The sequence below is a fragment of the Eschrichtius robustus genome, chromosome 5, assembly GCF_028021215.1.
Source record: "Eschrichtius robustus isolate mEscRob2 chromosome 5, mEscRob2.pri, whole genome shotgun sequence".
Lineage (NCBI taxonomy): Eukaryota > Metazoa > Chordata > Mammalia > Artiodactyla > Eschrichtiidae > Eschrichtius > Eschrichtius robustus.
Genome location: NC_090828.1, coordinates 59,226,723 through 59,511,045, shown reverse-complemented (window position 1 = coordinate 59,511,045; position 284,323 = coordinate 59,226,723). Strand labels below are relative to the sequence as shown.

The 284,323-nt window shown below is 37.8% G+C and overlaps 1 protein-coding gene, 1 long non-coding RNA gene and 1 pseudogene across 3 annotated transcripts; all 3 read right to left on the bottom strand.

Annotated features, from left to right (window-relative positions):
* Window positions 1-3,300: 3,300 nt before the first annotated feature.
* LOC137764861 (uncharacterized) lies at window positions 3,301-41,218 on the bottom strand. Of its 2 annotated transcripts, none has more exons than XR_011074076.1 (5): window positions 41,025-41,218; window positions 36,992-37,103; window positions 36,790-36,905; window positions 4,567-4,645; window positions 3,301-3,553 (listed from the first exon to the last, which is right to left on the bottom strand). It is a non-coding gene; the product is annotated as an uncharacterized lncRNA (long non-coding RNA). The 2 variants fall into 2 exon arrangements; XR_011074077.1 differs by having other exon boundaries at window positions 41,051-41,218.
* Window positions 41,219-55,675: 14,457 nt separating this feature from the next.
* Window positions 55,676-56,327, bottom strand: LOC137764631 (oligosaccharyltransferase complex subunit OSTC pseudogene; annotated as a pseudogene).
* Window positions 56,328-105,421: 49,094 nt separating this feature from the next.
* On the bottom strand, window positions 105,422-277,490 carry OLA1 (Obg like ATPase 1). Its single transcript, XM_068543904.1, has 11 exons — window positions 277,319-277,490; window positions 275,930-276,030; window positions 251,641-251,784; window positions 246,792-246,919; window positions 174,316-174,491; window positions 152,777-152,857; window positions 152,371-152,468; window positions 112,205-112,345; window positions 111,418-111,514; window positions 109,247-109,369; window positions 105,422-105,936 (listed from the first exon to the last, which is right to left on the bottom strand). Exons 2-11 carry the CDS (start codon window positions 276,028-276,030, stop codon window positions 105,835-105,837), a joined length of 1,191 nt encoding a protein of 396 aa, XP_068400005.1. The 5' UTR covers window positions 277,319-277,490; the 3' UTR covers window positions 105,422-105,834.
* Window positions 277,491-284,323: the final 6,833 nt, after the last annotated feature.

Here is a 284,323-nt window from a genome sequence, read left to right as displayed (position 1 = left end):
AGGCCGCCGCCGCTCAGCCCCGGGGCTGCTGCTGCGACCGCTGCTGCTACTGAGCAAACCGGGCCCGCCCCGCGAGCCCGGGAGGAGGGAGCTGGTATTGGGGGAGACACCCCCTCCGAGGCTGGAGGAGGATTTTCTCTCACACACGTTCAGCTCTTAGATTCAGTCTGAGCCATCTCGTTCCCATCCCCCTTAGCCCCTGGTTTCCCAGCCAGTCTCCCACTTTTACATATACTGGAAGCAGGCATTTTAAACAGAAAAGAAATCTCAATTCACCTCACAGATAGGAGAGCTTTTATTCTGGCCAGTGGCACCAAAGCAGACAAATGTATTTCATTTAATACGTAGTGCGTATATTCAAAAGGACAGGATCCTTTAAAAAAAAATTTTTTTTTCCAGCCACATACGCATTTTGTTGCACAAACATAAATTATTCCCTGCTTCTTAATCGACTTGGTAACAAGTGAAATATCTGAAAAAGCCCATCAATAATTGCCAGCATTTTTAAAATAGTGAATCTCAGCGAAGTATTTTTTTTTCTTGGAACATTTTAGTTATACTTTAATTCAAAATCCCGTTTTGCTTACTGGATTAGGTTAACACTCCTTAGCTCTTTGGCATCCTTGACATCCTGATGTCATCCTGGGTGGGAGAAATACTCAAGTTTTATGTGTGTGTGTGTGTGTTGCCAACTAAGAGACATCTCTGCCTATTACCTTTAGATCTAATTGCCAAGAGAGAGGTTAAGCTCAAGAGGTAGAAATGCTGTCCACCATACGCTTTTTGTTAGAAATCTGACTCCAAGAATTAGTGTTCCAACTGTGATTATTATATTTGTTTCGTAAATAAAGTTGTGCTGGGGGCTGGAGTTGTAAAGCCCAAGCACTTGAACTAGATTTTGTGTGCGCCAACTGAAAAGAATTTAAGAATTATGAGAGACAGAGCTTGCATCTCAGTTTTTATATTTTCATCTTCTCATAGGATCAGAAACATTGCATGGTTAATGGGCACTTAATTGTACAAAAGATGGAATTTCCAGGGAAATGACCTAAAAACCACAAACATGCAAAAACAAGACTTGAAATTCTAAATCTAAGGATGAAGTTGATGTCTTCTAACAGTGAGAACTTTTGTCTCATAAGTAGAAGAATCACTTTTTAAAGTAAATTGTATAAACCCTGTACCATTTTACACTTAAATTCTAAAGGAAAATTAAAGTGTTATAGGATAAGCTGGTTTTTGAAGAAGAAAAAGAGGGATGGGAGGCTTCAGGGGAGGACAAGTGAAAACAAGTGGAGTGGGAGAGAGGGAGGGAAGTCACAGTATTGTCACTCTTTCTACTTACATGGATGTAGTGGATAGAGAATAGCTCTTTCCCTAGAAGAGATACTTCAGACATTTTCAGGTGTTTTTCTAGGAGTGGGGATGTGTTTTATGAGTCTAAGCATACTACCTCCATGCCCCTTTCACAAAGTCTTAGTCTAGCCACCCATAGAAAGCAAAGTACTTGGCCACAGAAATTCAGTTCATTTCCTCACTGATACCAGTTGACAAGTGGAAATGAAAAAATCATTTTCAAACATTTTTGGTCCATAGACCATTCTGACAAGATGCAAAAACACTTCATCTAATCTAACTGAAGAAATAATAACCTACCAGAGCTAACTATTCTGCTTTTAATGCAATGCTTTTAAGAGACACATATACCAAAAGTATCACTACTACATAATCAGATTCAGAGGACCTGCTCAGACCACACTGAAAAGAGTTATTGTCATGGAATATCTTAAGAAGACTGGAAATGAAGGTAGTCTCTGGAAAGAACATCTTTTCTTAGCTATTCCAGTACTGTAGTCAAATCTTGAAATACAATTTGTGTTAATTAAAAGATATTTGTTGTTCGGTAGAAGACGGCCTCTCAATGGCACTTACTGCTACGTTACATAGGAACTCAGAAATTGCAGTTGCTTATCAAGAAGGGAAGTGCTGTGCTGGATATTATTTATACTTTCTCCTTTCCAAAGATGATTTGAGGAAGCTCTATGCTGGTCACTGTTTACATCACAGCAGGAGATCTGAATGTCACTTTATTTTCCCTTTTTTCTCAATTTCCTCACTTATTTTTTTAAATCTTATTTGTGTTTTTGTAAGTTAAATCCTTTGGAAACTGTGATGAATGTCAAAGGGCCTCAAAGACTTCTATAAACCCACTGGCATGACATCTTCACGCATCTTCAATCCCCTTTTTCTCTACAAAGAGAAGAGGGCACTAAATAATACTTGATTCACATCTGCAGGAGCCTAACCATTCTGTATTAAAAACAGCGACAGCCCTGGTTAACTGCACCACAGCTAAAGGGCTCTGCCCTTTCCTTCACAGCCCCTACTGCCTTTCTTCCCTTCTGAACATCTATTAAGTGAACAATATTAAATTGCCAATATTCACCCATTTTTTGTCTAAAAAGGTGGCAATTTTGTATAGTTCCACCTAAGTCAATGTCTATTTAACATAAAATTTGTTGCTATGATTGTGACCCTCCTTTTACCCACCTCTGAATCTCTTTAGCTTGTGTACACTGGATTTCAAAAATCTTCAAGTTTGTTCTACTTATGTAATCACTATCATATTTCAGAAGCATTCTAGTTGACATTGACTAGGTGTACTTAACCCCCTTCATATTTCATATCTTCCCTACTTTCTCAAAAATATACCTCAAAAGCCATGTCTCCTGTCTTATTTTTACTTAGTCTACCAAAACGGATAGCTTTTTGAGCTTTTGCTATGTGCCAACTCCTTTGCATCTTTAATCCTCACAGCCCTAAAAGGTAAGTATCATAGGTTCATCATTGTATAGATAAGGAAACTGAGGCTAGCAAGGTTTTGAGACTTGCTCAGTGTCATTTTCAATTAAATGGCAGAGTCAGGCTTCAAACCCATGCGTCAGTCTCACCAATCAGCATATCAAGTCTTCCTAAATGATCAACTGAAAAGACTCACTTACCCGTTATGTAAAAAATAAAGAAAAGAGAAAAGATAAAGGAAACACAATAAAGTAGATCAAACATACATATTTATAAGGAAGATCATTTTTAAAGCAAGTCTTAGAATGTGAACTCCTTGTGTTAGGGGTCATATATATTGAATGCTCTAACCAATACTGAACACGTTGTGGATGTTTAATTAATACTAAGCAGAAAGACTGTCAAGACAATTATCTTGTGGGAAAATGAATGATGAATTAAAGAATTACAATTAACCAATACATACTGTATGATAAAATTTCTTTGACCTTATAATAGTTCACCTCTTTCAAGATCAACTTTCCCAAGTGAGTTAGACCCTCATTTTCATTCAAGCTCCACACCAATGATACCACCATGGTACAAAAGGACTGATATTTTTACAATTCAAGAAATCCCATTCTTTTCATTCAGGCTGTTGACTTCCCTGGGTATTCTAAATTTTCTAAGTATCCGTAACACTTCTGAAGTCATCTTCATGTCAGTCCAGGAAGCTTAGTCCACTGCCATATTTCTGAGTTGTTGCAATTTTCTAAGAAAAGATGGATTATGCGTTTCTACCTTGTTAATAATCTGTCTTAGAAGAATATAAAGTGCTAGAAAGTATCTTGTGAATTATCTTTCTTAGAATAATATAAAAATGCTAGAAATTCTCTTGGTTGTAAGTTAGCAAACTTATGAGGTAGCTTTACTTAAAAATATTAACACTTAAAAATATACTTTAGGGACTTCCCTGGTGGTGCAGTGGTTAAGAATCCGCCTGCCAATGCAAGAGACACGGGTTTGATCCCTGGTCTGGGAAGATCCCACATGCTGCGGAGCAACTAAGCCCGTGTGCCACAACTACTGAGCCTGTGCTCTAGAGCCCGCGAATCACAGCTACTGAGCCCACGTGCGGCAACTACTGAAGCCCGCATACCTAGAGCCCATGCTCTACGACAAGAGAAGCCACCGCAATGAGAAGCCCGCGCAACACAACGAAGAGTAGCCCCTGCTTGCCGCAACCAGAGAAAGCCCGCGCACGGCAATGAAGACCCAACGCAGCCAAAAATATATAAATAAATAAATTTATTTATTTTTTTAAAAAAGATTATTATAAAAAAGTATATATATACTTTAATAATACTTAAAAATAAACCTGATGCCATTAAATTGTGGTGTCCCTCAATGATGAACAATAACCTTCAACATGAAGTGTATTCATAATCTATTTCATGATTAAATCTCTATCTTACAATGGAATTTTTTGTTTGTTTGTTTGTTTTTGGCCGCACGGTGTGGCTTGTGGGATCTTAGTTCCCTGACCAGGGATCAAACCCCGGGCCATGGCCGAGGCACCGAGTCCTAACCACTGGACTGCCAGGGAATTCCATTTTTCTATCCTTTAATCCTATAAGCCAGGCAGATCTACCAACTATTCTCAGAAAGAGCCAACAATGCCCAAGGCCTAGTTAGAGGAGGTAAGAGAAAGAGGAAAAAATAAAGAATGAAGTGGCAGAGAGCACATTGGATAGAACTGTAGAAAATATTGAAAACAGTTTTTACCTGCCTTGAGGAATAGAATTCTTCCAATTACCCAAAAAATGGCTGAAATGCTGCACCATGTCATCACTCCATTTCAACTCTAGAGTCAAGTAAAAAAATAAAAGCAATTATACACACACATATATTTATTATATATACAAATGTGTGTGTATATATGTGTACACATTATATACAGTAAAATGCACAGTGGTTAATAAATTATGGTATATTCATTAAATAACATTTAAAATAAATGAAAGATGATTCATCACGGATAAATCTCAAAAATAATAGTGAAAAAAAGTTATAGTAGGATAAACAGTATACCACCATTTATGTAAAGCTTAAAAACATACCGACTTATATTCTATACTATATATGGATACATGTGGAGTAAAACTATAAATCTTGCATGGGAATGATAAATACTAAATTTTAAATGTTGATTACCCTTGGTATGGAGAGAAGGATGGGATCTGAATGGATTTCATATTTCAAGTTTTTCTTAAGCTAGGCTGAGTACACTAGCATTATGATATTGTTCTCTATTACTACCCTTTTTGCCTGAAATATTTCATAATCATTATTCTAAACAAACAAACAAAAAGAATAAATTAATACATGAGTCTATGGCAGAGGTATTAAAATAAGCATGCCCAGGCAGCTGACTGACTGAAGGAGTGGAGGGGAGGGACAGAATGATTCACATATGACTAAGTTTTCCAGCTTTAGTAACTGGAAAGATGAGCTGGGAATAAAGAATATAAAAAATGGAATGGGTATGGGACGGACAATCATGAGTTTGATTTTAGATGTGTTGAGTTGCAGGTGCTAGCAGGATATTCATGAGATATCCAAGTTTACAGACTATTGTAAACTTGAACTCATAGCTAAAAAGAGAAGCAAATGCAGGGCAGGGATTTGGGTGCCTGTGAAATAACAGAAAATATATGTATTGCTCTCTGCCCCCTCCCCACGCCCCCAGCCCCGTTCCTGGCACAGAGCTCCTATCACTCTTATGATTTCCTAAGTGATAGGAGCACTAGGAGAATCTTTTGTTCAAATATCTGGTCTTTGACCCTGGATCTTGACACAGAGCTCCTAAATCCTTTGGAATTTCCTGGATGATAGGAGTATCTTTTGTTCTAATGAGCTGACTTTGAGTGGGCTCCTGGATGGGGGCCAATCACTGTAAAGACCAAGCCATGATTAGAAACTTGGAACTTTCAGCCCCACCCGCTATCCTCTGGAGAGGGGCTGGAAAATGAGTTAATAATCGGTCGTGCCTATGTGATGACGCCTCCATAAAAATCCCTAAAGTATGGAGTTCAGAGATCTTCCAGATTGCCAGATGCTAGGAAAGTGGCATGCCAGGAGAGGGCATGGAAGCTCCTAACCCCTTCCCCAAACCTCACCATACGTATCTTTCATCTGGCTGCTCATCTATATCCCTTATGGTAAATGTGTCTTCCTGAATTCTGTGGGACATTCAAGCAAATCATGAAACCCAAGGATGATGTTGTAGGGACCTCAACTTATAGCTGGTCGGTCAGAAGTACTGGAAACAATCTAAGACTTGCAACTGGTGTCTGAAGTGGGGACAGGCTTGTGAGGCTGAGCCATTAACCTGTGAGATCTGACCCTAATTCCAGACAGTGTCAGAACTGAATTGTAGGACATCCAGCTGATGTTGGAGAACTGGTTGGTGCGGGATTAAAAACACACATCTGGGGACTTCCCTGGTGGTCCAGTGGTAAAGAATCCGCCTTCCAATGCAGGGGATGTGGGTTCGATCCCTGGTCAGGGAACCAAGATCCCACATGCCGCGGGACAACTAAGCCCGAGCGCCACAACTACTGAGCTTGGGCACCTCAGCTAGAGAGGCTGTGTGCCGCAAAGTACAGAGCCCACGTGCTCTGGAACCCACACGCCACAACTACAGAGCCCACGTGCCCTGGAGCCCGTGCACCATAACTAGAGAAGAGAAAAACCCACAGGCCACAACTAGAGAGAAGCCCAAGTGCTGCAACGAAGAGCCCATTCACTGCAACGAAAGATCCCGCATGCCTCAATGAAGATCCTGCGTGCTGCAACTAAGACCCGACACAGCCAATAAATAAATAAATAAATAAATATTTTTTTAAAAAAACACACACATTTGGTGACTAGAACTGAAGTGTTCTGAGGATTATGACTGTGACGGTAAAAAGAGAAACAAGGAGTTTTTCCCAGACAAAGCCCTTAACATCTTCATAGACCTCTGTCCATTCTCCAAACATGAACAAGTCTCCCATCTTTAAAACCCCTCCATGTGACTCTGTGGTTTTCTCTAATTATTGTCTTCTTTCTTTCCTTTCCTTGTCCAAGGTCTCAATAACTTGCTCTCTACCTACTGCCTTCCTAATGCAATGCTACGTCAGTTTCTGTCCCTACCATGCTACCTGAAATTGCTCTTAAAGGTCTCCAATGACTTCCTTATTGCCAAATCCATGGATTGTCCCTACCCCGATTTTCATTCTTTTTCAGCATTTGACACTGTAAACATTTCATCCTTAAACTTTCTTCTCCCTTGAAAGGTCATCGGCTTTCTGGTTTTCTCTCAAATGAGTATTTCTCTATATCTTTGCAATGCTGTCCAATAAAACTATGATGAGGGAAACATTTTGTTTGCACTGTCCACTACAGTAGCCACTAATCACACGTGGCTAGTGAGCATTTGAAATGTGGCTATTGTGATCCATGAACTGAGTTTTTAATTGTATTTAATTTTAATTAATTTAAATTTAGATGGCCACATGTGGCTAGTGACTACCACACTGGACAGTGCAGGTTTAGGGTTTCTTTCCCTCCTTCCAGCTCCTAAATGATAAACATTACTCCAGACTCAGGTTTTGATTCCCTGAGCTTTTCTTTACAAGCTCATCCCCTGGAAGCTCGACCATTCCTGCAACTTCAGCCATCTCTAAATTCAATCCCAAATCTCTGTAGTTGTCTCCTGTCACCTGAGTTCCAGTTCCATAACCTCAAGCACTGTAAAGTCCTCTGGAATGTCTCACTTCCACCTCAAACTCAGAATGTTCAAAGCTAAACCTATAACCTTCTACAGAACCAGCTCCCCCTCTCCCTTGTGACATTCCTATCGCTGACAGCAAGGTTCTTGTTTTCTCAGATGCCCATACATGAAATTGCCTTTGACACATTTCTCTCTTTCTTCTCTCACTGGCAGCCAGTTACGAGGTGCTAACAAGTTTTCCTGCAGAATCTCTCTCAGCTACCCTCTGAAACCACAAAATTTATTGAACGCTATTCCATAAGATACTGCTTGGTCTCTACTGCCAAGAAGCAGATAATCCATTTAAGAGACAAAAGATAAACATACACAAATCCAGATAAAACAGAAGAGAAATAACAAAGTCTAAAGTCCACTACATACATTGCTAAAGGAGTATCTTCCAAATTCAGAAATCACTGAGCGTTAGACAGCTCCTTCTGAAAGAGATCAAAGGGTGCTTTGCCCTGTCTGGACTTCTGTAGCTCTAGATGGTACTCCAGACTTTCCTGCACCCTTCTTTTCTGCATCTGTCACCAAATTAACCTTCCATTGCCTCAAAAATGTTAGTGATTCTCATAATCTAACGCATACAAACCCCTCACTGCCCTATGTGTGTAATCACTCCTACCCCTGAACGTTTACTCACTCTACCACCAGGTTTGTCCTGCCCTCTCCCCCGTGCTCTTGCAAATTCTAACAAGCTTTTAAGTCTCAGTTCAAGTCTTAACCTCTTCCATAAAGCCATTGCTTCCAGCAATTAGTAATTCCCTTGCTTTTAATTTTCCAAGACACATAGAGTATGTACCCTTACTATTATGCTTAATTCATGACCACGTTGTCACCACTGTTTCAATCCTACATATTTTGTGCCCCAGCATGATGTCTCACCCTTCTTCTGTGACTTGTAAGCAGTGATTCTCAAGGAAGGAGAGGAGTATGATTTGAAAAGAAAATAACTCTTCATTTGTCCCACTGGGACTTTTTTTTAAAAAGCTATGACATTGTTATTTGAATTTCAAATATTAAAAGAAAATGTTAGATTTTTATGCTTTATCAAAAGAGACATGTTTGATATCAGTTCAGGAAACAATTCTATTTGTTGAGCAAAGAGAAGATAATCAACAAACATCTATTAAATGGTTCATTGGTTTCAATACACCACGAATTTGGATTCTGTTACGATGAAAGTCTCAGACATCTTATTTTCATGGAGAAACTGCTAGTAATATGACCTGCTGATTGTAAAGGGGCCACAAAACTAGCATTCACCAGCTGAACAAATCATCACAAACTTGTAAGGAAATCTTTAAATGTTTTTATTATATACCATTTGATATATATAAAATATGTGCAATATATATGTAAATTATAAAGCATAATAAATAATAAATTAGGTGACTCTACCACCTAATAAGATATTTCTCTTATTGATAGACTACCCAGAATACAAGTGTTCTCTCATCCCTGACAGCAAATGTCACTATTTTCTTTTTTTGGGCCGCACCACGTGTCTTGTGGGATCTTAGTTTCCCAACCTGGGACTGAACCTGGGTCCTTGGCAGTGAAAGCTCGGAGTCCTAACCACTGGACCGCCAGGGAATTCCCAAAGCATAATTATTTTCTCTAATTATATATATTCCAGTGAGTTATTTTTTTAGTCTACTACATTAAAAATACATGTAATGTTTTTACTTAGAATATTAATATTTAAATTCTATAGTCAATATTCCCTTCTTACTCATAGCATTTGAATTATTTTATTTCTAGCATGCTTATTTACTCACCTAATGAGTTTTCATTCTTTTACTCTATTTTGAACATTGTGATTTCATATTACTGTGAGATAATCTTTCTACTTCATATTTCCTCCACCTTGAATTGAATAAGCCACTTATCTGCTTCTGTTCCTAGTCTACTCAAGTCTTTTCATTCCTTCTTTGTATTGACTGTCCCTCCCTCTCGTTTTGTATAACAAGCTTACTGCATGTTAAGTCACTGACATATAAAATGAATAAAATTGGTCCTAATATTGATCCCTAGAGCTTTGTAATCCATCCATTCCAAACTATTCCACACTTTGATATCAAAGTCAATGTTTAATCTACTTAAGTAGTTCATTCTTACACCTTACTTCTCTAACTTCCAGATTAGTTATTTGTATAGTATTCTTTTCATGGTGCTTTATCCCAAGTAATTGGTTCATGGCTTCCCTCAGCTGATATCTGTTGTTAGACCCAGAGGTTATTTCACATAACTGAGGCAGATAAGATGTGAATTCATGCTGACTTTTTAAATTAAATCATAACTTTCTGATACTTTCAGTCATTGATTTCCTACAGAATTTACCAATGTCTTGTCCTCCATGAAATTTAAACTTAATAATTCTGAATCTTGTACTCAGGAGAAAAGGAATATTTAGGAAATGAACAATAATTTAATGAAGTTTTTATTTATTATAACTGGTATAGACATAGTCCGTAAGCATTTCAATGTCACCTTTATCTTGATTGATGAGTTCAAACATCTATTAAGAATCAAGAAGAGAATATTTGAATTACAATTGTAAAAAATCTAGTATAGTCCAAAATCCATAGAATTGTGCCTGAAAATGATGTTTTACTGTATGTAAATTTTACCTTGATTTTTTTAAATGCGAAGAAAAGAAGTAAATAGAATCTTCACTTTTAAAAATCTAGTAGAATACTGGAGTGAAAGACTCTATAAGAACAGTATAGGGACCTGTGCATAAAGGGGTTCAACCAGTCATGGAAACGTTTTTGAGAGGAGATGAGAGCATATGAACAAAGGCTTAGAAATGAATATTTCAAAAGTAAGTAAAATCCATGGATAAAGCAATGGAATGAAAGAAGTACAAACTTTTTAAAGTTTATTTAATGTATATTAAAAGTGAATACATTAAAAGGCCACTTGCAAACAAATATCTCTGAAAACACAAACAGCAAGATAATAAAAAGATGAGTAGTGTATATTTCATATGTAGGAAGTCCCTCTCCCAGGCAAACCAGGATGGTTAGTCACCCTACAATGTTAACACCTTATATTACCCTGGTACACTCGTCAAAACTAAGAAACCAGCATTGGTGAGTTACTACCAACTAAACTCCAGACTTTATTTGGATTTCACCTGTTTTTCCACTTATGTTCTTCTGTTCTTGGATCTAACTCAGGATACCACATTGTGTTTAGTTGTCCTGTCTTCGTGTCCTCTGACCTGTGACAGTTTCTCAGTCTTTCCTTGCTTCTCACGACCTTGACTCTTTTGAGGAGTAATTGTATTTTGTAGAATGCCGCTCTCAATTTGGGTTTGTCTGATGTTTTTCTCATGTTTAGACTGGTGTAATGGGCTTTGGGGCCCTAATTTATTTTTAAACTCTGCAAATGTCAGTGCTTATTTTCATGGTTACATTAGTCCTTGTGGACTTTAATTTCCTCAGAACATCATTTTAATTTTAAAAGGGGATTAAATCACTTGTCTAAGAGTCAGAGTGAATTTTTAATTCTAGAGAGAGTTCTCACATTACTATTCCACAAAGAGCAAAATCAAATTGCTTCAAATTCAAAAAATTCTTATTTAAAATTTGAAAACGATAGAGCTCATTGCCCAAGTTACCTTTGAAGCCATAAGGCTTCTTCCACTGGCACCATCCTCAGGGGATAAAAATATACCACCATTTGGCTAAATAAATAATGCTATGAAGGTTTATTTTTCTATTTATGAAAAGAAAATATATTCTCTGTAGAAAATTTATAAAACAGAGATGATGAAAACGAAGAAAAATTAACTGCAATTCCACTACCCTAGAAAAACCACTGGTTATAACTGTTAACTTTCTTTTATATCCTTTTAGTCTTCTTCTCTATCCATCAGATTTTCTTTTGTAAAAATTGGATTATACTGTTATATGCTAATTTTAAAAAATTATTTATTTATTTATTTATGGCTGTGTTGGTTGGGTCTTCGTTTCTGTGCGAGGGCTTTCTCCAGCTGTGGCGAGCGGGGGCCACTCTTCATCGCGGTGCGCGGGCCTCTCACCATCGCGGCCTCTCTTGTTGCGGAGCACAGGCTCCAGACGCGCAGCCTCAGTAGCTGTGGCTCACGGGCCTAGTTGCTCCGCGGCATGTGAGATCTTCCCAGACCAGGGCTCGAACCCGTGTCCCCTGCATTGGCAGGCGGATTCTTAACCACTGCGCCGTCAGGGAAGTCCCGTTATATGCTAATTTTAATTAACTTTTAAAATTTGACGTATTATGAATATCCTTTTATATAATTAAATACCTATGACATCATTTTTAATACCTGCGTATTTCATAGTATAGGTATATTATTTAACGTCCTTTATCTAAATAGTTACACAGATCCATGATAATTCCTTAAAGTTAAATTCCTTTTCTTTTTTGGCTGCACCATACAGCTTGTGGGATCTTAGTTCCCCGACCAGGGATGTAACTCGTAGAAGCACGGAGTCCTAATCACTGGACTGCCAGGGAGTTCCCTAAAGTTAAATTCCTTTAATTGGACTTGCTGTATCAAAGGGTACACACAATTTTAAGGTTTCTGATATGCACTGCCAAATTGCCCTCCAATTTATACACTCACTAGCTACTTATAAAAGTAAGTACCCATTTCTTACATACTCACCAACTCAGTTTCTATTTTTATTTTTAATCTTTGCCAATTTGATAATCAAAAACATGGCTTTTTGTTTAAGTTGAAATTCTTTGATTACTAGGAAGGGTGAGCATTTTTATACAGTTAGTACCATTTGTATTTCTTATACTGTGCATTATTATATCATTATACCCTTTATCGAGGTATTCGCCATTTTCTTCTTGATTTGAAAGTGCACTTTTTGGGGGGTGGGGGCCACACCATGCAGCATGCAGGATCTTAGCTCCCCGACCAGGGATCGAACCCGTGCCCCCTGCAGTGGAAGCACAGAGTCCTAACCACAGGACCACCAGGGAAGTCCTGAAGGTGCACTTTCAAATGACATTAAACTTGTCTTTTAATTTTGAAATTCAGAGGTGTGAAATGTTCTCATTTGTTTTCTGCCTTTGATAGCTGTTTTTGGTTTTGGGTTTGGTTTTGGTTTGTTTTTAATATTGAGCTCAGTCCTGAATCCTGCCTGTCCCTATTCAGGGCACATCATGCAAGTCTAGGCATCCTGTAGCACAGCAGTTTCAGCACAGGTTGACATGTTCCCTTTCCTAATGAAGCAATGCCCTGAGTCCTCACAACCCCAAGCTTTAGGAGAGGAAAAAAAGAAACAAAAAAGAAATGAAAGCAAATTCAAAAGCACACTGCCCTGGGGCTTCCCTGGTGGCGCAGTGGTTGAGAATCTGCCTGCCAATGCAGGGGACACGGGTTCGAGCCCTGGTCTGGGAAGATCCCACATGCCGTGGAGCAACTAGGCCCATGAGCCACAACTACTGAGCCTGCGCGTCTGGAGCCTGTGCTCCGCGGCAAGAAAGGCTGCGACAGTGAGAGGCCCACACACCGCGATGAAGAGTGGCCCCCGCTTGCCGCAACTAGAGAAAGCCCTCGCACAGAAACGAAGACCCAACACAGCCAAAAATAAATAAATAAATAAATAAATAAATAAATATTAAAAAAAAAAAAAGGCACACTGCCCTGAACACTGCCAAATTCAGGCTGCCACCAACCTCCAAGGAAATAAATTCCAAAGATAGTAGTAACTCTCAGTTAAAATTTAAAGAAAAAAAAAAAAAAAAAGCCCACCTCTTAAGACAAATCAGCTCCCAAACCTCAAAATCATCTGTTTTAGTAGCTTTAGTGTTGTGCAGAGTAAGGCTCCCCAGCCCACTGTTTGTGAGCACCCCTGCCTTCAAGTCCGTCCCTGGGGCTCCTGGCTCCTTCTGCACAGGGAGGAGAGCCTGGGCTCCGAAGTCAGGCTCAGGGAGGCCAGGAGTTCTCTTCCTGCTTCCCCTTCCTCTTGCCTAAAGTCATGGCAATTTCAAGGCAAATGTCAGAACTGAAAATTATTAGAAAGAACCAGAAAGATTTAAAAGCCTTCTTCTCCCCCTCCCCTTTTTTTTTTTTAATGAAAACATTTAAGACAGCAAAAGTTTTACATTAAATTTCAGCCAAGAAAAAACAAATAGAAAAGAAAAACATAAGGCAAGAAGAAGGCCTGGTTCACAAGACAGTAGACATAGTTGCTTTTGTGTTGTGAATCAAGGGGTCTCAGGAAGGCCTCCTCCTCACACATTCCCCAGGATATCTCCCTACCACAAACTCACCATAAATGGTTCCTTTCTGAAGTGCCTGACCCAATACCCAGATAGAGTGGGTGTTTGTGAGTCACTGTTAGAAACGTAGAAATTCCTGGGAAGTACTGGGGTATATGAACTAGGTGTTTGTCCTCAAGTCTTCAGAGATACAGATTGCCCTCCAGAATGAAGAGGTACCGTTATACCCCCAGAGTAGAGTTCTGCTTGATTTGCCCTTTCCAGTTGAGAAGGGGATCCTGATGGGGACAAGAGCCCATGTAGCTTTGATTAAAGTGGGAGTAGGAACTGGGAGAGGGCGCTGCTGGTGCCTGAAGCACATGCTTACTCTGCCCATCGGGTAATCCAGCCTTGGTCCTGAGGGAGATACCACACTGATGTTCAATGGTATTAAAAATAGGAAAGGGGATGTGGTTTTCACCCCAACCTACTCACTACTCCCAGAAGCCAGTCTAATTCTGAAGCTGCAGATCAGAACAACTCAACATTCAGCCAACAACCCCAGGTCACATCCCTGATTCTAAAAGGTTCCAGCCCAGCTCCTGCTCAAGGAAGTTGTGATAGAGAAATATTTTAACACTGTAAACTGCCTGCTTTCTAGAGTTTCCTTGTTGGTGACCTTATTTTGCCATCCAGCTGCAATATTAATTCAGCATGGAAGGGGAGTGGAGGGATGCCCCAGCTTGAGCCTAAGCTGGGCTCAGAGCCAGGATTCAGATTTGTCTAGGCATGTCTGATGCACTTGCCAGGCAGGAGTTTCTCAGCCCAAGGCATGGAGGAGGCTCACAGATAATAGCATCCTAAGGCAGTGAGCGTGGAGGGACACATCACAGGTATCAGAATCACCAGGGAAACTTCTAAAAATATGTACACCCTGCACAAATGCATTCCCCATTCTGATAGTGTGGGTGTGTGTGTGTGTGTGTGTGCGTGTGTGTGTACACATGGGTGCACACTAGCAAGGAGCACTGCTTTGGAACCAAAATTGGCCCTCGGAGTTACACAGGTCAGCCTGCACCAGGAGCACTGAGGACCCCAGAGAATACAGCGTGGCTTCCGTATGTGACAGCTCCCGACGCATTGCCAGCAGGACCCTGCTGTGTAGCTCTGAACGCCAATGGCTTCCACACTTCAGGGACTGTCTGCATCAGGAATTCTTAAACTGGAGACCATGGACTCCTGGGAGTCCAAGAAGAGGCTGCAAGGGTCCATGAACTCTTGAAAACTGCATGCAACTAACTGGGTATATATGTTTATTTCTCTGGAAATAGGTTCTATAAGTTTCTCAGATGCTGAAAAGAGGATATGATTCTCAAATGGTTAAGAACTGGCAAGTGCCAAAAGAATACTGGGGCAGGCAGATTGGGTAAGGTTTAGCACGCCACTATAGTAGATTTGGACCAAAGCCAGAAAAATACTGTTTTTTTCAGTTACCGTGACTTATTTTTACCTTGAGGCATCAGTGACCTGGTGAAACATTGAAAATATGAAATCCCACCTATGCTTCAAGCCCACCTCAAATACCCACACCTCCTACCCAGCCAAAAAGTATTGCTCCCTTGCCTAAGCCTTGTTGGTGTACCTCTCGAAACACTGAATACTTTCCCCCTTGTATTTTAGATAGGCATATGCACACATCATGTCTCTTCTACAAATTATAACCTTTGAGAGTAGGAATCATGTCTTACCCATCTTCTTTCTGTTACCGTGTCCAACATAGCATATTTACTTAGTTATTACTGGATGAGGGAATGAACAGATCACAAATCCATCCTATCTGCCAGACTTTTTTACTCTCTCTACTAAAAGCAACTAACCCTATTTTCTTGTAAATTATGCATTTTGAATGTATTCCTTGTAATTTATATTGTCGTAGTTAATTGATTTACTTCTTTACACCTTATCCAATATTCACCTGCTTTATCTGTTTACTTGGTTGTAAATTGCTTAGAGGGCAAGGATCATGTATAACTCAAACTAGGTAAAGCCACGTGCCTCTTGGGAGGAACACATGGGGCTAACCAATGAGTTCAGTGCCTTGGCCAACACACCCAAGAGGAAATCTTTCATAAGAAGATGCAGACTCAGATGGAACAGAGGTTGGTAGAAAAGAAAAAAGCAACTATTAACAGGAACTAAGCAGAAGAGCAAAATCATCAGGTTGTGGAACTGAATTATAGAGAGGAGATAAACCAAAGAGAACAGCCTGAACCTGCCTGAGGAAGAAGAGTGTGAACCAGAAACAGCCCTGCCTCAGAGGAGGTGTGGTTGGACAGCAGTTCAGAGCTTTGGCCCTGGCTCCATGCAGGTTTTGCAAGAGCTGCCAGGTTTTTCCTAGCCCTGTTACCCTATTTGGATTGTTCCCTATTTGTGTCAGGCTTTTCTTGTGTTCAAAAAACCCTGACTGCCATTATTATATGCGCAATGATGTAAATGACATTGTTTTACAAAAAGTTAAATCTGTTTTCAGAGTGGAACACAAGCCAAGCAGAGAATTTTTCAACTGCTCTGAGCACACCCATGATTATCAGAGAGAGGCACGCGCAAAGACAGGGCAGCTCTCTCCTCTTTTTCTCCTCTTGGTCTCAGTTTAATATTTACTTACTTACATATCCACCCACACGTTACCATACCCTTAGTTCTCCACAGTCAAAGTCTGGAGGATTGTGTGATCTTGCTAACCATTTCAGCTTAATGACTGAATTGATACAGTATGATTATTCTGGGGAAATTTATTAACTGATGATGGGCAGAGCCATAAATGTCAGACCAACCATTCCACAGGCAAGGGTCACACCAGAGAAAGTGCAAGTAGAAGGAGGAAAGGCCAAGCCAATTAGTGGCTACATGAATAGTAGCTTAGCTAGTGATTCAGAATTATCCAGAGATCGGCCCTAGGGCACAGGGGGCATTTTGGGGTGAATGCGGTTAGATAAATTAGATATTCTCACATTGCTTATTTAGCTTATCACAAGTTTAAAGTATTCATTTGTCATTCAATAGCATATATTGAGTGCCTAGGTATGAGATCCATCATTAAACAGAACGAAAACCCCTGCCCTTGTGAAGTTTACATCCCAGCAGCAAAGAGTCCTATCTGGGCATCATCTGTCAATCCTTGCGGTAGTTTTGCATCTTCTCTAGGTCTAAACTCTTAGGGGTCATTATCTTGCTTGTCTCTGTTATTTGCATCTCTGGACCCCAAGTGAGTTTGTATTCAGCTCCCTAAGTCTTTAGAGAAGCAGGGTCTCTACATTTCTGGGTCCCAGGTGCAACTTGACCCTCTCCCATATGCACATTTAAACATGCCGTTTTCCTCACCACCTCAGCCTGACCATTGGAAATCTGTGATTACTGAGAGAGACTTCCAGGACAAAGGTTGGGGAAAATACGACAGATATCCAGTTTAACCCACATACTTCTCAGATGTGGAAACTGAGACCCAGAAAGGCGAAGTGACTTGCCAGTGTCACACATGGGGACCTCGTCTTATCCCTTGGCCCCTTCCTCCCAGTCTAGTGCTTTTCTTTTTTTTTTTTAATTAATTAATTAATTAATTTATTTATTTATTTTATTTATTTTTATTTTTGGCCGTGTTGGGTCTTCGTTTTCTATGTGAGGGCTTCCTCTAGTTGCGGCGAGCGGGGGCCACTCTTCATCGCGGTGCGCGGGCCTCTCACTGTCGTGGCCTCTCTTGTGGCGGAGCACAAGCTCCAGACGCGCAGACTCAGTAGTTGTGGCTCACGGGCCTAGTTGCTCCGCGGCATGTGGGATCTTCCCAGACCAGGGCTCGAACCCGTGTCCCCTGCATTGGCAGGCAGACTCTCAACCACTGCGCCACCAGGGAAGCCCCTAGTGCTTTTCTATCATATGATAAATAACATAATTCTTGGAATCAAATGGGCCAAAAGAGCCAAAAGTGACTATAGAACAGAGGTGGAGCAGGACAGACTCAGACACAGCTCACACTTGAAGAATAATACTAGGGAGGACTGACTATTTTGTCAGACCTGAAATCCACCCTAGCTTATGTGTTTGAGTACCTTGGCATCACATCCTCTCCAGCACCCCAGACAGGATGAAAGCAAGGCCTAGGAACTGGAGTTGGGTGTCTGTCCTGAAAGCTAATGCAGCTATTGGCCAGACTGTAGTTAAGTTAGAATTTAAAAATCTGTGTTCCATAAACTAATCCATGTATGTGTTTTTACAACTGTTTTCTCAGTTTACTAGGGTGAGCCAATTTTGAAAGGGTCCAATGTTGTCACAGCTGGGCTGGACTCCACTAAGAGGAAAGAGAATATTTCTAGATCTCATTCAATATTGGGATGAGGAAAAACAGTTGCTTGAGCCAACAAACCTGACAAATATGGGACAGAGGGAGCTGAAGCCATAGGAAGCTTGAGCTTGCCTACCCGCTGAGATTTTCTTTTAAAGAACCCTCACAAAATTTAAAACTTTAATAAGAAACCATATGATTCAAGGCACATATACATAATTCATTAGTTTGTTTTTTTTTTTTTTAAATTCATTAGTTTTTAACAGTCCTTACCAGACTAATCAGTTAGCAGTTAAAGAAGAGCATGGGGTTGGGATCAGAAGACTTACATTCCTCATGTGCCAGCTTTATGACTTGGGACAAGATCCTTAACTTTCCTGAGACTTGACCTCTCCAGCCATAAAGTAGAGAGAGTAAAACCTGCCTCAACTTCCTCTCTATGTTGCAAAAATTAAATGAGCAAGCATATGAATGCTTTTTATAAACTGTAAAGAACTATAAGATTTTAATTATCATTGTCAATTAACGTTCAACTTGAAAATTTTCCTAATTAAACTCAATCTTAAATTTAGCAACAATATGAACTTGCAACTCTGTTTGGGGGTGGGGGCAGGGGCGATGGTTGCATGTTACCAACATAAAATTTTTTTTTTTTTTTTTTTTTAACTTTTGGCTGCGTTGGGTCTTCGTTGCTGCACGCGGGCTTTTTCTAGTTGTGGTGAGCGGGGGCTACTCTTGGTTGCAGTGCGCGGGCTTCTTATTGCGGTGGCTTCTCTTGTTGCGGAGCACGGGCTCTAGGCGTGTGGGCTTCAGTAGTTGTGGCACATGGGCTCAGTAGTTGTGGCCTGGGGGCTCTAGAGCGCAGGCTCAGTAGTTGTGGCGCACGGGCTTAGTTGCTCCGCAGCATGTGGGATCTTCCTGGACCAGGGCTCGAACCCGTGTCCCCTGCATTGGCAGGCAGATTCTTAACCACTGCGCCACCAGGGAAGCCCTCAAAATTTTAAAATTCAAAGAAACAAAACAAATTCCTACAGGTATAATCATACGAATAAAAATAACTTTTCTTTCTTTTTTAAATGAAAAATACAATTTCTTTCCCTTGTCAAGGAAAAGTTTTTTAAAAAAAGAGCCAGTGGGGTGAATTTTCTAATATACACTTCATGGAGCAGATAAGATATTATTTACTCAATTGCTGAGTGCTGGAGCAGAGTGAGAATCAGTATTAGCTGCCCATCCTTCAAAAGGGCTCACACGGGACTTCCCTGGTGGCGCAGCAGATAAGACTCTGTGTTCCCAACACAGCGGGCCCAGGTTCGATCCCTGGTCAGGGAACTAGATCCCACATTCATGCCGCAACTAAGAGTTTGCATGCTGCAACTAAGGAGCCCGCCTGCCGCAACTAAGGGGCCCGTGTGCTTGCAACTAAGGAGCCAGCGAGCCACAACTAAGGAGCCCTGGAGCTGTAACTAAGTAGCCCACCTGCCGCAACTAAGGAGCCCACATGCCACAACTAAGGAGCCAGCAAGCCACAACTAAGGAGCCCGCCTGCTGCAACTAACACCCCATGCAACCAAATAAATAAATAAATATTTTAAAAAACAAAAACAAAAGGGCTCACACTTTTGACTGCAGGAAAATCTTGTCTCATCAGATCCTCTGCTTTCATTTTACACCATAGAAACGTTTGTTACTTGGTCCCAAATTGCATGAAGACCTTCTTTGCTGAGATAAACAAAGCTTTGCCATTTTTAGTACTTTTGATGGCAAACAGATTCTACAGATCTGGCTGCCCAGACAAGCCGACTGATGGGCAGATATTTATGAGTCTGCACATAACTGAGGGATGCCCTTACAATGCAATAATTCTTAAGCCCACATCTGCCAACCTCCAGGGCATAATTATTTTATTTTTAAAATTGCACCCTGTGCAACACAGCCCTTGGGTACTTGTAGAGAAAATGAGCACATTATAACAAATAAAATACTACAGAACAACTAATAGTTTAAACCCATTAAAAATAAGAACCCACAAAATAGCCTTACTGCTGGGCCACTGGGAAGGAACAAAATCCTTTAACCACTAAGACCGGGATGCACTGGAAAGGAGTGACTTTGCTTAGGCAATGCAGGAGAAGCAGGAGTAGGTAGAGGGAAGAGGGCTGGAGGAGGAAAACATCAAGCTTTATTTGGAGCACATTACTTCCCAGCAGGCCCACCAAAGGTCCCCACATATGGCCCAGGCAGCACTGGCCCACATCTGCCCTGAGGACCATAGGTAGGTAGGTCATATTTGGTTTCTTGAGATGTGTAGTCCAAATTTACATCACTAGCTGAAGCCTTCCCTATTTCATTTTCCCGCCAGACTTAGAACCTGATGTCATCTCCCTCACTTTTCCAAATAGGAAAAGTTCTTTTATATGTTATTTTAAAACTTAAATAGAACTTATTTATTTCATATACACAAATCATAACAGTAAAAATGTATAAATAAGTGTACACAGGCATATGGCATACACACGTTTACACACGCACTCCCACGTGTATCTGTGAACTTGCCCTTCCCCAGATGACAACATAGGATAACATAATTAATCTACTAGCCAAAATACAAAGCCAGTAGGCATTCTTGAAATGAGTGTACTCTAACTTTTCTTTAAGCCTCCACAAAGTTTTGCATTGCTATCAAAATATTTTTGGAAATTCTGTAATGTTTCTCCTTTTCCCTTGGCTTCTTATTTCTGGCAAGGACTAAACCCCAAAATATCTTTCCTCTGGGACACTGAAATAACTGTCCCAAAGCAGCTGCCAGAGCTACAGCTATTCAGAATTTTAGGACAGATTTCAAGGAAGGCCATTTGCAATTTTAATTATTAGAGTCAAAAGCCCCACCTTCTCAGATTCTCTAAGAACAGGTATGGGGGGGGATGAGGGGTAGGGGTGGTAATCTTCCTGGATTCGCTCATTTTCGTTCATGACTCTATCTGCTGTTTCACTTCTGCTTCTTCCCTCCTTCTGTCTTTGCCCCACCCCTCCTCTGGGTTTTATTTTAGATGTAAAGAAAAAACCAGCAAACCACTCCCTCTCCCCCCAGTGCTCTGAAGTTGTATTCCTCCTCTGCTAACTTTCCAAAAGCTCTCTTACTATAATGGTACCACGGAACTGGGTTCTTTTTACCCAGGATCACCTCCCTCAAGCTTAGAACAAGTTAGAGGAGGTATCTGGTAGATAAAGAGAGAAAGAAAGAGGTCTTCACCAGCAAGTACAGCTGCCTGACTGGCCCAAACTGAGGGACTTCCTGCAGACAAATAAGGTTTGGACCCATTATATAGCACACAGGAACCCTGACTGTGTTTGTGTCCAGGCTATTCACCTTTACATCAGTGGTTCTCAACCCTGGTTGCATCTCAGAGCCACCTGGGAATGGTTACAAAAAGTACCTTTGTCAAACAAAAAACAAAACAGAAAACAAACAAACAAAAACTTTGTGCAAGTCTGATGCACTGAATCTGGGCCTGGGCCTGAGAGTCTCAATTTTTTAACAGCTCCCAGATGATTCCATTGTGCAGCAGGGTTAAGATTTAGTTCGTGGAAGCTATCCAACCCTGAGCTTACTCCCTTCCTTCCAAATACACCCCAGGAGATTCCTCTGCCTGTTCTCACACCAAAGATTTCTGGGAGCCAGGAAATAGAGTACCACAGCCTAGGGAATGCAGTTTAGTTTTCGAAGGGAAAGGGGTTGAAAAGAGAGGAGGTGCCAGGGCATCGGGGAGGCTGGCCTTGGTGGTCCTCCGGGACCCCCTGGATGTGATGGCACACAGCTGGTGTACATGAGGCCACCTCCTCTCCCCAGCGTCTGATTCTCTCAGGACTTGGAGGATGAGATACTTTAGGAGTCATAATTCTGTTTCTTTCCTGCCTGGGTAGGAGAGGGGGAAAACTAAGTTATGGAGGACACTGGAGACTCAGGAACTGTGATGCAGAGACTTGGGAAAAGAACACAATCCCCAGCCAGCAAGAGGGCAATTTAAAAATTAAGTCACATCTATGCTGAAAAGGTTAGGATACAATAACGAGTATGATTTTACATGCAGATCGTAGCTGGAGAGACACACAGCTGCTGCCGTGACTCAGCCCACTCCTGGTCACAGGACTCAGCTGGCCTGGGGAAAGTGGCTCCAGAAGCCCCCAAACATGACGGCCACTTCAGACCCTCCAGCTGCTCACCACACAGTTTGGAAAGAATAAGGAGGCCCCTCCTTGGAGCCCAGAGTTCTAACAAACCCCCGGGGCTTCCAACCCGCCCCCCCCCCCCGGTTGCTGAGGCAACTGGTGGGCACCGTCTGATTCTTCTAGGCCGGACCAGTGCTGGGAGACGGGCTTGCCCTGCTGCTCAGCTCTCGCTCAGAGATTCTTGGCTCTCTGCCAGCCTCCCTCTGGCACGTTGACGGCTGCTGTTGTGCTCTTGGCTTCTTCTATACAGACAAGGTCTCCCTGCCTCTCCCCGTCTTTCTTCCAATCTCTCTCTCCCCAGCTGTCTCAGGGTTTATGTGGGAAAGCATGAGCTTACCGCCTATGAAAGAGACTTTCAAGGCCATGCCTTCCCCTGCAGCCTCTGGAGTCAACTGTGTCCAGGCTGTGTGAAGGGGACTGAACCAGAGCGGGTGACTATTTGCATTCTCTGGGTAGAGTTGCTAAATGTTTCTGGGTTTCCCCTGGCACGGTTCTGATTAGTGAGCATCCAAAACTCAGGTCCTTGCCCTCAGAAACAATCGTGAAAAGCACGGGCTGCAGGACTAATGCAGATGTGCAACACGGATGGGTTCCAGCTAGGAAGGAGCAGGGGTTTACATTTTCTTGTTCAATTAAAACCCTCCCCATTCACACGACCTTGGTGCTTCCAACTTAATGAAGTTCCATTACTTCAAATTCTGGGTGTGTTTCTTTTTTTTTTTTTTCCTCCAAAAGAAGTTCAAGCAATGACCAAATGAGAGTGAATGATCTCTGTTTCAGATAATGAACCTCCAGAGGCCAGGCTGAGCTGTGCCCCACCAAACCAGCATGTGTCAGCCTGTGCTGGTCACCACGACTCCTTCCAGACTCAAGCCATCCAGCTGACTCCTCTGGGGCTGGGGGATGGTCCCTTCTTAGAGCTTCAGCATGATATTAGTAAACATGTGTACCTCCCAACTTAAAGAACAGCGTTTTTTTAATGAAATGAAACCACGTAACCTACTGTATTTGCATTCTACTCTAACAGTCAGACCTGGACACTGAATGTGATGTATCTTTAAAACTTACCAGAGTGATCACATACCAAGGAAAGGGAATAGGAATGCCCAAAGGCAGGTCCTCCTACAGGAGGAGACTGGCAGGAACGCCCTGCCTGGAACAAGCACTCCTGCTGGAGGGGTTTCTTACCCTGTTTTGTTTTTAGAAACCAGAAAAACATGAAATGTAAAAAGGGCTCCAGTTCTAACCATGCCACTCAGGCCTAGCCCCAGGCAAAATGAGAAACCGAGCCAGCCGGGCCAGGCCAGGCTTCCAGCCCCATCTGCCCCTGTAAAAGCCAAGGACCCAGTCAGGGACACCCTACTCCCCAGCCCAGAGGAGACAGAGCGGCTCAGGGGCACGTGCATTCCAGAAATCTCTGTGTATAGGAAAGAGAGCAGAAAAGACAGAGAAGTATATCAGGGAATCAATATAATAACCAGCATGATAATAATAACAAAAATAATAATGGCTATGAGGAGTCTTATCCTAGTTCTGCTACTTAGAGGCTTTGTAACCTTGGACAATCATTTAACCTCTCTCTTTCTTCACCTGTAAAATGGTTATAATTATCTACGCTGCCCTTGTCCCAAAGTTGTCATAAGAACCAGTTGAGATCATATGCAAGTTATTTTGAAAACTACAAAGTTGATTTGTAACCTGTTTAGAATATTTATTCTTTTTAAGACTACTTAACCACACCTAAATATTATACCTAGTAGATAGTATCTTAGTTATCAGTTGATGGCTAAATATGCAGAATTTGGTGGGCACATCTGCTATATTGTATTTTTCTTATACTAGTCCAAACTGTTACTGAGGATATGTAAATAGCCTCATTGCGTAAAACCAGTTATCATGGCATTTGCTAAAGTGGGCTTCTACCACTGATGTGGTCTGGTTTCAAGGGTCCTTAAGGGGTGCTCTGCACACCTCTGAATGGGTGGTGCACATCTTTAACTAGACCACATAAAAATTCTCTCTATTCTCGTTGAGCACAGCTATCTCTGTGATTTGTGAGTTGGCTGCTCAATGAGTTCAAAAAAACATTTCCCTCTAGCTCTGGCTGGCAAGATGTCAAGATTGAAAAACACATTTCCTGGTACTCTTTCTTGCCCCAATTGGGATGAATGACCCTAATTCTCACCAGCCCATTTCCTTAAGGCATTAGCAGTGATTGAATCTCTGCCCATCCCAATGAGCCTCACACAGACAATTTTAATGCACAGCAGCACCCATAATAGAGAGAACTATGTTGTGAAACTTCAAATTTACCTTTAATTCTATCTTTGACAGAGCAAATTGCAGCCATGGGTTATACTTTGCTATGGTCACTTAACACTAGTTGGAAATTCAGGCACCCTTCAGTTTGTAAAAGTTTCCCTCTCCCATTAGCCCCATATCAAATAGAGGCATCTCCATTTCTATCTTGATGGCTTTCAGTCCACACAAAGGGTTCATCTTGACAAAGAGGTGGTATAGGAAGGACAGCCAGAAGCCAGTGTCCCTGAGGAATTGGGGACGTAATATGAGAGACAATGAGACAGCCAAGTGTCCTCTTACTGTACCTACCTTCACTGTGCACTTGTTAAGTGCTGCTGAATGAGGAAGGAGTTTCATGAAACACAAAAACACTACAAGTAATATTCACTCATTCTTAAGTGACCAAGCATCATTTATCTGCTATAAAGTTTCAGAGAAGAGAAAGATAACAGCAACATCACCATTGACTACTATCTCTCTTTATTCTCACAACAAACCCATGAGGTACTATGATTCCCATTTTATAGATGAGGTAATAGGAGGCTTAGAAAGGTTGAGTAACTTGCCTAATAGTCACTAGATATTGGGTGGCAGACAAAAAATTCCAATCCAGGTTTATCTGATTCCCAAGCCCTTTCTCTTTACCATTATACTCAGCTGCCTACCATTGTCCAGAGGTGTGAATCAGGAAACCTTTAGGAAGGTGAGGCTTGAATTGGCGCTTGAGGGCAGTGTATGGTTTGGATTGCCTTGGATTAAGGAAGAAGGGAAGACGGCATAATCCAAATCCAAATCGCTGAGTTTGTATCCCCAGGACACAAAACACTGCTTTATATATGGTATATGCTCAATATCTATTTAAAGAATGAATGAATGAGAAACAGTACAAATAAAGACAAGGAGATGGGTCCAAGGATGGAGAGCAAGGGCTGGGAAAGGGAAAATGAGAAAGTGGAAGGGGAAAGAAGAGCAAAGAGACCAGACTGGAGCACAGTATTCACTGTGGCAAGGAGCTGAGGTCATCTAAGCCAGGTGGAACTATATGATGGGAGAAAACTGTAGTGTGAGGAGTTTGGATTTAGTCCTATGCATGTCGTAAAATTAATTCCTAAAGAGGGACCCGATAAGGTGAAAGCCATGATTTAGAAGGATTCTTCTGGCTCCAGTGAGCAGGAGGGGCTGGAGGTGGAGGGACCAGAGACAGTGAGACCAGCAGACGATGAACACTGGGGCACTCACTAAGGAGGACCTGGGGGCTCTGATTGGTGAGCTAGGGTAAGAGGCAAGCACAGACTTGTGTTTTAGTTAGACAAGAGAAGGAGGTGTTTACAGCAAGCAGAGGACAGCAGGGAAACATACAATCTCTCTTCATCTCCAGGGCACTCTGATATGGAGATACTTTGAAAATATTCAGCTAAGCCTCACTGTACAAACAATTACCTTTAAAAATCTTTGGATACCAGGTCAAAGGAATTGGCTACTGGTCTAAGCAAATGGTTACATGTACTTTTAATGATCTTCATTGACTTGAGTTTTTAAGTCCTCAAATTGAAGCAGTTCTTTGGTTTAAATTAGGTGGATCCTCTTGCTAATAAGAGTTATGAACCATAGGTGGCCACTTCTACAGAAAATTCCCCAGCCAGATGGCCAGCTTGTTGAGAACAAGGATGGGGCCTTCTCCTTTCGGGAGAACCTCACAGTGGATTCAGCACTGGGTACATAGAAATGAACACTTCACAAATACATACTGTCTTGACTTTCTAGTCACTGAGAGAGATTTGTCCTTATGGCCTATACAGACTTGGCACTCAGCTGCTTCTGGTAAATGCTCAAAGAGCAACTGGGGCATCAAACACTTGTGTCCAACATCAGTTCTCTGACTACACCTTGATCACATGCACCCACAGGGGTTGTGCCTTTAAGAAATGCACCTTAGGGTTCTTGGATATTAGTAGTATCCTCTGAACAGAAGACGTTTTGAAAGTGCAGATACATAGATGTCCATCAATCATTCAACAAACATTTGCTGCGTGCCTGCTATATATATATATATATATATATGTATATATATATATACATATATATATATATATATGTATATATATATATATATACATATATATATATATACATATATATATATATATACATATATATATACACACACACACACACACACACACACACACACATATGCCAGGCACTGTTTATGGCACTAAAAATATATCAGTAAACAACATGGGTAATCCTGCCTTCATGAAGGTTACCTTCTAGTAGAAGGAGAAAAATGATAAGCAATAAATATAATAAAAAAGTGAATTAGTAGATTGGAAAGTGATAAGGACCATGGAGAAAAGAAAGAGTATCATGGTTGCAGGTGGTATCATAATTTTAAATAAGGTGGTCAAAATCAGCTTCATTGAGATGGTGATATTGATAAGCGACCTGAAAGTGATAATTGTCCGTGTTGTCTGTTAGTTATAATACTTAAATTTGAAGTCTTTCTTCAAACTTAAGGTAAAAATAAAACATTAGCTTATATCTGGTATAAGGAGAATTGGGGACTGGCCTTCTTATTATGAAACTAATCAGACACATATTTTATACACTTGTATTTTAACAACAAAAGCAATTAGAAAGCTTAATCTTCCAAGGGAAACTGTGTTAAAATACCATCTCCAAAATCTTTCTGTGTAACAAAACTCCCCTCGTTAAAACATGGGCCCCGCCTGTCAGTGCCGCTCTCTCTCAGGTACCAGTCTTCTTCTGAAGACTACAATAACAACTGCTCTCTTACCAAGATTAAAAACAGAAACCAAATTTTTGTAGGGAATAGTTAGTAGCCAACAGCAAGTTTTAGCATTAATGCAGAGGCATATGAACAAATTACAAAAATTCCCTTTGCTAGAGAAACGATCAGCTGTCTTACCGATCACCCAGCAAGCAGCCTTTATTTCCCACTTGGTACTATATTTATGGCTTTTATGGGGGAAAAAAGAGGTTGAGATTTATGGGTTGAATAAATTTGATATCTGTCTAACCAATGATAACAATTCACGTTTAAGTGCATATTGTTAAATTTGTAATCTCTCTTCCAGATTCTAAGCTATTGTAATATGCTTCTTTTGAAGACTTTCAGATTTCAAATGGCTCCCAAATCTAGAAAATTATCTTACTGGTCAGCTAGCCAAGGCGTTGACCTTGAATGAAACCAGTTTAGAGAGAGCTCCCCTGGGGTACTTTCAAGAATTCTGAAACATAATGTGTGTCTGAGAAATTAGCAAATTCACAACATGTGTTTCTGTTACATGATTATAACTGGGTTTCTGAGTGGTGTTCACGGCTACTACGTGGTTCTGCTCAAAGATTCACCCCCAGTACCTCCACATGTCTGCCTCCTGCCCGCATTCCTCTGCTGGTGTATAAATCTTCACTCTGACCTTGCTCAACACAGCTCAGGTCTTCCCTGATTCTGTGCTGCCAAGACCAGAGTGCATGGCTGAAACATTTTTGAATACTCATGTGAAAGGAACTCAACTTCTGCTTTTGGGTCATTTAGTAACAGTTGCTCTATTTCCTTTTCTTCTATTAAGCAATTCTATTTGCACAGGAAAATATAACCAGCAAGTGACTTTTTTTTTTACCAAGTAATAAAAACAATGATAATAAACTAAACTATGCCAGACATTTACATAACATACTCCATGCTCACTGGTCACATCTGGCAATGTGTTGTGAGCCCTTTCAGAGGAGAAATAACAAAGAACTTAAAAGAACTTTACAGAGAAAAGAAAGCATGGTTTAACTGCGATTTGACCTGATGAGAAACACTTCCTGCTTCAAGCAAAAAAACTTCAGACTATTAGGCACATTATCAGACTGATGTTTGAATACCCCTGTTTATTTTCTCCATCTTTTGCCAGATGCTCAATTCCAAGACTTGGTCTAGAACCAATAAATACTTCCCGTTAAAGCACAGGCAGGAAATAGATTCTTCCACAGGAGGGCTCAACAGGAAAGCTCAAGCACTATCTCCTTGACCTATCCATTCTTGAGGTTCCATTCATGACTTTCTACATGCATCGAGCAACCCTGTATCTCACTATAACCTCAACCATCCCCCTATTGTGTAGATGAATTGACTGTGACAAGATGAAGTGATCTGCCCAAGGTCCAAGCGCAGGTGTCAGCACCAGAACTAGAACTCGGGTCTCCAGACTGCAGAGGTGCTCTACTGCCCAAGGTTACACAAGTAATTAATGAAAAGTACAATTATTCCCTGCTTTCCAGCTTCTAGCAACACCCAACTCCCCTACCCTCTAATATCTCCCTCAACACACCTAGCCTGTGACTCACACACAATGGGAATACCTTACTGCTATAACATGCACTTGTATACACTCTCTATTCCATGTCATTTGGTTGAGTGCTGCCTGTCTTAGATGCAGCGCTGATATTCAAAATATTTTACAACTGGTATGGCCTAGGCATTGACCAGTCAGAAGGGATGCTGGCTTACTGCTGGATCAAGGACCTGGAGGCTACCCTCCCCCTGCAATAGGCCCCTGTAGCTGCAGGTGTGGGGGGAGATTAGAGGGACTCCAGGAAAGACTTGCTTAGGGGCAGCTTCTGAAGGGAAACTTGTAAAGGATCCCGTCTTCTGTAATTTGTGCACCATGTGCACAATGTTTCCGATTTATTATTCATTCAACAAATATTAAGCAACTTCAATGTGAGGAACCTTATGAGAAAAGCAAAGGCAGTCAGACATGCCCTCATGTCCTACCTTATTTCCTGGTAGAATAGATAAGAAATGTGTCTCAGTAGCTACAGTAGAAACCAGAACTTTGTCTATGTTTTAGGATAGGTCCAGGAAAATGGGTATGGCTGTTGACAAAAAAAGAAGAGATCCTTTCTGGTTGTAGATCATAGAAGGCTTTCTGGAGGGCTCATTTCAGCTGTGGCTTTTAAAGGGTGGGGAGGAGTGATGATCATTTTTGTAATATATAGAAATATTAAATCACTATGTTGTGCACCAGGAACTAACACTGTAGGTCAATTATACTTCAAAAACAAACAAACAAACAAACAAACAAACTCACAGAAAAAGAGATCAGATTTGTGGTTACCAGAGGCAGGGGGTAGAGTGAGGGAGAACTGGATGAAGGTGGTCAAAAGGTACAAACTTCCAGTTATAAGTACTAGGGATATAACGTACAACATGATAAATATAATTAACATATATGAAAGTTGGCAAGAGAGTAAATCCTGAGTTCTCATCACAAGGAAAAAAATTTTTGCTTTATTTTGTATCTATATGAGATGATGGATGGTCACTAAACTTATTGTGGTGATCATTTCATGATGTATGTAAGTCACATCATTGTGCTGTATACCTTAACCTTACACTGTATGTCAATTACATCTCAATAAAACTGGAAGGGAAAAGAAATGAATGAATGAATGAATGAATGGTGGGGAGGATTTGGCGAGGAGGAGCTAAAAGGGATGAACATTCCAGACTTCGGGAAGAAGATGAACGGCACACATTCCTGAGAAATGGTAGGGTAGAGAAAGGCGGCAGTGGCTGGACTGAAAGGTGCTGGAGGGCACTGGTGGTGCCTGTGTAGGCATCTGCTCCGAGTGGTGTGGCAGACCAGGTAAGGGGGCTCAGCAAGGACCACATGCTCGGATCAAGGCTCCCTGGGGTTCAGCGCCTGCTCCCTAAGGGCCCTCTCATTTCCAAACTGGCCAGGCGCTCCCTCCATGCCCCCTCCCCATTCTGACCATACTAGAGAACAAATAGGCATTTGCTAAGTGGCCTAAGGGATTACATGCCCTTGCCTGGCTCCGAGGATTCAATGTTGCCCCTGGAATCGCTGCCCAGGAACAGGATGCATCCTCTCAGCCTGCTTGGAGGCAGCCCAGCGCTGCACCTGGCTCCAGTCCAATCCAGTGCGGGAGCCAGGAGAGAGTATGTGGCAATGGGCGGTGGGTGCTCCCTGGTTCCTAGCACTGACTCAGTTGAGGCTGGAGGTGGGAAAGGGGAGGGTTGGTCAAAGGCAGATTTAAAATAGGAGTAGGCAGACAACACGGGGAGAAGTCATTTGAGAAGAATGATGGATTTCTCAGAGTCTGCTGTAGACAAAATTGGAAGAGAGTTAAAAGTCGTTTTTACCATCTCCTATAGAATATAAGCGACCCTCATAATTTTAGTTGAATGACAAGAACTAGCTACATGCTAATTGGAAAGAGCGTGGTGTCTGGAGTTCCCTAATCTGGTCCAAGTCCCTTCCTTGTCAGGAGAAGAGCACAATTCCTATTTACCTAGAAATGATGCATTGGCAGGGAGGGTTCATGGATTCATGATGAAGTCTAGGAAAAGGAAAGTTAGTGAACAATAATTTGTTCTTGCCTTCTCTATCATAAGGCAAGAAAGATGGAGCTCTGTTCTCCATGACTGGTAGAGTCTTAAACAAAAATATTTGTAGAGCAAATGCAGGTTAGGATAACCAGCTACCCTTGTCTGACTGACAACTGTGTTCCCTGAGAACAGCCAACTCCCTCTGTTCTTCTTCTACACCCACCAATCTGCCTTCTCATCTGCAATCTGGTTTCCTGAGTGGACTTGCTTTGGAGCATCCTGTATACATAACTAGCTCCCGTTTTCAAACAAAGCCTTTCTTCTATTGCATTATTTTTCATATTGGAGTCTTCAGTCATATTCTTAGAGGTCCAGGAATTCTTTAGAATAATTTTAAAATTTTGTGTTTTCATTTTAAAGATAATACAAAAATTTTAACACAAGCATCACCTGGATCGCCACCTTTTCATAGAGCAATGCCAATGTTCAGACTAGATTTGCATTTCTGACTGTTTTGATCAAGTGATCACATAAAGTCTCATGATGTAAGTACGAATACAATGTTTCTCAAAGTGGGATATAGTCAAGAGTCTACAAGTTCTCAAGTTTGAGAAATATTTCCTATTTTAGATAATCTGACAAGCTGGTCTATACGTCAGTTTCTTATAAGTTTGGCTATATGAATTAATCCTTTCCAGCCTAATCACCCTGAGTGAAGGGGCCCGGGAGTTACTTGATGTGTAAAGCTGAGGATCAGATCCGTGGTATCTGTACCAGTATACTGCCAGTCAGTGAAGCAACCAGCCAGATGACCTCCTCCTGAAAAGCTCTACTCTCTTCTATGTGGTAGATGGATTGTAATTGGTTCATCAGACAAACCCATCTTAGATTTGAAATAGAAGACTTTCTGATCCTGGGTAAATCCCTTAATCTCTGCTCTCAATTTTGTAAAATACAGGTGATACTAGCACCACCACTACTACCAACAACAGGGATCTTGTGCTAATAATTTCACACTTTCTGCCGTGCCGGGTCTGACCGACCCTGCTCCTAACACAGTGCACTAAGGGGCTTACAATTTGCCAAGAGACCAATGAGATAGGGAGGCATGAGAAGGAATATTTTGGGAGTCATCCCTGAGGTCTGAAGACTAGCTCTGGTGGAACCGTGATAAGTGTCTTTAGGCAAATAGCACATCTCAGAGACATCTTAGAGTCTGGGTGGGAGTAGCAATAAGCCTATTTTGGAGGCAAGTAACAAAGTAACAGGGGACTCGTTGGCTCTTGTAACTGAAGTGCAGAGGTGGATCAGGCTTCAGGTTCAGCACTGCCCTCGGGACCATTTCTTTCTGCCACTCTGCCTTGCCACCCACAGTTTGACTCTCCTCATGGGCATAGGATGCCTGCCACGTGCTTCCTCATTTGGAGATGTTCAGCATTCCAAGCAAGAATTGTAAGGTTCACCCTGATTAGAGTCCTCCTTGACATCTGTCTTCTCCAACATTCACATCCAATCTGTCAGAAAATGGTTCTACCTTCAAATTTTATGCAACATCTAACACCTCTCACCATCTCTGCTGCTACTACCCTATTGCCAATCATCAACGTTTCATCTGCATTACTGGAGTCATCTCCTAACTGGTCCTCCCTGCTTCTGCTCCTGTCCCTCCTACCACAGCCTGAACGATACTTTAAAAATATAAGTCAGATCATGTCACTGCTCAGAATCTTCCAACTGATTCCCATCTCACTGGAGTAAAAGCTGATGACCTTGCAATGCCCTGTAAGGACATGATCTGACTCCCCTGTAACCTCTGACCTCAGCCTCTGCCACCTCCCTCCCTTTCATACTCTACTCTAGCCACACTGGCCTCCTGTTTCTGTTAACAGGCCAGGTGTGCTCAGCTTCTGACCGGGGACTTTATACTGGCTGTCCCCTCTGCTTGGGACAGTCTTCTTCTGGAGAACCACATGGCCCACCTAAGTCATGTTGTCAGTGAGGCCTACCCAGGACACCCCTTTGAAATCTGTAATGCCCGCAGACTCTCTGCATTCACAATCCTTCTACACTGCTTGTATTTGTCTATAGCACTGCTCACCTAGTGTATTTATTGATTTGTTGACTGTTAACTCCCAGCTTGAATGTAAGGGATTTGTGTCTATTTGTATTATTGATGTACCTACAGACCCTAGAACAGTATTTAGTTCATAGCAGATGCTCAAAATTTTGTTGAATTAATGAATGAACAAATTGGACTGGCTTGGATACCCACTGTTCTTCTGAACTCTTAGGTGGGGAATGCCTAAGTCCTTAAAGCTAAGAGTACAACCTACCAAGGTTGGACCAAGCTGGGTGTCTCCAGAACCTGGAATTTAGATTATGTTCTAAGAAAGAATCTAGCACAAATCAACAGATAATCAGTGAGGTTAACAGCACCTATGATGCTTATTTAACATGATTATCCTTGGGTTCCACCATAAACTTACAAATCAAAATTTCGAGAGGCAGGGGTCACAAATCTGCTTTTTATTGGTGTGTTCATTTGTCTCTTTTAATCAGCAGCCTGCAGCTGATTCTTCCATTAACTAAAACAGAATAGTCTGGATAGCACGTGTAAATGCTTGGCAGGAGCAACCCAGGTGTACTGTAAGACATAACTGGAGTATGGCAAAGAAAATTGAGATATGATACATGGCACTGCCCTATCAGAAAAAAGAACACATAAACAGAAGAAGGAAGATGTAATATCATGTCATCTGCAAATAGTGACATTTTTATTTCTTCCTTTCCAATTTGGGTTTTGTTTTGTTTTGTTTTGTTTGCCTAATTGTTTGGCTAGGACTTCCAGTACTATGTTGACTAAAAAGTGGCAAGAGTGGACACACTTGTCTTGTTCCTGATCTTAGAGGAGAAGCTTTCAGCTTTTCACCATTAAGTATGATGTTAGCTGTGGGCCTGTCATATATGGCCTTTACTATGTTGAGGTACATTCCCTCTATACCCACTTTGTTGAGAGTTTTTATCATAAACGGATGTTGAAATTTGTCAAATGCTTTCCTTCAATGGGATGATCATATGATTTCTATCCTTCATTGTGTTAATGTGGTGTATCACATTGACTGATTTGTGGATCCCTGGAATAAATCCCCCTTTATCATGGCGTATGATCCTTTTAATGTATTATTGAATTCAGTTTGCTAATATTTTGTTGAGGATTTTTGCATCTATGTTCATCAAGTATATTGGCCGGTAATTTTCCTTTCTTGTGGCACCCTTAATCCTGGTTTTGGTATCAGGGTAATGCTGGCCTCGTAAAATGAGCTTGGAAGAGTTCCTCCTCTTCTATTTTTGAAAGAATTTGAGAAGGATTGGTATTAATTCTTTGAATGCTTGGTAGAATTCACCAATGAAGCTGTCTGGTCTTGGACTTTTGTTTGTTGGGAGAATTTTGATTACTCCTTACCAGTAATTGGTCTGTTCAGACTTTTTATTTCATCAAGGTTCAGTCTTAGTAGGTTGTATGTTTCTGGGAATTTACCCATTTCTTTTAGGCTGTCCAATTTGTTAGTGTATAATTGTTCATAGTAGTCTCTTATGATCCTTTGCATTTCTGTGGCACCAGTTTAACATCTCCTCTTTCATTTATGATTTTATTTATTTGAGTCCTCTCTTTTTCTTGGTGAGTCTAGCTAAAGGTTTGTCAACATTGTTTATCTTTTCAAAGAACCAGGTCTTAGTTTCATTGATCTTTTCTACTTTTTTCTTTTTCTTTTTTTTTTTTTTTAGTCTATTTATTTTCACTCTAATCTTATTTTCTTCCTACTACTAGCTTTGGGCTTCATTTGTTCTTTTTATTCTAGTTCCTTGAGGTGTAAAATTAGGTTGTTTATTTGAGACTTTTATTGTTTCTTAAGGTAGGCATTTATTGCTATGAACTTCCCTCTTAGAACTATTTTTGCTGCATCCTATAAATTTTGATATGTTACATTCCTAATTTTCATCTGTCTCAGGGATTTTAAAATTTTTCTTTAGATTTCTTCTTTGATCCATTTGTTGTTCAGTAGCATGTTGCTTAATCTCCACATATTTGTGAATTATCCAGTTTTCTTCATAAAATCAATTTCTAGTTTTATACCATTGTGGTCAGAAAAGATGCTTGATATGATTTCAATCCTCTTAAATTTATTGACTTATTCCGTGACCTAACATATTATCTATCTTGAAAAATAGATAGAGAAGAATGTACATGCACATGAGAAGAATATATTCTGTTGCTTTTGGATGGAATGTTCTGTAAATATCTGTTAAGTCCATTTGGTCTAACATGTCATTTAAGACTAATGTTGCCTTATTGATTTTTTGTCTGGATGATCTATCCATTGATTTAAGTGGGTTATTAAAGTCCCCTACTATTATTGTATTGCTATCTATTTCTCCTTTTAGATTTGTTAGCATTTGCTATATATATTTAGGTTCTCCTATGCTGGTGTATAAATATTTACGTGTTATAAATTCTTGTTGGATTTACTCCTTTATCATTATGTAATGCCCTTCTTTGTCTTTTAGTCTTTGTTTTAAAGTCTATTTTGTCTGATATAAGTATAGCGACTCCAGCTTTCTTTTGGTTTCCATTTGTACGGACTATTCCATCCCTTCACTTTCAGTCTGTGTGTCCTTACATCTAAAGTGAGTCTTTTGTAGACAGCATATAGGTCAGTCTTTTTTTTTAATCCATTCAGCCACTCTATGTATTTTGATTGGAGAATATAGTCCAGTTATATAGATATTTAAAGTAATTACTGATAGGTATGTGCTTATTGCCATTTTGTTAATTGTTTTCTGGCTGTTTTTGTAGTCCCTGTCTGTTCCTTTCTTCTCTTGCTCTCTTCCTTTGTCGTTTGATGACTTGCTTTAGTGGTGTGCTTATATTCCGTTCTCTTTCTCTTTTCTGTATTTACTATAGGTTTTTGCTTTGTGGTTACCATGAGGCTTACATATAATATCTTACATCTATAACAGTATATTTTACGTTGATAACAACTTAAGTTTTCTGTCATCCCTATTTATAAGAATGCCAGTTATAGTGGATTATGGGCCACCCTACTCTTAATCTTAATCAATTACATCTGCAATGAATGACTCTATTTCTAAATAAGATCACATTCCAAGGTACAAGGAGCTAGAACTTCAACATATGGATTTGGAGGGGACACAATTCAACCCATAAGACCATCCACTTCTCTCATGTGATTCTGAGATCACCAAACAACTTTCTGGTTACTAGCATGGTTCCCCAGGTACACAGGATTTAGCAGTGAGGGTCCTGGAGAACAAACAGGAGTCTCCTGATCACTGGAGATGAACTTCCCCATTGTGAACTGGAATTCTGTTCAAGAGACTTCCGTGAGTCTGGCTAGCATGAATCAGTCCCTGAGAACCTCGTCACTCTAGTTGCACTGACAATGTGAGTTTTGGGGACTACACAACTGTGATTATCTCATTAGGCCTGTTTGCAGAACTGGTTGGCTTCTCTCTCTGATATTATTGTGTTCTCTCTATATCTACAAGAGGGAGCTCCATCTCAGGGTTTAGAAAAACAGCTCTTGAAGCCAGGAGATACGCCTAGTGCATATCCCTTACAAGCCCTATTTCCAAGCAATCTCCACACCAAACCTAAGGTTCCAAGCCTAACATCCTCAAAAACGAAGAACATCACACTGTGTGCCCTCATTTAAAAGGGGATAGAGGTACCTGAGTTGCAGGCAGGTATTCCCAGATATTTTGCCAAAGATGGTCCATCCTTCCCTGGCCACACCTTCCGTGAACAACAGGCATTTTGAAAAGGGGTACACTTCTGAGAGCTAGTCCTGCAGATCAGGGTAAACACATTTATCAACCCAGGAAAATACCCACCTGCCTTTACTATGCTCTCTGGCAGGATAGCCCCCAATACCTTTTTTATCTGGGAAGCTCCACCAAGAAGGAAGGTCTTGACTTCAACTTAAATATTCTTCCTTGCCATATCCTTTTCTGGTACCATCAAATATCTTTCAAGTGCTGTGTCCCTGGAAAGAATACAGGACTTAAATGGAGGTTCTTAGAAGCCCAGATATTGTCACAAACTAGGAAAACTGTTTTCTTATATTAGCTTAGACATTTTATCAATTAACTTCCTTGTTCTATCCGTAGAAAAGGATATAATAAAAATGGCCTTTAAATGGCTCCGTTATGGTTGGTTAACTATATAACATGAACTCTGTGGGCCATTAGCACTAACTCTAAGCTTGAGAGTTTTAGATACAGGCCAGGTTTCTTTAAAACTCAAGCCACACATCCCAAACTTGAGTGCAAGGAGATTTCCAAACCCTGGTGGTTGACCCAGAAATTTAATCCAACAAAATTTTAATATAGTAGAAGCCCTCTTAACGAAACACTGCTTAACTAACTAACTGGATTAACCTTCACTCTCTATCCCTCTCTAACCCCCACTGATACCAGGTGCACTGAATGCTAGGTGACTACTCTTGAAAACAGTATTTTTCAAACTGTAGGTCTTCATATCAATTTACTGGGTTGAAATAAATTCACTGGGTCATGACTAACATTTTTTAAATGAAACATTACAAACAGTTGAATTGCACCCTTAGAATCATTTATTCTAAAATGTGTTGATGTCTATTACATAAAATAATGAAATGAGTGCAAAAGAAAAAAACTCAAAACAAATAAATAAACGACATGAAAAATGATATAAAAATGAAGTTGAATGATTTCTGAAAAGACTCTATAAAGGCAGGTCACTAAAAAATAAATAATAAAAATTGATGTCAAATTAGTGTGAGCTAGAAAACGGTAAAAGATGAAGAAAAAAATTGTAAAGCCTAAAAAACTCCCCACTTATAATTGTTTTACAAGTGTCTTTATGTTCTCTCTCCACTACAGAAAAACAGAGGCTGGAAATCCTAAACGCAATGAATCAACAGTGGGACTAGGGCTTCCCTGGTGGCGCAGTGGTTAAGAATCTGCCTGCCAATTCAGGGGACATGGGTTCAAGCCCTGGCCGCAGAAGATCCCACATGCTGCAGAGCAACTAAGCCCATGGGCCACAATTACTGAGCCTGCACTCTAGAGCCCGTGAGCCACAACTACTGAGCCTGCGCTCTAGAGTCCATGAGCCACAACTACTCAGCCTGTGCTCCAGAGCCTGTAAGCCACAACTACTGAAGCCCGTGCACCTAGAGCCCATGTTCCGCAACAAGAGAAGACACTGCAACGAAAAGCCCACGCACCGCAATGAAGATTAGCCCCCGCTCACTGCAACTAGAGAAAGCCCACGCACAGCAGCAAGGACCCAACGCAGCCAAAAATAAATAAATAAATAAATAAATTCTTTTTTTAAAAAGTGGGACTAACGCAAGAAAAAACTATGAGTAAGTTTAATCAGAGGACCCACAGTGAGCCCAACACCTCAAGACTGGGGAATGAATGTATACACTTTAAGTAAAAATAAAAAGTTTAAGGTTTAAGGTGTTTTCTAAGCCTCAATCATATCTAATAAAAGGACTTATATATTTTTAAATTTTGGCCAGTCCTTGGAATATGGTGGAATAGGACTTGACAATTATAAACTCACTGCCCCTATCAAGTAAGGAATCACAAAGCATACCCTTAATGTATCAGAGAATATAATAAGATAACATAATTAGGGCAAAGTATGGAAAAAAATAATAGTTTCACATCAGGAAGGACTACCCACTTATAAGCTAAAGATTTGTAATCGGCCCAGATAACTAGTTTTCTATGAAACTTTTCCTGTCTCCTCCTTCTCACTGTGCTCTTGCCCCACTACAACTGGCTACTCCTTCGTGTCCCACTGGCTGCTGTAAGTTTGCCTACTCATGGACGTATCAAAGCTCCTGTGATAATTCTCTATAACATCATTATTTATATATGCATGTCCATCAATGAGACCCTAACCTCCTGGAAGATAAGGACAAGGTCTTGATTGGTATTCCCAGCATCAGCACAGGGTGTGGCATTTGGTAGGTGCTTAGTAAATTTTTGTGGAATGAAAGAATAACTGTGCAAATAAATCAAGCTGTTGTCCTCATTTTCAATAAAAGCAGAAGGTAACTCTGTTTGAAGTAAATCGCAAGTTTGAAATTTAAAAAAAAAGTGTTTTCCAACAACATTTGCTCACTCACTTCATGTCTCTGGGTCACATTTTGGTAGTTCTCGCAATATTTCAAAGTTTTCCATTTTTATTATATTTGTCATGGTGATCTGTGATCAGTGATTTTTGATGTTACTACTGCAAAAGACTATGACTCACTGAAGGCTCAGATGATGGTTAGCATTTTTTAGCAATAAAGCATTTTTAATTAAAAAAAAAAAAAGTGTTACAGTAATACAAGCAGAACGGCACTGGTGCATCTCTAAGCCAAAAAAGGAAATCACTGGAAAGGTAAAAATTCACTAGCTGCTACAGCTTGGTTGAAATAACCATTAAGACCATTTTGCCTTGACTCTGGATTTAATATGAACCCTTCTATGATTTTCATTCCCTGCCTTGGATCTTGATCCTTCAAAGGAAGTGCCTAAATAGGCAAGACAAGTATTCTGGTCACTGAAAAGGAGATGTCTTTATACTTCAAACTAATAAGTTGATTTTCTAGCACGAATCAGAAAAGATTCACTGGTCTGAAAAAGAAGAAAAGAAAACTATTGCTTTATTCTCAGGATTTTTTTTCCTTCCATCTCTAAGTATCCAAAATATGATCATTTGTATAACCTAAATTATATAAAGTACTTTTCCTAAGTAACACAGTAATACATACTCTGAAAAGTATGGAAAGGACTAAAAAGTATAAAGCAGGAGAAAAAAAACCACTCATAATTCTACTCCAGCAGAGCATCAACTCTATACTTTGTCATGTTCACTTCCAATTGTCTTTTTTACAGTTTTCTTTATATAATTGAAATTACTATAATGATACCTTTTTATGGTCCTAACAAGATAACTTTATCTATTAAGTTTTTTCTATTCACCCTACCCCATGAAGTTTTCCTTTTTCATAACTTCAAATTTTCTAGAAAAATCTCTCTCTAGGTATCAGATAAATTTTATTAATTATTCAATCCACATTTATTGAACACAAGCTATGTGAAATGTATCAAATTGGTGTCAGAGTATACATAGAAATGACAGTATGTTTAAAGAACTTAAAAAGCAGGTTGAGGAAACAATCCACCTATATGTACACAAAGAAAACATGTCAAGCAACCGCCTGCTTAATGGATTAGGTGGCAAAATAATGGGGTGCATAAGAGGGGATACCCAGGGTAGCTTAGGAGAAAGGGGGCTCATGGCTCTGACAGATAAGACTAGATAAACTCTACATGAATCCTTTCATTGTATCCTCCAGTCAACCTTGTAAGGTGAGTATTATTATTATCTCCATTTCACAGTGGTGGAAACTGCAGTGTAGGGAGATTAAGTAATTTGCCTCAAAGCACAGAGCTAGTTAGTAGGTGGAGCTGAGAGTCAATCAAAGTCTTTCTCCAGAGCTGGACTCAGCACTGCCTTCTATGAGGTGTCCAAAAGCCCAGGTGAGTCAAAGAATAAGGGGAGACATCCAATCAAGTGTTAGCAGAAACGAAAGTATGAGCTTGTTACCTGGGGTTGGGAAGAGAGAGTAATAGGCAAGAAAGGAAAACAAATGCAATAAACATGACTATTCAATGATAGGCTTCCCAGGAGATCACCACGGGCAGGACAGGAAGGAAGGCAAGGTGTCTGGACCATTCTTCAAAGATGCTTAGCACTTCGGTCCTACTGGAAGACAGGGCTTCCCAGGGGACCTCCTGGCTTTTTGATTTCGGACACAACGCCTCGCTTTCACCCCACCACTCGGTATAAGTTTGGGGAGAGGGGTTCCTGGAACAAAGACATTCTTCTTCATGGATGCACACTCCGGCTCACATACCTCGGTACATGCTCGCATTCACACACCTTAACCTGGAAGTTTCCCCCGCACTTCTTCTGCCAGTTTCCCACTTGAGGACCACAGAAATGCAGACCTCACTCTCAGATATGGGAGCCCCTTGCAGAGGTTGGTTGGGGAATCGGAGGAGTCACACTGAACCCCGGGCCATCAGGCTCCCGCCATTCAGAATTGAGCACCAGAAGCTAGGTGCGCTCTTGGCCAGTGCCTTCTACAGAAAGCACGGCGCGGCCACACTCCAGCCTCACACCCGCGTTCGGGCACTAGTGCAGCTAAACCGGCCTCAAGGGCTGCGGGGCCTCCGCCAGCCGCCCCTCCTTCCGCGGCTTCAACGCTGACTTCCGCTCCCTTCCCCGGGCCGCGACGCCCCAGCTGTCCCCCAGGCCGCCCGGGGACGTGCGGGAAACAGGAGTTGGCGCTCCCCTCGACGTACGCAAGCGATCACCAGCCTCCTCGTACGACTTCCGCGGGCCCGGCCAGAATTCCGGGGGCGCAGGCGGGAGGGCGAGGCCAGGAACCCCCGCCCCGAGCCCCGAGCCCCGCCCCCCCCCCCCGTGGCTCGCGTTCCCTCCCCCCACCTCCGCTCCGCCTCCACCTCTCCCCCTCCCCTTCCGGCTCTCCCTCTTTCCCAGCCCCCACTCTCTTCCCACTCTTACTCCCTCCCTCTCCCTTCTTACCCTCCCCTCCCTCTCTCTTTGCCATGTCCCCTCCCCCTCCTTCTCTTCCCTCCTTCCTTCTTCCCTCCCCCGCGCCCCGCAGGGAAGGGGGCACCCGGCGGAGGTGAAGACCAACCACTTCCCTGCTCAGGGAGCTGGACGCCGTGACACTTGAGGCCCTGGCCGCGCTGGCCGCCTGTGTCTCGGCGCTTCTGGACCCGGAATCGGCAAACACTGAGCCAGTGACACCCGCCAAATGGGTTAAAGGCGAGCAAAGGGGTTTCGAGGAGGCTCTTTTCGGTAAATCAAGTTTTCACACGAATGGCTCCTCCCTTAGGGTCAGGGAAGTAAGAGGCAACATTGCAACTCCTTAGAGAAAATGTTTGGACGCTCTCGGCCCTGAGGCGTGGTGGAGAGTGGGAAAGATTTTAGGTGAAGGAGCAAAAGGCCCAGGTCAGGCCCAGCTCGCCTCTGTCCTGGGCCTCTTCAAGGGGATTTGAGCCCCTTGACGTCCCTGCAGGTGCCCTCCAGGCCCTCAAGGTGCGAGAACCATCGTCAGTGCCTTCCCCTGGTGATCCTCAAGGCTTCACTAGAAAACAGTATTTCAGATTGGGGGAGGGGATTACAACCCCAAATCCTAGGAATTTAGAGCCAACAGTCTGATTCGACCAAAAAACAAAGTGATGTGCTCAAGGGGAAAAAAAAAAAAAATTAGAAATACAGGAAGTTCGCCAGATCTGAAGTAAAAAGATTGACTTAAGCCCTGGCATTGCCTCAGGCTAGTTTTAGGCCTTGAATGAGTCACTGAAGCTTTTTGAGACCATTTCTTCATCTATAAAATGGAATAATCCCTACCCTCAGGGTTGTTGCGAGGAGAAACTGAGGTATTGCGTGTGATAATGTAAACTATAAAATTCCATTCAAATGTAAGCTATTATATATTCTGAGATTTATGGCCTAATCTAAGGAGAAAAGAAAACAGGATAGCTTAACCCCAACTTCCAGCAAGACCACAGTGAAAGCCATATTTCCCAACACTGTTTTAGCAATACCCTGGAGGAGACTCCAGGGACCTGTGGGACTGTCACAAAATTCTTACAAAATTGTCTTGAACTGGGATACTTGTATTTCACCATTATTTTTTTAAAAGCTTACCATCTGAGAAGAGGGAATGTTATGAATCAAAGACTGGGTGTCAAGATAGTGAAAATATAGTTAAGGATTAGGAAACATTCAGTTAAGCCAAATAAACCCTGTTGTTTCTTTGTTGTTTTACTACAGAATTCCTCAGAGCCTTTGGTATATTATGCTCCAGAAAAAAAAAACAAAAAAACACTATTACTAATAGTTGTGCTAATGTTGATGGGATCCAAGCGTTTGCAGCTTGGCATCTTTGCCAGCCTTAAGCCTTTAACCAGAAAGTCCCCCATCTTCCTGACAGTGGGCAATAACCAAAGCAGAGAGCAGCGCAGTGCAGAATCACGGGAACAGACTCTAGGGGCCACCACCTCGTATAGTGAGCCCCTACCACAGTGCCCCTGAGATGGCTTTATAGGCCCGACGTGTCTGCCTCCACCCTGCAGACCCCTGACGCATTCAACAACCTTCATCCTCACTCTTCTCAGTCACCTCGCCTTTCACCCTCTTGGACCTCAGGAACCCTAATGTTTGTCAATGGTGAACGGACATGTGACCCTTCATGTTAGAAGGGTTTGCTGCCAGTGTCTTCTTATTTAGAGAAAACTACCTCCATGAAGAGAGCCCGCTTTCTCCTCTAGGCCCTTGTCCATTCCGCTCCTGTTCCCAGGCAGGCCACGGTGGATTTTTCCTCATTGAGAGGGGAGACCCCACCTAGCCATTGGCTGAGGTCACTGACCTCATTGTCATGAGAGACTTGTGGCTCCGTAGATATTGTTGGTCAGGATGAGGCTAACTTGGGCATTATGTTTTACTAAAAGAAAAATATTAAATAAATGATAATCCATATGGTTTGTGGATAAAGCAAAATCATGAGGGTTGTTCACAAATGGCTGTAGTTGAGGGAACGTTCATCCAGTGAATAACTCACCTGGCATCAAGGAGTGCCCCGAAGGTATGAGGGAGCCTGGGCATGGGAGTGGGGGACTGAGACGGGGGAGAGAAAGGGGAGGGAATCCTGTGTGTCCAGCCTGAGCCAGTGGGCCTTCCCTCACAGCATCACACCTCCACACTCTTCCTTGAGTGGAGCTTCAGCTGCACTTTAACACTAATAGTGAGAAAATCCTAACAGTTCTTGACAAGAAAACTCACTGGGGTTTTCAGCAAGAGGGCAGGAGTTTCATGACACTGTATCGCACAGACAGAGCAGGCATTACCTTTGGATATTTGACTTCATGTGCTCAGAGGAGAGGGCCACAACTGTCACTCTGCAGCAATAAATTGCCAAATTAATTATCTACTAATGTCCCCTAAAAACTATCACTCTATTTCACTGCAACCTATTTATCAATAAAGACCTTCCCCCCCCCCAAAAAAAAGTCATTTGATATTTTCTCCAAGAAAATACCTCCAAATTGTCAGCAGTCTCCCGTATGTCCTAATTATTGTGTCACTAACTGTGTTGTTCCATTTCTTTTTTCCACAAAATGGGTCCCTCAGCGTTGGCTGATCATAGTTATCATTTTTTAATGTTCAGCTCTGATGGATTCACAATGAGTTTCCCCAAAGCCGCTGGCCATTTGGGCCAAATGCCTCATCGCGAGATGAGTGTGAATTGAGTAATTCCGTCTCAGCCATTTGTGAACACCTCAGAGGAGAAAATGTCAGCAGCACATGACTGTGATTGAAAGAGTTATGAATTCGAATTCAGCTATACTCCTTCTAAGGATTATAACTGCATGATGTTAACCACCTATTACCTTTACATTTCATAGTTTGTACATAGTTTTCTTGGCCTACCAACTATGGGTAAGATAACACCAAAGGAACCAGAGATTTACTCTATAATAATAATAATTACAGAAACAATAATAGCTAACAGTTAACAAGTACTTACTATAGGCTAGGCCCAGTTCTGAGTGCTTTGTGTGTATTAACTCATTGAATCCAACAAAAACTCTATGAGATGGTTATTGTTATCCCCATTTTACAGATGAGAAACTGAGGCGCAGAGAGTTTTATTAAGGTTACATAGCTGGGCATCTGCCATGAGTCCATGCCCTTAAAACCGATGGCCCCTACCAGAAGCAGCAGCATATTCATTATCATAAAAAAATATTTATTGAATACTTACGACGGGCAAGTGAACAGCTTCACATGCATTCTCTCGTTTAATTCTCACACAAACCCCATAAGGAAGTGCGATTATGCCCCATTTTGTGGAAGAGAGCACCAAGGATTACATAGTTGTGTGCCCAACTACTATGTGCCAGGGCAGGGACAATGATTCTGTCAGACTCTTTACCATTGTGAGAGTTGCCTGTAAGGAAAGGATTCTGATCCTGGCAAAGCAGCAGGCCCTAAAGAAAGCCACTAGCATATCAGCAGGGAAATTTAAAATGCCCTGGAACACCCTCTGGAAAAATGGCAGATTCTATGGCTGGAGTAGCTGGGGCTGAAAATACAAAGAGACCGTGGGGCACAGAAAGTAAAGTACCACTTAAAACAAAGCAAAACACAAAAAAGGATGAGGGCATGCCGAAAGGACGCAGGAGCAAATCTGAAAGAGCTCCTGATGTCCAAAAGTGGAAAAATTTGAGCAACTAAATTAATAATAATAGTATTAGATTATAACTCAAAGAGAAAATAAAGATCCATGAGTCCATAGTGGTATAAATAAATGATTGAATTCATTAATAAATGAGTAGAAGAGACGAACTGTCCTTACAGAAGGATTCCAAATTATAAATGTGGAAGGAATGAGGGAAATCAGAAATTACCTTTAAAGCCCCATAGTAGTAATTGCTGTAGGCAGGATCCACTGAGGAATGTGAAAAGTAGTGGGTGAAACTTTACGGAGAAACAGGATCTTTGTAGAGCCTCAACGCATCCACCCAAAGATATTAATTAATTACTGTGGTGTGTTTAACATATACCCACAAAGGTTTGATACTCCTTCCTCCAGAGAAGGAGCTTAATTTCTTTCCTCTTGAGTGTGGGCTGGATTTAGTGACATACTGGTAACAAGGTTATGGAAAAGAAAATTAGTAACTTTATCGTGGCAAAATCTGGCAGATACCACCTTAACCAAGTGACCAAGGTTCATATCGTCTGTAATATGTCATGCTCATATCATGAGCCCCCTGATACGATGTCATGAGAAAGGCACTTCCCCTTTGGGGTCTTCTTCCCAAATATTCATAACCCCAGTCTAGTCATGAGAAAACATCAAACCCAAGTCCAAACTGAAAGACATTCTACAAAACTGCTGACCAGTGCTCTTCAAGTGTCAAGGTTGTGAAAGACAAGGGAAGCCTGAGAAGCTGTCAGAGATTGGAGAAAACTAAGGAGACAGGACAAGTAAATCCTACGTGGTATCCTGGATTGGATTCTAGAACAGAAAAAGTCGGATATTAGCAGGAAAACTGGTGAAATCTGAACAAAGTCTAGTTAATAGTCCCCTGTCAATGCTAGTTTCTCAGTTTTGATAAGTGTATCATGATATGTAAGGTATTAGCAGTAGGGGAAGTTGGATGAAGGGCTGAAGCGACCCCTATGTGATGGCTTCAGGGAGGGGAGTGCCCAGAGGTTGAGGAGTGGGTCGAGGCTGTCGATAATCCCTTGCACCTGTAGGTTGCTTTGTGACTGTTAGTGCTTCCAGATGTTCTCTCCTCAGATTGGAACAACTCACCCAGTTTCAGGATTTTCTCTATTAGCTTTTGAAAGCTTGGAGGAAGATGTGTGGAAACAGGTAGCCAGATTAGGGAGTACAGAGTGGGCATGGAGACAGCTTGGGTTGATGGCAAAAACTAAGAAAATCAGAATACAGTATGGACTTTAATTAATAATATATCATTATTGGTTCATTAATTGTAACAAATGTGCCATGCTAACAGAAGAGAGTAATAATAGGGGTAGTTGTTGGGGGGAGGTGAGGATAATATGGGAACTCTCTGTGCTATTTTCTCAATTTTTCTGGAAAATTTAAACTATTCTAAAAAAATAGAGCCTATTTAAAATGAAAACTTAAAAATCGCCCTGCTTGTGCTCCTAAGGTAAACAGAGCATGAAGATTCACCGAAGGGTCAGCAGAGCTGCCCTGGTTTGGCTCCAAGGACTTGTGACGGTGCCACAGGTGTGACTTGTGGTGTCCCATCACAGAGAGGATGGGACAAGTGGCAGAAAAACCACAGAGACGATAGATGGACGTGGAGGAGGGGACACAATTAGTCATAAGAAAACAGGAAAAGGAGGGCTGGTGGGAGAGTAAATGAAGGACACCCTGTGCTTCAGGCGATCTGTTTTACGTGGCTGCCCTGACCCATAATTCATCCCTCTTACCTGCTCCTCTTCCTCTTGCACCTGTTGCCTTTACTAGATACTCCGTTTGCCCCTTCAGATTCCCTCTCCACCCTTTTCCGCCCTGCTCTGTGCCCCAGGGGACTCCCCGCCTGTGGCCTCTCCGGGCCGGGTCACAGCCCCTCCCCACAGCTCTCACTGGGTTCTGGTGATCGCCTCTCCTCTCGGCCCGTCCAGCCTAGGTGTGGGTGTGCTTCCCCACAGTGGGTAATTCTGGGGTCCTGCACCATTCCTTGCTGGTTTCCTTGAAGTCAGCCCACATCTTGGTAAATCCTCCCTTTATAGAACTCTTCTCAGTTACACAATTGAATGCATCATCTGTTTCCTGCTGAGACCACAACTGATATGTTTATTGTCTATTGTTTATTCTGCCCTTTAGAACAGAAACTCCACGAGGGCAGAGATTTTGTATGCTTCCTTCACTGCTGTGAAGAAAATATTTGTTGAGTGAATGAGTGAGTGTTCATTTTATCCTTACTGTAATTACTAAGCTGCATGTGGCTACGGAGCCCTTGAAATGCGGCTGGTGTGACTGAAAAACAATTTTAAATTTTATTTAATTCTAACAGCCACACATGGCTAGTGGCTACGGTGCTGGTCTAAGGAGACTTCCTGAGCTCAAGGCAATTCTCTAACTACTGAGGTCCACTCTGCCCCAGTAGGGGTTGAACAAGAGTAACTCAAGGGCCTTGGCTGCTTCCTTTCCCCTGGGTAACTGCAGCGCTGGGCTTTCTGGCGTTCTCTGTAGGCTGGCAAACTTGGGAACGTAGGTCTTGCTTTTATACATTTACATTTTTATTTCCTTGCAAACTTTCTTTTCCTTGGATAATAGAGTTATAGTGTGCTCAACAAGCCCTTGCAAACTTGCAGCTTACAAAAGAGCTCTGGCCCCTAGCCAAGGGAGTCTCCAGCTGCTGACTGACCCTGCCTGGAAAGTCAACTTGGAAGAGATGCAAATGTCCTAATCCTCTTCCAAACCACTCTAAGTAGGTTTTATCCAGTGACCTGTAAAACCAAATTAGTAAAGGGACACTTTAATTCCAGCTCATTAGAGAGCTTCTAAAATCTTTGAGAAAGCCAACACAGCAAATTTTTGTGCTGGGGGGCTGAGAAACCCATCCCGTTTTCAAAAGCAAAATGTCCTTGCTTTACCATAGTTTCTCTTACATTATTCAGCATACAGAAAATATTTTCTGAGGTTTTCACAAGATCCCCGGTGAAGGTGGGAAGCAGTTCTCCAAAAGGAGACAAATATGGTGGCCCAGCAAGGTCAAGTGATTTTCCCCGAGTTCTGCCAAGTTTGATCCCAATTCTGGTCTCCTTACTCTCGTACAGGGAACATTTGCACTGTTCTGATTATTACCCAGGAGCTGGCTTATTGCACAATATCAGGAAATAGTCCATATGAAATCCTGGCCCACAGAGCGTACATGTTCTGCTTTTTATTCTGCAGCTTTTTTATAAAGTGTGTTTTCCTTTCCCATAATGTCATCTGGAAGCAATTCCTCCCAACAGCTGGATTTGCTTTCACAATTGGTAAACATGTAAAATGGAAGGCAGGGGAAGATGCTGAGTGTCACTAGAGAGCCTTTTCCCCACCCGCTTGGCTCACGTTCTGAGGCTTATCTTGGGTCTCTGCACAAGCCTCATCAAAACCGAGAATGTCTTCAAACAAGCGACCCACCCTGCACTCCCTCCTTCAGAGAGTCAGCATGTTTTTTGGGGGAGAAATTTTCTGAATACTTCGCAGATAAAATGGATCAGATGCAGACCAGATTCCAGCTGCCAGGATCTCTGTGCTACATGTGGGGGCCGGCAGCGCAGCATCCCCCCAAAGTTCCCACCGTCCTGGTACAGTCAGAATGTCTGGGGTCCCCCGGGGAGCCTGTCTGAGAGCAGAGTGTTCCCAGCGCTGTGGTCACCAAAGCCAATAAAGGGGAGACAAGAGCCCAAAGAACGCTAAGTGGGTCATCAAAGAAGATATGAATGTCCCCCAAATACGCTCGGCAGGAACATTTCCACGCAGACACAAGCAGAAAGGCAGGCCAGTGCTCTGGAATGGCCTAGGCCCGGGGCACAGCTGTCATCTGGGTGTTGGCTCACACTTCTCCACTCTGTTCACCAGCATGTCTAGCTCTGGTCCAAGAGGTCCAGAGGCACACTTAACGCTGAAATGCCACACTAGAGGACAAAGCTCAGGCTCCAGGCACTTCCTGCTCTCATGTAAGAAATGCTATTCTTTGGATCAAAGTTTCACATCTAGGGGAAATCAGCCTAGCATAAGGCTGAACTCTCAGAGGGAGCACTAGAGTATGCCAGTGACAAGGCAGCAGTACGAAGATGTAGGAGAGGGCCTGTGTGACCCGGCCCAGCTGCATGGATGACCTCAACTCGGTGCTGGCCAGTTTTGGGGTGGGTGAGGGGCTTCCTTCTAAGCACCACTAACCCTCTAGGTAGCCAGGGCCCCGAACCCCGTGAAGGAGCTTCCCTGTGTTGTGGGCCTTTGACTGCAAAGTTCTCCCGGCAGCGATGGGCGTCCCTTCCACTGAACACACAAAAGGAGAGTCAGGGGCAGTGCTCACCAGAGGACCCCGAGGAGGGCGGCTGCCTAGCCGCTCGGCACAAGCCGCAGAGGGAGCCCCTCTGCCTGGACCCTCAGTGTGTGGAGGGTCACACTCCCCCCTCAGTTCTGCTTCTATCCTGGGGTCCCTCTTCTCTCTCTCTCCTCCAGCTTCCTCCTATTCCTCCTCTAAGTGGAAGCTGTATCTTGTCTGGAGCCAGGGACAGAAACTGCATCATACATTTCCCCAAATCTCATGGTCTCATACCTGGAATTTTGAAAATCTGCGATTCTGGTTCCATGACAGGGCTGATACCTTCAAATCGTGGTCACTCTGGTCTGGTCACCTGAACTGCTCCAGAGGGGCCTCAGAGTATACTTGGAAAGAGTCACAGAAGCCTAGGACAGAGGGATGGGTGGTAAGAACAACCCACTGGTTAGTGCCGCAGAATGATCCTCTAGATTAAAGCAACAGAAGAGACATAACAACCAAATGCAAGTGTGCACCTGGTTTGGATCCCGATTCAAACAAACCAATTATAAGAAGACATTTGGGGATAATCAGGAAGATTTGCATTTGGTTTGGGTACATCTACAGCCATACCACCTTGAATGTGCCTGATCTTGAATTTGGACTGGGTATTAGAAAATATTTAAGAATTTATTGTTAATTTTGATATGTGTGATAATGGTGCTATGGTTATTCTATAAGAAAATGTCCTCATCTCTTCAAAAGCATATACTGCATGTTCAGGGGTGAAATACAATGTCTGGGATTTATTTTAAAATACTTAAGGAAAGAAAAAACTGATGAAGCAAATTGGCGTTTTAGTCCATTTTTACTGCTATAGCAAATACCATAGATGGGGTGGATTATAAACATTTATCTCATATAAATGTTTTTATCTCATAGTTTTATCTCATAGTTCTGGAGGCTGAAAGTCTAAGATCAAGGTGCTGGCAGATTTGGTGTCTGATGAGAGCCCTCTTCCTGGTTTATAAATGACTGTCCTCTCACTTAACCTCACATTGTGGAAGAGGTGAGGGAGCTCTCTGGGTTCTCTTTTATAAGGGCACTAATCCCATTCATGAGGGCTCCACCCTCATGACCTAATCACCTCCCAAAGGCCCCACCTCCTAATATCATCACAGTGGGGATTAGGTTTCAACACATGACTTGGGATGGAACACAAACATTCAGTCTATAGCATATAGCAAGGTGTTAATATTTAAATTTAGATGATGGGTATATGGGAGTCTTTTTTTTTTTTTTTTTTTAGTAAAATGATTTTTAAGTTTTTAATGGTTGCATAGCAGTCTACCATATGGTGGAAGAGGAGTTTTTTTAAATTGTATTTTTCTAAATTAATTTTTAGAATTGAGATGTAATTGAAATATTACATTGTATAAGTTTAAGGTGTACAACTTGAGATTCTTTGTACTTTTATGAATGTTGAAAATTTTCTTATAATAAAAAGTTTAAAATAGAGACTATTTTATTGCAACAACTCACAGAACCAAACACCTGTTTACCAACCTTGATGGTGGCTGAATTCTGCACTAAGTTTCTTAATCTGATGGTCAACATGAGTCAGGTCTCAGGTATAATGGGGAGATGACAGAGAGGGGCCAGTGGAAGATGACCCTTATAAACTTTGACCAGGGGTTGTAGCATACCTCCCAGCTCGTCTGCCTGATCAGAAGTGGAGGGAGCTTGTCTCCCAGGACAAATGCAGCCTCCTTCGCTCCAGCTCCTGCTGGCTTTTAGGGCTGTGGTTTCCTTCCATGTGTGCTGCATTGCTGCATGAGCAGTTTGGGGCCTGCAGGAGGGAAAGTAGGACACAGATCACATGCCACTGGAACCACAAAGTAAAGTTCTGGTTGTTCCAGCTTCAGATGGTTCTTGCTGCCCTCACTCCCAACATTCCACACTGTCCCATCAGTGTCCTGACTGTCATCCTGCGTTGACTCCCTCACAGACTTGTATTCAGGAATAATCTTCTGCCCGTCTCCTCTCCTCCAGGGGCAAGGGGGGTGAGGCCTCTACTTAGAAGAGTCAAAGCAGGCGTGATACTTATTCTCTTCCTAGCTCTGGCCCTTGCCGCCTTCCCAGATTCTACCTTCCCATTCCATGTTAGTCTACAATCTTTAGCCTTAACCTGGTCTTGGGAAGGAGATGATTCTTTGCTAGTTTCTGATCTCCTCTTTCTGGCTGAAATGCAGTCCTTTCTAGAAAACCATCTTTTTCCTCCTGCTCTGAAATATGCTGGATATTCTATTTTCCTTTAAGTCCTGAGTAAAAGGTAAGTGCATTTTCCTGGTGCCGGGCCACGCCTGGTCCTTTCTCAGTCCCCGCCCCAGACCCAGCCCTCCTGAGTGGAAAAAGGCCTGCCCGTGTAGAGGTGGTGCCTAGAGAGTGCTGTTGCCGAGAACCTGCCCAAGCTGTTGCCAACACATGTTATAAAGAAGACTACTCTCACAGAAACAAAAAATACATTTGAAAAATCCTAATTCTACTTTGTGAGACTCAATATGTGATATTCCTACAACATTTTAAATAGGTTCTCTCATTTTCCTTTTTTCCTTTCTAGTGGTTTCCATCTTTGTCTCAATTATAATAAGTTCACGAGAACTTACACACTTTCATTTTTCAAATTTCTGCTCATTTTTAGTGAATAATAAAGGTACTGACACTACAGAAACGGGGCTGGTGTGACATCACGCAATAGCTCGGACACTTCACTTGTTGGTGGGTACATGAAAGTCCAAATTCAGTCTACAAAAGGTGATTGGGAAGGTTAGTGGATAAAGTTGTAAGCCATTCAAAGCCAAATATACAAAAGTTGAAAATGTTCCCCCATTTTCAGCCCAGCCCCAACTAGAATGTAAGCACCTTGCAGGCAGGAATGTTGTCCATTTTGTACAGAGCAGTATCCCAGTGTCTAGAACAGGGTCTGCCACATGGTAGATGCTTAATACTTACTGGATGCATGAACGATCTGTGCTTTGGAATTCTTGTAGCCACCTGTCACATGCTACCATTACTATTACTATTATGTCATCATAATTCAAGATGGAAAGTTTCTCAGAAGCAGAAGTAAATCTTTCTGTTTCATAACACCTACATCAACCATAATTAGGATTCAATAACTGTCTATTGAACAGATAGAAATATGTTCTATTGGGAACTAGCTAGTGATTAAATAATTTAAAAGCGAAATCCCACATAGGTCATGAGAAAAGCCATGGGCCATGCTATAGAAATGAACAGTTGCTGGAGCCCCAGAAGTTTCTAACATACTCTGTGGCAGGGAAGTAAATTTCCTGCCCCAGAAATCTGGCGAAAGAATTCACTCGAGGATTTAAGTCTCAGAAAAAAAGACCAAGGGAAGGAAGCAGAGAAGGGGAGGTCTTTTCCAGGGCCGATAGATTAAGGGTATTTAGATACCACTTAAGAAAGGAACCAGATGCCAGCCAGGTTTGTGCTTCAGTTTAACCACATTCCCTGCAAAACTTGCTTATGGGAAGATCAGAAGCTCTGGTGATCATTACTGAAGAGGATTCAGAGAAATTATCGCCTACTCCCAGTTGAAGAGAGAACAAGTCCTGGTCTTTTTTTGGTGTCAACCTCTACTGAAATGTGCTGTTGTCAAATCAAAAAGGGGACAGATCTGGAATTTTACAACTCTGATGAAAGTGAAATAAAAGGAAATCTGTATCATCTTGATCAAAGCGTGTGCCACCTGAGTCGGCTCCCTGTCTTGTCCCTTGGCCTTGGTGACTCTCCTGTGCTGGAGGTTAAGGATTTGTTAAAGAAGATGGGTTTTGATTAAGTGTCACATTTAGTGTGATGTGACATGCTCTTTATCATTGCAAGGGAAGGTTGGGGGCCAGGAGGAGCTTTATAGCTAGTTCCCAATATAAATGAGGAGTCTTGGGGAATGGGTGCTTTGCAGTTGGCCTTGATCTTTCTATGGCCCAGTAAATGTGTGTATGTGAGAGCGTGCACACATGTGTGTGCGTGCATGCATGTGTGTGTGTGTGTTTGGAGAGATGGCAGAAAAGTCAGTTTCCAGGTGCCTGCACTAATAGGCTGGTTACCCCTCTTGGAGTTTGACTTGCAATTGTAACACAAGGCTCCAGCTCTAAATTTGTCCATGTTCTTGATGTACCGGGCAAAGGTCTTCTGTGCCTTTCCTCCTTTGGAATTTCAGTGTTGCTTAGGGAAATCTCAAAGCCTTCACTCATCCCTCTTGGGGACCATGGCATGAATTTGAAGATGGAGAAGCAGGAGGAAGGATTCCAAGTGCTGCATGCCATTTCTAACCAGATGCCATGGGTAATGGCTCCCCCAGTTTCACCTAGAAAAAGGAGAGTAGGCAGAGCTAAAGCTGCCTCCCTCCAAATCTAAGATTGTGTAACACACCTTCAGATTTTGATTCTGCTTAGTATGGAGCAGTGAGAACACAAAGAAAATGGAGGCACAGAAAATCCTCAGACTGATGGAGAGTGCTCATGAGGTCGGGGAGACAGGGGGTGGGGATCTAGGAAAATCTCCCGGAAGGGGCCACTCCCACCCAAAGGCACTCCACGTCCAGATTCATCTTCCTAAAATATTACTGGCATCAAGTACCTTCCTTGCTCAGAACCCGTTCCATAGTCCTTCGCTTCCCTCCCATTGTCTATGAAAGAAAATCCACACCTCTTATCCTGGTATTTGATGTCACACACCCTGGGTACCACCAAATCGGTCTACTCACTGCTTCCCAAGTGATTTCCTTGCTCCTATCTTCCAGCATTTTTGCTCATGTTGCTCCCCTACCTGGTCGTCTTCCCTGTTTCTCCTATGGAAAGCCTGCCCATCTTCCAAGGCTTGGCAAAAGCCCTTCCTGTTTTATGAAGGAGTCACAGCCACCTGGGAGAACTCCCTTGTTTTTATTCCAAAAATATGAATGGAGGGCCTGCTAGATGCCCACAATTGCTCTAGGCACCTGGAATAAGTCAGAGAACAAAATAAAGATGCCTGCCTTCAAGCAGCTTGCCCTATAGTAGTCAGGGGGGACATGTGCAGCAAACACTAAAGATAATGCATAAGTAGTATTACTTGCCTAGTGGCTGACAGTTGCTATGGAAGAAAACAACAAAATAGAGCAGGGAAAGGGAGATAGGAGCCCCTGCAGTTCGGGGGCAGGGGGCCAGCTGCAGTATTACAGGATGGTCACAGTAGGTCTCACTGCGATGGTGGAAGACTCGAGGGAGGAGAGAAGTTAGCTAGGGAGATACCACAAGGGAGGGTTCTAGGCAATGGGCACATCTAGGGCGAAGGCCCCTAGGCAGGGCCACCCAGTCTCCAGGAGGGATGGAGGGCCCCTGCTTCCTCTTCACTTTCTAGGTGGTTCTGCAGGCCATATGGCTCTGGAAGACTGTCTGTAGACAAACGAAATGTAGGAAAATCCATAATGTCAAATATTGAACAGAAAGGCCCGCAGTGTTTGTTGTGGCCAATTCTGCATTAAGGAAGGAGACAGCAAAGCGATGGAGAGGTGCTTCAGTTTTCATTGATATGTTCAAAGGTAATTTTTTTTTTAATTCGAAAAAAATTATTTCTGTTCCTTTCTTACTGTTGAGGAAACAGTCTTAGATACACGTCTGAAGTCATGTACTATCACACACTGTTTAAAGGCAGAGCACTATAGGTAAAGTTGATCAGCCATCCAGGGTTCTCAGCATATGGGATCTTGCTTCCTGATTTTACCTTAATTTCTGAAAATCAGAAATGGCATCTCCAAAAAACGTTAAGGGCGTCGTAAGAAAGATCATTGTATATAGTAGCATAGTTGTAGAAATGGAGCATATTTTCTTTAAGAAACAAAAAACTAAGAAGAACATGCCAATTAACATCGTCAGTACGTCACCATAGGTCAGCAGGACAAAAATACTGTGATAAGCTTATCTCTTCCATACGCAGAAAGCATTCTAGTCCAAGCTTTAACACTTCCTATCTTTTCACAGATGCTTCTTTTTCTGCTGCTTCTCATTCTTTCCCACATTTCATGTTTGAGGATTGATACAGCCTTTAAAACTTCATTAACAGGAGCAAATCCATTATCCACTGATTTCTTCTCAAAAGGCAGGCTAACATTCAGATAGCCCGGCAGTTTCATTCTCGTGAATACTCTAGCCATGAAAAACTCAACAGGACACAAATCCAACGAATAGAACAAGAAATCTATTGAGTTTTGGAATGTTTGCTGCATTGGATCGGCCCAGGATTATGAAACCTAAACCTCCCATTGTAAACAGGAAGCTGGCTGCGGTCCTTCATAGTATATTGTCCATTTGCTCTGTAGGCCAAGGAATCTGCAGGCCTCCGAGGCCCATGTTCATCAGTCACAGAGCCAACACTGGGAGGTTCCACAGTGATGTCATCAATTAATCCTCTGGTGATGAGACGTAAAATACCAGAGCGCAGGCCGCCGTGGCCAGGCACCCAGGGCGGCTTCTTTAGCTCAAGTTGGGACATTGGAGTACTAAGCATGGGACTCAGGACAAAGTCTCCATGTTTTTGGCAGCAGAAGCAGCTCTCAAACCCTACACACCACCCAAAACCAGCTAAGATAATTTTTAAAAGACATTAAAATTATAAACGTATTAACTGGCAACTGCTTCTTGATAACAAATACATTCGTGAAATGGCAAGCAACCCTTCATTATACAGTCACTTGCTGTCTCCTTGATCCATCGCTGACTCACCAGTTCCCCTGCAGTTTGGCTGGGGCCCTCATCACGGACACTGCTCTGAGCCTTTCTAATATCATCTCCTAGGGACACTCTTCCAGCCCCACTTGCACTTGGAGGTAATCCGGCGTTGTGATGGAGTCTGGAGCCGAGTCCCTGAGTCTTCACTTCCTTCCTCTACGTCTTTGGGCAACTCAGCCTGTCTGTGCCTCAGTTCACACATCTATAAAAAGGGGTTTATCCTAGCATTGTCCTGCAGCTCACTTGAGATAATCCACACAAAGCACAGGGCTGGGGCCTGGCACACAGTCAACCCACACGAGTGCTCAGCGCTGTAACTGGCCTCCCGCCTGGGCTTCATGCCTCCTGTTAACAGCTTTCTTCCTCTTTCTGCTGGAGCCACTCAGACTTCACAGCCCCTGCTCTCTTTATCACGTTCCTGCCCACCCCATGAGTGCTGAGGTTTCCCAGGCTCTCTCTGCCCAAACTTCCTACGTGGCCTCTTTGCAACCATAGCAGTGGCTTCAATTCCCTCCCTCCCCATATATGTTGGTGGCCACCACCTGATTTCTCTATCCCAGCCCCTCGCCTGCCCTCCAGACTGGAGTATTCCTGTGGACCAAGCACCTGTCTCTCAGTCTGCTCAATCCAAACCTGTTTCAGACTGCCCTCGCCTCCAACTCCACACCACCAACCCCCCACCTTCTCCAATCCCTGTCTTTTCCACTCCCTCTCTCCCATCCTGTCATTCATTCATTTAATCCTCAACGTTCTGGAGCATTCACAAGGTTAAGAAAGATCTTTACAAAGTGGTCCCTAGTCTCAGGGATCTCCCAGGTCAGGGGCAGATAATTACAATGCAAAGAAGAAAGAGGTTTGACAGAAGGAAGCACAGGAATTAGGAGAGAGGGCAGGAGGGGGCCTATCTAGTCTCTGGGGTCAGGGCTGACGTCTCTTAAGAGGGCATGTTCAGCAGGAACAGACTTGAATAAATTTTCATCTAGGAGCAGGGCAAGGGTGTGAGGGAAGGCCTCTTAATCTATTGCTTATTACTTGAGGGAAGAAATAAGGATACCTCCAGGCCCTAGTCACTCTCGCCTGAGGAGACTCTGTCCTACTTCGGAACAGGCATTTATTATTATTATTATTTTTGGTCGTGCCCCATGGCATGCCAGATCTTAGTTCCCCAACCAGGGATCAAACCCACGCCCCCTGCAGTGGAAGTGCAGAGTCCTAACCACTGGATCGCCAGAGAAGTCCTAGAACAGGCATTTAAATGCATGTCTATCCCACAGGAAACAAGTATATTGCTGTTTCTGAGAGATCTCTTATCATTTTGCTTTTAAAAATTATATAGCTACCAAAAAAAGAATTTAACATTTATTACCTACGAATTTCTCTCAAAGGTCATGAATAGTCAGAAACTCTTGGATATGAGAGAAATTTAACCTACAAATTGATCTCAAATTTAATGACATTTTTATGAAATCAAAGGTAACGATGAAAGGAGCTGACATAATTTACATTTAATCCTCAGTGCTCTGGAGCATTCACAAGGTTAAGAAAGGTCTTTCCAAAGTGGTCCCTACTCTCAGGGAGAGTAGCCAGTGCAATAAAAATCTGTAAATTTTAATTTTGCACTTTTCTTCTTATCTTTTTTTTTTTTTTAATTTTTATTTATTATTTATTTATTATGTTTATTTTTGGCTGTGCTGGGTCTTCGTTTCTGTGCGAGGGCTTTCTCCAGTTGCGGCGAGTGGGGGCCACTCTTCATCGCGGTGCGCGGGCCTCTCACTATCGCGGCCTCTCTTGTTGCGGAGCACAGGCTGCAGACGCGCAGGCTCAGTAGTTGTGGTTCACGGGCCCAGTTGCTCCGCAGCATGTGGGATCTTCCCAGACCAGGGCTCGAACCCGTGTCCCCTGCATTGGCAGGCAGATTCTCAACCACTGTGCCACCAGGGAAGCCCTCTTCTTATCTTTTTGAGTCCATGCTTTCCCCACCCCCGCTCCTCCAGATTTCAAGGGTTTTAGTAAGACCTTGGCACATTTGTAGCCCTGGTGATAAACTTAGGGAATACATGGGTCATCAAAGACAAGCCCACATCAGCCAGGACAGAAAGGACAGTTGGCTTTATGCTCTCCCCAGAGGTAACAGTTTTCAGTGCTGGTTCCATTCCACCCAGAATGGTGACATTAGGCACCTAAACACACACTGGCAGGGGTGTAGGGGACCCGGGGGAAACAGAGGGCAGCACCTTCTGAAACTGAGTGGAAGGCACAAGGCTGATTTTTAAAACATTCCCTCCTTTACCAAAGTAATATAGCCTCATTAAATAAAATTTGGATAACATGGGAAAGTATATTAAAGAAATTTTATCCCACCTGGACCTGTTAGCCAAACACAAGTATTGCTCACTTTTTTATCTTCTGGTGATTTTCTCTGCAAAGAGTTGTTCCTTTTTTTTTTTTTTTTTAATGTAGTGGTAATTGTGCCTACTATTTCATATCCTGCTTTTCCTACTTACTGTACTGTGTTTCCTTCCGTCATTACTCACTTCAGTTTACTGTAAGGAGTCCATAAAATGTTATCATGGGATTTATCAAAGTTTTCTTAACCATTGCCCTATAGTCAAACATTTAAATTGCTTTCAATGTTTTGCTATTATACATTTTTTTTGTTATTTTCAGTGGCATTGCAATTTAAACCTTTTTTGACACTTAGGATTGTTTCTTAAGATAGATCTCAGAAGTGGAATTATTGAGTTAACAAATATGAATATTTCTAAGAGTTCAAATCCATATTGCTGAATTGTTCCCCAGAGAGGACTGTATTAATGTACACTGCCTCTAGCAATACATGAAAATTCCAGCTACCTGATGGCTTCAACTGCATGGCTATTATCACTAATTTTTTTTCTTCTGCTAACTTAATAGGTAGAAAGTGAGCTTATTTCTTTTTTTTTTTATAATTAAATTTTGTCATTTCTATTTTTTATTTTTATTTATTTATTTATTTATTTATTTATATATGGCTGTGTTGGGTCTTTGTTTCTGTGCGAGGGCTTTCTCTAGTTGTGGCAAGCGGGGGCCACTCTTCATCGCGGTGCGCGGGCCTCTCACTATCGCGGCCTCTCTTGCTGCAGAGCACAGGCTCCAGATGCGCAAGCTCAGTAATTGTGGCTCACGGGCCCAGCTGCTCCACAGCATGTGGGATCTTCCCAGACCAGGGCTCGAACCCGTGTCCCCTGCATTGGCAGGCAGATTGTCAACCACTGCGCCACCAGGGAAGCCCGTGAGCTTATTTCTTATGTAAACTTTATAATGTGGTTTATCATACATTCAGAGAAGTATACAAATCATGAGTGAATGTTCACAGAGTGAACACCCCCTAAGTAACCAGCACCCTGATCACGAAACTGAACATTACCAGAAGCCCAGAAGCCCCTGCTGTGCCCTGTTCACCCTCCTCTACCCCACACAAGGGTAATTGCTATCCTGACTACTCACACTGTAGGTTAGTGTTGGAAAGTGGCATTATTAAGAATTTTCATTTCCTTGATGACTAGAGGAGTTAACACATTTTTCCATGTGTTAGTTGATGAACTGTAGTTCCTCTTTTGTAAATTGTCTTTTCAAGTTCTTTGATGAACTGTAGTTGATGAACTGTAGTTCCTCTTTTGTAAATTGTCTTTTCAAGTTCTTTGTCCAGGAAATGGTTGACTCTTAAGCAATCTCCTAATGTGAGTTTGGCTAAGGTTGGACTGTAGTCATCATTACATTGTTCAAAAATGAAGTGTGTGTATGTGTGTGTGTTTATGCTCCCATGATCTCACTCTGACAATACTCCTCTTATTTATTTATGCTTCTTTACTGCAAAGCAAGATGGTGCCTCTGTAGGCAACACCTGGCAGGGGTAACTTTTCGGTGACAGAGCTGAGCCTAAATAGGCTCTGCTGTTCTTTCGGTGTCTGTGAGAATAACAGAAATAGGTCACTGAACCTTTTTAAAAATAGAACTGACACATTTGGGGATAGCATTTTTTCTGCTGAGATAGCACACAGTACAAGATGAAATGATCTCTAGAGGGTAGATGAATTTAGACACTTGATATTAAAAATAAATATTCTTCATGGCAGTAACTCACAGGAAATAGAGTGTCTTTCATAAGAAAGGTCTCTAAACATTGTCACCTTATGTAAAGTTTTCCCACCTCAGTTCCGGTGTGGGCTCTTCTGAGGGGCAAGCAATAGCTGTAGATGGAGAGAAGGGCCACATCATCAACTGTGGTCAGTGTTTGTTCCGTCACCAAAGTCAAGATCTCCTGTCTCACTGGGTTTGCTTTCTCCCCTCTTAAGTATTACACAACCGCCTGCCCACCCTTGGATGGCTCTCCATAGCTGCAAAACAGGCAGGGACAAGGCCATCTCGTCACCTGGGTGCAGCTCCATTCCAGGCCTTCCAAGGGCTTGATTTGTGGAAGGCCAGCTCCAGCATCTCTGCCCACAGGCTCCCCAAGAGCTGTCTAGGGGCCCTAGGCCTGCCCTGTGGGGGGCCCTTTTCTGTCTGCTTCTGAGACATCCTCAGAAATCTCTCTCTGGCTATTGCCCCAGCTCCCGCCCCTTCTTACACACCCACCCATCCTGCTACCTTCAGAAGCCCTGTGCACCTCAGAGGCAGACACTTATGTCTTCTCCAGGGATTACCAAGGTGCTGCCTACACCACCATGCTTGGGCTCCATTAATGAGAAAGGCAAGATCTGTTGGCTGGAAAAGCAGGGCCTGGAGTTACTGGGGGAAAGACACTTCAGTACAGCCCCCAAAATGTCAAGGAGGATACATGAGGAGGTTGGCCATCGCAGGAGTTGGGGGGTGAATAGCAGTAAGGAAGGAGGATGCAGAGCTGGGACAGGGACACCTGTGTTTCAGGAAAGTCTGGCCGCAGGGAGAGAGAGACAGGGTAAGCAAGCAGTGGCTATGGGGGGTTGGGGAGTAGGAGGGGACAGAGAGACAGCTGTGAGGCATTTCTCAGAAGTAGAACACACAGGCAGGACCTGATGACTTTGACATTGGCACCAAGGAAAGAGGAAGAGCCAAAGATGCTGATGCAGCCCTTTCTAATGAGAACACGGTTCTTTTATACGGCACATATACACTTATCCACTCACGTATCAAGTGTGTGTTGAGCGCTTCCCTATGTCAGATACTGTTGCAGACTCTGGGAATTACATGTTTCTGCCCAGATCACATTTTCACTCTGCTGGGTGGAGGGCCGGCAGTGCAGACAACAAACAAGCAAGCAAATAAAAAAGATGACTCCACATGGTGATGGTTGCTCTTGGAAGATAATTTGGGCTGGGGGAATTGTGTGATTGGGTAGGACTTTTCTGAGGAAGTGATATTCCAGCTGAGACCTGGATGATATGAAGCAGCCAGTCAGGAGAAGACCCAGGGCAAGAACATTCTAGATAATCAAAAATGCCTCTGCAAAAGGCCCCAAGATGGGCATGACCTTGGCTCATTTCAGGAACAGAGGGAAGACCATTGTGGCACGACAAGTTTTGCAAGACAAAATTGTTTTCTGACGTATTTGCTGAGCTGTCCCTGGACCCACACTGCCTTAGGGTTTCATCTTTGCTTTCTAGACACTTCAGACATCTTCTAGACCCTTCCCACAACTCTTTGCTCCTTCTCTCCAGACCAGCTCCACTAGGAAGTGAGACCAGTAGCTATAAGATCCAATCTGGGGCTGAGGAAGGAGCTAGAACCAGTTCAGCCCTTCCAGAGCCAAATGGGGAGAGGGCCCTGGGGCCAGTGTGGCTCCTTTTTTTCAGGTGGTTCTTAACCATTTTTGAACTAAGAACTCCTTTATCAATCTGATACAAGCTGTGAAAAATACACAGGTATGTAATTCTGTACACAATTTCAGGGGGTTTAGGGACCCTTAGGAAAGCTCATCGTGGACCTCTTCTAGGGTTTCTACTTCGGCAGTTCATTTTAAGCTAACCTTGTCCATTTTCTCATTAAGGCGGTGTCACTTCCATGAGAGGATACGTGGAAAAATCACCTTATATAGCAAAGTAGCCTATCACTACAAATTCTTTTGACCATAATATCTTCCAGAGGGATAAATCCATATATGGTAAGATATAACCATGATGATAGTAAAAATGCATTTGTACAGTGCTTTTTACTTTGCACACCCATTTCCACTTATATCATTTTATCCCACTGACATCCTTGGCACACAGGTAGGGAAGGCATTGTTGTCCCATTTTACAGATGAGGACACTGAGGAAAAGGAGGCTAAGCAGCATGCTTGTGATAATAGTGCCAGTTGGCAGTGGCTTTGGGCAGGAACCAAGGTCTTGTCACTCCCAGGCCCAGGCTCTCAGAGGAGTACAGGTCAGGGCAAGGGCCATCTTGACCTCTCTGCCCACTGCCTCACCCCAGGGCCTGAAGATACCGAGAAGGCAATCTTTATGCACACACACTCTTGGCCCACATAGCCTTCCTGCTGGGAAACAGAGACTTGGGAGGAAATGATAATTTCTAACATGAGGAAAGAAGCACGGAGCTGCCTATAGAAGTCACGGTTGTGTGGATGGAAGGGAACTTCCCACTAGAGGCTTCCTCTTGACCAATGAAACCTAACCAGTCATTTCTTGTTTCTTCTGAAGACTTACAGACTTTCCTCCTACAGTCCCACAGAAATGAGCCTAGAGGAGCGCCACCTAGTGGCCGAGACCATAAGGATGGCCGCTTATTCCCCACACCACCACCGCCACCCCTCCCGCAGCTCTCCAGGGGCACCTTGTCTATCAGAAAATTGTACCCATACCTCTTACCATCCACCAGGATAAACGCCAAATGGACCAGAAATCTAAATGTAAAAGATGAAACCACACAAGTATTAGAAGAAAATACGGTGGACTTATTTATACCCTGGGTGTGGGAAAAGTCTTTCTCTGACTCAGACCCCATGCAATCCAAGGGCAGCTATGGGTACCTGCTCCTCCAGTTGAGAGAGAAAATGTGAGGCAGCTTTCTCTCCCACGTAGCATCCACCCCTCCCAATGACAGCTAAGCGACTATCCCCAACCCAGGTTCCTCGGGTAAAGGAGGGATGTGGAACTCCTGAGAGAGAAACAGATGAAAAACTAATCAGACTGTCTAGGCTCGCAGACCCCATCTTCTCGGCAAAAGGGGAAAGAGGTCTCACCATGGTGACTCACAAAAGGGAGACACAACACTGACATGCACGGAAACCCAGTCCAAGCCCAGCCCAACTCCCAAATAAACGCTTTCTAATGAAAAGTAAAATATCCAGATACAAAAAAGAAAATATTAATAAATTCAACATTTTAAAAAACCCTGTTGCATGGCAAAAAAAAAAAAAAAGCAAACTGAGAGAAAAGCTTTGTAACATTTATCATAGATACAGGCTAGTCTGTAATATTAGGAATATAAGGAACATTTAAATATTGGGAAAAAAATTTGCAAAATGACTCAGGATATTTCAGTCATTATATACAATTAAAGAGATATTAAGGAGGAAAGAAAAAAAAACATTGGGAAATAAAGGCTAAGACTTGATAGAAAATTGGACAAAAATGTGGATAGACAGTTTACACACATACAAAATATGTAAATGGACCTTAAAATATGAAAAGATGTTCAGTTTCACTCATAATGATACAGATGCATATCTGAACTACAATAAGATACTAGTCTTTATCAAATTGTCAAAAATTCAAAAGTTTGGTAATACACTCTGTTGTTGAGGCTGTAAGAAAAAGGGGATTCTCATAATGGTTGGTGGGACTGCAAAATGGTACAGCCCCTATGGAGGTAATCTGGAATATCTAGAAGACTACATATGCGTTCACCCTTTGACCCAGCAATCCTAATTCCAGAAATTCACCCTGAAAATACACTTCCCCAAATATAAAACAATATATTTATAAATTCACGGAGACATTATTTATAATAACAAAATATTAGAAACAACTTACATGCTTATCCATTAGGTAAATACTAACTGAATAAACTATGATGAATTCACCCAGTGGAGTAATATAAAGCTGAAAAAGAAATATTTCGATGAATTAACATGTGGTGACTTCTAAGATATATTAAGTAAAAATATCAAGGTGCTAGAGAGTGGATTTAGTAGGTTACTTTTTGTATAAGAAAAAGAAACACAGGAAGAATAAATCAGAAACTAATAAAAATGGTTGCTTACAGTGGATGGATAGGAATGGAGTGGAAGGAATAAAAATGGAAGGAAGACTTCTGAGTATACTTATAGAGAGTTTTGACTTTTGAACCATGTAAAAGTTTTATAAACTTTTATAAAAAATATAAAATTTTAAAAGATTTGAAGAAGCAAATCCTGAAACTAAATGCAAATAGAAACAAAGAAACCTAACTGCCTATCAGATCAGTATGGAACCCCACCCATACACAGTGTCAATTTCAATGATTTGTGACTACTGTCCTCTGTATACCTTTAGTGGGAGACATTCTAAGAACAAATAGAACTGCAAAGTCTTGAATTTTTCTTAGAAGTCTTCTTGTTAGAAATGGTATTGGGATAGTAATTCTGAAACTATTTTGAGTATGTTGTAGGACAGAGCAAATGATTAAATATACTGCTGTTGAATCAGGGTCCTCACTGTGGAGGAAGAGAGACACAAATTTGGAATGGGAAGGTGAGGAAGAACCCTACAGAGTTGGATTTGAATTGGTGGACATTTATTTTAGAAAAAATGTATTTCCTACCTCTGTCCACTAAAAGGTCTATAAGCAATGATATCCTAGTAACAATGAGCAAACCTAGGGACCAGAGCCCGGTTTCTGAATGCCATTCTCCACTAAAAGAAACCTTGGAGAGATGGCTGATTCCAGGTCTGGGGCAGGGAAAATAAAAAGCGAGCCAGAAAGTAAGAAAGTGCTCAAAGACTGATGGAAACCCGTCAAAAGGATACAGACCTCAGCTTGAAGGAACTTCTACTAATTTGGGACAGTTTGGCTATCAGAAAGAAATTATGATAGTCGATTATAACACTCAGGTGGCAGGTCTCTGAAGATTCACTTCCAAGATCACTCCTGTGGGCCTCTCCATATGGCCACCTCAAAACACACACACACACACACACACACACACACACACACACACACACACACACGGCAGCTAACTTCCCCCAGAGCAAGTGATGCAAACAGAGAGAGCTCCCAAAATGAAAACCACAGTCTTTCTATAACCTAATTTCAGAAGGGACATTCTATATCTCCTGCCATAGTCTCATCTTTAGAAGTGAGCCACTAAATCCAGATCACAGTCAAGGTGACGGGGACACACAGGATGTGAATACCAAGAGGTAGGAACCATTGGGAACCATCTTAGAGGCTGCCCATCACAACAAGTAATCAAACATAATAATATCACCAATAATGGGACAAACTGACATTCTATGCCTCTTGATACAATACAGCAGGAGATACACAATGACACCTATGTACTACTCTTGGGGAAAAAATACAAGGGAAAAACAGAGAGATCCAGAATGTGGGACACTCTACAAGAAAATTTTCTGAACTCCAAAATGTCAGTATCATGAAAAAGAAAAAAAAAGTCAAACTGTTTTAGGTTACAGAAGAGCAAAGAGAAAAGATAACTCAATTAGATCCTGGATCAAAAAACAAAAATAGCTATAAAAGGACATTCTTGAACCAATTAGAGAATTTGAGTATAGACTATATATTAACCGTTAAGTATATGTTAATTGATTGGGTGTGATAATGGTGTTGTGACTATGGAAGAGAATCTTTCTCCTTAACAGAAGCATGCCAAAATATTTAGGAGTCTGCAAATTATTTTCAAATAGTTTAGCAAAAAAAGCAAAACACACAAAAAACCCTAAACCCCTAATGTGTAAATACATATATGAGTGTATATATATATTTGCTAGTATGAAGGGTATACTCATGTTCATTGTCCTACTCTTTCAACTTTTCTCCAGGTTTAAAGTTTTCCAAATAAAAGGTTATGGGGGTGGGAGACAGGCTGGGGGAGAGGAGTGGTTACAAGGAACTCAGTGCAAATCTCCATGAAGAAGACCCTTGGTATTTGCTAGGCTGTTATGAAGATTCCAAGGAACCAATAAGCACTACAAAGGTCTCTTGGTGGTGCCCCGTGTATGCGTTGGGGGTTCTGTGAGTGAATCCTCACTCCATCATGTGGGTGAAAATGTGGATTGAGGAGTCAGACAGACTTGCTCTAATCCTTGCTCTGTCCCTTCCTGGCTGTGTAACTTGGGGCAAGTTACTAAACATTTCTGACCCTCAGTTTTCTTATTTGGAAAAAGAGAGATCATGCCTACCCTGCAGGAGTACTCAATAAATAATACTTCCTAGTCACACCTCCCAACCTGTCAAATCATTCATTCATTCATTCATGCCTTCAATAACCATTTATCGCCATGCCCTGTAATGAGCAAGGGATACAAATATGACTCCAGTTACGTTAGGGAACTCATGATCAAATGCGGATGGGGGCACATAAATACTAAAAGGTCAGTGCTGGCTGTGACAGGAGCACGTGGGTATGTAGGGGGTGGTGAGGGGCTGCCCCAGAAGACTTCACAGAGGCGGTGCACTCTGGAACGGTGAGCTTGGTGGCCTGCATGGATGATGGGGAAGGAGAGTGACCTGCACAGAGGGCTCTCAGGGGCAAAGGGTCAAGAGAGTTGGGCAGAGTGGGCAGGGCCAGGTCAGGAAATGGGTGGTGGGGCCTCGTGAGCCGTGTGGGCCCTGGTCTAGGATGATGGGGTGCCCCTAAAGGATGCGTTTCCAAAGATCTTTTATTATCACTGACCACAGGGGGCCTAGATGTTTGGTTCAGAAAATAGAACCAGCAGAGTTCAGCTGTATTATATTAGTTTAAAAAACACTTGCAGGAGGACAGTTCCCCAATACAGAAAAGAAATAAGATAAAATAAAAAGTAAAAATACTTGAATTGGAAGTCCCTGGCGGTTCAGTGGTTAGGACTTGGCGCTTTAATGCCAGAGCCCAGGTTCAATCCCTGGCTGGGGACCTAAGATCCCGCAACCCATGGTGGCGGGGAACACAACACTTGAATTGGCAAACAGAAGGAAGTTATGGACTCCAACCTTTTCCCTGTTGCCCTTCTCCCGGCCCTCTTCTCCGAAGGGGAAGAGAGAAAGTGATTGCCGAAGAGTAAAGCTCATCTGTCACCTCGTCTGCCACCAACCCCTTATCCAGCCTCTGTCCCCAAGCACCTAAGACTGTTAGGTCCACGCACCACCCACCACCCAAGACGGCAAGGATTTCTACATTCTAAATCCCACGTTTCTGTAATGCATTAATATTCCCCCTCGCTGGGGGAAGCACAGAGAACCCCACCTGTGCCAGCGCTCCGGGGGCTGACTGGCAGCCTGCTGCGGGCCCAGGCAGGGGTGGGGGCCAGGGAGCACTCGGCCGACGGAGGGCACACATGGGGAAGGGAGCTTCTTGCCTAGTTCCACATCATTTTTCTAAGAACAAAAACTATGTACAAATGAATATTTCCATCTTTATTTCAAATTCTAGGTTTCAACTGCAATATTAATGCTATTCCACAGTGTAATTTACTTGTAATACTATATCATTATTTCCATTTTACAGTTCTCTTCTTAAAGTAGTAAAGCAAATGTTTAAAACAGCACCAATCCACAGCCCCACAATTCTCCATTCAGGCTCAGAATTTGTGCTCTCCTTTCAGAATTGCACATAATTGAAAACAATGAAAACCCCCGATGTGCTAAATGCTCTAGTCATTAAAGCATTTTTTAACTCTCGAATAAAAGACTGTTCTTGTGGTTGTGGTTATTATTTATTTATTTATTTTTAGAAGCCCTAAACAAGCTGCTTCCTGTTCCCAGACTGACATCTGCTGGGGATGTCAGGCTGACCGGCTTCCCAGGCAGGCCCGCAGCCGGCTGCCAGTCAGCCCACCCTTGGAGGGCAGGGGGCTGACCCCAGGGGGCCAGGGCTGTGGGGCAGGCCAGGGTCAGGGGGCCTCTGCTCAGGACTGCTCTCCCCTTAGCTGAGATCCAAGCTCAGCAACTGGCCCTGGGGCCCCCAGTTTCTCTCCTGCTTCCAGCAGCAGGGTTAAGCCCCAGAATGGCACTGGCTTGGCACAGGGTCCCTGGAGTCGGTAGCTCAGACAAGCGGCTGATGGGCAGGAGAGAGTTTGGGGGCAAAAATAGGCAGACGGGCAGGATGGGTGTCCTCTGCGTGCAAACAGGCCCCCAGACTCTGTAGAGGCAAGCCCTGTTTCCTTGCTTTCTCCAGGATGTCTTCATGTGCATCTTTCATTTTTTTTGGTATTGGTTCTTTTGCCTTTGGTAAAACAGCTCCCTGCTTTGGCAGCCCTGGGCATCGTGTCCTCTAGGGGAGGGTCTCCATCTTTCCCCAATTAGACCCCGATTCCACTGGCACCACGATTAACCACCAAGGACCAAGCTTCCTCTTCTACCTAGAATGAGGGCCCCTCTGCCTATTTCCTAATTTGTAAGAAGCCTGGGTCTCCTCCCCAGTTTAAATCGCGGTTGGGGCGGGGGGTGGTGGAGGTGGGGATGTAAGGGGTTGGGGGGGTGGAGTGTTCTTTTCTCTTTCCTGGAGATGTCCTCCAGCTCCAGGGCCCTATTATGCAGAAGGATGGCATCCATACTAGCATCTCTGGCTCTACGCTCTGACTTCCAGTCCCATGAGGGACATTTTCTGTAAGGTGCCCTTAGTCCCCTCAAAGTCAGCATCCTGCCTCAGCCAGCCCTCTAACACACTCTTCTACATACCCTGGCCCTGTCCCAGTACCTCCAGTGGGCCTGGATCCCTACCCCTTTGAACCCTCCTGTCCTCCCATAGCTGTGCCACATCTGTCCCTTCATGACCACCAACCTTTCCCTCCCCCTGCCCAGCTTCTCCCACTTCAGTCAAACTGTCCACACCATTCCCGGGTGAAACTCTCAAAGGCACCCCCAAACCTACTTAAACACCATTAATGAAACCTCATTGTCCACAGAAAAAGCCCAAGTCCTTGGCCTGACCTTCAGAGAGCATGGCCCAGCCCAGAGTCAGCCAGGGTTTCCCAAGGCTGGGAGCCTGCCCTGGGGATTGGCAAATCCATGGGATGATTTTAGGTGGAATGAGGAGGGAGCATTAAAAACTGAAATGACGGGGACTTCCCTAGCGGTCCAGTGGTTAAGACTTCACCTTCCAATGCAGTGGGTGCCTGTTCGATCCCTGGTCAGGGAGATAAGATCCCACATGCCTTCCGGCCAAAAAACCAAAACATAAAACAGAAGAAATATTGTAACAAATTCAGTAAAGACCTTAAAATGGTCCACATCAAAAAAAAAAAAAAAAAAAAATGAAATGACTGAATGAGAAGGTGATTCTGCTTTTTATTCTCTTTCAGTTATCAATGTCAAGAGAAAGTTGACTTTAAAAAAATTAATTTTAGAATAGTTTCAACTTTCTAGAAAAGTTGAAAGAATATCACTTAGAGTTTCTGTCTACCCTACACCCAGTTCCCAGCACTGTTAACGCTGCTGGGGGAGGCTGTGAACACCTACAGCAGGGAGGGTGAGCTGGACTTGAATCACACAGTTTCCTTTGCAATGAACATATTTTCTGTTACCTTCCATTTCCAGCAAGTGATACTACTCATCCACTTTCTAAAATGCAAAAAACTCTGAAAAATGAAAGGTTTTTTTTTTTTGTAAGTCTGGAGCCAAAGTTGATTCGAGGCAAGCTATATATAGTCTTCATTTTAGTGTAAATATTCACACATTTCTGTGCAGAAATATTCATTGATTCTTTTGCCCCCTGGGGTGTGTTAACTAATGTTGAGTATATGCATTATATCACCTTTCTGAATGAGAAAAAAATCTGAATTTCAAAACACATCTGGCATTTTGAGCTTTCCACTTATCGTTGTGATATAAAGTTTCTTTGAAAAATGAAGTTAAAAGAGCAAGTCATTTAAAGAAAAACAGTAAGTAAATTGTAAGTACAGATGACCTATATTTTAAAGTTTCTCTTTCACTCTTTCCCACTCTTCATATAAGCACATAACTAACACCAAAAATGAGACAAAGAATCTGCAAGGCCTCAAGATCCAGACCAAACTCCTCAGCTGGTATTCATGTATGCTCTGCCCATTCCCTGCCCCCCATACCTCAGATACCTCAGTTCCCCCAACATACCAGTCATGCTTTCACACAGTCAGGGGGACGTCACACAGTCAGCTCCATCTCCCTGAAATGCCTTCCACCACTGGCAAACTCTTGGCCCTTCTTTCAAACTCAGGTTGGATTCCACTTCTACAGAAAGCCTTCCTTGGTTGCACCCAGGCTTGACCTATGCGGTCCCATGGTACACTACGCAGTGTTGTGGGTAAGGAAGTGGTTTGACCCCTAGCTCTACCCCCTTTTAGCTGGCTGATTTTTGTCACTTAATTATACTCACTAAACTTAATCAGTGAGATTAGTAATGATAGCTATTATTTGTTGAACTTATGCACTGTTCTCAGTGCTTTACATGTATAAATTCATTCCATCCTCACAAGCCTGAGAGGTAGAAACTGTTTTGATCCCCATTTAACACATGACGAAACGGAGGCCCAGTGAGGTTAAGTTCCTTTTTCCAAGGTCACGGTAAGCAGAGGCAGCTGGAATTTCTTCCTCGACCCCTCTTGCTCCTCACTATGGAGCAGCTGGGGCAGTACCCGAATCACAGGGTCACTGGGAGAATAAAATGGGATAACCTTGGTAAACTCTGGGTTTCATCCTTGCAGGGTCCTCCTGGCCGAGCCTGCACTCGTAGCCCAGACACAGTGGGCTCTTATATGCTACCGAGGGGAGCTCAGCGAGGGGCCTACAAGTCCCTGCTCCTGCTCTCTGCTGCTCCTCTTTGCTTTATCATCTCCTCACTGGAATCTTCTGGCCTAAGCCCAAGCTGGGTGGGGCCTGCCCACAGCTTTATACTGTAGTCAGAATTTACAGTTTCGGCCTCTCCCTCTGAGCTCAGCAGAAAGACATGTGCCGGACTCACATTTGTCTTTCATCTAGCGCCCCGCACAGGGTCTGAAACAAAAGAGTTTGGTAAACATGCAAAGAGTAAATGATGAAGTAAATGTATGGACAAATGGACGGATGAAATAACAAGAAGTGGACACATTTTTGTCTTTAGAATATCCAACACATTTGACATACCATGACTAAAGCAGAGTGAAAAATAACATTATCCAGGTAACCCCGTTCCAACCAGATGTTCAGAGGCTGAAGAAGAAAGGAAAAAAACAAAAACAAAAACAACCTTTCAGGGCTTCCCTGGTGGCGCAGTGGTTAAGAATCCGCCTGCCAATGCAGGGGACATGAGTTTGATCCCTGGTCCGGGAAGATTCCACATGCCACGGAGCAACTAAGCCCCTGCGCCACAACTATTGAAGCCCGCGTGCCCTAGAGCCCGTGCTCTGCAACAAGAGAAGCCACCGCAATGAGAAGCCTGCGCACCACAAGGAAGAGTAGCCCCCACTCGCAGCAACTAGAGAAAGCCCGCACACAGCAGCCAAAAATAAATAAATATATTTAAAAAAAAAAAACTGTCACACTGTGTCTGCACTCTGTGTCTGCATTTCTAGTAAAATAATGCGGTAGTGATATTCAACCCTTACGATTCTCACTTGAGATGGGAAGCTGGGAAGGGAACAACTGCATTCGTGATAAAGTTAAGACACATTAACTGGCATTGGAAAGTGTGATGGTATAATAACACTTGTAAGTGAATGTGAGGCAGAACCATAAATGGCAGCAAACAGCTGCAGTGGGCCAGCAGGCACTGAAATGTGCCCGGCCACGGAGGACCAGAAGTGATGATCACCACACTTCAGCACTGGAAAAGTAGCTCCTTATGGAAAAACTACATAGATGACCAGACATGATCCAAGATAGTCTGTATTTCAATGATGACAAAAGGATGAAATGTCATTGACATTTAATTTATTAGACTACTTTCCCCCCTTATCTTTTTTCTTCTCTTCTAAATTTGGCAGAGGAAGGATAACATATTCACTAATGAGTACAGTTTTTAAAGGTAAAAGTGTCTAATTATGGGATAAGAGGAAATTATTTTGCCAGGGAGTGCAGAAGAGCCTGGAGTCCGGCAATGGTACCCTCGGGCACTGCTGTTTAATCCATAAACTATTTATCTCCTCACTTACACCTGGCAGAAACAATTAGCACTTGGTAATTTGTTGATCTTATCGAGGCCCTAGGATCTGTTATCATAGTTGCCACCAATACAAATGCTATGTGACATAAACAGTGTAGAAGTGGCCTGCTATTAAATCATGCCCGTTTAACCAGGTTTGAGTTTATTTTAGTCTGGTGGAGTCTTTGCATTTTGGCGTCACTTCTAAATCAATATGTTAATTTTCCAAGGGATATTAAGATGCTTTCAGAGCCCTGTGGGGATCAGCATCCTTTTCAAAAGTGCCATCGGCGTCTCAGAAAGCAGTACCGGTGTAAACACAAGTGCAACGGCGGGGAAGATGCAATCTTGTAAGGAAGTATTCAAAAAGCCACCAAGAACAGCAACCTCCCCTAACTTGCCCTCTGCAGTCCTGGGACTCAGTACCTCCAGATTAACTGGGACTCCCTTGGCTCCACCCTCCCTCCTCTTTTGCACCTATGCTCCAGAACAGCCGACAGAGTCCGGAGATGAAAGCCTTCCCTACTGTCTGTGTCCGTCTGCAGACTGTGAGCCCTGAGGCCATCCCGTGGCACTTGCTGGGCACCCGGCAGGGTACTCGATAGGCCACGTGGGAAGCTGCTGGCAGACTTTGCCTGAAATGTTCCGAAGTTCAAACAGGTGTGATGGAGCGAAAGGTATTTTCAGATATGAACTTCTTCACCCCACCTCCCCCAATTTCATACTTTCTTCCCCATTTAAACAGACAGGGGATACAGTGCTCACTGCCTTAAAAGAGGCTTCTGTTAGAATAGAAAACTGAACAGCCAGCCTTTATGGCTTTTGTTATTTAAAACCTAAATCCTTAGGAGAATTCAGCCGATTTTTTTTTTTTTTTTTCAGCCGATTTTTAAGCAGAAGACTGGTTGACTAGAGAGGGATTTCCCCAGCCGGGAAAGTATTTGAGTGCGGGAGGAGAGAAGGACGGGAGGAGGGAAGGAACAAGGAGAGGGGAGAGCGGTGGGGGGCCAGTGTGGGGGGGAGGCATGGGGCACTGGAAGGGGGAGTCGGGAAGAGAAGGGGGTAGGGAGGGATCCTGTGTCTGCGTGTGGTGCAACAGAGCCCAGGGAGGTGGCGAAGGAAAAGGTCAGCACAGCCCAGAGACCAGGGTTTGCAGCTCAGAGGCTTTCAGGAGCCTGGAGAATGGGGGAGACAAGCCCAAGGCGACGGGAGTGGTGCTGACAGGTGAGCTGGAGAAAGTGCCTCCCGCCTACAGGACAGGATATTCCTTTACTCTGTCACAGGACTAGCTCAGACCTCAGACCTGGCCGGGCCGTGTGGGCAGGGATGTGGGGCATCTGAGCAGTGCCTGGGTGGACCAGTGAGTGAGAACCAGAACCACTCAAGGGCACCCCTCCTGCCACTTGGAACCAGTGTACAACCCCAAGGGGTAGGGGTGGTGAGGGAATTTCAGGAAGGAGGGAGGTTATGTTTTGTTTTGTTTTCTCATCAATCTGAAAGAAAGGGATTCAGAATCAGAAATTAAATAGCTTCTTGTATACTTGAGCCTGTGCCTAAGATTTGTATCCATGCCATATGTTTGGGAATTGCTCATTTCATAAAGTTAAACACTTTTTCTTTCTGTAGGACTTCTCAGAATTTTAATTTTCTAAAATAATACATTCTGGACCTCAGAGAAAGGGATTCAGTAGATCACTTGTGTGTTGGTAAATGGTCAATAACTGACTCAAGGATCAGATCGGGGATTAAAAACTCTGACTTGTAGCTTCGCCCACGGTGTAAATACTCTGAAGGGCCATCCTAGCTCCAGAGCTCCCCTGGGCATTTGCTGAGGCCTTTGTTGTAGTTCAACAACTCCCTGATCCCAATCCTTCAGTTGGCACTCCCCACAGGTGGGCGTGTGGGGATCCAGAGGGTTCTCCACAATAAAATTCTTGCATCCAAATCTCTGCCTTGCAGACCTTACCTAGGACTTGTCCTTTTATACATGTGTCATCAGTTTTGATTAAAGGAAACAGTTTCCTGATTCATTACAGTATTTGTGCATAATTGGGTTAAGTGATTATACCAATGCCAAGATCTATGACCTATGAGGCATAACATAAAGAATGAATAAAGGACAGGGTCCCCATGGTAGCCAGGCTTCAGGATGGCCACAAATGATTCTTGCCTCCTTGTATTCACACCCCTAAAAAGGGCTGATCTGTGTAACCAGTGGGATATTTTGCAAATGAATGTGTGACTTGTTAGGCTAGGTCATAAAAGCCTCTGTGGCTTTTGCCTTGTCCTTTCTTAGATCACTCATACCGGGGGAAGCCAGATACCATGTCATGAAGACTCTTGAGTAGCTCTATGGAGGAGTCCACGTGGTGAGAAACTCTGTAGCATCAATTTGCCAGTCTGAGAGTGCACCGTCTTGGAAGCAGGTGCTATACAGTAGGTCCTTGTTGGTTATCCATTTTAAATACAGCAGTGTGTACATGTCAATCCCAAACTCCCTAACTATCCCTTCCCCCCATCCTTCCCCCCTGGTAACCATAGTTTGTTCTCTAAGTCTTGAGTCTGTTTCTGTTTTGTAAATAAGTTCATTGGATCATTTCTTTTTAGATTCTGCATATAAGGGATATCAAAGGATATTTCTCTTTCTCTGTCTGACTTACTTCACTCAGTATGACAATCTCTAGGTCCATCCATGTTGCTGCAAATGGCATTATTTCATTCTTTTTTTATGGCTGAGTAATATTCCATTGTATACATGCACCACATCTTCTTTATTCATTCCTCTGTCGATGGACATTTAGGGTGCTTCCATGTCTTGGCTATTGTAGACAGTGCTGCAATGAACATTGGGGTGCATGTATCCTTTCAGACCATGTTTTTCTCTGGATATATGCCCAGGAGTGGGATTGCAGGGTCATATGGTAGCTCTATTTTTAGTTTTTAAAGGAACCTCCATACTGTTCTCCATAGTGGCTGTACCAATTTACATTTCCACCAACAGCGTAGGAGGGTTCCCTCCTCTCCATGCCCTCTCCAGCATTTACTGTTTGTGGATTTTTTTATAATAGCCATTTTGACTGGGGTGAGGTGATACCTCATTGTAGTTTTGATTCGCATTTCTCTAATAATTAGTGGTGTTGAGCAGCTTTTCATGTGCCTCTTGGCCATCTGTATGTCTTCTTTGGAGAAATGTCTATTTAGGTCTTCTGTCCATTTTTTGATTGGGTTGTTTGTTTTGATGGTATTAAGCCTCATGAGCTGTTTGCAAATTCTGGAGACTAATCCTTTGTCAGTCACATAATTTGCAAATATTTTCTCCCAATCTGTGGGTTGTCTTTTCGTTTTGTTTATGGTTTCCTTTGCTGTGCAAAAGCTTTTGAGTTTAATTAGTCCCATTTGTTTATTTTTGTTTCTATTTCCATTATTCTGGGAGACAGATCCAAAAAAAGATATTGCTGTGATTTATGTCAGGAAGTGTTCTGCTTATGTTTTCCTCTAGGAGTTTTATACTGTCCGGTCTCACATTTAGGTCTTTAACCCATTTTGAGCTTATTTTTGTGTATGGTGTTAAAGAATGACCTAATTCCATTTTTTTTTTTACATGTAGCTGTCCAGTTTTCCCAGCACCATTTGTTGAAGAGGCCGTCTTTCTACCATTGAGTGGTCTTGCCTCCTTCGTTGTAGATTAATTGACAATAGGTGCGTGGGTTTATTTCTGGGATTTCTATCCTGTTCCATTGATCTATATTTCTATTTTTGTGCCAGTACCATACTGTTTTGATGACTATAGCTTTGTAGTATAGTCCGAAGCCAGGGAGCCCAATTCGTCCAGCTCTGGTTTTTTTCTCAAGATTGCTTTGGCTATTCGGGGTCTTTTGTGTCTCCATACAAATTTTAAGATTTTTTGTTCCAGTTCTGTGAAAAATGCCATTGGTAATTTGATAGGGATTGCATTGAATCTGTAGATTACCTTGGGTAGTATAGTCATTTTCACAATGTTGATTCTTCCAATCCGCAAACATGGTATATCTTTCCATCTGTTTGTGTCTTCTTCAATTTCTTTCATCAGCGTCTTATAGTTTTCGGAGTACATGTCTTTTGTCTCCTTAGACAGATTTGTTCCTAGGTATTTCATTCTTTTTGATGTGATGGTAAATGGGATTGGTTCTTGAATTTCTCTTTCTGATCTTTGTTAGTGTATAGAAATGCAACAGATTTTTGTGTATTAATTTTGTAACCTGCAACTTTACCAAATTCATTGGTGAGCTCTAGTAGTTTTCTGGAAGTGTCTTTAGGATCTTCTATGTATAGTATCATGTCATCTTCAAACAGTGACAGTTTAACTTCTTCTTTTCCAATTTGGATTCCTTTTATTTCTTTTTCTTCTCTGATTGCCGTAGCTAGGACTTCCAAAACTATGTTTAATAAAAGTGGCAAGAATGGACATCATTGTCTTGTTCCTGATCTTAGAGGAAATGCTTTCAGCTTTTCACCATTGAGTATGACGTTAGCTGTAGGTTTATCACATACGGCCTTTATTATGTTGAGGTATGTTCCCTCTGTGCCCACTTTCTGGAGAGTTTTTATCATAAATGGGTGCTGAATCTTGTCAACAGTTTTTTCTGCATCTACTGAGATGATAATATGGTTTTTATTCTTCAATTTATTGATGTGGTGTATCACACTGATTGATTTGTGGACACTGAAAAGTCCTTGCAACCCTGGGATAAATCCCACTTGATCATGGTGTATGATCCTTTTAATGTATTGTTGGATTTCGAATGCTAGTATTTTGTTGAGGATTTTTGTGTTTATGTTCATCAGTGATATTGGCCTGTAATTTTCTTTTTTTGTGGTATCTTTGTCTGGTTTTCGTATCAGGGTGATGGTGGCCTCATAGAATGAGTTTGGGAGTGTTCCTTCCTCTGCAATTTTTTGGAAGAGTTTGAGAAGGATAGGTGTTAGCTCTTCTCTAAATGTTTGATAGAATTCACCTGTGAAGCCATCTGGTCCTGGACTTTTGTTTGTCGGAAGATTTTTAATCACAGTTTCAATTTCAGTGCTTGTGATTGGTCTGTTCATATTTTCTATTTCTTTCCGGTTCAATCTTGGGAGACTGCATCTTTCTAAGAATTTGTCCATTTCTTCCAGGTTGTCCATTTTATTGGCATACAGTTTCTTGTAATAGTCTCTTATGATCCTTTGTATTTCTTTGGTGTCAGTTATAACTTCTCCTTTTTCATTTCTAATTTTATTGATTTGAGTCCTCTCCCTTTTTTTCTTGATGAGTCTGGTTAAAGGTTTATCAATTTTGTTTATCTTCTCAAAGAACCAGCTTTTAGTTTCATTGATCCTTGCTATTGTTTTCTTTGTCTCTATTTCATTTATTTCTGCTCTGATCTTTATGATTTCTATCCTTCTACTAACTTTAGGTTTTGTTTGTTCTTCTTTCTCTAGTTGCTTTCGGTGTAAGGTTAGGTAGTTTGAGATTTTTTTCTTTACTGAGGTTAGACTGTATTGCTATAAACTTCCCTCTTAGAACTGCTTTTGCTACATCCCATAGGTTTTCGATCATTGTGCTTTGTCATTTGTCTCTAGGTATTTTTCTATTTCCTCTTTGATTTCTTCAGTGATCCATTGGTTGTTTAGTAGCATATTGTTTAGCCTCCACAGTGTTTTTTTAATAGTTTTTTTCTTGTAGTTTATTTCTAATTTCATAGCATTGTGATCAGAAAAGATGCTTGATATGATTTCAATTTTCTTAAATTGAGGGGTGGCATCAAGATGGTGGACTAGGAGGATGCAGAATTCGTGTCTCTGCACAACTAGGGCACCTACCAGGCACCGGTGAGGGACTATGGACACCTAAGGGGTCGGGAGGAACCCCCAGCAAACAGGTAGGACATGTGGCATGGGGGGGAGTGAGGGGAGAGGAGAAGTGGAGGTGGGACGGGACCGGTGCCCCTGAGGGGTGGCTGTCGGAGGGGAATGGATCCCATGCCCAGAGGGGGAAAGGGGGGCACCATTGTGAGGGTAGAGGATCAAAAGGGAGCATGGCCAGCATTTCCCCTACTCACTTGGGCCCCTGGGAGCCTGCTGAGATCCCAGGCCTGATCCTCTGCCCACCAAAGCCCCCTCCAGCCACACGAGTCCTGAGGCAGTGGGAGGGAGGGAAGGGGGAGCAAAAGTAAAGGCCGGACCTACGGGGCTGGCACCCCTGAGGGGAAGCTGGGGGATGGGAGGAGTTCCTACACCCAGTGGGACCCACCCATGGTGACGGGTCCAGCAGTGACGGGGGGGACCCTGGGAAGGGGGCAGAGGAAGAGAAGGGAACATGGCCAGCACCTTCCCTGTCCACTTAGGCATTGGGGAGCCTGTTGGATTCCCAGGCCTAATCCTCTGCCTTCGGAGCCTCCCTCCTGCTGCACAGAGCCCAAGCCCTGCCCCTACACCCCCACCCAGGGCCCCACCTCTACACTTGGAGACCCCATCTAAGACCTCCTCCAACTACGCTGGGCCAAAACCCCACCCACACACCCTCACCCAGGGCCTTACCTCCAAACTCTGGAACTCCACACTCTGGAGGCCCCTCTTTGGAGATGCTGCCTCTCCCCTTCCATGCAGGTCCTAAGCAGAGGCCTCACCCCACACTTGAACATCGCCCCCCACGCCTAGGCCCCCCCCACCCTAAAGCCCGCCCCTGCCTAAGTTCCACCCCCCCCACCTAAACTAAGCCCCCCCAGAGCCAAGGCCTTTTTTTTTTTTTTCTTCTTTAAGTTGGGGTTCTGTTTTACCTTGTTGTTGATTCATTTACTTATTACTTTTTCTAATAAACCTTTTATTTTTCTAATTTTATTTTATTCTTTACACTTTGTTATTGTTCTGCTCCTTTTGGCTTGTTCCCCCTCCCCCCCCCCACCTTTTATACTTTTTACCTTTCTAATTTTATTTTACTTTTTATTTTTTGTTATTGTACTGCTCCTTTTTTTCTTTCTTTCTTTTTTTTTTTCTGCTTGCTGCACCATGCAGCTTGCAGGGTCTTGGTTCCCAGGCCGGAGGTCAGGCCCAAGCTCCTGTGGTGGGAGCACTAAGTCCAAACCACTGGATTAACAGAGAACCTCAGACCCCAGGGAAAATTAATCGAAGTGAGGCCTCCCAGAGGTCCTCATCTCAGCACCAAGACCCAGCTCTACAACCAGTAAGACAGGAATACAGCCCCACACATCAAAAAAGAAAAAAATGAAACAACAAAAAAAGTTACAGATGAAGGACAAAGGAGAAAACCTACAAGACCAAATAAATGATGAAATAGGCAACCTACATGAAAAAGAATTCAGAGTAATGACAGTAAAGATGATCCAAAATCTCAGAAACAGAATGGAGAAAATACACGAAACGTTTAACAAGGATCTAGAAGAACTAAAGAGCAAACAGTGATGACCAACACGATAACTGAAATTAAAAATACGCTAGAAGGAATCAGTAGCAGAATAACTGAGGCAGAAGAACGGATAAGTGAGCTGGAAGATAAAATGGTGGAAATAACTGCCAAGGAGCAAAATAAAGAAAAAAGAATGAAAAGAATTGAGGACAGTCTCAGAGACCTCTAGGACAACATTAAATGCACCAACATTCGAATTATAGGGGTCCCAGAAAAAGAAAGGGTCTGAGAAAATATTTGAAGAGATTATAGTTGAAAACTTCCCTAACATGGGAAAGGAAATAGTCAATCAAGTCCAGGAAGTGCAGAGAGGATAAACCCAAAGAGAAACACACCAAGACACATATTAATCAAACTATCAAAAATTAAATACAAAGAAAAAATATTAAAAGCAGCAAGGGAAAAGCAACAAATAACATACAAGGGAATCCCCATAAGGTTAACAGCTGATCTTTCAGCAGAAACTCTGCAAGCCAGAAGGGACTGGCATGATATACTTAAAGTGATGAAAGGGAAAAACCTACAACCAAGGTTACTCTACCCAGCAAGGATCTCATTCAGATTTGACGGAGAAATCAAAAGCTTTACAGACAAGCAAAAGCTATGAGAATTCACACCACCAAACCAGCTCTACAACAAATGCAAAAGGAACTTCTCTAAGCGGGAAACACAAGAGAAGAAAAGGACCCACAAAAACAAACCCAAATCAATTAAGAAAATGGTAATAGGAACATACATATTGATAATTACCTTAAAAGTAAATGGATTAAATGCTCCCACCAAAAGACACAGACTGGCTGGATGGATACAAAAACAAGACCCTTATATATGCTGTCTACAAGAAACCCACTTCAGACCTAGGGACACAAACAGACTGAAAGTGAGGGGATGGAAAAAGATATTCCATTTAAATGGAAATCACAAGTAAGTTGGAGTAGCAATATTCATATCAGATAAAATAGATTTTAAAATAAAGACTGTTACAAGAGATAAGGAAGGACACAACATAATGATCAAGGGATCAATCCAAGAAGAAAACATAACAATTATAAATATTTAAGCACCGAACATAGGAGCACCTCAATACATAAGGCAAATGCTAACAGCCATAAAAGGAGAAATCGACAGTAACACAATAATAGTAGGGACTTTAACACGCCACTTACACCAATAGACAGATCATCCAGACAGAAAATAAATAAAGAAACACAAGCTTTAAATGACACAATAGACCAGACAGATCTAACTGATATTTTTAGGACATTCCACCCAAAAGGGGAAGAATAAACTTTCTTCTTAAGTGCACACGGAATGTTCTCCAGAACAGATCACATCTTGGGTCACAAATCAAGCCAAAAATTTAAGAAAATTGAAATCTTATCAAGCATCTTTTCTGATCACAATGCTATGAGATTAGAAACCAATTACAGACAGCAACAGTCAGCTCTACCCACCACCAGAGCCTCCCATCAAGCCTCTTAGATAGCCTCAACCACCAGAGGACAGACAGCAGAAGCAAGAAAAACTACAATCCTGTATCCTGTGGACCAAAAACCACAGTTACAGAAGGATAGACAAGATGAAAAGGCAGAGGGCTATATACCAGATGAAGGAACAAGAAAAAACCCCAGAAAAACAACTAAATGAAGTGGAGATAGGCAACCTTCCAGAAAAAGAATTCAGAATAATGAGAGTGAACATGATCCAGGACCTCGGAATAAGAATGGAGGCAAAGATCGAGAAGATGCAAGAAATGATTAACAAAGACCTAGAAGAATTAAAGAACAAACAAACAGAGATGACCAATACAATAACTGAAATGAAAACTGCACTAGAAGGAATCAATAGCAGAATAACTGAGGCAGAAGAACGGATAAGTGACCTGGAAGACAGAATGGTGGAATTCACTGCTGCGGAACAGACTAAAGAAAAAAGAATGAAAAGAAATGAAGACAGCCTAAGAGACCTCTGGGACAACATTAAACGCAACAACATTCGCATTATAGGGGTCCCAGAAGGAGAAGAGAGAGAGAAAGAACCAGAGAAAATATCTGAAGAGATTATAGTCCAAAATTTCCCTAACATGGGAAAGGAAATAGCCACCCAAGTCCAGGAAGCGCAGAGAGTCCCATACAGGAGAAACCCAAGGAGAAACACGCCGAGACACATAGTAATCAAAATGGCAAAAATTAAAGACAAAGAAAAATTACTGAAAGCAGCAAGGGAAAAAAGACAAATAACATACAAGGGAACTCCCATAAGGTTAACAGCTGATTTCTCAGCAGAAACTCTACAAGCCAGAAGGGAGTGGCATGATATACTTAAAGTGATGAAAGGCAAGAACCTACAACCAAGATTACTCTACCCGGCAAGGACCTCATTCAGATTTGATAGAGAAATCAAAAGCTTTACAGACAAGCAAAAGCTAAGAGAATTCAGCACCACCAAACCAGCTCTACAACAAATGCTAAAGGAAATTCTCTAAGCGGGAAACACAAGAAAAGAAAAGGACCTACAAAAACAAACCCAAAACAATTAAGAAAATGGTCATAGGAACATACATATCGATAATTACCTTAAACGTGAATGGATTAAATGCTCCAACCAAAAGACACAGGCTTGCTGAATGGATACAAAAACAAGACCCATATATATGCTGTCTACAAGACACCCACTTCAGACCTAGGGCCACATACAGACTGAAAGTGAGGGGATGGAAAAAGATATTCCATGCAAATGGAAATCAAAAGAAAGCTGGAGTAGCTATACTCATATCAGATAAAATAGACTTTAAAATAAAGAATGTTACAAGAGACAAAGAAGGACACTACATAATGATCAAGGGATCAATCCAAGAAGAAGATATAACAATTATAAATATATATGCACCCAACATAGGAGCACCTCAATACATAAGGCAACTGCTAACAGCCATAAAAGAGGAAATCGACAGTAACACAATAATAGTGGGGGACTTTAACACCTCACTTACACCAATGGACAGATCATCCAAAATGAAAATAAATAAGGAAACAGAAGCTTTAAATGACACAATAGACCAGATAGATTTAATTGATATTTATAGGACATTCCATCCCAAAACAGCAGATTACACTTTCTTCTCAAGTGCACATGGAACAGTCTCCAGGATAGATCACACCTTGGGTCAGAAATCAAGCCTCAGTAAATTTAAGGAAATTGAAATCATATCAAGCATCTTTTCTGACCACAATGCTTTGAGATTAGAAATGAATTACAGGGAAAAAAACGTAAAAAAGACAAACACATGGAGGCTAAACAATACGTTACTAAATAACCAAGAGATCACTGAAGAAATCAAAGAGGAAATCAAAAAATACCTAGAGACAAATGACAATGAAAACACGACGACCCAAAACCTATGGGATGCAGCAAAAGCAGTTCTAAGAGGGAAGCTTATAGCTATACAAGCCTACCTAAAGAAACTAGAGAAAGAAGAACAAACAAAACCCAAAGTTAGCAGAAGGAAAGAAATCATAAAGATCAGAGCAGACATAAGTGAAATAGAAACAAAGAAAACAATAGCAAAGATCAATAAAACTAAAAGCTGGTTCTTTGAGAAGATAAACAAAATTGATAAGCCATTAGCCAGACTCATCAAGAAAAAGAGGGAGAGGACTCAAATCAATAAAATCAGAAATGAAAAAGGAGAAGTTACAACAGACACTGCAGAAATACAAAGCATCCTAAGAGACTACTACAAGCAACTTTATGCCAATAAAATGGACAACCTGGAAGAAATGGACAAATTCTTAGAAAGGTATAACCTTCCAAGACTGAACCAGGAAAAAACAGAAAATATGAACAGACCAATCACAAGTAATGAAATTGAAACTGTGATTAAAAATCTTCCAACAAACAAAAGTCCAGGACCAGATGGCTTCACAGGTGAATTCTGTCAAACATTTAGAGAAGAGCTAACACCTATCCTTTTCAAACTCTTCCAAAAAATTGCAGAGGAAGGAACACTCCCAAACTCATTCTATGAGGCCACCATCACCCTGATACCAAAACCAGACAAAGACACTACAAAAAAAGAAAATTACAGACCAATATCACTGATGAATATAGATGCAAAAATCCTCAACAAAATACTAGCAAACAGAATCCAACAACACATTAAAAGGATCATACACCACGATCAAGTGGGATTTATCCCAGGGATGCAAGGATTCTTCAATATACGCAAATCAATCAATGTGATACACCATATTAACAAATTGAAGAAGAAAAACCATATGATCATCTCAATAGATGCAGAAAAAGCTTTTGACAAAATTCAACACCCATTTATGATAAAAAACTCTCCAGAAAGTGGGCATAGAGGGAACCTACCTCAACATAATAAAGGCCATATAGGACAAACCCACAGCAAACATCATTCTCAATGGTGAAAAACTGAAAGCATTTCCTCTAAGATCAGGAACAAAACAAGGATGTCCACTCTCACCACTACTATTCAGCATAGTTCTGGAAGTCCTAGCCACGGCAATCAGAGAAGAAAAAGAAATAAAAGGAATACAAATTGGAAAAGAAGAAGTAAAACTGTCACTGTTTGCGGATGACATGATACTATACATAGAGAATCCTAAAACTGCCACCAGAAAACTGCTAGAGCTAATTAATGAATATGGTAAAGTTGCAGGATACAAAATTAATGCAGAGAAATCTCTTGCATTCCTATACACTAATGATGAAAAATCTGAAAGAGAAATTATGGAAACACTCCCATTTACCATTGCAACAAAAAGAATAAAATACCTAGAATAAACCTACCTAGGGAGACAACAGACCTGTATGCAGAAAACTATAAGACACTAATGAAAGAAATTAAAGATGATACCAACAGATGGAGAGATATACCATGTTCTTGGATTGGAAGAATCAACATTGTGAAAATGACTATACTACCCAAAGCAATCTACAGATTCAATGCAATCCCTATCAAATTACCAATGGCATTTTTTACGGAACTAGAACAAATCATCTTAAAATTTGTATGGAGACACAAAAGACCCCGAATAGCCAAAGCAGTCTTGAGGGAAAATACGGAGCTGGAGGAATCAGACTCCCTGACTTCAGACTATACTACAAAGCTACAGTAATCAAGGCAATATGGTACTGGCACAAAAACAGAAACATAGATCAATGGAACAAGATAGAAAGCCCAGAGATAAACCCACGCACCTATGGTCAACTAATCTATGACAAAGGAGGCAAAGATATACAGTGGAGAAAAGACAGTCTCTTCAATAAATGGTGCTGGGAAAACTGGACAGCTACATGTAAAAGAATGAAATTAGAATACTCCCTAACACCATACACAAAAATAAACTCAAAATGGATTCGAGACCTAAATGTAAGACTGGACACTATAAAACTCTTAGAGGAAAACATAGGAAGAACACTCTTTGACATAAATCACAGCAAGATCTTTTTTGATCCACCTCCTAGAGTAATGGAAATAAAAACAAAAATAAACAAATGGGACCTAATGAAACTTCAAAGCTTTTGCACAGCAAAGGAAACCATAAACAAGACGAAAAGACAACCCTCAGAATGGGAGAAAATATTTGCAAACGAATCAACGGACAAAGGATTAATCTCCAAAATACATAAACAGCTCATTCAGCTCAATATTAAAGAAACAAACAACCCAATCCAAAAATGGGCAGAAGACCTAAATAGACATTTCTCCAAAGAAGACATACAGACGGCCACGAAGCACATGAAAAGATGCTCAACATCACTAATTATTAGAGAAATGCAAGTCAAAACTACAATGAGGTATCACCTCACACCAGTTAGAATGGGCATCATCAGAAAATCTACAAACAACAAATGCTGGAGAGGGTGTGGAGAAAAGGGAACCCTCTTGCACTGTTGGTGGGAATGTAAATTGATACAGCCACTATGGAGAACAATATGGAGGTTCCTTAAAAAACTAAAAATAGAATTACCATATGACCCAGCAATCCCACTACTGGGCATATACCCAGAGAAAACCGTAATTCGAAAAGACACATGCACCCGAATGTTCATTGCAGCACCATTTACAATAGCCAGGTCATGGAAGCAACCTAAATGCCCATCAACAGACGAATGGATAAAGAAGTAGTGGTACATATATACAGTGGAATATTACTCAGCCATAAAAAGGAACGAAATTGAGTCATTTGTTGAGGCGTGGATGGATCTAGAGACTGTCATACAGAGTGAAGTAAGTCAGAAAGAGAAAAACAAATACCGTATGCTAACACATATATATGGAATTTTTTAAAAGTGGTACTGACGAACCTAGTGGCGGGACAGGAATAAAGATGCAGACGTAGAGAATGGACCTGAGGGCACAGAAAGGGAAGGGGAAGCTGGGATCAAGTGAGAGAGTAGCAGTGACATATATACACTACCAAATGTAAAATAGAGAGCTAGTGGGAAGCTGCTGCATAGCACAGGGAGATCAACTCAATGCTTTGTGACAACCTAGAGGGACAGGATAGGGAGGGTTGGAGGGAGGCTCAAGAGGGAGAGGATATGGGGATATATGTATACATATAACTGATTCCCTTTGTTGTACAGCAGAAACTAACACAACATTGTAAAGCATTTATACTCCAATAAAGATGTGAAAAATTTTATTTTTCTTAAATTTACCAAGGCTCGCCTTGTGGTCCAGCATGTGGTCAATCCTGGAGAATGTTCCGTATGCACTTGAGAAGAAAGTATTCTGCTGCTTTTAGATGGAATGCTCTATACATATCAGTTAAGTCCATCTGGTCTAATGTGTCACTTAAGGCCTGTGTTTCCTTATGATTTTCTGTCTGGATGATCTGTCCATTGATAAATGTGGGGTGTTAAAGTCCCCCACTATTATTGTTATAGGTGCTCCTATGTTGGGTGCATATATATTTACAATTGTTATATCTTCTTCTTGGATTGATCCCTTGATCATTACGTAATGTCCTTCTTTGTCTCCTATACCAGTCTTTATTTTAAAATCTATTTTGTCTGATATGAGTATTGCTACTCCAGCTTTCTTTTGATTTTCATTTGCATGGAATAGCTTCTTCCATCCCCTCACTTTCAGTCTGTATGTGTCCCTGGGTCTGAGGTGGGTCTCTTGTACACAGCATATATTCGAGTATTGTTTTTGTATCCACTCTGCCAGTCTATGTCTTTTGGTTGGCGCATTTAATCCATCTACATTTAAGGTAATTATCGATATCTGTCTTCTTATTGTCATTTTAATTGTTTTGGTTTTGTTTTTGTAGGTCTTTTTTCTTCCCTTCCTTGTTTTTTCTCTTCTCTTGTGATTTGATGACCATCTTTAGTGTTGTGTTTGGGTTGCTTTTTCTTTTGTGTGTTTCTTTTGTAGTTTTTGGGTTTGCCGTTCCCATGAGGTTTTGATATAACAGTCTATATGTGTACAAGGCTTTTTGTTTTTTAGGTTTTGTTTGTTTGTTTGTTTAAGTTGCTGATCTCTTTCCTGCCTAGAGGAGTTCCTTTAGCATTTGTTGCAAATCTGGTCTAGTGGTGCTGAATTCTCTCAGCTTTTGCTTGTCTCTAAAGCTTTTGATTTCTCCATCAAATCTGAATGAGAGCCTTTCTCGGTATTCTTGGTTGTAGTTTCTTCCCTTTCATCACTTTAAGTATATCGTGCCACTCCCTTCTGGCTTGCAGCGTTTCTGCTGAGAAATCAGCTGATAACCTCATGGGAGTTCCCTTGTATGTTATTTGTCATTTTTCCCTTGTTGCTTTTAATATTTTTTCTTTGTCTTTAATTTTTGTTAATTTGATTACTATGTGTCTCAGCATGTTCCTCCTTGGGTTTATCCTGCCTGGGACTCTCTGCGCTTCTTGGACTTGGCTGACTGTTTCCTTTCCCATGTTTGGGAAGTTTTCAGCTATTAGCTCTTCAAATATGGGATTTGATTTTATTGTGATTGTGCCCTTCCTACCGTCTCATTGCAGCTTCTCCTTTGTCTTTGGATGTGGGGTATCTTTTTTGTGGGTTCCAGTGTCTTCCTGTCGATGGTTGTTCAGCAGTTAGTTGTGATTTCAGTGCTCTTGCAAGAGGAGGTGAGCACATGTCCTTCTACTCCACCATCCTCCAAGTCAACCTGTTTTTAGAAAAGTAATTCACTCTTATAAAAAGTGCAAAAAACGTACCAATACACACAAAAGTTGTTACCAGTTTGCTCTCTATCACCTTTTATTTTGGGTGAGAAATAACAGAATATTTATTTATTAGGTTGGCTTAAGTTAAAAAATAAAAAGATTCAGTTCTTGGTGGGTTGGTTTCCATGTTGGAGAAATGGATATAAGCTGAATTAAAGGGAATGAGTTTTATTTAGTTGAAAGGAATAAACAAATAAGCAAAAGCCCTTCAATCAACCAGCGGCAATAAGTACTTCTTTCCAGTATATTGTTTTTCATTTAGCTTAGCTTTTTTTTTTTTTTTAAAGAAGTTTAAAACCATAGTGGAAGTCATGATGGTGTGGAATGCTGGCTGGGAAAGCATCTTGGTATCTTTTCATTTTGCCTGAGTCTTATTCAAAATAGTAGTTTCAAATGGCATGGGAAGTTTGCTTAAATCAAATAGAAACTTAAAGCACATGAATCAAGCAGCTGGAAGAAAAAAGTACTATAAATATAACGTAAATGCATAATTATAAAAGAAAAAGATACCCAGCCTCACAATAATTAAAGAAATGCAAACTAAACTGAAAGGAGATGCAATTTTTAAAAGCCTATCAGGTTGATAAAGACTAAAAAGTTGGATAATGCTCAGTAATTGGAAGTAAGGGGAATCAGGCAGATCACAGGCCAGGGGTTGGAATGTAAATTGGTACAACCATTTTAGACAGCAATTTGACAACACCTAGCAAAATGTTAAATGCATATAGCCTTTGGCATACCAATTCCATTCCTAGAAATTTATCCCAGATGTGAATGTATAAGTACAAGCTCATGGAAATTCATTCTGGCCTTGTTAGAAATAATGGGAAAATAGGTACATTGCTAGAAATAGCAATGTACCCAATAGAGGGCAGGCTGAATAAACAAATAAATGATAACATATAGAATGCTTGCTTGTTTTGTGCTAGTACTCTTCTAAGAGCTCTATGTGTGTGAAATCATGTGATCTCACAGGAACCCTGACAGTTGGTTCCCTTCTTATGATGGTACAGCCATATAAACACCATTCAGCCATCCAAAAGCACAGGGGTAGGTCCAGATGTGCTGACACAAAGACTATTCATGAAATAGAAGGGATAAAAGGAAATTTCAGAATTGTCTATAGAGCACAATTTCATTTATGATTAAAAGAATAATAAAGTATGTATATATGTTTATATTTGTGAAGAAAATGTCTAGAAAGATAAACCAGAAAGAAACAGTTCAAGTGGGATCCTCTGGGGAACTGGGACTGGTGAAGCCAGAGAGGGGAGGAAAACCTTCCATTTTTTATATTAATACCTTCTTTACTTTTAAAATTTATTTCTTTATATACAATGCATGTGTATACATTAATACTTTTTGCCTGGAGTTAGACAAACTGCAAAGTTTGAGGTCCTAGTTCCCAAGACTGCCTTCCCTTCTAACACCAACTGCATGTTTGGTGGGGAGTGACTCCCAAGACCACCCTCAAGTTTGATAAATCACTAGAAGGGCTCCAGAACTCACTGAGAGCTTTTATATTTATGGCTATGGTTTATTAGCGGGAAAGGAGACATTAAAATCAAAGGAAAAGAGGCATTGGGCAGAGTCTGGGAGGGTTCCAGATGTGCAGCTTCCAACATCCTGTCCCGTGGAGTTAGGATACATTTCCCTCCTGGCATCTACATGTATGCATGGAGTACTGCCCACTGGGGAAGTTCACCTGAGCGTCAGTGTCCAGTTTTTATTGGGATTTCACTATGTAGGCATGATTGGTGACCACATGGTTGAACTCAGCCTGTAGGCTGATACTGTGTGACCTAAGCCCCACCTTAAATTACAGCTAGTCTTTCTGGAGAGGCCAGTCCCCACGCTACAATCCAGGGTGGCCATCGTGGGCTCTACACAACGACAATCCTATCAGGTATGACACAGATTAATCCCGTAAGCTGAGGGCAAAGGCCAGACCTCTCTTTGGGCAAGGCCAAATTCTTTACTGTACATTTTTATAATTAAAACCTGCAATAGCTATGTGGTTGGTTTTCCATGTGCTTGTCCATACGTAGTATAGTTTCTAAATTATGTTTTTATGTAAGAGGATTGATTTGCACTGAGACTTCCTGATCATGTGGATTTTTGTTCTGTGCTTTCTTAGATTCTATATTTGTCTAGTTGGCATTCATTATTCACAGGGCCAAACTGATGGCGACCATTGCTCACATCTCCCCTGTGAGCTAGCTTTTGTGGGTGCACAAAAATCGTATTACAAGGCCTCTAACCAATCATGAGTCCACACTCCCAACCACCTCCTTTATTTAACTCTCACACACCAACCCAACATTCCTCTCCCCTAATCACCAGAGCTAGGTAGCACAAAACTAGACACAATCCCTATAGCCCAGAGCTTGCCAACGTTATTTAAACTAGCCAATCCTAAACTGTTTTCCCTGCCTTGCTTTGCCTTTCCCGGGGAAAACAATAAAAGTCTGGGCCATGTTTTCCCTTTGCTGCTTCTGCCTTCTGACCAAACCTGGTGCTTCCCCGTGAGGCCCTGCATGGTACAGCAAGCTCCCTTCTCTTGGGAAATGTAAGTAATCACAATCTTCTTTCAATGGCATTAGCCTCTCAGTCATCTCCATAAATTAAAATCCTGTGGGTACAATCAAGACAACCTTAAAACCCCTCCTCCATGGGCCTAGGTTTCAAAAGGGTGATAGTCCTTACTAGCTGGCACAAGCCTGGCTCATACATGCTTGTTGAATTTAATGAACAAGTTTACAGTCATTGCTCCATTGATGCAGGAGATAAATTATTCATCTTGCTTGATGCAATCAGCACTCTACGTGGAATCTGAAAATAAGTTCCACAAACCACTTGTGGAAATGTGCATTGGCCTACAAATTCTTCACTGACTGAGTTTACTGGAAGCACTTATGTCCTAACTTGGTCACTGTAGTTTTGTCACTCTTCCCTCCCCTCTCTCCTCCTTTCACCCCAATTCATTTAGTTAGCAAATAAGCTTGTACCTACTGTCAGTAACTAAATCTGACTTGGCCAACATAAAAGCTAAAACTCAGAATGAAGAGAAGATTGTGCTTATTCCCTCCAGGCTTGTTGCATGGTTTGTTTCAGGCTCTGAGAAATGTTAGTTTATGACTGTTTTTGTTTATTACAAAATGTCAATTTCCTGGAGCTGGTTTTAACCCAAACACCTTAATGGCACTCTCAGGTAAAGATATGGAAAACAGAAAACCTGGTAAACTGAAGATGTACTTTTGGTAGTTAATTATAAATGACAGTATCATCATCTTCGATTTGACCCAGCAGTCCCCAAAATGAGATTTGGCCATATTCCCACATTTTCAGGGACAAAAGGTATAAAGATATGAATGGATTGGAAAGGAGAAAAACTGTGATAAGAATATTAAATGCAGAACAAATTTAAGTCTCTAGTAATAAAAAGTGGATAAAGTGCTGAAGTTATGGACAAATAAGGTTAAAAAATGCCAAGCCATAAAGGATGAAGAATATTTGGGGTTTTAATAACACAGGTGAGCTTTTATAGCAATAATAATAATTTTTAAAAAAACCCATAGTGACTGCCTTAGGCAATAGCAGAGGCTGTTTATGGTTGATTTCCAATAATTTACAAAGGCTGACTCAATTAAGAACTCAAATTCTGGCTTCCCTGGTGGCACAGTGGTTAAGAATCCGCCTACCAATGCAGGGGACACGGGTTCGATCCCTGGGCCGGGAAGATCCCACATGCCGCGGAGCAACTAAGCCCGTGTGCCACAACTTCTGAGCCTGCACTCTAGAGCCCACAAGCCACAACTACTGAGCCCATGTGCCACAGCTACTGAAGCCTGTGCACCTCGAGCCCGTGCTCCACAACAAGAGAAGCCACAGCAATGAGGAGCCCACACATCACAACAAAGAGTAGCCCCCGCTCGCTGCAACTAGAGAAAGCCCACGTGCAGCAATGAAGACCCAATGCAGCCAAAATAAAATAAATAAATAAATAAAAATAAAAAGAACTCAAATTCCGAACCAGAAAGCCTGAAAAACACTTTAAAGAAGAAAACTCTATTTTATACATATTAGTTACTGTATATATGTCAATCCCAATCTCCCAATTCATCCCACCCCTCCTTTCCCCCCTTGGTGTCCATACGTTTGTTCTCTACATCTGTGTCTCTATTTCTGCCTTGCAAGCAGGTTCATCTGTACCATTTTTCTAGATTCCATATATATGCGTTAATATACGATATTTGTTTTTCTCCTTCTGACTTACTTCACTCTGTATGACAGTCTCTAGGTCCATCCACGTCTCTACAAATGACCCAATTTTGTTCCTTTCTATGGCTGAGTAATATTCCACTGTATATATGTACCACATCTTCTTTATCCATTCGTCTCTTGCTGTACAGTAGAAACTAACACAACACTGTAAAACAACTATACACTAATAAAAATAAAATAAAATAATATACAGTGATTACACTGAGAAAAAAAAAGAAAACTCTAAAATGGCTATTTGGGAATACTGACATTCTTTCTTCTATAGATCAGTTAATGAAAAATCATTTTATTTATATTATTCCACTTGGCCAAAGTACAGTAGAAAATCAGAAGAATTAAAACACTTTGCTTTTTATTATACTCTTGGATCTTTAACTATATTTAACAAGCTACTCAGGAACCATGGTTTAGCAGCCAAATAGAAGATGGGGAATTGTTTTTGTTCAGTCAGGATAAAGAGTGTTAAAGATGCTCTGTGAAGCATAGTAAGTTCTGTGAAGTCAGGTGTATCTGAAGGCTTTTAGCCGCAAGTAACAGAATACTCAACTAAAAGTGGCTTAAACAATGAGAGCATTTAATTCTTGTACAAAACAAGAATCTGGAGGGAGGCTGACCCAAGATTGGCTAACAGTTAGGGATGCTTCTTTGCCCATCTCTTGGCTTTCCTTTTCCACAACTCCAAACACAGTTCTTTATTAAATCGATTTTCAAATAACAAAGGAATGATGTACAGAGGGCCCTGGAATTCACCCCAAGTCCCTGGTAGCAGGAGAGAAAAGAGACTGACAATGTCTTCTTGTCTCCCTCTTTTCATCAGGGAGGAATTTTTCCCCCAAAGCTCTGCCAAGCCCCTCCCCAGACTTCTTTACATTTCACAGGCCAGAACTGGAGCACCTGCCTATCCCTAACCCTGGCAGAGGAGAAAAGAGATTACATGGTGAATTTAGACCAATAATAATGCACTTCCTGGAGCTAGGCACACTTACTTTCTGTTGAACAAAATTAAGATTTTGTTGCAACACACCACTGTAAAGCAATTATACTCCAATAAAGATGTTAAAAAAAAAAAAGATTTTGTTGCAAGGAAGAGGGGGTGTGCTGGGTATGAGAAATGGTTACGGGTAAATAATCAACAGTGTTTGTGATATTTGAAGGCATTAGCAGGTAAAAGGTGGGACTTTGGTCCCAATGCCTGAGCTGGTCATCACTATTCAAGGCATGCATAAGAAAGGAAATAGATCTTTCCTTTGTTACACTGTTTAAACTGAGTAAAGATGTTAGTCAAACCAGACATCAGATGTACCTTTGGATGAGTCAAACCACAGGACAGGCTCCTTCCTCGGAAAGAAAACTTGGCCAAATCTAATACAGTTCTTCATTACATCTATTTTCAAGTAAAAAAAGGAATGATGTCCTGAGGTCCCTGGAATTCACCCCCAAATGATACAAATACAATAAGCCAAATGGCTGAAGTCACTTACACACAAAATTTGACCAAAGCAAATATGCTTGCTCTCATGCTGTGATCAGAGGAGCAGCAAACTGGAGGCTTTGTTCAAAGTAAAGAGAACAGTGGATTCTAAAGATGAGGGTCTTCAAGAGGGGGCTGAAAGATATTAGTAAACAGGGTTAGTTAATCCACTCAGGCAAGAGTCACAAAAGTCCAAGGGGTGCTCTCTGGTCTGCACTGTCATGAGATTTCAAAGGACTGAAATCAAAGGCTATGAACTGTACACTCCCCACACCCTCATTCATATCACTGTAGCAGCAGCTGGGACTGCTATTCTCTACTGAGACAAACTTTTTTGAAGAGGGTAGTTACCCTAAACAGAAACTGCTCAGATTGGGCAGGCCTCACAAGAAAAAGAAGTGAGGAATTTTACCACAAAAAAGGAAAAATAAAACGCAGAGCCTCATGAGAGATTACCTTAAATGCTGGTATTTTCTATTTCCTGGGACAAGGTAAAGAGCAGGCTCACAAGGAGTGAGAAGGTACCCATTCCCCCAGGACTGACACTCAGCTGGTACACTGTCCCCGCTGATACTGGAATCCTTCTAAAGCTGACTCAAACCCCAAGTGCTCCTCCACTTCATGATCCAATAAATAAAGGGTTAATAAATGGAGGCGTCCAGGATTCTGTGCTAGCCCATGGAAACTTGGTTTAAAAAAAAAAAAGAAACAAAAGCAAAAAAGGCAAGTTGAAGAGAGCTGTGGAAAAGCTTCTACTAACCCTTCAAACCTACTCTCTTCACATACCTTCTGCTATGGCTTTGATTCAAACATCACTGGGAAAACAAGCTATATCTCTTCTACTCATGTTCTTACTGTCTTCTTTTCTATGCCAGTGGAAGAAGCATTCCTGCATCTACCAAAGGCCAGTCCTTCCACCTGGGTTCCAGATGGAACCCTCCCACCCCACAGCTTCTCAAAACTACACTTCTTCTGTCCTCTCCTTTCTCTCTTACCTCATCAGCCTCAAACTCTCCTCTCCAGGAGCATACCTATCAACACCCAGACATGCTCTAGCATTTTCCATCACACAAAAGCAAAACAAAATGAAAAAATCTACCAAAAACCAACCAACCAACCAAAAAACCCTTTTGCCTGATCATCTCCCTCCAGCCTCTACCCCGTTTCTCTTGTCTCCTTTGTGGAAAAACTTCTCAAAAGAGTAATTCAAACTTGCTTTCAAATGAAACAACTTGTCAACCAGCATTTTTTCAACTGCTCAGCAGCATTTGCTTTCTTTTTGGAACTCTGTCTTCTCCTGACTGCTCTGACCATACCCCCTTGTTTTTTTTCCTACCTCATTAGTCGCTTCTTTGAATCTGTTTTGCTGATCTCTACTCCTTTCCTTGACCTCTGACCAGACTCATTCTTGGCCCTTTCCTCTTCTCTTTCTATTCACTCTCTGTAGTCTGGGTGATCTACTCTAGTCCCCAGGTTTTAAATGCCATCCATATAGTGATGACTCCAAATTTATATATCTGCTGCCTCAAACTTTCTTCTGAGCTTCAGATACATGTAGCTAGTGGCCAACTTCATATCTACCCATCTTGAACCTACCTTTAAAACATTTTTTAAATTGGGCTGTTTTTCTTATTGTTGAGTTTTAAGAGTTCTTTTTATGTTTTGGGTAACAGTTCTTTATCAGATATGTCTTCTGCAAATATTTTCTCCCAGTCTGTGGCTTGTCTTCTCATTCTCTTGACAGTGTCTTTTACAGAGCATAAGTTTTACATTTTAATGCAGTCCAGCTTATCGATTCTTTCTTTTATGGATTGTTATCTTTGGTGTTGTATCTAAAAAGTCATCACCGTATCCAAGGTGATCTAGATTTTCTATGTTATCTTCTAGTATTTTTATAGTTTTGCATTTTACATTTAGGTCTGTGATCCATTTTGAATTACTTTTTGTGAAGGGTATAATACTGTGTAGGGAGCCATTTTTTGTATGTGGCCGTCACTGGTTCCAGCATCATTTGTTTGAAAATTTGTTGAAAATCTTTGCTCCATTGTATTGCCTTGGCTCCTTTGTCAATGGTCAGTTGACTGTATTTATTCTGTACTATTCTGTTTCATTCATCTATTTGTCTCCTCGTTCACCAGTATCACACTGTTTTGATCACGGTAGCTTTATAGTAAGTCTTAAAGTTGGGCAGTGTCACCTACATTCAAAACAGATTCTTGATCCCCACCACCCCCCCACATCCCGTAGCTGTTCCTCCCCCAGGTCTTTCCCATCTCAGTAAGTGGCACCATCATGCATCTACCTGCTCAGGCTAAAAACCTAGGAGTCATTCTTGATTCTTCCCTCCCCACCTCTCATCCATTCCATCAGTATGTCTTGTGAACTCTTCCTCCAGGAAGCAGGTCGAATCAAGTTGCGTCTCTCCATTTCTTTGTAGTTCAAGCCAAGAGTCAACCTCATTGGTACCTCTTATAACTGATCTCTCCCGTGTCTCCTCTACAGTCAGTGAGCCCCCTCACCCTCTTTTCTTCAAAAAAAAAAAAAAGAAAAAAAAAGCAGGAATGAAGATTTATCATATACTTTTTATATTCAGCCTTAAATGAAAACACCAGTCTAAGCAAAGTGGATTTTTATGCGCTCTGTTGAAATCAGTTGGGGATGAGAGTTTTGGCTAAATTCCTTAGGAGGAAGGGTAAAGCCCTAGACCTGCGCTATCCACTACAGTAGCCACTAAGGCACATGTGGCTGCTGAACACTGGTAATGCAGCAGGTTTAAATTGAAGTGTTGTAGATATAAAATACACTTCAAAATTTGAAAACAGTATGAAAGAAAAAATTGAAACTATCTTATTAATAATTTTTAGGTTGATTTTTTTAAACATTTTTAAAACTTATTTTCCTTATTTTTTTGGCTGCGTTGGGTCTTAGTTGTGGCAGACAGGATCCTCGCTGAGGCATGTGGGATCTTTCATTGCGGTGCATGGGCTCCTCGTCGTGGTGTGCGGGCTTCTCTAGTTGCGGCATGCAGGCTTCTCTCTAGTTGTGGTGCGCGGGCCAGAGCGTGTAGGCTCAGTAGTTGCAGCACACAGGCTTAGTTGCCCCGTGGCATGTGGGATCTTAGTTCCCTGACCAGGGATTGAACCCCTGTCCCCTGCATTGGAAGGCGGATTCTTAACCGCTGGATCACCAGGGAAGTCCCCTCATTGTAGTTTTGGTTTGCGTTTCTCTAATAATTAGTGATGTGGAGCATCTTTTCATGTGTTTGTTAGCCATCCGTATGTCTTCTTTGTAGAAATGTCTATTTAGGTCTTCTGCCCATTTTTTGACTGGGTCGTTTGTTTTTTTGATATTGAGCTGCATGAGCTGTTTGTATATTTTGGAGATTAATCCTTTGTCAGTTGCTTCATTTGCAAATATTTTCTCCCATTTTGAGGGTTGTCTTTTCATCTTGCTTATGGTTTCCTTTGCTGTGCAAAAACTTTTAAGTTTAATTAGGTCCTATTTGTTTATTTCTGTTTTTATCTTCATTACTCTAGGAGGTGGGTCGAAGAAGGTCTTGCTGTGATTTATGTCAAAGAGTGTTCTGCCTATGTTTTCCTCAAGAGTTTTATAGTGTCTGGCCTTGCATTCAGATCTTTAATCCATTTTGAGTTTATTTTTGTGTATGGTGTTAGGGAGGGTTCTAATTTCATTCTTTCACATGTAGCTGTCCCAGGTGATTTTTAAAAATATGAATCAGATTGCACGTCTCTCTTGTTTAAAACTCTTTAATGATTATCTATTTAAGTCAGAATAAGATGCCAGAACTTTCTCATGCGTGCAAGGTCCTGCATAACCAAGAACCTTTTACTCATTACACTTTAGCCACTCCAGCCTCCTGTTCCTCCAAAACACCAGGTCCTTTCCTGCCTCACAACCTCTGCATTTGCTGTTCCTTCTGCCTGGGAATCTTGTACCCTACTTGTTTTGATGGCTGCATACTTTTCATTCTTCAAGTCTTGGCTTAAAGGAATACATGAAAGTTCTCAGATATGATGTAATTCTAGATGCATTTTTACATTGCCTTCAAATCTTTAATTCAGTTATTTAAATGAAAACATTGCATAATGATTATAATCCCATTTATGTAAAAACATATGTAGATGTATACATACATGTAAGTACAACAGTATTTGGAAGGATACACACCAAACAGTTAACTGAGGGTACCTCTGTGACCATACTATACATATTGTTCTGCAACTTACTTTTTCACAAAGCAAAATGAATAAGAAATCTTTCTATGCTGCTCATATAGATGTACTTTATTCTTTTTAATGGCTGAAGGTAGTCTTTTCTATGGATGTATTATAGTTCATTTCACCATTTTCCTATATTGATGAATATTTAAATTGTTCCAATTGTTTTTGCTATTACAATTGAATCTTATTACAGCTGATATGGATTTCAATTCTTTTGACCACAGAAAATAATTTAGCTTCTCATCTATGGGAATGAGTCTTTTATCATAGTTTCTGAAATAACACCTCCTGTTCAATTGTGAAATGTGTCCATCTTCAGCATTAACAAACTTTTTTTGCCTGTGGTTTATATACTGATATTATCACTGGCCAACATCTTTAAAAATTTTAAGTATATAAGCACTTTACGAACACTCAATATTGCCAGTAACACTTTGGGCATAAGGGCCGTACCAACCAATCATTTAATTGAGGGATGCATTTTTCTTTTTAAAATTGAGGTATAACTTATATACAGTAAAGCACTCAAGCCTTGACAGCTGGATGAAAATTTACATATATGTACATCTGAGTAACTGTTCCCCAGATAAAAGCATAGAGAATGTCTTCCACCTTAGCAAGTAGAGAGGGATAGCACATTTTCACTGAATAGGATACTTTTTTTTTGCTGTGTGGCGCAGCACGCAGGATCTTAGTTCCCTGACCAGGGATTGAACCCGGGCCCCCTGCAGTGGAAGCGCTGAGTCTTAACCACTGGACCGCCAGGGAAGTTCCAAGTAGAATACTTCTTAAACTGCCTTTTTTTCTTTAAATTTCCACATTCTTCACTTCTTTAGGATAAATACTCCTTTATGATTCTCATGGTAACAATAATTTGAAGGAGAAGAGGGTAAGGTGAAGAAATAGAGGCATCACAAGGGTCTGTTGGGTATTCTCTCATCTCTACTCATCCCTAATCATTTATTTATTTTTAGAAGCTGCTCGTGGATATCCTAGGCTGGATTAATGGGAAAATCATGGATTGCTGAACCTTTTGCATTTATATGATTCAGGCTGGCAGGATTTTCATTCTACCCTCCCAAACTTGTTTCTATTCATTAAGGCCAAAATGGGTCATTCAATGCAAATAATGCTCTACTGTACTGGTTTAAAAATTATGAACAATCATCTTTTTTTTTTTGGACAGAGAAAATAATGAGCTGTGTAATTGGTTAAGGGATTTAATTTCCTTGTGCCTTTACCAAAAAAAAGGAATAATGAGAGAGAAATAGGCTGTGGTCAGATCATCAATGGCCTCAATTGCCAAGTTGAGATGTTTGGATTTCCTTACCCTTTCTTTTCCCTTGGCTGTCCAAAACCCCCTACAGTATTTCAGTTACACTGTGTTGAATAGGATTTTGTGGCTACTCTGAAAATGTAATAACCATTTTCCGTGTGCAAATTAATTTCAACTTCCAAATAACAACTTTATAATCTTTGCAACAGTTTATTATTTTATGCCGTCATTATGGTTAATCTTAATCTTTCTGCTCCTCAGTTACTTTTTTCTTTTTTTTTAATACTTATTTATTTATTTGGCTGCGCTGGGTCTTAGTTGCAGCATGTGGGATCTTCGTTGCAGCACGCAGGATCTAGTTCCCTGACTAGGGATCAAACCCGGGTCCCCTGCATTGGGAGCGCGGAGTTTTAACCACTGGACCACTAGGGAGGTCCCCTCAGTTACTTCTTATTTATAGGATAGGTAAGTTAAGCAAGAAATGACATTTTCAGTCTAAGAATTCAATGATTTATATGAGGTCCTGGCATGTTATTAGCAAAATGTCAACATTTGTCACTCAATTCAACTATTTCCTCTTTCGGAATATTCTTTAGCAACATTAAAATATTAATATTTCTTCTACAGCACAGGTATTTAAATAACCCCAGAAAAACATGTTCTATAGTTGTCTTGAGTGTGGTACATAAGGACTGGGCCTATTAGGAGCGCCTACTTTTGGGTGATGTTAAAGGGAACAATATGGAATTTACATTTATTGTGTGGCTACTGTATATCTGGAACGCTCTTTAGTCCTTTCATACTAGGCCATTTAGTCTATGATCTTCATTATACATGTGAAGAATGTAAGACAGGAGGAGTAATTTGCGGAAGCAGTGGAATTGATACCTGATCCAGACTGGATTAGCTCTTTCCACCCAATAAAAGCTGTGCTCATAACACAGAACAGAAGGTATAAACTTCAAAGAAGGTATAATGGAGACAAGAACAGAGAATGTCTATATTTGCTAGGGTAAAAAGCTAGGCTGCTACAACAGAAATATGGTAGCTCAAATACAGTAGCTTAAAGAACCCTGCAGTTTCTCTTTCACATACCAGTCCCAAGGGAAGTGGTCAGGTTCCTGGGCGCTCTGCTCGCCAGAGTCCTTCAGAGATGCAGGTTTCTGTTATACTGTTGCTCCGCTGTCCCCTAAGGTGATGTCCTTGTTTGCATTAACAGTGGGTTCCCTGGAAGGAAAGTAGCTCCTGAGGGGAGCACATATTCAAGGTTTTAAGGCCTTCATTCACATTCCACTGACAAGAACTTAGTCATGGAACCTACACCTAGCTGCACAGAGTCTGCAGCAGGACAGCCAGGTGTCCAGCTATACTGTATTTAAACTATGAAGAAAGAAGAATGCATTCTGGTAGAAAACTAGCATACTCTCGTATAGTGTCACTTTCTCAGGGTAAAAATCAGCATAGGATGGATGAAATAATCTGCAAATAACCTTTTTCAAACAAATAGTTTATAGTCATGATCTGGAGAGTAAAGTGTTTTATAAAACAATATCAAGACAACAAGGAAAATGTGATTGAAACTTAATTAATTGAAGATGTGATCTACTCCTTATACTCTAAGGCAACCAAGATGGTTTATTTCACCAGAAAAAAATGCAATTTGCATGAAGACCAAAAGGAGAGTGCAAGAACTGAACGTATCACTATTTATCCTTCTCTCCCCCACTCCTGTGGCAAGAGACTGCACTGACCTTACTGGATGGACTCTGTGGGCCCTCAAATGCAAGCCACATACACAGGTCCCTTATGACAGGCTCTTCCCTCCTTGGTTGCTTGCCAAAGCATGAAAGCAACTCTGCTATCCATATAAGAAAACAGATACAGAAGTGCTCCCCTGGAATGGTATCAAAATAAGCCACTCTCTGGGCTGGGAAGCATAAGTCAAAGGAACAGCTGGATCTGAGCATTCCAACTCATGTGACTTGAGTTTTTTTCATGTTTCGTTAAGAACTCTCTTGCACACCCTAGAGCTTGGAGGTCTATGATGCTAAAACAGTAAATCCCCCTATTATCTCCCATTTTTATGTGTCTTTAGAAGAAATACCATAATTATTTGTGCCCATCTTTTTACTGTGACCATACAGAGGCAGGACTAATAAAATGACCTAATGATCAAGTACACAGAAGTATCCTCAACTGGGGACAACCACTAGAAGTCCTGGAAGTGATTTCCTAATGAACATTTACATTTCTCTCTTTTAATTTTACGTTCACCAAGCAATTTACTGTGCTATAGTTTTGCCTCGTGAATGGATACAGATGCTAGAAGGAACCACTCCAAATATAAGTTAAAAGAATATAAATTAAAAGAATTGCTAACACTGACTAAGTACTTACTAGTTACTAAGCAGTTTTAGTGCTTTATGGGCGTATTTCACTTTATTGTGCTTTACAGATACTGTGTTTTTTAGAAATTAAAGGTTTGTGCCAACCCTGCGTTGAGCAAGTCTATCGGTGCCATTTTTCCAACAGCATTTGCTCACTTTGTGTGTCTGTGTCACATTTTGGTAATTCTTGCAATATATCTAACTTTTTCATTATTATATTTATTATGGTGATCTGTAATGAGTGATCTTTGATGTTACTACTGCAAAATATTACAACTTACTGAAGGCCCAGATGATGGTTAGCATTTTTTAGCAATAAAGTATTTTTAAATTAAGGTATGTACATTGGTTTTTCAGACGTAATGCTATTGCACACTTAATAGACTACAGTATAATGCAAACAACTTTTATATGCACTGGGAAATGAAAAATTCATATGACTCGCCTTCTTGAGATATTAGCTTTACTGCAGTGGTCTGGAACCCACAATATCTGAGGTATGCTTATACATACATAAATTCACTTAATCCTCACAACAACCCCATGAGGGTGGTCCATTATCCCCATTCTATAGCAGAAGAAACAGGCTCAGAGTAGTCAGGTAACTTACCTAACTGAGGTCACACAACTAGGAAGTGGTGTCGTCAGAAGTCAAACCCTGGCCTCCTGAGTATGGGCCTTCACTACCATTTCTTATTTATATATCTGGAACATCTTTTACTGTAAACAAAAGAAATGGGCATTCTAGTTTATAAATTAGACTCACAGAATTTGGAAAATGTCACATATAGCATCAGCTGAGCTGAAAAAATCAAGTCCCTAGACATGTAAAGCCAAGGACCAGATCGGATAGGTGGTTGGAGAACTCTGTAAGTGCTACCTGGGGTGGGGTGGGGTCGGGGGGGTGATGGTGGTCAAGTGAGTCCCCTCTTTTTTATACCTCCTAATTGCATCATGGGGCTTTCCACTGAGATACTAATTTACAAGTGGCTCAGGATATTCACAGACCATGAAGGCAAACCAAGAACTGTCAGTTTTTATATGAGGCCCCAAATCAGTTTGGAGACAAAAAAAGTCACTCAAAAGTCAAGCCTAGCTCTTTTATTCTATCACAATAGTGTATTTTTACAAGCTTAAAATGAGATCAGTTTCCCGAGCTAATGTACTGTGCTGTTAGAAACAACATTTCTGAAGTCTCTGGCAAAATTAAAAAAGACCATTACGTGTAGACTAATCAGAAAAATATAAGGCACAGGAAATGAAGAGATTTTCTTTCTCTGACTCTTTGAATCAGAGGGGACAGAGATGTTACAAAGGAGCTTTGAGAAAATAATACTAAGAGACAACTAGTGATAAACATCAATCTGGATTTTGATGCAGGAAAACTGATTAATCACGAGTTAGAAAATTTACTCTCCAAATGGGGCTGGCAAATTATAAGTGAACAGAAGCTTCACACAAATATGTTAACGATAAAAGCATTTGTGCTTTTTGGGGGGTTCTGACCTGAGCCATGCCCAAAGTGAAGTTATGAAGGTAATATGATAAAACTAAACTAAGATGCTATCACGGACTTTTTCCAAATCAAATTTCTCTTAACTAAAAATCTGATTAAGATGATCTACAGATAGGTGAAAAAATGTTCACTTATTATCCTAAAAATACATTAACTATCACTAATATTAAAGGAGGGAAAACATGAAGATATAGGCATATACCCCGTTATCTATATGCAAAAGTTCTTGGAATTCTCAACTTTTGTTGATATACAAATTTGTACACATATATAGAATGTTACAGAACTTCTAAGCAAATTAAACATCTTTAGCATTTAATTTCAGCCCCTAATGAAGGCAGTTACCTCAAAACTAATTCCTTTCTCTTATTAATGGTTCTGTTCTGCAATATGCAATTATCACATTAGAAATTAGAGAAAGTAAAATTACACAATCTTAAAGGCTTTTTAATGAGATTCCAAATTCTTTAAGAAGTCTATGCAATTTACTTTGGAAAGGACTCAAAAGCAAGAGATTGGCTTTTTTCTTATATTGCTGACACCCCTAACAAGCCACTAATCTCTACATTCCTCCAGTACAGAAATATAACAGGAATTTTCACTGCAAACTTGGTTAACTGCACCTGTACCTGAGTTTCATTTATGTTTTACTTAGTTCTTAAAAAAAAAACACAACAAAAGAACAACTTTTCACTTCATTTTATCCTTATTTCCCTGCTGAAGTTTACTAATTTTTATGTTAGCAAAAGAATATCACTATTTGATTCTCAAAAACAACATACTCACTAAAGAGCTTCTAAACTGTATTCATTACTCAATTGAATCCACTTTAAACAACCTTTCCTCTGTATAGCAAATTGCCTTTAAAATCATTTCTTTTCTTGCTTTTTGTGCTACATTAAGTAACTTTCAATGTTAAGTTTATGTGTGTGTGCTTTAAAACTTCCTTATCTTTAGTGTAACAAAGTAACACAGTAGAGTGGCAAGGGCTGGCCTAGGTGGGAGTCTGCACTCCACTACAATGGTCTTCTGATCACAGAGGAGCACAAAAGGGCCATGGATGGGGACAAGGGCAGTCTTGCAGGAGTGTGAAATGGGAGAGAAAGGGAGAGCTCAGGGAGGAGGAAACTCTAAGACTGTCATCATAAAAGAAGAAGGCTAAGTGGCAAATGATCTCCAGATAACTATTTTATCATTATTTTCTTCCAGAACTTTCTGCTACAATTTTAGAAAGTGCTTAACTTATACATACTAAAATTTCAACTGTTCTTAACATATTTTAATAGCAAGTATTTAAAAAGTTTTGTAATTTTCAAGGTCTAACCTTTTTAGTAATGAACTTTTTACACTCACTACTGAATTGAAACAAAAATATAACCCACCAGATATGAAAGGGTTAGTTTTCACAATAATTTCATAATTTCAAAGGAATGATTAAAAATGAACATTCTATTCAGTACGGTCAGAACAACAGCAACAACAAAAAAAATCCTTTAATCTTTGAAGCAGAATATTTCTCCAGCATTATTTTCTTTTTGGTCACAGTCACCTATGTTATATCCTCTGTAATATCATTAGCATCATCTTTTTATAAATGTCCATCTACAAATTAATTAACTTTCTTGAGACAAATCCCTGGTATACTATTCTTCTGATTCCTATGAAAGACCCACTTTTAAGATACAATTGCAGCTGCCCCACACGCTAGTTACTGTGTCATACACACGCCTTAAAATTCTGTAATCAGCAACCGCCAGGTGCCGTATCGCATTCAGCACACCACAGTCAGTCAATACAGACATCCCCAAACACACCAAGGCTGGTTTTGTCAAATGTTTTATTGAGTGTAGACATCTGGAGTACTGTAAAACATGCATTATCTGTAGATTCAAAAAGGAGCAAGCCACATTGTCCTCACTGTCAAATGTGTCAGGCTTGGCATACATGATGGAGATTAATGAAGTATCATGAGAGTAATATGGTTCCTGAAAAGCTTCTACAATTTGGAGTAGGGTCTTAATCACGTGAAAAGCAAAGCTGTTCACATTTAGTGAACTTGCATTTCATTGGAGGTACGCAGTATTTTAATTTTAAAACAAATAAAAATAATTCTGTTTGTAGAAGATTCCCATCCCCCCAACTTTATTTGCCCTTTCAGTTTTCAGAAATTTTAACTTAAAAAAAAGTATATGCCTTTTGGAAGTTGTACGTTTATCTGAGTGATGGCTAAAATTTATTTCTTCTTCGGTTGCTGAGGTGTATTAAATTTGAAGAAGATAATATCTCCATCTTCAACAATATAATTTCTGCCTTGTTGTCTGTATTTTCCAGCAGCCTGTAAACAGGAAACACAGAGGAAATGAGTTTTTTTTACAATTAAATATATAAGGTAAATGGTAGGAGCACACACAAAAAGTATTATACTTCTTGGGTCATATTACAAAAAAAAAAAAAAAAAAAGAAATACAGGAAGGCACACAAGTTCAAGACTAGACTTGGAGAGAAGCAAAGTACTCCTGATTTGGGCAGCACTAGATTTTCCATACATACATAATCATAATGTATTCTCCACTAAATTGTTGGTACATAAATGTAATTATACCAATATCATTAAGTTTCATTACATGCTGTTTATGGTACATTTCTGATGTGTCTGCAAACATCCGGCAAGTCACTGTAACAAACAGATCAAACCAGGCAGGAAAAAAGATTATATAACTAGGTTAAAGCTGCTTTATTTGCTTAAAGAAATTCTTTGGTGATACTGGTGATGCCTAAAAGACAGCTTGCTACAAGGAAAACCATTATCAATTGTCATGTACAGATTTTAAATTATTTCTTTGTAGTTTTTAATTTGATCTTGACAATGACAATACACAGTGGTGTATACTAGAATTGAACACAGAGAAGTTTACTGACTAATGGCCCTAGTTATAAGCAGACTCTAATAGGTTGGAACTGCAAAGACAGATATACTTTCCACTTGTAAATTAGTCAGCAAAGCAACTGATTCCACCCGCTGGCATGTAGATCAAGACAGCAATCCTCCGGTAATTCTAACATAAACAAGCGGCAGTTACGGAGACCCACGTTCACCCCGTGGCGCAGCACACACACTTCATCCTCAGCACAACAGGCTCTTCAACATCTACATATTCACACTTAACACTGCACACAACCAACCCAGTCCCACATGACCCCACACTGACCACTCAACATTGAGGACTTGAGGATCTTTTGGAAAAAATTCTCAAAAGTATTTTACTTCTGTTGGAATTTACTGAGAACATGAAACCTTTGCCCTACAAGATTAGTACTTCCCTTCAAAGATATTGATAAGAATGTTCAAAGTCAAATGCAATTATACTAATTAGAAACAAGACTAAGAAAGATCATACATCTGAGGTTAAAATCAACAAACCAGGTCATAGAGCCCTAGCAAGCATATTTCAATTATCTAGACCACATATAAAAAAACACCTACTAATAATAAGTGTTTTTGAAAATGAAGCTAATTTTTAAAAAGCCAATATACCCTAACATTCTAAAAGGCATACACACACACAGGTGATTTTTGTAAAGTTGTGATGTATGGAAGGCCATATGCTACTTGTTTTGAGACTCTAAAGTCCAATGTTATAAAACTATATAGACAATTTAAATCAAATACATATTAACATGACATATTAATGTAAGTTTATATACTTTGTTATCACTCAAGTTTACTACTAATTAAAGGTGACAGTGTTCCTTTAAATTCTCTAGAGACCATTTAATCCATTTCCACTGCTATCAGAAACACTGGTTGAAAAAAAAAATCAATACCCATTTGTGAATCTTGAGTATGTATTAAACAAGACACGTCTAACCAGTTCATTTGCACTTGAAAGCAGCCATCTGTAGAAGCCAGCTTTGCCTAAGCAGATATGATTGCTAATAATGTGATATCCCTGTAGACTACAAAGCCCACACAGAGCTATTCAGTATATAGTTCACAACACTGGCATTAAATTAGTTATGCTGTACTGGTGTTCGAAATACATATACATACATACACATATACACAATCTTGCTCTCAAACCTAAAATCTACTTGATAATGTGCAAGTAAGTATTTGTTGAATAAAAGAAATTCATAAATGCTTCATTTTATTTGGAGTTCAAATTTTGAAATGTTAGTTTTGGAGGTTAAAAACCACATAAAATACATAATGGTATTCTAAGCTGAAAAGCCAGAGGTCAATCTTTTCCAATTTATTGTATAAAAGCTCCCAGTTAGTGTTAAGCATTTCTACAAGTAGGCAATATTATATTATTGTACATTAAAAAATTTCTCTGTATTGTTAAAGGAAGTATTCACAACTTATATATCTTCAAGTTTATTACAACATAGACATCTATTAAGGGTTGGTAAAACAGGCTTATCCCCTGAGAGTATAAAAAAGAAGCATCTGATTTCTGAATTCTAGTAATAGAAAAATATCCTTATTTTAATCATCTTTATAAAAAAATATATGCCAGCATCATGTAGCATGTTGAAAAATAATCTGAGATTTTTCAAGTCTAATTAGTTTTCTTAACAAAGTCCAATCTTAATACACTATATTTGCATATTTATCTACCGACACAGATGACACTATCGGAAAGTTAATGACTTTGTTTAGTTGTAAATTGTAACTTTTCATTCCTTTTTAAAAAACAAAATAGCTCTCATTCCACATTGAACCAATTATACCAAGATTCTTCCCTTCTCTTCCTGGGGTTCCAACCAATTCTGTTATAGTCCTGCTGTTCAGTATGATCTTTCCAATGATACCAGTGAGAATAAACTAAACTTGAAATAAACTTTTTTGCGTTCCTTTGAAATTATGAAATAGTAAACACAAGAGACCTCTTTAAATTCTTTAACGTTTTCTACAGTAGTCTTCAAATAACAAATTAAGTTAATGATAAAGAAGCCTTCTTACAATGTTAGTTTAATCCCTTGACCTATCTATTTATTGATTAGAGATGACATACCCACTGGACTTTGCTAAGTAAACCTAATAAAGTCAAACAACATCAAGTCTGCAACAGAATTTACATTAAAAGAAATCATTTATTACTCATGTATAACACAGCTTCACTATTAGTGGATGCAAATCAAATTATACTTAATTAGCTAAAATAAAGCACAATTTTGGACCTGCCCTCTAGTGTTGAGAAAGCAAATCAAGTTCCCAAAGATCTTTAAAAAAAAACGTACAACCATGAAGTTTAGCAAGAACAGGTTTTATTTAACTAAATTTATATTGCTTTCTTTGAATTAATGTTAAACATATACATACTACTTCTATTTCACATATTCAAATATAATAAGTATAATTTTTCATTGGTCATCAGTGAACAAATTCTTTGAAATTATTTATAACTATTTAAAGCTAGCTTTAAAAATTTTTTTTGTTTTAGAAAAACACCACGAAATTACTGACAATTTACACATTTAAAAAATTGTCTAAAAAGCATGTAAACATCTACAGCTCTTCAATCAGTTGATAGTAAAGCTAATGCTGACACACAGTTTAAAAGACAGTTATTCATTTTAATCCTGAGTATCTTCATATTAGCAAAAATTATAAAGTGTGAAACTAGAAAATAATTCCTTACCTTGACCGCATTTTCAGAACCTTCCTCTTTAAAATCTTCGTATTTCATTACTTCAGCCATAATGAATCCTTTTTCAAAATCTGTGTGAATCTTTCCTGCAGCTTGAGGAGCCTTCGTCCCTTTCTTTGAATAGAAAGACCAGAGAAAACTAATTGCATTTAAGATGACTGATTGAAAGCGTAGAGTTTCTTTTCTCTGATCTGCTGTTGGGCTCAACTTAAACTTAGTTTAATATCAGTTAAGATGTCAGATATACAATTAGAACATTTTCAACACTGGGCACTATCTGTGCAGCAGATTTAGCACAGACAGATCAGTAGATATTAAAGAAGCGTAGCTTTGTTTTTCCTAATAGTCATCCACAGATTTATCGATTTAGATGCAGTGGTCTGGTTTCAGCGTAGGTTTCATTTCGATTTTCTATTCTTCACAGTGGAAAAAAGTAAGGATTTTAAATAGCTTTCAAGTTGAATTATCAAAGGTTTCAAAAAGATAAAAAGCCTTGAAGATTTCAGCTCATCTAAAGAACATATAAAAATCAATATATAAAGGGATATTTTTAAGACATTTCCAACAAATCATACAATATATGTTCAGCAAATAATTTTAAAATCCTCATAAAATTTTAATAGAATTTTGAACACTTTACATAATACACCCTGCCTCTAACCATCATAAAGGAAAATTCAAGTTGATATAGGAAGAGAAATGCCTTATAATTATCCCATATGTTAAATTACAAGGACATACATTCCAGACACACACAACCATGGAAAGAAATTTGAGAAATAATGGTGACCTAAAGGCTGCTTAATAAAGCATGTTAAAGTGGTAAGGAGTCTGACACTATAAAGCACAGTTTTTACAATAAAAGATGTATTGGGTTAATATGGCTACTCACTGATGCTTACCTGACTAAATATCTTAGCACATTAAATCACGGATACTTACAATCAGTCTTAAGATAAACCAGCTTTCATATTTTCAAGCCCAGAATATGTTATCTTTCCTGCTGTACATACTTAAGTTTGGAAGTTTTAAGGCTTTAAAATATATAGTAAAAATAAACCCTGGCAATTTGTTTACCAACTTGGATTTGCTTTGACATTATTTTGTAAGTCTATATAAAAGGACCTTAGTTATAAGTCAATCAAACATTTTTTTACAAAGGAAAGAGGAGATCAAAGAAAAGTGAATCTCACATTCACAAAACGCATTTAACATTATGTTCAACTGACTCCATGTTCCTATCCATCTTAAATCAAAATAGATGTAACAATAAATTAAGGTAGTCAGTGAAAACAGAAATCAAAGCAGCCCTAAAATTTATCATGTAGCATACATTTAAAAAGCATAATAAAAGAATGAATAAGACACTGAGTATTTCTAAAAGTTCTGACATTATTTTTATATTCTGTAACACTATTTCGGATTACATATATTTCAAAATATTTTTCAACAGTAACTACCATATTACAATATATTTTCATTTAAAAGCAAGCCATTACAGTTCAGTTTCTATTGTCCTCTGGGAATAAATTAGTCATTCTTTCTGGTGGTAATCAGTTATACATCAATATTTAAAATACATATCACATTATTAAAGAAGATTGAATATAAAACACTGCAAAAATAAACACTACTTTTATGAATTCAAATTTAAAAAGCCATGAATTATTACACATTGAGTTTAGCTCTTTGAGCCCAACTGTGTATCTATGAAGAGCATAATGATGTCATATTGCTTTTATTGCTGAAAATGTAATCCGAGCAAAGCAAAGGAGGAAAGAACCACCCGCAACCCAAACAAACTTAGCGAATACAAAATGAAAAGCAACATCAATTTCACTGCAGACAAACCCAGTCACACAGATTAAGCAAGCACAATACTGGTGCGTCTTATCTCTGACCACAGGAGGAGGGTAGACAGATTCTACAGGATGAAGAAATTCAGACTATGTAATAGGCAGAATCAATTGTTACCTGCCTCAATCAATGCCGCTCCACTTTCACTGTTCAGCAGCTCACAAATAATTAAAGTTATCCTGGACAAAAACCTCATCTGTAATGACTAGCTAACCGCCACCATGACAAACTTCAAAGTCAGTGATATCAATCTGAATTCAATAGTGTGGAACTGGATATAGCTGATGAATAAGTATGAATCTTACCCTGATGGTCCATGCACGCACTTCATCTGGGCCTGCAGTGAAAAAGTATTCTAGTTGGAGTGCTGCAAACCCAGCCTTAATGATCTTTGGCAAAGCGCTGAAATAAAATGTAACAAATTCACTCAACATATAAGTTGATTGTGCCAGAGATCAGTACAAGGCTAAAATTATTCATTTCAAGCAGAAAATGTTAGAGATATTAGTAAATGACCATTCATCTTTTATAATGCACTTGAAGAAGTCAGAAAGCACATAACTATTCGTAAAAAATCCCTTCTAAAATTGGGTTTAATTGTACTAGTCTGAACATATCATTTTGAATTGTTTATTATAAAAAAAAAGAAAAATTTCATCTACCCATTCTATGATTATTTTCCTCCAATATCAATTATTTCCAGGACGTGGGTCATGAAAGCAAAATTATTTGATTGAAATACAATGTTTAAACAATATATTACTGTTACTCAGAAAAAATTAAGGCAACTGATTCACTCTTTCCCCTCCCCCACTGAACATGACGAAAGAGTTTTGGCGATCATTCCTTCTCAAAAATATACATAACTAATACCTATGTTATAATTAAAACACTGTACGGAGATGACAGATGACAGTTAAAAACTTAATTTAAAATAAATCTTTTCACTCTGTCTCATGGTAAAGAAAGGAGAAGATTCCCTCTTTATAATGGTAATTACTCTGTCATTTATTATTCTATCAGCGCAAGCAATTAAATTACTGCAAGGAAATAGTTGATAATAAAGTGTAGGGAAAATGAATGCTAATTAACCTTTGTGTCATGTTCGCTTCCAGATACTTCTGTCTCTCCTCAGCACTCAATTCTTGCAACTTGAGTTCCAAGGCCCCACTAAAAGGAATGACCAAGGCACCTGGGTCATACTTGTCCACCCACTCTTTAATTTTTATCAACCTGTAGACAAAAAAGGGCACAACATTATCTTGTAGTGCATGCATGACTGTACCACATTCATTATTATCAAGTAGCACATACATATTCATAAGAATTGCACGGTTTTATGATGCCATCTTTTTGTGTATAGCTTTCCAAGGTCAAGGCATTAACAGGCAGCAATTGCTTCAGGTATACGCCATAATATTTTACTGTAATCTAGTTTTACTTTAACACATTATCTATAGGAACTAATACAAATATTTTAAAACTTTTTACAGTTACACTAAATTTGTTCAGCATTAACAACTGTGACCTTGAAAACCTCAATGTTATGATTTATTATTTTCCTTACTTTACAAAGTATACTTTTAAAAAGCAAAAACACAAAGTTCTATATTTATAGGAATCACATCTAAAAGCGTCAGCTAATTTCGAAGAGCTCTGACAAATAATTTGTTCCACCCAGAAATCTATATGCCTGGTTCAGTTCCTTCTTGGACTAACAAGACTTTACAGTTGTCACTGGTTTTGAGGGAGATTTTTGTTAATTAAAAAAAAAAAAAAGTCCGGAAATATAGATTTACAAAAACTTAGTTGATTGTGTACACATTGTTCTTACGAATCTCACTTTTGTAGGATCATGAATAATAGAACTACAGAGGAAATAAAGTAGTTTAATAGCAAAAGGGTTTGGAAAGCCTAATCAGTTAGGAAATTGATATCTTGTGTTACCTGAAAAGACATGATTGAGTGATTTGTTTCAAAACGTGGAGTATTTTAGCCAAGTGGTAGTTAGAACATAAATGAGATAAGTGTAGTGAGTATATTAACAAGGTTCTGATCCTACCACTTTGCTAGCTTTTTATTCCTGGGCAGGTTACTAAATCTTTCTAAGCCTCAGTTTCCTCACCTATGGAGATAATAATAGTACATATTATAATGTAGGTAAAGAACCTAGAAAAGTAAAGCGTGGCATATAGTAAACAAATATTAACAGCAGCTAGTATTGTTAATTTTTATTCTCAGATAATCATAGCATATGTGCCTAGATTCTGGAATAGAGCTTAGTATAGAATTGGATATAGATTTCATAGTTCAATATATATCATAGTCTCACATAGTTCCACTTGTCTCCCATATTTAGACCAAGGTTTTAATAACTATCATGGTAAAAAAGTGAGGAAGTCATACTTAAATAAACAATGCAAATGTCACTACAGTGGATAAGAAACACAAGAACTAAACCACAAATTCATCAACACTCACCCATCAAAGAAAATGGCAGGGATGAGAGTTATTAGAAAATTAAGAATATGGTCTACTGAGTAGAATGGGATAAAGGAATGAAAAATTCACACAACAGTTCATACATGTTTGTTATACAAGGCTAACCTATAATTTACTTATTTAATATTTATCAGGGTTTTTGATCTTCATAATATTTTTTTTCCTCTTTTGGTCACATCCTAAAAATAACGAACCAATCCCTAAAATGTATTTTGGAATAAAGTATGTATCCTTTAAAATAGGGAATCCAAACCAGCTATTTTCTTATCTAAAATTATGAAGGAAAGGTTAAAGAAAAAAGTAAAAATTTAAATTGATACTTCTGCCTATAGTAACATTATGAGATTCTAACTTATTTTATAGACTTACAGTATTCAAACAAAACTGTATATTAAAATTTACCATCAATGGTTTAGTAACATACATTTATTATACAAGTCAAAATCAAATATGTAATTTTAAAAAAAGGAAAATCACATACCAAATATTGATTCAATGAAAGTAAAATAAAACAAGCCCATGTAAAAGGATAACATATATATAAAATACATTTTGTTTCATAAATATGGTCAACATAACTAATAAAACTAGAACTGTTATGAGACACCAAGATAAGAAATAATTACTTTGGCTGAAACATCAATTCAGAATAACAATAGTTTTACCCTGTCATTTTAACAGCCTTTCCTGCAGATTCCTCAGAGGGATTATTTGCATTCCTCAGGTGTTCTATTGTACAATTCAGATGAATAAAGACTTACAAATCATTCCTCTACCGCCAATGTGAGACTTTGATCTGGTGAATACACCATTGTACCTTAACTATAATTGGCAAAAAACCTGACAGTGTAGAGCATCACAAGCTTAATAACAAAGGAGAATATCTCAAAGTGTTGACAGATGATCTTCATAATGCAGAAGCAGAGCTGGTACATTTTAGCAATAAATGAGCACTGAGGTCTAAAGGTCTCTAAAGTGACTGACATCAGACCTGCTATAGCCTCACTAAAAGAAAAAGGTACCGTAGCACTCTCCGTAAAGTGAGTTAGGTCTTTGCCTGCAAGCTTCACTTTTGTGACTTTCACTGTCATAGAAAACACAGGGAAGATGAAAAGTGAGTTAGGTTCTTTGGCTGTCTGCTTTACTTTTGTTACTTTTACTATCAAACAAAAGCGAGAAATGTCCCAAAGTGATTTTTAATTACATATTTGAAATAAGCCTTGAGTAATTAAAAATATGACTTGATTTCAAGATTATAGACTGAAATACATATAATATATCTGTTAGGTCTTATGGTTACAAAAGTGTGATAATGAGGCCAAGATCACAAGTTTGAACCCCATTGGGACCAGTTACCTTTTGCAGAAAGATGTCTATTCTATTGCTACAAACCATACCCCAAACTATAGTTAGTCATCTAAAAAATGTGAGCTATTGGCACATGAGGGATATGGAAAATCAAAGTTGAGCTCAGTACCACTACTAGAAAAACAATTTCAAGTACATTCTGTCAAAGTGACTGGACAGTAATCTCCATACACAAATGTTAGCAAATGTCTAAAGAAAACTATCTAATTGTTAGTAACCAAAATAATAATGATATTGTCATAGAATATCAAATTATATGAGGGGAGAAGAAACAGTAAAGACAGTACACTTCTAAAGAGTTAAACTGTAAAGACTTTCAGAGCATTCAATTTATAAATTTATATAAATAGGTTATTGCACAAAGCCAGAGATTACCAATAAGGAGCCGGAGCCACACTGATTTCCCCAAAGTCTCATGAGGGACAAATGGAAAGAGGAACTGCCATTAGTTGTATTTTTCTTCCTAGTAATGATTCCACAGCAAGGAGACTAAGCAGGGACAATCAGTTTTCAGGCTAAAGGGTTATGCTTTGAGATACACTGGCAGGTTATGATCTGTTAGTGTCTTCGGACAAATGAGATCTTTAATATTAACCTAGCATTAGATTTCTAAAAGATTATGTCTCAAATTTACCTTTGGTCTTATAACCTGACCTTCTTATCCAATCTTGAAATTCCAGATTCCATAATTTGATTTTCCTAGGGTTAATTTACATGGTTTATATTTCTCTTCCCAGATACAAATTTTATCTAAAAATTATATTTGTTTCTCTTTCAATTCTACCCGTTCTTTTTGGGTAACATGTTACTCTTGTTTAATGAATTCTTACTCTCTTTCAAAATTTTTAAAAGATTAACTTAAAAGTTCCTTTCAGACTGCTCTAATTATTATCTAATTTCTTGTGTATAACTCTGTCCCCACCCCCCCATCATATGCCATCTGCTAATGACCTCTCAAAACCATTGGCTCCTGTGTATGTGTTGTGTTGTTCTTGGATGTGTGGTCATTTGGCAGGAGCCATTTTGTTCCAAGAGAATCTGTGGTCAGCTGCTGGGTTGTTGACATAGTTTTGTGGTTGTTTCTTCTAGGGAAAGACCTATGGAAGGTCTTGGGCTCCAGATCACTTTGACGCTTAGAGTTTCTGCACTAGGTTATTGGTAATGCAAATTGACCTGCTTCTTCTTATAGTACAGTCCCAGTCTCTAGTTTCCTGAGAATAACAGTTTCTTCCCTTTTCCAGAAGGGGTGGGAGCTAGGGGGTGCAATTTTCTAGTACCTGATCCTGGAAAGGACAGCTCTTTCTACGCTTTATGAGTGAGCCTTGTTCCAGCACCCGTAGCCTGGGGCCTGTGCTCTGAGTCTTATTCCTATATGGAAACTAAGGCCTCTAAGCCATATGAGCTCAGTTTTCCCTGAGGGCCATACACTGTTGAGTTCACTTTCGACTGTCACTGAGTTTCCTCTTTGTTTTTGGCACCTAGAGAATCCTTTTTCTTGCTTTCAAGTCCTGCCGCGTTCTAAAAATATCACATCATCATCAATACTATCTTTCCTGGTTATTTCCTCTGGTGTTTCTATATATTAGAAACAGGAAGGGAGCCTGCTATATTGGTTCAGTCTACCCTCTTAACTGGAAGCTCTCCATACTAGAGTTAAATCCTCCATTTTATTGTGTCCTAATACAACAGCTTTCAAACTTTTTTTGACCATCACCCACAAGAAGAAATAGATTTTATACCTGATTCAAACATATGGTGCACACACACATTATTTTCATATACATATCCAAACTGAGACTGGTTTCACAAAACAATACTTACCTTTATAATGGGAATCTCAATGGTATGATGGTATCTCAATGGTATGATATTCTGCATAAAACTAAATTATTGAAACTTAAACTCCTGAAATAGTTTTCTCTAATATACTTTAATAAGAATTTTAATTTATTCTTTTCTACACTTCATGCTCATCCAGCCATTCAACTATCCCCAGCTACTCAAATTCTGATTTTCTAAAAATCCTTTAAAGATGGCTTAACTTAGCTCTAAAGCCAAGTTATATTACCATTTATGATATCTTTGTTGAACATCAGAACTCTCTCAAATCTGCTTATTCTACTTTCCAGCATCAAAGTAGATTTAAAATCTTTAAAATTGTTACATATGGTAATATTAGGTCATTATACACACCTTGTATGGTTTCCTGTGTGAATCTAGGTCTTAACTTTAAAAAAAATTATCACTGATATCTTGCTTTTGACTGAATATAAATGCTGGCAAGAGCCATGTCAGTACTCAGAAAATGAGGCAACTTATACGTCAGAGGATCCAGGGCTGGTTCGTGCAGTAACTTAACATGATTCAGTCAATGTTATTAAGGACATGATCTTTACTAAGCTAGTTCCACTCATGTTGTTCAAGGTACAGATATACCAAAAATCCAGGGGGCACTGATAATCACTAGTCTCCTCCCTTGCAGATTTACTCCCATTTCTATTAAAACCGCTCAAAGTCCCAAATAATGACTTTAAGATATCACATTTTTCTTTTCCATTTTCCAAACATGATCACTGCAAATTAATGTTGATTTGCAGTGTTCTAAAAGAAAAAAAAAAGAGTAAGGCTTGTGGAAGGTAAGGCTATCTTCTTAAAGATGACATAAACATTATTTATTAATCCAGTTATTTTACAAATGGCAACAAATAATACTAGAAACCTGCACTAAAATTAATACCACAGGGCTTCCCTGGTGGCACAGTAGTTAAGAATCCACCTGTCAATGCAGGGGATACGGGTTCGAGCCCTGGTCTGAGAAGATCCCACATGCCGCGGAGCAACTAAGCCCGTGCGCCACAACTACTGAGCCTGTGCTCTAGAGTCCTTGAGCCACAACTACTGAGCCCGTGTGCTGCAACTACTGAATCCTGCGCGCCTAGAGCCTGTACTCTGCAACAAGAGAAGCCACCGCAATGAGAAGCCCACGCAAGCAACGAAGGGTAGCCCCCTCTCACCGCAACTAGAGAAAGTCCACGCGCAGGAACGAAGACCCAAAACAGCCAAAAAAATAAATCAATAAAATAAATAAATTCTAAAAAATAATAATAAATAAATTTATATAAAAAATTATCTTGCAATGAATAAACAGGAGAAAACATCAGGGTGAATCCTAATTACTTTGTGTAAATAACAGAAATCCCATTCACCAGCTGGCAACTTGTCTGAGAGTGGGCATGTGAACTAGTTCTGGTCAGTAGGGCACGAGAGGAAGCCTGCTAGGGGCTTCAGGAGGATTCTGAAAGGCTCCTTTGGCTCTTAAAAAGGGAAAAGAAGAGTGTCTCTGCTGGACACTATGTCTGGATCTTACCACTAGAATTCCAGCAGCCATACTTTGACCAAAAGAATGGATGTAGGGAAAGATGAGAAAAACCCTTGTTCTTGAAACTGTCACAGGAACACTGAATTAACCAAACCTGAAGACAAACTACCTTGGGTTTAACTATTACATGTTGGGATTGTCTTTGTTATTTGTAGCTGAAAGCATCTTGATACTGATAATGACCACATTTGGGGGTTATCTTCATTTGAGTATATGATAGCAGCTCGTCTTAACTGGTCTAACTTCAATGTATTCTTTAAGAAACCAGCTCCTGTAGAGCTTTCCCTGAGCTTCCACACAGATAGATGTTATTACCACACTCCACCCTACACTATAAATTGCCTATTTTTTGGTTATCTCCTCCCACTATAATAAAAACTTCTTGAGGTCAGGGACTTGTCTTTGTTCCCTGATATATCTACAGAACTCTCCTAGCACAGCGCTGGCATATAATGGATGCAAAGTGGAAAGTGCTCTGACTAATAACTAGCTGAGGGACTACAGGCAGTATTTAAGTTCTCTTAGCTTTAGTTTACCCACCTGCAAACTGTTGAGTAGTTTTGAAACTGTTCCGGGTTCCCTATAGGAGCTCCCAAGGTGCTAAGAGGAGAAACGGTGGAGAGAGCAAGAGAGGAAGAATAGGGAGGTTCCGGACCCTCCACTTTTGCATTTTAACCAGAGCTGCGTCATTCTTATATGCTGGATTTTTGCATCAGATTTCATCAGAAGAAAGAGTTCTGTTGTTTTTAACAACTCTGAAGTTCAATGATTAAATGATCCTTTTAAGACGGAAAATTCTACCATTTTATGGCATATGCCAGAAATTGAACAAATACAAGTGCTGAAATCTTTAGGCACTTCAGATTTCTGCTTAAATGTTACTTTCCACCATCTTAAAAAAGAAGCCTTTCCTTTTCCATTTCCTGTCACTCTCTATTCCCGCACCCTGACTTATTTTTCTTCATCACACATGATATATTATGTTCTTTTTTTACAAATTAATTAATTAATTTGGCCATACCTTGCAGCATGCAGGATCTTAACTTCCCGACCAGGAATCGAACCCACGCCCCCTGCAGTGGAAATGCGGAATCTTAACCACTGGACCGCCAGGGAAGTCCCATATGTTCTTAATGTTTATTATCTTCCACCCATTATTGGTAAACCCACTTACTCAGTTATTAGGGAAAGGAACTTTTTGAATATTTTGTTCACTGCAATATTTCCAGAACCACTTATGACAGTGCCTGGCACAAGCATATGCTCAAAAAATGTTGGGTGGATCAATAAATAGGAAAGCTGAAAGTTAATCTAAAAGATTAGGTAATGAACACTCAGAAGTAAGTATGTACTTCCTAGCTACCTGTCTCTTCTGCCAGAGTCAACCTTTAGAAATTAGTAAGCTAACAGTAATCAAGACAGTTTGGTACTGGCACAAAAACAGAAATATAGATCAATGGAACAGGATAGAAAGCCCAAAGATAAACCCACGCACATATGGTCACCTTATCTTTGATAAAGGAGGCAAGCATATACAGTGGAGAAAAGACAGTCTCTTCAATAAGTGGTGCTGGGAAAATTGGACAGGTACATGTAAAAGTATGAAATTAGAACACTCCCTGACACCATACACAAAAATAAACTCAAAATGGATTAAAGACCTAAGTGTAAGGGCAGACACTATCAAACTCTTAGAGGAAAACATAGGCAGAACACTCTATGACATAAATCACAGCAAGATCCTTTTTGACCCACCTCCTAGAGCAATGGAAATGAAAACACAAATAAACAAATGGGACCTAATGAAAGTTAAAAGCTTTTGCACAGCAAAGGAAACCATAAACAAGACCAAAAGACAACCCTCAGAATGGGAGAAAATATTTGCAAATGAAGCAACTGACAAAGGATTAATCTCCAAGATTTATAAGCAGCTCATGCAGCTCAATAACAAAAAAACAAACAACCCAATCCAAAAATGGGCAGAAGACCTAAATAGACATTTCTCCAAAGAAGATATACAGATTGCCAACAGACACATGAAAGAATGCTCAACATCATTAATCATTAGAGAAATGCAAATCAAAACTACAATGAGGTATCATCTCACACCGGTCAGAATGGCCATCATCAAAAAATCTAGAAACAATAAATGCTGGAGAGGGTGTGGAGAAAAGGGAACACTCTTGCACTCTTGGTGGGAATGTAAATTGATACAGCCACTGTGGAGAACAGTATGGAGGTTCCTTAAAAAACTAAAAATAGAACTACCATACGACCCAGCAATCCCACTACTGGGCATATACCCTGAGAAAACCATAATTCAAAAAGAGTCATGTACCACAATGTTCACTGCAGCTCTATTTACAATAGCCAGGACATGGAAGCAACCTAAGTGTCCATCATCGGATGAGTGGATAAAGAAGATGTGGCACATATATATAATGGAATATTACTCAGCCATAAATGAAAAAGAAATGAAATGGAGGTATTTGTAATGAGGTGGATGGAGTTAGAGTCTGTCATACAGAGTGAAGTAAGTCAGAAAGAGAAAAACAAATACAGTATGCTAATACATATATATGGAATCTAAGGGGAAGAAAAAAAAAGGTCATGAAGAACCTAGTGGCAAGATGGCAATAAAGACACAGACCTACTAGAGAATGGACTTGAGGATATGGGGAGGGGGAGGGGTGAGATGTGACAGGGTGAGAGAGTGGCATGGACATATATACACTACCAAATGTAAAATAGATAGCTAGTGGGAAGCAGCCGCATAGCACAGGGAGATCAGCTCGGTGCTTTGTGACCACCTAGAGGGGTGGGATAGGGAGGGTGGGAGGGAGGGAGATGCAAGAGGGAAGAGATATGGGAACATATGTATATGTATAACTGATTCACTTTGTTATAAACCAGAAACTAACACACCACTGTAAAGCAATTATACTTCAATAAAGATGTTAAAAAAAAAAAAAAGAAATTAGTAAGCTATAGTTGACTTGACCATTGGAGGTATGCACATTTACTAGAATGGTGAAGTGAAAAATTATACCAACATTAGGTGAAGTACACCTAATTCAGGTAAGGCTCTACAAAGAAAAACTCATAGTATGGTGGGATTATTTTCATTCCCAAGGTAAAATCTGTGGCTTGATCTACTGTAATTCAAGTCAGAACCATCAAGGTTCTCTGAGAATGTACCAAAACGAGCACCTTAAACTTCAAAATGTTCCCTGCATCTCAGGCTTCCTACCTCTTGCAAGGCTACCAGGTTAGGATTTGCATTCATACTAAGTGGTCCCAAGCAGGGTACATTTTTTGATACTTTAGAGCAGTGTTTCTCAAAATATAGTTTCTAGACCACCTGTGAATCTAAGGACTCTACCAAAAAACCTAGATTTATGATCGCTAGAAGTGGGATTTGCACCTAACCCTTACAACACTCTGCACTTCGATGTCTGAGAGCCATTATTTGTGAATCTCTGCCATTTCTTTGCAATTTGATATTCTAATCTTAAATGTTACACATAGAAATATTCTGTAACAATAATTGTCATGAGGTATAAATCAATATTTGTAGCTTGAGACTATGAAACTCTGTTAGCTACAAGAAAACTTCCCAACTATATTATGATCCTATAGATGAGATTTAATTACTTCTGGCCATAGTGCCCCAGGATAAACTATCTTTTCTTCCACTTTTGTACAAAGGTTGATTCAATCTATAATCAAAACATAAATTTATAGAGAGAGCCGCAAATCTTGATTTAACTATCACAGATACAAACTTTTTAATGTAGACGGTATCAGAAATGGGACTACCATACCCAGACTATTTATGAAGATGAAGAAAGTCAAAAAGACTATCTTTGACAGATTGGGAAAGATAGAGGAGAAGATCCTTGGAATAAGAGAACATGTGTATATGTGGGGAGAGAGAGAGAGAGCATGTGTGACATCACATGTCATCGCGGTAGTGTGCCAAAGAAATACAGTATCATAAAGATGATGAAAACTTCAGAATCCAGTCTTTTTTGAGACTGGGCTAAATTTATGAAGGGCTTATAGATGATAAATAAAACTAAACTGAGATAGGAATATATTTAACAAAAGAAGTATACTTGTAACAAAAACTACAAAGCATCATTGATAGAAATTAAATACCAAAGTAAATGGAAAGACATCCGTGTTCATGGATTAGAAGACCTAACATTGTTAATAATTCATCTACAGAGTCAATGCAATCTATCAAAATTCCAGCTGCCTTTTGTGCATTAATTGACATGCCCATCGTAAAATTCATATGAAAAATGAAAGAACCCACAATAGCCAAAACAATCTTGGAAAAGAACAAAATTAAAGGTCTCACCCTTCCATATTTCAAAACTTACTATAAAACTAGAGTAATCAAGACTATGTGGCACTGGCAAAAGACTAGACATATAGACTAATGCAATAGACTTGAGAGTTCAGAAATACACCCATACGGCTAGATCAACTGATTTTTTTTTAAAATTTTGGAATTGTGGTTAAAAATAACATAAAATTTACCATCTTAACCATTTTTAAATGTACCACTCAGTAGTGTTGACTATATTCGCTGTTCTATAACGGATCTCCAGGACTTTTTTATCTTACAAAACAGAAATTTTATATCCACTGAATTTTATATCCACTGTTTTCTACAACCCCACCCACTCCACCCCACCTCCAGCCCCTGTAAACCATCATTGTGCTTTGTTTTTATGAGTGTGCCTACTTTAGACACCTCTTATAAGTAGAATCATACAGTTTTTGTCTTTTTTTGTGATTGGCTTATTTTACTTCACAATGTCCTCAAGTTTCATCCATGTTATAGCAGATGACAGGATTTCCTTCTTTTTTTAAAGGCCAAATAATGTTCCATTGGATGTACATACCACATTTTGTTTATGCATTCATTCACTGATGGACATTTCTTTGGAGAAATGTTTATTCAAGTTCTTTGTCTATTTTTTAATTGTGTTATTTGGGTTTGTTGTTGTTGAGTTTATGATATGGTCAATTGATTTTTTTAAATTAATTAATTAATTTTTATTTTTGGCTGTGTTGGCTCTTCGTTTCTGTGCGAGTGCTTTCTCTAATTGTGGCAAGCGGGGGCCACTCTTCATCGCGGTGCGCGGGCCTCTCACTATCGCAGCCTCTCTTGTTGCGGAGCACAGGCTCCAGACACGCAGGCTCAGTAGTTGTGGCTCACGGGCCTAGTTGCTCCGCGGCATGTGGGATCTTCCCAGACCAGGGCTCGAACCCGTGTCCCCTGCATTGGCAGGCAGATTCTCAACCACTGCGCCACCAGGGAAGCCCATGGTCAATTGATTTTTGACAAGGGTACCAAAACAATTCAATGGGGAAATAACAGTTAACAAATGGGGCTTAGACAAGTGAATATCCACAAACAAAAGTTAAAATGGACCAAAGACCTAAATGTAAGAGTTAAAACTATAAAACTCTTAGAAGAAAGCAGGTGGAAATCTTCACGACCTTGGATTAGGCAATAGTCTGTTAGATATGACACTCAAAGCACAAACAACCAAAGAAAACACAAACTTTATCAAAATTAAAAATTTTGTGCACTAAAAGAGATTATCAAGACAGTGAAATGACAATCCATAGAATGGGGGGAAAAAATGTTTGGAAATCATACATCTGATAAGGGCCAAGTAGAGAGACTACATAAAAAAATTCAATAACAAGACATGTGACAAGGATTTACTGTATAGTATAGGGAACTATATTAAATATCTTATAATAACCTACAATGGAAAATAATCTGAAAAAATATATATGTAACTAAATTACTTTGCTGTATACCTAAAACTAACACAAGATTGTAAATCAACTACACTTCAATAAAAAACACCACACAATAATAATTAAAACTTACAACTCAATAATCAAAAGGCAGAAACCCAATTTTAAATGGGCAAAGGATTTGAACAGACATTTTTCCCAAGGAGATACACAAATGGCCAACACTTAAGATGTTCAGTATCACTAATCATCAGAGAAATGCGAATCAAAACCACAATGAAATAGCATTCTACACCCACTAGGATGGGTAAAATTGAAAAGATGGACAGTGAGTGGTATATCCATACAATGGAAAGTAATTCAGTCATAAAAAGAAATCAAGTAGTGATACATGCTACAATATAGATGAACTTTGAAAAACATTATACTAGGTAAAAGAAGCCACACACAAAAGGCTACATATTGTATGATTCAATTTACATGAAATATCCTCAATGGGCAAATCCAAAGAGACAGAAAGTAGATTAGTGGTTGCCAGGGGCTAGGTGGGGGAGGCAATGGAGAGTGACTGCTAGTGGACAAAGGGTTTCTTTCTGGGGTGATGAAAATGTTTTAGATCTAGTGGTGATGGTGGCACATTGTGGATATACTAAAACCTACTTTAAAAGGGAGAATTTTGTGTATATTAATTATCTGAAAAATAAAAAACCCAAAGCTGAACTGAGAATATAAAGATAAAAAACAAAAGTGCGAATATTCTGCACACTATGATCCTATAATGTCTAACCTTCCTGCAGAGATAGAAAGGATCAACAGAAAAGCAGAGATTTTGGAGTAAAGCAAGTACTAATTCAAATGCCAGCTTAATCACATACCAGCTATAAGATTCTGGGAAAGCCATTTAAGCTTCCTGAACCTCAGTTTAATCATCAATAACACAAATAATATATCCTCACTGGTTGATGTATTAAAGTGCCTAGAAAAAAGGAGGCCTTCAAAGGCTAGCCCCCAAACTTAGCTGTTTCCTATCAGTGAGTGGGGTCATTCTCAACAGTTACTGTAGAATTAAAGTAACTGGAAAGAATGCAAGCACAATGATTGCAAATATATGTAGTAAATAACTATGTGTACTGATAAGCACTATATTAAACCTTGGGCAAGCAACTTTGAAAAAGGGGGTGTAAGGGATGGGGGAGGAAAAACAGACAAATGCATAGTTTAAAAAGAGCATGATAAGCATTGTGATAGGGGAAGTAATGTGCCACAGGCATGACAAAGAGGAGGGGATGCATAACCTCAATAAAGGAAGAATTTGGCCTCATTAAAATCAAGAATTTTTAGAAAAAGAAACCAATACATTTAATGGTCTTTTCAGTTATATAACTTTTTTTAAAAAATAGGAAAAGCAGAAAAGGAAAGGGGCTTTTGTTCATGACAGAGCTGGGATTTTGTGGGCCAGTAAGAAAGTAAGAAACACCCAAGGGAAAGATAAGTATGGGTATGTATGTCAGAATCAATCTGCACAGACCTCCTTTCTCATATGGATTCTTCTTCCTGAAGTTGTTCTTAATTCAGCCTCTGGAGGGTGCTTCCATATTCTAACAAAGAAGTCCATTCCCTCATGATCCCGTTTATCCAAATCCTCTATTTACCATGTGGGATACATGTGTATTTCATAAAGGAGCAACCCAGAAGGATACAAACCCAAGGCAAATAGTCATTGTAAAAAAAGGAAAGTCACTCTTTCTGTATCTTTGGAGAACAATGATTTGGGGACAGTAAAGCAAGAAGCACTAAAAAAGAGAAGAGCTCTTAATGCAAACTTCAGTAGTTGCAAATAGATACATGGAACTATTCTTATTAACAGACATTTTCACAGATGCTAAATGGAACCATGTTAGATGAGAAATGAAATGTCTTTTCCCTGTCAGTGGTAAGTAATCTGTAGCAAAACTTCCAGCTGCTTCTGAAAGAAGACTTACTCTCTGTTATAGGAATATTTATTTTGACATAATTTGGTATGCATAGTCTTATACAAAGTGCCAATTGGCTTAGTGGAATATTTTTATACAAGAAAAGGGATAACTAGGAAATGAGGGAGTAGAATCACAGCTAGCAAAATTTGTAGTTGGTTTCATAGCTTGTAGTTTGTCCTAGCAAGTAATAATACGTCAGAGTCCATTATTTTACTGAAAAGACATTGTATGCAAAATGAACTTTTGTAAATAAAATACAAAAGTTAATTTATTTTAATGAAAGGAATCCTATAATTAAAGGATTCCCACACATAATCCCTTTGCAAAGGGAGGCAGTATAGAATATGATTACAGAGTACTGTAGCCAGAGAGAGGAAGTATCCTAGCCGTGTCATGGAACCTTTCTAAGGTCTCAGTTTTCTCATCAATAAATGGAGATAATAATAGCATCTACATCAGAGCGTTGCTGTAAAGATTAAATAAGAAAGTTCATGTAATATGCTTAGCATAGTATCTGACACAAGGTAAGTGCTCAACATTTATTATTTATAAAGTGAAGAATGGCTTTGCCTTTTTTGAATACCTCAATGTTCAGAACAAAATTTCTTAAACAGAAGTGTGTTGTATATTTATCTGTGATCTGGCTATTAGTCAAATTTATCTGAGAAGGCAGGTCTAAACACTAACCACTTCAAACTTTATTTAAAGGGATGTCTTTTCTTTCTTACTTTCTCCTTAAATTGCCCTGTCTGCTGTATAGGAAAAACGGCAAGTTTTGCTACTCATTAAAATCACTGCTGAGTGATATTCTGGCAGTTTCTAAGAAGGGCAAAAAATTACCTAGGGATGCAAATATATAAAAAATAGATTTGAAGTGAACCAGTAGGAAGTATATTTGACTTTGCTATAATTTCTAAACCAATATGAATCAAAGGAGTCAGTCTAGGAACCACTTGTTACTTGCCTCTGAGTACGAAAAGCAGCTTCTCACTTCCTGTTCCCTGGCCATATTGGGAGACACAAAATTAATAAAACCTTTATTCCTTTGTTCCCATTCTTAGTTCAAAGGTTTCTCTCTACTGCCTTTACTCATTGCCTGCTACACTTATCTACTGTTTTAAATAAATTCACTTGAAAAGAAATTGCCAAAAGTAATTTTATTAATGACATATTACAGTTAAAGTATATTCTTGAGTGGTTTCTCTTACTTTACAATAAAATTTCTGCTCTCAGAATACATCAAAATAATAATTATAAGTGAGAAATCAAATGCTATGCAACTGACTTAAGCCCATGTTTAATTCTGTTCCTAGTGGAGATACATCTTTTCTCTAATAATTAGTCTAACAGTTATTAAAGGTACCCTATCTTTACACTGTAATCAAAGAAATAAAAATTAAAATAATATACCACTTTTTATCTGTCAAATTAGTAAAGATTAAAGCAAGAATAACACTCAGTGTTGGCTGGGGTTAAGGAAAAATGTACTTTCTTGGATGGCTACAAGGATGTTCATTGTAGTTTACTCACCAGAAGAAAAAAAAAAAAAAAGTCAAATAACCTCAATAGAAAACACTGGGGGATCTGGATAATCGAAAAGGGTTAATATCCAAATTATATAAAGGAATCATACAACTCAATATCAAAAACCAAACAATCTGATTTTAAAATGGGCAGATAACCTGAATAGACACTTCTCCAAAGAAAAAATACAAAAGGCTAATAAAGGCTAATAGACACTTGAAATGACGTCCAATATCACTAATCATCAGGGAAATGCAAATCAAAACCACAATGACGTATCACCTCATATCTACCAGAATGGTTATCATCAGAAAGACAACAAATAACAAGTGTTGGTGAGGATGTAGAGAAAAGGGAATACTTGTGCACTGTTGGTGGGAATGTAGATTGGTGCAGCCACTACGGAAAAAGTATGAAGGTTTCTCAAAAAATTAAAAATAGAACTACCCTATGATCCAGTAATTCTGCTTCTAGGTATTTACCTGAAGAAAACAAAAACACTAATTAGAAAAGATACATGCACCCCTATGTTCACTGTAGCATTATTTACAATAGCCAAGATATGGAAGTAACCTGTGTCCATTGATAGATGAATGGATAAAGAACACACACGTGTGTGTGTGTGCACATGCACGCACACACACACACACGCACACACACACAATGGAATACTACTCAGTCATTAAAAATGAAATTTTGCCATTTGTGACAAGGTGGATGGACCTAGAAGGTATTATTATTCTAAGTGAAATAAGTCAGTCAGAGAAAGACAAATTCCTATGATCTCACTTATATGTGGAATCTAAAAAACAAAACAAAATGAAAACAGACTCACAGAGAACAAACTGGTGGTTACTGGAGGTTGGGTAAAATAGGTCAAAGGGATTAAGAGGTACAAACTTCCAGTTATAAAATACATAAGTCATGGGTATGTAATATACAGCATAGGGAATATTTAATAATACTATAATAATTTTATACGGTGACAAACGGTTACTAGACTTACGGTGACCATCTCATAATGTATTTGACTGCCAAGTCACTATGCTGTACAGTGAAACTAACATAATATTGTATGTCACTATAGTTTGCTTTAAGAAATAAAATATAGCACATCGATACAATAGCGTATCACACAGTAATTAGAAAAACTATTATAAAATATGTGCAAAAACATTCATGGTGTGTTAAAACTATTTACTCACACAAGAGGTATTTATTAAATATTTACTAGGTGCTAGCAAAGTGCTGGGTTGGTAGGAATAAATGAGATAAACATTGTCATAGTCTTCACAGAGCTTATCATGTCAGCGTGTTATCTCTTTAGGTATTTTAATGTATATTTGGATACACCTGATAGGGAACAAGAAGCTATTGGTGGCTTTTTTAAAAATTATTTTTTTGTTGCAGTATAATTAACAAAAAATAAAACGTACAGATCTTGGGACTTCCCTGGTGGTCCAGTGGTAAAGAATCTGCCTTCCAGTGCAGGGGGCACATGTTTGATCCCTGGTCAGGGAACTAAGATCCCACATGCCATGGGGCAACTAAGCCTCCACGCCACAACTACTGAGCTTGCACGCCTCAACTAAGAGAGCCTGCGTGCTGCAAACTACAGAGCCCACGCGCCCTGGAGCCTGCGTGCCACAACTAGAGAGAAGCCCATGTGCTGCAACAAAGAGCCCACACACCACAACTAAGACCAGACACAGCCAAAAATAAATAAATAAAATAATAAATCTTTAGAAAAAGTATAGATCTTGTACGTTTCAATGAATTTTGAGAATTTTATATACACATGTAACCACCACCCCAAAACAGAGAACATTTCCATGTCCCCAGAAAGTTCCCTTATGACCTTTCCCAGTCAATCCACACTGCCTCTCCATGTTGCTGTGTATTTTATTGGTGAGGTATATGATTTCCATCACATAAATATGCCACAATTTATTTATCCATTTTTCTACTAATGTGAGTTGCTCCTAGTTTTGGGCCATTATGAATAAAGCTGCTATTATTACTTTGTGGAAGAAAACATTTATAAGCTATGAACATATGTTTTCATTTCTTTTAGATAAATTCTAAAAGTTGGAATTACTGGGTCAGAGGATAAATGTATACTTGAAATAAACTGCCAATTTTCCAAGGTGATACAACAATTCCTGCTCCCTTTTCCTTGTCCACTTTTGGTGCTGTTAGTTATTTTGATTTTAGCCATTTTAGTGATTGTGAAATCATCTCACTGTGGTTTTAAACTGTCTTTCCCTGATGACTTAAAGATGCTGAGTACCTTTTCGTGTTTATTCATGTATCTTCTTTTGTGAAATGTATGTCTAAGTCTTTTGCCCATTCTTAGAATTGGGTTATTAGTCTTTATATTATTTATTTGTAGACATTTAAAAATATATTCTGGATATAAGTCCTTGGTCAGATATATGTATAGTGAATATATTTTTCCAGTCTGTGGCTAATCTGTTCATTTTCTTAACAGTATTTTTTGGTGAACAGAAGCTATTCATTATAATGAAATCCAATTTTTTCTTTTATATTAGTATTTTTTCTATTTCATCCGAGGGATCTTTGCCTATCCCAAGTTGTAAAGATATTCTCCTACGTTTCAATGAAGGATCATGGATTGAGAAAATGTCAGCGTGAATATGTTTAAAGCAAATCAGAATGCCATGCATAGGAAAACAACCTACAAAGTCAAGGATGATAAGCTGGGAGGCTGTTACCCAACTTAAAAATGAAGTGATAAAGTTTTGGTCTGGGTTGATAAGCAGTGTCATGGAAGAGGAAGGAATGAGTAAGGGCCAGATTTAGAAGAAAAAAGATGGAACTTAGTGATTAACTGAATAAGATGTATGAAAGGATATGTTAAAATGATTTGAAGAGATGAGCTTAAAAGATTCAAAGAGTACCAGTGCTACTAACAAGGATAAAAAAGTTTGAAAGTAGTTCCTACTGTGGATGTATTGTAGGAAAAAATAAGGAGTTTAGTTTTGTACATATTAAGCTTCATAATGATAATGGAATAGCCAAATGGAGATTTCTTGTTGACGTTCTGGAATAATGAAACTTGAAAAGGGCTAAGAGGAAAAAGTAAGGCTATGGATTTGCAAATCATTAGCAGAGGGCAGTGCATCTCAAAGTGACATCCGTGCACCAGGAGCACCAGCAGCACCCAGGAACTTGTTGGACTTGACAATTCTCAGGCCGCATCCCAGACCTAATGAATCAGAAACTCTGGCAGTAAAGGCAGCAATCTGTGTTTTAATAAACCGCCAGTGGATTCTGGTGCACACTAAACTTTGAGAACCACTAGCATATATCTAGGTTAGAGTTGAAGGCATGAGCAAAGAGGGCAAGTGAAAAACGTTAACAAGAATCACGCAATTACTAATTGCTAGGGAAGAGCCATGACAGGCAGAGAGAAAATCAGTAAAGGAAAGATATTAGAAGTGGAAGGCTGTCTGTCACCCAAAAGCCAAGCAAGAGAATGTCATGAAGTTTCTAAGCACAGTTTATTCAGAAAGAGACAGAGACAGAAAGAAAAAATGGAGCCTTCTTCCATCTATTATATACCTCTTCTACCCCACCCTGCCTCCCAATGGGGTCATGTTGTCTAGTTTTCCTTTAAATAAGGAAAATCTGCAAACAATGTAACGCAGAAAATACAACTGTACAACTCCATTTCTTTTAAAAGGAAAGGAGAAAATGACAGGCATCTTATATATGTAATTTCATTTAATACTTATATAACTCTTTCCAGAGGAAGGAGAGAATGGGCTGTAGTGTGTAAGGCAAGTGGGGTCAAAATAAGCTGTTGTTCTAAAGATTGGAGAAATGACAGCATGCCTATATGCTGATGCGAAACATCCACTCGGAAAGGAAAAACTGATGATGCAGGAGACAGAGGAGGAACTACTTCAGTAGGTGAGTGGGGATATATAATCACGTGCACAATTGAAAGGTTGTCTTTGGCTAAGTGCATAGAACAGGGGTCAGCAAATCATTGCACATTTTTGTATGGCCCACAAGCTGAGAAGGGTTTTTACATTTAAAAATGATTTCTCAAAAAAACAACAACAAAAAAGGAAGATTATTTTGTGACAGTAAAATTATATGAAATTCAAATGTAAGTGTCCATAAATGAAATTTTATTGGCACATGCCATGCCCATTTGTTTACATACTGTCTACAGCTGCCTTTGCAGTACAACAGCAAAGGTGAGTAGATGTAACAGAGACTGTGTGGTCCTCAAAGCCAAAAATATTTACTTTCTGACCCATTATGGAAATCATCCGCTGCCACCTGGCATAGACATCCATCTACCTGTGCTCTAAATCTTTGATGTATCTAACCAGAATAGACAGACTTCAAGTGATCTACATATTTCTATTAATGAAGGCTAAAAGTCACAGTTGAAACATAAAGGAATAAAGCCAACTGATTTCATCCAGCCAGCCATTCAACCAATCACAAAGTTTACTGAGTCTGGTGCCAAGCACTGGAGATATAAAATGAACAAAACAGGCATGATCCTCATTTTCATGGAATGTAAATTCTTATGGGACAGAAAGAGAAACAAATAAGTGAGATTATATAACTTATGCTAAGTTCTCAGAAGCAAATACACACGATGCTTTGAACAAAAGGGAGTCTGGGGATTACTCTAGACAGGGTAGTCAGGGAAGGGGTTTCTGAGGAGGACAGAGGAGCCAACCATGGTGGGGAAAAGGGGTGTGGTGAACAGGAGGAGCAGACAGTTAAATGTTCTTAGATTTCCAGACACAGAAACATGCCAGGATGGAGACATTTATACATTATGAGTAGCACATGCATGGAACACTTTCCCTGATAAATTTTCCAATGGTATTTTTACTACAAAGTACACACAGAGTAATTATATAATGGGTTCAAATGGTTTGGGAACAAAATACAGATTAAAAAAAAGAAAAAACAACAACAACAACAACACTGTATAATTACTTAATTACCCGAGAGATAGGAATGGATCCAGAAAGCCATTTCTGCTTATCAGGTATATAGAGTAACAGTCTTTTTTTTTTAAATGGGGAGAAACATTCCACTCAATGTAAGTTTTATAGGATACTGGCAAATGCAAACGTACCAAAGAAAGTATAAATGGTAGGCAATTCTTAATTGCTTAAAATAAAATTAAACTTTTCCTACTACATCACAACAAATATCAAAAATGATCATAAAAGGACAAACAATACTAGAAACCACAGAACGTGCTTCAGCTGTAATTTATACATAGCTAATGCAGTATAACATACCAGTTGAAGCTTGACAAATGATAAGCTATGGACTTTGGGAAAGAGTTAGTGTCATTTGGTGCTTAATTCTAAATTTCTTATTTGGCATATACCAAGTTAACTATTTAAAATACAACCTGTCCATTTTGTGGGTTGGTTATGTAGTTTGTTCCATGGTAAAATAATCAATTCTTTCATTTTCTTGTTTTTCAGGCACAAATAACTTTCTACTTAAAATTTAAGCAGGTTGAGTGAGTACAAAATAAAATGTTCAGTAATCTTTTAGATATTTATAAAATTATGAAATTCTAGCTTATTTCTCCTCATGAAAAATGATAAAACATGACTTTCAACTATTTGAAAAGCCAGACACACAGATCTATCGAAACGTAAGGTACATTCAATGTAATGATTCATAGTGTCTCTAATAGATTCAGCAGTTCTCAATCGAGACCTTTATTCCTTCTCTGAATAAATGATGCCTGAAATTTTTATTCTTGGTCTAATGGAATTTCAATGGCCTTCACTGCAAATCTACTGGAAATTTTTGCATATTAAGTGGAAAAAATTAAATGATGTTAACCACATTTTAATGTGATTAAGGCTGACAGGGTCATTATTTCTGCTAATCACTCAGTTTAAAAAGCTCAAACAAAACTTTATAACAGACAAGGTTTTTAATTTTCTGTATATCTTGTTGAATTTATTTTTTTTTTAAACTACAGAAGAAAAAGAAGGGGAAAAAAACCATACTATAGTCCTTGACAAAAACCCATGAGTATTTCCTACAATTTGCAGATGGGTTTCATTATACTTAATCTGGTGATGTAAAAACAAAAATGCAAAACAATCTTATACTGCACATGCTTCCCTGGTTTCTTTCCCTTTAAACATGAAGATGGTAAGAAAATACACTTTGTAGAATTCTGAGTTCTGTGTTTCCTATTTACTGCTAAATGGAAACAAATATAGTTTTTTCTTTAGATCTTATAGCAAACTAAAAACAGAATTAATGTATAATACTGCCTCAAGCAATTCTTCAATGTCCTGTTTTTTAGATTAATCTATGCCATGCAACATAGAATATTTCAAATATATCAAAAGAGTGATGCTAATTGCTGCAAGAATAATAGGACTTCTCCTTACAGATAATTTGTTTTTTCTGTTTTCTGATAAGAAATTTACTTTGTTCATGGTCATTCTATACTAGAAACATAATATTAAATTAACTACTTAAGATGGCAGGTATATTTGCTGTAATTTTGGTGCTCTACTTGCAAAGAATTGTTTTTTAAAGTATAGTATTTTTGAAGTGAAAATGACTTGGAATCTAGCCTAAAAGACTTAGGCCAGGGGGCTTCCCTGGTGGCGCAGTGGTTAAGAATCTGCCTGCCAATGCAGGGGACACGGGTTCGAGCCCTGGTCTGGGAAGACCCCACATGCCGCGGAGCAACTAAGCCCGTGAGCCACAACCACTGAGCCTGCGCGTCTGGAGCCTGTGCTCCGCAACGGGAGAGGCCACGACAGTGAGAGGCCCGCGCACCGCGATGAAGAGTGGCCCCCGCTTGCCGCAACTAGAGAAAGCCCTCGCACAGAAACGAAGACCCAACACAGCCAAAAATAAATAAATAAATAAATAAATAAATTTATTAAAAAAAAAAAAGACTTAGCCAGTATCTTCTTTAATTTTCTGGGCATTTCAATATTTTCCGAAAAGAATAAGCTAGGTACATAACCCATATAACTATATAATGAATGAGTCAAGTATCTCACTACTCCTTTTGTTGGCTGTCAGCTGCTTAACCAACAAGAGTTGCTGAAAATCATCTTTATCTTTCAGCTATTAAAATGGTAATTTCTAAAAATGATTTGAGGACTGTAATTCATTTTGACATATGAAGGAAATATGTCTATTCCTAACCCAGGAGTTACAGTTTTTACACGAACAAAATTAATTAGCTTTTAGAAAAATATGACGAGCAAACAATTTTTGAAAAGAAATACACACCTGAAGTTCAGACAGTCTAATTCATATTGATTCACCCCAACCTAGTAAACTTAAACCAAATTCAATGACTAAAAACAAAACACTTCATACATAAAAAAAGATTAAGTAAATATTTTTTGCATTGTAGTTTTTCTAAAGCTGTATGAAACTATGATTACTGCAAATAATAGTTAAACCAACAATTATAAAACTTAAGCTACAGGTGCAGTACCTTTGTCAAAAAAAAAAAAAACAACCCGAAAACCAAAACAAAACAAACAAAAAATAAACGATCATCCTTTTCATGGTAAATTACTCAATTGCATGCAAATGGATAAATGAGTTTACCTCACTGATCACAATCTAAGCAGCTAACAAAAGCAGAGCACCTGGCCACAAACAAGTCCTTTGAAATACAATTTACTATAAAGTTTGAGAAATTGCCATTCTGCTTTCATATTAAAAATCATAACCAAACTACTTTTCAGCAGGAAGCTCAGCCTTTTGTGAAGAGAAAGAGATTAGGGTCTGTAGTAGATTATTTAAATATCAAGAAGTCCAAATTAATGCTGCATTGTAGTCATAATCTTTGGTGTTTCTCGAAAGAATTAATATTGTTGAAATTCAAAAAAATTTTGGTGTGATGCTATGCAATGGTGCATCAACTAATAACCCTCCAAAATTTCTGTGCTCATCTAAAAAGAGTCCCTGCTGAATGTTCTAATGCATCTTATTGTGAATCTTCAGCAAATAAAACTTCATGTATGAGCTCATGATGTGCTTTGCTGCCGGAAAGTCACAGACTCTGTGGGAAGCTCTTTATCTTCCCAGCAGTCAGTTCTCTGAGAACATCAGCGCAGCTACTGTAGTTACCTGTAGATTACTTGTATTTTCTCACATCTGTGTCCAGCAATCTAAACCATGATGATAAAGGGTCATTAGGTTTTGAGTGAGGAAGGGGATGGACTAGACAATTTGCTCTGATAAGCTCCTTGTTGGGAGCTCCAGTTTAGAATGTGAAATGTTGGTATGTACAGTTTTACACTAAAAAGAAAAAAGAATTTCACTTTTCTGCACTAACAATTAAAAATGACACAGTTTAACATCTCACTATAGTCTACTGATTCACATTTTACTTGGGGGATTTATAATTAAAAGTATTTAAGAGAAATTTTTCTGCTTGTAAAATGGACGTCTACGCTCTATTAGCCACAAAGAATTCAGGTACAATTACTAAGATAACTGCTGTTTGGAGCACAGCAAAGCAATTTCCCACAGTGGGACTTACAGTTCAATTTACCAGTTGGGCAAATATTTTGTGCTCTGTAGTGGCCAGAGAGTTAAAAGCTATAGGTAACAGTTGAGCCGTGTTATACCTGGAGAAAAGTTTCTTCAATTCAGATGGATGGTTTAGATTTCAAAGTAAAGAGAGTACCCCCAAAAACATTCCCCCAAATTAAAACTGTATAATTTTAAAACTAACACAAAATACAGTTGTCACAGAAACCCTGACTGACCTCTTGCCCTCCCCAAAAATAGAGTTCATAATTTGGAACTCAACACTGTATTTTATTTTCATACTTGTGTTGCATCCTAAATCATTCTGATACTTAATCACATTCTCCTAGTAATCAGCTGATAGAATATGGTATATTCTTGATTAGATTATAGAATGGGAATACTAATTACTTAATTTCAAATGGCTTAGAATAACTGTGTCAGGTTACAGAAATATAAAGAAAAAATTTTTTTCTGGCATCCTTCAGTTACGATGTGACACACCATATAGACAGGATAAAAAGAAGTGTTTTAGTTTAGCGAGAGAAAGAAGAGTTTAAAAAATGCTTGCTAAATTTGCATTCATAATTTATTTCTTTATTTATGTATGTTTATTTTTGTACAATATTATATCTTCTACACATCTTCCTCCAAAAGGAAATTTTAAGAGATAATAGTGACTGGAATAAATAAAACACTACCCTGCCTTAAAGAACTATATTAAAATTACAAAAGTATGTGAATAAAAGCAATATTTAAAAATAAAACACCAAGTAGTGATTTGGCTTTTTGGAAATAACTTTAAAATAGTATTCATTTGGACCATCTGAAGGCTTTCCAATGCTGCTAGAGAAGAAAAATAAAAATATTTATTTTGAAAGTTGTTTGCTAGCACTAAACACAAGCAAGCAATATTTTCCAACAGATTAAAGATAAACTAAGCATTTAAAAATTCCTGTTCTTCCTTTCAAATATATGTATTGTCTAAAATCCTTTTAAGAAAAATCACAAGATGGAAGATATGTCACTAACGCCAATGTGGAGACATATCTTAAAATAAAAATTACCGTATGGGCTTCCCTGGTGGTGCAGTGGTTACGGATCTGCCTGCCAATGCAGGGGACACGGGTTCGAGCCCTGGTCCGGGAAGATGCCACATGCCACAGAGCAACTAAGCCCGTGCGCCACAGCTACCGAGCCTGCGCTCTAGAGCCCACGAGCCACAACTACTGAAGCCTGCGCTCCGCAACAAGAGAAGCCACCGCAATGAGAAGCCCACGCACCACAACGAAGAGGAGCCCCCGCTCGCCGCAACTAGAGAAAGCCTGCACAGCAATGAAGACCCAATGCAGCCAAAAATAAATAAGTAAAAATAATAAAGTTCCCTTAAAAAAAAAATTACTGTAAAATATAACATTTAGGTAACTAACATTAACATCCTAAGGCAATATGGGAACACAAATCCATAATAATTATTCATACACCAAGCCACTGTAAACCTAAATCATTTCTGAAGACCTGAATGTGTCAAGAACTTTGACAATTATGACTGGAGCCAGGAAACTGTAGCAGTGCAGAATTTCTTATGAATTTCTCCAGTTACTTTTTATAAATGCTGTCTTGGATGACAGCTTAATGTGTACCACATGCAATATTTATTCTTCTTCAGTGTCAGACTGTCTAGCCATCCAAGGGAATACAAAGAATGTCACTTATTAGGATAAAAGCACAGGGAAGGTAATCAAGGACATATGTAACATCAGCCAATCATGCCCTATTTCAACATCCTATTCCATTCATAACAGTTCAACAATTATTTGCTTACTGATAACTTGCTTTCAGGCTGTTTGTGTTCACCGTAATGGTGGTTTGCATTTATTTTGCTCTTTAGAATTGGACACTTGCTGTGCCATACGTGTTTGTCAAAACTTTGTATCTTCTGTCAGAAATGGCTTAGCATATCAAATAATTTCTATTTGTCAGGAACTACTAATACAACAATCAGTAACCCTTGATGTCAATAGGGCACTGAAATAACCATAAGACAGCAAATATATAACTATTAAATATTTTACCAAAAAAAATCCTATAAAGTGATACATAATAAGAAAGTCGTTATTATTAGCTAAGTCACACTCACATACATTCCCATGCATATAGCTAAGAATACTTAATAGGCATTGCTTTTTCTTTTGTTTTGGTTCTCCAAGATGGTAAAATTGTTAAGAATTTCGCAAAGTAATTTGGTGGTCTTTAAACTATACAGCCAAAATGTCTAAGTAAAACCAAGTCACATTAAAACATATACTTGGCCACCAATACAAATTTCATTTAATAATAGATTTAAAATAATGTCCCATCATATATCATAATCACGAAATGGGTAACTGTAGAAACATAATTACTTAATCATATTTAGTCATTAAACTTTAACCAGATACGACTTCAACTATTTATTCTAGAAACAATTAAAAGCTTTTAAAAGTACTAATTTCAAGAGATCTAGACAACTAAGATGTTTACCTCTGAACATAGGAAAGGAAACAAACTGTTGGTATTCTCTCTTGGTCCCTTTTTCTCTTTTGTCTCAGATTTGGCCTGAAGTAAAGTTCTACAATGCAAGAAATATCCCATGCAAACTATTCCATACAATATTTTTTTAAAAGACTCACAAAAAAAACACTTTTAAATAATAAAAACATTATTACAAATTGTTCTTTTTCAGTCTACATCTACCTGAACTGTCTGGTAAACCACTAATTTTCTTAGCTACATAGTATGTGTTACAACATACCTGCTGACAAGACTAAGGAAAAATCCATTTGGGTAGAGATGGAAAGGTATAGGGATTAGTCTTGATTAATGACAGGAGAAACACAGCAAGATTTTCTAACTGCTACTGTTCCATTTAAAAGTGTTCATGAAACGGTAAAATCTCTCCAAATATGAAATCTGGTACTTATATTTCTAAATAGACTTCTAACTGGATCACAAACTTTAAAAAAATTTTTTTTTTGGTAGGGGAAGCAGAGAGGAAACAAAAATACAGTGAAAGGAAGAGAAATGCAAGTGACCTTATCCTTGTAAATTTCAGAAGGCAGAACATTATAATATTATAAAAAATAAAAATATGTATAATTAGGAGAAATAGAAGAAAATGGGAAGTTGCTATCCTTTATTTCTTGAGAATTAACAGGTTAACAAAATGTTTTAAAGACTTGTTTTAACTTGAGCTCATGAGAGAAAAGTATAAAACATTTTACTGCATTTATAGCATGTTTTTCATGCAACCAAAAGTGCAAAAAAAGAGCTATGTTGGTTGTATACCAGTGAAAATTACAGAAAAGCGTGCTTGCTGGAAAGCAAACATAATTGCAGTGGTTTATGTAAGCAGGACTCAAATTAGTTAAGAGAATTTATTGTGCAATTACAATTGCCAGACACTAACTATAGATCTATCATATATATGTTTTCATCAAATTATGAGAATTAAACTCCAAGACAAATGGACCTATCTACCACAGAATAATTTCACTTAATATATGTAAAATATTTTATTTAACCCTCATTATTCTGTAAGAAAGTTATTATTCTTCTACTTCACAGGTGAGGAAACAGGGCTATAAGGAAACCAACCAAACAATCTTGAGTCCTGCTTATATAAAAACACTGCATAAATGTTTGCTCTCTAGCTGGTAGGGGTTTCTGTGTAATGTTTACCAGGATACAACCAACACAGACAACTCTTTTTTGCACTTTTTGTTTCATGAAAAGCATGCTATAAATGCAATAAGATGTTTTATACTTTCACGAGCTTGAGAGAAAGATAGATATTTGGGTAGATATTTGCCTTGTTGTGAGGATTAAACCAAATGAGACAACATATGTAAGTGCTCCAAAGTCCGGCATATAATAGGTGTTCAACAAATGGTAGTCATTATTCTGCCCAAGACTTGGATCTATGTGTACATATACATACATACATATGAATATGCATATATAATGTTCTTTCAATTATATTGCTATGTGTTAGTAAAGCATCTGAACAGAACATTATACAAATTATCTGCACGCACTTCAGCTAATAAAAGAGATACATACACATGCACATACATGCGCAATTCCCTACTCCCAGGAAGGTCTCAAAAACACATCCAAGTAACTGAAAATGCAAGAAAACAGAACAAATCACTATGTGGTTAAAAACAAACACACAAACAAAACAACCAAGTGGTGGAAGAATGTACTTATCTTAAAAAAGAATTGATAACATGTATTTTCCATGTAAAAATATATAAACTATTTTAATTATTGACCCGACAAAGGGTTATTAAATTGGTACAGAGATAAGTCCAGGATAATAAAGATACGGTTTCAGGTAAAATTTTTATATTACCTTCAGTTAGCATCCTCTAATCAGGTTATAGTGATATTTTAGTCTCAAATTTTATAGTGCATGAACTATGCCTAAATGAAATGTACAGTGATAGGGAATGTGGCAAGTATGTGACCTATTTCTCAGGCCTTGTCTACCTTTCCAACATCACCAGTGCACCAATGCTGAGACATCATGGTGCAGTAGTAAAGAACGAGAACTCTGGACATAAACTGCTCAGGTTTGAAGCTTGGCACCATTCTTGGCTAAGTTCCTCAGTCTCTCTATACTTGCTTTGCCTTCCTTAAAATACTAATAGTACTTACTACTCTATAAGGTTGGTGGGAGTCTTAAATGTAACGCATATAGTTAAGTGTTCAGTACATGTTGACTGATGCTGACTACTACTAACATAACAACAACACTTTAGGCGCATGAATTATCCGTTGTTGTTCTATTTCATGATATTCTCTCATTTCCCTGTTCATTTACACACCAACTTCCTTACCCCAGCAGTGAAGAATTGTTCTTAACAAACTGTATGGTATGCTAGAAGAAAGAAAAAAGGAAAATTTTGCTTATCATATTAATATATAAAAATTGGTCTGTAGTTATAGCTGTTTTCTGGGGTCTATTCTGCAGTATTATTTTAGACTTGGCAACTTGATGCAATTTTTATATCGGCTTCAATGAGAACAGTTGTATTTTCTCCACCCAAATTTTCATATATGGTATTAATATGTTTAAAAATGGATGCTAAAGCAGGTACTAAAACAGTCTGCTGTAACAGTATCATATAGTTAACAAAACTACAAGGCAAGAGGAAAACGGCAGCAGCAAAAAACTTATTATCCTAAGAAGAGCACATAGTTGTCATGTTGAGAATTGTTTCCTTTTATTAACTAAAACCCTAAACAATTTGGTGGAGATGATATTTCCTGAGATAAAACATAGCAGAACACAAAGTTAGTTAAAGCAATATTTTCAAAGATTTCTGAAGATTCACAAATATATCTTGCTGTGTCGTGTGGAACTGGCACAAACATTCAAGTCAAATGGGTCTATTTCTTCTACTACTACAAGAACTTGGGCATGTTCTGAATCTCTCCAATTGTCTTATCTGTAAAATGGGCATGATAATATCTATGTTTCATAAATATCCTTAAATTTTTCATGTTTCATCTATTCTTCTATTAACATCTCACCAATTTCTAACCTCTAAAGGATGCCTGGCACACAGCAGGAACTCAATAATAAATGATGGTTTACTATGTATGTCTTTTGGTTTGGTACATGAAAAGCTAAGTCACTGTCACTTAATGGGAGGGTGGGGGCAGGACAGAGAAAAGAAAAATGGCACAATTTAAAAGGTAACAACTTTAAGTATAAATTATGTATGAAAACTACCAGTGACCTTCATGTTTCCAACATCCAGATATGCTCTTTGGGAAAAAATGAAACATCACTTAAAAAAAAAAAAGCTAAAAAACAATTACCAACAGACAGATGTTATTCGATCTTTTCCTTTTACATTTCAAAATGGACTAAACCCAAAGATGATTTCCACAGACTGTTCTTTTTAGAGAATTTCTAAGGAAAATGTTGACAATCACCTAGGAATATTGATGAGTACTCCCTTGATATTAATGACAAATACTTAAAGTACTAAAAAGGCACCTTTGTATCTGTATTAATGGAAACACAATCTTATTTATCTCTCTGCTAGCTGAACCCATTCCTAAACTAAAATGCAGATCTCTTAATTCAATTATGAAAATGCTGCATTTTAGTAAAATTCAATTCAAGGCCAAATAATAGTGTCATGAGGGCCATCTCGAGATTTGTCTGAGGATCCAGTGAGGTAACATAAGTTGAAACACTGTGAAGTTTTGATAAATGTTGGTTGTTATTATTCTTAGTAAAGTGCAATCTACTTCTTTGAGGTCATACATCAAGGGACTTTTAAAAGAAGTGATTTACAAGCAGTAGTGTGGGACAGCAAGTTGCTAGACAAGCATGAAAAAGAAAAGATAAAATTCAAAATAAATCTATATAATTGCAAATTTTACTTGAACACATTTAGGATGTTTTAATATGCTTTTTAATTGCAATGTATTTGAATAAAAATTTATTAGCTCTTTTCAAGTGCTTGTCTTCACATTTTATATTCTTTTTCGATGTTCCATCACATTTGCCTTTGCATTTGCTGTTCCCTCTCCCTGGACTAAGTTTTCCTCAGATCCTCCCTCTCTCATGGTGCACTCCCTTGCTTCTTAAAGGCCTTTCCTGACCACCCTAACTAAAATAGCACCCTCCTACCCTGCTTTATTTATTTATTTATTTTATTCATGCATTTATTCTTTCATTCATTTGTAAAAATCGAAAATGTTTTTTGGGAATTTACTATGTACCAATTACTACCCTAAGGATCAAGTGTATCAATTCATATAACAGTCATACCAACTTGATGAGGAAGATAGTTATTATTTTTATTTTTAAAATGAGAAAGGTAAAATTTCCAAAAGATAGACTTTAAAAGCCAGATATAAAATTCTAGCAGCCTAATTTTCTGCCAGAATTTTATATCTGGCTTTTAAACTTCACCAGCACGTTATTCATTCAACAAATATCCTCTGGCTGCTAATTAAATGCTAATTATGCATTATGCTATATGCTAGGTTTATTTGAAAAAAAAAGATAGGGTGATAGTCTTACAGCAATAAAATTATACACGATAAAGAGGGCTGTGGCAAAGCACATGGAAAATAATACATTAAAATGTGAGAAATATTATGAAAAAAGTTTACCAAGAGTTAATAATTAATTTTGAAGAAAAAGAAGTATAAATCTTAAATATTAATGCTGAGATTTCAAAGATGTAGACTAGTAAAATGATGGTATCATAAACATAGATGAGGAAATTAAAATGATCAAGTGAAATAGTGATATAAGTTAAGCCACTGAGGTAATCTATTTCTTTTTTTCTCTTGTTTTTTAAAAATTTTTATTTTATATTGGAGCATAGTTGATTAACAACGTTGTGTTAGTTTCAGATGTACAGCAAAGTGATCCCAATCATTTCCTGACATTATATTAAATATTTGTTTGTTGGTTGTCTATTATTCCATGAGACTATAACCCTTATGGGGGCAAAGGCTTTTTTTAATCAGTCTCAATGTTTATTTGCTTAGAAAAGGAAAAAGGAAGCATAGTACCTATCTCTTCAATGAGCTCACAGTCTTCATAAGAACACATAAACTTGAAATTTATATTCATACTGACAGTTTTTATGAAGTTAATTGTCTTCTTGATAATAAGCATTAAAAAGACTGAACCAGGTACCAATGTGCAGCCTCAAATTTACAGACAGGGGTGTACTCAGAGTTCCTAAGTCAGTTATTTTGAAACATATTTTTTAGCAGAATTTTAAAATTGGTAATAAAAATGGTCACAGATACAAAATATGTCTCACCCAAACTGTACTATTTTTACTACATGGTGGATTAAGTAAGCTTTTGAGGGTGTTTTATAATCAAATGTTTTTGATGGGGAAATGTTTTCTAGGTCAATTTAGAATAAGGAAATGCAATATTTTGAGTAATGTAACTACCTTCAAATATAGATATGCCAATTCTACAAATAAGTTTTATTTCCACTTTGTTCTCATTCTAGACAGAGCAATAGCTACTATGAGGAAGATAAGAGCATGGTAAGATCCAGAAAAGACTTATTTTCAAGGGGTAGAGATATGGGAGTAGGAATGAGAGGAGGGGGAAAGACCAGGTCTTATCTTCAAGTCAGTTCAGAAAAGTTGCTCATGAATTGTGTATCTGCCAACCTCAGGAATGCTCTGGATTGTCCCACAGTTACAAAAAAATCCTACCATGACAAACCTACATATGAGGGTTGAGAAGGTACTAGACATTTGCATGGGCATCTTTTCATTGTGAATTTGCTATAATTCACTAAAATCATAAAATTCTAGCACTAGAAGGGAACCTCAGAGATGATCTCCTTTAATTCTTTACTAACCTTCACTGCCTCATTCCCAACACACATATATACATTCAGAAACAGAGAATCTGGGATACAGTGGAACTGTTTTAGAAGGCTTTAAAGAATAAACACCAATTTTTTTAAAAAAATTATGCTATCATAACAATTAAAGAATGATTTACTCTAATGGAAGCCCAGGAGTGACAATAAAATCCTCTAAGCTTCAAATGATGAAGTCACAGGGCCTAACCTGAGAGAGAGATGAGGGCAGAGTCCTATGGAAGATGGTGATATCATGGGAGTTTTATTGCTACCGCCACTGTGCAATAGAGATGGTTCTCAGTTTGTTTTTGTTTTGGATGACAACTGTTTCAAAGCATAGAATTATAGCTGTAAACATATACATGATACATTGTTCCTTTATCGATATAATGGAAAGAAAAACCAAGGGAATGTATCCCAAAGATACATTTAGAAGACTTAACAAGTCCTTTTTCTATAACTGTATTCTTTTTGAGTTATGTTAATTAAATTTTGGAAATATTGTTTATACAAGACACATTTTATGTGAACATTCTGATGAACTGTCTTCAATACATGAATGGGTATATAATTTGCCTGAGGTTGAAGAACTAGCTAGCAGCAAATAAGGACCAGAAAACTAGCATTTCAAATTCTAAAGTAGCTGTATTCTCAATACATCAAACTTCCTGATAACATACACTACCTAATTTACAAATAGACTGTATGCTCTAAGCTTCTTAGAATTCACTTTCCTTACAGAACCAATGTTATCAATGGTATCCAGCATTTTGGTCTAGCCTTCAGAAGTCTATTTAACTCATAATGTAGTTGAACTACAATAGTATCTCCAAAGGTAGTTCTAGTGACTGGGGAACACAGGAGAGACCACAGAAGACAGGGGCACAGAAAATAATACTCCTCTCCTATCCTGCATAACCAGGAGATATTAGGCAAAACACTGAAATTGCCCCAAATGGCACTTTCTCCTTTCCTTTTCTACAGCCTTCTCCCAGGAAAACACTGTTATTGAGATCACGTATACTACTGTTAGACTCCATTCTTCAGCCTTCACAAGGCCCTGCCCTCTCTTATCACCAACAGTCCTAAGATTTCTGGGCTTCAACAGTCGCCTCTACCTCCACCAACTACTACTCAAAACTCCCATTTTATGAGTGTAGTTCATCTCAACTCATAGTTTTAGAAACAAAATCTGACTCAACAGTCCTTAACCTCTGGGACACAGATTTTTAAGAATATTAATAGACCTTGAAGTATTCACCAAAGTGAGTCGGGTAGAGAGGCAGAGAAACTCTCTGTGTACATGAATTACTCGTGATTTGAGGAACATTATATAGCTGTATGCCAAAGTTTGCCTTTCATTTCCTAGGTTATATATGTGTGTGCATGTATGGGGAATACATGTTTTAATTTCATGAGAGAATCCTAGAGAACACTTGTTTTTTTGTGAAAGAGCTTTAGTCTCTTAAAGCTAGAAGAAAATTTGTAAAACTTCTCCCTATTATATGCAGTGAAATTCTTCAGCCACTTTAAAAAAGATGAAAGTCCTGACACATTTGATAAATTATATTGCTCATAAATTAGTAAGTCAACAGATGGTGCTAATGAAGATAACAACTGACTCCCAAAAGTACAGTATCACTTTCTCAAAATCAGTGAACGATCTTGCAAAGAGAAATTATTGCCTATAAACTGTATTGGGCAAAAAAGGCAAATAGGCCAGGGGAAATTCCTAACATGCCTAATATGGTGGGTCAACAGCATTATATCCATATAAAAAGATGTGCTTTCTTCCATAATTATCTTTTTTTAAAAATTTTTTATTTATTTACTTATTTTTATTTTTGGCTGCATTGGGTCTTCGTTGCTGCACACGGGCTTTCTCTAATTGCGGCGAGCGGGGGATATTCTTCCTTGTGGTGCGCGGGCTTCTCATTGCAGTGGCTTCTCTTGTTGCGGAGCACGGGCTCTAGGCACATGGGCTTTAGTAGCTGCAGCACGTGGGCTCAGTAGTTGTGGCTCGTGGGCTTTAGAGCTCAGGCTCAGTAGTTGTGACGCACAGGCTTAGTTGCTCCGTGGCATGTGGGATCTTCCTGGACCAGGGCTCGAACCTGTGTCCCCTGCATTAGCAGGCAGATTCTTAACCACTGCGCCACCAGGGAAGCCCTGTAATTATCTTTTTCAAACATGGAATCAGAGGTGTGATTTGGTTTCATTATGACTACGTGCTCTAGGGCACTAACATCTCTTGACAGGAATTATGAAATTGCTGAAAGAGTAACCAAAAACCACTTAATGAAACCAGAAAAGTACACAAGTATCATTACATGTACATACATATACAAATGCCAAAGGACATTCAAATAAAGATTCCTGAATGGCCAAAGGTCTTTTCCCTCCCACTTCTTTCAGCCTTCCATCTTTTGTAATAAAAAGACTGTCTTGCGTTAGTATATTTTTTTTCACTCTCAAGATTTTGGTCAGAGAAACTAAGAAATAGTCAACTCCACAAAATCCATTCACCAGAAATTATTGAAATCCTAATTCATAGTGCATATGGTACCGTTTCAAAGCTTTATCATAACACAAATTAAAAAGTAAATAATTGATAATTGTCCAATAGCAAAAACAAGAAACTATAAAACAGAGAAGGGGTCTTAAGAAAATTTTTTCTTTTTGAATTCATTTACAACTTACTTCAGTAAAATTAAGAATATTTTGTATAGGATTTACCAATTTAATCAATCTCATACTAAAAAAAAGAATCGCTCAGTTTAGGCTTCCAGAATATCCTTAACCTGTTCTATCATCCTTTTATATCTGGCAAAGAAGCAAATAAACACTAGTCCTCATAAAGCAATCTCCACTAAAAGTTACAAATTATAGCTTTTAAAATTTAATTCAGCTAAAAAACTCCTCACATGTTGAAACAAACTTACCAACATTACGTTGTGATTTCAAGAAGGTAGGAACACACTTACAATAAAAAAATGTTTTCTCACAGCCTTCATAATGTTAGGTACTTCTAGATGAAGCTGACACAACATTCCCCCCAAACCATAAGAACCACAAGTGATTTTTTAAAAAAACAGAAATTATAATCCCAAAGAAACACTGCATGGATATTTCAGGGCTTTTACTTTGCCAGACTAGTGGACGATAAAGTGAAACATTTAAAAAAACCTTATACATGTGAATCTTGCTTTATATACTAGTGTATGTTCCTGAAAACTTTATATGAATTGAACCTAATTTCAAATCTACTTGAGAAGCTTTCTGAACTAAAATGAGTAATTTATTTAAGAATAATTAATCATTCCCATTTTATTTGTTTCGAGTAAATCGAATGTATAACAACGTGATTTTTTTCAAAGCAGCATTATCTGTGTTAAATTTCTAGCTTCAATGAATAATCTTGTCAGAAATTGATGACTTCTTATAGTAGTTTTACAGAATACATCATGGCATTCCTGAAAGGCCAAGAAAATGCTGTGGGAAGAAGGTTATATTAAACTTCTACAAATATAATTGTGAAGTGGACTTTTCCTCACGTTGAGTTAAGTGTATAGCCTGAAAATAATGGAAATCAGTGAATGATGGAAATCGGTGAAATCACCTATAATAGTGAATACTGCTCCTATTGATAAGACGTAATGGAAATGTGCTACTACATAACATGTGTTGTGGAGAACAATGTCCAAGGATGAGTTAGGTAGAACAATTTCTGTCAGACCTCCGACTGTAAACAGGAAAATAAAACCTAAGGCTCACAGTATGGCAGATCATTCAACATTACCTCTGCGGAGGGTTGCCAATCAACTAAATACTTCTACTCCTATAGGAATAGCAATAATTATTGTAGATGTGTAAAGTATGCTTATGTGACAACATCTATACTTATTGTGAATATATGATGAGCTTGCACAAGAAAGCCTAAGAACCAATCGATATTATAGCTCAAACTATCCCTATATACCTGAAAGGTACTTTTTTCCTGGATAGTATGTAACATATATAAATATAGTTTTATATTTACACATACATTAAAAATTATATGCAAAAAATGTTCACACTTCCCTCTTTGTAAATAGTTGCTGAGATACAGTATCTGTAATTCTTATATACAGTTCAAGACATCAAGAATATATTGGGCTTATTCCATGATTTTCCCCCTAGCCAGGTACACAATGCACAGTATCACCAAACTACATTTAGTTGTTATGTACAAATTATGTGGAAAACTAACAAAAACAGAAAAGTTGGGGTAGGGGAGACAGAATCATAGTAAAATATGAATTAATAAAACATTTTTCTATTTAAAATTCATTTAGTGAACCTGACACATTGCCCTTGATTACACAACAGCTTAAAAGACTTTGCAACTACTTGTCTACCTATCTTGAATCAATTTCAACACTCAGATTAATTGACTCTTATATAATATTAGTCAGAGAATAATGTTCAGTGACCACAAGCCCACCACGGCATATGCAAATACATGTTTTACACACACACACACACACACGCATACAAGAAGTCTGAATGTCTTAAATTTTAGTTATACTTTTCAGTTGAATATGAATATGTAGTATAATAAACAACAAAATAAAATTATCCTTTATCAACAGTTTTAAGAAGGATGGGGACAAGAGAACACAAAAAAGAAACATAATTGGAAGCTATGTAGGTGTACAAAATTAGTTTGTTCTACCAATTTCATAATTGGATAGCATATACTACTAACAGAGCAGCAAAGGTGCAAAGATTGAAATTTACACCCCTAATTAAGCAACGGTTTGGCAGGTCTAATGTCCTATACCTGCTTGACTCCATGACTCACTAGGCGATCTCAAACGAAAATTAATACTGCACGTAACAGGATCTTAGTTATAAGTAACTGATCATGTTTAAAATATGAAATCCTCAAGTGTTCAAAAATCATTGACATCTGCCAGAGACGACGACGACGATGACAACACAACAACTTCTGCATAGTTTTATTCATTCAAAGAACAGCAATATATAATAATAAAAAAATTTTCTGTGGATTCCCCTTACAACATCTTGATTACTGCCATCTAATCACAACACAACTGTAACTAACCCGGCTGCCATGTTATTAGCTTCTCTTCAGGGGCTAGGTCTTAATCATAAATCAATGAAATGACTAATTCAACACTGTTAAAACCAGTGAGTAGATGCTTGGAGCCATTCCGGTTTTTACATCTTTCAAAAAGGTCAATACACCTACTCAGTAACACAATAGACTTGTCTTTCAAAATGCTTCCTTATTTTCTAGGACTTAAAAATTAACATGTTACCATTTAAATTTAACGTGAACTTTAACTAGTAATTAAAACGTTCATTACTTCTGAAATGGTGACCCCCTAAAATATAGTTTGTCTTCCTCTTGTGGCCAGAATCACAAACTCCTCCTCCTCTTTCCTGACCATTTAAAATAGCTTTCTAGATCTAAAAGACCCATGAAAATATTTATTACTACTTCCTGCATCAGTCTTAATTTGCTACAGTAACATTACATAATAACCTTAAAAAACAAAACCTTTTTCTTTTGCTAAAGGAGCAACTAATGCAAATGGAGCTGAGATATAAACATTACCAAAAAACAAGATGCTAACACAAATTTAAAGGATTTAGTAATTAAAATATATTTTAACTATTTACATCTGCTTGCAATGTTATAAGTGATGAAAACCTAGTGTTCATATCCTTCATAATAAAAATTTATTCTGCACTTTAATACAAAGGCTATGTTGCATAAACAGATTTAAAGCTGTAGCAGAGTGGCTGAATGAAAGGAGAATGGCAATCTTTCTGGCTCCAGTAGATGCCATTCCCTATCACACAATGTTTCCCACTCATAAATACATGACAAATACTTCCTCAATCATTTTTTACGAGCAGGGATGCACAGGGGGTAGTCAATGGCTAGCTTGAGGGAAAATAGGAACAGCAGGCGGCAGAAACTGTACAGAAAATGGCTATGTGGTAAATTCTCTTCTGGAACATCACTCAGTTACCCAGTCTTTGATCTTTCAGCTACAATTACACTAACTTCCACAAGATCTGTCTCCCCCCACCCTCACCAAACATACACACTACCCCAAACCAGATCATCAGTCATACATAAAATCTAAAATTTGGTTTTATAAATAGGATCATCCATACCTCTACATTTTTATAAATTAAAATTTGCTATTTAGACAAGAGTTTACTTCCAACTGGCTATAACCATATCATCATCACAACTGGTCTCACAAAAAACATGGGGCGTCTGGCGACAGCTAAATCACAGACTGGCGCCTCCCAAGCAGTCTGTCTGCCATTAGGGTCTGGGAAATGGTATTTACTGTACAATTAGAGCCAGGGAGTTCTACCTGTAATCATCCAAATACAGGTGTGAGAAGCTCCTTTGGGCAAGGAAAGTGACTCATCCCTTTTCATGTAAACTTTGATGTCTGCATTGTTTCACAGAGCCTCGGGAAACCTTACCATTCATACTACAATGAGATTTACTAACTGAAGTCAAATAATATATTTAAAATTCCTTCCCAAAGGTAATAATTTTTAACATATCAATCACAAAATTTATAAGAATTTTATATAAGAAACAAGACAGAACTGTTTATTTTAAAGTTAATTATCGATTGGAAGTCATTGACCAGTCAGAACTGAATTTTCATGTCAGGTTTATGCTTTCTAGAACATTACAAATTAAGAGGCCAAATTCAGTTTCCTATCAGGAACACAAAATGTCTTATAGTAATATCAACAGGGCATTTTTAGTTGCAGTAATTTCACAGAATTTATTCTAATGATTTATTGGAGTTAACCATCTGACATTAATTATTGTTTTGGCTTCCAGTCTATGAATGTTTATTTTTCAGTTTAAAGCTTCTCACTCTTTGATATCATATGGAAATGAGAATTTTTAATGGAAAATTGAAACCATGTGCATCTAAGTACTTAATGAAGTACAGGGGAAAACAAATGAAAATATATTTTAGGAGAATTCAAATATTTTACTTTGGATGGTTTTGGTTTGTTTGTATGACTTAACAGTATAAAATACTGAGGGTCCAGTGAGTACCATGCCAAATGTGAACATGCTCTTATGTTACATAACATATGATTTTTTGAAGTTACTAGTGAACTAAAGGAAACCTTGTACATTTTGGTTACATGTGAAAAATGACACTCAATACATGAATGCATAGTTTTTACCTTTGTGTATTTTAAAGTATTTTGAAACAAATACCTGGTCTTTCCCTCCACCATACCGTTTTTTTTTTAATTAAAAAAATGTTTTTTAAGTATTCAATCTGAATTTTAAAACTTATGCCCAGCTACAATTCCAAGTAGATATTTTAAAGTCACATATAAAATCAACAAAGCTAGACTTTCCTAGTTTAAAAAGCTTTATTGCTCTAACTACATTTATTCTCATTTTGCAAAGGAAATATTAATGTCTATTCAATAAATTTGATAATTAAATATGTATAATTCAATATTGCCTAATGTAATTCCTTTTTTTTTTTCTCTTAAGTTCTCTCAGTGTAAATCATTAGGAGACTCATCTTGGAATGTTAACACTAGGCAAAGCTCTCTCATCCATTTTAAACTTTTTAATAATAAGGAGAAAAATTTTAAATCAAACATAGCAGTAACTACATATGTATGTGTGTTTGTGTGTGTTCAGATATGATATGTCGGGGTACATCTGGGGAGAAAAAAAACTTACCATTTGTTTTTCTTTCTAATGTAGTCTTTTTCAGAAAGATTAACCAAGTAGACCATTGGTTTTGAAGTCAGAAATAAGTGTTTATTCAACACTTCAATCTAAAGTGGGAGATAGAAAAAGAGTCCTTTTTAAAAGTTGAGTAAATATTAAGTCACTGAAGAACTTGAAAGAAAACTCTATTTAAACAAGAAGCCATTTTTATAATTCTTGTTTCTAAAAGATTAGTTGTCAGAAAATATCAGGAGTAGGGGAAAAGAAAAAATAACAAGCCTGGGAATAAGAAATCATTGAGAGAAATAAAGTTTAACTAGATATAATAATAAGTGTAAAATAATGACAACTTTAATTTGTTCTCCAAGAAATCAAAGCAAAGGTAATAATAGATGGCATCGTATTTATAATTTACCTCTTTGTCATTCCAATCATGACAGAAGCGAACAGGTTTCTTTTGATCTATAACCCAGGATTTGACTTTGCACATTATGTCCTATACACAATTGAGAAAAAAAGTAAATACAAGGTGAATACTAAGCATTTAGATACTAAATATTAAAGTTAAAAGTTTTCAAACCCTCAATTAAAAGTTGACTATAAAAATAAAGTCAACTTTTTTATGAAAGAACTAAGTCGCACAGATAATTATTTTCAATATCTCATTAAAATACGAAATACGAAATGAAACATTAATGTGGCATTAAAATTTTACCATATGAAATGTGGAATACTAGCAAAATTAGTAACAATCTTAAAAATTTCAAGACAATTAAAACATACCAAAGACTTCAAAGAGTTAATAATATCTCAACATTATCTAGTGATGTAATCTGCAAGATAAACATGCTGTTAGGAAATGGGGGGGAATACTGGATAAAGATTGAATTATAATTTTTTCCTTAAAAAGAAAAACAAAATAGATGAAATTGAGCCTATTATTGATGATCTACCCTCCAAAATATTAAATCAATTGACCAAAACCCTTTTTATTCTGAATTAATTTTTTGCTGACACCTTCTCCCTGCCCACTTCTCCTGTCCCTGCTCCAACCCACCCCCGCAACCTGCCAAAGCCTCCATTACACAATGGCAAGAGCCCTGCACTGGTGACCTCCAACCAGCTGCATTCACTTTCAGAACATCTCTCTCTGCTGGAAATCTAAAGGCCTTTTAGTTAGCAAGCTAGTGTGCATTCAGAAGGAGTAACTGCAGGAAGAGCCCAATGTGCTTTGTTTCTCTGGCCTTTCTTCACAGAAAGATTAATCATCTGTGAAATGGAAACGGCAAACAGCAAGTGACACAAACTGAACCCTTCAAGCCTTTCCTCATCAGTTTTGTGGTTCTGAATCTAAAAGCTGCGTGTGGCAAGGTTCTCCTTACAGGCAGGTGTTAATAAAAGGCTCTTGGGTCTGAAAGGTCAAACTTAGCTCTTCCAGAAGAAGTGCGTTTGAGAGTCATCTGTTTTTTGTTGTTGTTGTTGTTAAAGATAACTTATGGGTATGTTTTAAATATGCATTTCTCAAAATTTATTGTAATACACAATAATTAGTAATAGATTTCTTAGATTTTCATTGATGTATTTTACTTTATCATAAATCATTAGTCTTCTATAAATATCCACTTGTTAAATTACGTCAGTATTTAGTATACCTTCCTTCCAAATCTTGCTGTTACCAACAGGAAAAATAAGGAAAAAGCCCTATATCCTTAGATCCTGATTTGAAACCCTCCAGGAAAAGGACTTCCCACAGACTTCAACAAGGAAGGGGCAAGCCGAAAACTTTTAATGAAATCTAACATGGTCTGCTTAAGAATAATCACTTTTACTCTTCTATTTCACTCATAAATGTTTAAAAGTGGCTAATGTAACACCATTTCCTACAAGGAGAAGATCAAAGTGCTATATTACAAATGCATTATGATTAAAAAAGCCCTGTGCAGCCTTGCTATTAACTGTTCTTTAAACCCTAAAAGGCTTCCCATAGATCTCACTTGGCACTGCATATACAACCTTTGACAAGTAATGTAGACCATTTTTATTCATTGCCTAAAATTGTAGGCAATTATGTGCGTCACACTGGCCACCTGCAAATTCTGAATGCCTGCTCCAGTTGTCAGTGCAAAAAACTAATGTCGGAGGGGATTAATCTAGGGGGAGAGAGTCCTCTTTAATGGCTCCAGCAGGTGAAATGGCCCAGCTGGTTACTATGATGAGAGGCCAGAACAGCTTATGTGGAGACACGCAACAAGATTATACAAAAGAAGGAGAAAACAGTGGTACCATCTTACATTTGGTTCCATTAGTTTTTTTCAATTAAAAAAATCAAAGAAAATAGACAAAGGAAAGCCAAACCAAAAATAAGGAAGGAAATTAAATCTTAATCATATAAAAAGTGTAAAATACTTCTGTAACTATAAACATTTTCACAAAACCAAAGGGCCTCAATAAATGCTGATTGCTAGTGAAGGAATTTCAGTATTTCAGTTTCATTTTAAATTAACTAAAGCATCACTTCAGAAATAGAGATCCTATCACAAAATCTTTTTGGCATTAGTTTCTTTCCCCCTTCATACCACCATATTATATTACAAATTAGGAGCACTCAAATTTTAGATAAAGAGAATTAATTCATAATTAAAGTTCTAAAGAAGTATATTCACTAAAGCCACATTCAAATCCTTTTAGAAAAATTTAAAGATTATAACCAAGTTTTTAAACAGTTGGAAGTAAAAATATTTTAAAACTTAAAATATTTTATTTTATACTCAGTACTCTCTTAATTATCCCTACAAAAGATTTAAAAGCCAAGAAAAGACACCTTAGATTATTAAGATGCCAGTTTTACTTAAGACAAATCAAAAATAGATTGCTCTCAGATAAGATTATCTTATGTAAATGATCATTATATGGTATAGCTGCAAAGTGCTGTCTTTCTTACATAAAGTAAAAATTTTTAGTTTTAGCAAAATTAAAGATGCTACGTTCCTTATCTGAAAAACTGCTGATCAAATGAAAGAAAACATTTGGACTTATCTGTATAAAATACTTAATGGATTGACTGAATTTTTCCTATGCTTGTATATATAAACACATATATTAATAATTATAGTTAGAACAATATTCCATTTAATTGAATTTGGTTAACTGAAAAAACAACCTAATACATAACTTAACTTACTTTTAACGAATTAGAATACAATAAAAGCATAAAATAGAAACACTAATGCTTGATGCATCAGAAGTTACTTTAGAATTTTGTATGTCTTTAGTAACATCGTTATGCAGAAATACAGATGTAGGAGGAGGACTGTTCAGATAACTTTAACAAATTCCTCATTTTCAAAATAAATTCTGTACATGAACATTATGCAAAACTTCCTGGTCATCTGAACTTTTTTGGTTATATTGCAACAACATGAGTATCTAACTTGAGGTAACCACTTTATGTTTAAATGTGGGAATAAATCCTAGATCCACCACTTACCAAGTCTATGACCTATTACTTCATTAATAAAATGCAGATAATGATGCTATCTACCTCCTGGGGGTTGTTGTAAAGATCAAAAGAGATAATGCATATAAGGTGTTTAGCATAGTTCTTGGCACAGAGTAAGTTCTCGATAAATATGAGTTTTTTCATTGTTTTTATGATTGTTGAAAGATTAAATACTAGTGATCTACAAAATGCCAATATAGTCTCTTGAGTACTCCTTTAAAGCACACATCTTCTCCAACTGGAAAAACTGTTCATTAGTCCTTTTCTTCAAATTTCTGACGGTTACCAACAATACTGGCTCTCTTAGTGAAATCTCAATTCAGGCTTCTAGCCTTAACATTCTATAAGGACTAGCTTTTGCTGAACAACTACCTTTTAACAGCAAAAAAACTTAATCCAAACTCACCTTGAATACTTTGCTCTTCTGCCGTGACTCTTCTTATTGATGATAGCCTCACATTTAACTTTAGAAATGCTCTATGTTCTTGATATATTTTATTACTGTTGCTGTTAACAGCAGCTATAATGTATTTAGACTCAGAGAGGATGTATGATTTGCCTAAATTCCTATTGCCAGTAAGGGGCAGAGCTGAGATTCAAATTCAGGTCTAAGTGACTTGAAAATTCACGTTCTGTCCAATCACCCTGGCCTGTCTTCCTTACTGCCTTTCTAATTACTCCTGTTTGGCCTAGGCATTCCCAAGGCTGTTATTCAAAGTCCTCATTCTCATTCCAAGGTCATCAGGAAAATTCTATATTCTTTCTATGTGGCTAAAATATCTGATTGTCAATCCATGAACCACAAAAATAATATTTTCTTTGCAAACACTAACATAACCTCATTATGTTATATAACCCATATAGACTTTCTAAGACTACTTGACTTCTCTATTTTGGTATTCTCTAGTTCCCATAGCAGAAATTATTAATCCATGATCCATAAATGGATTTCAGGAGTTTCCTAATACCGTGAAATTGTATGTAAAGTTCTATGTTTATGTGCATTTGAGGGATAATGGCACATATCTTCCAAATGCTTTTAAAAAGGGTTCACGATCCAAAAATCCAAGAACCATGGTTATGAGTGACTCCATGGCAATACTCAAATGCGCCAACGACAGCCAATTTAAGTATATGTTCTAGGTTCATGGACTCCCATACTTGAGGTCCAGAGACACTGACCTAAAACCTGCTTCAGCCAGACTCTGCACTCAAAATTCATCTATCCTTATCAAAACCATGCTGATAAAAATTCTAGCCACTATAATGTTTATCTAACACAATTACAGTTAAAATCATAACAGGGTTGTTGGAAAACATTACAAATTAAATATATGATTATTCTAAAAGAATGAATTGCTTGAGAGTCAAATATGTTTAGAGAGAAAAATATGTAGCTTGCTTTACTATATACTTAAATAAATCATAAAGCTACAGTAATTGGAACAGTGTGATACTAGCACAAAAAGAGAGGTATAGATTAGAAGCAACCTAAAAACCCATAAATTGGAGATTCGTTAATGAATTATGGGACATCCATACAACAGAACAGTTTTTATCCATTAAGACAAGACATATCTGTATATATATTTGCATGGGAAATGTTCAAAATACACTGCTAAGTAAAAAAAGCAGGTTCAAAACAATGGGAAAAAGTTAAGAATATGGATTTTGTTGTCAAACAGATTTGGGCTCAAGTCCTGGCTCTGCCACTTTCTAGCTGTGTAACTTTGGGGCAGCTACTTAACCTAAGTTTGTTTCTGTAAAATTGGGATAGTAACACCAATTCAATACACGGTGATTGTGAGGATTAAATGAGAAAATACACGTAAAGTCACTGCCACAGTTCCAGGTACATAGTAAATATTCCATAGATATTAAGTATTATTATTTATGGCAGAATGCACAATGTGATTCCATTTGTGGTTCTGAAACTATATATAATACATATAAATAAATGTACTCATAAAATGAAACTGGATAGATGCCTTAACAAACTGGTAGCAGTAGAAATCAGGAAGATTGGATTCCAGAGAGACTTTCCCTTTCTGCCTTCTTTTTAAAAAATATAATGCTGTTTTATTTATTTTTAACCAATAAATATCATCTTTAAGATAGGAAAAAAAAATAAAGATATATTCACAGGGTGAGGGGGAAGGGAGGATTTCATCTATCCTCTGCCCACCACCTGTAATCCTAAAATTTGGTGGCTAACTGGATAGGCTTGGCAGTTTATCAAGGTGACTCTGCAATAATGATAGCTTCCAAGCCTGGTACTTCTCTCTAGCCAAACCCACTACCCTAATACCTGAAGTTAACACCCAAATGAGCTGACCTATGCTGGTTGGGTGGCTTTAACACACACAGCCAACAAAGCACTCAGACCAAAAGAATGGGGGGCAAGGCCTCCAGCTCAAAATAGTCTGGTTAGAAGTCCACTAATACAGCTTCCTCCTGCTCCAACCAAATATCCCCTTTAAACATCCCAAATAGAGGCAAGTCCTATCTACACTTTCACTCATGAAACAGACCTCCACTGTATTCTAAGTTGAAATTAAATATCTGCCTGAATCAGAATATTAAGCATTTGTTTCTCTACTAGATGAATGCTGCTGTTTATGGAGAGCAGAGTAGTGATCACTGACTACCATCTTTCTACATACTTCAGTGGCTAAAACTTCCAGAAAAGAGTCAGGCAACACAGAAGCAAACTGAGACACCTGGCAGCAATGCTCTGACGGCTGAGCGAGTGTGTGTGGGAGGGTGGGGGGAGGGAATGTCCTCTAAGAATTAAAATGATCGGGTAATTCTAGCAATAACCTGTTAGAATGTATGTTGGCAGTTGTTGGTTTTCAGTTATGTGATTCACTGAAATAAACAGTGGAAACTTAAAACAGCAATGTTCCTGGCCCGTCGGCTATAAAGTGGCAACTGGAATGGACACCCATTCATTTCTGAGGTATACATCTCAGCGGAGGATTTGACCATTACTAAGAAGAAGGCAACTGTCCCTATCATTTCTGTAAATAAGTCTGAATGGATTTCACCATGTTCAAGGAAGGACAAAGGGAAGAGGAAAAGCCCACAAATCTGATTTTAATAAAAAGGCTACTGAATAAGGAGAGTCATAAAGGAAAGGGAAAATGATCACACACACACACACACACACACACACACACACACACCCCACTCTCTCAATGAATTATTTGGCATACTTGGCAGAATGCAAAAAGAGCGCCTGTGAAACAAGAGCATGAGGCCATAAACAGAGAGCAGAGTGAGGTTAGAAAAAAATGGATGAGATGTCAAGAGAGTAGATGAACTAAGACAGATTTTTAAGGAAGCCAAAATCAAAGCCGGAAAATAAAAATCCAAGTTGGAGATTCACCTGATATGGCAGAATATAATCAGTGGTTTGAAGGCTAAACTTGAAAAGGGGTTATAGTGAAGTATAACATATACTCAGTGTAACATACATAAGTGTACAGCTTGATAAAGTATCACAGAATGAACATATGCAAGTAACTACCCCTGATCAACACAAAGAATATTACCAGTAATGCAGTCACAATGTTCCACCCCTCACCAGAGATAAGCACTATCCTGGCTTTTTTACACCACAAATTAGCCCGTTATTGAAATTTATGGAAATAGATTCATAAAATACGTATCGTTGTGTGCAGCTTCTTTCGTTCAACATTGTTTGTGAAACTCATCCACGTTGTTAGATATAGTCGTAGTGTGTTCTTTCTTTGCCATGTAATATTCCACTGTAGGAATATACCTCAATTTGCCTATTCTACTACTGATATACACTGAGGTTGTTTATACTTTAAAACTATTACACATAAAGCTTCTATGAACAGTCTTGTGCATGTACTTCAGTAAATTTATGTATGCATTTCTCTTGAGCATATACCTAAGACTGGAATTGCTCCAGTCTCAGGTCACACATTTACTCAAACTTCATATACATTGCTGATCAGTTTTCAAAAGCAGATGTACTAATTTACACTCCCATCAACACTGTCTGAGAATTCCATTTGCTTCACATTTCCTCCAACGCTCGGTACTGTCAGCTTTCTTAATTTATGGTAAGTGTGTAGTATCTCATAGTCTGAATTTGCATTTCCCTAATGATTACTGGGGCATTTCATCTCTTATGAAGTACTTGTTCAAGTCCTTTGCCTATTTTTCTATTGGGCTGCCTTTTTCTTATTTATAGTTCTTTGCATATTCTGTAGACAAGTTCTTTATTAGACACTGCAAATATGTTCTTTCACTCTGTAGCTTACCTTTTCAAATTTTGTTTAGCAGAAGTCCTAATTTTAATGTAGCCCAATTTAAAAATCTTTTCCTTTACTGTTCTTTGTGTCGTGTTTAAAAAAATATTTGTCTATTCCAAGGTCATGAAAATATTCTATGTTATATTATAGATGTTTTATTCTATAAGAGTTTCACTTTTTACTCTTTGTAAACTTCACCTTTTGTGTATAGTGTGAGGTGGGTGAGAATTTGTTTTCTCTCCCACAAGGATATCCAAATGACCCAACACCTTTTCTTTCTTTTTTTTTTTTGGCTGTGTCGGGTCTCAGTTGCAGCACGTGGGATCTTCGTTGAGGTGTGCGGGATCCTTTGCTGTGGCGCACGGGCTTCTCTCTAGTTGTGGCATGAAGGTTTTTCTTTCTCTACTTGTGGTGCTCAGGCTCCAGGGTGCACGGGCTCCGTAGTTGTGGTGCGCGGGCTCCAGAGCACATGGGCTTTGTAGTTTGTGGCACGTGGGCTCTCTCGTTGAGGCACATGAGCTCAGTAGTTGTGGCACACGGGCTTAGTTGCCCTGTGGCATGTGGCATCTTAGTTCCCCGACCAGGGATCGAACCCGCATCCTCTGCATTGGAAGGCGGATTCTTTACCACTGGACCACCAAGGGAAGTCCCCCAGCATCATTTCTTGATAAAAGTATTCCTTTCTCCATTACTATGCAGTGCCATCTCTACCACAAATCAAAGTGTATTTGTGCCTGTATACCCATTCTGTTCCATTGGACAATTTGTCTATCCTTGCCTGTCTTAATCACTGCAGATTTATAATAGTCTTGATATAAGGTTCATGAGTACCAAGTCCTCCATCTTTGTTCTTTGAGACTGTCTTGCTTATTTTGGGACCTCTGCATTTCCATGTAAAACTTAGTTTGTCAATCTCTACAAAAAAACAAAATGATGGGATTTTGGGATCTCGCTGAATCTATAGATCAATTTTAGAGAGATATGACATCTTTAAAATATCGAGTCTTCCAATCAAAACATGGTATAATCTTCCATTTATTTATTTATTAATTTCTCTAAATAAATGTTTTATAGTTTTCTGCATAGAAATTTTAGTATAACTTTCAATAGATTTACTCCTAGGTATCTGAATTTTTAAAATGCCACTACAACTGGCATCTTTTTAAAAAAATTTCCTTTAAGTTCTAGATTATGAAATACAAATCATTTTTTATGTTGACCTTGTATCCAACAACCCAGATGACTTCATACACTAATTCCAATGGTCTATATCCCAAATTCCGTCATGTTTTCTAAATACACAGCATGCTGTCTGTGAATAATGTCACTTTTATTTTATCTTATCTAATGTAAGAATTATATAAGACTGAATAGAAGCAGTGATAGTAAGCATGACTGGTTCTGTTCCCGATATGAGGGGGAAAGCTTTCAGTATTTCATCATTAAGTATAATTGCTTATGTAGGTTTTTTTGTAGATACCCTTTCTCAGATTAAGGAGATTACCCTCTGTTCCTAGAGGTCTTTTTTTTTTAATCATGAGTAATCAAATATTATCAAATCCTTTTCCCAACGTTTAAAGATGTATGATTTTTCTCCTTTATTCTGTACATTAATTTTTAATATCAACCTACTTTGCATTCCTAGAATTTTAGTCATATCATATTATCATTAATATTTATTACTGGATTCAGTTTGTTAATATTTTATTTAAGATTGTGCATTTATGTTCATGAAAGAGATTTGTCTTTAACTCTTCTTCCTTATATTGCATGGTTTGGGTATCAGGACTCTTCTGACCTCGTAAAACCAGTTGGCAAGTTTTCCCCCTTTTTCTATTCTCTGGAAGAATGTGTGTAAGACTTTAAATTGTATAGTGAAGTCACCTGGGCCAGGAGTTTTCTTCATAATAGGGTTTTAAATTATGAGTTCAGTTTCTTCAGTAGATACAGGACTAATGAGGTTTTTTAATTTCTCTTTATATTAGCTTTGTTAAGTAGTCTTTAAAGGTATTTGTTCATTTCAGATTTTTCAAATTACTGTCATAAGTTGTTTATAATATCCCCCTATTAGCATATTAATGTCTGTTGGATCTGTACTCCTCTTTCATTCCTGGTGCTAGTTTTGGGCTTCCTTTTTGCTCTTTCACCAGTCTTGCTAAGAATTTACCAGTCTTATTAGTGTTTTCAAAGAAGTGACTGTTGGCCTTTTTGAGCCTCTTTATTACATGTTTCTTTCTTTTCTATTTTATTAATGTCTGCTCTCATCTTTATTGTTTTTTCCATTACTTTCTCTGGGTTCTTTTTCCAACTCCTTCAGATGGATACTTTGAGAACACTGATTCTACCCTTTCTTATTTTGCATATATACATTTGAGACTATAAATTTATAGAATTTGATTGTACACATCAGAAAAGAATAAAACAAATTTTGAAATATTGTATTTTCATTATCATAGGGTTAAAACATTTTATTTCCATTATGACTTCTTCCTTAAAACATAGTATCTTTTAGAAGTGTACTGTTTAATTTCCAAACAGAAATTTTCTAGTAATCTTTTCATTATTGATTGCTGATTTTAATTCCATAGTGGTCAGATACATATTCTTTATGATTTCAATCATTTGAAATTTGTTCATTTGCTACATGGCTAATAGTACGGAAAATTTTGGTAAACGTTAAATTGGTACTTGATAAGAATGTACATTTGTGGTTGTTAGGTGCAGTATTCTATATGTCAACTGGGTCACACTCCTTAATCACATTGTTTAAATCTTCTATATTCTTACTAAAATTTTGTCTGCTTGTTCTATCAATTACTAAAAGAAGAATTAAAATATTCTATCATGACTGTAGATTTGGGTCTTTTTTAAAAAACTTTTTAGCTCTACCCGTTTTTGCTTTATATATTTTGAAGTTATGTTATTAGGCATATACAAACTTAAAATTATTTTATCTTCCTGGTAGATTGAACATTTAGCATTATGAAATGCTTCCTTATAACTCCTTTAAAGTCTACTTTGATATTACTATAATACAGTGGCTTTTTTTTTTGAGAGGGGTGGTATATATTTCTCCATCCTTTACTTCCAATTTTTCCATGTCTTCATATTTAAGATGTATCTTACAAGCAGCACAGAGGTGGGTTTTAAAAATCCAATCTGACATTCTCTGTCTTAACTAATTTTTAAAAAATTTATTGAGATGAAATTCACATAACCATAAAATTAACCATTTTAAAGTAACTTAGTACTAAGCCTTCATAATGTGATGTGACCACCACCTCTATCGACTTCTAAAACATTTCAGTCACTTTAAAGTAAAACCGTGTACTCATTAAGCAGTTTGTCCCCATTCTCCCCTCCCACTAGCTCCTGGCAACCACCAATCTTCAGTTCTGTCTCTATGAATTTACCTACTCTGCATATTTTACACATATGGAATCATACAATATATGTGACCTTTATGTCTGTGTTATTTCACTTAGCATAATATTTTCAAGGTTGATCCACATCTGGCATCTGCATTCATTTACTGTTTTAAGGCTGAATAATATTCATTGTATGTATATACCACAATTTGTTTATCTACTCAACCCCTGATGGACAGTTGGGCTGCTTCTATCTTCTGGCTATTGTGAATAGCGCTGCTATAAACATGCATGTACACGTATTTGTTTGAGCACCAGTTTTCAATTCTTCTGGAAATATCAATCTGGGAGTGGAACTGCTGGGTCACATGGTAATTCTATGTTTAACTCTTTGAGAAACTGCCAAACTCTTTGCCTTTTAACTGGAGTATTATATAATTTTTAATTACGTCATTATCACCCCCATTGTGCTATTTTGTCATGTATTTTAACTGTACCTCTATACATTAAAGTCATAAGACATTTTAATTTTGCTATGTTTTTACCTTTTATTTTGAAATAATTTCAAACTTAAAGAAAAACTACAATAATAGAGAATGTCTGTACACATAGATTCATTAAAGTATCATTTTGCCGTATTTGTTTTATCTTTTCTTTATATGTATGCATATACACAAGAAAATATAGGCATATTATTACATCTGTATATTGCCATACGTATTGCCAGAATTCAGTGATAGACTAGATACGAGAAATGATGGAAAGAGAATGTGTCAAAAACGATTAAGTTTTTGGTTTGCATAATCTAACAGACAGTGGTACAATTCACTGAGCTAAGAAACCCTCAAGAGCATCAGGTTTGAGGGAAGGAGTTTGATTTCAGATGTGCTAACTTTTGAGCTGTCTTTGAGAAACACATGAGATGTCAAGTCAGGAATTAAATATACTAGCCTGGAGTTCAGAGGACAGATGGGGTTAGAGATACAAATCTGGAAGCTATTTGTATTCAAATAGTAATTGTATCAATGGATACGGATGGCATCACATAGAAAGAGAATTGAGAGAAGAGATGAGAGCCTAAGACTCAACTTTAAGTAATGCCAATATCTAATAGCAAAGGTATAAGAAGATGAGCCTGCAAAAGAAACTGAGAAGTTGCTAGAGAAGTAGGAGGGAAATCAGGAGAATGTGGTCATGGAATCCAAGGGAAGAGTAGTTCAGGCAATGACCCAACAGTGTCCAATACTACTGACAAATCAAGATGACTGAAAATGTTCCTTGGATTTAACAATGCAAAAGCCACTAATGACCCTGGTGGAAACTGTTTGAGTTTAATGAGCAGATAAACCAGATAGATAGAACTGAGTTATTAGGAGGTAGAAAAAATAACTCTTTCAAGAGGTTTTAAAGAAGGAGAATAGGGAAAATATGGTAATTGAAGGATGAGAAGTGTGGTATTCAGGAAGAAGTGTTTTTTAAGATTAGAAAAGACATCTTTAAATAGTTGATGCAAACAGTCTAGTTTGAGAGGGACGAGTTGCATATACAAGAAAGAAGGAACTACTTGGTGATTGAAATACAACTTTGTGAATACATTAAAAACCACTGAATTATATATATTAAAAGGGTGAACTTAATGATATGTTAATTTACCTCAATAAAATCACTTAAAAGCAACAAAGGGAAAAAAAAAAAAACAAGGGATGACTAATAGTGTAAGATTTCTAGAAAGTTAGTAAGTGATAAGATTCAAAGAATTGGAATAACTAGCCATAGATAAGAGGAATGAACAGTAGGCTTTAGTTTTGGCTAGTGGAACATTAGAGAGAAAATGAGGGAATTCCTATGTCTGATGGTTTTTATTTTGATCTTTGAAATAGGAGGCAAGGTTGTCTGCTACGGGTAGGGATGGATGAAAGCAGGGAATGGACATAAATAAGAGGTTTGAGGAGAGTAGGGAAGCAGTTGCAGCAGAGAGCAGGAGAGCAACTAGGAAAGCTGGATATAGCTGAGGACCCACTTGAGGTTGCTAATAATGAGTTTATGGGGATACTAACATGTCCTATTTTTAATTTTCTCCATCTGTGTTCCATTGGCGACAGGCAAGGAGAAAGTGGACAGATAGAAATATCCAGGAAAGTATGCCTATAGCATATGCACCAAAACATCAGTTGTTATATGAGTTTATTCCCCTCAGGGTATATATAAATTGATGATTCTAAAGTAGTTTGGTCTCAAATGAGTCTAATCCTTGTGAGCCTTGCCCCAAACACAATACATTCTTTGTGTTATCATGCTAGTCTTAAACAGCTTTGCACTTCCTAATTGCTGTCTTCAAATAAATAATAGTGAGTACTGAGGACCTATAAGCCAGATACAGAAAGACAAAAACTGTATAGTTCCACTTTCATTAGGTACTTAGAATAGGCAAATCCATAGAGAAAGGAAGTAGAATAGATGTTACCAGGGGCTGGGAGGAGGAGGAAATGGTATGTTATTATTTAAAGGATACAGAGTTTCAGTCTGGGATGGTGAAAAAGTTCCAGAAATGGATAGTGGTGATGAGCATGCCACATTGTGAATGTACTTAATGCCACTAAATTGTACACTTAAAATTATTAAAGTGGTAAATTTTATTTTATGTATAGTTTTCCACAATAAAATGTTTTTTTTTAATAGTAAGAAGCTTCTGCTTTAGGCTATATCTCAAAGGATGACTAGGAAACAGGACTGAAGGGGCAGCAAAAGGGTAGAGTTATAGTTAATGAGCTCATGTGAAACCAAAATGTTTAGTTCACTGTTAGGAGAGCTGAGAAAGTATAAGTCAGGCAAAGTCGGATCACAAAGAAACGTGTAAGCCATGGACTTTATGTTGGCAGTATCTTATAGGAAGATGGTGAGTTATCTTAATCAAGGGAATAACATAGTGAGATCTGCAGTTTCTAATTGTGGAGGACAAAAGCAAGAATGGAGGTAAAGAAATCAGTTTAAGCATAAATGAGGCCCAAACTAAAGAAGTTTTTAAAATAAGGAGGAAGGAAGAGATACAAGGAATATTCAGGAGATAAAATCAACAGGATGGGATATAAATAGTACATGAGAGAGAGGAGTCAAAGATCCTGATACTCAGTTCAAACAATTTGGGTCCACTGAGTTGGAGACCACGAGAACAGAGAGAATATGGGGAGAAAGGTGAATGAATGCAATTCAGTCTCATCAAGTACTTTTAGTATCTGGTTCTTTTAGAAACGATCTTTTTAAGTCATGTAAGACTAGTTCTGGAAAGATACATAAGAATCTAAAAAGGAGAAAAGGGTAAATGAGAAGACAGAAGTGGGTAGGAGAATTATGTTTTTACAGTATACTCTTTCTGAATCTTTTGATTTTAGTGAAAAACACGTTACATATTTAAATATTTTTAATGTTTTTTTTAAGTTATGTAAAAAATCAACTTTAAAAACTGCCATAAGAATAATGAGAAGAAATCTGCTAATAGCCATATGTTTGGTGGACGTTAATTATTTCATTCAGAGAGACTGAGAGGAAAAAAAGATCCTGGTTGCCTTATTTAGTTGTTTAATTAAGTAACTGTTAGTTCTATAAATATTTTTTTAAGTATGATGATTTCCAAATACTTGATCAATACAAAATAAAATTTTCCTTAAAGCTTTCTACCTTCATTTTCCAAATTTTGTTTTTCCAAATACAATGTATACACACTTTAAAATCAACCTTGAACTTGATGCCTTGTTATGGCTTAAAGTGTCCTCCAAAAAGACAGGCTGAAGTCCTAATCCCTCAGAGTAGGACCTTAGCTGGGAATTAGCTAAAGATGCCTATCTGGAGTAGGGTGGGCCCTTAATCCGATTACGACTAGTATCCTTATAAGAAGAGGGAAATCTGGACAGAGGGAAGGTAGCCATGAGAAGATGGAGGCAGAGATTGGAGTTATGCTGCCACACACCAAGGAATGCCTGGGGCTACCAGGAGCTGAAGAATCAAGAAACGATTCTCCCCTAGAGGCTTCAGAGGGAGCACAGCCCTGCCAACACCTTGATTTCAGACTTCTAGCCTCCAGAACTGTGAAAGAATACATTTCTATTATTTTAAGCCATCTAGTTTGTGATACTTGTTATGGCAGCCCTAGGAAACTAATACACCTAGCTAATAATACCAATAGTAAATGTTTATCCCACTCTTGCCTTCTTTAGTGCCTCCGTTTTAACACAACAGCAAGACCCACTTTATAAAAGGTATCTTTATGACAGAATATATGAACATTATACTCAGGAAGATTGTTTTAGCATTAAAAAGTTGGCTCATGTTTTATGCTAGAGTATATCTAATTCACGTTTTTCCTGCTTATTTACATAAAAATACATAACAAGCAAATCTAGCAAATGGAAACTTCATAGGAAGAGAGGCTTGAGTGTTAAATTTCTGAAAGATTACCCAGAAAATAAAGACACATTTGAACAAGTATTAAGGAATAATTAGTAAATACCTAGTGAACAAAATACCTATTTTTCTTATAACTTCCAAGTAGCTTTTATAGCCTAGGATCTGCATCTAATTAAAGTCCCTGATTCTGTTAGTCAAGATTACAAACATAAACTGAAGAAAAGAAGACAATCACATTTTATACCTTTAGACCATTTGTTAGAGAATACCAGAAAATAGTAAAAACAGACAACTCCCCTACAAGAACTAGTTGGTACCAGAATCACATAGATAACCTCTCTGTATTAGGAAAACTAAAGATAAATCAGAAACAGGGAATATAAAACACCACCAAATTAAACTTGTGATCCTAAAGAACAACCAAAAATAAATAGAATGATTAGGATAAAAAGTTTAGATGTACACTGGATGAAGAAATGTTAGCAGAGACTGTTGGTGCCCTGCCCCTATGCCCTTTGCCCTCACAGATCTGGTACATGCTGAATGGCTTCTTACTGTAAGCATGTGCAACTGCCTAAGCGCCGTGCGCAGACCACACAGGCATCAGGTGCCAGGCAGGTAGTTAACACTCTGAGGAGCAGCCCATAATCAATGACTGATGGAAATTAGTTAATAATTAATTACCCCAGCTTCCTCATCCTTCCAGTAGAAAAACTACACGACACTTTCTACACTGTTTTCTAGAGACCCCTGGAAGGGCTGATCCCCTTCTGCTCAGGGTTTTCCGCCTGCTCATATACATAACTTTGTATTGGTTTCCTTCCCTTCCTGGTCTTAATTCCCCACCCCCTGATGTGTGCCTCCTGAGTTAACTCCCAAGAAGACTACCTGCACTCTAATTCTTGCTTCAAGGTCTACTTCTGAGGAAACACAACCAAACTTTAGATTAAAAGGCAAAGAGTTTGAGATATGACTCAAAATGGCTTTGTAACTCAAAATGTCAGTGTTAAGAAAACACATAAGGAGCTTCTTCTTAATCTTCATAAATTACATTGCCTATCCAAATTTTTAGGCTAGTGAAGATGAAATTGATCCTAAAGTCTGTGATTTCTCATGTGTGCATCTATTCCAGCTTCACATCTCCTACCACATTCCTTTTCCAATCTTGGACAGAAACTTCAAAACCCAAAACTTCAAAACTTCTCTAGTGCAAAGCTAAAATTATAGTTTGATGAATACAGGTCAGAAACAGCTAAGGACAATATATATGCATTTACCTATTTTTTTGGAGGCCACCTAAAGGAAATAATTTCCTTAGACTTTTTTTTTCTTAAAAAAATTAATAATACATTGCTATGAAAAAAAGTCAAGTAACAGAGCGGTATAGAGGGGAAATAGTCAAAGTGCCCACCCCAATCACTCACTCTCTCACAGCCACTAGTCCCTTTCCAAACACTTTACCGTTAAAAACCTTTTTTAGTTTCCAAATGTTTACTGTTAAAACATAACAACTGAGCATATTTCCATACCTCTTTTGATGCACTTATAAAAATACAGCTATCATTTTTTACATAAACCAGATTATACTATAAATGTTGTTTGTAACTTACTTTTTTTAAGGCAAAAGTAGTTATAATGTAAAAATATTCACTAATAAATAAACTACTTAAAATAACTCATCCTAAAATGTCTTTCCCTGCTTAACATTGGTCTTTATCCCCACGAACTGTCAGATTGTTATATTATGATATCAAGCAAACTGTTGGTAAAATTCTATCGAGGAGACCTCCATTTTCAATACGAATGAACTAAGTGATTCAGAGTAACTGCGCCTATAAAGACAACAATAAAGCAGGTCTAAATAGAGAAAATATCTTCTTAATAGTACCAAGGACCTAAAAAGGTAGTGAGGCATTACTAGACCAAGAAAAGGGTAGGGGAAGGCCTGAGACTCTTCTACCCTGGGGTGGAGGGTAGAGGGCTGGTGGCTGCTCTAAAGCAGTGATCCTCAAACTCTGTGTAGCATGCACAACAGGAGAGCCTGTTAAAACACGTCCCCAGAGATTCTGATTTAGTAGCTCTGTAGCTTGCATTTCTAAGAAGCTCCCAGGTGAGGGTGATGCTGCTGGTGTGAGGACCACACTTTAATTGTGCCTGATCTAGACTAGAGACTGGGACAGCAGGGGATGAGGAAAGTATAGAAATGATGTAAGGAACACACATAAGACCATAGAATCCATGGGCTATTAACCCCTCATTCCATCTTCCCTTCTCACCTTCACCTCAGCAGGTTTGGGATCCCACTGCTGCTCTTGGCCACTTTTACCTAGACTCATCTGCCGATCCTCAGGAAAGAGCTAAGACGCCAAAGCTCTTTGATTTATGACAGAGGAGGCACCTCACTGGAGTAGGAAAGGACAGTCTTTTTTTTTCTTTTTTTTTTTTTAATTTATTTTATTTATTTTTATTTTTGGCTGCGTTGGGTCTTTGTTGCTGCGCACGGGCTTTCTCTAGTTGCGGCGAGCGGGGGCTACTCTTCGTTGCGGTGCGCGGGTTTCTCATTGCGGTGGCTTCTCTTGTTGCAGAGCATGAGCTCTAGGTGTGCAGGCTTCAACAGTTGTGGTGTGCGGGCTCAGTAATTGTGGTTTGTGGGCTCTAGAGCGTAGGCTCAGTAGTTGTGGTGCACGGGCTTAGTTGCTCCGCGGCATGTGGGATCTTCCCGGACCAGGGCTCAAACCCATGTCCCCCGCATTGGCAGGCGGATTCTTAACCACTGCGCCACCAGGGAAGCCCAGGACAGTCTTTTTTTTAAAATGGTGCTGAACAACAGGCTTCCATATGGGGGAAAAAAATCAAATTGGTTGCCTGCCTTAAACTACTTACAAAAAATAAATTCCAGGTGGGTTAATGAGCTAAGTGTGAAAGATAAAACAATAATGCTTTTAGAATACAAGAGATTATCTTGATGACCTTAAGGTAGGAAAGTTTCTTAAACACGACAGGAAAACACTAACCTTAAAATTAACACCTGTTCATCAAAAGATACTATTAAAAAGATTAAAAATAAAAGCCACAGGGCTTCCCTGGTGGCGCAGTGGTTGAGAATCTGCCTGCCAATGCAGGGGACACGGGTTCGAGCCCTGGTCTGGGAAGATCCCACATGCCGCGGAACAACTGGGCCCGTGAGCCACAATTACTGAGCCTGCGCGTCCGGAGCCTGTGCTCCGCAACAAGAGAGGCTGCGAGAGTGAGAGGCCCGCGCACCGCGATGAAGAGTGGCCCCCGCTTGCCGCAACTAGAGAAGGCCCTCGTGCAGAAACGAAGACCCAACACAGCCATAAATAAATTAATTTAAAAATAAATAAATAAATAAAAGCCACAGAATGGGAGAACATATTTGCAATCCATTCAAAGCAAATGACTAATATCCAAAATATATAAGTAACTTTCACAAATTATTGAGAAAAAGACACTGATCCAATAGAAAATGAGCAAAATAATTAGAACAAGCACTTCACAAAAGAGGAAATCCTAAAGGGCCAATCGATATTTTAAAAGGTCTCCAATCTTACATAACTAGAGAACTGCAAATGAGAACCATAACCAAATATCATTACACAGCTATCAAACTGCAAAAATGAAAAAATCTGATAATACCAAGTATTGACAACAGGATAAACTCTCACAGACTAGGAAAACAGTGTTATCTAGTAAAGTCGAAGACATACATATACTACTGACTTCTATAATAAATATAAGCCTTAGACTACCCTTACGTGCATCAGGATGTAAAAGAATGTTCACAGTTGCATTGCTCATGATTATAAAAAACTTTGAGGGAAAATTCAAATGCCCACTGACAGTAGAACAGATCTTAAAATTCTGGTATTTTTTTTCAGTAAAATATTTTACATTAAGAAAAACAAATGAATTAAAGATAAATGCAACATAAGTGAACTGTACAAAATAATGCTGAATGAAAATGCTCATATAAATAGATACATGATACCATTTATATAAAGTTTACACTCAGGAAAATAATTCTTATCATTGCAGGTGGCACATACACCGATAAGGATATTATTATAAATTTCAGGATTATGGTTAGCTGTGGGAAGACAGAAAGTTTTAAGACTGGTAAGTGATGGAGATATTTTGGGGTGCTAAACAATATTCTATTTCTTGACCTGAAAGTAGGTTTTACTCCCGTTTGTTTCACAACTGTTTGTTAAACTATACATATGAGGTTAATGCATCTTTTGGGACATATTTTACAATTTTTAAAAGCATTAAAAAAAAAAACCCCAACATATTGGCCCTGTAGTTGGACTAATATGGTTGAAAAACTTGATCTACAATTTACTAAGTATGAAATCTTGAGCAATTCACAAACCTCTTGAAACTTGGCCTTCCTCAGTTTTAACATGGAGATAATAATATATACCTTGCATGTTGTGAGATTTAAATAACATATATAAAAAGTGTCCAACAGTGCCTGGCTCAATAAATAGAAATATAAGATGTTCCTAAACTGAAGGATTCTGTATTGTAAAGATGTTAATTCTTTCCAAATTGCGTTACAGACCCAACCAGAGTCCTATTTTTGCTAACAACAAACTGAAAAAAAATTTCTAAAAAGCCATCTGTTTTACCATACTTACCAGTATTGGCTTTGCTACAAGATAATCTATAGCATGAATTCACAATAGTGGTAATATTACTCCCAGAGGGGCTAAAATTGGTTCTTGGGGGTGAAAAAACTTCGTTATTAAAATGTTTTGTGGCCCTCCAAAGCTCATCTATCCAACAAATTCTTACTTGTTAGTATTTAATTTCTCTCATTAGGGAGAAATTTAATTAATTGAAATTTAATTCAATTTTTTTCCTTAGGGACAGTGATAATTAAAAAAAAAAAGGTTGAAAAACACGAATCTATAATTTATTCTGAAGCAGCTGAATCTAATATGAGGAAAGAAAATTAGACACAAATAATCACAGTTTTTGGAAATAAGAAGGAGTAATAACAGTCAGCATTCTAGTTTTCTTTGAGAAGAAAGGCCAGGAAATGGTAGCCCAAGAATTTCAGAAGAAAGTGATGCCTCTTTTCCCCATTTAAGGAAAAGCAATATCAACAAATTTATTTTGAAGACAGTTAATGCTTCTGAAATATACATGGATGTCAGTAAGTTTCAATTAACTAAAGGATGACTGCATAAGGCTTTACTCTAATCAGAAACCATGCTGTTTGGGGCAAAGGAATTGCCTTCAATCCCAATATCTGTCTCATGATGTTTTCCCCCTTTACAGAAAGGGATATCTTTCATACCCACATGTGAAATCCCCTTTTCCATCCTAAATCTTGTACAATTTCCTCAGACAAATCGCTCTCCTTTCTCCATTCTATTTGAATAGGGAAAAAGTGAAATAACTATGATGTTAAGAAAAGTAAAATGACTTGGGCTCACTCCAGACTCTCAAGGAAACCAGTAGCACAACACAGGTCTCCCTGTGTTCCAAGACCAGGCACTTTCGACCATAATTTATTGGTAGTGTGACTATGTTTAGAGGTTGATTCTGTCATTGATTTCTTCCTATTAGAGTTCCCTAATCAAAGGTGTGTTTTCCAAACTTATTAAAAATAAATGAGAAAGCAAAAAGATAATCAGTTTCCAAAAATGAGAAAATAAAAAATAAACATATTAAAAACACATGAAAGTTTTTAAAAAGAAAGAAATCTCTTCCTATAACAAAAAAACATAAAAAGCAAGAACAGTTTGTGGAAGATGTTAATTAATGAGAAAATATATAATTAAGGCTGCTTTTTTAAGGTAAAAGACAATTTGATGATACGTAAACTAAAAGCTTCAAAACAGATTTTGAAACATTTCCTACAATATTACTAATAATTATTCACTACAATGTGATAGAAAACACATTTGAATATTAAAGACAATGACATGTGTTTTCACTCCATAAAAGATTAAAATTATCTGTCTACTTTAATAGTGCATTCATTCGGTCAATCGCTGTGGAAGACCAATTCCTTATGTAAATCACTTCTTCAAATCCACAAAACTCATATTCAGTCCTTTATCTAAATCCAGTAAGTTTTCAGCATAAAACCCCACATCTCCAACACCAAAACTTGAGGCTATACATAGTAACCATAAAATACTCAATATTACTGCTATATATGGTTTCCTAAGAACACCTTAAACAGCCTGTCACCACGATCCTTTGCTGCCAAGAGAAAACAAGGTTTCTCAACAATTTTTTAACAGAAATGATCCTTGAATTCTAAAATTCCATAACAATATTAGTTATTGTATGTGCTTTATTTTAAAAATTTAATCAAGGAAAATGAACTCAAATAACTAAAGAAGCTGTAGATTTTACTTACATATTCAGGTTTTAGTTTTTTATCTCCTCCTCTCACAGCCACTTTTTCTAGTTTATCTATAATGGGCCCAATCATTTCCTCATCTTTAAGCTGAAGCTCTTCATGTATAATTTCTATATCTCGAATAGGATCTACACTTCCTTCAACATGCGTGATATCATCATCTTCAAAAGCACCTAAAATAAATTAAAGCGAAGCAATTCAATAAACAAATAACACAGAAGGTCATTATTAGAGTGAGTCAAGATTCCTAGAAGGTTAGCAATTTATTCAAGTTATTCTGAATTCTTACAAGTAGGACAGAGTATTTTTTTTTCCTATTTAGTACTATTTAGGGCACTAGCGGCAAAATAGTAATTCAAGAGCCTCAACATTTCAAAAACTGATTGAAATAAATAAAATTATGATCTTTAAAGAAAGAAAGATTATGCTCCAGAACTACTGGTATTTTCAGGTTTGGTACATTAAAAGATACTGTATTCCAGGCATGAGAGCCTGAAGTTCTAAACTGCACTATTAGGGTTTCCAAGGGAAACTGGATTTGGGGCGGGGGGGTGGTGAAATCATCTGGCAGACCTCTTCCCTGCTTCAATCTACTTTATCACTGTGGTTCTGATGGTGATTAGATAATGAACCACTCAGACACACAATTTACACAGCAGCTAATTTCATCGGCCTGATTTGAGGGTATGGTTTTTAGGGGACTATCAAAGAAGCAGATGAAGGTGCATTCGTCATATATGAGTGACAACCATTCATACTATCTGTACAAAATGGTGCTGGCCCTTATTAGAAACACATGCTATTATCACATATTTAAAGTGCAGTTGAAGCCATAATTTCAAATTGCCAACTGGAAACATAAGGGTAAAACAACCAGACATTACTCAAGCATGTGTACTGACTTTATGCCCTTTTGAAGACATAATGTGGCAACATAATTCAACTGGGATTTACTCAAATTATCAGATAACAGTATCACAGAAATGAACAAATACTAAGAAATATTATAAACAGAAAGCAATGATATACCCACAAAACAATAAACACATTTATAAACAAGTTAATTTAATTTAAATTACCAATTAGATTATATTCCCAAAATGAGATGCTTTCAAACATACAGTATCAATTATTTTAGATAGAGGTATCATAGGAATCATGAAAGACAGTTTGATTGAGTTTGATAAGAGAAAAACAGTGACTACAGCTCATTATTACTTACAAAAAAACCAAGATAATCTCATTACAGGTTGCAAAGTTTTTAAATATAATTCCCCAGAATTAAAAATAATTAATCTGTTCATATCTTAACGTGGAAATATTCAGTAATAATAATTTTTAAAGTAAATTATTACAATTAAATATAACTATTTAAAATAATACTTAAGTATTCTTGGCAAACAATCGATATTATATAGTACCTGATTCATACGAACAAAATTAGTAAGAAATGAGGAGGTACATTATATCTTACTAGTAAACACACCAGACAATGGTTTAGGTAAATTTTCTGAATACCTGAAAAGTATGAAAAAAGTTTCCCTGGAAGCACAATACTATTCACTTCTTATCATGATGAGGCAACTTACACAAATAGCACAATAAAACAGGAAAACTGAAAATAAAAGTTAGTTTCCTGGCACCCAGATCAACAAAGGAAACATGGTCAGTTCAGTTATAGAAATAAAAAACTTTTTGACACCTAGAATGAAAAATTTCTTATATAGTCATCTTGATGTAGGGGCTAATGAGTAATGAAAAATTTCTTATATAGTCATCTTGATGTAGGGGCTAAATGAGTAACTATAGTGATGTCCTCAACAACATCCCTACAGTAAATGCATCAGCAGATTTTAAATGGCAATTTCTTAATTTCAGCCCTCATTTTTTAATTTATTTTTTAAAATTTATTTATTTATTTATTTTTGGCTGTGTTGGGTCTTCGTTGCTCTTCATGGGCTTCCTCTAGTTGTGGTGAGCGGGGGCTACTCTTCATTGTGGTGCACGGGCTTCTCATTGCAGTGGCTTCTCTTGTTGCAAAGCACGGGCTCTAGGAGCACAGGCTTCAGCAGTCGCAGTACGTGTGCTCAGTAGTTGTGGCACACGGGCTTAGTTGCTCTGCGGCATGTGGGATCTTCCCGGACCAGGGCTCGAACCCGTGTCCCCTGCACTGGCAGGTGGATTCTTTTTTTTTTTAACATCTTTTAACATCTTTATTGGAGTATAATTGCTTTACAATGGTGTGTTAGTTTCTGCTGTATAACAAAGAAACTTTAACAGCCCTGCTGGTCATAAAATCTTAGACAAATCACTGAACCTCTAAGGATCTCATTATCATACCTTTAAAATGAAGGTATTTCTACCTTTCAGAGGATGGGTATGATTAAATTGGATAATATATGTAAAGTGCTTAACAGAGAACTCTTTCAGTAACTGGGGCATATACTATTGTTTTTATGATGTAGGAATTAGTAATTTAGAAGAAACTCCATAGTAATATATTCAAACATTAATTTTGAATATCATTTCATGTCACTCAATTCACCTTGGAACAGTTTATAATAAACTTTGTGAGTTTACAGGGTTTTCCCCCACTAATTCTTAGTAGTTCACCACAACATTTTTACCCTAGTCCACGGCAAAAGTTATTTATTTCAACTTCACATTAACTAAAACAATTAGTATCATAAATGTTACAATTATTATCACAATTCCCTTTTGGGGGAAATACTTTACTGATAAAGAAGATGACTAGAGTCATCTTGAAGACTATATCATACTGAATTGCTTGATGAGAAAGTTATTTCTGTTTCAATTCTCGTTTAGTCCTTCTGACTATGTCAAGGAGAAAATGTTGGTTTGATGCCGTTGATCTTTAATGTTTAACATTTATAAATTTATAAATGTTGATAACTTTTTATCAACAGAACAGGCCTCAGCCTCAGAGCTTCTAAAGGCTAAAAAATTAAATATGTAGTTTTCATTGTTTTTATTTTCATTACCTTCAATTTTGGCAATTTCCCACTTACATTAGTGAAAACATTTCCTATTTAAATAAATTAAGTCAAAAATGTGAGATCACAATTTTTTTTTTCTGTAAAATCAAGAAATGTCTGAAAATATTAACTATGGTCATTTTGGTGGTGGGATGTCATCTGATTTTTAAAAACTTTTTTGGTACTATTCCGTATAAAATAGGATAATGTGATAGAGCATGTGTGTGCTGGGGGGAGGGGGTGGCATTGCTAGGCAAACTTTTTTTTTTCATCTTTATTGGACTATGATTGCTTTACAATGTTGTGTTAGTTTCTGCTGTACAACAAAGTGAATCAGCTATATGTATACATATATCCCCATATCCCCTCCCTCTTGCATCTCCCTCCCTCCCACCCTCCCTATCCCACCCCTCTAGGTGGTCACAAAGCACCGAGCTGATCTCCCTGTGCTATGCGGCTGCTTCCCACTAGCTATCTATTTTACATTTGGTAGTGTATATATGTCCATGCTACGCTCTCACTTCATCCCAGCTTCCCCTTCCCCACCGTGTCCTCAAGTCGTTCTCTACGTCTGTGTCTTTATTCCTGCCCTGCCATTAGGTTCATCAGTACCGTTTTTTTAGATTCCATATATATATGTGTTAGCATACGGTATTTGTTTTTCTCTTTCTGACTTACCTCACTCTGTATGACAGACTCTAGGTCCATCCACCTCATTACAAATAATTCAATTTTGTTCCTTTTTATGGCTGAGTAATATTCCATTGTATATACGTGCCACATCTTCTTTATCCTTTCATCTGTCAGTGGACACTTAGGTTACTTCCATGTCCTGGCTATTGTAAATAGAGCTGCAATGAACATTGTGGTACATGACTCTTTTTGATTATGATTTTCTCAGGCTGTATGCCCAGTAGTGGGATTGCTGGGTCATAGGTCGTTCTATTTTTAGTTTTTTAAGGAACCTCCATACTGTTCTCCATAGTGGCTGTATCAATTTACATTTGCTGGGCAATACTTGTACTAGGATAGTCAGAGAAGCCTCTCTGAGGAGACGGTATTGGAGCTGAGACTAGAATGGCCAGAATGAGGGAGTAATGAGAAGACCTGAAGGAAGAGAGTTCTAAGAAGTAGAAATAAGGTCAGTGTGGGTGAACCACAGCAGAGAATAGTAAATAAAGTTTAAGTTGGAGAAGTAAAGCAGTTCACAAACATTTGTAAGCCATGGGTGTTTGGATTTTATTCTAGCTATAATGGGAAGCCATTGATTAGGGAGCTTTAAATAAAGGGAAAGTAGGATGATGATATATGATTTATGACTTAAAGAAGCCACTTTGGTTACTCTCAAAAGAACAGACTCTAAGGGAGGGGACAAGAGTGATGTCAGAAAGACTAAGTTAGGGGGTAGTTGCAGTGGTGCAGATGAGTGGTAACCTGACATAAAATTGCTGCTGTAGAGAAGATGAGAAATGTTTGTAATGGGAATATATGATAGAATGGACTAGATGTAGTTTGGAAGGTGATGACTGGAGATACAAAATTGGGAATTATCAGATGTGTTTAAAGTTATGGGTCTGGATGGCATCATACAGAGAGAGCACTCAAAAACTCAGGTGTCTGATAGGGAAGGATTTGGCAAAAGAGACTACGAAGTGGTGACAAAGTCAGTGAAAAACAAGGAGTATGCTCTTCCAGGAGTAGGGGAAAGAAAATGTTTCAAGAAGAAAGGAGTATTCTCCTTTCTCCTAGAGAAAGATGATCATTGCTTCTGGCAAAGAGTAGTTCTTTGAGAAATATTTTATAATAGTTATATCCCTTTCTATTAGAGTCTATTTCTTCTATGTGCCAGAGATGAGAATACTATGACTCAAGGATGTAAACATGGACCTGTTCTCTTATTTCTTATAACTGAAGAGTACGAAAGAGCTAAATTTTAGCATTGCTAAGCTCATTCAGGTTTTGAAAATATTCCTCTCTATATATACTCTGACTGGATTAATTACACAAGGTAAAACACCGTAAGATTTCTCAGTCTTTGAAAGAGATTCTATCTGTCAAGAAGGTGGCCCACTTAGAAATCATAGCCACTTTCAAAGTTTCACATTCTAAGTATGCTGGCATAAACAAACACTGAAACAAAAATTGACCAACTGCAAGTTGGTCAACCAACTGGTACAGAACCATTAATTTCTTCTGTATTACTTCAGTTCTTTTTCTTTCTTTCAAACTAAATATAGTATTCTATTTAAAACAGTATATATATTAATGATCACATTTTAATAAAATTGTTTCTCTCTTTTAATAACACAGACCAAATGCTAATAAAAATAATTCCTAGGCAAGGAGCTATTGAGTAATTTTTAAATCTTCTTCTGTATCAGTTTTGTCTTGCTTAAACTTTTTATAATGAACATGCATTGTTCATAAAAACAAGTCATTATTAAAAGTCATTCTTTTTTAAACACAATAAGCAAGTTTAACTTGTAGAAAAATTTACACAAATTTTAGTTAAAATTTTGGTTTTGCAGTGACTAGCAACAGGGAGAAAACCACTATAACCATGAAAAGTATTTTATATCTGTACATTTCTTTATATACATATAAAAAGGGTGGCTGAAAATAATACTAACTATAGTAAAGTCTCATTATTAAACAATGTGTTATAAGAGAAATTTAACCATAAGCTAGGCTCAGACTGGATTCCATCACAAAGATTTTTCACCCAGCAATCCTGCAATGTTTCCTTTCCCAACAAAGCACCTTTTTCAAACCTTCTTGACTTCTCTCACATTTCCGATGTTTTCCTCTTCTCTCTTGCTACCCAGTATATGACCTAATCTTTCTCACTTCACAGAGAAAATTCATGTCACCTTGGAATACCAAACCCCCTTTTTGTTTTTACCCAATCTTTCCTTCTTTCCAGCAGTAAAATGGAAAGCATTACCTTCTACTATTTATGTCCACTCTCTACTATCTCTGCTCTGGATCTTATCCGCTTCCAAGGAAGTTTGCTCCACAGACTGTTCTTTGTATTTCCTGAGACCTCAATCTATTATGCCTCTCTCTCTCCTATATTTGTAACACCACCATTTCCATCAATACTTTCCCATCAATATTTAAGTAGGCTTAAGATTCTATATTAAATCAGTCAAGTCAGTCACCCTCAGACATCAATTCCCTTTCCAGCCAAACTTCTTGGCTCCAAGCCATTCCTGCTCTCGCCACTTCTTTACCTCCTATACAAAACTTAACCCACAACAGTTTGTAATGTGCCCCCACCACGCTATCGGAAATCGATCTCAAAAAGAACACCAATGATTTGGCTTCATGATGCTAAATCAAACAGCCATTCTTCAGGAATCTTGAATCACCTCTCAGTAGCATCTAACTTCAGAGCACTGACGAAGTCTCTTTCATTGCTTCTTTTCAACTGCATTCTCCTCATTTTCTTCTATTTTCTCTGGCCATTTCTTCTCAGGCTATTCCTTTCCTTGCTCTAACCACCGCATAAATGTTGATATCTCTCTTAGCTCTCTCTCTTAACCCTCTATTACACACTCGTTAACAGAATTTCCAGCCCCAAACTCGCTTGATTGACTCCAGTATACTTTGAGGTAACAGCAAATAAAATGAACAAAAAATATATTTTTAGTTATTAAATAAATCATTTCTATTATAAAATGTGTTCACTAAGTGAATACAAAATGTCAATGCTCATATTAAAGCTGTGACTTTTAAAATTTGTGTACCTCTTTACTGAGAGCCAGTCAAAATACAGACTTGGTGAGATACATTTGACTATCCACGTGGTACTGAACACTCTGCATCATATTTATTTCTTGGTATGACTTGGCGGAAATTAGTTGGTTATTTTCAATTATAAATGGACTGAAGATTGACCAACTTACTCATTAATTAATTCATTCAAATCCTATCTTATTCCATAAAGATTTGAGTAAGATAGATAGATCCATACTTTTAGGATGCTTAATCTAACTGGGAAAGACTTCAGAAATAAAAATATACTTCGAAAATTCAGCACTTCAGTAAACTGCTTTGCTACATTACTACTTAAATTTGGGCTATATTCAGCTTTCAGAAGCAAAGCATCCCTAGTTATACAGAAATAGATTTTAAAACACGTGATGTATTTAAGTGTACAGGCTTCACAGCGGTACTTTATAAACTACCTGTCATGGAAAACTTGATATCCCAAATTGCATGTCTAGAGTTTACTTGGAAATAAGAGGGTATGTGGTCAAGATGGGCCTATTTTACTTAAGTTCTTTCCATCCTCTACCACTATACAATGCAGAGATAAGGAATTCCTTGGTATATAAATCAATGCATAAACTGTCACCTCCTCAACATATGCAAACCACAATATGCCTTGCTAAGTTTAAGTTCCCCACTTAAAGAAAGCTTGCTTATACATCTAACAATGTGCGAAGTCTTAAGAATTAAAAACAAAAATCAAAATAAGAGGACCTTAGTCGTAAAAATTAGACAATTGGTTGGGAAAACAAATCTAAGCAAATAAAAAAGGAGAACAATACTCACTAGCAAGGACCTTAAATATAGGTTCAATTAATAATAACTAATCATCAAGGCCTTTAAATACAGAAATTTGGTATAGGTAAAGAAGATAAAGAAAGGCATGACAAGTAACAGGAAAAAGCATCAGATAAAAAAATGAAGGTTGAAATAAAGAAGGCTTACTGGAAAGCTGACTATAGTGAGACGCTGTATTGAGGAGTGGTAGGAGACAAAAACTTATACATCCAGTAGGGTAAAGAATAGGGAAGTCCAAATAGCAAGGTAAGTCTGGATTTCATCTGCTAGTCAATAGGGAGGCAACATTGGTTTTTATGTTATTGAGTAACAAACAAAAAGTGGCATTTTAGAAAGACTAACCAGAAGTAGGGAACCGGCTAAAAGAGAATTGCTGTACTCCAAATATGGTGATAAAGAAGTACACTAGAATACTGATGGGAGATTTGAAGGCAGGATGCATAGTGTGACTTTATCAAAGAAAACAATGTCAACTACATAAAAGCAATGAGAAAGAGAGAGAGACAGAGACAGAGAGAGGTGGGGGGGAGATATCACGACAAGGTTTCAAGCCAAAAGATCTTTATTTGCATCTAAGGTAACATGGGTACATGTAAGATTTAAGAGCCTGAATCAAGTATGGAAGCAAAAGGTATTATATAACCAAAGACTCTAGAAATATCCACAAATCAATCAATGTGATATACCACATCAACAAGTTGAAGAATAAAAACCATATTATCATCTCAATAGATGCAGAAAAAGCTTTACACAAAATTCAACACTGATTTATGATAAAAACTCTCCGGAAAGTGGACATAGAGGGAAACTACCTCAACATAATAAAAGCCATATACGACAAACCCACAGCAAACATCATTCTCAGTGGTGAAAACCTGAAAGGCATTCCCTTTAAGATCAGGAACAAGACAAGGATGTCCACTTTTGCCACTATTATTCAACATAGTATTGGAAGTCCTAGCCACAGCAATCAGAGAAGAAAAAGAAATAAAAGGATTACAAACTGGAAAAGAAGAAGTAAAACGGGCACTGTTTGCCGATGACATGATACTATACATACATAGAAAATCCTAAAGATGCCACCAGAAAACTACTAGAACTAATCAATGAATTTGGTAAGGTTGCAGGATACACAGAAATCTCTTGCATTCCTATACGCTAACAATGAAAGATCAGAAAGAGAAATCAAGGAAACAATCCCATTTACCATCGCATCAAAAAGAATAAAATACCTAGGAATAAACCTACCTAAGGGGGCAAAAGACCTGTACAGTAAGTCCCCTACATATGAACCTTCAAGTTGCAAACTTTCAAAGATGCAAACATGCGTTCGGATAAGGAGTCGAAAGAGGTCTTCAGCAACTTAGTGACCCTCAGCAAGAAGCTGGAGCTAGATCTGCAAGAGCACGACTTCACTGAACTCCTTGCTGTGCAACATGAGGAGCTTACTAATGAAGACCTGATGGAATTGGAGGCCCACAGAAAGGACAAAGAGAGACAAGAGGAAGAAGTAAATGATATACCGAAGAGATTCACGAAGCAGGAAATGGCAAGGGGATTTTCTTTATTTGAGGAGGCACTGTTAGTTTTTGAGGCACAGGACCCAAACGTAGAATGGTACACGAAGGTTGCAGCAGCCATTAAGAATGCAATCCGGTGCTACCATGTCATCTATGACAGGAAAAAAAAGAGATATTACCCAGACAGCATTGGATCATATTTTCAAGAGGGTAGATAGAATTGAAGCCAGCAAGGAACCAGAACCCATGCCATCAATGTCAGGCATGAGTGAAACTGCAGCTTGCCCTCCATCTCCTAGTGCTGATGATCCTTCAGCTCTACCATCTCCCACCTCCACTTCCTCCTCTAGTCAGTGACTCTTCTTGCCTGTTCACTGGATGCCGGCCCCTGTATGCCAGCTGTTGTACTGTACTACTGTACTTTTCAAGGTACTGTACTGTAAGATTAAAAATGTTTTCTTTATTTTTTGTGTTTGTTTGTTTTTATGTATTATTTGTGTGAAAAGCATTATAAACCTATTATTGTACAGTACTATAGAGCTGATTGTGTTAGTTGGGTACCTAGGCTAACTTTGTTGGACTTACGAACAAATTGGACTTAAGAACGTGCTCTTGGATCAGAACTTGTCCCTATGTAGGGGACCTACTGTACTCAGAAAACTATTAAGATACTGATGAAAGAAATAAAAGATGACATAAACAGATGGAGAGACATACCATGCTTTTGGACTGGAAGAATCAATATTGTGAAAATGACTATACTACCCAAAGCAATCTGCAGATTCAATGCAATCCCTATCAAATTACCAATGGCATTTTTCACAGAATTAGAACAAAAAATTTTACAACTTGTATGGAAACACAAAAGACCCCAAATAGCCATAGCAATCTTGAGAAAGAAAAACGGAGCTGGAGGAATCAGACTCCCTGACTTCAGACTATACTACAAAGCTACAGTAATCAAAACAGTATGGTACTGGCACAAAAACAGAAACATAGATCAATGGAACAGGATAGAAAGTCCAGAGATAACCCACACACTTATGGTCACCTAATCTATGACAAAGGAGGCAAGGCTATACAATGGAGAAAAGACAGTCTCTTCAATAAGTGGTGCTGGAAAAACTGGACAGCTACATGCAAACGAATGAAATTAGGACACTCTCTAACACCATACACAAAAATAAACTCAAAATGGATTAAAGACCTAAATGTAAGGCTGGATACTATGAAACTCCTAGAGGAAAACATAGGCAGAATGCTCTCTGACATAAATTGCAGCAGTATCTTTTTGGATCCACCTCCTACAGTACTGAAAATAAAAACAAAAATAAACAAATGGGACTTAATTAAACTTAAAAGCTTTTGCACAGCAAAGGAAACCATAAACAAAATGAAAAAGACAACCCACAGAATGGCAGAAAATATTTCCAAACGAATGAACACAAGGGATTACTCTCCAAAATATACAAACAGCTCAGGCAGCTCAATATCAAAAAAACAAACAACCCAATCAAAAGAAAAAAACAAATGGGCAGAAGATCTAAATAGACATTTCTCCAAAGAAGACATACAGATGGCCAAAAAGCACATGAAAAGATGCTCAACTTCCCTAATTATTAGAGAAATGCAAATCAAAACTAAAACGAGGTATCACCTCACACCAGTCAGAATGGCCATCATCAAAAAGTCTACAAACAATAAATGCTGGAGAGCGTGTGGAGAAAAGGGAACCCTCCTACACTGTTGGTGGGAATGTAAATTGGTACAGCCACTATGGAGAACAGTATGGAGGTTCCTTAAGGAACTAAAAATAGAGCTACCACATGACCCAGCAATCCCACTCCTGGACATGTATCTGGAGAAAACATATGGTTCAAAAGGATACATGCACCCCAATATTCATTGCAGTGTTGTTTACAATAGCCAAGATGTGGACAGCTGTCCATGGACAGATGAATGGATAAAGAAGAAGCGGTACATATATACAATGAAATATTACTCAGCCATTAAAAATAATGAAATAATGCCATTTGCAGCAACATGGATGGACCTGGAGATGGTCATACTAAGTGAAGTAAGTCAGACAGAGGAAGACAAATATTATATGATATTGCTTATATGTGGAATCTAAAAAAAGGGTACAAATTAACTTATCTACAAAACAGAAATAGAGTTACAGATGTATGGAACAATCTTATGGTTACCAGGGGGTAAGGGGGGGGAGGGACAAATTGGGAGATTGGGAATGACATATACACACTACTATATATAAAATAGATAACTAATAAGGACCTACTACTGTATAGCACAGGGAACTCTACTCAATACTCTGTAATGGCCTATATGGGAAAAGAATCTAAAAAGAGTGGATATATGTATATGTATAACTGATTCACTTTGCTGTACACCTGAAACTAACACAACATTGTAAATCAACTATACTCCAATAAAAATTTTTTTAAAAGACTCTAGAAAAAAAGAAATAAAATTATTATACAAATATATTGAATCTTAAATCACAACAGCAAAACATCCTGTGTCCTATGTGGTAAATAATAAATGTTCTGAGCATCTATATTCTAATCCAGAGTCCCACCAAAATCACTGAAAGGTTAAGGGCCACATTCCTAAACCAGTAAAAAATAAATCATTAAATACAATGTTAGAAATCAAGACAAGGATATCCTCCTCAAAAAAATCTCTATCTTTTCACATTTCTAATCCGTTCTTCAAAACAAAGTCCTACCTTGTGTCAGAACTATGATTCCCAACTTCCTTATAATTCTATAGCTCATTACTATTTAAAGAGAAGGGAGAGACCTAAACTTACATTGGCAATTCACGTAACATCTACAGCTTTATTCATAAACACTGAAAAATGCTAGTTCCTATTTATTTAGTATAAATGACATGACAAAAATTCTTTATTGTATGGGGGAAGAGTAGTTTAAAGCGGTAGTTACGGCCATAAATAAAATAAAATAAAATCTTGCCATTTGCAACAACATGGAATAAGTTAGAGAGTATCATGATAAGTGAGATAAGTCAGACCAAGACAAATACCATATAACCTCACTTATATGGAACCTAAAACACAAAACAAATGAACAAACAAAATAAAATGCAAATAGATTCACAGATACAGAGACCAAACTGGGGCTGCCAGAGGAGGGGGCTGGGTGGGTGAAATAGGTGAAGGGGATTAAGAGGTACAAACTTCCAGTTATAAAATAAATAAGTCACAGGAATGTAATATACAGCATAAGAAATATGGTCAATAATATTGTAATAACTTCGTATGGGGACAGATGGTTGACTTATCATGGTGATGATTTTGTAATGTATTTAAACATTGAATCACTATGTTGTACACCTGAAACTAACATAATATTGTACATCAACTGTATTTCAATTAAAAAAAAAAAAAGAAAAGAAAAAATGTTGCCTGCCTGCCGCAACTAAGACCCGGTGCAACAATTTTTTTTTTTTAATAAATTGTATTTATTTATTTATTTATTTATTTATGACTGTGTTGGATCTTCGTTGCTGAGCACGGGCTTTCCCTAGTTGCGGTGAGTGGGGGCTACTCTTCGTTGCCGTACGCTTGCTTATTGCGGTGGCTTCTCTTGTTGTGGAGCATGGGCTCTAGGTGCACGGGCTTCAGCAGCTGTGGCACAAGGGCTCAGTAGTTGTGGCTCACAGGCTCTAGAGCACAGGCTCAGTAGTTGTGGCACACGGGCTTAGTTGTTCCACGGCATGTGGGATCTTCCCGGACCAGGGACCGAACCTGTGTCCCCTGCATTGGCAGGCAGATTCTTAACCACTGTGCCACCAAGGAAGTCACATACATGTGTTGCTGATTAGAAGCAACACATTACAATATTATACAATCTAATTCTTCTAAATGTACAGAACACCAGAAAACTCTACCTAACAGTTATTGGTATTGTACTTATATTGTAGATAATTAGACATTCACACCATTAAGGAATCCTTAAAGTCACTTAAAAGTTATGAATTATAACCCAGAGTCAACACCTGTACTTAATTATATTCAATTGCTCAAGGGTTTTACATTTTTAGTTGCTGCAACATATCAACTCTTTCCAAAGAAGCAGGCAGAAAAGTACCTTAATGAGAACTAACATTCATCTCTGAACAAGATTTTCACTTCATATTCTATATAATAGATACTTAGATGTATAAAAGCTAAATTTAATCAATGGTATTTTGAATTAATATTTATTGAGATTCTGCTCTACTTCCAATGTTGAGCAAGCTGCTTTTGCTGTAATCTTCCCAATAACTACCTTACTAGCTTCCTAATTTCTAAAACATCACTTAGCCTTCTGTCACTAGAAAAGGTGCTCTATAAACTGACCTTGCCCTACCCTCACTCTCCACAAATCCTCAGCTAAAGTCAAACTCTTGTACTGACTCCCTAAGCCCTGAAAGTTCTTAATATTCAACTGTCAGTCAACTTTTGCCCACTCCCTTCCCTGGGCCTCAAAGATACATATTCTTTCTTTCTATTACAAATCACATCCATCCCTAAAATGCATAGCTTAACTTCTCCTCATCAGCACAGCAATTCTAGAGGAGTCCAAGTCTAAGAGATCTCTACCATCCTTGGGTCAGAAGAGGAGTTGAAGACACTTGTTTGGAATAAGGTGTGGTAAAACTGGTGATTTAATATATTACCTTAAATATGACTCCTGGGAAAATCCATTTTTGTATCTTTTTAAAGAATAATGTTGTAAGGAGAGAAAATGCAAATGGAGTAATGAACAAAACTAGAATTCTAACTTTATTACCAGTACTGTAAGCAATGAATAAAAGGAGTCATGTGAACTCTCTGCCCTTTAAGAAATAAACTAAATGACAAATCAGAGCTTTAATTTTTCTAATGTTGGTGCCCATTAATATCCCACACCTTTCAATCAAACTGACCTACATTCAATGCTCTCATTTTACATTTTCAATGCTGTTACTCATCATTCTGCATGGAATATTCTTCCTCCCCATTTCTGCCTTTCAAAAAAAGCTACATATCTTTCGCGACCTTAATTAGATGCCACTGAAATGGTATCTCCACGATGATGACTTCTCTAACCATATCCTGACCTGTAGCATGTATATCTAATATTAGAATATGTGATTCTATCTTCTACTTATTTAAGTTCAAGGATTCTGTCTTAAATGCCTTTCTGGTTCCTTCCAGTGCCTTAATCAGAGCTGATATACAATTAGGTACAAGGTGAAGTGAAGAGTCAAAGGAATCAGTGAATGAATGAATGTCTCGAGCACTTTTTAGCACTCAGAATGAAAAACTGTTAGAGGAGAACGACAGATTCTAGATGAAGTTAGACATGCAGCACAACAGCAAAGGATCAATTTCACAGCACACAATAAGATATTTAGCAAGTACTTCAAAGAAACCAGTGCTAAGCATGTCAATCACATAAAGTAACAGGGTAAGTAAAGCACAAAACATGGCAAACTGAAATAACAGATGTGAGACGTTTCTTGTGTTTCATCTCTTCACCTCTGAATTGCTTGGCTATTAGTTACGATACTCACTTAATTATTTTCTGAGGAATTCTTGGGCACTGGATTACATATTATGGTATAATTTTTTAAATGTATAAATCAAATTAAGAAGAGGGCAAACAAACCTATACACTATAACTAAGACAAATAAATGCAGCCATAAAAGAAAAAGAGAGAGAAGGGATTGATCAGCATGAATCAAGATTAAGGAGGGAAGGCTTGAGTACAGATGAAGACTTTTAGGGACAGATATTAGCAAAGGGAATCAGAGAGTCAAGAGGAAATTCCAGGCAGGATAGAAGTATAAATAGAGTAGAAATGATGCAGGGCACAGACTCTGGAATCAGATTACCTGGATTCAAATCTGGATTTCAGACTGTTTGATTCATTAGTTGTGTGATTATTTAATTTCTCTGTGCCTTAGTTTCCTTGTCTAAAATCTAGAGAATAATACCTACCTCATAAGATTGCCCTGAAGATTAAAAGTGGTAATATATGTCAAAATCTTAGGATGTAAACACTCAAAATATGTTAGTTACACTTATAAATTAAAAACTGAAGACAAGGTGTATACCAGGGTTTCTCAACCTTGGCATTCCTAACATCTGGGGCCAGGTAATTCTTCTTTGCAGGGGTTTGACCTGTGCATTGCAGGATGTTTCAACAGCACCCCTGGCCTCTCCAAACCAGATGCCAGTAACACACACACACACACACCACCCGCCTGAGTGTGCATGCACATGCACACAGGCACACGCCCCAGCTGTGAAGATCAAAACCGTCTCTAGACGTTGCTAACTCACAGTTGAGAACCGCCGGTGGACACGAAAAGACAAAGGTTGTGCTATGTATCGACCAAAAGATGTTGCCATAGGTTCAAATGTGTAGTGTCTATTGATGAAAAGATTACATTAAAATTTAATCTCCTTGATTATAAAATTCTTATGTAGATTTTCAGAGAAGTGCTCTTGTGATCTTGCCCTTGCTTGCTTATTCACTCACACTCTCTTTAAACGATTCTATCAGTTATACACAAGATCTAATAACAGCTTGGAAAGAGACTACTAGTCACAAACAGAGTAGCTGACTGTTGGGTACTAGTTATAGAAATAACATGAAAGTGGTTAAATCTAAAAAAAAAAATTAAAATCTTTACAAAGATTATTTTTTGTCTAGTGGGTAGGAAGAATGACATTAAATTGAGAAGAAATGAAATGTGGCCAGTCATAAAATTGGAGATGTTTAAGATACATATTTTAAGAGACATATTTGACAAATGTGTACTGAATGTTAATCACAAAGAGAATGATGCCAAGAGCTGGAAGGCAAATTTCAGAGGTGAGAAAAAGCCGAGTAAGATTAGTTTCTGCCTTCAAAGATGTTTACAATCTAATAGGAGAGAAAAAGGTCAGTATATAATAAATACAAGAAAGTAAATCCAGGATGAAGGGAAGTAGGGGAAGGGGTCAGTATTCAGTACAAAGCTGATAGAAAGTCAGCCTTAAGGCTTCAAACTGGAACACTGGTGTTACATAGACGTCATTTAAACTTTAAGATATGTGTGCAGGTTTTGATGGAAGTATAAACTATTTTTTAATCTCATATTTAAGTACATTGATGCTCTGATAAGAGATAATATTGCCTCTGCTACAGTTTGATACTGGTGTTTAAATGCCTGAAAAATGTAAACATGTGACAGGTATTAATCAGTTAAATAAATGACTGGCTATTAATTTTTAAAATAACTATTTTTAGCTTTATCTATAATATCAATGGATTATAACTTTTACCTAGTTTTTTTAAGATATGGTAGGGTGGGGGTGGGGAGAGAAGGAATGGAAAAGGAAGGACTCACCAAGAACATCTGGTGTTAGAATAGGAAAATAACGGTTTGACTAAATCCACATTACACGATAGGGATCATTCTTGAGTCCAAACTGCGAAGGTAGATGTCATAAAACCAGATAACATACCTCATAAAATAATTATGCCCATAAATGCAATAATCCACAGTTCTAAAATGAGACCAGAAACACAGAAGGAAGATTAAGGACAGGAAAGCGAATGAACCTTTTGAAGCAGATTGTGTAAGGTAGGTCACTGCATACCCAGTAGTCTTCCAACCCAATCCACCCGAATTGGCTCAACAAAATGGGTACCAGCTACCTGAGAAATTCCTAGAATTCTACTGCTACCCTAAAGATCACCATCAATAGTTAAGTCAGAGCAAACAATCACCACCAGGTGGTGCCAAATCAAAGCCAGTACCAGAAGGGATATGGCTGGGCCCGCACCTTGCCACACCCTCACCCCCTGCAACTAGGTGTGCAGGCTCACCCCAGCCATTCCATTCATCTGGCAATAAACTGCCCTCGTATTTTATGCAGCTGAAACTTTTGGACCCCAGCACCACATTATAGCAGAGGAAGGGTCGTTACTGTAATACATTCTTTGGGGTGGGGGGAGGGGGAAGATGAGAACCAGGACTTATTTAAGAAGACTAGTTACAGAGGAGTAAATTCAAAAAAAATTTTTTTTGTTTTATGCCAGTTTTCATTCATGTAAACTCAGATAAAGCCTTAAAATAATCAGGAAATCATAATGCCATCTACAAAAAGTTCTGACTAATCAAGACTTTAAATAGTTAAGTAACAACACAATTAATGCTTCAAGGCTTTCCCACATGGCTCTACTAATGAACCATGATCTTCAACAAAAGTAAAAAGATATAATATTGCTGATGCCCCTAAAGAAAGTTAAATGATCCTACAGCTCTTCTGTCTTTAGAGCTATTTTGTCTTTAGAGCATAAAACATGGGGACTATAGTATTAAAGTAAGACAAATCTCCCTACCCCTTCCCCAATGTAAAAAAAAAAGTTAGTGCCTCTCAATTCCTTTAAGAATCACCTTAAAATTTCTAATAAAAGACTTCATGGCAAACTTATTCCCCTCCATCTCCACCTTATCCCCACTACCACCAGATTTTAGCACTGCTTATATGTTATACCTGTCAAGATCTGATGACTGTATGTTATGTATTCATCTGAACAGAACCACTACACTTAGTTACAGGCTATCATCAACCAATTCATTCTCTTGCTAAAATCAAGTCATCCAATTACTCCTTGACTAATCAAGGCTGTTTTGGCTTTTTCTTTTTTCAAAAGGTACTCAACAGCATAAACAGTTCACTTACAAGAAATGGAAAGGGGCTAATCAGCAGAATTATTGTTTTGCTGCTACAATTTGCAGTATTTAAATTTAGTTGCTGATTGGACTGAAAGTTTTACGATATAGCGTATGAAACTAGTTTAATACAACTGCGAAGCTGTGTAGCTATATTGTCTTACCATGGCTATACTGGTCTACTTTGTAGGGTAGACTGCTTTCTTTAAAATAAAGATTTTTAAAAATAAGTATCAGTATACTTTCCCACATACATTCCTTTTATAAAGGCAACAAGCTATTAATTCCTGAGCATTATTTTTAAAGTTAGCAAATCTGTGCACGCATGCATATTGTGTTTGTTACATGTGTATAAAACCCACAACTGCTTAGGTTTTTAATCTACATTTATTTTGGCTTCTAAGCAACAATAAACTAAAGAGGCATTATTTGATTATTAGTTCAGAAAATAAGGATTATCTACAATAGGTACATGTTTTAAATAGATACATGTTACCCCTCATATAATAAATAAAACGGTGGATGTAACATTTCTAGAATGGGTGTATTTCAATTACATGAATAATTCTGGGCGCACAAAAGCTGTAAAAAGAAATTATTACCCATCAGTATTGTTACTCTTATCTATACAGAATTTCTGAGAGAATATTTAACGGAATGACCAAAGAATAAAATCTAAATACTAAACTAAAACTTTGAATTGTATTTATTCACTAAAAAATAAGAAAAGATTTATATGTCAAAACCTGGACCGAAATTTTGAAGAGAGATGCGATCCAGTCTTTTAACTCAGATTTACCTTGCTAAATATGGAAAAACATTAACAAAAAGGACACATTTTATTTTGCAGGAGGAAGACATGCTTTTATAGTAAAATGAATAGTCTGGCTTTTTTAAAACCTTGAAAGATAAACAAATTCTTTATACATTAAAATAATGCTGTGCAGTAACCATCAAGAAGAACTTATATAGAGAGAGGAAAACATAATACCCACACATAAATAGGATTAAAATAATTTCTGAATCTTTTATATATGTGCACATACATTACACAAGTAATACTCTAAAGGTATATCTTTTGCATGCTAAGACCCATCCAGAAATGAAATTCTAGACAGAATTATAAAATTATACTTCCATCATATGTCTGATAGTACCATATATTGATACACAAACATTTCAGAAAAGTCTTAATTTCACAAATGCATTGACAAGGTATGTAAATGCTAGTACGTTTCAAACCAATTCTGCTTAATTTCAAAAAACATGCTATTATTTTAATATTTTTTAAAGAAGATTCAATCTTCTTATCTATGCTGAAATTCAAGGAAGCAAACAAAAACTAAAATACATTAAACAACAGAGAACTAATATTCTTTAAAGCTGAATATTTCTCAGAGTAGGCACACCTGCCAATATGTTAAAAATAAGTAAAATCAACTACAAAAGTGATAAATCAAATGCCATGGTAGACTTGACTTCTCGAGACAGCATTTTCAGCCGTCTTTTGTGGCTTTGTTTGGCGCCATAGTCCTTTAAGTTTTGTCTTCATAAAGCCCTAACTAGTTGTAATCATTTGCAGCCTAATTGTGGACATTTATCTGCTTTTCTTATGCATAGAACATAGCTATTAAAGCTGAATGGTGATGGTGTGAAGTATAGGTTAAATTGGGTGAAATTAAAGCAAATTACTCCGGGATGTGGAAATCTGAAAATAGAAACCACCAATGATTTGCAACCCTCTTGATGATCAGCTTCACAGAACCCTAAACGACAAGAAAACTTACATATTTTAAAGTTAACTAGGTTTTTAAAAATAATATGTATAAATGTATACATATTTTTAACTACATGCACTTCTTAGCAATGGTAGAAAGATTATTTGTTTAACTCAGCTGCAACGTGAAAAAGATCTCAGATTTCTATTTTAAATAGTGTGGTTCATTTCTTAAGTAAGATTTCCTTTCCGTCATATAAATTTTTACCTAAAAGAATTCATCCAACTATATTAAACACATACTATATATATTATCATATATTATTTTGCTAAGTTTTAACCCTGAATAAAATTATTAATACTAGAGATAATATAACACTTAAGTATAGCAATAAAAGCAAATTTCAAATATAAACATGAATGTAGTATATGTATAGGCTTATTTATACATATGCCATATATAAATCTGCACGTGTGACTAGCATACAGAAAAAATATACTGAGGCCTAGCAATAAATGTAAACATTAAAATACAAGAATTTTATTTTCATTTATCTAAAATCTTACTGCTTAATCCACAGTTTGGATAAAAACAATAAAAACATATCCATTTGCACTTTGCATATTCTCTTAGGCCTTCCCAGCCTTCTCCCTGATTCTGGATCACCAGGGTCCCACCTAGGATTCTGCATTTTAAACAAAACATGTCTGACACAAATGGTCCCTGGGTCACACTGATCAGAAAAAGAGAGGCCCAGCAAGAATTTATTACAAAGGACAGTTATAACGCATAAGAGCCTGAACTAGAAGTAGTAGTGGAAATAAAATGAAGTAGAAAAAGAGAAGAAGCACTTCCAGAAAAGACCAACAGAAGTAATACTGATTATAGCAATAAAATAAAATAAAACATTACCTCTAAACAAAAATATGGGTGACTACCTAGGAAGCTGATCAAAAATTTAAATCAAAAGAAAACTTTTAACCTAAAAAAGTGGAGGAAAAAAAAAAAAAGGTTTTCATTAGGAGAACAAAATTCTGTTTAAAAATAAATAAAAATAAATAAAACTTTTAAAACATGGCATTAAATAAAATATGCACTAACCGATACAGAGCACTATGAGGAGGCTCTAATACCATTCCACTTTATGTTTGGTGATCTCACAAAGTAATATATCAGTTTCATTTTCATGAATAATAAACTTCACATATTTAATGAAGAGGAAACATTTTTATTACCACTCTAGTAATGAAATTTCATCAGAATTATACTGCTTTAACTCATAATAATGGGATGTTTTAAACCAGTATTATGAGGTATTACCATAAAAAGAACGATGATATGAGCTAGTCAAGAATCAAAGTATCAAAGTGAATTAGTTCCTAAAAATTTTTTAACTTAAAATTTAACAGGTATTTTCTCTCCTCTCCAATTAACAAAACTGCAAATAACAATGTTCAAGTTTGACACTGGAACGTACAGATTTATTGTCAACTCCCCGACATCTATCTATGCCCACTCTCTTCTAAACACTTAGGAGTTTAGGGAGTTTAGATGATTCTATCTGCACACAATGAATGGTCAAAGATTGGACATGTCCAAAGCAGGTCCAAGTGGAGTAAATCTCAAAGCTTTTTACTGGAAGGCTGGGCCAAAGTCACTCTTTTTCCCTGATGGGTGTGAACTAGAAACCACGTGGCCAGTGAGATGCTGGAAGCCATCTTCAGGCCATGAGAGTAATCAGCCTTAGGATAAAGTTGGTCAAGGCAGAGGGCAAAGACAGAAAGAGATTAAGTCTTTAGGGACAGTTTTGAGTCAGTGGATCAAATACTGCCTGAAACCATATCTTACCTGCTTAACAGTACAAGCTGAGAGATAATCTTCATTTTTATGCCATTTTGAAATGGAATTCTATTGTAATGGGAAATATCACAACTCAGATATTATGCTTCCTACCATAGGTAAAACATTATATAATAATGAGTATCTATTACCCCGTATTTAAAAATTAATGCATCCACTTGGTATAAGGTGTCATCAGGCCAACAGTCCTGGCTTCAGAAATTATGAGTTCTGCCATTAACTTGCCTAAGGTCATGTAGCTGACAACAATCTTTCTGGCTCCTAGTTTCCTCCTCTCTAAACAGAGATGCTATCTACTGAAAAAAAAAAAAAAAAAAATTAAAAAAAATTTTTTTTTGCATAGCCAAGTCTTTGATACACAGAAGGTACAGAACAAGTGTTGGTACTGTCCCCTTTCATCTAGCCAAAGTCTATCCAGTTCAAGTTTTACTTCTCCCTTAAACATAAAACGATTCACTTAGATGAGTTTAAGCCCTCATCGATTGTATGTAAGTGTACCTCCTAACAAAGAAATTGGATTAGCTTGTCAAATAATTTCAGTTAAAACGCACCTTATAAGATACTGAGAACGTCTTTCCTCTTTTCATTGTCTAGCAAATAATTTATCACTCATAGCTTAAATGTCACCTCTTAATATTTATCAGAAGATAATATCTGATATTTTTTTAATGTACCTGATGAACATTTTACTTTTGACCCAACTTTAAGAATTTCAATTCATATACTAAAAATAAGCCAATGTACTTACACAACTGGTACCTAAGTTTCCCTCCTGCTGAATAGGAAGATATAACAAAGCCTTTGAGAAGCAATTTCCTAGGCAGAGTGAAGACAGCTATCACTATATCACTTATGAGCATACAAACACAACAGAAGACTAGGAAGCTCTGACAAGAACCCAACTGTGGGAGTGGCAGTGCCAGTTCACATACCTTGGAAACATGATAGGAACATGAACTAGAAAATCTCAAACCAACCAAACAAACAAACAAACAGAAGAATAGCTTATTTGAATGGGGTTCTGGTCCCCAAGAGGAAGGTTGTTTTTATTGCTACTATTACAGAGTACAATAGCAGTCCTTTATCATTTTGTGAAGTATCTCCATCCATATAATTTTAAATATCTGCAAAATTCTGTTCTGTAATAATACAGTCTGCTACAAAATCTCTGTTAGTGATGATCATCAGTACTACCTTTAAAATAATGGGGCACAAAGATGCAGTAAAATAAATTTCTTGTATTATTGATTAATCCACCTACTAACTCCAATTTATGGCCCAAATTTACCATGCTAAAAGATATTAATTTAGACTTTCTTTAAGGGAAAAATATTTTAAGGTTCTCTTCCCTTCTCCTACTGTGAATATTTAGTTAAGAATTCACTTACTATGTCTTCTTTTATAATACTGTCATTTTAATTGTTATACAAGCTCACATTAAAAGGTATCAACAATCATGTCTCGAAGAATCTTAAGTAATTTTTTTTTTAAAACAGGAAAAAAACCCAGAAGTCAATACAATATTTAGCCTATCCCCAACAAAAACATTCCCATCAGTAAATATAAATTAGTTACCATTTAGTCACTAACACACTGGACTGAATCTTTTATATCTTCTTCAATTTATCCCCAAAGGCTATATGAGAGATAGCACTGCAGCACAAGTAAATTCAGAATCCTCAGAAATGTGATACTTATAATTATCAATTATTCACTCAACAGAATTTTATTATACAATAATCAAGGTATAATGATAATATATTATTACTAAGGATAAATACTGTATAATAATTCAGGATTCGATTATATTTTGGTAAGAAGTTGAATTTAACTATAAATCTCAAATACATTTTTCTTAAGGTTCAAAACCCACTGCCTTAATATGCACGCTATCACTATAGGAAGTGCTGGTGTACAAATCTGAAAAGAAATTGTATTCCAGTTTTGGCGTGCCACTGAGTTATTAGGTAACCTAAAACTCCACCCAAAGGGCTTCCATTCTCAATAATGGCATGGTAAAATCTCACTGGAAAACTACCACTCCCCACTCTAGGGGGGAAAAGTGCTACAGAACAAGAACAAGATACAAAAAAAGCAGCTACCTAAAGGCACTAAACAACAAAGACAGACTGGTTGAGAATACATTCTTAAAGGAGGGGAGTTATATGAAGTGAATTCCTATTTTCAAGACTTTCTCTGGAGCCAAGTGTAGGCAGCACAGCACAAGAAGCAGATAAATTGTCTGGTCTGGGGAACCAGAAAAGTAAAGCCAGGGAAACTATGGCAATGAAAGAATGCAAAGGGACAGGAGAGAACAAGGGTAAATAGAGGGAATCCCCAAATTCTGTACACACATCTCTTTACCTGATGCCAGAACCATGCACGGGCAGGGCAGACGCAAAGCAGACTAGTTAAAGACAAAATATCTGAAGTGAAACGGGAAGTACAAACTGAGAAATGGAGTTTGTAGTTCAAGTCCAATTGCCTACTAATACAAAGGAAATAACACACAGCAGAGAAAAACAATGGAATCCAGAATTATAACTTAATATTCACAATGTCCAGGATACAACCCAAAATTACCTAAGGAAAATCAAACATATTGTTAAGGGAAAAGAAACAAGTGAAACTGAACTTGAGATGACTGGATATTGGAAGTAGCTAAGGAAAATTTTAAGTGCCTATTAAAACTATCTTCAGTAAATAAAAACAAATATATGCACATGATGAACAAAAGTTAGGCACTGCCAGCAGAGAAATAAAAAATGATTTTAAAAAAATCAGAACTGATAACACAGTACCTTAAAAAAAAAAAAAAAAAAAACCCTGTATGGACATAACAGCCAAATTGAGATGAGTTAAGTTTTAGATAAATCAATACAAACTATCTGGTCTGAGTAACACAGAAAAATAGATTAAGCAAAAATGAACAGAGTCTCAGAGACCTATTAGATTATATAAAATGGTCCAGCATGCATGTAATTACAGTCCTAGGATGGCAGAAAAAATATTTGAAGAATTAACGAGTAAAAGTGTATGTACATTTATTGAAAGACAGAAATTTACAGATTGAAGAAGTTCAATGAATACCAATAAGAATAAACTCAAAGAAGTCCATGACGAGACACACGCAATGGCAGACACAATAGCAGAGGTATGACACAAATGTCAAAAATAAAGAGCAAATCTTGAAAGCAGGAAAAGAAAAATGTTTCAATTAATGGTTGATTTCTCATCAGAAACTAAGAAGGCCAGAAGAGTGCAATATTTTTAAAGTACAAAAAGGAAAACCAAAAAACCTGTCAACTAAGAATTTTATACCCAGCAAAAATATTCTTAAAGAATGACACTGAAATAAAGACATTTTCAGATGAAAGAAAACTGAGAGAATTCATTGCCAACAGCCCTGCACTTAAACATTTGGAAGACGTCTTCAAGCTTAAGGGAAATGATAATAGGTAGAAACTCAGGAGACACATTTCAAGATGGCAGAGTAGAAGGACATGCAATAGATAGAACCTCAGATTCTCAGGAAAAAAACAGAGCATCAGAAATGGCAAATATTTGAGTAAATGCAACAGACTAATTTTTTCTGTTTTTGCCCTCTTGATTTATTTATAATACAAACATATGTTTAAAGCAAAAGCCATTTGTGGGATGTACTTAAAGGCCACTGGAATGTACATTTTTAAATGGTTAATTTTATGTGAATTTGATCGCAGTTTTTTAATTGTTGCATTTATATATGTAGAGTATTACATACAACAACTATAGCACAAAGGACTGGAAGGGAGTATGAGTTTATATAGTTGCAAGGTTTTTATATTTTACATGAAATGATACAATATAAACTATGTAAACTGTAAGAAACTTAAAGACATCTACATACTATCTGTGAAAAGTTAAGGATGTGTATTGTAAATGCAAAAGCAACAACTAAAGAAAAAAGGTGAAGAAGTCTAGTTAAAAACCAAGATGAATATTAAAATGAAACCCTAAGAAATCTTCAAATAATAAAATAATACATAGAAAGAGAAACAGAGGAACAAAACACAGAAGCAACAAAGAGAACACAAAGAGAAGCACACAAATCTAAACCTATCAATAAGTACATTAAACGATGCATTTTAATAGTTGCCAACTATCAAAATTAATAAAACAGAACATAACTATATGCTCTGTACAAGAGATGTACTTTAAATATAAAGACATTGATCAGTTGAAAGTAAATGAATGGAAAACAACAAACATAAGATAGTTATACTGGCTCTAACTATCTTATGATTTCAAAATTAAAAGTATTCCTAAAGATAAAAGGATATTTTATAATGAGAAAAAGTAAATTCATTAGGAAGGCACATATTCATATATGTGTATATACTTTATAACGAAACTTCAAAATATAGGAAATCAAAATTGACAAAATTAAGACAAAATAGACAATTCCACAATGAAGAGTTGGAGATTTTTTATACCCCTCTCTTAACTAAATTGATAGAACCAGACCAAAAAAAAAAAATCGATAAATACACAGAAGATATGAAAAATGCTATCAATCAACTTCACTTAAATGATTGATATTTATCGAACATTACACCTAATAATAACAAAGTATACGTTCTTTTCAAGAGCACATAGCTCAGTTGGCCCATACTACACACTGAGTCAAAAAACAAGTCTCAATAAACTTAAAAAGACTAAAACTAAAACCATACACAATATGATCCTTGACCACAAAGAAGCTAAATTAGAAATCAGTAACAATAAGAATAATAGGTAAACCCCAAACATTCAGAAACACACATACTTCTTAAGAATTAAGAAGAAATTACAAGAGAAATAAGAAAATATTTTAAAATGATAATAAAAATACAACATATCAAAATACATGGAATGCAGTAAAAGCAGTATTTAGAGGAAAGTTTGTAACTTTAAATGATTACATTAAAAAAGAAGCTCTAGGGACTTCCCTGGTGGTCCAGTGGTAAAGAATCCACCTGCCAATGCAGGTGATGCGGGTTCGACCCCTGGTTAGGGAACAAAGATTCCACATGCCACAGGGCAACTAAGCCCACGCACCACAACTACTGAGCTTGCACACCTCAACTAGAGAGTCCATGTGCCGCAAACTACAGAGCCCACATACTCTGGAACCTGCACGCCACAACTACAGAGCCCACGTGCCCTAGAGCCTGTGCACCACAATAGAGAAGAGAAAACCTGCATGCCACAACTAGAGAGAAGCCCGCGTACCGCCAACGAAAGATCCCGCATGCCTCAACGAAGATCCCACGTGCTGCAACTAAGACCGGATGCAGCCAAAAATAAACTGGAAAAAAAAAAAAGCTCTAAAATCAATGATATGAGTTCTCACTTTAAGAAATTAAAGGGGAGGGACTTCCCTGGTGGCACAGTGGTTAAGAAACTGCCTGCCAATGCAGGGACACAGGTTCGATCCTTGGTCCAGGAAGATCGCACATGCCCCGGAGCAACTAAGCCCATGTGCCACAACTACTGAACCTGCGCTCTAGAGCCCAAGAAACACAACTACTGAGCCCGCATGCCACAACTACTAAGCCCACATGCCTAGAGCCCATGCTCCACAACAAGAGAAGCCATCACAATGAGAAGCCCATGCACTGCAACGAATAGTAGCCCCCGCTCGCCACAACTAGAGAAAGCCCATGCGCAGCAACGAAGACCCAACGCAGCCAAAAATAAATAAATAAATAAATTTATTTATTAAAAAAAAAAAAAGAAATTAAAGGGGAGAGTAATTCCCTGGCGGTCCAGTGGTTAGAACTCTGCGCTTTTACTGCCGGAGGGCCCAGGTTCAATCCCTGGTCAGGGAACTAAGATCCCACAAGCCTCTTGGTGCGGCCAAAAAAAAAATTAAATTAAAAAAAAAATGAAAGAAATTAAAGGGGAAAAGCAGATTTAAACCAAATAGGTAGAAAGTAAATTTGACAGTCTAGATGAAATCATCAAAATGCTGAAAAGACACAAATTACCAAAAGAGAACCAAGAAGAAATAGAAAATATGAATAGCCCTATATCAATTAAAGAAACTGAATTTGCAAACAAAATTCTTCCCACAAAGAAAACTCCAGGGTCAGAAGAACCTAGGGGCAAGACGGGAATAAAGATGCAGACCTACTAGAGAATGGACTTGAGGATACGGGGACGGGGAAGGGTAAGCTGGGACAAAGTGAGAGAGTGGCATGGACATATATACACTACCAAACGTAAAATAGATAGCTAGTGGGAAGCAGCCGCATAGCACAGGGAGATCAGCTCGGTGCTTTGTAACCACCTAGAGGGGTGGGATAGGGAGGGTGGGAGGGAGGGAGATGCAAGAGGGAAGAGATATGGGGACATATGTATATGTATAACTGATTCACTTTGTTATAAAGCAGAAACTGACACACCATTGTAAAGCAATTATACTCTAATAAAGATGTTAAAAAATAAATAAATAAATAAAACAACTAAATAATAACAAGGAAATGAAGGGAAAAATGTTTCTTTAAAAAGACAGCCAAAGATCTAAAGATGACCATTGTCCTGTTGTGGTTTATAAATGACTGATGAGAAAATAGTATGGACGTCCATATTAACCCCAAGCTTAGTTTTGCAGGGAATTAAAAAAAAGAGAAGCAAGGAAGAAGATCTTGGAGCAGATAACCAAGTTCCAAGGTATCCATAAAAGCAGAGGACGGCCATCCACGATGTACCTAATATCATCCTGCACAATAAAGAAGACTTGTTAATCTGGGAAGTCATTTTTATTACTTGAAGGAAGGATGCAGATAAGTCAGGGAAACACCAACAAATTGATCGTGAATATGATGGAAACATTAGTTACATAAGTACATAAGTAATGCTCAAGTCTTATCTGGGACAAAGTTTCAACTTCCTTTTCCTATCAATATTATTCCATAGATTTTGGAAATGGTTTCCACGTTAGGGCATCTGGATAAGCTAAGTCAATATTGGTAATGAAATATATTTAAGGCAGGCAGCTAGAGGGAGGCTGATAAACTAACAAGTGTTTGTCATGTTAACGCACACTTTCTGATGATGTCATAAGAGCGTGTTTGCTGGCTTTCCTCAACCACACTGTCAGGTTCTTTTTTTTTTTTTTTTTAAATATTTTATTTATTTATTTATTTATTTATTTATTTAATTTATTTATTTATGGCTGTGTTGGGTCTTCGTTTCTGTGCGAGGGCTTTCTCCAGTTGCGGCAAGTGGAGGCCACTCTTCATCGCGGTGCGCGGGCCTCTTACTTTCGCGGCCTCTCTTGTTGCGGAGCACAGGCTCCAGACGCGCAGGCTCAGTAATTGTGGCTCACGGGCCCAGTCGCTCCGCGGCATGTGGGATCTTCCCAGACCAGGGCTCGAACCCGTGTCCCCTGCACTGGCAGGCAGATTCTCAACCACTGCGCCACCAGGGAAGCCCCACTGTCAGGTTCTTGATGTAGAAAGCTTGCTCATGCTCAGTGGTCTCTAAGAAGTGCCTTTCACTAGACTTATTTGGCAACTCCTCCTCTAAATCATCTCATACAAAGTTCTGAATTGTTGTATCTGCTCAGAGAGAGTCATTACCTCTGAATTCATTCCTAAACGTTGCTCTGCCCTGTATCACAACTATAATTCGCTTTAAGCCAACTCAGTATAATAAAGTATGGATTTACACAGACAAAAAAAACAACAACAAAAAAGAAAACTCCAGGCTCAGGTGGCTTTACTGGTAAATTCTATCAAACATTTAGGGTAGAAATAACACTAATCCTCCACAAACTCTTTCAGAAAATCAAGGAAGAAATACTTTCCAACTCAATTTATAGGGCTAATATAACCCTCATATCCAAATCAGACAAAGATCTGGAAAAAAAAAAAAAAAAGAAAGAAAAGAAAACCACAGAACTGATGATCCCTCATTAACACAGATGCAAAAATCCTTTAAAAAATATCTTAGCAAATCAAATCAAACATAATGCAAAAAGGGTTATTCATCATGAATAACTGAGTTTATTTTGGGAATACGAGCAGCTTATTATCCAAAAATCAATCTATGAAAGTCAGCATATTAATACAATAAAAAAGAAATACCATATGATCATTTCAATAACAAAAAGAAGTGCATTTGGAACAGTCTATGACATAAATCACAGCAAGATCCTTTTTGACCCAGCTCCTAGAGAAATGGAAATAAAAACACAAATAAACAAATGGGACCTAATGAAACTTAAAAGCTTTTGCACAGCAAAGGAAACCATAAACAAGACGAAAAGACAACCCTCAGAATGGGAGATAATATTTGCAAATGAAGCAACTGACAAAGGATTAACCTCCAAAATTTACAAGCAGCTCATGCAACTCAATATCAAAAAAAACAAACAACCCAATCCAAAAATGGGCAGAAGACCTAAACAGATATTTCTCCAAAGAAGATATACAGATTGCCAACCAACACATGAAAGGATGCTCAACATCACTAATCATTAGAGAAATGCAAATCAAAACTACAATGAGGTATCACCTCACACCGGTCAGAATGGCCATCATCAAAAAATGTACAAACAATAAATGCTGGAGAGGGTGTGGAGGAAAGGGAACCCTCTTGCACTGTGGGTGGGAATGTAAATTGATACAGCCACTATGGAGAACAGTATGGAGGTTCCTTAAAAAACTAAAAATAGAACTACCATACGACCCAGCAATCCCAATACTGGGCATATACCCTGAGAAGACCATAATTCAAAAAGAGTCATGTACCACAATGTTCACTGTAGCTCTATTTACAATAGCCAGGACATGGAAGCAACCAAGTGTCCATCAACAGATGAATGGATAAAGAAAATGTGGCACATATATACAATGGAATATTACTCAGCCATAAAAAGAAACGAAATTGAGTTATTTGTAGTGAGGTGGATGGACCTAGAGTCTGTCATACAGAGTGAAGTAAGTCAGAAAGAGAAAAACAAACACCGTATGCTAACACATATATATGGAATCTAAAAAAAAAAAAAAGGTTCTGAAGAACCTAGGGGCAGGACAGGAATAAAGACACAGACGTAGAGAATGGACTTGAGGACACGGGGAGGGGGAAGGGTAAGCTGGGACGAAGTGAGAGAATGGCATGGACTTATAAATACTACCAAATGTAAAATAGATAGCTAGTGGGAAGCAGCCGCATAGCACAGGGAGATCAGCTCAGTGCTTTGTGACCACCTAGAGGGGTGGGATAGGGAGGGTGGGAAGGAGACGCAGTAGGGAGGAGATATGGGGATATATGTATATGTATAGCTGATTCACTTTGTTATAAAGCAGAAACTAACACACTATTGTAAAGCAATTATACTCCAATAAAGATGTTAAAAAAAATACAAATTTAAGGAGAGCTTGCCAATTACTTCCTAGTTTTAGCTGCTATCATGTAATAATATGAGGCTTGGAGAGAAGATATCATGGAAATACTAAGGGTGGAAAAGTGCAAAGATAGAAATAATCTGGGCTTTTATGACATTGTTGGGTTGCTGAACCAACCCTTGAATTTTTTCATATGTAAGACAAATAAACTCCTTTTGTTAAGCCAAAAAAAAAAAAAAAAAATGCATTTGATAAAATCCAGTACCCATTCAGGATTAAAGTCCTCAGGCAACTATGAATAGAAGAGAACTTATTCAACCTGATTAAGGGCATATACAAATAACCTACAATAGCAAGAAAAAAAAAAATTAAATACTTCAGGATAAATTTTTAAAATATGTGCAAAACCTGTATACTACAACCTATCAATACAAAATACTGTTGACAGAAGACCTATGTAAATTAAGAGATTTACCGTGTTCACAGAGTGGTATTCTCCACACTTAGTTTCAATACAAAGTCAAAAATCAATAAAAACTCAGCAGGCTTTTTTTAATTTGTAGAAATTAATGCTGAATCTAAAATTTATATAGAGAACCTAGAAAAGCCAAAACTATCTTGAAAAAGAACAAAGTTGGAAGACCTATACTATTTGATTTTAAAACTTACTAAAGCTACAGTAATCAACAGTGTGGTATTGGCAGAATAGACAAACAGAACAATGGACAGAATAGACAAACAGAATAGACAAACAGAACAATGGAATAGAATAGAGTCCAGAAATAGACCAACATTTGACCCCAAAATGTGGTCAATTGATTTCTGACAAGGTGCCAAGTAAATTCACTGAGAGAAAATATCAGATGATTCTGGAACAACTAGCTATCTGTATTGAAAAAAATTAACTTTAACCCCTTACCTCATGCCATATGCAAAATTAAGCTGGATGACAGACATAAATGTAAGTACTAACATTATTAAACTTTAATAAAAGAAAACCTTTGTGACACTGAGTTGGGGTAAAGATTTCTTAAACAGGGCACAAAAACCACTGAGTCACTGGAGAAAAAAATGATAAAATGAACATTGTAATGAAAAACTTTTGCTCTTCAAAAGACAAAATCAAGAAAACAAAAAGGCAAGCCACAGTCTGGGAGAAAATTTCACAAAACATATATCTAATAAAGGACTTGTAGCCAGAACATACGAAGAACTCTTTCAGCTCAAAATAATACAAACAGTTCAATTTAATACAGGCAAAAGGTCTGAACAGATATTTCACCAAAGGAGACGTAAAGATGAGCGTGAAAAGATGTTCATCACTACTCATCTGGAAAATAGAAATTAAAGCCACAATGAGAAACCCTCTAGAATGTCTAAAGTTTAAATGACTGACAATATCAAGTGTTGAAGAGGATGAGGAGTATCTGGAACTCACATATTGCTGGTGTGGAACGAAAATTACAGCCACTTTGTTTTGTTTTGGCCACACCGCACAGCTTGAGGGATCTTAGTTCCCCAACCAGGGATTGAACCTGCACCCTCGGCAGTGAAAGCATGGAGTTCTAACCCTGGACCACCAGGGAATTCCCAACAGCCACTTTGGAAAACAGTATGTGGCGGTATCTTATAAAGCTAAACATATATTTACCATATGTTTCAGCAATCCTATTTCTAGGTATAATATTTATCCAAAAGAAACAGAAATATATGCTCACACAAAGACTTGAATACATATATTCATAACAGTAAAGTTGGAAATTTGAAATTCAAACATCCCCATCAACTAATAAATGGATAAGCAAACTGTGATATATCCATACTATCATTACCATGGCAATAAGAACAAAATGTTGACACACAATATGGATAAATCTCAAAAACATTATGCTAGTTTAAAAAAGTCTAACACAAACATACCATATGATACTATGTGAAATTCTAAAAATGATAAAACTATGATAGAAAGCAGACTAGTGATTTCTAGAGCAAAAGGGTTGGAGGAACTGCAAAAGAATATGAGGAAACATTCTAGGATGATTAAAATGTATTTATTGATTGTGATGGTGGAAACATACTGTATACAATAAACAAAATTCATCAAGCTGTACAGTAAGAATGGGTGATTCTATTATATGTAAAATATACCTCAATAATGTTTGGGGAAAACTTCTTATCTAGAGAAACAATATATAAAATTATCTCTGATAAGATTTCATACTTGATTACAGAAGCTCAACATTATAGGCTCTTAGGAAATTAAGATTGAATTTCACCTATTTTGAAATCTTAGTATGGGAGAAAAGCAGTTTACAATGATTTGTTGTCAAACGAATTTCAAAAATAATTCTGGTCTCAGGTTTCTAGAAATAAAAGTGAAAGGTGATTAAAAATTTTTAGTAAAAATCATAGAAGAAAAAATTGTAAACAATATCAATTTAAAATAGTGTTGCCTGGGACTTCCCTGGTGGCGCAGTGGTTAAGAATCCGCCTGCCCAATGCAGAGGACACGGGTTCGATCCCTGGTCTGGGAAGATCCCACATGCCGCAGAGCAATCAAGCCCGTGAGCCACAACTACTGAAGCCCGTGCGCCTAGAGCCCATGCTCCACAACAAGAGAAGCCACCACAACAAGAAGCCTACGCACCGCAAAGAAGAGTAGCGCCCGCTCGCCACAACTAGAGAGGGCCCACACGCAGCAGCGAAGACCCAACACAGCCAAAAATAAAATTCAAAAAAATAAATTAAAAAAATAATAAAATAAAATAATGCTATCACAAATACTGAAAAATAAAAAATTTGAGGGGTACAATTTGCTATAGAGGGATTAATTGCATTCTACTCCTAATAACTTAGGGACTTTCCTAGATTCATCCTCTATGACTTGGGGCTTTTCTAAACTCCTCATGCGACCCTGTGGCTATACGAAGAGGCTCTTGACAAGGTACTTAGGATATTAAAAGCTGAACATTTCATCATGGTCCTGGACCTAGAGAAATAAAGAGCTTCTTAGCACAAAATGGGGGTGCAGGGTGGATTAAAACGAAGAAAACAAAGTATGTTTCTGCAAAAAACTTTATTTTAAAAAGGAACCATTTTCTTTTATGTCAAACTCATCAATGCAAAATTTTGTTTTCAAAAGATTTCCTCAATGAAGCAGTTCCTTTCTTTGCTATTTAGTACTGTATTTTTACAAGCCCCAGGCTGAGCAAACCATGATTGAGAGAAGCCACCTTATGCACATTGCTGTTGTCCCACATCATTCAGAACAAACCTTTTTAGATCGTTAACTACCACAGGAATGCTGATTACACAGGCACCAGCAATTTCCTAACCAATGACCACCTGAACAATGATGTGTTCAGCTTCTCAGACCCTGCAGCCTTTCAAAGGTGAATCATTTCAGTTTGGAACTAGATCTCCATAGCAACTTCCCTTTGAGGGTTTTAGAATCACCATACAGTAATTCTATGATCATCAAGCTCAACCATTCCCAATGGTTCTTTTCACAGCAGATGGAAAAGGAAGCCTTGAAATTTTACAGTCTATTTCAAGCAATTCATCTGGCAGCCTATTAGAATTCAAAATATTTCGACCTTCAATCACAAAGCATGTTATCTGAAGCTGTGGTGATCTCAAGTCAAGACAAGCAGACGTTTTAGTCTAATCATCCATGATGAGAAGAGACTGACAAAAACTCTTAATTCAACCACCATCAAAATGCTTATTTTAACTGCATGAAAGTCTTTCAACAGGCAATGAAAACATACCATGTACCATTTTAACACAACCTTCTGCTCAAGGAAAATATGAATTCTTAATATTGACATGGATCTCTGCGCTTCTTAGACTGCTTGGAACAAATATGTTTCTTAAAAGTCAGCGTAAATCCAATTTAAGAGCACTATTATTCACCGCTTGTAAAACCCAGAAACCATAAGCAAATGGCAATGGACTTACGATAAAGTCAGCCAGTTTAATAAAATCAAGTACATCTGGATCACTTAAATTTTTTTTCAGGCAAACCCTAACATGCTTAATCAGAAAATATGAATTCCTCAAGAAATTAATACCACTTAAAAGAAAAAGACAGATCTTAAAGAAAAATCTTAATTTACAGAAAGTCCTTGACTTACTCCAATTTAACCAATTCTCTAACGGGTTCAGAATATACTAACCTCCTTCTTTAAAATACTGGATTCAATCACATTAAAAAGCTGTACATTTCAAATTGCTAATAAATTCACTTAAGTTTTATCCAAATCCTTTTATACTTGAAATATCAACTATATGTAATAATTTCATTAAATAATTTTCAGAATTTAATATACATGTAAACCAAATATAGGTATTTTTCAGTATTCTTAGAGATATTTAGTGGCATTTTAGAAGCCTATGCAAACATTTTTAAATGCGTATTTTCTAATTACTAATCAAATCAAAACACAGTTCCCTGTGCCTTCCCTGGTGGAGCAGTGGTTGAGAATCTGCCTGCCAATGCAGGGGACACAGGTTTGAGCCCTGGTCCGGGAAGATCCCACATGCCGCGGAGCAACTAAGCCCATGCGCCACAACTACTGAGCCTGCACTCTAGAGCCCGCAAGCCACAACTACTGAGCCCATGTGCCACAACTACTGAAGCCCGCGCACCTAGAGCCCATGCTCCGCAACAAGAGAAGCCACTGCAATGAGAGGCCCACACACCACAACGAAGAGTAGCCCCCGCTCGCTGCAACCAGAGAAAAGCCTGCGTGCAGCAACGAAGACCAAACACAGCCAAAAAAAAAATTAAAATAATAAAATAAATAAATTTATATAAAAAAAAAAAAACCCACAGTTCCCTATGAAGAACTAAACTAAGGATAAACACTGGTGTAAAAAAAAAAAACAAAAAACGACACAACAACTATAATCTATGAATCACTAAATCAATTCAAAGCAGATGATTTTTTAAAAATATCAGAACATAAATATTAACTACTTTTGCATAACCTCAAATGTAAAATAGAACATGGAAGTATACATGGTTTTTCAAACTACCACTATTGAACTAATAAGCCATTATTAATTTATGAATCCACCTCTTTCCACAAAGGAACAAATACCAGTTCCTCAGCACTTTGGAAAAAGATCTAAATTTAATTATTTAAATTTAGCAAACAAGAAAAATTTTAATAGACTTATTCTACTTCCTTAAGACAAACAGAAACACAGACGTAAACACACTTCATATGATCAAACTGTTATTACTTTCTGCATAAATTGTGCCAGCTAATTTAAATTGTCTTTATATGAGCCTATGAAATAAGTATATTTCAAATCAAATACATATATATTTTATTTTCTTCCTAATATCTTTAACCTAAATTTTATGCTTGGTTTAAATATTTAATCACAAAAAGAAAAGATAGCAAAATTATTTTATGTTGTAGAATTAGTTCCCCAAAACTTGTACAAGCTAGATAAACTCTTGACTTCTGAAAACTAGTACAAATTTTTAAAGGAAAAATAAGCAACTTAACTTATTTTAAATAACAGCAACATTAAAATCTCCTTCTAAGGAATATCCCCTCTTATTTTCAAAATCTCCACTTCTACCAGGAAATACAGAAGTGTAAGGAAGATGCCAGAACATTATGCCTTATTTGCCTTATTTTGGATTGGTTTAGTTTATGATCTGAGGTATATGACTTAAATTTAAACCAAGGATAATGATTAAATTAAAAGGATAATGAGCAGATTATACGCACATACGTTCATGCATTTTCTATTTTTAACTGTAAGTATTGATAGTTTATTTTACCCATATCGGGGGTGGGGGGAAAACACAACCAAGAGGATAATTTAAAAACTTACTGATTAAAGACCTAAGTGTAAGGCCAGACACTATCAAACTCTTAGAGGAAAACATAGGCAGAACATTCTATGACATAAATCACAGCAAGATCCTTTTTGACCCACCTCCTAGAGCAATGGAAATAAAAACACAAATAAACAAATGGGACCTAATGAAACTTAAAAGCTTTTGCACAGCAAAGGAAACCATAAACAAGACCAAAAGACAACCCTCAGAATGGGAGAAAATATTTGCAAATGAAGCAACTGACAAAGGATTAATCTCCAAGATTTACAAGCAGCTCATGCAGCTCAATAACAAAAAAACAAACAACCCAATACAAAAATGGGCAGAAGACCTAAATAGACATTTCTCCAAAGAAGATATACAGATTGCCAACAGACACATGAAAGAATGCTCAACATCATTAATCATTAGAGAAATGCAAATCAAAACTACAATGAGGTATCATCTCACACCGGTCAGAATGGCCATCATCAAAAAATCTAGAAACAATAAATGCTGGAGAGGGTGTGGAGAAAAGGGAACACTCTTGCACTGTGGGTGGGAATGTAAATTGATACAGCCACTATGGAGAACAGTATGGAGGTTCCTTAAAAAACTAAAAATAGAACTACCATACGACCCAGCAATCCCACTACTGGGCGTATACCCTGAGAAAACCATAATTCAGAAAGAGTCATGTACCAAAATGTTCATTGCAGCTCTATTTACAATAGCCAGGACATGGAAGCAACCTAAGTGTCCATCATCGGATGAATGGATAAAGAAGATGTGGCACATATATATAATGGAATATTACTCAGCCATAAATGAAAAAGAAATGAAATGGAGGTATTTGTAATGAGGTGGATGGAGTTAGAGTCTGTCATACAGAGTGAAGTAAGTCAGAAAGAGAAAAACAAATACAGTATGCTAACACATATATATGGAATCTAAGGGAAAAAAAAAAAGGTCATGAAGAACATAGTGGCAAGACGGGAATAAAGACACAGACCTACTAGAGAATGGACTTGAGGATATGGGGAGGGGGAGGGGTGAGATGTGACAGAGTGAGAGAGTGGCATGGACATATATACACTACCAAATGTAAAATAGATAGCTAGTGGGAAGCAGCCGCATAGCACAGGGAGATCAGCTCGGTGCTTTGTGACCACCTAGAGGGGTGGGATAGGGAGGGTGGGAAGGAGGGAAATGCAAGAGGGAAGAGATATGGGAACATATGTATATGTATAACTGATTCACTTTGTTATAAAGCAGAAACTAACACACCATTGTAAAGCAATTATACTCCAATAAAGATGTTAAAAAAAAAAAAAACTTACTAATAAAATTCTCACTAATACCCCAAATTCTCAAAGTGCAATTTAATAGCTACAGTATGACAACAATGTGAAAAATTGCAGGCTATTAGTACATCAAAGTTTAAAAGAACAGAAACTTCTCAAAGTAGTTACATATGAACATTGTTACATAATACTGAGTTCAGTTTATTAAAAATTCTAAACTTCATGTCAATATGCTAGATATTCAAATATATATCTTCGCTGGCCTCCAAGGCTCTTTTAGGGATACCCTATCTTAACTAAAGGAATACTTTAGAAATCTTCACTATCAATAATTATAGAACCTCTAAATATTTTTACTCAATTATCTATAAAACAGACAGAGGCTCATGTGGGATGCCTGACAATATGTAAAGGTTAAACAGACATTTCTATTGGTAGTAACAACATTTATAATAAACTTCCATTTATTGACTAATTCTGAGTTATTATGAATTCCATCATTTGTCTTAATATTCCAATTTGGCTGTGAATTTTTTAAGGACAGATATATTACGAATTTTACTAACCTAGCCCTAAGGGCTTTACATTGTAGGTATTTAATAAATGTTTGCTATCAGTTGTTAGATAGCAGTGATGGTTATAATTCAAAAACTCCATGTTCCTAAAACATTCTGGACTGGTAACTAAACTTACATTTCACTTGCCGGTCACATAACAAGAACCAGAAAAAGAAAATTAATTTGTTGTGAAAGCTTAATGAAAGAGAAGATATCTTGATATCTTTATTTTTCACATTTATTTTCCTCTTCCCTCCCAAATTTACAAGAACCCTATTCCTAACAATACACTAACATGCAACTATTGAGTTTAGTAGTCTAGGGCAAACTTAAGTTTATTTTATAACATATAATCAAGCAACAAACTGTAATTGAAGCACACTGAAAACAGCAGCTACTAGCTAATTAATAATAGCAGAAACATTTCTTTCAATGAAGGAAAAAATCTAAAGATTCCATAATAAAATATAGTTTGTTATAATATTTACATGGAAAAAATTTACATTCAGTATAACACTACAACTATAGAACAAATGTATCCATTTTTATTCTTATCAATAACCCTATCAATATTCTTATCAAATGCCTACATTTTAACAACAAAGTATTGGGAACATGTGAGTAAAATCAAACTATTCGACTTTTAAGTCCAGAATCAGAAATCCACCCATATGACCAGAGTACAAATTTGGTGTGTGTGTGTGTGTGTGTTAGCGCTCTGTTTCTTCAATCAATATAGCAAAAGTGCAGTTACCACAGTACTTGACCTCTGACTGGGGCAGCAATCTAAAGGAAAATACCTCTAGCAAATGTGTTACTCCTCAGATAAGACAGCAGGATGCAGTATAATGGCTAAAACTTCTTTCCTAAAGACAGTCATACTGCTTCGATGATATTCTAAGTCTCCAATACTCTGTGGACACAAAACTTCAGGAGCACCTTTTTCTATTAGACTATAGACAGAATATTAAAGTAAGAAACTGTAAGTTACACTGGAATTTTGGCTATCTGGGAAAACATACAAACCTAAAATATTAAGATCATTTAAGAGGTGTTCATAATAAATGCTAAAGCCTTAAAGATAAACAAATACTAACAGTATGTTCTGGTTAAGGAGGCAGCTTACTAACAAGTAACAAAGCCTTTAAAATGTGTACACTCTTTGGCTCAGTAATTTCTACTTTTAGCAACTTACCCTAAGGAAAAAAACCTCAGGCAAGTGGACAATGGTGTATATAAGGTATGTACAAGGACGTATGTAGCAACACGTACCCACATATTCAACAAATATCGAGGGGCACCCATGTGCATACTGTCATGGAATTTACATACTAGAAGGGGAAACAGATAATAAACAAGTAAATGGACAACTGGCTATTATTTACTCAGAAAGAAAGATGAAAAAGGAGCATTTGGCAACGTGGAGGTTATTGATGACCTAGACAAGAGCATTCTTAAATGCTCTTTTGGGGGGCAAAACCTCACTGAAGTTAAAAAAAAAAAAAGAATGGAATGCAAAGAAATGGACACAGTACAAACAACCTCTTTTCAGTCTCGTTGCGAAAGAGAACAGAGTAGTAGCTGGACGGGGTCATTACCCCATGTTTGCATGGTCATGGGAACAAATCAATAGAGAGGAAACATGATACAGGAAAGAGAGGGCAGGGCAGCAGGATCACAATCACACGTGAGAGAGAGGGAAGCAGATTTAACAAGTTGGCCTTGGCAGGGACAATTCACCTGTTATACTAAAAGGAAAAGCAGAGTATATGATACAGGTGGATGTAGAAGAACAGAACTCAAAAACACCAGGCCTTACTCTACCTCAGGCTCCTTGCATTTCCTACTGTGCCCTCAAAATTTAAATAATTTGATCCCTTACCTCCTTTAGTTCTTTACTCAAATGCCAACTTCTCAGTGAAGCCTTCCTTTGCAGTGTTTGAAACTGCCATCCCCACCCAAACACTTACTATCCTCTTTCTGTACTTTATTGTCCTTAGTATTTATTACCATCTAATATACAACATAATTTTACTTTTTAAACACTTTGTTTATTGTCTGTAACAAATCTCTAAAGATACCATTAAAAACTCTGACATCTCTTTAAGAAAATGGGACACTACTTCAACAACGACAAAAATGGTCAATCTTTGTTAATATGACTACTATATCTGCACATTAACATACTCTCAGAAAAAGTTAACCATCATCAGCTCTGAGGGAGAAATCAGTTATATCAGCCACTGGCATCAGAATGAACTGGCCAATGGCAAAGTCAAACTATTGATAATCCAACCATCAGCTGTGCAACAGTGAGCTGGAACTGAGACCAGGAGAGCCCAGTCTCTTACGGGTTTCTTCAGGTATTCAGGAAGTATACACTAGGGCAGAGAAAATAGGGCAGCACATGATCTAGGTTGGGGAAAAGAGAATCCTAACTTGAAAATCTGATTACAACACACAGCATTAATAGTTTTCATCTTTTCATACTACCTGTTAAGTACACCAAATAGCTATCATATACCTATATTTAATGATAACTAGGTTGTTCTTATTGATGTAGAGACAAAAGAACTGGTGGCACTGTGATATATAAGATGGAAAAAAAGGAGGTGGGGGAAGAAATGGTTTTGACCTAGATACTACCTCTTATAAGCTGAATGACATTAGGCAAGTGAAAATCTAGTCTCAGTTTCTTTGTGGTAAAATGTACTTTCCTCTTAAGATTGTTCTAAAGATTAACTATGATTCATGTGAAAGGCCTAGCACAGTACTGGCCCTAAATGGAACTCAATAAATGGTTCTCAGTTAAACCTTCCCATTGTACTACCAGAAATGTTCCGATCTCCAGAGACAAGGAATTTAACTTTGATTTCCAGATCAAGATGACAAACAGAAAAAAATGAGGCATTTGGGGAGGGACACAAGTATATTCTCCGATCCCATTTATTCCTCTCTTGTTCCCAACTTGTAGGCTATACAACGTGCAATTAAAGAAGGAAATTCAAGCCTGGTTCCATGCTGATTGGTCAGCTGCCCACAGAAGCAAAGCAGAAAATTTCAAGTATCCAAAGTTGGTCTGGCAGACATCAAGTTTGATATCTATCAAATTAAATTTAGCCTTCAAAAATGGGTATTTTCCCCTTTCCCTTTTATTGTGGGCTAGATTTGACTTGCTTCCAAAGAAAAGGAAAAATATGAAAAGGAAAAAATAGTGACTTTACAGTGAAAAAACCTGGCAAACACCACCTTCATCGAGTGATAAAGCTTTACATATCCCTGATGTCATGTAGATACCATGTATTCCTGGATATGATGTGAAAGGCACTTCACCTCTGTGGTATTCTTTCCAAAAACCCATAACCCTGGTTTACTCATGAGAAAAACATCAGATAAACCTAATCTGAGGGAACTACAAAACACTTCAACTGTCAAAACTGTCAAGGTCATGAAAAAGAAGGAAAGACTAAGAACTATCAGAGGAGACCAAAGAAGACTAAGGAAACATGACAAGTAAATAAAATGTGGTCTCCTGAATTGGATCCTGGAACAGAAGAAGAACGTCAGTAGATAAAATGGTGCAATCCAAATAAAGTCTGGAGTTTAGTTAATAGTAATGTACCAATGTTGGTTTAATAAATGTACCATGTGTTATGTACTTAGTTTTTACAAATGTACCATGGTAAAATAAGGGGATACTGAAACAATGATAACATAAGAAGAAACTGAAACTGGGTGAGGGGTATATGAGAACTCTCAGTGCTATCTTTGAAACTTTCCTGTAAATCTATAATTATTCCAAATAAAAAGTTTATTTACACAAAAAGGGGCATTTGATGGCATGGAAAGATATTCAGGATATTTTAAATGAGAAAATCAAGTTTCAGTAAAATAAGTATAGTATGATCTTACATTCTTTGAAAATGGATTTTTTTATTATAAAAGTAATGTGTTCACATATTTAGAATACACAAGTGTATTTTTTTTTTTAAATGATCATCTTTATGCTTGTGGTCTTTTACCAATTCTGGTTTTTTTTTAAATTTTTTTTTATTTATTGTATTTTTGGCTGTGTTGGGTCTTTGTTTCTGTGCGAGGGCTTTCTCTAGTTGCGGCAAGCGGGGGCCACTCTTCATCGCAATGCGCGGGCCTCTCTCGTTGCGGAGCACAGGCTCCAGACTCACAGGCTCAGTAGTTTGTGGTTCACGGGCCCAGTCACTCCGCGGCATGCGGGATCTTCCCAGATCAGGGCTCGAACCTGTGTCCCCTGCATTGGCAGGCAAATTCTCAACCACTGCGCCACCAGGGAAGCCCTACACAAGTGTATTAGCCACAGTAAAACTAGAACACAAAGAGAGCCAAAAATCGAGTGAATTAACAAGCAAAAAGTTTATTTCTCTTTAATTTCAATCTTGAAACAAATGGTCCAGCTTAGTGAGGCAGCTCTGCTCCTTGCAGTCATTCATGGATCCAGGTTCCTTCCAAGACATGACTCAACCATCCTCTAAGGCACCGCCATCATCTGCATGGTCTAAGCGCTTCCAATTAAATCAGCATAAAAGGAGAAAAGCAACTACTGAGGAGGCATAGTCAATGCCTTAAAATCTAGGACAAGTATCACCTATCACTTCTTTTCACAATCCACTGCTAAAACTGCAGACACATGTCCATTCTCATGGTGGATTTGGAAATGTAGTAAAGATGAACGGACATGTACAAGGAAGCAAAACATGGATTTTTGTGGACTAGTAACTGCCACCAGAAAAGTTATGCAAAAAGAAGAAATTATCTAGCAATCCCCAAATAACCACTGTTAACATTTGAATACATTTTTGAGACTTTTTTTCCATAGGGCTTAAACAAAACCAGAATACCTACTTTTTCATTTCATGAGTCACAGGCACCCGTCCACTTTAATATAAACTGCACAGTATTCCACTGAATTAATGTGCTATATCCAATATCACTTAATCTATATTTTGTCCATTTTTTAAGACCTTCCTACAGTACCTAACAAAGAATCACATGAACAGGTTGATATTTTAAAGTATTCTTAATATACAAACAATAGAAAACATAACGAAAGAGAAGACCACATTTACAATACCAAAAGCAACAAAAAAGATAAAAAACCTAGAAATTAACTGTACAATAAATGTACAAAACCAACACAAGAGGACCTTTCCAAACACTTCAAAAGTAGACGTGAACAAGTAAAAGAACACACCATGTTTCTGAATAAAAAGATTATAAATTCTTTTAAAATTAACATAAATTTAATGTCATCATAATAATGCCAACGAGATTTCTTTTTCTGAGATGAGGAAAGCTGATTATTAAGTTTATTGAATGTCATCATAATAATGCCAACAAGATTTCTTTTTCTGTGATGAAGAAAGCTGATTATTAAGTTTATACAGAAAAATAAATAAGCAAAACTAGCCAGGAACACTATGAAAATGAAGGGAACAGCCCTACCAGATACTACAACATATACAAAGTCTTGATGATTTTTTAAAAAGTGTCGCATTAGGAAATGAATAAACTGACACACTGATGAAACAGAGAAAGATTTGAAATAGACCCAAGTACTTATAGGAATCTAGCATATGCCAAAGGTGTCATGTCAAGTCAGTAAAGGACAGAGTTTAATAAATATTATTTGACATTATGAAAGGAATACTTAAAAAATATACATATAGTAGAATCGATGTGTTGCAGCGTACACAAAGATAAACTCTAAATGGATTAGAGATTTACAAGTAAAAGATGAAACCATAAACATACTGAAAGAAAATATGATGAATTATCTTATAGCCCTGAGTTGGGGAAGGCCTGTTTTTGTTTTTTTTTTGGCCGAGCCAGATGGCTTGCAGGATCTTTGTTCCCCAACCAGGGATTGAACCCATGCCCCCTGTAGCGGAAGCACAGAGTCCTAACCACTGGTCCGCCAGGGAATTCCCTGGGGAAGGCCTCTTTGATAACAACTTAGCTCAACTACCAAAACAAATCTGTATAGCAAAACGGACTATAAAGAAAAAGACAAATGACGAATTGGGAAAAAATATCTGCAACTCATAGATCTAACATTCCCAACCTAAAAGAATTCTTAGTTATTAAGGAAAAGAAAGAAAGAACGAAAGAAGGGAGGGAAGAAGGGAGGCAGGGAGGGAGGGAGAAAAGGAAGGAAGGAAGGAAGGAAGGACAACCCAATAGGAAAATGGGCAAGCAACATAAACAGGCAATCTGAAGAAAAACACGAACAGCTATTAAACATACGAAGAGATGTTCAACTTCACTTATAATGAGAACAGCAAATTAAAACTACACCCACATACCAATTCTCTCCTAACGACCTGCAAAAAATCTGTCAGTTTAACACACATTCTGCTAGCAAGGTTATAGAGAAACAAGTATTCTCATACATTGATGGAAGCGGTACAAAAACTGCACAACCCCTATGAAGGAAATCTGGCAGTATCTGCCATAATTCCCAATGCATTTTCCCTTTAACTCAACAATTCCATTTCTGGGAATCTCTCTCTCATAAACTTACACATTTATGAAATAACATAAGTACTAGATTACTCATTGTGGCATTATAACATAATCAGAGTAAAAAACTGGAAATAAGCCAAGTATCCAGCAATACTGAACCTTCTGAATAAATGATGACCCAGCCACACAATGAAATACAATGTATCTGTGAAGAAAAATGAAAACAATCTCTGTGCACTGATATGGAGAGCTCTCCAGGACATTTTAAATGTCAAAAGCAAAGTGCATCACAGTTTATATGGCAGGCATTTTGTTTAGGAAAGGGAAAGAAAAAATATTTAACTGTATTTGCTTGTATCTGTATAAAGAAACTATAGAAGAATAAGCAAGAAACTAGTAAAAATAAATACTAGGGACTTCCCTGGTGGCGCAGTGGTTAAGAATCTGCCTGCCAGTGCAGGGGACACGGGTTCGAGCCCTTGTCTGGGAAGATCCCACATGCCGCGGAGCAACTAAGCCCGTGCACCACAACTACTGAGCCTGCGCACTAGAGGCCACGTGCCACAGCTACTGAGCCAGTGTGCCATAACTACGGAAGCCCGTGTGCCTACAGCCCGTGCTCGGGAACAAGAGAAGCCACTGCAATGAGAAGCCTGCGCACTGCAACGAAGAGTAGCCCCCGCTCGACGCAACTAAAGAAAGCCCCCATGCAGCAACAAAGACCCAACGCAGCCATAAATTAATTAATTAATTAAATACTAGAGTTGGAGGGGGCATGGTAGATAGAGACAAGGTGAAGAAGACTTTTCAGTGTTTATCTTTAGATATCATTTTACTTTTGAGCCACATATATAATTACATATTCAAAACAATTACTTTGGGATTTAAATTTAAATTTAATATTTCTCAGTATTTAGTGTTTTACATACATTATATCTCATTTAAACCTCACTATGTAAACGAGGTATGATAATAATCTCCACTTTACTCAAAGAGCCTAACTGTTACTGCTTGCACAAAGCTAGTAAGTAACAAAGCTGGAATTGAAAACCACAAATATCTTTCCAAACATTGGATTATTTTCAAAGGCAAGCAGTATTGCTTCAAGTTATTTACATGAAAGTTACCAACAAAATATTAAGCACAGATTTTAACCTACAACACATTAGTATTTATCAACAAGTAATGTGTAAGCATTTTTACTGTAGCATATATAGTCAGTAAAGGGAAAAGTATAGCTAGCCCTAGAAATGGATGTGTACCTAATAACAGATTATAGTTCACAAATGAATTTTGAAAACTTCCTAGATTAAAAAATATCTCCTAATCCAATGTCATTTAGGTAACTGATAAGACAGAACAGCTTTAATGTGTATTTACTGTAATGCTTTTTTTTCTTTATTTCAGATTGGTGCTTCTAAAGTCTGGAATACAATGTACCCTTTTATCTCTAGCCATACCCAAGTCAATTTTTATTGCCTAAAATGAAAATTACTGCTTGAAGTAAATTACCATTAAACAGGTGGGTATCACAGGACAGTATCTGAATTCTTCCTTACGCAGGTAAATGAGTATCTAAATTCTAGATGCCCAATAGGTCCAGGAACTTCCTTGATCACGGCACACGTGTACAAAGAAATGAAACTGTAGTTGGAAGTACTTTGCCATTCCCTGGTTTAGACTATCCACGTTTAATGTGATTACTGATATGACTAGATTAAAATCTACCATCTTACTATTTTCTATTTGTTCCATCTATTCTTTGTTTCTTTATTTCTCTTTCTCTAACTTCTCTTATGCTGAGGATTGTTTACAAGTCCATTGCATTGCTTCCATAGATTTATTATTTATGCCCCTATTTCAAAATTTTTAGTGGTTGTCCAATATACATTTTTAATTAATCTGAGGTCACCTTCAAATATTATACCATTTCATGTGTAGTACAAGGACTTACAGAAATATTATATTTCCAATTCCTTTCTTCCATCTTTTATGCTATTGTTGTCATAACTTTTATAAATGCTATAAACATATAATACTATGTTTGCCTTAGTCAGTTATCTGTTAGAGCAGGGGTGAGCCAACGATAGCCCATGGGCCAACTCTAGCCCACTGCCTGTTTTTAGAAATTGTTTTACTAGAACACAGCCACATTCATTCACTTACATATTTCACACTACAATGGCAGAGCTAAGTAGATGCAATAGACTGTATGGCTCTCAAAACCTAAAATATTGTCTAGCCCTTTATATAAAAAGTTTGCTGACCTTTATCTCAAAGAAATTAAAAATAAATAATAACTTTTTTTCCATGTCCAGTGGTCTTTATGTAGATCTAAGTTTGTGTAGATCATATTCCTTCTGCTTGAAGAACTTGCTTTAACATTTCTTACACAGTAGGTCTGCTGTCAATGAATGTCTAGTTTTTGTTTGGCTAAGAAAAACTATTTCTCCTTCATTTTTAAAAAGTTTTCAGTGGAGTATAGTTGATTTACAATGTTGTGTTAGTTTCTGCAGTACAGCAACGTGAATCAATTATACATAACATATATCCACTCGCTTTTAGATTCTTTTCCCATAAAGGTCATTGCAGAGTATTAAGCAGAGTTCCCCTGTGCTATACAGTAGGTCCTTATGAGTTATCAATTTTATATATAGTAGTGGATATCACCATTTTTGAAAGATATTTTCATTGAGTATATATTTCTAGGCTGCCAGGTTTTTTTTTTTTCATTAAGCACTTTTTAAATGTCACTCCAAAAAGTAAAAAAATAAATAAATAAATGTCACTCCACTGTCTCTAGACTCCTATAGTTTCTGATGAAAAGTCAGCCATCAGACAAAATCCTACCTTTGTTTTTTGTATATGATTCTTTAGTCTCTGGGTGTCTTTGAGATCTGTTCTTTGACTTTTGTTTTCTGAATATTGTGTTTGTGTCTGTGTATGTTAAGTATCCAAGTTGTTATTCTCTGAGCTTCTTGGATCTGTGTTTTTGTGCATTAATTTTGGAAAATTATCAGTCGTTATTTCTTAAAATACTTCTTTTACCCCATTCTGTTTACCTTCTGGTATTTCAATTATGTGTAAGTTAGACTTTTTGCTGTTTCCCCACTGGTCTTCAATATTCTTTTTTTTTTTTTTTCTTCAAGTTTTCTTCTCTTTGTGTTTCAGTTTTGGTAATTTCTATAGACCTATCTTAAAGTTCACTGATCCTTTCTGCCACTGTGTGGAATCTACTAATGAAACTATTGAATATATTCTTCTCTCTGTTACTATGCTTTTCATTTACAGCATTTCCACTTGATTCTTCTTTTTTTCCCATCTCTGCTGAAATTACCCATCTTTATCATGCATGCTGTTCACTTTTTCTGTTAGAGCCTTTAACATATTAATCAGTTATTTTAAATTCCCTGTCAGATCCCAAAATCTGTATTACATCTGAGGTTAGTCCCAATGATTGCTCTTTCCCTGAGTGTGATTTTTCTTGCCTTTTTGTATGCCTAGTAATTTTTTTGTTGAAAGGTGAACATCTTGTGTAGGACAGCAGAGACTGAGGTAAAAAGTTTTTATGCCTGAAAAGGGGCAAGCTTTTTCTTCTCCTAGGCCTTTCAGGTGGGGAAGGTGAGTCTATTTAGTTAGGTGTTGAGCTGGGTTTGACATTATCACTATTGTGACCCTCAGTGCACTACAGGCTTCAAATTCCTGTAGAGATGGGAGTTTGGCTTATCAGAGTAATGTCTATTCTATCCTGAGTTTAGGTCCTTCCCCTGCACTGTGTCTCTTTGTCTATTCTTTTTTCCTCTCCTTTACCTATTCTGCTATTATTCATTATTAGAAACTTCTTAGTTTGGTGGTAGAAAATGGTTGGGGGAGGATCCATCTTCTGCTGTTCTGAGTAAGTCTCAGCCTTAGTCATGTATTGTGTCTCTGGGTCTTGAGGTTGTAGTTTTTCCAGTTCTCCTTCCCCTTGATCTAACCCCACAGTTGTGGGTTCAGCATATTCCTGAGAAAGTACATGTTCCCCCTTTCCCTTCCCCCAGCTGCAATGAATTCCATCAATGCCCTAAGGCAGAGGTGCTGGTTGCCTCCTTCTCCACCACTCCCACTGTCCATAGATTAAGGCTTTTGTTTTGTAGTGGAGAGAGAGGAAAAGGATCCTGTCACTGCTATCCTCCTCCCTAGGGTGTGCATCACAATACTTCTTAAGGCTCTTTCCTAACTCCTATCTCTTGGGGTTCTTACCCACCCCACCCCCCCAGGGTTTGTGGAGAAAGAGCACACGTGAAGGTACAAAGTTCTCCAAGTTCTGATGTCCTCACAGATTTCATATGCTCCTGTCAGCCTCTACTTGACCTTCCCTAATTTGTCCACAATTCTAACTGAACTCTTCTTACTGCTGTCCAGCTGTGTCTACCTCATGTGAGTGAGTGTTCATGTCTCCTCTTTCCCTGCAGGTACTGTGTATCCTTAGATTTTGAAGTTAGCCAGGTTGTTTTTCATTGTAAGGTAGGAGTAACACTCCTTCCAGCTCTCTACATCCCAGGGCAGAAACTAAAAGTTCTGGTAACTTTTTTAAACCTTCTTTTGAAATGAAAATATTTTGTAATGACTGTTCTCTATTTCCAAGATTTAAAAATCCCAATGTGTAAAATAACATGTGCCCAATTCTTATTCAAACCCCCTACTCTAATTACACTTATTTCTCTCTTGTTAAAAAGGATTAATTGAATGGCTAAGTATAAATTTTCTAAGGGAAGAGGGCAGACTTCTACTTTAGATCATATCCTTTACTGAAATTAAATATGATCATAAGAATTTATCTTCTGTGGCTTGTTGATTATAAGAATAAAATACACATACATATACCACAATTCTCTGTATGTCATTATCATCATCTGGTATTCTACAATGCGCTTGGTTAGAAGTTTTTACTTTGTATGAAACACATGAACATGCACATACCCTCCCTCCTTTGCCCACCCTTCCTCCCCCCAGCACCCCAACTCTCTCTGGTGGCAATTTTAAAACTATAGGAATTCTCCAGCTCAGAACGGACCCAAAATACAGGCTTCTGTTTTAGTTAAATATCCTATCTGAATCCTGCTGTGCTTCAGGTTCCATCTGGATTTCTCTCCTGTTGTAACATCAGTATTTGCAAGAAAATTTCCTCCAGTAAGCATCTACAGGTCTGCAATGTAAAATCCTATCATAAATAACCACTTTAAGGCAGGTAAAAGTAAAAGTTTATATGTTCATTGCCATCCCTTAATTATTACTATGCTTTAAAAAAAATCGCTGTTAATTTTTTATTCAGATATCACAGGCACAAATTTTCCAGTTGCATGCATCAAAAAAAAATTGTTAATATACTGTCTTCATATAGTAACTAATCCAAAATAGAAAACTATCCTTGCACCACTGAAGTCTCAGGGACAGATGCACTGATTAGAGACTTCAACGGCATAGCTTATGCTGTCTGAAAGGGCTTCTGAGGCAGATGTTCCATCTTATGACTCATTTGATCATTTACTTATATACTAATGTCCACTATATTACATCATTTACATCAGAGCAACCATGCAGTGAAAAAGAAATTCCAAATTTTGTTCCTGCAAACATAAAGTTCCCATTTAGTTTCAGACTGTTTCTGAAAAGAACAAAAAAGTCTTATTTGTGAGTAGTTTTCTGTAGTAGTTCATGTAGAGTTTCTGTATACAAACTATTGTCAAGGTGTAGGAAGCCAATTATATTGCAGAAATATACCACTGGCTACCTTGGAAAATGTATTTATACTATACTTTACCTTTATAATATAACTGAATAGTGGCATTCCTACCTAAGCTTTATACAAAATACAAGATAAATTTGCTTTAAGTGAGTAATTTTATTCCATTAGTTCTGAAATCTGTTCACTGAAAAAATTATCTGGATAAAATATTTGTCATTTTAAATAATGTCAATATATTAGTGCTGTTAACTTATTTAAAAAAATTATAACCAGGACTATTAACAAGACAACAAAAAGGAAATATTCAGATTACTTAAAATCCACTGGTAAAGTTATCTAAGCATCCAGATTGCTGTGTAGAGTTAATGCTACTATAAGTATAAGAGGAGTTATCTAACAGTCTAAATATTTATTCTAGTATCAATCTTAAGTCTTAATCAAACAGTTATACTTTGTTCTTTTTTAACAGAAGAAAATGAATAAAAATGACTGCAAACACTTTTTAACTGGGAATTTAAAAATTAGAACAATACTATTAAAGTGATCATGAATATATCATATTAGAAGTATTAAACTTCATTTGAAAATCAAATCATATGAGAAGGATTATCCACACACGCAGGGTTTTCAACATGTTATCCCTTTATGTAATATTTATTGAAGGCAAATTTTTAAATTGAGAAAAACCTTTAATAATATAACCACCTTATTTGCTACCAAAATAAGGGGGAAATTTTTATGAATCTGTCATGTTAAACAGTAGTCAACAGCTACATATAATCAGTAAACAAATTCAGTTCAAGGCAAGAATAATTAAATCACCGTTTAGTGGTTGCAATTTAGATTATTCTGGCGTGTAATACTTTAATTGTATAAAACAAAGCTGATGTCACAAATACAAAAGAACTTCTTGCAAAGCAAGTACCACAAGTAATTTCTATGCTGCCACTGATGGCTGACAAGTGATGAGCACTTTGTTCAAATGTATACACTAGGCACATAAGACAACAGGTGGCTTATAAAAAGAAAATACTGAAGTGAAGCTCTTAAATTGTTCATTATCAACATTTTTATAAGGTTTTGCCAGAATATCTGCTTTAATCTTTGAATAGGCAAAAGGTTTCTTCTACAGGGAAATACAGTATTCTCAACATAAAAAAGACGTTGAACCAGACAAACTAGGATTAATACTGGGCTAAAAGTATTTATATGAGACAGTATATTAATATATTGCCCATGTGTTAATATATTACCAGTGTATTTCATAGTTTAGTAACTTAGGTTAAAATATTTTCAAAATTTTTTAAAAATCTATTCTTATTAATTGATATCGGAGTACTATTATTCAGTGCTGGACCAAAATCTCCCCATAAAAGCAAGAAACAAACACCCAAGCTCTTTAGGCCTAATTAGCTATCAGTGTTAGAGGTGTTTTCTCATTGATGGAAAAAAGTGAAACAGATGGCAGTGTCCAAAATGACTAGCATTCCTCAGTACCACCACCACTCAACCTAAAAATCTAAACTTTTACTGGAGCACTAGAAGCTATGTTGTTTTTCATGTTGTTTCTTAAAAGAGAATAATGCAAAGTAGAATGAAATAAAACTTCAAGTTTAAGACATACTCACTACCCCAATTCTGCCACTGCAATGAACTAATCACAGAAAAAGATTTGATTAGGAATGGATTATGATTAAAAGATTTTTCCTACTCCCAAATATTCCTGTACACAAAGGATCCTTATTTGTCTTAAATGATTTTAACTGTTCTAGTTTAAAGAGCAACAACTGGGGATGGAGAAGGGTAGACTTAAGTCACTAAAAAATGAGGAAAAAATAAACAGGCCAGTGTGATCTACAACATCCCTTATAGTCACATTAATATCAATACAACCAAGGAATACTGAATTATCTCTAAAACTCACATTACAACTGTTTAATTCTAGGATATATATGTAACATCCAATTTATTTACACACAAATATTTACATACAAATATTCATTTGTAGGCTGATATACGCAATGTCTATTATTCAAAGCCCTTTCAAATGACCATGTAGCTGAAAGCTCTGCACATCTGCAGTAAAATTTTGTATGCGATGCTCGCAAAACGAAAATGATAAAGTTGAGTGATAAATTACTTACATTTACCTGGAACAGTGGAACTTGAAGAAATCCAGGTTGTATGAACAAAAGATGTAGATAGATTCATAAAGACTAACGAAGACTTCTGGGCATTTTCAAAGAATTTAGAACAGTGGTTCTCAAAGTGTGGTCCATGGACCCCTGAGGGGTGTGCAAGTTTAAAACATTATGTCGTAATAATAATAAGATGCTATTGGTTTTTCTCACTGTGTTGACATTTGTAGTCATGGCACAAAATCAATGCTAAGAACTACCAGGATGTTAGCATGAATCAAGGTAGTGATGCCAAACTGTACTAATAATCATTGTTTACTTCACACACACATACAAAAACAATAATCAAGTTTCACTTAAGAATGTCCTTAATGAGAGTAAAAATTATTAATTTTATTAAATCTCAGCTTTGGGTACACATCTTTTTAATATGCTGGGTAAGGACACAGACGTACACATAAAACACTTCTGCTACATACCAAAGTACAATAGTTGTCACGGAAAAGCATTTGAATTGCAAGCTGAACTAGCCACTTTTTCCATGGAGCACCATTTCTACTCGAAAGAACAACTGACATTCAAACCATGGTTATTTAATCTATAGTATCGGGCAGCCATTTTATTATAAACGACAAAGTTCAGGCTTTCAAATGAAAATTAAAATTTTGGAAAACTTGTAACTGCCACCATGACCTTGACAGCTTCCCAATATTTAAAGACTTTTCTTATGAGATCTGTGGTGATATTAACAGATGTGATTTTGTGCTGTTGTATAATGAAATGTGTCATAATTTAAAAGATCTGCATCACTCACTGAGAACTGGTATTCTCCAAATGACTAAAGGCATGCATGGGTAGGAGAGTCATTCAAAGTACAAAATAGACCAATGGACTTTAATATGAGAGAAAAAGAGTCCATTGCTATAGTTGCAGATTCTAGATTTCAATTAACTTTTAAGAAATTTCTATTTGTCAAGCTTTGATGTAGTATCAAAGAATAATATTCACAATTATCTGAAATGGTTATTAAAATGCTCCTCCTTTTTCAAACCACATATCTGTATAAGGCCAGATTTTCTTCATCTCACCCAAATCAACATATTGCAAAAGATTAAGTGTACAAGCAAATATAATCCAGCTATCCCCTATTATGCCAGATATTAAAGAGATTTGCAAAATATAAAACAATCCCACTCATTAAATATTTTGTTTTAGAAAATATAATTATTTTTCAAAAATATGTTAACATATAATGGGTTTATCACTGTTATTTTAAAATGCATTAAGAAGAAATTTTTTAGTCTTAGTTTTAATTTCTAATATGGTAAATATTGATTGATATTAACCTACATAAACACAAGTTTTCGGTATATTTAATAATTTTAAGAATATAAAAGAGTCTTGAGACCAAAAAGTTTGAGAACTGCTGCTTTAGAGGTTATTAATCCCCACTCTTTTTAAGATAATTTTCCACCTTTCCATATGGAGACAAGTGGCTGGAAAAATTGCATTCTTTTTAAAAAAAATGAATTTCTCTAGGGGATATAAAGAGAGATAGCTGAGTGAGAAAGACTATAGCAGTTAGAAAAAGGAACCAACATTCTTTGGACACTGTGCTGTTACCAGACCTGGGGCAGGAAATAGAAGAGATAAGCCAGGAACCTCCTTCATATCATACCAGATAGCATATAACTATCAAAGACTACTAGTGTGGTATCAAAAGAGATCCAAAAAGTATCACCAATCACCTTTAGAGGATGCCAATGAACCATCTCATTACTGTGCCAACTTTATCCTAGGAAAATGCCAATATATCCCATTTTTTTGTATTCCACCCAAATGCCCAAGAGGGGGGACAAAGCTTAAGTCAGAAAAGTGTTTCAATGGAACCCTTATTTAGTAAAAATAAGATCCTGTAACCTTTAAATACATTTTTTAAATTCCAGACAAAATACTGATACATTGATGCTAATGAACAGTAAGCATCCACTTTCTAAGCGTATTTCCCTTACCATACATAAATTACCTTCAAAGAAACCCACACAAAACATCTTTACGAACCAAGCAAAATCACAACTTCTCTGACTAAACATGATCTCTCCTTCCCTCTGAACTTTATCCCTAAGAAGTGCTTGTGAACCTCAAAGTAATTACCATGAGTACTTTAAGTTCAAAAACAGAATGTGAAGATTTCCTTGAAGTAACTAGGTTCTAAGGCAAAGGAGACTAAAGACTTGAAACACGGGACCATGAATGTTATAGTCAATTTAACTAAAAATGTACACAACATATGAGACAATGGTTAAAAGGAAGGGCTTTAGATCAAAGAGCCCAAATTCAACTTCCAGTTCTGCCATTTACTAACCTGAGTTATTTAACCTCTCTAATTGTTTCTCTAGTACGTAAAATGGGAATAGTAGTGCATACTTCAAGTAAACCTTGTGAAAAATTAAATGAGGTAACAGATGTAATAATAAAGCTTTCAGATACTGCCTATAACATATTAATCCTCAATAAATAAAGCTTCTGGTAATAGTACTTGTTATTCTTCATGTCATGTAAAGGGAAAGAAAGGAGATGATGGGAAAATGCTGGGCAGAACAGTTCCTTCCACCACTGTCAAGGGATATCATCATCAGTCCAGTAAAGATTAGCTACCACTCTGCCTTAGCTGGTATGGGGCAGTTATCAAAAATGATAGGAAAATACAATATATAAATATGTACATATATTTTCACAGACACCAGGGTTAAGTATACCATCTGAAATAACATTGTTTCCTTCATTAGATTTCCTAATAAAATATTACCTAACAAGTCATTTAGTGAAAAAACATAGTGACGTTTATAACATAATCCTTCTATGTAAATACTCAGTTTAAATCTTCTATTTGCAAGTAAAATATGCCAGTCTCCTAATGCCTCTCAAATCAAATGAAGCAAACTTTAAAATTCTCATCCACGAATTACAATGTTAGCAAAGAAAGGCTGACAAAAAGAACAAAAAGGGATTATAACAAAGAAGGATTAAAATTCAAATTCAAATTATAGTCTGGTCTTAATTTACATCAAATTTAACTCAGAGATTAACCACAAAACCCTGCCAAGAAAAGCAAACCAGGTACAAACCAATCCCCTGGTAAATTCCAGTGCGTTCAAGCTCCTCCATTCTCTTCCAACAACTGTTCTCTAGGAACAGTCCCACTCTTGGGGCTTCGCCAACTGTTTTCTTATCAAAGTCACTCAGCTTTTCCCCTTTACTCTCCATAGGGTAAACAGTTACCATGTAATCTTATTTCACTGATTTATGTACACTTTAAGTTGTTCCCAATATACGTTGTACAACGGGTATTTACAGTTGGTTAAATGGGGTATGGTAATCTCTACAAAAAGCAAATTCAAGAAACCTTATTGAAAATCAACATGGCAATGGTAGCAAGAAATGAAATGTAAAAGAAGTGTATCCTTTGATTCATTAATTTCTCTCCAATAAATATTTCTTAAGCAAATAATACAATAAAGGCAAAAAGACATATGAATATTCACTCACTGAAGAGTTATCTGTCATAGCAGAATAACTGAAAACATATTCAGTATCTAGGAAATGATAAATCATAGATCACTGACAATATTATCCTCTCATTAAAAATTATTATTAATATTAAAGCTATTCTAAAACAAGAAAAATGTTTCATGATATAATTTTAAGCAATAAAATAGCTTTAGGAAGTAAACATAGGGTAGCAATTAAAGTATGGGTTTTGCTAAAAATCTTCACTCTGCCACTCAGTAGCTGTGTGATTTTCCAAAGTTATTTAAACTCTCTGAGACTCAGTTTCCTCATTTCTAAAATGGGTTGATAAGATCTAACTCATAGGGTTCTTGGGAGAATCGAATGAGAGCACTGTAAAGCGCCTACTCCTAACTCAATAAATTCCTTTCCCTATTACTCAACTGATTCCTTCCTATTACTACAACCATGAGTTTATAAATAGCAGATCATATCTAAATGGTGATTATAATAAGACTGGGGTTCTATATTTAAAATCATAACCTGCAGTAAATTTCCTTAATGGGGCTTTATTTTCCTCAGTTCTTTAAAATAAAATATCAACCCTTGGTCTGACTGTAACCCCTAATGTAACATTGTTTCAATTGTTTTTAAAAATTGTATTCAAAATAATTTTAATTAGTTTTTTCCCAAACATTTTACTCATAATACACAAATCAGAATTCAATCTGAATATACAAAGATGGAAAAAACAAGTTAGGAAAATGGGTGGAGTACATTCAATCCCTTACATTTTCACACTAAAGCTTTATTAACATGTGAACAATAAATTTAGTTGCGGGGTGAGGGAGAACACTATTCTCAGAAAGCTATAAATTAATGTATAACCAGTGTTTCAGTTCTACCCATCTGACACCCTGGCATACAAGAGAAGACCCTCACAACTGGCCTAAAGAGAAGGTGGACACAGTTGTCCCTTTCAACCCAGGGAAGGGGGAAGAGGAACAAAACCACCTTCACCTGACCCAACTCTTTACCTATGTGATGTGCAAAATATCTAAACGTCTGGTGGAACAACGGGGTCTTCTTTAGGTCCCAATGGCAAGAACTGAGTCAGTCAAATCCAGGCCAGTCAGGCAACGTTCCTTCCTCCCTCCTACATTGGGAGCAAGGACAGCAAAGACAGGGTTAGGGTGGGAGGAGAAGATGCACCAGGAAGGAGACGTCACAGACCTGGACAAGATAATTCCAGGTTCACGGGCAGCGTGGGGGTTCTGAGGAGACACCTTGACCTCACCAGTGGAGAGAAGAGGAATCTTCCAGTTCCAAAGGACTAGTGCTGCTACACAACCTACAGCCCTTAGAGGAAGCCCTGCCTTTCCCTCAACTGCCTCGGCGGGCAACCCGTAAGCTCAAAATTTTAAGTCACTGATGCAGGAAAACTGTATCAGGCCCACAATGGGTGGTTATGGGTGTCAATGTCAAATCTGCAGAGGGACAAGTTATGAGGAAATTGAAGACTCGCACTGTGATAAAACACAAGTGCTCATCTGATTTCATTCATGCAAGTCAAGTATAACAATGAATACATTGGTTTTCAAAACCAAATCAGTCTCAAACTTACATTTTTAACTTAACATAATGACAATGTTCTGACAACTAAGAAAAATGTGGTTCAAAATTTAATGTTTAAAAGATCAAGAGACTCTCCAGGACCTTAGAAGTTGCCCTTCCATCCCCGAGTGATTTCAACTCGTTAGTGAGAGAAGAGTTTTAAAAAGAATCCATATAGTTGCTATTTTGAGCAGAGGACAGGAAAGGAGACCTCTAAAACATGTCTGAAAAGACAATCTAGAAAAAAAATGAGAATGCCTCAAGCACCTAAAGTAGATATAAGACCACCATGAATATGAGGATACCTTCAAGCAATTAAATTGTAAACAGCTAGTAGATTACTGCATACAATATTACAATGCATACAATATTACAATGCAAACTAGAAGGAACTGTTTCCTACTGCTGCATTATTTCCACAGTAAACAGAAGTTGATTATTAGAATGCATTGTATATGTAGATGAGAACCACTGCATAATTACTTAACCCATTGAATTTGTACCGAAGAAACAAAGAAAACATATGCTTTTTGGTCAGATTGTTTACTGCAATCCAATACTAGATTAATTTAATAAATACTGCTGAAAAAGAAAATTACAGGACCCAAAGGAAAAAAACTCCATTATTTTAGGATACAATCAAAGACAGCTTTATATTGGCAATTTGTGTTTAGGCAAAAATGCGTGACTCATTTTAAACTCTTAAATGACGTGCTTATGAGGAAGGGGGGAGGTGGTCTCTTGAAAAACAGTAATTTATGTCCATGGTAATTAAAGGTGATTTAACAAAACATATAAACACCTAACAACTAAAAGGAGGGATGGCAATTAAATGAAAGCCTTTTTACCTTCTCATTTAGCAGTTCAATACAGTCGTAGTGCCTTGAGGGTTACAACTAGAAAGGCAACTTAAAACCTATTTCTTCCATCAGTGTTACCTTCATCCCTTTTTAGCAAACACAAGCAACAAAACTATAGTAGCACTCTGGAATCTTATTGTTAAAGCTCTAACTAAGCAATTTAGACCTATGAAATTTAAACAGGTACAGAGTAACTAATACAAAACAGAGTGAAGACGCATCTGCCATTGATAACAAAGGAGAAAGGATAAGGTTTTTATTTTTCCTGACCAAAAAGTCTAACCATCTGCACAGAAATCATTGACATAGATTAATCTTAATTCTATCCTGTAAGAACTTGTCTGCCCAGTTTGAGAGGGGTAAGCCCAAAAGAGAAGTAAAATCAGTCAAGGGCTTAAAATCGTCCTGGGGTGTGGGGGGGGGGTGACAGACACACTTCCTAAGAATTATAGAACTGCAGAGATTTTTCAAAATAAAAAGATATGACATCAAAATCGAACTACAATTAGCAATTATTCCCAAAACGGAAATGTTCTACTTACTGAAGTAGACTCCTTTTTTTTAAGGAAAATAAACATTGGAAAGTAAATTCAAGTAGAAACTAAATTCCTCCCTGTAATCAGGAGAAGAAAATAAGCATATATCCTTTCAGATTTTAAAGAAAAGAAAAGCAGTTACTTCTGAAGACTGGAAACAAGGGACAAACATGAAATTTTATTGTGAACATCTTAATTATTTCCTATTTTGTTTATAATAACCATATATCATTTAAAGTTTTTAAACATAACGAATATTTTTTTTAAGTAACAGCATCTGTTTAGCCATTTATAATCAAAAGGTAGAGAAATCTGATAAAACCAAAACTGCCTTCTTATTAGAGATGATGGAAAGGGGGTGAGGATAAACACATAATTAACTTACAATTTTATGTGGACTATGGAATGACACTCATTTTTTTTCTAAAGCACACGTTTTTGTACCTAAATTGCATATAATTCAATCTATTTTAAGGGAATACTTTTTGATATCAAGTAGATAGCTAGTGATTATATCTCAAACAATGGGCTGGCATGGCTAGCAAGGGTTTCCCTTTGCTTTGACAAATTAACAAAGGAATTTTGTTTAGATGACTGCACTGGGCATATTAAAACAACTGGTGTAAAGACAATAAAAATGTTAAGAATCTATTTAGAAGACTGCTTCTTTTCCTATTAACATTCTTACTCTTGGGGGGAAAAAACCCAGATGAAATGAAATACTGAGCTCTCAACGACCTTAACTCAATCTTTTCATCGTTCAAAGCCCAGCTCAGGTTAGGTGGCCAATTCCTGGCTCTACCTGGCAAGGGCACAGAAAAAGCGCCCACAGCCTCCCGGGGTAGAAGGAGGAAGCTGGATAATATCCCCTTACCAAGAATACATGGAATGGGGGAAGAGATACCTGCACAAAAAGGAATTAGTTTGTTATTAGAAAAAAAAAGTATAAAGGCAGTCCTGCCTTCCCCACAGCCCCCTCTTCTCCCCTCAACAAACAAACACACACACACACACACACACACACACACACACTTTCACTACATAACAGTAAGGTATCTTAGAAATGTACATTTTTTTTCTTACCCAAAATTTATTAACTTAAAGGTGACAGAGACAGTAGGATTTGTGGAAAACATGAAAGAAAAAGGGAGTGATGGAATGTGGAATTAGTATATAATGTAAACAAAATAAAATAAAACTGGAAAATCTTAGGTATTTTTACTCTTTATGAAATTCTTTCATTTTGTTTTCCTTCTAAATTACTTACAGGGGTTTTTTGTCTGCTAAAGATTCAAACAGAGAAAAATATTTTTGAAAATAATCAAAATTAATTTTCAGAACGACATTATCTTTCTTTTCTTTCAAAATAAAACCAGTCTTACAGGTTATTTTTCTAATTACAAAACAATACCTGGCCAGAATATATTTAGTTTGAGAACATTTGTGACAACAGAAAGGCAGAAAAAAAAGCAGCGAAAATTACTTATATTCCCTCTAACAAAATGTAACTATTGCTAGCATTTTTGCATATATTTTTGCAGATTTTCTTCTATGTGTTTGTATTTTACTAAAAATAAGATCACATTATAAATGTTCTTTCGCAGTCTTATGTTTGCATGTAATAATATATGGTGATTGTATTTTCATTCAATGACCACAGAGTTACATTAACATTTTTAAAGACTGCAAAATATTATGCAGTATAGATGTTGTATAAATTATTTTTCTATCATCTTTATTAGAGTATAATTGCTTTACAATGGTGTGTTAGTTTCTGCTTTATAACAAAGTGAATCAGCTATACATATACATATATCCCCGTATCTCCTCCCTCTTGCGTCTCCCTCCCCTCCTCCTTATCCCACCCCTCTAGGTGGCCACAAAGCACCGAGCTGATCCCCCTGTGAAACGCAAGTATCTTTATGGCAGAACAGACCATACAAATATAATGTGTGGGAGCTCTCAATGAAGTACTTCTTTAACAACAGAACCCACTAATTTAGTTACCTGAGAGTAAAATTCTTAACTAAATCATCCTGGCAGAACTATCCTGATTAGCCCAGCTTAAAAATCAAACATTTTACAGAGATGGCAGAAGATCACTGACAACTCCTGAATCACTGCATTCTAAGCCAAAGCCATCTTCTCCTTAATTTAATACAGAACTCCTTAGAATTTTATTTGAATCATTTGTGCATACCTTACATTGGTATTTAAATAAGAAAATTCCTCATGTTTTAAAAATCAGAATAGTACATGTTCACTTTTTAAAAAGCCAAGGATCTAAAAAGGAAAGTCACCCACCTCTCTCTCCATCCCAATTCTATTCTCCCAAAAACCTATCAACAATTTGATGTATCTCTTCAAATTTCTTTCTATGAATATAGTGTAGAGCTGAGCTATCTAATACTGTAGCCACTAGCCACATGAGGCTATAAAGTACTTGAAATGTGGCTAGTCCAAACGAAGATGTGCTCTAAGTATAAATTACACACCAGATTTCAAAGACATGGCACCAAAAATATATCAATAATTTTTCATATTGACTACATGCTGAAATAATATTTTTGACAGGTTAAATATATGTTATTAAAGTTAATTTCACTTTTTACTTTTTTTAATGTGGCTATCAGAAAAACTTTAATTAGATACGTAGCTCACATTATATTTCTATTGGTCAGCACTTGTACAAAGGCTAAACGGTGCAGGTTTTGGAGTCAGACTTGCCTTACTGAGTACTACTCCCAACTATACCATCTACCAGCTATGTAACCTTGGACAGATGTTCTAACTTCTCTGTACCTACCTCTGACTTGTTCTGAGAACTGAATGAAATGCCTCACAAAAAGCACTTAGCACAGAGCCTGGCACATAGTAAGTACTTAATAAATATTTCCTGGCAACAAAAGAATAAAACTATAACCTAATTCTTTTAAAATCACTATATAGCACCTGTCTCTTCAGAAAAGTCTCCAGTTATACCTGTAGGTCACTACTGTGCAGAGCAGGTAGTCTCTGAAAAACAATGTATACCAAGCACTTGAATTTTCTTTTTCTCTCTCTTTCACACACACACACACAAATACATGGATCTTGAACATGCTTACTATATAGATCCTAAACGCTTTTTTTTTTTTTTTTTTTTTTTGGCCGCACCGCGCGGCATGCAGGATCTCACTTCCCCCACCAGGATTCGAACCCACGCCCCTTGCAGTGGAAGCAGAGTCTTAACCACCAGACGACCAGGGAAGTCCCATAGATCCTAAACATTTAGATCTAAAAATGTACAAAAGCAATGTGGTACGGTGAAAACCTGGAAAGAAAAAAGAACTTAAAGAAGAAAGATGGGGGAGTTCCCTGGCAGCCCAGTGGTTAGGACTCGGCGCTTTCACTGCTGGGGCCGGGTTCGATCTCTGGTGGGGGAACCAAGATCCCGCAAGCCACGCTGCTCGGCCAAATAAAGAAAGAGAAAATAGGATGGGCTCTATGCGCAGTATACTAGCTATGTACCCTAGCAAAACTACTTAGCCTTTCTCTCTCAGTATCCTCATCTGTACAGCTGGGATAACACCAATCCTGCAGAATTGTTAAGATTAAATAGAATAATATATTAGAAAGAATCGACCATAGTACCTAATTCATACTAGGCACTTAATAATCACTTCCCTTCTTCTGGAAATCAAAATAAAACGCCAAAACAATTCAGACAGGCTAATAATGTTAATGCTGAAGTGCTTGCCATGCCATAACTGCTAAGTGCTTGCCATGCCATAACTGCCTGTTCATACCCAGAAGAGATAGTTTAAAAACATGCTGGCTGTATAGTCATCCCAGGTTCCCTACATTTTATCCCTTTAACAAGCAACTGGAGAACAGAACTCTGGAAAGAACAGGGCACCACATACCCCATCCTCCCATCATCACTATCAACATAATACACGCACACGCAAACACATACCAATTTAGCTGAAAATAATCAAATTGTATTTGAAATTTTGTTTCCTATAACTATAAATGATTACATACTTTATAATTAACAGTTCTATAAATCTGGACCTCCTATATGTTTCTAAATTGGGAACAAAACTGTCCCATACCTCAGAAAACAGAACTCTTGTTTCCAGTATACAAGGTCGTATCTCTAAGTAGCTGCTGAGAAACTAACAAGTTTTATCTATAAACAGCTTGACAGTAGGTGCAACGATAGAGCCAAAGGTGCTGTCCTTCAGATAACACACAAACACCTTAGCTTCCTATTGAAAAATCACTTCAAAACTTCTAATGCCAGCTTTAAAAAGCTAAGGATTCAGTGAAATCAATAGCCTCGTCATGTTCAAAGCTTTAAAAATTTAACAATAGGAAGTTACATTGCTTCTAAAACATGTCATACTGGCTCACGAAACCCTAGAGAAAAAATTAATCATTTTTCTAAATAGAAAACCTGTTACAAGTTACTGCATGTATATGAATTTTAAAAGAATTTGCTTCCCATAATATTGTCGCTGTTTCCCTAATTCTGTACTGAATCTTTGGCAAACAGTTTTATTTGAAGAGACTTCTGTTTATGGGAGATGTAAGAAAAGCCTATCCCTTCTTTACAAAGTCTCTCAAATTTGCTTTCCCTTCAACTGCCACTGACAGCTTTCTGAAATCCAGTCCTCATTATTTCCTTCATGAAATACTATAAAAACCTCCTGGCAGTTCTTTTTGCCCCAAACTTCTTCCCACTAAAATCTGTTCAGAATGTGTTCATACATAGTTGACAGAGCATCAACTCTGTTAACTAAGTGACATAATCCTGCATATTACCCATGAAGTAGATAAAATCCAAATTTCTAACTTAACAAAACTACAAATTATCAATATCGATATACCCAAAAGGGATGAATCTCACAGACATTATGGCAAGAGAAAGGGGAAGGCACAAAAGAATATAGAATGTGCGATTACATTTATAAGAATTTCAAGAATAAGCAAAACTAATCAATGATGATATAAGTCAGAACAGTGATTACCGTGAGTGGCGAACTGACTGGGAAGGGTGACAGAAATGTTCTCTATCCTGATCTATGTGGTCGTTACACAAGTGTATATACATGTACAAATGCATCCAGCTATGCACTTCAGATTTGCGCATTTTATACTTTACTGTATCTATTTTCTATCTCAATAAAAATACTGGAAAATCAACTAGAAGAAAACAGTTGTGAACATTTACCTGATTATGAGAAGGATAAGAACTTTCTAAGTACAAAGGTAATAGAAGAAATCAAAGGAAAAGACTGATAAAAGTATTTTCACGAAGATGACACATATATCTCCATGTGTCTGCATTGTATGAACAAACTCTAGAACAGAGATCATCAAACTAAGGCTTGTGCCCTATTTTTGTATGACCTTAGAGCTAAGAATGATTTTTACACTTTTTGAAGTGCTGCAAACACACACAGACACAAAGAACAACATGCAACAGAGCAAAATGTTTACTATCTGGCCCACTAAAGAAAAAATTCCCCAAGCCTTGCTCTAAAAAATAACACAAGAAACTAATAAATGCCTCACTTATAAAGGCAAGACAGAGGAATCAGAATGTGAGTAGGAACAAGATTTCTCAATGTATACCCCAATGTTACATCAATTTTCTTTTTGAACCATGTAAATGTTTTACCTATTCCAATATATGACCTATCTAAAATTATTCAAAAAATAAAAAATTTAAAACACTATTATCCCCTTGGAGATAGAGGAGGAGAATTTGGATGTATCTGATAGAATTCTAAGTGTATATACCCATTGGCCTAGTAACTACACTTCTAGGCATCTCTTAAATACCCAGACATGTACCAAAAACAAACAAAAAAACCTGTATAAGAATTCCATTAGCAACATTCTCTGTTAAAAAAAAAAAAAAGTCAGAAATGGTAACGCCCATACATTATGCTAAGTGAAATAAGTCAAAGAAAGACAAATATTGTATGATCTCACTTACATGTGGAATCTAAAAAAGCCAAACTCAAAGAAACAAAGAGTAGACTGGTGGCTACAGAGAGTAGACCCCAGGGGCTGGGGTGGGGGAAATGGGGAGATGCTGGTCAAAGGGTACAAACTTCCAGTCACAAGATGACTAAGTTCTGGTATCTAATATAAAGCATGGTGACTATAGTTAACAATACTGTATTGTATGCTTGAAAGATGCTAAATGAATAATCTTTTAAATGTTCTCAACACACACAAAGAAATGTTAATTATGTGACGTGATGGATGTGTTAACTAACCGTACTGTGGTAATCATTTCACAATATATACATATATCAAATCATCACGTTGACAATGTTATACGTCAATTATATCTCAATAAAGCTGGAAAAATAAATAAATAAATGCCCACAAATAGGAAGTACTAATTCAATAAACTCTGGTACTTCCATAATGTGGACAGTGGTGCAGCAGTTAAAAAATAATGAAGCATGAAATAAGCCAGTCACAAAAGGACAAATGTTGTATGATTCCATTTATATGAGGTACCTAGAGTAGTCAAATTCAGAGACAGAAAGTAGAACAGTGGCTGACAGGGGCTGGGGGAAGAAGGAATTGGAAGTTACAGTTTAATAGGTACAGAGTTTCAGTTTGGGAAAATGAAAAAGTTCTGGAGATGCATGGTGGTGATGGGTGCACAACATGTGAATGTACTTAACATCACTGAATTGTACACTCAAAAATGGTTAAAATGGCAAATTTTATGTTATGAACATTTTACCACAATTTTTAAAAATTTATAATTAAAAAATGTAGAAATTAAAAATCTAAGTTCACAAGAAAAACAATGAAGCAGCATTAAAAATAACAGTCTATATGCACTGACACAGAATGATCGCTTATTTAAACTCGAAAATAATTCTTTAAGTACAGTATTACAATCCCCATTTTACATGAGAAAACTGAAGTTCAAAGACACGGTGTTACTTTTTCACAGTTACACAGCTAGAAAGTAGGAACTGACAGTCACACTCAGGTTTGATTATAAAACCCACATTCATTCCACTTTACTCTAGGCACTAGACTGAAATGGCAGAAAAGTAAAATAGTTGCTTTATGCTAACATGATTCTGATTTTTTTTTCCCTTTCATTATTATTTTTCATGTCATTTAAACAGTAACTAATTTTTAACAGACTACTTTGAAAAGTACATCCTGAACGTCATACATGTGCATTTCTGCTTCAAAGTGAATGAAGGCTAGTTTTTTGGTTCATAAAAAAGCTAACTCAGCTTATATGAATAACTAATCTATTAAGGAAATGTGGATAATTTGCTTCAAAAAACTTTTAAAATAAACAAACATGGTATTTAGCTTTTTAAAACAAAATCTTCATAACAAAATTTTCCATAAAAGTGATATATACTAAGTACAATGGGTATCTGTTTTGTTTTCAAAAGCAGTTAATCCATTAAGTAATTTTTAGAATGTTAATTTCTATTTATTTTTTCCTAAACACTGGAAACTGTTATTTTTCTTTCTCAACGACATGATCAAGTAAGGAAAACCAAAAGGAAAAAGAAAAAAAGGAAAATTATGAATTCATAAAGAATTTCTCTTCCATAGTTAATACATATAACTAGCAATGTATAGACATACCCATAGCTAGTCAGAGTTGTTTATCCAAAATCATAGGTGCCATATGGCAAAAGTACGGAGAAATTCCCACTTTTTAAAAGTTTTTAGTTTTTTAAATCATGCAAACCATTAAAAAAATGTTCTGTATGGTTCAAGAAACCTGAAAAGCAGTCAGCTGAAGAGTAACACATCTGGATCAAGAAATAATTTCTGCAGAATTTCAAACGTTCAAAATACTTTGGGAAAGGGGGAATAATTAAGTAGGAAGATGATTATTTACAACATTGTCAACATTCAAAAACAGTTTGACACTTAGACCAAAGAAAAGAATATATACCTCAGATAAATAACTGCAGGCACATGAAAAAATGCTCAACATCGCTAATTATTTGAGAAATGCAAATCACAACTACAATGAGGTATCACCTCATTCCGGTCAGAATGCCCATCCTCAAAAAGTCTACAAATAATAAATGCTAGAGAGGGTGTGGAGAATAAGGAACCCTCCTACACTACAGGTGGAAATGTAAACTGGTACAGCCACTATGGAGAACAGTATGGAGGTTCCTTAAAAAACTAAAAGCAAAGTTACCATATGAACCTGCGATCCCACTCCTGGGCATATATCTGGAGAAAAGCATAATTTGAAAATCTACATGCACCCCGATGTTCATTGCAGCACTATTTACAATAGACAAGACATGAAAACAACCTAAATGTCCATCGACAGATGAATGGATAAAGAAGATGTAGTGTATAGTATGTATGTATGTATGTGTGTATATATATATATATATATGTGTGTGTGTACACACACACACACACAATGGAATGTTACTCAGCCGTAAAAAAAAGAATATTGCCATTTGCAGCAACCAACATGGATGGACCTAGAGATTATCATACTAGGTGAAGTTAAGCCAGACAGAGAAAGACAAATATCATATGATACTGCTTATTTGTGGAATCGTAAAAAAAAAAAAAAAAGAAGATACAAATGAACTTATTTACAAAACAAAAATAGACCCACAGATAATAGAGCAATGCAAAAAGTTTCTAAAACCAGGGATTGTGAGACCAAAGCTATAGTTATGTGAATTTTAGACCAAGAATTTTCAAACTGTTAAATGTTGCCTTTATGTTGGAAATAAATGTCTTCAGAAACTTGAAAAAAAAAAAAAAAAAAGGTCCACAGACATAGGAAACAAACTTATGATTACCAAAGGGGAAGTGGGGGGGGAGGGATAAATTAGGAGTTTGAGGTTAACATATACATAAAACAGATAACCAACAAGGACCTACTGTATAGCACAGGGAACTATACTCAATATTCTGTAATAACCTATAAGGGAAAAGAATCTAAAAAAGTATATATATATATACACACACACACAGATATACGTATACATGTATATATGTATGTATAACTGAATCACTGTTCTGTACACGTGAAACTAACACATTATAAATCAACTATATTTCAATAAAAAATTTTAAAAAGAAATTTAATGAGACCTCAAAAAATTTTTTTAAATACAATAAAACAAAAGTATGAAAAAAAAACATTAAAAATGCAACTCAACTGAATAACTCCTGTAAACACTTTAATCTGCCTCCCTGCCCCAAGTCTCCATTCAAAACTTTATACTTAAGTCATCAGAGAAGAAAATCCTTAATATAGTGGACATGGTGAATCCCCAGCTACCTCCCAACATCTTTTCCATCACTCCTACTCCTTGTTATTAATCTTATCCACGCTGACAATTCCTTCATTGTGCTAGGGCCTTTGAAACAAGCCATTTACTCTGAATAATCAATATCTCCTTTCCTCCTGCTGCTAACTTATCAGTCCTCACCTAACCTTTACCTCTCAGCAAAATCATCACTTCCTCAAGGTAACACCACACACTCACACACATACTGTCTCTGTTCTCTGTACACAATTGGAGAATGACATCTAGTGTTTATGTGACCATTTATTCAATGTCTGTCTCCTCCACTGGACTGTAAACTCCATAAGGGAGGGTCATTTTGTTTTTACTCACCATTACATCCCTTAGAATCTAGCACACTAAAAAGAGAAGCTCCACAAATAATGTGTCAAATGAATAAAACAGAGTAGTCTAAAGATTCAAAGTCATTAAGAGGTACAAACAACTAGGTATAAAATAAGTAAGTTACAAGGATGTAATGTACAGTACAGGGAATATAGTCAGTATTTTATAATATCTTTATATGAAGTGTAATACATAAAAATATTGAATCACTATATTGTACACTAATATTTTGTAAGTCAACTATACTTCAATTAAAAAATTAAAGTGCTTGTTAAAATAACTAGACTTAAAAGTTAAAAAAAAAAAGTTTTAAAGCCAAAAAACCTGTCAAAATAACTATTTACATTTAAAACAAGTATAAATTTTTGATGCAAGGTATATATTTACATCCATCTAATAACCAAGGGAAATAAACAAGGTGAGGGGAAAATTAACCCTTAAGAATCAAACTAATGGAGAGAAACATAGCATTAAAAAATTAAAACTCAGTAATAACCACAACTTACCATTAAAAATTTTTTCTCTCTGTTTTCAGAAGTTCTAATGAAAAGCTTTAAAGTGCCCTGAACACACTAATACGTATCATCCTACACTGTCCCTTTCCTTAGTAGTTTAAACCAACTGTATAAAACAAAAATAGATGACTTCCCTGGTGGCACAGTGGTTAAGAATCCGCCTGCCAATGCAGGGGACACAGGTTCGATCCCTGGTCTGGGAAGATCCCACATGCCATGGAGCAACTAAGCCTGTGCGCCACAACTACTGAGCCTGTGCTCTAGAGCCTGCGAGCCACAACTATCGAGTCTGTGTGCCACAACTACTGAAGCCTACATGCCTAGAGCCCGTGCTCCGCAACAAGAGAAGCCACTGCAATGAGAAGCCCTCGCACCACAACAAAGAGTAGCCCCCACTCGCCGCAACTAGAGAAAGCCCGCGTGCAGCAACGAAGACCTAATGTAGCCAAAAGTAAATTAATTAATTAATTAATTTTTAAAAATATAGAAACTAAAAGATATTAATAAAAAATGGATTTTTCACACCAAAATTAAAATGAAGTAAAGAAATAAAACAAGTTTCAAACATGCCAATAAGCAAATAAGTAAACAATTCACAAGTACGTCTTTTTTTAACTCCAAATCCAATAATGTAATTACACATTTATTAACATAATTAATCAATATCTGTTTCCACCACTAGACTAGAAGCTTCATAAAACCAGAAAGTGTATTAGATTCTGCTACCCACTATATATTTCCAGCACCCAGAACAGAAAACATTTACTATTTAATTAATGAATATTAAATAAACAAACAAATGAACTGCATTTGTGGTGACTTTAAGACGTTTGAAGAAAATAACCATATTTATAAAGAGTAATATTAAAGATAAAATTTTATTTCACACTCATATTTAATAACCTGTTGAAGATGAAAATACACCATAATTTGGAATTAAAGAATTCTCACTTTTCATAGCTTCAAAGTAATCACTTTATCCTTTTATTCTCTTCAAGTCTTTTTTATTGCCTGTAATTCTACAAAGGTTTTTAAAAAATTCTTGTTATAAATGTATCATTCTGTGTTCTGTGCACTATACAATAATATATACTGTATTTCATCAATTCTAAGGTGCATATTTTCACAGTTTAACATTTTTGAAATCAATCACTATAAGAAAGCATGTTACCTAGTTTAATTGGATTTTTTTCCCTTTCTTAACAACATCTTTAGCCTGAATGAAATACAATAAAGTATGCATGCTCCTAACCAAATTCATTTTTCCCCTAAAGGTTAGAAAAACATATCAGATGAATATTATACAAGAGACAACAAAACCAAGGACTTTATTACATATATTAATGGTTTCAGGCTATTCTCAGGAACTTATCATCACCCGAAACTGCTCCAGCTCTGAAAATTTTAAGTCAAATATCCCTCTCCAACCACACACCCGCTTACAGCCAACATACCTGTTCCTGAACCTCATCAGGAAATAGATCCTTCCACTTTTCAGTCCTTTCCTACCTTCACTGCTACCCTATGGTAAGCTCTACCCCACTCATCAGTTCAATCACTCACACCCCAACCTTCAGTTCTCTTGCCCCCATCCTCCTGTCATACCTGCCCTATCAATACTACCTCCTTAAAGACATCCCTAGTTGGATGTCCCAGGTACACATTCAAAAACTGTCCCAAACTGAACTCTCTGACTCTCTCCCAAGACTTGCTGCTCCTTCTGTATTTAACATCTCAGTGAGTAGCATCAAGAGTCATTCAATTGGCCCAGTCCAGAAACCCAGGAGTCACACTTGATTCTACCCTCTCTTTGAAACTCTCACATCAGTCACCAGAACCAGTGAAAAAACAAACTGTCAGGAAAACAGAGGCTCCCGCCAATGTACAGACATTAGGTAACACTACTCAACATAACCGAAACCCCCACACACAAACATATAACCTTATTCTTTGCCTACATCCCAAACCCTTCCAGAAGGTGTCTCCAAACCTTCAACCAAGTAAAGCTACCTAGACCAGTGCTTCTCAAACTGTTATGGGCTTTTGTAAAATACAATAAAAATGAATTACTAGGCAAATGAATTTTTTAAAAGACATACAAAAATACTAGCACAATATTTTAATTAAATTCAAATGACCAAAAAATTACTCAAATTTTCTAAATGCTCATTCTCAATTGCTTATAGTTATCTGTCAAGGGCCAGTAACAAACAAAAGCACTGAACCAGACCCCACCTCTAATTTATGTTTCCTTCGTTTGCTCATTATAATATTATTAATATTATTACCATAAAGTACAGTCTTGACCTGAGCCTTAACCTAAAACTTTCTATTTTGTCAGAGAATTACTATGTTCTTGGCTCACTTCTATAGTCAAAAGAACACAAACCAACAACATATAGTTCTACTTATTTTCTCTCTTTGCTTTATATCCCTCTCCCCATTAAGGACTAGCTGATCTATAGTCTCTCCTTAATCCTTTTATCTCTAGTAAATAACCTGGATGATTTTCTCTCCTCTGAAATAATGGAATCCCCTCCTCTATCAATTCTGCCTTTTCAACACATGGAAAAGCAAAAATGCAGACAAATTCCACAAGAAAACTTCAAAATGCCTTTACAATCAACAAAATTACTTCTGCATAAAAACACTTTTCAATGGGTCTAATCCAGAATGGGATAAAATTCAATTAGAAAATGACAGCAACACAGCATATACTTACTATGGAATAAGCCTTCTCATATGGAGATGATACTTAATCACATTAAGTCACAATCAACAGACAAATCCACAATTCACCTTGTGAAGCTAAGCAAATCTTATTTTATTAATTATTTATTAATTTTATTTGCACAATAATGGAAAGAAAACACGGATCATAATGAAATCACTCAATTAAATAAACAACTGTACTTACGTGTTAGATGAAAGATTCCATCACAGGCACTAATATAAGATAAAAAGGCATTTCCCAGGCCTTGCCCATTGTGAGCTCCTTTCACAAGGCCAGCAATATCCACTACATTTAGAAAAGCAGGAATTTTGCTGAAAAACAAAAGATGATTTTAATATAAAATAGTACTAAGAACCTGTTTATTAACCAAATGGCTTTCCCAAACATGTTACATGAATTAATTCTTTCCTTTCTAGAACAATGTTTACTAGACTCTCAAATGAATAAAAAAGATTTAAACAAGAAATAATCTTTTAAAACATTAGGACTTTCTTACCTAGGAAAATGAAGGGAAAACATTTTAAAGCAGAACAGATGTTTTTATTGTTACTCTAAAAACTAAAACTCATATCATTAATTTTATTATACTGGCACATGCACACATACACAAAAGCAGAGAACATTTAAAGAGTATACTGATACAAGTCAAGGTAATCATCATAGAATGAGCCAACGTACTCAACAGATACTTTGTGCCAGGAACTGGACTAAGTGCTTTACATGTATTATCATTCCAAAGTTCAAAGTTACTCTGTAAGATGGGTGTTATTTATTAAACCCACTTTACAGATGAGGAAATTAAGCCATAGAGGAGTTAAGAAATCTATTGCACACAGGATCACTCAGCTAATAGTGACAAAACTGCTATTCAAATATAGGATATCTGGGTTTGCATTTAATCACCATATAGGTTTTATAGCCCCAAAATGCATGTAATGATGTGAACCAATTGTCAGCATAGTAATAACGTAGTTGTTAACAACAGCAACAGAATTAGACACAGTAAAGTAACAGTTAACACAAATTAGAAAACAAGAAAACCAGTCAGCCATGCAGAAATAGAGATTAAAGCGTATGAGTAAATTAAGCTACTTTCAATGTCATATGACAAAGGTGTACGGTATATGCATTTATGTATCCTTTGTCAATTTTCAGAGTATTCATTTATCAGAATGTCAATTTTATTACATGATAAAATACAACATAAAAGTTCCACAAAATGCTTTCCTATTATCTGCATGGAAAATGAGTCCTTTTAAAATAATTGTTCTATAAAAAATTTTTATACAAATAGGAATTACTTCATAACTGGTAGCAGCAAATCCACAGAAAACATACATAAGAAGGGGTTAAGTTTCTGGGACTACTGTGGTTGCCTCTCCAGCATCCTTTGCCCCTTCTCTTGATGACTATATTGACTGTCATTTGGCTAGCCATACCTCCCCAGTGTAGCCCGGAGCTTTGAAAAAGCTGGCTCTACACCTAACTCTAGAAGGGGGCATGTAGCTTGGGCCTATACTAAGCAGCTTAATTTCATCCCCTAGGCACAATTAATGATTCTAGGACCTCTGCCTTGCTCCATTTGCCTAGAAAGACTTAAGGAGAGATTTGCCAGAGAGGGTTAAGAGGGTTCTTGAATAGAAGATCATCAGTTCTCTGACAGGGCTTCTAGAAGCAAATCCCTCTTCCTTCACTCTGAACATGGATGAGAAAGTATACAGTTCCAAGATTTGAGAGTTCCAAATGATTTGGTCATTTGAGATGACCAAAGGGGAAGGCAATCTTATGATCAAGCTGATAAAGTAAGTAAAATGGAGAGGGGAACGAAGCCAGGTCCTTGATGACACAACTGAGGTGCTGAAACCAACACAAAATACCATGCTACCTGTTACTAACTCAATAAATCAATTTTTAAATCCATATGTTAGGTGCAACCAAACTCATCTAAATAATATAACTTCTAACAACTAAAACATATCACCCATATGATAAATATAAAGACAGTAGCATAGATACGAGAGGAAAGGCCCTTAAGTTGAAGTAAGAAGCCTTGGGTTCTAGCCCTGGTTGACATTAACTATCTGTGTGACCTTGAGCAAATCATTTCACCTTTCTGGGCTTCCGTTTCCTTTTATAAGGAAACCAGACAGGACAATCTATAGCTCTGAGGTTCTGTTTTCTAATGAAAATGAGTTTCTTAATTCTGATTCTTGATTTAAGGCCAGGATAAAGGTTTAAACCATTAATACCATATCTCAAAAAATAAAAACTTGAGCCCTAATTCAAAGATTTTTTATATACTGTACCAATGATTTTAAGACTACTTTATGTTTTTAGACCTTATGAAACTTTCTTGAGATTAAAATAAGGTTAAAAATCTTTTTAATCACTATGATATAATGAACACAGAATACCAAAAACATTGATAAGTCTTTCTTCAATAGAAACAAATGAAAATGATGAGGATTTTTCTTCCATCAAAAAAACAAACAAAAAACCTGGAAACTTGCAATATAACAGAGAAGTCTGGGGTAGCAAGAAGAAAAACTATGAATTACTGTCAATTCTTCCTTATTTGCTTGACCACAAAGAGGCCAAAATTAAGTTATGGAAAAAATGAAGATGGGTTCCCATTCAACTTTTGTATTTCCATAAAGGCGTTTAATCAATGTTTACCAGTAAAGCAAGAGAAATTTTGAGAAATTAATTCCCTCACTGCCTAAAATTTCAATAAATTTGAAGTCCGTGAGCTTTATTATTGTTTTTTTTTTTTAAATAACATGACATTTATTTATTTATTTATTTATTTATTTATTTATTTGGTTGCATTGGGTCTTAGTTGTGGCAGGCGGGCTCCTTAGCTGCAGCTCACGGGCTCCTTAGTTGCGGCTCCCCTGCTCCTTAGTTGCGGCACGTGTGTCCCTTAGTTGCGGAAGGCGGGCTCCTTAGTTGCAGTAGGCGGGCTCCTTAATTGTGGCATGCGAACTCTTAGTTGCGGCATGCATGTGGGATCTAGTTCCCTGACCAGGGAGCAAACCCAGGCCCCCTGCATTGGGAGCTCGGAGTCTTAACCACTGCGCCACCAGGGAAGTCCCTCCAAAAGCTTTATTATTGTTGTTGTTCTCTTCATGTCTCTGGAAAATTTCAGCAATGTCACATGACCACACAGCCCCTCAGTGGCAAAGGCTCACAGAAGGAGAGAGTTAGAGTGGGCAGAGAAGGCAGCACACCAGCAGCTGGGGCCTGGACAAGGAAGGCATCTGGGCAGAGCAGCCCAGCAATAGGCAGGGCCCAAGCCAGGAGAGTGTCCAAACTGGGCAACAACCTGGTGGGTTCAAGAGATTTGCAACACATACAGGGATTGAGCAAATAAGCACATTATTGGGACAACTGGGGAAATCTAAATGGAATCTGTGAATTAGATGATAATATTAGATCATTGTCAATGTCCTGATTATGATGGTTTACTGTGGTTATGTAGGCGAGTGTCTATACTTAGCAAATACAAACTGAAGAATTAAAGTGCAATGTGGCATCATGTCTGCAAGTTATTTTCAAAGGTTCAGAGAAATTTGAGTGAAAGGCATACAAACATTCTACATATAATTTTGCAGCTTTTATATAAAACTGAAATCATTTAAAAATAAAAAGTTTTTAAAAAGGATTCAGAAGTCAGCTTGAGGAGCCAATTTGAGGGATATAATTTGAGCTATATTCAATGACTGTGACATATTATAACCAAGTGAGTAACACTGATATGAATAAATATGTGAATGAATAAATGAAAACAAGAAAGCTCTTCTTACAGCAGAATGTCAACTAATAAATGAAGAAGAAATGGTGGAATTACAATATCATCATGTGATAATCATCATAGTAATAATTAATTCATCAAAAAATCAATAGATGCTAAAACTAGAGGATGAAAGTAAGAGAAGTAAATAAATTTGGTATATATTCTGTAGTTAGAACTCATAGGAATTGCTGATAGATTGGATGTAGGGGTGAGGAAAGAAAAGAATCAAGGATAGATCTTGGGCTTTAACCTAAGCAACTGAAGAAATAATAGTACTATTTATTGAATTATAAACATCTTGAGGAAGAACAAATTTGACACAGGCAGGGTGAAATCAAGAAGTCCATTTAGGACATGTAAAGTCGGAGGCACCTGTTAAGTCATCTAAGTGTCAGTGTCAAGCAGGCGGTTAGATATACATCTGGAGTTCAACAGAGTTCAGGGCTGGAGACAAAAATTGGGGATTTATCACCACATTCAAAATAGTGAAAAACTAAAAGCAAACTAAATTCTCAGTAATAGGGAAATGGTAAATAAACTGTGTACATTCATATAACATAGTACTAAACATTATCATTATATTAGAAATCATTATTTATTTAAATGTGTACTTTTTAATCTAGAAAAATATTAATGATACCCCAAGTAAAAAAATATCAAAAGTATGGAAGGATCTACCTCAAAAGTACTTACATCTATTATATCAAGGTAGAAGTATAGGTGATTTTTACTCCTCTCTTTATACAATTCCATATTGTCTGAACTTCCTACAATAAAACTGTATTATCTTACTTTTTCTAATTAAAGATATAATACATGCTGTTATAAAAACTTCAAACAGAGAGAACTACAAGAAATAAAGAAAAAAATGACCTAAAAATTCCATTCCCCAGAGATAACCATCTATTAGTTTGTGATCTTCAGTTCATACATTTTCCTATGAATACACAAATACATGTATCATTTTACATGAATGGAATCACATAATACAGACTAATTACTCCCTCTACTTCACACTCCCCAGAAAAAAATAACTTCAGTGTTAACAATGGATGCACCCTTCCTCACCCTTCTCCAGGTTCTAGGTTACTTTTATAATCACCCAAAACAATAATGCTACATTAATTTGGAAAAAAACAACACAACCCTTCTACATAATTTTAAATATATCACTTATATATATTTACTCAATCTACAGGGCCACCACATGAACAATGGCATAAAGATTTTTCTTACCTTGCTGGTTTGTGGTACTGGCAAAGAAAGTCAAACCTTTCATCTGGCACAGGTACTCTGCTCTCATTAGGATCAATAGTGCAGAATGGGAAGTTTTCTGCTGAAGCTTGACTATTGGTTAATACATTGAAGAAAGTAGATTTCCTAAAATGAATAAAAACGATTTCAATCAATTCTTAGGCTAACACTGAGAAAAATTTATCTCACTCTAATTTCAATGCTCAAATAAAATCCATAAGGATTATAAAACCAATCTGGGAACGCAGGGTGGGGGGGTAGGGCGGGGAATACATTTTTACAAACGGAAACGAATGAAATTTACAACAATGCAGCTCATGATTTACAGTTAGGTTATGCTCCTCTCTCAGTCTATTTGGAACGTGAAAAGCATCTCCCCAAAGAATCTTTGTTATAAATGATAACTAGTCTCACAACACACCACAAAATCTATTTTACTCCTAAAGTACCTGGAATACCAGTATCATTTCACCTATATCTAGTATAATCTTCTCTGGCATAAATGTAGAGAGGTGTGTATTTAGTTAGGTCAATTACTTCCCAAGCACTGGCTAATTGTCTAATAGGAAATGGGAGTTTGGAGCTCAGACTCCCTTCTAATTGTTAGTGCATAAGGATTACTGGTATAGAACCGTGAATCGTGGATTGTGAAAGTCAAAATGTGAATTTTTTTCCAAGGTATAACTTTAATCAAGAAAAAGCTATTAAAAATGAAAAAACTGTTCACTAATTTTCTGTTATCTGATTCTTATCAGATAATACACACTCAGAGAATGCCAACTCGTATTACTATTCTCTCTTTTCCAAACACTTTTTAAGGTAAAAATGTCTATCAGATGAGATCTAACCCTATATTCATCAGAAGTTTATACTTGCTACAGTTAGTTCATCTGACTGAATTTTAAATCAGAGAACCAGTCCTTTTTTTTTTTTTTTTTTTTTTTTAACTCTGAGACCCTTTTAAAAGAGTAATGAACAGGGACTTCCCTGGTGGTCCAGTGGTAAAGAATCCGCCTTACAATGCAGGGGACACGGGTTCAATCCCTGGTCAGGGAACTAAGATCCCTAATGCCACGGGGCAACTAAGCCGGCACGCCACAACTACTGAGCTCGCACGCCTCAACTAGAACCCGCAAGCCTCAAACTACAGAGCCCACGCGCTCTGGAACCCGCGCGCCACAACTACAGAGCCCACACGCCCCGGAGCCAGTGCACCACAACTAGAGAAGAGAAAACCCACACGCCACAACTAGAGAGAAGCCCGCACACTACAACGAAGAGCCTGTGCGCCACAACTAAGACCCAACGCAGCCAAAAATAAATAAAAATTTTTTTAAAAAGCCATCTCTACGACACCCTCTAAAAATAAAATAAAATAAAATAGTAATGAACAAAAGGCAACAAGGAGACTTACCTAAATACTACTGGTGAGGAGGATGGGTTGGCAACGATATAATAACTTGAACCTGCCCATAGGTCTTTAAGATATTGCTCTTATATCACATTCAGACTAAATATTTAGGATTAAAGTAGAAAAGTTTCCAAAAACAGCCACTTAAAATCATTACTGTTTACTTAGAGTACCAATGGTCAAATCAGTAGCTTTCAAATGCTTGCCTATAACAGACTCAGCTGAGAATTTAAAGGCATGCACTACCAGGTCTCTTTCCAGATTTGGTGTAGGCCCCAGTATTTTAACTCAGCTAACAACTCACTGAATAATACTGACTGTTGTAGAATTTATATTGGTAACCTCTAAGAGCCTGGTAACAATCCCAGAACTCCAGGAATGATAATTAAGAGGAAATTACTAGTTCCTATGGAGATAGCTTTTCTTTTCAATCCTGTTAAGATAAATGTCATAGTACTTAATTTAAAATAGTCTGTATATTTATCAAGTTATAGTCCATCTATTTCAAGAAAGACACTGAAGACTAATACAATTTTAAAAATTAATATATACAATAAGGCAGATAATTTTTAAAAAGAAAACTCACATTCAAATTATGATCTTTAAATGCCATGTCCATTAAAAATAACGAGGACTTCTTGGAGAAATTACTAGTTCCAGGTCTGGGACCAGAAGTATACAAGATGAATCTCAAACAATTTTTCCCCAAGGGAAAACAAGGAACCTACTGAAGGCCATAGAGTCCTATCAAAAGCACTCTGGAGCCAATCTGAATAGGCCCACAGGCCAAAGATGGGTCAATCTGAGCATCTTTAAGGATAGCTACAATGGACTATATCAAATAACTTCATATCCATGAGTTGTTAATAATCCTCAACAAGACAAAATCAAAAAAAAAGAAAAAAAAAAACCCTCTCTGGCTACCTTTTAATGATGCTAGGTGATTGATTCTTCTGATAACCATTGAGTAAAACATTCATTGTGTCTTTCTTATATAAACTGCACTTTTAGAGTAACAAAGAGTTGATGAAGAAAAGGTTCTTTCATATACATATTCCAGCCAATAAATGAAAAAAGAATAAAAAACTTAGAATAACACCATTTTGTAACCACTAAGGAACTAATGAATTGGGTAATTATCACCAGTGATCATTAGCTGTCTCCCCCCCAAAAAGTACCTCCTAACAATTATGTACACCATCTTTCAAGTATTCCTGACATAAAAAATTATATGATCAAAAATTATCTGAAACTTACCTGATCAAGCCTTTAGATATTACTATCACTTAACAGAAAATACAGAGGACAGGAGAACATATTAAATGACACCACACAGATGCAATTAAGAAAATTTGGACTTTGGAAAATTCTGTAAGACAAACATCCAGATTTCTCTAACAAGTCAACTGGTGGAGGGAGGAAATTCTGCTTCTGGGTGAGATGCAAAAGCTAACAGCAGACTAGAACTCTCACCCAGAACTAGAAAAGCCATTTAAATGCGGAATACAGAAAGTATCTGTTTGAGGGGGCTAAGAATCTGGAAATGGGACATTCGCCCATTCTAGGCAAAGTAAGGCGGCCAAGAATCCAGGCTTTATACTCATGTAAGCTGATGCTGGAGTACAGGGAACCCAGCCAAGAATTAGGAGAAGACTTGGAGGATGGACCTCAAGAACACGACCAGTTTTCCCCTCAGGATATTGCTCGCAAAAGGGAGAACTACAAAAGTGTACTGAAGTAAATGAACTGGAGAGTAATACGCTCCATACCTTATTCCCCACCCTACAAAAAAATAAAAAATAAAAAGTGATACTTAGGTTGCCAGAACAATCCACAAGTCCTTATTTACCGAAAATGTAAGTAAAGGGAATTCCCTGGCGGTCCAGTGGTTACAATTCCACGCTTTCACTGCCAAGGGCGCGGATTCAATCCCTGGTCAGGGAACTAAGATCCCAGAAGCTGTGCGGTGCAGCCAACAAATAAAAATTTAAAAAAAATGTAACTAAAATATTGCATACCTGCAACAAAAATATTGCAAAATAATGGTACAATAAAAATACTTCAAGGAAAATTTAAATATATTAATTAATCCACTTACAAGACATTTGTGCTTTCTTGGGGGACAAAAAAAGTGCAGTTGTATTTTTGTATACTGTAGATAAAAAACTGCTCGTTGCTATTACCACAGTCACAGTAATTGCAATATAAAAAGTCCATAGGGAGTTCATGGAGTTATTTTCAAATTTATTGGTTTTATTAAGTACTGCATTTTTGACTGCTTACCTGGACAAAAATATGTTTCATACTAAAGAAAAAAGTTTATCCCTTAAAACATATTATACAGTAAAAATATAGAAAAGAAAGCCCCATTATCTCTTAGGCTAAAAAAATTCTTACATGCAGTCAAACTAAACATGGAAGACATCTCCATTTTCACAGATCACCTCATCTTGGACATGATTTTAAATTTCATAAAATCCAAGTCATCTGTACCTTCCAATAGCTTTATAAGTACAAAAAAGTAAAAAGGAAGAAGGAAAAAAGAAAATTTTCTAAGGATTATTAGTACAGCCTTTAGCGGCAAGTTAAGACATTTTGATCTATTCAAATCTATTAAAGAAAAGACTTGCAAAAGCAAAGAATTTTAAAGTTTTGGCTTAAATTGGAGTGGTAAAGCCCATAAGACTTTTTGTGAAATGAGGATTTTACACACACACACACATTCAGATCCCTTATAAGGTTATTATTGAAGCTTGAAAGTATAAGATTCAAAATTGTAGGAATCTCTCTTATGCAAGAACAAGTTTACATAAATATTATTTCAGCAATGATATCATTAAAAAAAACAGTGGCTAGACTTAATGTATGCCCCCTCCACTTAAGACCTAAATACTTTATTTTTGAAATTATATATTTTACTGTAATAAGTAAATCTGACTGAATATATGTTTTATCTAAAACCTTATGCAAAATTACAATATGTATAGGGAAGTCAGGATACCAATGCAAACTCCCCCAGCATTCTGAATTAACCATTCATACAACACACAACCAAAAGCATGGAAAAAAGTGGAATGTTCTTTCAAAATGTTTTGAATTTAGATATAACTAAACTGGTAAAAAGTATCTATCTGCTAGATACAGAAAAAAAAATGACAGGAATAAATACCAATGTGTGTATACGTAGGTTAGTATAACCACATATTTTTCCTAATTCTATCAGGTGAGAGGGCTTAAAAGAAGTAACACCCCAGCAGTAGGATCACATCTAGAGCCCAGATCTTAGTTGCTAAATACCATTCTTCGATAAAAGAAACCAAGGCTTTCTGGAGACAAGGCTGGGACACGAAAAATACACTATTAACCTGAAATATCTTACAGTGTCAGAGAGTAAGGAAATGCTTGAAAAGAAAAAAAAAAAAAAAGGAAAAAAAAGAAAGGGAAAAAACAAAAAGAATGGAAAAAAAAGATGGAGGCATATAAAAAGGACATAAGATGCACCTTGAAGGAGCTCCCAATGACCAAATCTGAACAATTTGGGCAACAAAATAAATACTGATAATATTGGATTAAAACCCAAATAAAAAAAATTTCACTGAGTCTAAATAGAACTATATAAATGATTGAATAAATAACTAATTGTAGGGGAAAAGAAAAACATTCCATACAGAAGAATTCCAAATAATAAATGTAAAAGGAATAAGGGAAGTAGAATATCACCATTAGAACACCACACTAATAATTGCTGCAGGCAAAATCCACTAAGGAGTGATAAAGTTTAGTTGGGGAAACTTTAAGAAGAAACAGAATATTTAAATAGCCTCAAAATACCTTTCCCCCATAAAATTAATTAATTACTGTGGTGATTTTAACAAATGTCCACAAATTCTTTGATACTCATTCCTTCAGGAGGTGGAGCTTAATTCCCCTCCCCTTGAGCATGGGTTGGACTTAGTGACTTGCTTCTAAGGAACAGCCTATCAAAAAGAAAAAGGATAATTTTACAGTGGAGAAATCTGGCAGACACCACCTTAACCAAGTGATCAAGGTTAACATCACCAGTGATAAATCATGTTGCTATCATATAGCTCCTCAATATGACACAATGAGAAAGGCACTTCACCTCCACAGTGTTCTTCCCAAAAGTCTATTGCGTGATTCCTGATACCAAAATATATTATAAAACTACAGTAATCCAAATAGTGTGGAACTGACATAAAGATAGACCCATATACCAGTGGAACAGAATAGAGAGCCCAGAAATAAATCCTCCCATATACAGTCAGATAATCTTTGACAAGGGTATCAAGACCACACAATGGGGAAAAGACAGTCTCTTCAACAAATGACACTGAGGAAACTGGATAGCCACATGCAAAGGAATGAAGACCCTTACCTTACACCATACACAAAATTAACTCAAAATGGATTACAGACCTAAGGTAGAGCCTAAAACCATAAAAGTCACAGAAGGAAATGTAGGGGAAAAACTTTGTAACATTGGATTTGGCAATCATTTCTGAGATATGACACCAAAAGGACAAGCAACAAAAGCAAAATTAGAAAAAAAATGAGACTACATCAAACGTAAAAACTGCACATCACAAGAAAAAATCAACAGAGTGAAAGGTAACCTATAGAATGGGAAAAAAATAATTGCAAATCACATGTCTGATAAAGAGTTAATATCCAGAATGTATAAAGAACGCCTATAACTTAACAACAACAACAAAAGTAACTTTAAAAAGTAACATTAAAAAGTAGCAAAGGACCTCAATAGACATTTCTCCACAGAAGATAAACAAATAGCCAAGAAACATATGAAAAGATGCTCAACATCACCAATCATCAGGAAAATGTAAATCAAAACCACAATGAGGTATCACCTCACACCCATTAAGACAGTCACTATCAAAAAAACAGAAAACAAGTGTTGGCCAAGACGTAGAGAAATTAGAACTCTGGTGCACTGTTGGTGGAATGTAAAATGGTACAGCTGCTATGGAAAACAGTATGAAGGTTCCTCAAAAAACTAAAAATAGAATTACCATGTGATCCAGCAACCCCACTTCAGGGTATTTACCCAAAATAATTAAAAGCAGGATCTCAAAGTGATATTTGCACACTCCTGTTCACTGCAGCATTATTCACAATAACCAAACGGTGGAAGCAGCCCTAATGTCTATCGACAGAGGAATGGATAAAGAAAAAGTCCACAGCATGAGAAAACATCAAACTGGAATTGAGAGACGTTACACAAAATACCTGAATAGTACTTTTCAAAAGTAAACGAAATTTTTCATGACCTTTAAAAGGTCTATACAGGAAAAGAAAAAGGACATTAGCGGGAAAACTGGTGAAATCCAAAAAAGTCTATAGTTAATAGTAAATAAATAAATCAGTGAAAAAAAAAATCTGAAATTATATGATACAGCAACAGTGACCAGGCTTCAGGTTCAAGATGGTGGAGTAGAAGGACGGGCACTCACTCCCTCTTGAGAGAGCACCGGAATCACAACTAACTACTGAAAAATCATCGACAGGAAGACACTGGAACTCACCAAAAAAGACACCCCACATCCAAAGACAAAAAAGAAACCACAATGAGACAGTAGGAGGGGCGCAATCACAATAAAATCAAATCCCGTAACTGCTGGGTGGGTGACTCACAAATTAGAGAATACTTATACCACAGAAGTCCACCCACTGGAGTGAAGGTTCTGAGCCCCACTTCAGGCTTCCCAACCTGGGGGTCTGGCAACGGGAGGAGGAATTCCCAGAGAATCAGACTTTGAAGGCTAGTGGGATTTGACTGCAGGACTTCGACAGGACTGGGGGAAACAGAGACTCCACTCTTGGAGGGCACACACAAAGTAGTGTGTGCATCAGAACCCAGGGGAAGGAGCAGTGACCCCATAGGAGACTGAACCACACCTACCTGTTAGTGTTGGAGGGTCTCCTGTAGAGGCAGGGGTAGTTGTGTCTCACCATGAGGACAAGGACACTGGCAGCAGAAGTTCTGGGAAGTACTCCTTGGCATGAGCACTCCCAGAGCCCGCCATTACCCCACCAAAGACCCAGGGTAGGCTCCAGTGTTGGGTCCCCTCAGGCCAAACAACCAACAGGGAGGGAACCCAGCCCCACCCATCAGCAGACAGGCAGATTAAAGTTTTACTGAGCTCTGCCCACCAGAGCAACACCCAGCTCTACCCACCACCAGTCCCTCCCATCAGGAAACTTCCACAAGCCTCTTAGATAGCCTCATCCACCAGAGGGAAGACAGCAGGAGCAAGAAGAACTACAATCCTGCAGCCTATGGAACAAAAACCACATTCACAGAAAGACAGACAAGATGAAAAGGCAGAAGGCTACGTACCAGATGAAGGAACAAGATAAAACCCCAGAAAAACAACTAAATGAAGTGGAGATAGGCAACATCCAGAAAAAGAATTCAGAATAACGATAGTAAGATGACACAGGACATCAGAAAAAGAATGGAGACAAAGATCAAGAAGATGCAAGAAATGTTTAACAAAGACCTAGAAGAATTAAAGAACAAACAAACAGAGATGAACAACACAATAACTGAAATGAGAAATACACTAGAAGGAATCAATAGCAGAATAACTGAGGCAGAAGAACGAATAAGTGACCTGGAAGACAGAATGGTGGGATTCACTACTGCAGAACAGAATAAAGAAAAAAGAATGAAAAGAAATGAAGACAGCCTAAGAGACCTCTGGGACAACATTAAATGCAACAACATTCGCATTATATGGGTCCCAGAAGGAGAAGAGAGAGAGAAAGGACCAGAGAAAATATTTGAAGAGATTATAGTTGAAAACTTCCCTAACATGGGAAAGGAAATAGTCACCCAAGTCCAGGAAGCACAGACCCAAGAAGAAACAAGCCGAGACACACAGTAATCAAATTAGCAAAAATTGGGCTTCCCTGGTGGCGCAGGGGTTGAGACTCTGCCTGCCAGTGCAGGGGACACGGGTTCGAGCCCTGGTCTGGGAAGATCCCACATGCCGCGGAGCGGCTGGGCCCGTGAGCCACAGCTGCTGAGCCTGCGCGCCTGGAGCCTGTGCTCCGCAACAAGAGAGGCCACGATGGTGAGAGGCCCGCGCACCGTGATGACGAGTGGCCCCCACTTGCCACAACTAGAGAAAGCCCTCGCACAGAAACGAAGACCCAACACAGCCAAAAATAAATAAATTAATAAAAAATATATATATTAGCAAAAATTAAAGAAAAATTATTGAAGCAGCAAGGGAAAAATGACAAATAACATACAAGGGAACTCCCATAAGGTTAACAGCTGATTTCTCAGCAGAAACTCTACAAGCCAGAAGGGAGTGGAATGACATATTTAAAGTGATGACAGGGAAGAAACTACAACCAAGATTACTCTACCTGGCAAGGATCTCACTCAGATTCGATGGAGAAATCAAAAGCTTTACAGACAAGCAAAAGCTAAAAGAATTCAGCACCACCAAACCAGCTCTACAACAAATGCCGAAGGAACGTCTCTAAGTGGGAAACACAAGAGAAGAAAAGGACCTACAAAACAAACTCAAAACAATTAAGAAAATGGTAATAGGAACATACATATCAATAATTGCCTTAAACGTGAATGGATTAAATGCTCCTATCAAAAGACACAGGCTTGCTGAATGGATACAAAAACAAGACCCACATATATGTTGTCTACAAGAGACCCACTTCAGACCTAGGGACACATACACATTGAAAGTGAGGGGATGGAAAAAGATGTTCTATGCAAATGGAAATCAAAAGAAAGCTGGAGTAGCAATACTCATATCAGATAAAACAGACTTTAAAACAAAGAATGTTACAAGAGACAAGGAAGGACACAACATAATGATCAAGGAATCAATCCAAGAAGAAGATATAACAATTATAAATAGATATGCACCCAACATAGGAGCACCTCAATACATAAGGCATCTGGTCTAGGACCAGATGGCTTCACAGGTGAATTGTATCAAACATTTAGAGAGGAGCTAACACCTGTCCTTCTCAAACTCTTCCAAACAAATGTAGAGGAAGGAACACTCCCAAACTCATTCTATGAGGCCACCATCACCCTGATACCAAAACCAGACAAAGATACTACAAAAAAAGAAAATTACAGACCAATATCACTCATGAATATAGGTGCAAAAATCCTCAACAAAATACTAGCAAACAGAATCCAACAACACATTACAAGCATCATACACTATGATCAAGTGGGATTTATCCCAGGGGTGCAAGGATTCTTCAATATATGCAAATCAATCAATGTGATATACCATATTAACAAATTGAAGAAAAAAAACCATATGATCACCTCAATAGATGCAGAAAAAGCTTTTCACAAAATTCAACACCCATTTATGATAAAAACTCTCCAGAAAGTGGGCATAGAGGGAACCTACCTCAACATAGTAAAAGCCTTAAGTGACAAACCCACAGCAAACATCATTCTCAATGGTGAAAAACTGAAAGCATTTCCTCTAAGATCAGGAACAAGACAAAGATGTCCACTCTCGCCGCTATTATTCAACATAGTTTTGGAAGTCCTAGCCATGGCAATTAGAGAAGAAAAAGAAATAAAAGGAATACAAATTGGAAAAGAAGTAAAACTGTCACTGTTTGCAGATGACATGATACTATACATAGAGTCCTAAAGATGCCACTGGAAAACTACTACAGCTAGTCAATGAATTTGGTAAAGTTGCAGGATACAAAATTAATGCATAAAAATCTCTTGCATTCCTATACACTAATGATGACAAATCTGAAAGAGAAATTAAGGAAACACTCCCATTTACCACTGCAACAAAAAGAATAAAATACCTAGGAATAAACCTCCCTAGGAGACAAAAGACCTGTATGCAGAAAACTATAAGATGCTGATGAAAGAAATTAAAGATGATACAAACAGATGGAGATATATACCATGTTCTTGGATTGGAAGAATCAATATTGTGAAAATGACTATACTACCCAAAGCAATCTACAGATTCAATGCAATCCCTATCCAATTACCAATGGCATTTTTTACAGAACTAAACAAAAAATCTTAAAATTTGTATGGAGACACAAAAGACCCCAAATAGCCAAAGAGGTCTCGAGGGAAAAAAATGGAGCTGGAGGAATCAGACTCCCTGACTTCAGACTATACTACAAAGCCAGTAATCAATACAATACGGTACTGGCACAAAAACAGAAATATAAATCAGTGGAACAGGATAGAAAGCCCAGAGATAAACCCACACACCTATGGTCAACTAATCTATGACAAAGGAGGCAAGGATAGAAAATGGAGAAAATACAGTCTCTTCAATAAGTGGTCCTGGGAAACCTGGACAGCTACATGTAAAAGAATGAAATTAGAACACTCCCTAACACCATACACACAAAAAAAACTCAAAATGGATTAGAGACCTAAATGCAAGACCGGACACTATAAAACTCCTAGAGGAAAAAAAATTTTTTTTTAATTTATTTTTGGTTGTGTTGGGTCTTCGTTTCTGTGCGAGGGCTTTCTCTAGTTGCGGCAAGTGGGGGCCACTCTTCATCGTGGTGCGCGGGCCTCTCACTATCGCGGCCTCTCTTGTTGCGGAGCACAGGCTCCAGATGCGCAGGCTCAGCAATTGTGGCTCACGGGCCTAGTCTCTCCGCGGCATGTGGGATCTTCCCAGACCAGGGCTCGAACCCGTGTCCCCTGCATTGGCAGGCAGATTCTCAACCACTGCGGCACCAGGGAAGACCCCAGGAAGAACACTCTTTGACATAAATCACAGCAAGATCTTTTTTGATCCACCTCCCAGAGTAATGGAAATAAAAACAAAAATAAACAAATGGGACCTAACGAAACTTAAAAGCTTTTGCACAGCAAAGGAAACTACAAACAAGACGAAAAGACAACCCTCAGAATGGGAGAAAATATTTGCAAACGAATCAACGGACAAAGGATTAATCTCCAAAATATATAAACAGCTCATGCAGCTCAATATTAAAAAAAAAATAACCCAATCCAAAAATGGGCAGAAGACCTAAATAGACATTTCTCCAAAGAAGACATACAGATGGCCAAGAAGCCCATGAAAAGCTGCTCAACATCACTGATTATTAAAGAAATGCAAATCAAAACTACAATGAGGTACCACCTCATACCAGTTAGAATGGGCATCATCAGAAAATCTACAAACAACAAACGCTGGAGAGAGTGTGGAGAAAAGGGAACCCTCTTGCACTGTTGGTGGGAATGTAAATTGATACAGCCACTATGGAGAATAGTATGGAGGTTCCTTAAAAAATTGAAAATAGAATTACGATATGACCCAGCAATCCCACTACTGGGCACATAACCAGAGAAAACCATAATTCAAAAAGACACATGCACCCCAATGTTCATTGCAGCACTATTTACAACAGCCAGGACATGGAAGCAACCTAAATGCCCATCGACAGACGAATGGATAAAGAAGATGTGGTACATATATACAGTGGAATATTACTCAGCCATAAAAAGGAACGAAATTGGGTCATTTGTAGAGATATGGATGGATCTAGAGACTGTCATACAGAGTGAAGTAAGTCAGAAAGTGAAAAACAAATATTGTATATTTAACGCATATATGTGGAACCTAGAAAAATGTACAGATGAACCGGTTTGCAGGGCAGAAATTGAGACACAGACGTAGAGAACAAACGTATGGACCCCAAGAGGGGAAAGCAGTGGGTGGGGCGTGGTGTGATGCATTGGGAGATTGGGATTGACATATATACACTAATATGTATAAAATGGATAACTAATTTTAAAAAATGCAAAAAAAAAATTGTGAAAATAGAGAAAAAAAAAAGTGACCAGAATTCTGAAAAATAAACAATGAAAATTAAAAGATTTAACAGAAAGTAAATTATGAAGTACTTTTAAGGTATACAATTACTGTTGATAACAGGAAAGAGTGAGTGGGAGAGCAGATCCATTGTCCAAAAGATTATTCAAAACATATTAAAAAAGAAAACAAATAATTCCCAAGTCACGAATTTCCATGAAAGAGGAGGTACCCTGGAATACTGACAAGTATACAATAAGATTTAAGTTCATTTAAATGGTATTGGGGAATTTTGCTTCCCCTTCTATTTATGGAACTGCCCTCCTGACACAAAGAGCTAGGGAATCAGATAAAACATGAAATAAACAGTTTTCAAACAGAGGACACTATGTAGCACAGGACTGTGTTCCCTGTGAGAACAACAAATGAACTAAGCTCTAAAACTACCCTAGCTTACTGCCTAAAGGTGGTTTCAAAGCCACAGCACAGGGAGGGGGAACCAATAGAACCCAGCAGTCATGCCAAGTTAAAGAGACTGAGATGCGAGTTTGAGCAGGCCAAAGTAGCTAAAATTTACAGGACAGTATACTAGAAAGGAAGCAGCTGCACAGAGAGAGGGCTCTGGAGATAAGCAGAAGGTATCTTCAAGAATATGGCTCAGTAATATTTGTACATGAGGAAGCTCAGTCTCCAAAGGCCAGGAGAAAAAAACACTCAAAAGCAGCACAGTGAACAGTTCTCAGGTTCACACGGAGCTTGGAACAGTTCACATCCCCACCAGCCAGAGCAGAGAAAGATATAATAATATAAGGGAATTTGGGTAGAGTCCTCAAAGAGTCACATCTTAGTATCAGAGCTAAAGTAGCACCAGAGCAAAAAATATTATGAACTCATCATAATATAATAAACAGCCTCAAAATAATCAAAATGATACACAAAAACTAAATGCCAGAACAAAGTCCAACACTCCTTAAAGGAATACTATAACATTCAGCACTCAACATAAAATCCAGCATCTGGAATCCAATAAAAATTAACAGGCATGCAAAGAAGCAGGAAAATATAGATCCAAAGCAAGATAAAAGTCAATAAACACAAACCCAGTAAAGACAGAGATGATGGAATTAGCAGACGAGGACCTTAAAATAAATGTAATAGATTTTTTAAAATTTTTCTGAAGGATATAAAGGTAAATATGAAGATAATGAGGCATTAAATGAAAATATGAAAACCATCCAGACAGAACTATTGTACAAAAAATACAATATCTGAAAAAACTGAATTGAAATGAAACACACTGGATGTGACTAACTGTAGATTAGACACTGCAGAAAAGATCAGTGAACATGAAGACAGAACAACAGCAGCTATCAAATGAAGCACAGGGAAAAAAAATTGGACAAAAAAATAACCAGAGCTTCAGTAGAATATTACCTAGAGGATTAACCCATATGTAATAAAAGTCTCAGAAGGAGAGGAAGGGAAAGGAGGAGAGGGGGAGAAAAGAGCATTTGAAGAAATGCTCTGGCCAAATATTTTACAAATTTAATGAAAATCATAAACTCACAAACCTAAAATCTCAACAGACCCCAAGCAAAAGAGGCATAAGGAAAACCACATCAATGCATATGAAAATCAAATTTCTGAAAACCAGTAGTAAAGAGAAAATTTTAAAGAAAGCTATAGGAAAAAAAACCCCAACACAACACATTATGTACAAAGAAACCAAGATAATAACAACAGACTTCTCATTAGAAAGCTAGAAGAAAATGTAAGATACCTTCAATGTGCTGAAAGAAAAACTGTTCCTGGAATTCCCAACGAAAATCTTTCCAAAATGAAGGCATAATAAGCACATGAAAAGATGCTCAATATTAGTAGGCATCAAGGAAACGCAATTCAAAACCACAATGAAATACCACTTCACGCCTTCGCTATAATTAAAAAGATGATAACAATCAGAGACCACAAATAACAAATATTGGCTAGGATGTGGAGAAAAAGGAACCCTGTACACTGTTGGTGGGAACATAAATTGCTGCAACCACTGTGGAAAACAGCATGCAGGTTCCTCAAAAAACTAAAAGTAGAACTACCATATGATAAAGCAATTCCACTTCTTGGGTACATATCCAAAGAAAATGAAAACACTAATTCTAAAAGATACATACACCCCAGTGTTCATAGCACCATTATTTACAATAGCCAAGATATGGAAGCAAACTAAGTGTCCACAAACAGATAAAGGGATAAAGATAACATGAGATACACACACACCACACACACACACACACACACACACACACACACACACAAAATGGAATACTACTCAGCCATTAAAAAAAAGAAAGAAATTCTGCCATTTGCAACAATGTGGCTGGACCTGGAGGGTATTATGCTTAGTGAAATAAGTCAGGCAGAGAAAGACAAATACTGTATGTTATCACTTATATGTGGAATCTAAACAACAAAGCAGTGAATTATAACAAAAAATAAACAGACTCACAGGTGAAGATAATGAGGAATGAAAAAATATGAAAACTATCCAGACAGAACTATTGTATAAAAAATAAAATATCTGAAATAAAATGAAATCAAAATGAAGATATAGAGAACAAAATAGTGGTTATCAGTGAGGACAGGGAAAGGGGGTAGTGGCAAGATACGGGTAGGGGAGTAAGAGGTACAAACTAATATGTATAAAATAAATAAGCTACAAGGATATATTGTACAGCACAAGGGATATAGCCAATATTTTATAATAACTATAAATGAAGTATAATCTATAAAAATTTTGAATCACTATGTTGCACACCTGAAACTACTATAATATTGTAAATCAACTAAACCTCGATTTAAAAAATGTTTAATAAAGATAATAACAAGCATTGGTGAGAATGTGAAGAAAGTAGAACCCACATACATTGCTGGTAAGAACACAGAATGACACACTCGCTTTAGAAAAGTCTGGCAGTTCCTCAAATAGTTAAATATACGGTTACATACAACCCAGAAATTCCACTCCTAAGTATACACCCAAGAGAGATGAAAACATATGTCAACAGAAAAATTTGTTTATTACAAAGCTGGGACAGAGAAAGTGCAAATAAGCCTGGAACATAATGTGGAGCTAGAAACTAGAAAATACTCAAAAAATAGAGGACACATCAAAAGTAATACGAGTGAACAGGAAGGCTCCTGATGGCCAAATGTGGGCAACTTGAGCAACACAATAAATAGCAACAGTAACGCATTATAACCAACAAGGTAAAAACTGATCCTGATATAAACAAATTATAAGTAATTTACATGAGAAAATGGGGGGTTCTTCTTTACAACAGAATTCTAAACAACAGAATTCTAAACAATAGAATTTCCATTGTTCCTTCTATAAATTGTTTCCTCTATAAATGTAGAAGACCAACAGAAATTTTTAAATCTCCATTTGGTAAACACCACAATAATAACTATTTCAAACAAGAATCATTAATACACGCCAAAACTGGGGGGGCAAAAGTATGAGAAACACAATATTTACATAATTTCAAAGTATCTCCCTAAAAGATATATTTATTAACTGCAATGGAAAATATAGTCAACTTTTCAGTGAAGAAATTTGTCAGACATCTCCTTAGATAAGTGATCAAAGTTAAAATCACTAGTAACAGGACAAATCAACATTGTGTGCTTCCTGATATAATGTACTAAGAAGTACATGTCACTTCTGCATCCAAAAATGCATAATTTGAATTTAATCACAAGGAAATATTAGATAAACCCCAAGGTTTAAGAGCCCACCATAAGTGGCCAGCACTCCTCAAAAGTGTCAAGGACATGAAAGACAAAGTGAGAAACTATTCTAGGTTAAAGGAAACTAAGGACTCAGCAACAATTAAATGCAACATATACGTAATCCTGGATTAGATCCTGGACCAGGAAATGGACATTAGTGAGACAACTGGTAAATCAATGCTAATTTCCTGATTTTTATAACTGTACTATGTTAACATTTGGGGAATGTCAGCAGACCTCATATAGGAATTTTTTTAACTAGCTTTGCGAGTGTGAAATTTTTTAATTGTGAAACTACTTCAAAAACAATTTTTATTTACTCTTAAGCAAAAAGTCACGCAGACTAGGAAGAGGTAGTTCTAATGCATATCCAACAAGGAACCCATATCCAGAATAAAAAACACCTAATCATTACTAAAAAAAAAAAAAAAAAAAATCCTTCAGAAAAGATGTCCAGTAAACATATTAAAAGATGTTCAAAATCATTAGCTATCACAGGTATGCCAAACAATCATGATATTACACACAAGTATGGCCAAAATGAAAAGGAATGATAATACCAAGTGCTAGTGAGGATGCAGAGAAGTTAGAAATCTTTTTTACAATACCAGCACTATAAATTAGAATAACTACTTTGGAAAATTTTGTGGCAGTATCTAAAGCTATTTAACTCCTAGAGGTGGGGAGTTCGGGGGATAGGGTGAGTGGGGTAAGTGCACCCATTCACCCAACAGAAATGAGTTCTTAGATCTACCCACCAAAAGACATGCACATGAATGTTCAAAGCAGCTCTATTCATAATAGGCAAAAAAAGGAAACAACCCAAATGCCCATCAACAGCAAAATGGGTAAATATAGTGTATATTCTCTCAGGCATAATGTTGACTTGTAAAAGATATAAAGAGTGCATAATGTGTGATTCCATCTGTATCAGGCAAACTAATCAATGTGGTAACAGAAGTTGGAATACGGTTATCCTAGGAAGGACAGTACCAACTGGGAAGGGGTACAAGGAAGTCTTTTGTGGCACTGGATTTGTTCTAGATCTTGATGTGGGTACTGGTTACATGGGTGAATTAAAATGTAAAAATCTGATTATGTACATTTAAAGTTTTTGCATTTTACGGTGTATGTTATACCTCAATTTAAAAAACAAAAACAAACAAAAAAACACTGGGGCAAAACAAAAAAAGATTTACTATAGATAATGCCCTGACAGAAAGCCCACTTAAGAAGCCTCTGGAATAATTCAAGTAAGAAATGAGTGGCAAAAAGATGTGAAGAAAATAGATCAGAGAGATATTCAGGTACCAGGTTTGGTGCCCTACTGAAAAATACAGCTGAGGGGAAAGGATGCAAAGATAAATCTCTCAAGTATCTGGGTGGAAAGTAGTATTATTAACCAAGATAGGGAATGCAAGAGGCAATGAGCTCAGTTTTAGACATGTTGGGTGCAGACATTTAACTGGAGATATTCAGGGCAGTTAGATATTATGAATCTGGAACTCAGATGCAACCTGAGCAGGACATATAAGTTTAGAAAAGAGAAGCCAACAGGTGATTAAAATCAGGAGAGGATGAGACTGCCCAGGGAGAAAGTATAAAAGAGAAGACAGCCAAGGACAGAAATCTAATACAGAGCGCAAACACAGGAAGTGTAGCAAGCACAAAAGACTGAAGGAAGAGTTGAGAGAGGTGGGGAGTCACCAACAGTGCCAAATAGGGCAGAGAGGTTAAGTAAGTTAAGGACAAAAAATGAGTACCAGCTTTGGCAATCAGATCATTATTGCCTTTTGCTATAGTTTTCGTCGAAAGCAAACATTTTTAAAAGGCCTTAAATGACCTACAAAAGAGTTAAAATACACAATCTGTACCATGCTGTACCTTCATTTCCACATCAATTTCAAACTAGTTCATGCAAGCAATCTGCAAAAAACAAATTCTTAATAGTCGTAAGTGGAAGATACTATTAAAACTTTAAAATTCTAAAAGAAAAATATAATCTATCCCAAGGATAGAATATACATAATTGCTTGTTTCTTACATATAATGTATATATAATAAACACTATTCTGTACAAAAAGTGAGTGGCTTTTCTGTACGTGAAATTTTTTATAATCAAATATTGGAAAAAAAACTGGCCAGCATGAAAAATAAATATATGCATTAAAAAGAGCATTATTAATTGAGCACCTAGAGATTAATCTTCCTCCAGTGAGTTTCTCGAAGCAATCAAGAATGGAGCCTCTTCAGTAAGAACAAGAAGCTAAGAATGAGCCAGGAAGACTTCTCCAGGGAACAAATGGGTGTCATACAAAACTATATTAGGAAAATAGTAGAATGCAATGGATTAAAGATGGCCACATGTTCTTTTCCACTCCTCCCCTCAAGAGGCTGAGTCTGTTTCCCTTCCCTCCTTGTCTCTGGGCTGGTGTCACGACTTGCTTTGACTAAAAGAAATAGGTGGAAGCATTCTGTACCACTGGCACATTTTCACTCTCTTGGGAGTCAGCCACCATGCTATAAAAAAGTTTGGGCTGGAGACCACTTGGACAGAAAGAAGCCAATTAAGGGAAGATAGAAATGCCCTAGACTTCCAGCCAACCCTGATAAGGCCCCAGCCCTGTGGGTATGGCCATCTTGACCTTCCAACCCTCACTAGCCACAAGCTGAATGCAGCCACATGAAGGATCTCAAGTGAGAGCAGCAGTAGACTCACCCAGCTAACCTACAGAATCATGAGAAATATTATTATAAATATTTATCGTTTTAAACCACAAACTTCTGGAGTGGTTTCCTACATAAAAATAGATAACTAAAATACTGAACATAATTACCCTGTGATTTTTTTTTTTAAAGCATTTCCTACAATGTTTTCCTCAACAACAGTACATAGCTTTGTGGTTGGACTCTGCCAAATTGGGAAAAGGCAAGCTGTAGGAACAACCAAAGGACATTCCCAGAAGTATCAACTAAGCAAGACAAATACTCTCCTGAGGCAGTTGCTGAGTAATGGAACAGAGTATACAGTTGTCCCCCAATATTCATTCTCTCCTCCTTTCATAGTAACAGAATTTTTAACTGAACATATGTCCATCAAAATAAAGACTACATATCCTAGCCTTCCTTGAAAGTAAATTCTTATGACTATATCTGGACAAAGGAATGTTACCAGAAGTATGGTGTGGCAGCTTACAGGAAAAAAAAAAATCCCTCTTAGACTGCAGGGCAAGTTGTTTGGTCCTTTCACCCCTCGGGTAACCAGCTGTCTGGAATTCACAACACTCTGGTCCATGAGAATGAAAGGCCATTCCCTTGGGATTGCTGAGGCATGAGGTGCAAGGAGCTGGGGTAGCCGAGACTTCATAAAGCAAGGTCAATATACCAATCTATGACTGCAAAATTTACACTTTTACATAAAAAAGAAACTTCTGTTTAAGCCATAATTACTTGGGGTTTTCTGACACCTTCAACTGAAACTAATTGCATCTCATGCAGTGGTAGCAACAAGAAGAGCCGTCCCATGACGAAATATCAAAATGTAGTTTCTCAAGCACAGGCAATACGATGGAGCAAAGATAGTCTTTTCAACAAATGGTGCTGGAACAACTGGACATCCACATGCCAAAAAAAAGAATCTAGATACAGACCTTACACCCTTCACAAAAATTAACTCAAATGAATCACAGATCTAAATGAAAATGCAAAACTATAAAACTCCTAGGAGATAGAAAAAAACCTGGATGACCTGAGGTATGGCAATGACTTTTTAGATACAACACCAAAGGCATGATCCATGAAAGAAATAATAATAAGGTAGACTTCATTAAAATGAAAAACCTCTGCTCTGTGAAAGAAACATCAAGAGAAGACAAGCCACAGACTGAGAGAAAATATTTGCAAAAGATACACCTGATAAAGGACAGTTATCCAAAATACACAAAGAATTCTTAAAATTCAACAATAAGAAAACAAACAACCCGATTAAAAAATGGGCCAAAGACCTTAACACACATCTCACCGTAGAAGATATACAGATGGCAAATGAGTATAAGAAAAGATGCTTCACATCATTATATGTCATCAGGGAAATGCAAATTAAAACAATAATGGAATACCACTACACAGCTATTAGAATGGCCAAAATCCAGAACACTGACAACACCAAATGCTGGCAACGATATGGTGCAACAGGAACTCTCATTCATTGCTGGTGGAAATATAAAATGGTACAGCCACTTCAGAAGCTTCTTATAAAACTAAACATACTCTTACCATACAATCCAGCAATCATGCTCCTTGGTATTTATCCAAACGAGCTGAAAATTTACGTCCACACAAAAACCTACACATGGATGTTTATAGCAAGTAGGGTTTTTTTTAATGAATTTTTAAAATATTTATTTATTTGGCTATATAGCAAGTGTTTTATCCATAACTGCCCAAACTTGGAAGCAACCAAGATGTCCTTCAGTCAGTGAATGGATAAATAAACTATGGTACATCCAGACAATGAAATATTATTCAGCGCTAAAAAGAAATGAGCTATTTAAGCCAGGAAAAGACATGGCGGACACTTAAATGCATATTACTAAGTAAAAGAAGCCAATCTGAAAAGGCTACATACTGTACAATTCCAAATACATTCTAAAAAAGACCAAAGTAGGGAGAGAGTAAAAAGATTAGTGGTTGGGGAGGGTACGTGAATAGGCAGAGCACAGAGGATTTTTAGGGCAGTGAAACAACTCTCTCTGATACTATAGTGTTGGACAAAGGTCTTTATACATTTGTCCAAATCCATAGAAGGTAAAACACCAAGAGTGTACCCTAAGGTAAACTATGAACATTGGGTGATGTGTCAATGAGGTTCATCAATGGTAACAAATGTACCACTCTGGTGCGGGATGTTGATAATAGGGAAAGATATGCATGTATAAGGGCAGAGGATATATGGGAAATCTCTGTACCCTTCCCTCAATTCTACTGTGAACCTAAAACTGCTCTAAAAAAAAAAAAATCTTGGGACTTCCCTGGTGGCCCAGGGGTTAAGAATCTGCCTGCCAATGCAGGGGACACGGGTTCGAGCCCTAGTCCGGGAAGATCCCACATGCCGCGGAGCAACTAAGCCCGTGTGCCACAACTACTGAGCCTGTGCTCTAGAGCCCATGAGCCACAACTACTGAGCCTGCATGCCACAGCTACTGAAGCCCACGCGCCTAGAGCCCGTGCTCTGCAACAAGAGAAGCCGCTGCAATGAGAAGCCCGTGCACCACAACGAAGACCCAACACAGCCAAAAATAAATAAATAAAATAAATTTTAAAAAAAAAATCTTTAAAAAGAAAAAGTAGTTTCCCTCAACAGCCTCCAAGCCTCTCATCCACAATAATATACTGGCCCAAGAGGAGCTAATTTATAGTCACTCAGGTAAGAAAATGCAGAACAAATCTAGAAATCAAGTCTTCATACTCTTATTTTAGTATTCTTTCTACTTCACTTCATTAAAAGTGGCCATCAAAATGTGCCTCCTTAACATTAAACCTACACACGGCATCAAGGGCAGAAAAACTATCCATTCACAGATAATTACTGAGCGCCTACTAAGTTCCTAACACCAGTCTAGGTGCTAGAAATATAACAATAAACAAGAACAAGACAATCCTTGCCTTTACGGAATTTAAATTCTAATGAGAAGGGGGCAGGAATGTTAAACATTGATTAAATTAAATAATACATATAAAGTGCTCAGAACAGTGATAGGCATACACTAAATAAGTGTTCAAATAAATATCAACTATTGTTAGCTATAAATATCCCTCTATGTTTCTAGGTAATCAGCAAACCTTCTTATTCATCCAGTTCTCTAAAAACCAAGAGATTCTTTAGATGGTTTCAGCACTAAATGTCCTTATTTTTGATCAGCAAGCCATCCTTCAGAGAACTGTCCCCTCTCCCCACTCCATTTCTTGTGGGCCTATCCAGAGGTAGACATGCCCAGTCAGATTTCCTTACACAGGAATCTGTATCACTGGAGAGGCAGCAGGTGATGAGAAACACCCAGAAGTTCAGTTCATATGGCTGAGCTCCACGTGGACCCGTCTCTGCCAGCACTACCCAGGCTCCTGTCCTTCCTGAGGCCTGGCTGTTCAGCTTGTCCTTCAATGCTCTCCTTCCAATAAGTCTCTCTTTCTTGCTTAAAACAGCAAGAATTTGTGTTGCTTACGAAGAACCCTACCTGATACAGTTAGGCAACGTAAGATCATTCTAAAAAAAGTAGTGTTCATAACCAAACACGATTGCCAAAACTCACTGAACTGCACGCTATTAAAATGAGTGAATTTTACTGTTTATAAAGTATACGTCAATAAAACTGGGGGAAAGTGGGAGGAGTATTTAATTTAAAAGCATAAACAGCACATTTACACTGGATAATAAAATATTCTAGGGCTTCCCTGGTGGCGCAGTGGTTAAGAATCCGCCTGCCAATGCAGGGGACACGGGTTCGAGCCCTGGTCCGGGAAGATCCCACATGCTGCGGAGCAACTAAGCCCATGTACCACAACTACCGAGCCTGTGCTCTAGAGCCTGTGAGCCACAACTACTGAGCCTGTGTGCCGCAACTACTGAAGCTCGTACAACTAGAGCCTGTGCTCCGCAACAAGAGAAGCCACCGCAAGGAGAAGCCCACGCACCGCAACGAAGAGTAGCCCCCACTCGCCGCAACTAGAGAAAGCCCGCGTGCAGCAACGAAGACCCAACACAACCAAAAATAAAAATAAAATAAAATAAATAAATTTATAAAAAAATATATATATATATTCTAGGTTATTTTCATATATATTGACTTTATTATGCTCTATGCTAAAAAACTCATACAGGAAACACTTTTTAAGATGGCCCACTTTAAAGCAGTCCCATTTAAAGTCAAGCTGCATTGACTGCAATGATTCTAGAATGAGAGAAGTATGTTAATATGTAAAAACTATGTCTTGCTTACTAACGCAATAAAGCTCACAACGTACATAACGATCATATCTTGCTTTCAAGTTTATTGACAGCACCCTACAGTACTTTGCTTAATTATCTGTTTTGCTTATATTCCCACTCTCTATTTAGTCTTACTTTGCAAGCAGCCTATATCACAGCAGGAAACCCCCTCAAAATGCAAACCTCTCCAGCTCCAGACTGAAATTAGGACAGCCCCACTTGTCATGTTTTACATTACAAGAATTTCAGAACTGCCTTCCTTGGTCACACCATGCTCCATTCACTAAGCAATCTCTATGACAGGGGCTCCTAGGAACACGTGAAAGAACATGGTTGTCCTACCTGCCACCAATCTAAAAGCCTAAAGCACATTCCAGAATACTTTCCGTCACCTTAATAAATCCATATTGGATCTGTTACTCCTTAGTACACCCTAATCACTTCTGAGACATTTTACATTTTAAGGTTAGTAAAAGGTATTAAAATAGAAGGGCAAATAATGAAAAAAGCAGACTTTGAACAACCAAGTTGCATGTGTACAGATTTATATAATAAACCCCACAAATATTTCCTAATTAGTCTTATTTGCAGTAATAATTCACTTTAATTTTAAACATTACAAAACTCAAAATTCTATTCTCACAACTTTCAGATTTAGCCACTTTATAACAGATACCCTTTTAGCGCACAACTTCCAATATTAAGTTCAAACTTGTCACCTTCTTTTCTAGTAAAAATTCAGCCATCTGATCCCTGATCTCCCAAAAACTTAATCAAATTTATAATGGGGCTTTTAAAACTATTTCCTAAAGTATCCTACTGCATGGCCTCTGGTAGCCAGCCTAAGTACCCTACGGAGCCAGCCAGCATGAAAATCTAATTTAAACTACTCTAATTCCTCATAAATTCAATACTGTATATCTCCCAACAGTGTTTCTGGCAAACCAGAGCTGATCTGGTTCAACTTGATGTTTAAACTCCCACTGCTTCTTCCTCTGAGTTTAGCAAAACAAACAATATAAGTAACTCAAGTTTCAACCCAGTATCTGTGTAGAAAACCAAAAATAAGGTAAGTGCAAATGAAAATCTTGTTTTGCAACATATTAACAGTCCAGCTTCTTAGCCTCTTTTCTTCAATTTAAATTTTTATTACCTCATGAGTTCCCATTTCTACAACAAGACCCAAAGTATTTACAAAACGAAAATGAGAAAAGCCCAACATTCACCTACCCAACATTTGGCAACCCAACAATACCAATTTTCAAGGAAGTTCCAAATCTTCCAATGATTGGGGGTGGTTTAATTCCATCACCTCCCTTTTTGGGGGGCATCTGAAATGTCAAAACAAACATACATATGAACAAAACTTTTTACTGTCCCCATTGACCAAAAACACATTTCATCACACACAATATATTATTGAATAATAGATTAAGAATACAGCGTACTGTATATATCAATCTAAAACTGACACACTTTATTTTTCAACAAAAAAGAAAACAAAAAAGTTCTGTTAACAGATCTGATTCTGATAGTTGTCAAAGCAGTCACTCCTGAGAAGTCCTGGAAAACTGATCTAAAAATATGTGGCACCAAAAATCAAAAATAAAATTTAGCTGCCAATCTTCCATCCAGACTGTTCACAAAACATTTTCTTAACCTGACGTGTGGTCATATGAATGAAAACATTTGGAAGCAGGAGCACAGGTAAGAGTGTCAAAGAAAATCCATTCTAGAACCACTAGCAACCGAGTCACCTCCCACCAAACCATTCCCTCAATCTGGAACCTGTTCTTTCCCATTTCGCCCACAAGCACCATTTTTCGCATGAATGAACACACGCCGGTATCAAGGTCTTTCCAACAAGTCTCTTCCACCTTTGGCACTGTAGGTACGACTCATCAGTCCTCATAAACAACCTCCTGAATCTACCCTTTGGTTACTTCTAGTCGTAAATGGATCTACTAAGCCTTTTTATTTACAGGTCGAAACTTTCTCGGTCCCTGACAATCTGGCTCTAAGTTTCTCCGGGCAAAATTGAGCCGACTTTAGCACTGCAAACTGAACTCATGAGGACTGCTAACCTCACGTTTTATAAGCTGGGAACTAAAACTATCCCTGTCTTCTGGCTCCAGTTGAACCTCCCGGGGCCACGCTGAGACCCTGCTCATGAAGTGATAATCCAGCCTCTGATCCCTGACCGCGAGGGCCGGCAATCTCCCTTTTCAGGGTCGTAACTCACACCTGTTCCCAGCCAAACCCCAGGTCTCCGAAGCACAGCTGCACGAGCAGAGACTTTCCAGTCCTCTGGCCTCCTACCAAGGAGTGGCTGGCCGCCCAGCCTAAGCGAGGTCCCACCCAACATCTCCCCCCTCTGGACTGGGCCACTGGCCGTCCCCGCCTCCGGAGAAGGCTTTCCCCAGAGCGTGCCGGGTGAGGCGTGGGCCGCTCCCGGGACGCGCGGCCTAGTCCGAGAGCGCCTCATTCATCCACACGCTCCACGCCGCCCTCAGCCCAGGCCGGCCACCCGGCCCTGGCGGGACGCCGGCCTCAGAGCAACGGGCCACAGAGTCAAAGACGCGGCGGGGTGCGCGCCCGCAGGCTCCCTGAGGACCTCACCGTGCTCAGGGCGGGCGATGACACAGGCTCCCAGCGGCAGCGGGAAACGGGTCCTACCGGCAGCCGGAGGCGGAGAGGAAGGAGGTAGAGCGCAGGCCCGGCCCCTCCGCCGAGCGGAATGCACGTCGGCAGCAGCGGCGGCGGCGGCTGCGGCGGCGGCAGCGGAACAGGCGGGCCGGGCGCCGGGCTGCACCTGCGCGCAAGCCGCGCGCCCCGCCCCGCCCCGCCCCGCGCTCACCCCAACCCCCGTCCCGCCCATTGGTTTGGCCGCGGGAGGCGGGAGAGGATGGGAGGAGTCGTGCGGCGCCTGAGCTGGCGGGAGCTGGAGAACTATCCTTGCAGGCCTGAGCCGGTGACACGCAGAAGCGCGCGTCTTCCGCCCGCCGTACACGTGGGGCTTCTCGGCCCCGGATCGCAGCTTCCTTCCCGGTGCGCGCCCCGCGTTTCCCGCACACGCTCGCTCGCCGCCCTCCAGCCCCACACTTCACCCGTCGCTTCACCTCGAAGCACCCTCGGCCTGACCGCCCGCGCGGAGGCGGGTCGCCTGAGGTCTGGCGATCAGCCTCGCCAGCCCCGCTTGGCCGCCAGCTGAGTCCTCGGGGACCACGGCCCCAGCTCGCCTTCTTTTCCTATAACGCTCTTCAGTCAATCCAGATGGTGAGAAGCTGTTAAACTTTCTTAACGGAAAAAAGGGTTAAGGGTATGATCTAAGGAGTCCTTCGTCGCCTTATTTTTCAGGCGTTTTACAGGCACTGGATCCCAGAATGCGTTTAACACAGCCAGTTTCCACACACACTCCCGCTCCTTTTCCTCTGGAGGATTAAGAGCAGAAGCCTTTGGAATTTGGGAAACGTTGGTTCCAATCTGGATTCCACTACCCATTAGCCGTTTGACCCTGACCAAAATAACCTCTCTGGGCTTCAGTTTCCTCTGGGATAAAATGAGGCTATTGAGACCCACCTTAGGAGGTTATTGTGAGGATAAAATGAGATAATGTGTGTAAACCTTGTAGTAACAGTACCCAACACAGATAGGAAAGGCTCATAAATAGTAATAAAGGCTATTGTTAATATTAGGGTTTCATCTCATCTCACCCCTACCTGACTACACCATGGGCTCCATCTGTAGAAGGAATTCATTCATTTAGGTCCTGGCCTTCAGTCAGCCTTCAAGTATTTGTTGCAGTGAATGCAATACTTGTCCAAAAATTGTGACACTTTTTTTAGAAGCTTCTTTCAAAGAGACTAGTTTCTAATAAAGGAAAAGATCTGAGTTGGCTGGTATGCCCATTTTACAGATGTGGGAACAAGATCAGAAAGGTTATATAATTTGGATAGAGTCACACAACTAACTGGCAAATGGCAGAAGCCAGATTTCAAGCCCCAATCAGACGGAAAAATCTGTTCCCTTTCAGCCAAAATTCTAATAGGGACTTTTTATAAACAGCAACGGAGCCATTATTTATAATAAAATTGCATTAACATTTTCCTCTTTCCTATGAGAGTGATCTACTGAGATAAGTTGAAAAGCTTTTTCTATAAGTTTGAAAATTCTCAAGGACATGGGCAACTTGATTTGATTTTGGTTTTGTATTATTTGTTCATTATGTCATTGATAAATATGCACTGTTTAAATTCTCTCAATCTAGCTCCCTTGTCACCAATACCTTGTATTTATAAAAAGGGGTGTGAGTACACAGCAGCTACGAAAGAGAAGGAAGCTAAGTAGCCCACATTTTGTACCCACCATCGGTATAAACGGTTATGAATAGCCCTAACAAAGTAATTCCTAAATTGTTTACTGTTTAGTAGTGAAGTTCTATAGTTGGCTTTCACACTGCTGCTTGTGAAAAGAGAGGAACCATTACCTGAAAAGCTCAAGAATCCCAGAGAGCCCAACCTGCCCAGCAACCAGCCACTCCAATACTAATTGAAAATGTTCCCCAGTCGTGGAGTAGTAGAATTATCTTCAAGTTATCACTGTCTTTTAGCCAGATCTTGCTCCTTCAATTTCAATATCTCTGCGATCTACCTATTCCCTTCACTTCACACTATCAAGTCCTTGAGTCAGTTACCTGTTTCTCTATTTGCAGCTACGTCTTTTACTTGCACTTTTCACCACCTTTAAAGTGCCTTGACAGAGCAGGTCACACAGATGTCAGTGAGCTAGGCAGAGTTTCAGGAGTGGCCAATAGCTGCTGCTAACAGTTGCCCAATAATAAAGACTCCATTCCCAACTCACTGGAGGAAATGAACAGTTTCCTAAGTTTCTTACTTTACTAGGTGTCAGTCAATGACCAGGGATCAAGTAAGTTGACCAAAGGTCACAAAGGATCTAGGGCGTGGTTTGGAGTCAGTAATTTATACAGACTAGCTCAGTTGGAAATCCAGAGATTTAGTGATCTTGTAGAGAAAGCTAAGGGACAGGAGACAGGAAGAGTTTAGAGAGAGGCTCAGGAGGAAAGGAGGAAAATGGAGTAGTGACACATTCATCATGGGCTGGCAAGGCTGGACTACACGTATTGGTCAACTTCATCCACATCTGTTCCAAGCATAACAGATAACAAAATAATAGTAATAACTACACTAAGAGGGAAATTGAGTCCTGAGAATAACTTTACAGGGGAAGGGAACAGCTTGCAAAAAAATAAGTACCCTGGGGGTTATGGGGGGGGGGGGGAGTTGGGGACATGTTGGTCAGAGGGTACAAACTTGGAGTTAGAAGATAAATAATTTCTGGGGATATAATGCACAGCATTGTGATTATAGTTAACAATACTGTGTTATATACATATACTTGAAAGTTGCTAAAAGACTAGATTTTAAATGTTCTTATCACAAAAAAAAATGACAATTGTGTGATGGAGGTGCAGAGAAGAACAAGATAAACATGGTCCTTGCCCTCAAGGTGCTTGCAATCTTAACAGGGCAGGCAAACAAGTAATTACACAAATAACTGTCTAAGAACTTGGTAAAAATCTATAGAATACCTAAGTACTTTGATTACAATTTCACGATTTAAAATACACCACCGCCTTGATTTTCACTTACTTGCAGGACTTCTGATAGTATGTTCCAGTCGGTGCTTAATCCTCGCCTTTCCCTGTTCTAGTACCAGCAGTACCCAGACCCTGTCAGGCATCAGCAAAGAAACAGATTTTCAATTTTCATGCTTCCACTTGACAGATCATTATTTTGAATCTTTGAAATTTGACCATAAGCTACCTGTGAAGTAAAACATGTTTAATCATCTGCCCTGTATTCTGGAGTTGCTCATAGTGTTTGAAAGAATGCTGATTGATTAAAGAGTCCAGTTATCGCAGAAACCACTGGAGTTTTGTTATCTAATCTCTATCGTAATTCATGAATAAAGATTTAGGAAGTCTTAAAAGAAAATTTTACATGCTGTTTTCTCAGAGGCAACATAAAAAGGCATATGCTAACCTAAAAAAGCAAATATATTATTAATGTATTAGCTAGGATGCTTTTAGCCACAAGTAATAGCAATTCTGATTCAATGGAAATTTGTCCTATGTAACAGAAAGTCCAGAGAGGAAGAACTTCAGGATTGATAGATTCTGTAGCTCAACACTATTTTCAGGGATCCTGGTTCTTTCTGTATCACAGCTCTGTCGTCTCTGGGCATCCTCTGGATTCATCGTCAGGCTAAGAGCAAAAAGACTGCTGTGGCAGTTCTAGGCAACACATCCTGAAATGACAATATTCAGAGGGGGTAAGGGGAAGAAACCATCTCTTCCTGTAACTCTTTCTTAGAAAAAAGGAAATATGCCCTAGAAACCCTCTAGCAGACTTCTTCTTCCACTGGGCAAAGTAGGGTCTCATGCCTGTACTTGAACCAAACACTGGCAGGGGAAATGGGGTTAGCCTGAGACCATTCAGCCCAACCTTGGGACTGGAGTAGAGCTCAGCTTCCTCTGAGGCACCTGACTGTGAGGGCTATGGATAGGTCTCTGAGCAAAATCAGGGTTGTATAAGAAAAGGGCACCTATGTCCACTTATACTTCCTGAACCATTTTTTCAAGATAACAGCTTGAGTACAGAATGATAATTCTGAAACAAATCAGTGGCATTGGTGGTCATCTGATTGTCATAAATGTTGATACACCTAGTTCACTGAGAAAACACTGAAGAAAATTGCTCCTCTTCTGATAACACTTAATGGTGTTATATAATGAGAGCATGTGAAAATAATATTTTTATTAACCTTTACAAGATACTTAAAATTCCAGTCATGAGAAGTGAAGATTACCAAAATGTATCACAAGAGTCCCATCAATTGAACTGGAAACTGGGGAATCTTGTCCATAGGCCTAGGTCACCAAACTTATGGCCTCTTATATTAGCACCAGCTCAGGATAATATTTCACCTTCATTACATTGTTGAACCTGTGTGGCTCATTTCAGAGAATATTTGTACTAGTCAGGATAGGCTAGATTATAATACAATAACAGACAACTCCAAAATGTCAGAGGGGTTACAGAATAAAATAGTTCTCTTACAGGAAGTCCCTTGGAGCTCTGCTAGCTGTCCATGAGTTGGCTTGGCACTTGCAGGCTGCACTGGTCTCTAAATCCTTCTATATCAAAGTATTTCCCCCCACGAAGTGACATTTCATTGGCCAAGTGAAGTTACATGGCCACATCAAACTTCAAGGGGCAGGGGATCCTTGTACCCAGCAGTAGAGGAGAATTAGATATTAATAAATGGTGATAATGCCTGACACAATATTCATAATAGATTCACAAATAGATTCTATGAAGCACATTCTTTCTAAATCAATTTGCTATTGTCAGTATATGAAATACTGCAATCAAGGCTGCCCTTCTTTCTAAAATGATTCTTATAAAGAAGTCATGACTAATGTTACTTTGGTGGTGCCTACTCATCCCATGGCCCCTTCCTTCTAAGAAAAATCCATCCCCCTCACCCAACTGAGGGGGCAGGCCTAGACCTTCCTATTTATAGCACATGAATTTTAGCCTCAGCAGATTGTTCTAGGGTTGGGTGAAAGCCCAATCCAAGCTGGGCTATCAAGATTCTCTTTCTTTTGAGAAGCTGGACTTAGGACATAGCAATAAATACTGCTTAACGGGAACATAGAATCAGGGCTATGTCAGACACTTTCTTGACAACATAGACAAAGCTCTTCAAAAGAAAGAAAAAAACAGGCAGGCAGGAAAAAAGCGTAGGTAATCAATCACCCACATGGTCCTTTAATCTCAAGTTCTGACTTTCAAGTTACAGTCTAGTCCTCCTAAAACTCTGTATACTTTCTGACTTTGGACTCTGTGCAAAAGCGCTGTGTTCTACCAAGACTTCCATCTTCTGTTTAAATTGGTTTGCAATGGGTTTCTATTTCTTACAGCCAAACAACGGTTGCAATAGCCAAAACAACGAATAACTTATACTGTCCTGAAAATGATTAACGTACATTAGGGGCCCATTGGTCCAATGTTCCTCTTACCTGTAGTTTTAAATGATAGGACATTATTTCCCAGAGTGTATTCTCTGTAACAGTGATCCTCCACACTGCTCTGTGGAACAGCAGATCTAGGATCAGATAAGTTTGGGAAGTGCTGCATCCTGCATCACCCCTTGGGAGACTGTAATATACATTAGTATATTTAAGGGTCTGAGAAATTCTGCAATAAAGGGACCTGTTAAATCTCCTTAACCCAGCATTACCAAATGGATACATGCATTTTCATATAATACAATTTAAAAGCTCTTGGAGCATGTGCTCTGAGGAGATCAACTCTTTGAAAGTTGCTATTAAGTAGTGACTTAGGAGGAGTACTTTTTGCTGCAGCAGAAATCTGTTGAACAATGCTCTCTTCCCTTGCTTTTTTAACAACTACCTAATGACAAAAATGATTATTTAACAAGGAAAAAAAAAAGTGAGTACCAACCTAAGGAAAGCATTGCTCCCACCAGATGTCTCACTACCAAGATGAAATTTAGAATTAATAGTCTTGTGCTTCATTTTACTCTGGATGAGAAAATGCCTTTTCACAAGGAGGGAAAGATCTCCAAAGAGTGGGATGAAATATGTAGGTTTTCTTGAGTGATCTTGGAAAATTACTGAGGAATCTCCTTCTAGAAGCTATCTTTAGGATATCCTGTCTGACAGCTGATAGGAGAACCTGTGACTAGGCCAGCCACTATTTTATATTACCTCTGTGCCTTATACAAATTAACAGGACTTAAAAGACTGCTTAACACTTTGGCTTCCTGGCCAACTGAAGCAATAACAGCTCATGTTGGTGCTCCTTTAAAGTAGAGCCAGATTGCACACAATGATCTAAGAATCAAGAGGGGAAGTAGCCCTGTATTCACAGTCATCTTCAAGATCAAATGATTTTTTTTCTGCTTCCGGTTGTCCTAAGAGGTTTTTAGGTAGAGAATGAAGATGGTTATTAAACTCTTATTGTGTGCCAGATACTGTCCTAGCCACTTTATATTTGGGACCTAATTTACTAACTCTATAGGTAAGTGTTACTTTTGTAGCTAAAGACACCAAATCCATAAAAGTTTAGACAATTTTATTACAGTCTCTTTGTTAGGCAATAACCTAACTATTAGGCAAGAAAAAACCAATTCCATCTGATTCCAGATGCACTTTGTATTTAAACATGCTTGTCACACAGCAGCCAAATGATGTTTTACATATAGTAAATGAGGCAGTCTAACAGTATAGATAAAGAAGAAAGGGGTGTGTATATGTGTGTTCGTGTGCACCCATGTCTGTGTGTGCTTTTAACTGGAGCAAAAGATTAACTCAAATAGTTCATGTAAAAACAATTGACCTCAAAGGGAACTTCTGGCTAGGATTTCTTTTTTTAATCATGAATATTTCAGTTCAGTAAATAGGACTATTAACATTATAGGAAGACATATTCAGTATATCTGTAGGCTTTGATATTCAAGGACAAACGAGAGCCTGAAACATTAAGGCTTCAGTGTTTATGACATGACCAGGATTAT

Coding starts and splice junctions, on each gene's coding strand:
- OLA1 (XM_068543904.1), bottom strand. CDS start 276,030: ATGCCCCCCAAAAAGGGAGGTGATGGAATTAAACCACCCCCAATCATT. Junction 152,858..174,315: donor AAAAACTAAAACCTGAATAT/GTAAGTAAAATC, acceptor AATTGTGTATAG/GACATAATGTGCAAAGTCAA. Junction 105,937..109,246: donor GTTCTGAAAATGCGGTCAAG/GTAAGGAATTAT, acceptor TCCTGTTTACAG/GCTGCTGGAAAATACAGACA.